This window comes from Drosophila pseudoobscura, chromosome 5 (assembly GCF_009870125.1).
Source record: "Drosophila pseudoobscura strain MV-25-SWS-2005 chromosome 5, UCI_Dpse_MV25, whole genome shotgun sequence".
In the NCBI taxonomy this organism is placed as follows: domain Eukaryota; kingdom Metazoa; phylum Arthropoda; class Insecta; order Diptera; family Drosophilidae; genus Drosophila; species Drosophila pseudoobscura.
Genome location: NC_046682.1, coordinates 231,344 through 475,136, shown reverse-complemented (window position 1 = coordinate 475,136; position 243,793 = coordinate 231,344). Strand labels below are relative to the sequence as shown.

Below are 243,793 nucleotides of genomic sequence, written 5' to 3'. Positions count from 1 at the left end.
AAATTGGACTACAGAATATTGGCTCTGAAGTTTGTAACGTAACTTATAGAAGGACGCACCCATGCTAACTGGTCACATAACTAGTTTTAAAGCCATCCAGCCATCTTGATGTTGATCAAGAATATACTTTATGGGGTCGGAAACGCTTCTTTTGAAATATTACACACTTGCAGCACAAATTGTATATACCCCTAAACTCTTTGAGTACCGTGTATATAAAATACCCACTTCCTGTCTACTTTGCAACATAAATGCAAATATTAACATCAAGCACATACTTAACCTTTGTTCAGCTCAAATCTTTGGAAATTATAGCCCACCATAAGCTTATTCAACATAAACCACAGAAATAAGAAGAAAAAAATACAATTTTTAAACGAAATCCATTTTTTTAAATAAATTGCTAGACATATTGACGTATTAGCCATTCAAAAATTAATTGCATAACCAATCCTACAAAACTGCAAATAACGCTCAGTATAATCAAATCTTCGAAATTAAGGAACTTAGCTCGGTCCAGTTGCAAACTGTCTGGAGTCGTGGGTCGAAAATAACAAGCGCAGATGGTGTATGTTATTACTAGTTTACTAATAAACACACAAAAGCGTTTAGCCCGTGACATACTAGGAAAAGTATTTGTTTCTCTCCATTTCCCGGTTATTGGCTGCCACATCGCCCAATTGGTCCAAAGCATTTCATAGTTTAGTCGAAATCTACGTTTCCAAGTTCCTACTACTCTCACATCGCCAGGTTTAAAGATCAAGACCGATGTCAAAATTAAAATCTTTTCTTTCACCCATCTTCGGGCAACAAAAACTTGCGTCTCCTGGGTCTGTACATCATTTACCTCAATTCGACGCAAATACCAACTGGGAAATCGTCCGGCGTTGTTATGTGATACGGCGATTTTGGTAGGTACCCTTATGTCACGCGTTCGTAGCCAAAGAATATACGTTGTATTTCTTTGTAGATCTAGATGTTCGGGATCCTGCACGAGCGTAAATTGCATCTCATGGTGCTGGGTACTAAAAAGAGAAAGCTTAACCGATGATGTTGTCTCGGCATTGACTCGTCCGCCTGTTTTTACATGGATTAACAGATCATGTACTTCCCTTGCTGAGTCGTCTTCCAAATCAACCATTTGGCAGACAACTGTCTTGCTGATGGGAATGTTTCGATATAAGTAGAACCACAATAACCAAATTAGTAAAAAGGAAGTAATAAGTAAATAAAATAATAATATTATGAGGTTAAGCTCCACTTTCGCATACGGATTTACAGGCACCATTATAGCGGGAACATTGTATACATAGCTGGTATATGTGCCCAAAATCTTGCACGTACAATGCATTCCCTTTTTAACCCCGAAATCCAACGAAGGATAGCAACCGTCGTGCGCCCAGTGTTGTTCATCTGCTGGCAGACTGTATAGCCAATAATCGCAGCTACGCATTTCAAAAACGAAGTCGAATTTAGCAGGACCATCTAGTACTGGTGTTTTAAGGCGACTTTTTAACGGGGACTTTTCCCATACTCGTACTGCCATATATGCCCGTTTTCCCTGCATACAGTTGTTTCGCAAGAGAAAAGTCTTGTTTCTGGAATTCGCCGGAACAATACATAAGGATTTCGATATATCCGAGAACAGTGGTTGTACTTCAGTTTTGAGCAATACTTGAAGTTTATGCGTGCTGCTAATGAACCGCACTGCTAACATGGTTTTCTCTTCAAGCATAATACGGTACATACGTACATCTTGCATTTTTATAATTGTACCCTCTTCATGGCAATTTATATGCTTGCTATCTACAGTTGCATCATAGGAATGTATGGCTGCACGAGTCGAAGCATCCCCAATGGATGTCCATCCAAGGTATGACAACCTTTTAGAAGAATTCAGACCTGTTGTCCTCGGCATATTGCTTGAAGACTCATTTTCCACATTTCCTATAAATGTAGTAAAGCTAATTTCGCTATTCTTGAGAACAGTCTCTACGTTAAAATGTTCTTCATAATGAAACACACGAACAGAAAGCAGAATAGTACTGGGTTGCTTTTCTTCTGGATACCACCAATTCAGCTCACGTTTGATAGATACTACTTTAAGACATATGTAATCCTTGTTGTTTTCCTTTACTTCTTTCAAAAGTGCTGAAGAGAAAAAAACTCTGTGCATACTGTCACTCGTCTCAATTTTATATGATTGATCGCGCTCAATTGAAAAGCATTGTATTTCCAGTGCTACTCCCTCGTAGAACGAGTCTCCGCTGGTGTCTGCCTTAAGACCATGCTGACGAGCATATCCGAGATAGTGAAATAGTCGTTGAGTTTCCCAAGTGGACCTAAGCCAGGTTAGGGATCTAAGCTTGTCCTGTTCATCATCAAAATTGTTAATTTCAGCCCAAAGCTTATCAAAAACACCTTTTACAAGCTTTCCTGATTTAAGAGCTAGCTGGTATTGGACATAAATGGGCTTGGGTGGTAGGGGTGTTTCTTTACACATACGGTTCATCATGTGGTAGACGGTTACGCAAGCCTGGGTTACATCGAAAAGCGGCTGTTCAATTAGTAGGTAGATCATATCATTATGATATAAACGCTGAAAATTATTGTTCATTATTTTCACCACAGTAGCTAGCAAGTGTTGTTCTTTTGCATCAATGGGCTTTAAACGATGTGCTAATGTTAATGTCAAATTGGCCAATTTTCCGAGAGAAACACGCGTCTGTGGATATATGCCTTTTAAGGCGCGTAACAACATTAGGCCGGAATCAATGTGATTTATGTGCGAAGCAATAGACTGTATTGTTTGAAAGTACCGAAGCAAGAGACCTTCTTCAGGAAGTGTAAGAATATTATGAGGTGAATTAGTAATATATTTCCAAAGAATATCTGGTGGCTGAGCGGGGACATTCAGCAGAGCTGTAACTTTAACCTTTATCCAGCTAGTGCGGCATGCCTGAAAGCTATCACAAGCAAGCACTTTTATAAAATTAGTAACAGGTAAGTGTACTTCACAATTGCAGTCATAGCAATTGTCAAGCAGTACATGTCCAGCATAATACCAATACTCTATTGGATTGTTCTTCGTATCGAAATTCTTGCAGCACGGAAAAAATGGTGTTAGCGCTTCTTGCCCTTTTGTAGGTTTTACAAAACATTTTCCTATAGTCGGTCCAGAGTTTTTGGTTAGATACTTAATGTCCTGACCAAACCATCCATCTTTTGCTGTTACTATGAGCTGAACTATTGAAGTATTCGCTACGGTGCGTATATACAAATTCAAGTCTTTACTAGTTAGAGTGAGCTGACCACCCACATACCACTGGTATCTCACCGTCTGAGTTTCGCAGTTTGTGCATCTAGCAGCAAGACGAACATTAGAAAAAGGGCTAAAAAAATCCATTTCACAGTTGAATAAACATTCGATCGTAACTTGCAGCATTCTATAGTCTGTCATTGTAATTGTCTGCACATTTAGTGAACCGCGATTAGGGTTGTCATCGTCAGCCAAAAGCAGACGAAAGATATAGCTGCACCCACTTTTGAAGGAGTACGCAGGAATCATAAAAGCGTCAACTGTAAAAAAATCATTTATTATATATCTTACTCATGATTTATGTAACAAGCAATTTATTATAACACTCCCTTTATCTTCTTTCTAGCTAATTATTGCTTCCATAGAAAACCGCCCCTCTCTCTCTTTATTTTTTTCCCCATTATCTGTGAAAGAGAGACGTAGAGATCGCGTGGAAGGGGATTAGCCACAGGAAATACATTTTTCTATTCTAGCTTTAATAATGATCCGAACTGATCAGTAGTAGATTTCTTGCGACTCTGCATTTTTAGTTTTCTTGTACTCTATATTTTGTAGTCTCTGAGAACAAAACGAGAAACAAGACTGACACGGACATGACCTCGAATATCAATATAAAATATATATGTATATGAAATATGTTTGATGGGGTCGGGAACGCTTCCTTTTGGTTTTTACAAACATCTATACGAATCAAATATGCCCGTATAATCTTATAGGTAGATACTTAAGTATCTAAGTACAGCATATAAATACATATGTTTTTTATATAAATGTAAATATATATATATATATATATATTGTATGTATTTTGTAAAGATATATATATATATTTTGTAAATATATTTAAAATATATTTTAATTTTGTTATACATCTCACCCGAAGATATATTATGATAGCAGAATGGATTACTATAATCGTCCCATGAGTCACAGTTCCAATTGTAAGTAGAAAACTGTTTGACTTCGTATTTTTTTGAATAATCACGGCTCAGTGAACCGTTAATCCAAAGTATTTCATTGTGTGCAGCACGTCTTGATTCACCTCCTTCGATTACGGCCTGTACTTGACCCATAGCCAACTTCAGATAACACCGGGACGCGAAGGAAAAACCATTAAAATTCCCCTCTACATGGAAAACTAACAAGTTTCTCCAAATTTCATGCTTAGTTTGAAACCTTAAAGAATATCGTCGAATAATCAGCCAAGGATTATCTGTAAAGTATTTTGAAAAGTGTTCTTTGGGGTGGACAAATATATACATAAATAATTAGAGTTACAAATTATCGAATTCATAAACTTACTTAATTCAGCTGCGTCCGTCAAATGCCATCTAAAGCTAGCTCTAATTGTAAAGTTGCATGTTTCCAAAAAGAGAACCCTAATGATAAATCTGCGGTTGACGGCAATTTTTATTGGAGATTGGGGGTCTGAGCCCTTTAATATTACTATTTGTGGCGTACAATGCGTTGGCAGATTCACTTTAACTTCAACGATTTCCATGACTTTATGTACCCATGGCTGTGAAGGCAATTGACCTTGTAGTGTAATGACCTTATCATTCGCAGACCAAAAAATGGCTATTATCTTTGCGAAGTAACCCTTATCATACATTATTTTCCTTCGGGCCTTAATTCCGAGCAAAGAAAGCTGATTGCTGATTGATAGGGTTTTCAAAAATTTTGGCTGCATCTTGTTTGCTACCTTTCCCACTTCAAAGAAAGCTAAAAGGTAGCTGGAAGTGCTTAGGTGTATGGTAATTGAATACTTAACTGGAAGCTCTTCCATTGTAATGACGATAGGTGTTGGTCTTCCGTATGGAACATATTCATTAGTAAAAATATTTATTTTGGCTCTGGTCAGTTCGTTATTTTCGGCCACTTGCATAGTCATATGCAAAGACAGAAGTATCAGTTTTATTGTGTCCACCGGTAGCCACATGTATTCATTTTCGCATAGAGCTCAGGAATGATTAAAGACTCAAAGGTACTATTTATAAAATACAATGTGGACTAATTGTACAGTTTATAAGAAGCCAAAAACACGAGTAGGTTGCTTTGTCATTTTATTTCAGTATTCCTTTTAAAACTCATGTGCAGCTTTCAGACAGCACCAGCGAGATACTTAGCAAAGCTGAGGAAGCGCTCTCTCACAGAGTGGGTCATACATAAGACTAGAGATGACAATACTATTATTTACGTGCTTTGAGCCTATTATAATTCGGTTTTAATGTTTTTTTTTCAGAACTAAGGCTTCTGTTTACATCTTTTATTGAACTTTGCAACTCTGAAAAGCTGATAAATGCAGCTATAAATATACTTTACAGCTTAAGCTTTCCGTCTGGAAAATAATAAGCGTTTTGGGTGGGATCTATAGGGACATGCCAATATTGGACAAAGCCACTGAAACACCACAGTCTTTTATATAACAAATATAGCGCGAACTATTTTTTGACACACTCTTTATCTTAAATAATAGTTGCTGTATTGTTAAAAGCAACAACTTCCAAGTTTTAGGTTGTAGTAGGTTTTTATACCCGATACTCATAATGGGTATATTAGATTTGTGGTGAAAATGGATGTGTGTAACGTCCAGAAGAAATCGTTTCCGACCCCATAAAGTATATATATTCTTGATCTGCATCAATAGCCGAGTCGATTGAGCTCTATATGTCTCTCTGTCTGTCCGTCCCTATGAGCGCCTAGTGCTCAGAGACTATAAAAGCTAAAGCAACGACATTTTATATCCAGACCTCTCTAATATGTCACTGTTACAAGTGTATTTCAAAACTTCCCCCCGCCTACTTCTGCTCCCACAAGAGGCGAAAATCTGTGGTCTCCACAATTTCAAAGATACGAGAAAACAGAAAACGCCGAATCGTAGACGATGACTTTATCTTCTAGAATGCATAATCTGAACCAGATCATTTAATTATTATAGCCAGAATCAAGAAAACAATTTCATTCTTTCTCGCTCTGTCTCTCTCTAACACGCAGGTTTCATGTCGGCTTTGCCTATTGAAAAATGTTAGTTCAAGGATCTCAGAGACTATAAGAGCTAGAGCAACCAAATTTTTGATGCACACTCCTGTGATATCGGACCTTGACGTGTTAGTTTCAAAATTCGCCCCACCCCCTTCCGCCCCCACAAATTACGCAAATCTGGGGCATCCACAATATTGAAGTTACGAGAAAACTAAAAACGAACAATCATAAAAATTTACCATATCTATCAGATCGCTGAATCTGGATCAGATCGGATAATTTTTATAGCTAAAAGGAACAAATTTTTGGTGGCTACGCAGTGTCCTACGACACGCTCAGACTGATTTTCTGTCTCTCACGCACGCACTCTTTGTCGTGTCGCTGACTTCCGTGCTCGCATGTTGCCGATAGAATATGTGCCCTGTACTTCTCTTTTCCGTGTAAGTATATTTTTTTTGGCTTGTGCACAGGTCGATGGAAAATTATCTCCCGTAACTGGAACCATCGATAGCGCCTTAAACTGTGCAGGTTTTGCTTGCTATGGAGCGGGTATGGACAGGCATTTGGGCCGCTGTTTTTCGTGATTTCTGATTACTCCCTGTTGGCAACTGTCAGAATCATTTGATTTTGTTTTTTTATTCTTCCATTCTGCTCCAACGATTTGCAGAGAGGTCTGTCCGCGCAGAGATCCATGGGGTCCGATAAGGCTCCTGAGCTCTCCGTTAACGACTGGTCCCCCGCTTGGCTGACTCTCGGCACGTTTCGAATAACACACTTAGTCCGGCCTGGTGTGAGGTGAATGTGTGGGTTGGTTTTGCGGGTAGGTAATTTTACGTATGGTAAGTGTGTGAGCTACTTAAGCGTGTGTGAGCTACTACTTGAACCGTACAACCTCAACTAGACCAAATGTCGCAAAAAACACAGAATGTTATTCACCTACAGATTCATACGAGCCGAATGATCATTGATTGCCCCACACGTTGTCTTTAAGATGACGCTTTATCTAGTCTCAAATGTTAAGCTCTTCAGATTGTCCTGTCTGCGACTCAAGTGAAGTTTGTTCGATTTCAAAAACCAAAATAACTGCAAACAGTAGATGGGTTTTACTCCAAGTAACTTTTGACGCTGCTTTAAAATATCCACCGAAGAATTCATTTGTTTTGATCATCAAACGGGGTTCGTTGCGAGAGTAGGTTTTTTAACTATAAATCAGAAACTTTGTGTCAAGAAAGGCAATGTGGTGTAATCAAAAAATTAGCAACCAAACAAATAGATTTTTGCAACCCAATGGGACTTCAGGCAATTTTCAACAGAGCTCAGTCAACCATACGGCTGAGAGGAACTGATTTACTTTCACCGCAGCCAAAATGCAATGCTCGTAATACTGAAATATGCATTAGTCCTTCAGCAAGGTCACATCAACCTACATTCTATTTGAGGACCTAAGCTTATCGGTGACATCTGCCTTGCAACCAATTTTGAGCAGATCATTGTAACGCATTTTCTCATCGTTCGTCATAGCAGAAGACACAAATCGATCGACGGCGTTGGCAACCGTTTTTCGTTGGTTGGCACAGTGACCTGCCTGCCACATAATTCGACCTATTAAGTTTGTTGTTATGTTAAGCATGGGCCAATTTGGGTACGATTTTTATAAATCTCGTATCTTAATCACCCCACTCGCTTTGCGCGGCTAATAAAGCAAACCCTATACATAGTATTATCCAACAAATAGTGTACTCATTTCAAATAGTTCACGATCGAATCTACGCTGCTGAAGAAGCTAAGGAGCTCAACAGTTGGTGTCGGTCCGACGTGATAAAAAAACAAAACCAATTAATTAATTAGTTAATTCGCTTTAGACCGGCGGTTGTGCACAAGCAAAAGTAACTGTCTCTCGTCACCGCTGTACCTTCTGCTCGTTGTTGTTTCGTTCCGGTTTTTGGCGCACTCAGTGTGTAAGACATTGTTAAAGACCCAAATCTATCAAAAACGAGGAGGAACGTTGTGAGTTGCTGCGGCGACCGCAACTCTACATTTTTACCCGATACTTAGTCAGTATGGCTCTACTCCGGCAGACGCCGCTACTATTAAACGACACGAAAAAAAGTGCGTGCGAGAGAGACAGAAAACGTGTCAGCCTTAATAGTCTCTGAGATTTGTGGAAGCCCCAAATTTTTCGTCATTTGCGAGGGCGGAAGGGGGAGTGGCGAAATTTTGAAACAAACTCGTCAAGGTCCGATATCACAGGAGTGTGGATACCAAATTTGTTTGCTCTCTAAGATCTAGGAACTCACATTTTGCAATAGGCAAAGCTGACCATGAAACGTGTGTGTTAGACAGAGACAAAGCAAGAGAAAATGAAATTTTTTTTTACCCGATACTCAAAATGAGTATTGGGGTATATTAGATTTGTGGTAAAAGTGGATGTGTGTAACGTCCAGAAGGAATCGTATCCGACCCCATAAAGTATATATATTCTTGATCAGCATCAATAGCCGAGTCGATTGAGCCATGTCTGTCTGTCCGTCTGTCCGTCCGTCCGTCCGTCCGTCCGTCCGTCTGTCCGTCTGTCCGTCCCCTTCAGCGCCTAGTGCTCAAAGACTATAAGAGCTAGAGCAACGATGTTTTGGATCCAGACTTCTGTGATATGTCACTGCTACAAAAATATTTCAAAACTTCGCCCCGCCCACTTCCGCCCCCACAAAGGACGAAAATCCTTGGCATCCACATTTTTAAAGATACAATAAAACCAAAAACGGAGAATCGTAGTAGATGACCATATCTTCTAGAGTACAAAATCTAAACCAGATCGTATAATTATTATAGCCAGAATCAAGAAAACAATTTCATTCTTTCTCGCTCTGACTCTCTCTTACACGCAGGTTTCATGGTCGGTTTTGCCAATTGCAAAATATGAGTTCAAGGATCTCAGAACCCATAAGAGCTAGAGCAACCAAATTTGGTATCCACACTCCTGTGATATCGGACCTTGACCATTTTATGTCAAAATTTCGCCACATCCCCTTCCACCCCCGCAAAGGACGAAAATCTGGGGCATCCACAAATCTCAGAGACTATTAAGGCTAGAGTAACCAAATTTGGTATTCGCACTCCTGTTAGATCTCACTATAAAACGTATATCTCAGAATTTCGCCCCTCCCCTTCCGCCCACACAAAGGACGAAAATCTGATGCATCCACAATATTGCAGATTCGAGAAAACTAAAAACGCAGAATCATAGATAACGACCGTATCTATCAGATCGGGAATCTGCAAAGCAAAAATTTAGATGCCGGTCGCACCTTGAATACTCTCATGGATAATACCCATACATTTTCTAATTCAATTATAAAGACAACATTAAGACAACAGTAATTTTACCCTCATGCAATATACGAATGTAATAATCTTTAATATTTATGTACATAAGATATTTTATAATTGAATTATAAAATTATAATTTCCCGTCGGAAAGCGCGCAATTGACAATTGATTTGAAATATATGTAAAACCAATTCCATTTATATTTATGCATATTTATTTAAGTATACATCTATATTTTCTTATATTGTATATTTAGATACATCATTGTTTTAGTTATAATAAACAAAAAAGTCGAGAACCGACGGCGTTTGCATAATTTGTATAATTTATAATCAACCTGCTCAAGATAAGGAAATAAATGTGTAATTATATTATTGTAATATTTTATATTTGGTGGTATAAATCAAACAAATAAGAGCTTTTATTTCATTTCCCGCGCCCTCGTGTACCATACCCCCACCCCTGCCCATTCTTCATTTATTTTGTGGCGGTAGGTCAGCCCATCAAAAGACCCAAAACAAGAACCAAACTTAAATTTCAGTTTTAGCGGCCAGCAATACTAAACACACACACGCAAAGTACGTGAGAATTCTCACCAGCTGGTTCTGTTTTGCCACCAGCATGTTTTAGTGTATGGGTGCACATGCATTCCCAGTGGACCAAAAAGCGATAGTAAAACGGAACTATCATAAAATTTCCGGAAACGGACTTAGAAATGATAAAAATCCGGGAGCGATGAGTGAAGTCTCGCAAAATGCTCGCAGACGGACTTAGAAAAGAGCATTTACCGGACGAAACCCGAGTGACGACAAAGTCTCGCAAAACTATCACAAACGGACTTAAAAACGGGTGAAAAATGGACAGAAAAGTGAAACATAACGGAAAAAATAGCTAGGTACGGGTGAAGTCTCACAAAATGCTCGCAGACGGACTCAGAAAAGAGCATTTACCGGACGATAACCGTGCGACGACCAAAGTCTCGCAAAACTATCACAAACGGACTTAAAAACGGGCACAATACGCAAGAAACGCCGGATCACGTAATAGAACATGAACGAACATGTCAAACTGCGGCCCGGCACAACGCCGCCGTTTTTTCGTTTTGTGTTATTTTGTGATTAAAAACCGCAGCAGAAGGACGTAAACGGGGAGTTAAATCATAAAAATAGTGAAAAAATGAAAAATCGGTAAGTAAATTATTATTTATTTAATAGTATAGTATAGTGCACAAAATTTGAGTTTGGGAGCAGTATAAGACCCCAAAAAGACAACAATCTACACATTATGTGTATATATTTTTTTCTAGCCATCTTCTTGTGCATCAGGCGACCTGCGTCAACGAATATGTACATATAACAATTTTCGCTGGAACTGACTTTGCGCACCATTTTTGGTGTTACTTGCGGGTTACTCTAGCCATCCGTAGTAAGTATTATTTTCAAATTTATATATATATTGTAATATAATAAACATGATTATTTGTTTACAGCGGGATTTAAGGAAAGATTTCCTTAAGGCATTAGAAGACGCCTGCAGACCTGAGAGCCCAGTGGACCAAAACTTCGTAAAAGATATCGCAAACGAGAGCTAAGCGGAACTCAGCCGTGTAAAACTACCGAATTGAGATCCGAAAACGATACGAAAATGAATCACTAGTCGCTCAGTTTGTGGCAGTGAAAGTTTCATTTTCGGTAGCTCAAAAACGGATCTTTTGCGAGCCTTTAATGATATCTTTTGCGGGCCTTTTGCGAGCCGTTTATGATATCTCTTGCGAGCCGTTTATGATATCTCTTGCGGACCTTTTGCGAGCCGTTTATGATATCTCTTGCGGGCCTTTTGCGAGCCGTTTATGATATCTTTTACGAGCCGAAAGTAATATGAAAAGGAACTCACAATTTTTTTTTGTTTTTTATAATTTTTAATTTTATTTTAATTAATTTAAATTTTTAATTTTGGTTGTACATAAATAGATTAAAAAATCATATTAGTGAATTAAATTTAATTTGTTTTTTCGGTCGAAATCGGCGTCTTCTAACGAAAATCTTTCCTTAAATCCCGCTGTAAACAAATAATCATGTTTATTATATTACAATATATATATAAATTTGAAAATAATACTTACTACGGATGGCTAGAGTAACCCGCAAGTAACACCAAAAATGGTGCGCAAAGTCAGTTCCAGCGAAAATTGTTATACATATTCGTTGACGCCGGTCGCCTGATGCACAAGAAGATGGCTAGAAAAAAATATATACACAGAATGTGTAGATTGTTGTCTTTTTGGGGTCTTATACTGCTCCCAAACTCAAATTTTGTGCACTATACTATACTATTAAATAAATAATAATTTACTTACCGATTTTTCCTTTTTTTCACTATTTTTATGATTTAACTCCCCGTTTACGTCCTTCTGCTGCGGTTTTTAATCACAAAATAACACAAAACGAAAAAACGGCGGCGTTGTGCCAGGCCGCAGTTTGACATGTTCGTTCATGTTCTATTACGTGATCCGGCGTTACTTGCGTATTGTGCCCGTTTTTAAGTCCGTTTGTGATAGTTTTGCGAGACTTTGGTCGTCGCACGGTTTTCGTCCGGTAAATGCTCTTTTCTGAGTCCGTCTGCGAGCATTTTGTGAGACTATACCCGTACCTAGCTATTTTTTCCGTTATGTTTCACTTTTCTGTCCATTTTTCATCACTCGGTTTTTGTCCGGTAAATGCTCTTTTCTAAGTCCGTCTGCGAGCATTTTGCGAGACTTCACTCATCGCTCCCGGATTTTTATCATTTCTAAGTCCGTTTCCGGACATTTTATGATAGTTCCGTTTTAGTTTCGCTTTTTGGTCCACTGGGATATTGCGTGTGTACTAACACATGCAAAGATGTTCTCTCTGCGCTCTCTCTCTCATGATGATGTCACTCTGGGGTACGCAACGCGCTAGCCAGTGTGTGACGCTTTCGTTGTATGAACTGGCACATCTATATACTGTATGGTTAGTGATTAAACAATTTAACAAATAGATACCTTACATTTCTTGGTTTTTGATAAACACTCACTCTTCATGTCCGCCGAAGGTCTTCGTCGTTCCGATGAGGTTCGATGCCCTCTCCGTTTTGGCACAAATATTTATTTATGTGAGGCACCACTGATCGTACTAAATAGATCTGGAATTAGATTAGATCTGGAAAACCCCCTTGGTTTACCAAAGTGTTATCCAGTCTAAAAAACTTAAAATCAAGACTTTATAAAAAATTTCAAGAAGTGGGTTCTCCTACTTCTCACTCTCGTTATGTAATAGCTCGGTCAAACTTTTCAGTTCTTAATGCTCAATGCTATAAGAACTACCTATCTCGTTGCAGGATACGTTTTTCTCAGGACCCTAAACAGTTTTACTGCTTCGTAAACAGTAAGCGTAGAACGTCCACACACCCATCCTCGCTATCATTTTGTAATACGTAGGCAAATAATGATCAGGCAATTGCCGATCTTTTTGCCCAATTTTTCCAAACCACCTATTCTGAGGAACGCTACTCTGGTCAACCGTAGCCATACGGATTACCGAGGTCGAACGGCATTTTCAGTCCCTTGTTAAATGAATATTCCCTACTTCAAGATCTTCGACTAGTTAAGCCGGTGTTTTCACCGGGTCCAGACGGGGTTCCAGGTTGTGTGGACCGAGGCTCTGTGTGGACCATTGCTTAAACTATTCACCCTGTCCATTGATTCCTCTTGCTTCTCCCCAATCTGGAAGGAATCGTTTATAATTCCTCTCCATAAAAAAGGTAGCAAGTCTGATGCAAAAAATTATAGAGGTATAGCAAAGTTATCCGCTATTCCCAAATTGTTTGAGAAGATTTTAACTCCGCACTTGCAACATATCTGCAAGTCACTTATATCTCCAACTCAGCATGGATTTATAAGGCGGCGATCAACCACCACGAACTTGTTAGAGTTTACCTCTTTCATTATTAAAGGCTTTCAAGGTAACTTACAGACGGATGTTATTTACACCGACTTTAGTAAAGCATTCGACTCTGTAAACCATTCCCTTTTAGCACATAAACTTGACCTTTTAGGGTTTCCGCCCAACCTCCTGAGATGGATTTCTAGCTATCTTTGTTCTAGGTCTCAAAGAGTCCTCTTTAAAAACTCCCTCTCTTTACCAGTAAAGGTTTCTTCGGGAGTACCACAGGGCAGCCATCTAGGTCCCTTACTCTTCACACTCTTTATTAATGACTTGCCTTCAGTATTAACATACTCTCGAGTACTTATGTATGCGGATGATGTTAAACTGTGTCCAGTACAAGGACATTTCATTTCATTCTCGCTTGCAATCCGATCTCAATAGCTTTCAGTCATGGTGTTGTTCAAACTTGTTACACCTTAATGCCTCGAAATGCAAAGTTATGACATTTCATCGTTCTAGCCCTTTGTTGGCTCCCTACACCCTATTTGGTGGTTCTCTTGAGAGAATTACCCTGGTGGATGATCTGGGTGTTATGTTAGACCCCAAGTTAAAGTTTTCCGAACACATTTCTACCATGGTAAATAAGGCCATGGGCGTGCTTGGGTTTATAAAGAGGTGGTCAAAGGAATTTGACGACCCCTATAAAACAAAGAATCTCTATACCTCGCTTGTTCGTCCGATCTTAGAATACGGCTCCTGTGTATGGTGCCCTCAGTACAAAGTACACCAGGACCGTATAGAATCAGTACAGAAAAACTTTTTACTCTTTGCTCTGCGGGGCCTTAACTGGGATGCGGGTGTAAGACTCCCATCTTACTCTAGTAGACTATTATTAGTAAACCTCCCATCCTTAGTTAACCGTAGAAAAATGCTTGGTGTGATATTTATGCACAACTTGATCAGGGGTGACATAGACAGCCCTGATCTGTTGAGCCGCATAAACTTCACGATTCCTATTAGACTGACTAGAAACTTTATACCGTTGTTCCTTCCACTTTGTAGATCGAATTATTCCTTACATGAACCGTTTAGGGTCTTATGCTCGGATTATAATTCCCTCTACCATATTATATCCTCCACTAATTCTCTTCCTCTTATTAAATTACTAATCCTTACACACCTTTCTAGTAATTAGTAATTGTAGTGGTATTTGTATTTTGTATTTTATTGCATGCTTAATTTCTTAATAAGTTTAGTGCTAATTTTCCTCGAATGTTAGTCTAATATCTATCTTTCTTGCATGCTCGCGTTTGGTTCGGCTACGCACCGCGCGTCATGCGGCAGCGCCCCTCGGTCGGTTGGGCGGGAGGAGGGCTGCGTTTTGCTTTTGATCCGCGCGTAACAGCCTTCTGCTGGTGTCACACGGGCCACTTGACGGTGCAGTAATTGCATCGCCTCTTGATAGATGCAGTCATTGCATGTCAACATCCATATATAATAAATTTGAATCCACTTGCGCGATTAACCCCGTATTAGCATTTGTTTAGATTTTCCTCTTTACGTGCTTCTTTCTTTTCTTTTCTCTTTTATTTTCTTTATTTCTCTACGCTACGTTACTTTAGTTTGCTTAGCCAAGACATATCAAAGAGAAGAACCAAAAAAATGCAAGTATGTTTCCGTTGTCGAGTCGTCTGCGGAATACTCTTTCCTCGAGGTATAGTCACTCAACCGACCGGTAGCTACTCTCGATACCCTCAGATTTCCAAGTTTGGCTATTCCTCCGCTGCTGTAGATCATGAAGATTTTTTCTAGCGGACCGTTACTGTATAACCTTTTGCAGTATGATGTTAGGGTATCTGCAGGTGCAGACGTAGACGCCGCTGCGGTAGATGATGACCAATACTACGATCGAGCCGTGGACCGCCGTCGCCAAGGTTCGTTGACCCTCCGATTTCGCTGGTGTCTCGTTCTCTACGCTTCCTTCACAACTTAAACCGGGGACCCTTGCCCTGTAAGTCTGGTTCACTTTTCTCTGGGCCACATTCAAGCTTTGAAAAAAGCGGATGCCCTACGTTAGGAAAAGGTGCATACGTTTGTAACATGACTTTTTTCACTAATTGTGCACTCACCCTGCAAAAATGTATTGGCACTGATTCTAATTGGTTCCAATGGAATTTATTTCCTTTTTACCACTAAAAATGTCCGCGGATGGTTTTAATAGGCTCGGCTAGGTTTTTTGGCTCTTTTAATTCACGTTGCAGAATTTTCCTGGGGGCTGTGCGTTTGTACGTGTGCTCCTTGGAGTGGTTTGGAAGGAAAAGAATGATGGTAAGCCTTCTGCCTGGCTCCATGCTTGGCCCTCTACCGTTACGCGTAACGTAACCTCTGCTCGCTCCTGTCACTGCCCATACGTCCAATTTCTCCATTTAGTTTATTAACTGCATTTTAAATTTTCCGTTCGGGCAACTGTTCATTACACTTCCTGAAGATACATTTTAGCCAGTTGATGGCCCTATTCCCGGCCTTCTAAAGTTGGGCCGGGATTACCTGGTCCGGGCCTGTTGATTTAAGCGAGTTGAAGCTGTTTACTGCCCAGCTTATGTTCCGTTTTGTTAGGATGTGGTCCACCGATTTTACCGATCCCTCTCGTAGGAGGTGTGCCGGCTCGATAGTTGTACAGCCGGGGAAAGTGTCGAGTAAAATCTGTAGGGACTCCTCACTGCAGCATTGCGGCCTCTGATGTTTCCTTAACTTTCAAGCAAAATTTTTGTCTAGAGGTCCTTTTTCTTTCCTTTTTATATAGTGACAGACTGATTTTGTAGTCTGCTCAGTGGTTCTCCTCGTTCGCGCTTTTGGCCCTGTTGAAGGGGGTCATGCAGCTTTTACGTATAATGTCTATTTGTTTTGACCACCAGGGGGTTCCTTTTTTCCCCTAAGTTTGTTGGAGGGGCATACTGCCGCAAAGGCCTTGTTGCATGCATGTTGGTGCTTTAGAGGGGAGTAAGTCCTCCAGGACGGAGCTATATTTTTCCCAGTTGGCTTCCTGGGATTAATGTAGTCATTAGGTTTCGGACACTCGAGAGATAGTGTGGTCTCGATGTACCTGTGGTCAGAGAAGGAGTGGTCATAAAGGACTTGCCAACTCTTGACTATGTCAGTTTGTGAGACACTAAGGTGATGTCAATAACCTTCAGTCGATTTTTAATTATAAAAGCTGGGTCTTTGCCCCGATCCAGGCTGTCCAGCAGCTCGAAGTAGCGGTCGGCCAGTGCCGCTTCCACCCACTTCCACTGGTTCCTGGGAATTCGCAAGTCCGTACTGCCTTTGTCCAGGACACCAATCAGCGTCCTTTCTCTGGCAAACTGCGCGAACGGGGCATTTAGTAGTACTCTGGAGCGCTATGGCATGCGTTCTGCCGACGGAGTATGTTGCCCAGCACTCCTTCTGTCAGCAAATGTGTACATATGTCTTGGCTTGGACGCTTGTAGATGGTTACTTGTCCTCCGCCACTTTATCGGTTTTGGGAATCGGTTTACCACCCACCCCGGATCCGGGATGGGACCCCTTTGGGCTCTCTCCATAGCGTCTTCAGCCGCTCAGGTTTTCTTTGTTGTTTTGCGGGTTGGGCCAGGCCTTTGGGCCGCTGCCTTTTCCTGTTTGGGATTGCTCCCTGTTGGCATTTGGGGAGTGCCAGACTCATTTTGTTTGTTTTTTACATCTTCCATTCTTTTCCCACGATCTGCAGAGAAGGGGTACGGTCCGTCCGGGCAGAGATCCACGTTGCCCGGATAAGGCATACTTAAAACAGGGTGCTGCCAAGTCCCTGAGCTCTCCGTTAACGACTGGGCTAGTTTTATATACCGGGCCCCCAGCCAGGCTGACTCTCGGCACGGGTCGAATAACACTTTTAGTCCGGCCCGGTGTGAGCTGAATGTGGGGGTTGGGATGTGGGTAGGTAGTGTGTAGGGATAGGGGAGTGTGTGAGCTACTTATACGAGGCGGCACCACAAGCGCATCGTCAGTGTTGCTACTTCGCGAACACCCGCTGGCTGTCCGGGGCTGCTTATTTTCGGTTCTCTCCCTAGGGATGTCCGCTTATTCGCAGCTGATCTACCTATATAGTTAGGTCGTTCGCTATCCGCAACCTGGGACCCGTCCGGTGGCCTCAACTAGGATCCCTTTGAGCCTTCTCACCAGGTCATCAGACCAGATAGAAGCGGTTTAGGAACATCCAGAATGGATGGTGAGATAACTGAGAAATTTTCGGAACGACAAAGCCTTACAGCCCATCCCCGAAATGGATGGTGGATGGTCGTCAGTGTGAATAGCCTATTAAGTCGTTTCTTGATGAGCGAAATAGAATTTACAAAGCACGATTCCAAGCTGCTAGCATATCCTTGATTAAAAGAGCAAAGTATGATAAAACACTTTAAAAGGTGATTTGCTCTTTTGTCTGGCAGTTGCAAAAAGCCTTCGCGGCAGCATGCCCCTCTAGCAAACCTAGGGTGAAAAAGAAACCCCGCTGGTGGTCAAAACAAATAGACATTCTACGTAAAAGCTTCAGGACACTCTTCAACAGGGCCAAAAGCGCGAACGAGGAGAGCCACTGGGCAGACTACAAAATCAGTGTGTCACTATATAAAAAGGAAACAAGGAAAGCAAAAAGGGCCTCTTGGCAACAATTTTGCTCGGAAATTGAGGAAACGTCAGAGGCCGCAAGGCTTCGCAAGATTCTCTCAAAAACTAACCCCTCGGTAGGGTAAAAAAGTCGTGGCCTATGCGGACGACGTTGCGATTATCTTCTCGGGGAAATACCCTCAAACACTGTGCGACTTAATGACCACAAAGCTAGCGCAACTGTCGGATTGGACAGAATCGCGCGGTCTGTGAGTAAATCCCTCAGAAACGGAACTCGTATTATTCACAAATAAATACAAGGTCCCGCCACTCAACCCTCCAATACTACAAGGATGCAGGCTCTCCTTTAGCGACAGGGCCAGTTACTTAGGGTTGGTAATTGACAAGAAGCTTAGCTGGAACCTGAATGTCAAAGACAGAGTGAAGAAGGCAATGACTGCGCACTACACATGCAAAAAAGCTATTGGGCTAAGATGGGGTATGATCCCAAGCATCGTCCAATGGATATATCAAGCTATAGTTAGACCAATACTACTCTACGGAGTTACGGTGTGGTGGCCGGCCCTATCAAAAAGGGCGATCACCAAGCAACTGTGCAAAGTCCAGCGGACTGCCGCCCTATGTATTACCGGAGCTCTTCGCACCACCCGAAATGATGCGCTAAATGCCATCCTATGCCTACAGAGCCTTGACCTCGCAGGAAAGGAACGGGCTGAAGTAGCAGCAATACGTCTAAGAGACTCGGATCAATGGGTGACACAGTGCATAGGTCACTCAGCCATATTAAATAATAGCAGTACCGTCCCCTCAAAAACAAACTACCAAGTTCCAAGAGAGTACACAGTCACTCCCTTCGACACAATCATCCCTCACAGAGACGAATGGCTCGAGGGACTCCCAGGCCCAGATGGGGCCATAAACATCTTCACAGATGGATCAAAGCTGGACGACAGAGTCGGAGGGGGAATCTACTCTGAACAGCTCAACATAAGGCATTCTTCAGACTCCCAGATCATTGTAGTGTCTTTCAAGCGGAAGTCATAGCAATCAGGGAGGCTCTAGATTGCCTACAAGCGGCTGCCGTTACGGCAAATCGCTAAGCGCGATTTCCTCGAACTCGGCCACCGTGGCAGACTGCCGCAAATCTCTGCACGAGATGGCTCAGCAATTTGCTATTAGCCTGATTTGGGTCCCGGGCCACCGGGACATCGAGGGCAACTGTATAGCGGACGAGCTGGCCAGATCTGGCACTACAATCCCCCTTCTCCAAGACAAGGAGGATATCTGTATGCCAATGGCCACCTGTAAGCTCATTATAATTGCTATCGACTATCGAATTGCAAGCGACTAAAAAACGATATGTGGCAAACAGTGCCACGATGTCGCACAACTCGGCAAACATGGCCGACCATGGACATGAAGCGCACTGGATAATAGGCACCGACGCTAACAGGCTGGGGGCCCCATATAACGATTTTTGTCGCAGCTGTAGAGACGAGGAAGAGGAGGAGACAGTGGAACATCTGTTCTGCTCCTGCCCAGCTCTCAGCAGAAGAAGGCTACAGCACCTGGGCTGAGGATAGCGAACTTTGTGAGAGCATCTGGATGGGATAATTGCTGACACGAAGTCTCACAACGCAGGAAGGAATGATCCTATGCGGTATCACAACGGGCCGAAACCGGCCTAAGTGTGACGAGTTCCGAGTTCCTCAACCTAACCTAACCTAACCTAAGAACGAGGTTTTTAGCGTATTAGAAGGGGGAAGAGATTTCGTGTTAAGCGTGGGTTGGGGGCATATATAAATATGCTTTATTTTCTAGATGGCTGAAGGAGCGGTTTGATGCGAAGGTTTTTGTACCGTACTACTGAGCTTTTTCAGAAGCGTAAATTTAGATCGCAATTTGAAAATATTTACACAGTTTTTTTTGTTTTTTTTTTGTAATACATAATATTTTTTAATAATACATAATATAAAAAAATAACAATAAACGGTAACATTATACACTGTCGCTGTTAATAGATACTAGTATAAATGACTATGATTACAAAGAAATCAACGGTACAGGGTCAATAGCATTTGGGTCTTAGTCTCGGCGATTCTACGTCAGGTGATCCTCTATCACAGCTCTCGTCGGAGGATGAAGGTCCTGATAGGGCGATGCAACAATTAACAGTATAGACTTAAAATTACTTACTTAAAATTTCTACAGTTTAGCATCAAAACTCGAAGTTACTGCCATGTCCTCTAAAAATTGTTCAATGAAACATCGAACAATAAACCACTAAATTTAAATCTAACAACGGAGAACTCTTATCCAACAAGTATTTTTAATATATAAAATAATAAACAAATATATAACATATTTTTACATACAAACCTTGTCCCTACAATAAGAAAAGATAAATACCAAGTCAGACCTTTTTATTAGTCAGAAAAAATTACGAAATCAACATATCGATGACAAAACTGGCAAAAAACGTCATTAAAATATTAAATTGAAAATTAAGTTTACATGCCTGATAATTTATTGACTAATGCTAAAAATTAATACACCGAATAAAATAGACAAAAGTAGTTTGATTTACGTGTAGTACATTTTTGAGCACTTGTAAATTTTGAATTCTAAGATATTCGGCTATTCTATCAAATTGGTCTATTAAAAATATCCAAAGTTCTCATACAATCTCATGCAAAAAATTTTTCAACGCATAATGAGGGGTTTGGTAAGGTAATATTGATAACATAAATTTCAACACCGGTTCTGATGTCTCTAAAACAACGTTTAAACAACGTATTCCTCGGCAGCTAGTTCTTCTCTTATATCATGGGGTAACAAAGCCATAGCTTCAGTCAGAATTTCGATAAACGAATTGATTTCCAAAATTTTTGATCGATGTCGTTCAATTTCATTACTGAAAAGAAATAAAAAATTTTCAAATTATATTCATTTGCAAACCTAGAAATAAGGATGGCAACACCTATGTTATTATAATAGCCAAAATTAAGTAAACCTTTTAGTGTGGCTACGCACTCGCTCTCCCTCTCTCTCACACTCTTCCTACCACTCGTCCAGTGAACACCAGCAATCAATAATAGTAATCCCCGCAATCCAAACGCGAAATCTACACTAGCTGTTGGTACGCTGTCTCTCTCTTTCTCATTTTTTCCCTTTTCATACTCTGAGCAAGACTGCCTCTGACCTCTCTAAACAATTGATATGCACAGATAGCAGGCCTCACAATATTACACGCCCGACAAAAGACTTACACTTAACACCGCCCGCCCAAAAAATAAAGATTGGCTGTGATCTACCGTGTCATCACAAAAAAACCAAACCAACTTTCAAATTTCAATGGGCGAAATTTGGAGGCCCCACCAGTGACGCTGCCGCCATACGATGGCCGTGACGTCACTCCAACTTCAAGAAGTCAGCAACCATCTCCAAAGACGAGGCCAGCCGCTACAACGACACTGGCAAACGAGCCAAAGCCAATACCATCGACAATGCATCCCGGGTGGCCGGACCAGCAGCTAATCGGATGCAGCCAATTCGCATTCACCATGGGCATCACACCTTGATGCCAACGCCAAATCCAGCCGACAATGTATCCTGGGTGGCCGGACCAACAGCCACAGATCGCAGCCATTCCTCACATCGTTGGCATCACTATGCGATGCCAATGCCAATCCTCTGACAATGCAAGCCAATACCGTAACTTGTGTTATTGAGCCACTTTACAGCCATGTATGCTACTACACATATGTAGATAAGCAGTACACTTGTTGAATAATGTACCATTTTAACGGTATAAACACAATAAAAACAACTCTCTCATTTGAGAGACTGCCAGTTTTGTTCGCATAGTCGAACACATCACAAAGAAATAAGTTGAATGAGTTTTCTAGATATTTTAATTAATTTAATTATAATCTAGATATTTTAAATTATAATCTATAGTTTAAAATATTTATAAAACTAACTAACCCATAGACGTTGTTCTGCCGCGCAACAAAAAAATGTTCATAATTAATTGTGGCTTATTTATAGCGAACAATTTCTAGATGACCCGTTTTTATACCCGATACTCAAAATGAGTATTGGGGTATATTAGATTTGTGGTGAAAATGGATGTGTGTAACGTCCAGAAGGAATCGTTTCCGACCCCATAAAGTATATATATTCTTGATCTGCATCAATAGCCGAGTCGATTGAGCCCTGTCTGTCTGTCCGTCTGTCCGTTCGTCTGTCTGTCCGTCCCCTTCAGCGCCTAGTGCTCAAAGACTATAAGAGCTAGAGCAACGATGTTTTGGATCCAGACTTCTGTGATATGTCACTACTACAAAAATATTTCAAAACTTCGCCCCGCCCACTTCCGCCCCCACAAAGGACGAAAATCTGTGGCATCCACAATTTGAGAATTTGAGATATGATAAAACCAAAAACGCAGAATTGTAGAGAATGATCATATCTTTAAGACTGCAGAATCTGAATTGGATCGTATTATTATTATAGCCAGTATCAAGAAAACAATTTCATTTTTTCTCGCCCTGTCTCTCTCTCTAACACACATGTGGCATATTCGGCTTTGCTTAGAGTAAAACATTAGCGCCTAGATCTCAGAGACTATAAAAGCTAGAGCAACCAAATTTGGTATCCGCACTCCTAAGATATCGGACCGAGACGAGTTTGTTTCAAAATTTCGCCATACCCCCTTCCGCCCCCGCAAAGGACGAAAATCTGGGGATATTCACAAATCTCAGAGACTATTAACGCTAGAGTAACCAAATTTGGTATCCGCACTCCTGTTAGATTTCACTATAAAACGTATATCTTGAAATTTCGCCTCACCCCCTTCCGTCCCCCCAAAGGACGAAAATCTGTGGCATCCACAATTTTGAAGATACGAGAAAACTAAAAACGCAGAATCATAGATAATGATCATATCTATCAGGTTGCTGGATCAGATCAGATCATTTTTATAACCAAAGGGAACAAATCAATTTGCACTGGCTACGCAGCGCCCGACGTCACGCTCAGACTGATTTTCTGTCTCTCTCGCACGCACCTATGTCGTGTCGTTTAATATTCGCGGCGTCTGCCGGAGGAGAACCATACTGACTAAGTATCGGGTATAAATGTAGAGTTGCGGTCTCCGCAGCAACTCACAACGTTCCCCCTTGTTATTTTTATGTTTATGTATTTATATTTCTTTTTTTTCAGTCAAGCGCTTTGTGATATACAACATATACAATATTAGATTTGTGGTGAAAGTGGATGTGTGTAACGTCCAGAAGGAAGCTTTTCCGACCCCATAAAGTGTACATATTCTTGATCAGCATCAATAGCCGAGTTGATTGAGCCATGACTGTCTGTCCGTCCCTATGAGCGCCTAGTGCTCCGAGACTATAAAAGCTAGAGCAACGATATTTTGTATCCAGACTTCTGTGATATGTCACTGGTACAAGTGTACTTCAAAACTCTCTCTAAGTTTTATTCACAATAAGCTGTGCAGCAGCGCATGTTGCTCAACATCGTTATGTTGCTCCATAATAATCCATTAAGGATAGCGACTTCATTCATTTCCTTCACAATTTAAAACTAACTTTTTCAAACTTGCGGCTGCATCGACCGCTGTACCGACATTCCGGCGGCCTTGAATGAGCGCACGTCGGTCTTCAATCCGATGTAAGATGGGCCAATTTATGAATTGGGCGCTTAATGAAGCCCGCTCCTGTCCGCACCTCGGCCACCCTGGCCCTTCCATCCGGTCCTTCGCCGGTGATCCACCGCTGCGGCGGCGTTTGGACTTCGTGGACCACCACCATGGCCCCGACCTCGATGTTGGGCTCTGTCGTTTGACACTTGCTGCGACGCTGGAGGCTGTGGACGTTTGAGCTCTGAGAGCAGATGACATCTCTTGGTAAAGGTGGTACCGCTGCTCCGTGCGTCTGGCTCGAATACTTGCGGCAGCGAGCAAAAGGCCTGGCCTATCAGCAAGTGGCCTGGCGTAAGCACCTCTCCATCGTTGGGATCTGTGCTGGCCGGACTGAGTGGCGTGGAGTTCTGAATGGCCTCTTCCTCGGCCAACACCGTCGGAACTTCGCTTTCTGTGAGCGATGCGTTGGCGATCTGTCGGACGATGATTTGTTTCGCCGACTTGACCGCCGCCTCCCACAAACCGCCGAAGTGCGGTGCTCGAGTCGGATGAATTTTCACTCCACCCCTCCGCAGGCTGGTCTGCTGCTCCTCCAAAAATTTCCTGCAGCTTCCTCAGCTCGTTCCCGGCTCAGACGAAGTTGGTCCCGTTGTCGGGACCTCTGCGGAATGCCACGTCTTGCGATGAAACTTTTAAACTATATGAGAAAACCATTAGTGGACAGGTCCGGAACAAGCTCTAAATGGACGAGCTTAGAAGCGAAACAAAAAAATACCGCTATATACATTTTGACGGGCGGACGTCGACTACAAAAATCCACACCACAAATTCCTCAAAAACAGTTCGACTAAGTGACTCTCGGCGGGCAGTAGAATTATAAACTTGGCCTCAAGTGGCACAGGCGCATGCAACAACCTGCCTTCCACCCTGATAAGCGAAAACATTCTCCCTTTTTCGGACATCTTTTGGACCCGTTCTATCATTTGCAGGCTTGGCGGCAGAGCCTGTCTCTTTTTTAACTGGTTAAACTCCTGCGAAAAGACACTTGGTTGAACCAGCTCCATTAGTTTGAGGGACGATTGCTGCAACTCCTTTACAGTCAACTCCCTGGAGCGCTCTCTTTGCCTGTTTATTTTTTTTAAAAACGGTACACATAGGCAAATACTCGAACTAATTTAGTGTACGACGAAAAACGAGCAAATATCTTATTGGGAAAGTCCTCAACACCAATAAACACTTTGGCGGACTTTTGTACCTCGGAATTCTGACATCGGCTGGGATGTTAAAATGGGACAGCGAAGGCACATGACGCCATGTAATACCTTCTGATAGCTCTTGAATTGTGGCTACCCTATTTGACACGAAAACATCAAGCGACGACGGCGGAGTCTTTATCCAATGTAGCGTTATTTCGGAGTCCGTCCAGAAATAAACACTCTAGATTCTGCATTTGTCAAGGACTTGTTTGGGCGACGAAACTAGGACTATTTAACCTCGAGTAGATTGTAGTCGATACTTCACTGTTATTGTGTGTTATTTTCAAGCAACGGTAGCCCTTGACAACCTTAGAGACTGCGCCAGGCTTTCCGGACAGAAATTGACCTGCGAGTCTGAGTCCAATAGTGATCTTGCGAACTGAAATTGGCCAAACCTGTTTCGAACTCGAACCATTGCTGTGGCCAGGATGACGTGTTCAGGCTCATTTGAAACACGTTCAACCTGCGCAGGATATGACGAAGCCTGCTCTCTATTACCCTGACCTTGCGCCTTATCGATGCAATAGTGTGTGGTGGACCTGTGAACAAACTCTGCACTTAGAGGATGTGCACTGGGAAACCCTATGCCCAGATTGAAGACAATTATGCACAGCTGCTTGCCCTTTGCGAAGTCGAACCGCTGCAACACGGGTCACCCCAAATCACCCCAAATCCATCACAATTTAGAATCGAGTGGTTGGAGCCACAATATATGGACTTAAGATCGATAGACTTTTCTGCCCTGGCATTAAAGTTTTTGCACAATCGGACCAGCAGGGCAGCACATCATAGTCCATCTGCCCATTATATTTCGATTTCGTATATGAATCGACCTGCGACAACGCCAGATTATGATTATGATCATGGCGTTAACAACCTTTCGCTCGTCTCCTAATGATACGAGCTACTCGAAAATTGCTGACACGGAATCTATAACTAATCGCAGAGAACACGCGGACGGATTTGTCATAGCCGGGATTTTAAACAACTGGGCAAGTGTATTGAAATATATTAAGCACTTGTTGTCACCTTTGCCACCTTCACCTTTGCCACCTTTCTAAAGCCTTCGAATAGTTTGCATCTGAGACTTGGGATGCCGGTATCGTTCCCAAGGCTTCATCGGACATCCACGAAATGAGATGGTTCAATTTCTCAATAATGGACAACGACCGGTCGGAATCTTTCAAACTTTCCAACAAAATAATAAATTGTTTAAAGTCCGCGTGCTTGGAAAATTAGAACGGTGCTGCACGGGAACTAAATTTCCTTGTGTTTGGGAAGACCTGTTTGGTGCTGCCGACTTGTACAACGCCTTTGTAATCACACACGTTTCTTCTAATGCCGACCTTTCCGAGTTATTCTTGGACCTTGACATGCAATGACTGCATCTTGTAAGAGGCGATGCAGTTACTGCACCGTCAAGTGGCCCGTGTGACACCAGCAGAAGGCTGTTACGCGCGGATCCCAGACAAAACGCAGCCCTCCTCCCGCCCAACCGACCGAGGGGCGCTGCCGCATGACGCGCGGTGCGTAGTCGAACCAAACGCGAACATGCAAGAAAGATAGATATTAGACTAACATACGAGGAAAATTAGCACTAAACTTATTAAGAAATTAAGCATGCAATCAAAATACAAATACCACTACAGTTACTAATTAATAGAAAGGTGTGTAATGATTAATAATTTAATAAGAGGAAGAGAATTAGTGTTGGATATAATATGGTAGAGGGAATTATAATCCGAGCATAAGACCCTAAACGGTTCATGCAAGGAATAATTCGATCTACAAAGTGGAAGGAACAACGGTATACAATTTCTAGTCAGTCTAACAGGAATCGTGAAGTTTATGCGGCTCAACAGATCAGGGCTGTCTATGTCACCCCTGATCAAGTTGTGCATAAATATCACACCAAGCATTTTTCTACGGTTAACTAAGGATGGGAGGTTTACTAATAATAGTCTACTAGAGTAAGATGGGAGTCTTACACCCGCATCCCAGTTAAGGCCCCGCAGAGCAAAGAGTAAAAAGTTTTTCTGTACTGATTCTATACGGTCCTGGTGTACTGAGGGCACCATACACAGGAGCCGTATTCTAAGATCGGACGAACAAGCTTTGTTATATAGGGGTCGTCAAATTCCTTTGACCACCTCTTTATAAACCCAAGCACGCCCATGGCCTTATTTACCATGGTAGAAATGTGTTCGGAAAACTTTAACTTGGGGTCTAACATAACACCCAGATCATCCACCAGGGTAATTCTCTCAAGAGAACCACCAAATAGGGTGTAGGGAGCCAACAAAGGGCTAGAACGATGAAATGTCATAACTTTGCATTTCGAGGCATTAAGGTGTAACAAGTTTGCACAACACCATGACTGAAAGCTATTGAGATCGGATTGCAAGCGAGAATGAAATGAAATGTCCTTGTACTGGACACAGAGTTTAACATCATCCGCATACATAAGTACTCGAGAGTATGTTAATACTGAAGGTAAGTCATTAATAAAGAGTGTGAAGAGTAAGGGGCCTAGATGGCCAAGCCCAAGAAGGCCACCCAGTCCGGCAAATAAACCCAGCGGTTTATTCCTTGACCAGTACGGACAGCATCATCGCAACAGCAACAAAAAAAAAAACTTTCATTAGCTGTAGGCCTTAAGCCTTAAGCTGTCTCCATTTGGCTTCGAGAAGCTGTCCCGTCTGGGGGAGCTTTCATTCAGCTAATAAATGAACGTTATTTGGTTAAAAACCTTTACTGGTAAAGAGAGGGAGTTTTTGAAGAGGACTCTTTGAGACCTAGAACAAAGATAGCTAGAAATCCATCTCAGGAGGTTGGGCGGAAACCCTAAAAGGTCAAGTTTATGTGCTAAAAGGGAATGGTTTACAGAGTCGAATGCTTTACTAAAGTCGGTGTAAATAACATCCGTCTGTAAGTTACCTTGAAAGCCTTTAATAATGAAAAGAGGTAAACTCTAACAAGTTCGTGGTGGTTGATCGCCGCCTTATAAATTCATGCTGAGTTGGAGATATAAGTGACTTGCAGAGATGTTGCAAGTGCGGAGTTAAAGCCTTCTTAAACAATTTGGGAATAGCGGATAACTTTGCTATACCTCTATAATTTTTTGCATCAGACTTGCTACCTTTTTTATGGAGAGGAATTATAAACGATTCTTTCCACATTGGGGGGAAGCAAGAGGAATCAATGGACAGGGTGAATAGTTTAAGCAATGGTCCACACAGAGCCTCGGCGCAGTACCTGAGTACACAACCTGGAACCCCGTCTGGACCCGGTGAAAACACCGGCTTAACTAGTCGAAGATCATGAAGTAGGGAATATTCATTTAACAAGGGACTGAAAATGCCGTTCGACCTCGGTAATCCGTATGGGTTCGGTTGACCAGAGTAGCGTTCCTCAGAATAGGTGGTTTGGAAAAACTGGGCAAAAAGATCGGCAATTGCCTGATCATTATTTGCCGACGTATTACAAAATGATAGCGAGGATGGGTGTGCGGACATTCTACGCTTACTGTTTACGAAGCAGTAAAACTGTTTAGGGTCCTGAGAAAAACGTATCCTGCAACGAGATAGGTAGTTCTTATAGCATTGAGCATTAAGAACTGAAAAGTTTGAACGAGCTATTACATAACGAGAGTGAGAAGTAGGAGAGCCCACTTCTTGAAATTGTTTATAAAGTCTTGATTTTAAGTTTTTTAGACTGGATAACTCTTTGGTAAACCAAGGGGGTTTTCCAGAGCTAATCGGACAAGAAAGCGGGACACAAGAATAAAAAAATGTGCCGAGAGCATTGTAAACGAGGGGGAACGTTGTTAGTTGCTGCGGACACCGCAACTCTACGGTTATACCCGATACTAAGTCAGTATGGCTCTCCTCCGGCAGACGCCGCTAATATTAAACGACACGACAAAGAGTGCGTGCGAGAGAGACAGAAAATCAGTCTGAGCGTGACGTCGGGCGCTGCGTAGCCACTGCAAATTGATTTGTTTCCTTTTTCTATAAAAATGATCTGATCTGATTCAGATTCAGCAATCTGATAGATATGGTCGTTATCTATGATTCTGCGTTTTTAGTTTTCTCAAATCTGCAATATTGTGGATGCAACAGATTTTCGTCCTTTGTGTGGGCGGAAGGGGGTGGGGCGAAATTTTGAGATAAAGGTTTTATAGTGAGATCTAACAGAAGTGCGGATACGAAATTTGGTTACTCTAGCTTTAATAGTCTCTGAGATTTGTGAATATCCCCAGATTTGCATCCTTTGCGGGGGCGGAAGGGGGTGTGGCGAAATTTTGAAACAAACTCGTCTCGGTCCGATATATTAGGAGTGTGGATACCAAAAATTTGGTTGCTCTAGCTTTTATAGTCTCTGAGATCTAGGCGCTAATGTTTTACTCTAAGCAGAGCCGCCTATGCTACGTGTGTGTTAGAGAGAGACAGGGCGAGAAAAAATGAAATTGTTTTCTTGATGCTGGCTATAATAGTAATACGATCTAATTCAGATTCTGCAGTCTAAAAGATATGGTCATTCTCTACGATTCTGCGTTTTTTGTTTTCTCGTATCTTTAAAATTGTGGATGCCACAGATTTTCGCCCTTTGTGGGAGCGGAAGTGGGCGGGGCATAGTTTTGAAATATTTTTGGAGCAGTGACATATCACAGAAGTCTGGATCCAAAACATCGTTGCTCTAGCTTTTATAGTCTTTGAGCATTAGGCGCTGAAGGGGACGGACAGACGGACGGACGGACAGACAGACAGGGCTCAATCGACTCGGCTATTGATGCTGATAAAGAATATATATACTTTATAGGGTCGGAAACGATTCCTTCTGGACGTTACACACATCCACTTTTACCACAAATCTAATATACCCCAATACTCATTTTGAGTATCGGGTATAAAAATGTTTGTGCCTTTTGTGACATCAGTGCACAAGTACAAAGCGGACCAATCAAAATCCCTAATTAGGTTATTAAGCTTCGCAAACTCGGCTTTACGAAAGCAGCGGACACGTTCAGGTAGTCTACTCGACCGATCCAATACAGTTGGTCCTATATCTAGCGACACCTCGAAAGGTCTTCAGAAAGGCGTCTTCAGGTATAGTGAGCGGAAGGGCTCGGGTTAACAACACTATGGTCGGATCCGATACAAAGCATAGATCAAGCAATCGACCCAAGGAATTTTTCACATGATTGACTTGAGACAGGGACAGGTCAAGCAAGCCGTCAACAAAGTCATGTCGTGACATGGGCACTAGGATACTAGACTCGTTTACCGAAGACCAAACATTTCCTGGCAAGTTGAAGTCACCAAGAACTATCATACGATCTTTATCAGATAGCGAGGAAGCAACAGCGGTTAAAGCGGACAAGTGCTGCTCATAAATTGAAATATCCGAAGAAGGTGGGATATACGAGCAAGTAATGAATATAGCGAAAGCGGGAAGAATCAGTTTTACACACAGGAATTCCAGTTCCTGTTGAACTTGGACTGTGAAGTGTTCTGACGTGAACTAAGAGTCCACTGCAATTAGAACTCCTCCTGCACGTCGGGACGAACGGTCCTTTGTAAAAGTTGTGTACCGACCTGCCAAAAGCTCGGAACTAAGAATGTCCGGCTTTAACCAGGTTTCAGTAAACACAATAACGTGGGAAGCAAATGCAACACTATCCCGGAAAAGAATGCTGAGCTTACTACGCAAGCGGCTGGCGAAAATCCTCTAGCTGAACCCTCCACGAGGGTGCCGGCTGGGCAATGGACACTGCATTACCCCGGACAAGGGTAATGCACTGTCGCTTGCTCTGTCCGGGGTAATGCAGTGTCTAGCTAAGGCTATGGTCCGGCGTCTTCCCGATTCAAAGTCGGGGGAACCGAACCAGGGCCATGGCTAGAGGTGCCTGGCGGTCAGGCCTAAAACGCTAGGGGGTGGTCCCCCCGAAAAATATTAACCAGTATGGACCCTCGGGCCAACTATGGAGTCGAAGAAGGAGCAAGCACGGGTTGGGATGTCAACCCAAACGTCGGTGGAAAGCGTGACTGCTACCACCGGCGGGCACGGGGAGGAGCAGTCCTCTCTGCGTGTCGCCAGCGGTCACACCTCAGACTTGGCGGGAGCAGGCCAGGTCAGTTGTAAAGCTACTGCCACAATAACAACAACAAAAACAACTCACTCCGTGGCCTGCAAGTTGAGCCGCACAGATGCCGTAGTCGATACAGACACGGATCTGGAGAGCGTGCTCTCTCTAAGCAGGACGGATGAAGAGAGCCTTCTCCGCTCGCCGGAACCAGGCACCAGCTCCCTGCGTAGGGAAGGGCCGAAGCGTTCCAAGAAGGGGATGAAGGCCAAAGCGCAATACAAAGCGGCCCTCAACATAAAAAAGCGGCTGCAAGGCAAAGCAGACATCTCCCAGGAGGAGAAGGTCAAGCTAGCCTGGGCCGAGCAGAGAGTAGAGGAGGGTCGGCTACACTATGCCCAGATGCCACAGATGAGGGCGTCGAATGGCGAATATGCCAATAAGGTGGAGGAGATGATGGCCACCAAGAGGCAACGCTCGACTGAGAGTGCCATTAAGGACACTCCAGCGAGCAAGCGGCAACGCGGGCCCAAGAGTGCAGCCCTTCCACCGAAAGCGGCCAAGAAGCCAACGAAGCCGAAAGCGAAGGTCAGCGAGGTGACCAAACGACATCTGATCGTGGCACTCATTGACCGCAGCGAAGAAAACGGCAAGAAGTCAGCGGCACAGTGGAAGCTGGTGCACGCGCGTCTCGTCGACGCACTCTTTGCACAGATGGAGGAAGACCCCGCGGCCCCAATGCCCACGTTCGATGGTGCTGAGTGGCTAAATGGGGTTAAGATCCTGAAGTGCAATGATGATCCAACCCTAAGGTGGCTGACGCGTACGGTCTGCCAACTGGAGGCGATGTGGGAGGGGGCCAAGCTGGACGTTGTGGACCGGGAGCTTATCCCGTCCAAGCCTAAGGCGAAGGTACTCTTCCCCATCACAATCCAGGGGGACCGAGCGCTGAAGCTCCTTCAGCGGCAAAACGCGGATGTGCCAACGGCCGATTGGAGGATCCTACACATTGGTAGCCCACTACCCAACGAGGGGGGCCAGTGTGTGATCCTCCAAATAAACAAGGAAGCAGAGGATCTGCTATACCCCAAGTTCGGGAAGATGGCGTGGGGCATGGGTAGCGTCTACGTGCGCCTCAAAAAGCGCCACCCTGAGGACAAGGACGCGCATACCCTGCAGGCAGGCGAGGTGGAAAAGGACCTAGGTCTCGAGTCCATCGTGGAGGCCGCCCAGGGTCTTGCGCTTGAAGACGAAGAAGAGGAAGACGGTGACCTGACGCTGGTAGTCAACCCGTCAGGTGCAAGTGAGCCAGCCACCCATGCTGAGTGTGCTGCAGCTCAACTTGCATAAAAGCAAGGTAGCGTCGGCGGAGCTCCTCATCGCCATGGAGCAAGGGCTCGCCGACATAGCTCTAGTCCAGGAGCCCTGGATTGCGACAGGCAATTCAGTGGCCGGACTAAAGTCCTCAAATCATAACCTGTTCTACTCAACATCGGTAAGCAGGAGCAGAACCGTCGTACTCTTACGAAAGGGAATCCATGCTTACCTTATGTCTCATTACAGCACGGATGACCTGACGGTTGTGATGCTGGAAAGTGAGGAAAAGCGCCTTCTGGTGGCTTCCTGCTACATGGCTCACGACAGACCCGCACCACCCGACGAACTCAGGAGCCTGGTGACAGAAGCCGGCACCAAAAACTATCAACTCGTCATCGGAACGGACGCCAACGCCCACCACAATGTGTGGGGAAGCACCGACATCAATGACAGAGGTGAGTCACTCTTAGACTTTATACTAGCAACTAATCTATATATAGCAAACGTTGGGGAGGAGCACACCTTCGTAGGTCCGACCTCATCTAACGTGCTAGACCTAACACTTGCAATGGGAAACAGTACTAAGGTATCTAGCTGGAGGGTCCTCGATAGACCATCCTTCTCAGACCATAAGTACATTCAGTTCAAGTGCGAATTCAAACACCCTTCGAAGACAACAGTCTATAGAAACCCCCGGAACACAAACTGGGCAAAGTTTAAAAAGACAGTTACTTCGAAGCTCGCGAATCCGGGCTCAGTGAAATCCGCGGAGGATATAGAGAAGTCCCTAAAGACCGTATCCAACGAGCTACTGAACGCCTACCATGCATCGTGCAAACCCTCGAGAACGAAGAGGAGGTCCAAGCCACTCTGGTGGAACCGAGATCTCTCTCTCCAAAGGAACAACCTCAAGGAATTCTTCAAGATCGCCAAACAAGCGAACGAGGAGATTGTCAATGAGGAATATAAAATCCTACTTAGGAGCTACAAGAAGGAAATACGTAAGGCACAAAGGAACTCGTGGAGAAACTTCTGCTCCAACATCGAGAAAGTGCCCGAAACCGCCAGGCTTCGGAAGCTGCTTTCAAAGCAGCCCACAGTACAGAGCCAACTAAAACTAGACAACGGACGGTGGACAGAGGGCAGCAAAGAAGCCCTAACAGCACTAATGGAGGCGCACTTCCCTGGATGCACCGAGGTCACTGACGCCAAGGAGCATCAGGACCTAGCAACCGAGGAACAGCACCCTCCAATAGGTCTGTTAACCACTAAGAGAATCCACTGGGCCATAGACTCCTTTGCGGGCATAAAAGCACCAGGACTGGACGGGATATTCCCAGCCATGATGCAGTTGACCAAAGAGGTTATTACCCCATGGCTCCTCTCAATATACTCAGCATGCCTAAGTACGGGCTATATCCCCATCCAATGGAGAACCTCGAGAGTTGTCTTCCTCCCTAAGGCAGGAAAGTGCAGCCACGTGAGTCCCAAGGATTACAGACCGATAAGCCTTACCTCCTTTATACTAAAAACACTAGAAAAGCTGTTGGATTTGCACATCAGGAATGAGGTAGAGGGACTGATGTCAACAAACCAACACGCCTACACTAAAGGGAAATCAGTGGAGACGGCACTACACTCGCTAGTAGCCACCATCGAGAGCGCCCTTCACAACAAAAAGTATGCTTTGGGAGCATTTGTGGACATCTCAGGAGCATTCAACAACGTGGCCACAACCGCAATAACAAGTCGCCTAGAAGCGAATAACATACACCCTGCAATCAACGACTGGATCAAAAACCTCCTAAGTTGCAGACGGGTGCAATCGGAGTGGGGCACTGCTTCCATGGTAAAGGGGGCACACAGAGGCACACCTCAGGGTGGAGTCCTGTCGCCACTACTGTGGAATCTGGTGGTCGACGACCTCATCAAGAGATTTGAAAGGAAGGCCCCAAAGATAACGGCTTATGCAGATGACATAAGCATACTTATTACGGGTGTATGTCCATCGACCCTCAGCTCCTTAATGGAACGTACACTCAGGGAGATACGTGAGTGGGCGGAAGAGGTAGGACTCAGTATCAACGCGGACAAGACGGACCTCATCCTCTTTACCAAGAGGTACAAGGTACCGATATGGACCCCCCCGAAAATTGGCCAAACTAGGCTGACCCCAAAATCACAGGTGAAATACCTAGGCACAGTACTGGACAGCAAGCTGGCATGGAGGCCCAATGTAGTGGAAAGGGTGAAGAAGGCTACCATTGCGCTTTATGCATCCAAGAAGATGCTCAGCAGCACATGGGGCCTGTCACCTGCTCTAATGCACTGGATCTACATCTCGGTGGTGCGACCAACTCTGCTGTATGGAGCCTTAGTGTGGTGGCAGGCTACTGAAAAGAAGACATACCATAAGCTTATGGAGAAGACTCAGCGACAGGCTCTGCTCTGTATTACAGGGGCGCTGAGGTCAACCCCAACAAAAGCACTCGAAACCATACTCGGAATCGACCCCCTGGACATTCAAGCTCGCCTGATTGCGGGAAAGGCAGCACAACGCCTCATAGCATCAGGAAATCTATCGCCACAAGGATACGGACATAGTTCAATCGGCAGGGAAATGACCAGATCAACTGACTACATGACCCCCCAAACTTGCCTTGACGTCAAAACAACCACATCTCTGGGACCTGAAGACTGGAAGATTGGAAGGGACCAAACTGAGCACCTCAATATATACACAGACGGCTCCAAGATGGACGGAGGAGTAGGAGCGGGCCTATACTGCACAGACCCCGTGATAAGGCTGTCGTATAAGCTACCCGACCCATGCAGCATATTCCAGGCAGAAGTTTTTGCCATCGGGAAAGCAGCGGAGGTCGCTCTCCGCACAGAACGAACACACGATGCGGTCAACCTATTCGTCGACAGCCAAGCGGCGATAAGATCCATGCAGTCGTCCGTGGTCAGTTCCAGAAGTGTCTTGGCGAGCAGGGAGGCATTAGACATCCTAAGCACGACAAAGACAGTGCGGATCTATTGGGTTCCCAGCCACCAGGGCATCGAAGGAAACGAAGCGGCGGACGTACTAGCTAAGGAAGGCGTCGGGCTGGAGAATAGGAGAACCGAGAACGTGCCTGTCTCCCTCAGAACGCTGCAAGGCGATCTAGAGAAGCAGGCTAGAGCACAGACTGATAGCAGGTGGAGGAGTACCACCACCTGCAGAACCTCGAAGATAATGTGCAAGGAGCGCAACGAGAAACTTAGCCACTACCTACTGCACCTACCACGAAAGGACTGCAGACTGATGGTGGGAATACTAACAGGTCACTGTCTGGCTGCTGCACATGCAGCAAAGCTAGACATCACCAACAGAGACAGTTGCAGGAAATGTGAGGAACCTGGGGCTATCGAAACCCTGGAACATCTCATCTGCAACTGTCCGTCTCTCTCAAGGGCAAGGAGGAGATACCTGGGCGCCCCAGTGTTGGCATCACTGGAAGATGCCTCCAAAAGGACGCCTCAGGAACTATGCTATGGCTGGCCTATGCTAAAAACACCTCGATTCTCGGGGACTTTTTAAAACCACATTAACACTCCCGCGACGGTTCATACACCACCCCCCCCCCCCCCCCATCCGGATAACTAAGGGCCATATTGGCCTATGCGCGGCCCCGGGTTAACCTAACCTAACCTTACTACGCAAGCCTCTTACATTCTGATAGGTTACTAAAAGAGAAGTTAGTTTTTTGGAAGGGTGGAAGCAAGACGGGAAGTTGAGGAAGAGGAAGTTGAGATTGAGGGTGGCACACTGGAAAGATTTTAAGATTTTAGCCTTAAACTCCTTCACCACCAAATTCTCCGGCCAAAATTTGGCGGAGCAAATGGTGTCAAATTGAGTTGGGGAGATGCTTAAACGAGGCTATCTCCCTGGCATAAGAGAAATTAAATTTCTCCACCTTTAAACCCACGGCTTTTATTTTGCTTTGAATAAAAGCAATTACAGCATGCTGGTGCTGCTCGCCAGCAGCTGTCGTTGCCCTTGGAGTGGCAAACGAGATCAACTGCTGCACACTTGGAGTGGTCGGAGTCAGTTTTTCGGCGGCGCACGGCTGAGTGACGGTTGGCAATTGCAGATCCCGCGGAGTGACCTTTTTGCGCCTCGGAGACTCATTCAGCAGTTTTAAACCGCTAAACTGAGCCTCCATGGCTAGGAGCCGATCGTATTGGTTTTTAAAACCAACGGTCAGCTCCTTAAAGCCACTCCGCGTCTGCCTTATGAAAGCCACCATGTCTTTCTCCACCGCACGGCATGCCTCGCAACTGTAATGCAAGCCATTACGTTTGGCTATAGCATCACTCACGAGGCCAGAAAATCCCGCGCATTTTTCGTGGACTACGCTGTCTCAGAGCCAGCAGGGGACATTCGGCTGATCGTGAGTGATCTGCTTCTTACAGGTTTTTTTGGCGCAGACCACAGCGAATTCCATTTTTATTATTTAAATATTTTCTTAAGAAAATTTACGAAGAAAAATTAAAATTTCCAAAACAAATTGGTATCAGACCAATGTGCCAGACAACGCTCAAAGCGGAATTGGTAAGAAAAAAAAAGAGAGCAGAGTGGAGAGCGGTTATAGCGAGAGCTACTAAACAGAGAGCGCTATTGCTCAGAAAGTTTAAAGAGCGAGAGAGAAAGAACAGTTATTGAAGTTGAGGTGATAGCGAGAGAGTGATAAAACAACAAAAGCTACCAGACGAGCGGACTGCAATGCAATACTCACTCACTGCAACAACACAACACAAGCCAACGCCGAAAAATAAAAAGTTAAATAATGTTTTAACACAAATCAAAAGGCATGCACTCGCGTAATAGAATAGGATTCCAGATTGTTGTCTGGTTAGGAAGTATAATTAGAATTTAGTTAGGAAAACACCGGCTGTTTATTCAAAACAAAAGGAAAAAATGCGGAGCGCAAAACAAAAACACGTCTGATCACTACGAAAGAGAACGGATTTTCTGGATCTAAACTGTCGATCTGGCCGTCAGCCATCGGGTGCTACAGGGGGACAAACGGATGACGGGTCGGCTCGCACAACTGTGAACTCGGAACTGAGGCGCAGCCTCTCCGGTTAGTAATACCCGGTGCGGTCTGCGTCTCACACCCCCCCTAGGACACAGAGGGTTGCGAGCGAACCGTCACCCGCCGTAACTGTGCACACCGGTGGAAGTGCGACTATACTCTCCCCGTGAGGGCGGCTGGAAACAGGTCCTAGCACGGTCATGTCTCTGCTAGGATGCTGGCGAATGGTAGTCGGGCGGAGAGAAGAAAACTCTCAGTGAAATTACCCCAATCCAAGGTGACACTGTTATATGCCGAGGGATGCATGGCCGGGGGGTGCCCGGTCGCTAATATGCGGACTCTGGATACCTGCCGACCTCCAGTTTAAATCAGGCTTCCCGGGGCAAGCGGGCTATGCCTCGGGTGACCATCCCCTTCCCGCCTACTCGTGGGAACTACTATGCCAAATAATAAATATATAAAAACAAACAAAGCCGCAAAGGAGCTCGGTACTCCTCTTAAAGAAAGAAAAAAATACGCTTCTAGCTCTTGGTTAAGCCGGTTGTGTTTTTTTCTTGCTCCCGCATTCTCCGCCCTTTGCCTAAATATCATACAACATTGTTGTGACTTTGATTTGATATATTATCGCATCTCTTTAATTTGATTCTACTTTGTGTTAACCACCAGTGTTTTGTTAGTAAACAAGTGTTTAATATAAATTCAATATTGCAATCGTAACGCATCGGACTCGTGCAGGCAATTTGTTATTGTTTTTTTGCTCAGTCTGCTTTTCGTTATCGCTTCTTCGGTGTGCACTGTTCTCGCGCATCAGCGTTTGCATCGCCCACACTCTCTCGTGAGCATAAGCGGGCTGCTCGCATTGTTGCTCTCACTCTCTCTGGATTGCTTATACTCTCCCTCTCTGTGGACTTTTCTTTTGTGTCTCTGCTTTGGTGAGTTTACTGCTCGTTTTCTGCACTTCGTTGGATCATCTGTTTTGAATTATTGCTGCTGCAGCTGATTGTCTGGCTCGCTCTGCTGTCTGCTCTCCTACTTTACCTGCGATCTAACTCCGCTCTTTTATTATTCGTGCACAGTGATTCTACTGCTGTCAATAATGGCAATCGTTTGTAGTGCAAAGAAATGTGAATTCGGTGGTGTTATCATTGGTGATTCATTTCTTAGCTGCTGGCTGTGCGACAATTTTGCCCACATAAAATGTGCTGGTGGTGGAAATTTTGGCCGGTTGAATGATCTAATCTCGAAACGCATGGGCCTGTCTTGGTCATGTCTGGCTTGTCGGGAGATTGAGGCCGAAATGCGCACATTTATGAGACAGACTCGAACTGGGTTTCTGGATGTCCGGAAACAATTTGTTGCTCTCAACGAGAATTTTCTTGCCCTTGAATCACAGTTTCTTGGGCTCAAACTCTTGAGCGAATCGCCTAGACGGAAAATTCCGCATAATGATACCAATCTCTTGCAATCTAATCCGATTGGTACGCCTGCCTCCCACCTTAATCCATCGGCAGCATTTCCGTGTAGTCATGCCACGCCGTTGTCTGTAAATCCGCCAACGGTGGCTCCGGAGTTCTTTACACCGAGCAATGTGGCCGTCATTTCTGACGTGAGTGCTCCTAGTGCGGGTGTGCTGGTTGCTGACGACGTCTTGCCAACTCCTGCTCCAATTCCTGCTCCAATTCCTGTTCCAATTCCTGCTCCAATTCCTGCTCCAATTTCTGCTCCAATTCCTGCTACAACCATTGCTGCCAATTCCTCTGCCCTTGGACCGAGATCTCTTTTAGGAGTGGCTCCACCATCTCGATCTCGCTCGGGACTTCAACTTAGAGCAGTGGTCCCTCGGAAAGCAATATTTGTTTCTCGTCTTATTCCTGAGGCTACAACAGAGGATGTTAAACAACATCTCTCCTCTAAACTTAACACCTCGCCTGTTGATATAGTTGTGACTAAATTTACATTTAAACATAAGCGCAACATATCATCATTTAAAATTCTTCTCCCTGATTCTTTACTATCCAGTTCTCTAAAACCGTCAATATGGCCTGAGCATACAATTGTGCATGAGTTCCTTCTCAAAGATTCGAACTCGAATCCTAGAATAACTGAACATGCTCCAAAAAACTGAAGTACTATTTTTCCATGCACTATCAGAACGTTCGCAGTTTGCTGGGAAAATTGCGTCAAATTCATACTAATAGCGCGTCCTTTGATTTCGATGCCATCGCGTTTACCGAAACCTGGCTTAACTCCTCTGTCAATGATCATGAAATTTTCATTGATAGTTACACTATTTATAGAATGGACCGCCCATCTTTTGCAGGTGGGGTTCTGATTGCAGTTAAATCTGTTTTCTCATCTGAGTTATTCCCATTTAATAACATTCACGGAATTGAATTTGTTGCAGTCAAAGTTCGTGTTGGCTCCGCATTTTTCTATTTAACCTGCTCTTACATTCCTCCCAGGTCTGATGCTGAGCTTTACTTACACCACCTCTCAGCAATTAAATAATATTGTTGTTTCTGCATTAGGGTGCCATGATCGAATTATTGTCATGGGGGACTTTAACCTCCCATTTCTTTCTTGGCTGCCTTGTGATGACGCTAACCTATTGTTTCCCAATTGCCATAATGACTTTATCAATGGGCTAACGGATAGTTCCCTTGTCCAAATTAATGCCGTTAAAAACATGAGGGACAGACTTCTTGACCTCGTTTTTGTTAACGATGGTTCTCTTGCTACGGTATCTAGAGCAAGTCCAATATCTCTCCCTGAAGATCCTTACCATCCAACTTTGTTGATATCACTGGAGTGTACACAATCTGGATGTGTTGACAGTTCCATGGCTCCTTGTCACATAAAGTGTTTTCGCAAAACAAACTTTATCGATTTAGATCTACATCTCTCGCGTGTTGATTGGTCGTTTCTTTATTCATTACCGAACATAGATGCAACTGTTGACTCGTTTTATAGTTCTATTTACTCCGCCCTAAATACGTTTGTTCCTGATATCACTGTACCTGTATCGTCCAAGCCTCCTTGGTTCTCCAAGTATTTATCATACTTAAAAAATAATAAATCCCGGCTCTATAAAAAGTACCAGAAGTCGGGCTCCACGTTGGCTTTAGCTCTATACTCCTCCGCTCGCTCTCTGTTCCTTGCCGTCAATAGTCAGTGTTATAATCATTACCTTTCACAATGTAGTAGAAACTTTCGTAGTGATCCTAAAAAATTCTATTCGTTCGTTAACTCTAAGCGCAAGTCAAACGTTTTTCCTCCGTCCCTTCATTACCAGAACAAAACAGAAGCTTCTGCTGTTGGTATTGCAAATTTATTCGCTAACTTTTTCCAAACAACGTACTCGTCTCATATTTACAACGCATCCACTCCGTATCCGTACCAGCTACCTCAAGCTAACAGCATTTTTCTGCCCTTTTTCGAGGAAAGCGTTGTTCTGGAAGGTTTGTCATCTATGGACATATCGTTTTCTGCGGGTCCAGATAAGGTACCAAGTTGCATCTTAAAACACTGTGCCCAGTCCCTTTATAAACCCTTGACCTTTCTCTTCAACCTCTCTTTGGAACAGTCTTGTCTCCCAGTAATTTGGAATGAGTCCTATATCATTCCGCTTCACAAAAAAGGTTCAAGATCAAACATTGAAAACTATCGTGGTATCGCAAAGCTTTCCGCCATCCCGAAGCTTCTTGAGTTCCTGGTCACCCGGCAACTGCAACATCTTTGTTGCAGCCTGATATCTCCGTCGCAACACGGTTTTTTCAGACATCGTTCAACATCGACTAACCTTCTTGAGTTTTCTAACCTAATCCACCGTGGTTTTCAAATTGGTTCGCAGACGGATGTAGTTTTTACTGACTTCAGCAAGGCATTCGATTCTGTGAATGACCTTCCTCAAGTCATAACATACTCTACTGCACTAATGTATGCTGATGATGTCAAAATCTGTCTTTCTTACTCTGATTGGTATTTGCACACACGCCTTCAACTTGATCTAAGTGAACTACTATTGTGGTGTTCAACTAACCTTCTTTTTCTGAACCTTTCCAAATGCAAACTTATGACATTTTATCGTCGCGCTCCTCATTTTGTCCCATATGTTCTAGGAAATCATGTCCTTGAACGAATTTCGAGTTCAAATGACCTCGGAGTCCTTTTTGATCATAAGATGTGTTTTAACGCCCATATAGCTGCAACTGTAAATAAAGCTAAGGGGGTTTTTAGCGTTCATCAAGCGTTGGTCCAAGGAGTTTGACGACCCGTACGTTACAAAACAACTGTACATCTCGTTAGTACGTCCTATATTGGAGTATTGTTCTTGTGTGTGGAGCCCGCAGTATAAAGAACAGCAGGCTGTTATTGAATCCGTGCAAAAGCAATTTTTAATTTTTGCCCTTCGGAACTTTAACTGGGACTCAGGTAGAATCTTGCCACCCTACCGGTCTAGGCTAAATCTTATTGACCTGCCGTCGTTGCACCATCGCAGAATATGCAATGGCGTAATGTTCGTGCACAAGCTCCTTCTTGGGACTGTTGACTCCCAAACTCTCTTGGGTCAGATTGACTTGGCCGTTCCATCTAGACCTACCCGTACTTTTAGGCCTATCCGTCTACCCATATATAGATCTAATTATGCTGATCATGAACCTTTTAGGGTTTTATGCCATAATTATAACTCCCTCTGTCAAACCCTATCCCCTGAACTGTCTCTTAAACTAATTGCATGCAATATTTATAATCATTTAAATTTAGCTAACTTTTAACTTATCTTTTTCCGCCTTTAGTAACTAAGTACCATTATTAACAGATAATTGTTAATTAAATAAATAAATAAATAAAAAAAGTACCGGAGGGACAAGCCAATCCCTCTGCACCAGCGCCTGGGAAACCGGGTCCAAAGAAGACGGGGAAGGAGACTGAGTCGGTCCACCGTTTTCAGGCAGCAGCCGCAGTCCTTCCAAGTCGGGTGGCTCCAAGGGCGAAGCGGATACCGGGGTGGCTGCCAAGCAGAGCGTAATCGCGGCTGGTAAGCGCACCGGGACCGAAGAACCCTTGGGAGCCCCGGCGGGCAGCGTCTCTGCACCACGGGGAGGAAAGCCGTCGTACCAGGACAGGAGACGAGCGGCTTTCATCCTGTCCAACGAAGACCCGAACTTCAGGGCGTCAGCCGAAGGAAAGGAGCAGAGGCTGTGGGCCTGCTCAATCCTATCTCTGTTCCAGCCAGCCAAAGCCGGAAAGGGCGCAGCCAAGGCCCCAACAAGCGGCAACGCTCAGCGGAGGACCCCGCAAATCAGCCAGGCCAAGCCCAGCAAACCAAGCGGGTGAAGACCCACCTCACGAACCGGTCGTTCGCTGAGGTGGCGAGGGGCAAGACCCTGATCGGTGTCCTGGACAGGGGCGCCGAGGACGGCCATGTCCCTCGCGATAAGTGGTACCTGGTGGAGAACGAGCTCCAGGACCGGTTCCTACTGGAACTGGAGGAGAACGGCGGACCACCGCCAAAGTGTGAGGACGCAGGGTGGCATCAAGGCAAGGTGAAAGCCATCGCCTGCCAAGACGCTCGCTCTGCGGCCCTCTACATGAAGGCGGTGGCGGCCCTAAAAGAGGTCTATCCAGGGGCGAAACTGGAGGCTGTGAAGTGGGAAGATGTCCCTAGTCGCCCGAGAGCCAGAGCGTGGGTCTCGGCTAAGCCTGCAGAGCCTGAGAAGATCCTCAGGTTACTGCAGGTCTGCAACCCCCACCTTCCTACAGCCGATTGGAAGGTGGCAAAGGTGGAGGATATCCAAGGGCAGAGGCGCCAGATTATCCTCGTCCTAAATGAGGAATCCATAGATCTCCTCGCAAAGTCGGACGGTGTAGTGGATTATGGCTACAAGAAGGTCACCATATCCACTTACAAGTCCGATCGCAAGGGCAGGCAAGCGGAGGTCGAGCCAGACCCGGAGCTGCCGGAGATCCCGAAAGAGGGGGCCTCGTGCGAGGAAGACAACCCGGCGTCGGATGCGGCGTCCATGATGTCGGACGACATCTTGGACGACTACGCGTTCGACGAGAGCGACCTAGCCAGAGGTCTCAGCCATATTGTTGTCGGGGAGGAGCCGGAGTCCCCTGACAGCGATCTAGAAGTAACAATGGTGGAGGCGAGCCTCAGGAATGTCGTTGACGCTCCTGCAGATAAACCTCCACCATTGTAAGGCAGTATGCGCTGCTGTACTGCTCCACCTGGCCAAGGGTGGAGCCGACATAGTCCTCATTCAGGAGCCCTGGGTCCTCGGAAACAGGGTCTCCGGTCTGAGGACTTCTGACTACAAGCTATACGTAGCTGAAACCGCAGGTAAAATTCGTACCTGCATTCTTGCAAAAAGAGAGTTGCACTTATTTTTGCTCCCAAATTTCAGCAATGAAGAACACACCGCAGTAAGCCTCGAAGGCCAGGAGCGCTCACTGAGGATCTGCTCCGCATACATGGGGCATGAACAACCAGACCCCCCTCCACACGCGCCTCTCCGGGCTCTAATCGCAGACTGCTCGGCCAAGGACATTGGCCTAATTGTGGGGTGCGATGCCAATGCACATCACTGTCAGTGGGGAAGCACTGACACAAACGAAAGGGGTGAGTACCTTTTCAGTTACTTACTGACCACTCAGATGGTCTTATTAAACCGGGGTAGTGATCCCACCTTTATTATTAAAAACCGCAAGGAGGTCCTGGACCTCACGCTTGCCTCTCATAAGATACAGCGTAATATTGTATCCTGGAGGGTCCTGGAAGAGCACGCCTTCTCGGACCACAGGTACGTGGAAACTGTCTTCTCCTTCGCAGTACCGAAGCCAGTCCGATTCTGGAACATCAGGCGGACAAACTGGACTCGGTACTCTGATTACCTCTGTCGTGTTCTCCCTGAGCCCCCATCTGAGGAAGAATTCTCCACGGAGGCCACGACTCGTCTTCTTAAGATCTTTACCGACGCCTGCAATAAGGCGCTCGACAAAGCATGCCCCTCTGGCAAGAACAGAGGCCGGAAGAAACCTGAATGGTGGAATCCGAAACTGGGTGAACTCCGGAAAGCCTCCCGGAGACTCTTCAATAAAGCTAAGGCTGAAAACGTTGAGCAAAACTGGGCCGAATACAAGGCCAGTCTGTCAACCTACAACAAAGAACTTAGGAAAGCCAAACGCGCCTCCTGGCGTAAGTTCTGCAGCGAAATCGAGAGTAACTCAGAAGCCTCACGCTTGCGCAGAGTTCTCTCGAAAACAACACCCACCCTGGGCTACTTGAAGAACACTGACCAGTCGAGGACTACGTCCAGCGATGAGTCGCTAAATCTTCTCCTAAATACCCCCTTCCCTGGCTGCGATGAAAACAGACCCAACTACCTCGCGCCTCCTTCTGTCGCCTCAAATGCCATCCTGAGACTGCTAAGCCAGGAAAACATTTCTTGGGCGATCAGAAGCTTTAAACCCAACAAGTCCGCGGGGCCAGACGGCATTTTCCCTGCCCAACTGATTCACGCGGGACATAAAGCCATTAACTGGCTTAAAATAATTTACGAGGGAATATTCTCCCACGGGTGCATTCCTGACACCTGGCTTCAGACCAAAGTCGTATTCATACCCAATGCAGGCAAGCCCTCGCACACTGCCCCAAAAGATTTCAGACCCATAAGTCTATCGTCTTTTCTTCTAAAGGCGATGGAGCGGCTCCTGGGGCTGCATCTCACGGCGTGCATTCCGTCCAGTCTGATCTCAGACTCAGACAACCAGGACCTGCAAATGCGGTCCACTTCTACACTGATGGCTCAAAGCTAGTCGGCCGCGTGGGAGGCGGAGTCTACTGCAGCGAGCTGAACATCAGTCATTGCTTCAGGCTCCCGGATCACTGCAGTGTGTTCCAAGCGGAGGTTGAAGCCACCAGGGAGGCCATTTCGATCGTCTCTAAACTACTTCTAGATACGCACTTAGTGTGCGTCTTCTCGGACAGTCAAGCAGCTATCAAAGCTCTAGGCTCAATATCGTCGAACTCAGCGACTGTAAATGACTGCCGCAGGTCTCTGAACGAGATCGCAGAGCAGTTAGATCTCTTCCTTATATGGGTCCCCGGCCACAGGGACATCGAGGGGAACGACGCCGCCGACGAGCTAGCCAGGCAGGGCACTACGATTCCACTCCTATCGGAGAGGGAGCAAGTAGCGATGCCCTTGGCTACGTGCGTCCTAACGCACGAATTGTTCGAGCAAAATGCCAATAGGAGATGGCAGCAAACCGTTTCCTGTAAAGTCTCAAGATTGATGTGGCCATATCGATCGAAGAAGCGCTCAGCAGAGCTGTATAAACTCAGCAGAGCACAGTGCTCTGCAGTTACTAGAGCCATTACGGGACACTGGCAGATCGGCACTCATGCCTCTAGACTGTCAATCCCTCATAACGACTTCTGCAGAAGTTGTCGCGACGAGGAGGAGGAGGAATCGGTCCCCCACTTCTTCTGCCACTGCCCAGCCCTTGGAAATCGTCGTCTTCGTATTCTCGGGGCCACTTTCCTCACGGACATTTCGGACCTGTCCGAAATCAAACCAGGGACCTTGTCCAAATACATCCAAGCCACCGGATGGGACTGCCCTTAACCTGCAGTAGTATGCTCTCACGGTTCGGGCAACGCGAAGGGGCACATGCCCATGCGGCAACACAACGGACCTTTTATAGGTCCAAGTGAGCTTGGGGGCGGGAGGCTCTTATCCCCCTCCTCCCGGCTACCACCTTAACCTAACCTAACCTAACCTAAACTGTCGATCTCGGACTGCAGGGCCATTGCTTCCAAACGACATTGCTTTTTTAGTGGATCTAGCGAAAGTGCACCCTTCTCGAATGCTATTCTTATTAACAGCCGCTTATTTTGTTTGTTACTAATGTCTATGTCACTCGTATATTTGTTTAAGCTTAGCAATTGCTTGCCTTGCTAAGCGTTCTCTCGAAGCTCGCTCTTCGTTATATACGCTTTGCGTTTGCCTATCTATATATGCCGAGCGAAGCTGCACTTAGGGATTGGAGCTGCAACGTAGAGGGCAACCAAGATTTTCTTGCAATTTGGTTGTCGCGCAATAAAGTACATATCGTAGTTTTATATCTGCGCTGAGTTTTATTTAATTCGAATATAAATCATTATCTCCACATAGGGATAGAAAGGATCATACCACAACCAAATTCAACAAATACAATCGTACGATGCTCCATATGATATAAAGCCAGGTTGCATCCTCAGTAATTTTCGTCATGCAGCCTCAGTATGGGAGCTAAAGCTCTGCTTTCAGGGCGGTCGTTGCAAAGTACATTACTGACTATCAGCCGCATTACAATATTAATGCTGTGAGGTGGAATGTACCGAAGAATATAAATTAAGCTTTTTTTTATAGATATCAGCGAATCGATATGCTATTATGCGCTGGTTTTTTTTTTACTTGTTTTCCATGCGTTCGAACCATTGCTCATAGCAGTTTTTCCATTACTTTTGAGACACCTCCAAAACATGGTTTTGGTCGCGTACCACTCAGAATTGACAGTCTTACGTAGCTTTAGTGGAACAATGGCTACATGACCCGTTCTCCCCAAAAAAGAGGCGACCATTTGCTTCAAAGTGCTTCGTGTTCGAACAACTTTTGATGGATTTGGCTCATCTTGGAACACCCCCACGGTCGATTGCTGTTAAGTTTCCGGCTCATACGCATATATCCATGTTTCATCACCTATCAAGATTTTATATATATTTCGACGTTGACATGAAATACTGCATCTTTTAAGATTCGGTGCGATTACTGCACCCTCAAGTGGCCCGTGTGACACCAGCAGAAAGCTGATACGCGCGGATCATAGGCAAAAAGCAGCCCTTCTCCCTTCCAATCGACCGAGGGGAGTTGCCACATGACGCGCAGCGCGTAGCGCGTCCTAAGACTAAAGAAAGAAAGAAAGAAAGACTAATATTCGAGGAAAATTAGCAATACACTTACTAAGAAACTAAGCATGCATTCAAAACACAAATACCACTACAATTACTAATAACTGGAAGGTCTGTGAGGATTAGTAACTTAATAAGGGAATTATAATCCGAGCATAAGACCCTAAACGGTTCATACAAGGAATAATTCAGCATGAAGGTGGAATGAAAGTGGAAAAGAACAACGGTATAAACTTTCTAGTTAGTCTAATAGGAATCGTGAAGTTTATGCGGCCCAACAGTTCAGGGCTGTCTATGTCACCCATGATCACGTTGTGCACAAAAATCACACCAAGCATTTTTCTACGGTTAACTAAGGATGGGAAACCACTAATAACTAACCACTAGTAAACCTCTAATAACAGTCTACTAGAGTAAGATGTGATTCTCAGACCCGCATCCCAGTTAAGGCACCACAGAGCAAAGAGTAAAAAGTTGTAACATCCGTCTGTAAGTTACCTTGAAAGCCTTATAAACGTCTTTTGAAGCAACATGGTCGAACTTTTTAAGCATTTCCTTACACCAATCGACGCGAGCCTTTTTTGAGCGATTGATAAGTTATGTGGTATGCAACGAGAACAAACCTTATTTAAAACTAAGTGTTCATGCAAAATGGAATGTATTGAAGTGAAACTAATAGAACTAATGGAAGGATGTCTCTATCTCACGATATGTCACGTGGCGATCTTGCACTATCACTTCACGCACACCATCGATGTTTTGTGGCTGTTCGGAGCAGAACCCAGCCGATTAGCTGCTTACCAAATAGCACCTAATTCTTGGCCCTCAGCCGCTTATTTTGTTTGTTACTTATGTCTATGTCACTCATTTGTTTGTTAAAGCTTTGCGCTTGCTTTCCCTGCTAAACGCTCTCTGCCAGCTCGCTCTTCGCTATCTCCGCTTTGCGTCTGCCTACCGACGTCGGCCGAGCGAAGCTGCGCTTAGCGATCGGAGCGGCAATGTAAAGGGCAGGCAAGCCACACTTGCAATTTGGATGTCACGCATTTAAGAACATATCGCCATTTTATTTCTGCGCCGAGTTTTATTTAATTGGAATAATTAGTCGGCCGATTGGGGATAAAAAACATTATCTCCACATAAAATTTGGTGACCTCGACGTGATCTCTGAGTAGCAGTGTCAATTAATTATCATTCGCGATCGACATTCGTTAGCCTTAATAAATTTTCGGCGGTTAAGCACAATTCGGTGCTAAAACATACTTACATACACCTACATACACGCATTGCTGGCTATTAATTTCTCTGTCGCGACAATTCGGTCAGTGCAGTGCAGCGAACTCAGTAATACACACAAGCGGAGTACAAAGCGGAATCGGACAGCTCGCACAGCCGCACAGCTAAAGGCATTAGCTGTAATCCCTTTGCTTTCGGTTCCCACGTTTATACGTATACAGGGTGTTTTTTTCGGTCGTGCTGAGTGACTCTTTTAAAACCTCAACATTGTAGCACCAGAGCCTACCAATGTCGCGAACGCAGCAATGCCGAGTGATGTAGATTTCTACAAGCACAAGGCCGAGTCCGTCCCGCGCCAACTAAAGGCCATGGATCGCTTTCTCACCAAGGAAGAGCTTGCCGAGTTAGATGAGGCAGAATTTTAAGCTCGCTTAGAGCAAATCGAGCGAATGAATGCGGATTTCGATGCCGCTCAAACGAGCCTTGAAAGGCTGGATTTCCTGCAGTTAGCCCCTGATGCCCGGCTGGACTTTTCGAATGTTTATGTCAAGGTTAGGTCCAGGCTGTCGCGGGAGTTGATGGCTGCTCGCACGGTTGCCAATTCAACAGCTCGGCATACTCTCGAGGGGAATTCGTAGTTTGTTCGCCTATAGTAGTATAGGCCGTTCTCGAAAGCCCGAGTTGCAGCTTCCGCGATTCTGTGGGAACTACATGGATTGGCCAGAATTCCACTCAATGTTCTCGACAATGGTGCACAAAGACCATCGTATCCCAATCATGTCCAATCATCCCATCCCAATCGTGGATGTCTAGATGGTGCTGCGCTGGATACGATTCGTTCCTTGGAACTTTCTGAGGAGAATTACGACAAGGCGTTGAATTTACTAATGTTGCGATTCGATAATAAACTGTTACATTTTCAGGCACACGTCAAGGCTATTTTCGGGCTGCAAGGGGTGGAGAAGGGCTCGGCTATCGGCTTGCGCGCGCTCAGCGATAAAATCAATTCGCACTTGCGTGCACTTCAGACCTTGGCGACCCCGCAGGAGATTTCCGATGGGTTGCTGATCTTCATCATAGGCACGAAATTGGACCACAAGACCAAGGGGAAATGGGAGGAGAACTTGCCGACGTCAGGATTGCCCCGGTGGTCAAGCATGGCCTCATTCTTGGAAACAAGATGTCGGATGCTGGAAAATTTGGGATCGGCTATGGTAACAATTCCTAGCCAGCAGGTGGGAGAAAGTAAACCTAGCACCCTAATCACCTCCATTAACGATCATAATAGCTCAACATGCAAGTATTGCAAATCTTCCGATCACTACATATCCCGATGCCAGGCATTTCTAGATCTCCCTGTTTTTTCTCGATACAAGGAGGTGAAGAAGCGCCATTTGAGTCTAAACTGCCTCAACAAAGGCCATTCATTGCAACCCTGCAAGTCAGGGGCATGTAGAAATTGCAGTCGGGCGCTGACGCTGAGTTGCCGTCGCCGAGCACGGAATCGGCCCAGCATGATCCTGCGAGTGCCCTAGTAGCCAGCAAATATACTAGCCCTCCCCCCTCGAGTCAGAAATCTCTGCCCAGCCAAAACGTGCTGCTAGCTACCGCAATCGTATATGTCAGGGGCCGTTTTGGATCGCTTATTCCATGTCGTGCCATTTTAGATTCCGCTTCTCAGGTTAACTTTATAACATCGAGACTCGCCAATCAGCTGCAGTTAGATCCTCACCCGTCTCACGTTCAAATCGCCGGTATTGGAGAGTCAATTCTACCATCCAGCAAGGCTGTAGACATCGTCCTGCAATCTCAAGACAAAAGCTATCACGGTTTCCTCTCTGCAATTATCACTGCCTCAATCACAGTAATGCAGCCTAACTTCGGCCCAGACGCAAAGGATTGGCCAATGCCAAATAATCTAAAACTGGCTGATCCTAATTTCGCCAAGCCCCAGCGTGTCGATCTGTTGATAGGTGCTGGTTTGTTCTTCGAAATAATGTGCGTTGGACAGATTCGACTGTCAGACCAATTGCCAACATTGCAGAAGACGAAACTTCGCTGGATTGTGTCAGGAAGTATTAAAAACTCTGAGAAAGCCCGTGCGGCGCTAGCAGCCGTTGAAGATCCCCCTGTCATCTCCGCTTGCGAGACTAATTTGTGCGATATTCTAAGGCGTTTTTGGGAAGTCGATGGAGATTATTCTCCCTCATCAATTTCGGAGGAAGATGTTCATTGCGAACAGCATTTCGTCACAAACTGCATTCGCCTAGATTCCGGAGCTTACTCCGTGCGTTTGCCAACCAAATTCAGTCTAGAGGAATTAGGAGAATCGTATCAGCAGGCGCTACGTAGATTTCTCAATTTGGAGAGGAAGCTAGCAAAAAATGCACAGCCTAAGGCAAAATATATAGAGTTTCTCCAGGAGTATCGTGATTTAGGACACATGTCGCCAGCTTCGCGGCAGTCAGACCTCCCGCAGTACTTCTTGCCTCACCATTGCGTCCACAAGCAGGATAGTACAACCACCAAATTACGCGTAGTGTTCGATGGATCTGCCAAAACAGCGTCTGGAGTATCACTGAATGATGCGCTAATGGCTGGACCCACCATCCAACCTAAAATTCTGATAACTCTGCTTCGTTTCCGCTTTTTTAAAGTCGCATTGTGTGGCGATATCTGCAAAATGTACCGCTGTGTACGCGTTTCCCATCCCGATACGCACGTGCAGTGCATCCTATGGCGCAATGACCCGAAGGAGGAGATTCAGGTGTTCAAGTTGGAGACTGTTACTTACGGAACCAAACCTGCCGCTTTCTTAGCAATTCGTGCTATGCATCAATTGGCAAATGATGAAGAATTGCGTTTTCCGCTTGTCGCGTGATGTTGTTCGAAGAGATTTCTATGTCGATGATCTCATATCTGGAGGGGACAGCATTGATTCTGTCATCAAGATTCGTCAGCAGGTAAAGGAGCTACTTTCGAAAGGATGTTTTCCCATACGTAAATGGTGTTCCAATGAACCCGCTGCTTTGGAAGGCGTATCGGAGGCGGATCGCGAAAAGTTCCTTACCTTTCATGACGGAACTGAAGTAACCAAGGCTCTTGGTCTAGTTTGGGATCTGTTTAGCTTCGCTCACTTCGGAACCGCTGCAGGCCCAATATCGAAGCGTTCGGTCCTGTCTACACTAGCTAGGTTCTACGATCCTCTAGGGCTCATCTCTCCCATCATCACAAAAGCTAAAATATTTATGCAGTCGCTATGGAACGAAAGCCTAAAGTTGAATTGGGACGAAAGCCTGCCCCAGGATCTACATACGTCTTGGATTGAGCTGACTTCGCAGTTGTCGATGGTTGAAAACTTTAAGTTTCCACGTTACGTGCTTCGGCAGCAAGCCAAATTAGAAATGCACGCGTTTTGTGATGCGAGCCAAGCAGCATATGGCGCCTGTGTATACATGCGTTCGGAAGCTCTTGGCATTGTGCAAAGTCATCTCTTATGCTCTAAATCCAGAGTCGCGCCCTTGAAAAGTATGACTATCCCCAAGCTTGAGCTATCCGCTGCCCTCGTATTAGCCGAACTAGTGTCCACCATAGTTAAGGGATTATCAGCTCCATGCCAAATACATTGCTGGTCGGATTCGTCCATAGCCCTTGCCTGGATTCGAGAATCACCATTGAATTTTAATATATTTGTTTCTAATCAAGTTCAGCGGATTCAGGAGCTCACCGCTGGAATGACTTGGCATCACGTGCCCACAAAGTTGAATCCGCCCGCTCAACTAATGGATAGCAGCCTTTGGATCTCTGGACCACCATTCTTACGTCTTGAGAGCTCAGAGTGGCCTGCAGGCTTGCAATTGCCGACCGATGTACCAGAACGTCGTCATGCAGCATTGGTTGTTTCAAACGAAAGGGATGTATCGTACGATTGCAAATTTCAAAACTCATTCGGATCCATGCAGCGCGTCTTTGCTTACATATATCGATTCTACATTATCAAGGAAAAAGGCATAGCGCGGTCGAAGGGTCAACTTACCGTAATCGACATCAAAAATGGTACGCATTTGCTCATAAGGGCAATACAGCAGCAACAATTTTCGGAAGAGATAAGGGCCCTCACCTACCGCCAAAAAGCACGATGGCCTCACTGAATCCATTTCTGGATAGATTTGGATTGCTGCGGGCTGGAGGCCGCCTCCAAAATGCCGAATTGGACTACGACGCGAAGCACCCGATCCTGCTTCCTAAGGGACATCCTGTCACTGTCTCTATTATTATCTTCTTTCACGAAAGGTTTCTCCACGCAGGAGCTCAAGGATTGCTCGGACGGCTTCGGCAAAAATTCTGGCCTATTGGTGGACGCAAATATGTTGCGGGAATCATTCGCAAATGTGTTAGATGTTTTCGTTTGAAGCCAGTGCTGAGGGAACATATCATGGGAAACTTGCCTGCGGATCGCGTAAGGACTAATCCAGCATTCCACACAACGGGCGTTGATTTTTGCGGACCCTTTTATCACAAGTCGGAAGTCAGAAGCAAGCCTCCTATCAAATGTTACATCACTGTTTTCGTATGCTTTAGCACCAAAGCAACTCATTTGGAAGTCGTTCGGGATCTATCTACAGAATCCTTTCTGGCAGCATTAAGGCGTTTTATAAGTCTACGTCCTAAACCTCGAATCATTTGGTCAGACAACGCAACAAATTTTGTAGGAGCAAAAAATGAGCTTTTGGAGCTTCGTCAAATGTTCCTCAGCGATCCTCATACGTCGGCTGTGTCACATCTCTGCGTTTCAGTGGAACCGATTGGAAATTCATCCCCCCTCGCTCACCACATTTTGGGGGTTTGTGGGAGGCGGCTGTTAAAGCAGCTAAATATCATTTTCATCGCATCGTCGGGACCTACATTTTTACTCTTGATGAAATTCAGACCTTGGCTTGTGAAATCTCTGCTTTGTTAAATTCCCAAATTCCAAACCACTTTCTCAATGGAGCCCCGAAAGCTGCATTCGACGAGCCAGATGTGACGCATCTCCGGGTCAACCTACTTAGTCGATGGCAGCGGCTGTGTCAAATGAAGCAGGCGTTTTGGAGAAAATGGAGCGCGGCGCATCTTTCGATTCTTCAGGAGCGGAGCAAGTGGCGGTCATCGTCTCCAAACATCAAGCTAGGAGCGCTAGTCATGATGAAGGAGGAAACGCTGCCACCATTAAGGTGGCCGCTTGGCCGCATTGAGAGCGTCATCCCAGGAAAAGATGGAACCATCAGGGTAGCCGTCATCCGCACTCAAACAGGACTTTTCAAGAGGGCCGTTGGAAAAATAGCGGTTCTGCCCCTTCAGGATGGATCTGTTGAAAGCCTTTGCCTTCCAACGGGGGGTGAATGTTCGGAGCAGAACCCAGCCGATTAGCTGCTTACCAAATAGCACCTAATTCTTGGCCCTCAGCCGCTTATGTTGTTTGTTACTTATGTCTATGTCACTCATTTGTTTGTTAAAGCTTTGCGCTTGCTTGCCCTGCTAAACGCTCTCTGCCAGCTCGCTCTTCGCTATCTCCGCTTTGCGTCTGCCTACCGACGTGTAAAGGGCAGGCAAGCCACACTTGCAATTTGGATGTCACGCATTAAAGAACATATCGCAATTTTATTTCTGCGCCGAGTTTTATTTAATTGGAATAATTAGTCGGCCGATTGGGGATAAAAAACATTATCTCCACAGTGGCAAAACAACTGATTTTGGACGACCTTCACGAAATTAGTGATCGACTGAACTACGATCACGATTAAATTCTGCAAACCAGCGATAAACTGTCGTTTTGATGGTGAATAAAAATAACTAAGTTCATCAACACATTCTTGTTGAGTTGTGAAAAATAATACAACGAAAACCCTCTCGAGAAATTTCCATTGTTTTGCCAAATTAATTTTTTTAACTGATTGTGAACAAAACAAAAACCAATTGTATATAAAAACGTTGTACGTACATATGTGCTAAAAAATTACAAAATTTATTAAGGCGTTGTCAGCTTTTACGTATTGACATTAGAATTGCCAATTCCCGAAATATAAATAGCACCCTTCGTAAACATTATTTCAGTTATTAAAAAGTTCGTTGCGTAACTATTTGAAATCAAGGAGATATATTTGATATCCTCCTTTACACAGCTTGTAACGAACCTTAAGACGGTTCGTCACAGCGCGCTGCATCGCGGGATCGCCACCGCCTCATTTTTTCCCTTTATTTTCTCTTAAATATATCGTTACTTAGCCCTAAGAACAAAGAATTCATATAATAAATGTGCCATCAATAAAGAGACTCCTTCCCCATATCGTTTCGCCTACCATTTCACGACAGCCAAGCCCACATTCCCATACCAACAAATTGCCCCCACCTTTAGCCGTAAGCTCCCGAAGCCGATAAGAACGCCCCCCACACCAACACATTGCCCCGCGTTTAGTCGTAAGCTACCGAGACACGAACCGTTTGCCGGCGACAACTCCCCACCGTGCCAACACATTACCCCCACCTCTAACCGTAATCTCCCGAAGCACAGACTAGCCGATAAGAACCCCCGCTCCCTTGCCTTCGCGGCTTTGGGACGCTCCGCAAAGCGGCAGCCATTCGGGAGGCGGAGAGACGGAAGGCAGACCCCAAAAGCGGTCTGCAGATCCCTGGAGCCCCCGAAGGCAGACCAACCGGTCCGCTCGTCGTGGTGACCGCAACCGACCCCCCAAGACCCCCGTACCCGGAGGTCCGCCCCTCACCCATGAGGAGGCTTCTCCCTGAAAGCGATAGACCCCGGGGAGGTAACGACGCAATGGAAGCCCATCGATACAGTCAAGCTGCCCAGATGGCGGAACGGACTAGACGGCGGGGAATCCAATTCGATGGACAGGACGATCCGTTGTCCTTCATCGAGCTGTTGGAAGAGCACGCGCTTTCGTACGGGATAGACACCAACCACTTGCCTCGAGCTATAGCGGAAATCCTTATCGACCGAGCCAGCCGCTGGTTCCGCACCAGCACGCTGCAAGGCGATTCGTGTGTCGACTTCCGGCAAGAATTTTTGGACTTTTTTCTCCCGCCCCGGTATTTCGAACAGTTAGAGGATCAGATCCGAGCCCGCAATCAAGCGACGGGTGAATTATTAAAGGACTTCATAATCGAGCTCAGGTTGCTCATGCACCACGCCGGGTACGATGCTGCCCAAGAGCTCAACGATGTTGGCTACAGAGTTCGAATCCATCCAAGGGGAAAGGCGGAGAAAGGGCGCCCGTGCCGCGGAAAACCCGAGCGAGGCAAGCGACGACCGCCCGGATCCCGAGAGGTACCGACACTAGATCGGCCGACGGCGTAGCCCACGATAAGCGTCTTCGGCAGTCCGAGACCCCACCACCACCAATCAGTACAATTCCGCCCTGGAAGACCTCATCCTAGCCTTAACTCTGGCCAAGATCAACGTGATCAGCCCCGCCCATCTGGACGGCGCTGACATTAAGGAATTGGGCGAGCAACACCTCGCTAACATCAGCCTAGTGGAGTTACTAGAAGTTTCAAACATTAGCATTTCAGAGCGCAGACCTACTCCACTTTCTCATCAAGTTTCCCCAACCTGGTCTGTTGGTCTGTAGAAAAATGCTTATTTTCCCGGTCCAACACCACAACAAATACTAAATTTCAGCGAGGGAAACATCGTGGCAGAGTGCAGGCCCCAAACCCTCAACATTGGGGATTGCGAAGCCATCATCGGCGCCACGTTTTGCAGAGGACGCGAGGGGACCACCTGCGCTTAGCAGATGCTATCCAGGTCCGTCGCACACTGCGCGACCGGGCGAGGTCACTTGGATCCGGTGGTCGTGGTAGACCACGGCACCATCATCGTCAACGACGCAAAGTTCACCGTTGTGGATGATGCGGGGACCACCCAAGCAATCACGGGATCGTACCTGATTACGTATTCCCACCGACTCTCGTTTAACGGGAACTGGTACGTAAATCACCACGGCGACTCCAAAAGAAAGGCGGTGGTACCGGCGATGACTCGAATAAACGTAACGGCGCACGAGGAAAAGCTAAGCTTGCCGTTCCTACGGGAGCTGAGCCTGCAAAATTCAAACTACATCGACGACCTGAGCCAGACGGCGACGATAAGGAGCGCCGCCTCCTATTTGTTCACCCTCGCCGTCGCCATCCCTCTCTGCGTCATCATCTGGGTGCTATACCGCCGCCTTAAATCCCAAGGCCTTCGGAAAAGGAAAAGAGAGAAAAATAAAGAGAAAAAAATTAAGAGATTCATGCATCGCTCATTACACACATTCATAAACCCATGCCCCAAACATTCATAATCGTCCCACGGATCCGTTCACTATAGCTTAGGTTACAGAATTGCAAGCCCGCTGACACCGACTCCCGTGAGTCGCGCTGTCAACAGAGGGAAATGCATAACGTTAGAAATACGCGAGATACGTCAGATTCCGAGCGCCGAGCGAGCAATACAAGAACCAAAACAATGTAAGCTTTCGTCACGCCCCCCGGAAGGCCCTAGAATTAAGAAGGTTAAAGTAGATTAAATAGATTAAAGCGCCGCCGCGGCTTAAACGACGAGCCGCGCCCTGCTCCCCGGAGCCAGGGTCATCATCATTCGAACAGGAGTTCGAAGATACCGGTTATCACCAGCGCCGCGATCCCCGAACCGGCCGTGGAATTTACCGGCCCGAGAGGGGACTGGAGCGTTACACACCGAAACCATACAACGCGTACTACGACGACGGGGAGAGCGAAGAGGAGGAGCCCTACGGTCGGCACTTCATAGCCGAAATGAAGACCTGGAGAATGGAGAACCACCAGATGTCCGTAGACGTCTTCGTCCCTCCCGGCCGGAATGTCAACGCGTTCTTCAGGACATTCCGAGAAGCCGCGGAACCAATCGACTACCGCTCCGAACCGGCCGCCCCAGCCAGACCAAGCACGCCGAAGCGCGACCACCGACGCCCGCATCAGATCCTCCCCGATGCCCCAATCCTCCAGAAGAGCCAGCGGCGGCCACGTCGACGCACGCCGAAGCGCAGCCGGCGACGCGCGCATCAGATCCTCCCCGACGCACCAATCCTCCAGGAGAGCCAGCTGCGGCCACGCCGACACACGCCGAAGCGCCCCACGCGAAAGCAGCGCAAGGCCCTCCCACTGAATGGCCCTCCTGGACTACAGAAGATGGAAACGCCGCTCCGGTTCAACAAGCGGAGCTGACCGAAACTGAGGAGCAGTAAAAAACGGGGCCGGACTGCGGGTACCCCACCATGACCGTACGGAGGGTGAAACAAGAGATGGCGGCGACCCCCCAAACTATGGTGTGGGAAGGACAGGATGAGTTACTGGCGGACTGCGACTTGGAGGAAATCCTACGATTTCTTCAAGCCGACTCTACGCGGGAGAGGCAAAGTCCAGCGGACTTCTCCTTGATCGAAGAGCTAGCCCAGCTAGCTAATCGAGGAGATACGGCAGCCGCTACTGGAAACGGAGAGGCTCCGTTTCTGAAGCTGGTCCTGGGACCAGTGCTACCGGGTCCACAAGCGATCCCGACCCGCGCCTGTGTGCGTCGACCTCCTCCAGGAAGAAAGGGGGGGGGGGGGGGGTATGTGTAACGAACCTTAAGAAGGCTCGTCCCAGCGCGCTGCATCGCGGGATCGTCACCGCCTTATTTTTCCCTTTTTTCTCTTAAAGAACAAAGAATGCATATAATAAATGTGCCATCAATAAAGAGACACCCTCCCCTTCTTCACGACCTTCACGTCCGCCCCAGTAAGACGAGCCGACCCCACTTTCGGAGTTCCTGCGAACTACTGGAAGAGGATACATTACAAACTACATTATCAAACTGTGAGCATCAGTATTAAAAACCTAGCTTCACCAAATTTGTATTACATCGCATAAAATGAAATACAATAAAATGCTTACCTATTTAGATTATCAATCATTTGATCTATAAATTCCTTACTGCGTGTCGCAATTCTATCCTCTCGTTCATCTATCCTCAACGTATGTGTATCCTTCATACCAGCTATTAAGTTTAATATAGCGTCACGATCCTCCATACACATTCGCAAATCACTTGGTACATCATCAAAGTCCTGAAGTGCCAATTTTGTAGAAATAAAACGTGTCACAATTTCCGTCATATTTTCAGAAAAGTGAACAGAAATTTCTCGCAGTTGTACAAAAAATGACTGCGATTGTTCCACAAATTTTGACATAAGCTCCGCAATTTTGCGATGAAAGTTTGTTGTTGATTCCTGAAAATATTTATTAAAATTCAAAGTTTTCACTTAGAAAATTGGGCTACCTCGATAGCCTCATGCAAATACAGTTCTTGTGTCATCAAAGTTTGCCACAAATCATTCATAGCATCTTCAAATTGAATATTTAGTTTATCGACAATATCAGAAAGGACTAGATTTTCCGGAGATTCTTCGTCTTCACCATGCATTGTGTTATACTCCAACTGTCGTAGTGTAGTACGAGCTTCTTCAAAAATGGTTTCTTTAAATTGTAAAAAATCTTCGATCCCTTTTTGTCCCATAATTTGTAGTTCTTCTTGACCCTCCTTAAGATTGTTTAAAAAATCTTGAATTTCTTCATCTCGCTCACCAAATCGTTCCAATCCCAGTTTATAAATTTCTTGAGTGAGCTCAAATATATCTTTATCGTATTCATCCGCAAGCTCTACCGCTTGTTGTCCCACAAGCATCAATATACGTCCATCCTCGTCACCTCGCCATAAAGACTCAAAAAGTTGATGGCCATCCAAGTGCTCAACAAAACTTGAAGCTAGCCGTTTCGCTTCAGATTGTTCCAGTTCTTCTAACTCGCGTGATTGTATCTCTTGTTCTTGTTTATCTTCAACTTCGCGCAGTTCTCGGCTGTTTAAATTAAAGCATATGTGGTATTCAATTTATTAAAGAAAATCTAGTATCGGAGACTGACGTTAGTTAGTCATTTCCGATTTTTATGAGCAACAAAATCCGTGGCATTCAACCCACTGTTATTATTTTGTTAACAAATTAATTTTTTATATTAGAGGTAGTGCTTATTTTTTCACATAACTTAAGTTTCTTACGTCTCAAGTAGCTTATCTTAGTGAACTTTGCATGTATGACAAACTTATAAATGCAGCCTCTGCTTACCGTGTAGGAATTATTAAGCTTTCAAATGCAAAATTGATATTTTTTGCGATATTTTTTTAAATTCTAAAATTTGCCCAGAAAAACCATAGTTTATTAAATATTTTAAAACCCCAAATATATCAAGAAAAGGTGGTTTGGTTCGTTGAGTAAAAATTCTGCTGCATAGTGATATTAGACCTCTGAAAAGTTTGGTGAAAAAGCGGAAACTAAAAAGTAGATAGCTCATTGAGTGGATAATTAAATTTTTGTGAAATGGTTATGAGTGTAGGCCATTCTCCTGCTATTGCAAATCACAAAAGTTGTGAATTGACTGTCAAATCTCAAAATTGCGTTTTCGGGTTTTAGCCTTTGCTATATATAGTGTTATAAACATCAGCAAATATCTTCATAGCTGTTTTCCGCCAACATTTTGTGCCATATGTAAAGACTACGATAATCTAAAAATATAATTTCATATGGCACAAAATTTTGCGGGAAAACAGCTATTAAGATGTTTGCTGATCTGATGTTTATAACAAAAAAATTATTTTGGCTTTTTTAAATTTCATTAAACCGTGCCGAATCGTGTTATGCGTGCCACGCATACATTATACATTTGGGTTTGTGGCAACCTGTTTGTTACTGGCGTCAAATTTAATTTGTATTCCTTGTTTGACTAAATATAATATATAAAACATCTATATACATTTAAAAGTATATGTTGTAAATATATATAACATACATACATATATAACAAAAAGGTTAAATTTCACTGTTTATTAAACATATGGCAGACCCCGTTACTTTTGTGTTTTTGGCGGCAAAGCGTTTACCAAGTAATAAAATACAATATAATACTTTTAAAAGTACTCAAGTGTTACGCAGCTCCAAACCGAATATTTTTTAGTTGGTGATATAAATCAACAAATTGTTGGCGCAAAACTTCCGTCGAATCGCCAAGTGCGATTTACAATACTCGTGAAGTAAAAATGACAACAAATTAAAGTGCTAATCTGGCTTTGCGAATGCATTATCTTTTGGGAAAAAGCAAGAAAACCACAAAATCTTGGTGACCTTGGAGAGACCTTCAAAAGATGCTAAAAAAGTATCAGAGATCCCGTCGAGAGAATTTTGTTCAAACTTTGGACAATTTGTTTGATATTGTCCATTCCGAAGCAATGGAAATTGTTCATAGAGTCTACCTATGTGAAACCATAGCTTGAAAGTTCCTCGGCTATATAAGCACCGTATCAGGATTTATGTTTTTTAAAATCTTTGAACGAATATGAAACTATTGATGAAGCTATATCAAAATCAGCTTTAAAGACGTGTTGTCATCATTTATTTTATCTACATGATGAAATGACGTTACATTTGATGTAAAGGAAAGAAAGGTCACAAATTTTATGTAACAAAATAGAACCAGCTTAGAAAAACGATATGTACCATCGATGGAAGATCTTAACGGTGCACTATTTGGTAAGTAATGTTAGAAACTTCAAGTATTAACTCAAATATGAAATTTCTTGTTTTTCTTCCATTTTAGACAAACATATGGATGATTTTATATCTATAACGAGGGGGAACGTTGTGAGTTGCTGCGGACGCCGCAACTCTACATTTATACCCGATACTTAGTCAGTATTTCTCTCCTCCGGCAGACGCCGCTAATATTGAACGACACGACAAAGAGTGCGTGCGAGAAAGACAGAAAATCAGTCTGAGCTATAAAAATTATCTGATCTGATCCAGATTCAGCAATCTGATAGATATGGTCGTTATCTATGATTCTGCGTTTTTGGTTTTCTCGAATCTGCAATATTGTGGATGCAAAAGATTTTCGTCCTTTGTGTGGGCGGAAAGGGGTAGGGCGAAATTTTGAGATATACGTTTTATAGTGAGATCTAACAGGAGTGCGGATACCAAATTTGGTTACTCTAGCCTTAATAGTCTCTGAGATTTGTGGTTGCCTCAGATTTTCGTCCTTTGCGGGGGCGGAAGGGGGTGTGGCGAAATTTTGACACAAAACCGTCAAGGGCCGATATCACAGGAGTGTGGATACCAAATTTGGTTGCTCTGGCTCTTATAGGTTCTGAGATCCTGGAACTCATATTTTGCATTTGGCAAAGCCGACCATGAAACCTGTGTGTTAATAATAATTATACGATCTGGTTCAGATTTTGCACTCTGGAAGATATAGTCATCTTTTACGATTCTGCGTTTTTAGTTTTCTTGTATCTTTGAAATTGTGGATGCCACAGATTTTCGCCTTTTGTGGTGGCGGAAGTCGGCGGGGCAAAGTTTTGAAATATTCTTGTAGCAGTGACATATCACAGAAGTGCGGATATAAAACATCGTTGCTCTAGCTCTTATAGTCTTTGAGCATTAGGCGCTGAAGGGAACGGACAGACGGACAGACGGACGGACGGACAGACGGACAGACAGACATGGCTCAATCGACTCGGCTATTGATGCTGATCAAAAATATATATACTTTATGGGGTCGGAAACGATTCCTTCTGGACGTTACACACATCCACTTTTACCACAAATCTAATATACCCCAATACTCATTTTGAGTATCGGGTATAAAAAATAAGAGGGTATGCGCGATTAAATTCGAAAAAAAAAATTTCCCCCATATAAGGGACACTTTAATGTGCATGGGTTACATATGTCGTCTGTCTTTTAATCCCCGTTTCTTTTCTTGTCTTCCTTTTAACCAATATATTTCAATTGTCCCAAAACAATTTGGGATAGTAAAAAGTGGCGAAAACAAGAGCACACAAATATTAATTCGTAAAAATGTTTGTTAAAATTTGAATCGAAAAAGATAGCGAAAATCGGAGCATTGCTGTATATATTTTTAAACTTACTAGAACAAAGCACAAGCTTCTTCACGTAATTCGTTCTTTATGAAAGTGTATTCATAGTAGTTCAGTTTTGGTAATATAGCAATTACATATAGCAATAAACAGAAATCAGTCCTCTTAGCAACTGGGTTGCCTTCCAAATTAAGGACCTTTAAGTTAGTCATAAAACGGAATCGTTCAATCTATCGGAGAAAAGAATAAATAATGGAAAATTTGAAATATCGTCAAAATATAAATAGTTTATAAAATTTTTGAATAATTTATAATCTGTAGAATGAGACAATAAATTTTGATCATTGGAGGAAAATTACTTATTTATTTTTTAAATTTTAACAACACAGTTAAACTATAATGGAAAAATAACAACATATTATATAAATTTAAAGAAAGCTTGAGTGCTAACTCAGCAAACAGAGCAAACGCAAACAGCAAACGGATAACTTAGATATAGTTCTTTGCATCAGACTTGCTGCCTTTCTTATGGAAAGGATTTATAAACGATTTCTTTCTGATCAGGGGGAAGCATGAAGAATCAATGGACAGGGTGAATAATTTAAGAATGGGTCCACACAGAACGGACCTGGGGAAAACAATGACTTAACTAGTCGAATATCATGAAGCAGCAAGCTTTTACTAAGCAAGGCACTGAAAATACCGTTTGACCACGGTAAATCGTAGGGGTACGGCTGACCAGAGTAGCTTTCCTGAGAATTGGTGGTTTCGAAAAATTAGATGAAAGATCGGCGATTGCTTGACGATTTGCCGACGTATTGAGAAATGATAGCGAGGATAGGTGTGTATCCTGTGAAAAACGTATCCTGCATCGGTATAGATTTTCTTATAGCATTGAGAATTAAGAAATGAAAAGTTTGAGCAAACTGTTACGAGAGAAAAAAGTAGGAGAACCAACTTCTTGAAATTTGTTATGAAGTTATGATTTTAAGTTTGTTAGACTATTTGGTTTGGATGACTCTTTGGTAAACTAGGGCGGTTCCCAAGATCTAATCGGACAAGAAAGGGGGACCCAAAAATGATGTGAGTGAAAAAATGTGTCAAGTGCAAAAATTGCTTGTGCCTTTTACTAACATAACAGTGCACATATACAAGGCAGACCAATCAAAATCCCTAATGTGGTTTTAAAGTTTCGCAAACTCGGCTTTATCGGACACATTGAGATAGCCTACTCCTCCGATCCAATACACTTGGTCCTACATCTAGTGACACTTCGACAGTAGGATGGTAGGCGTCTTCAGGTATAGTGAGTGGAAGCTCCCCGGTCACAACACTGGGGTCGGATCCGGAACAAAGCACAGATCAAGCAATCGGTCCAAGGAATTTTTCACACGGTTGACTTGAGACAGGCTAAGCAAGCCGTCAAAAAAGTCATGTCGTGACATGGGTCCTAGGTTATTAGACTCGTTTACGGAAGACTGAACAGTTCCTGGCAAGTAGACGTCACCAAGAATTATCATATGATCTTTATCTGATAGCGAGGAAGAAACAGCGTTAAAAGCGGGCAGGTGCTCTTGTATTGAGATCTCCAAGCACGGTGGAACATGCGAACAAGTAATGAAGATTGAAATAACTGAAAGAACCTGTTTTGCATACAAGGATTCCAGTTTTGGTTGAACCTCGACGGTGAAATGTTTTGACTTGAGGTTTGAATTACTGCAATCAGAATCCCTCCTCTCCGTCGCACAGTGGGACATAAGCCGAAAAGAGGTGGAAAAGTCAAAGAATTTTATAAGCTTTGGATAAAGTATGTATACGCATCTAATAAAAAAAGCTTTACAGCCTTAAAAAGTCGAATTTTCAAAATGATCGGACTGAAAATTAAAATTTATTAAACTTATATTCGCATATTACATCTTTCAGGTGGGAAATATAAGCAATGAAAAGTATGATTCTTGTTGTTGTATCTTGTATTAGGTGCATTCATTGTTATCAATACTTAATTTAAAAAATGATCCTGTTTTCCAACCCACCTAATGCTTGGGCTGTTTTATAACTTTTACTTTACTTTACGACAATATATTAGGTATTTTCCCCGAAATTTCTTTATTGATTAAAAAATATTATATTATAAAGACACATATGCACACAATATTGTTGAGCTTCTAGATGGCGTAGTACCGTGTACTACATGTTTAAAGATTTTTCTTTGCAGCTTGTTTTATAAAAGTATTCGTTCAGTTAATAACTTCGTTTAAGAACTTAATTTAGCAATGTGAAATGGCTGGAACCGCCTTGCTCAAAAATAAGTTTGTCGCGATGAAATCTCACTTTAAAAAACTCACAATTTTCACTGAGTCCAAAAAGAAGAAGGGTGACAATTAGACAGCCCACCAAAAAAATTGTCATGCGCGGCTGACCAGACCAGGCCCTGAACACAAATCCAAGGTCAGATTTGCTACATCACGTCAGGCTTTTTTCTTAAACTCAAAACCAATATGGTCAAAACATATGGAAGCTCATTTGAAAAATTGATCGTATTTGTTTGAAACTCGTCATTCGGTGGCCTTTGGGTTCGCTGATTACAAATTTGATGTCAGTTGCTTAGAAAATATACAACGTAATGTGACGGCGCTTCGGCCGGGGTATGCTCGTCGCGCCGGGTTCCACAGAAATTTGTTTGATCTCTGGGTGTGGTAGCTGAAAGAGAGTCTCGTGGTTCAAGAATAAGGCGGGGCTTGAGCGGTAATAAAAGAGGTGGAGCTATTTTTATTGTTCTTAAAAAGGTACAAAGTTTGGGTAGGTGCGCGGGTTTTTTTCTTCTGGCTCTTCCTTCGGGGTCGGCTGCCGGGGTCGGCTGCCGGGGTCGTCCTTCGGGTGGGCCGCACGTGGCGGATAGTTGCGTGCGGGTCCACGTAGTCTTCTGGTCGGTGTCGGTTGAGGGCGCGGAGGTCTAATGCGCTCCGAGGAGAAGAATGTTGCGGAGGGTAAATGCGCTCCGAGGGGAAATAATGCTGCGGAGGGTAAATGCGCTCCGAGGAGAAATAATGTTGCGGAGGGTAAATGCGCTCCGGGGAGAAATAAGGTTGCGGAGGGTAAATGCGCTCCAAGTAGAAATAGTGTTGAGGAGGGTAACTACGCTCCGAGGAGAAATAATGTTGCGTAGGGTAAATGCGCTCCGAGGAGAAATAATGTTGCCGAGGGTAAATGCGCTCCGAGGAGAAATAATGTTGCGGAGTGTAAGTGCGCTCCGGGGAGAAATAAGGTTGCGGAGGGTAAATGCGCTCCGAGGAGAAATAATGTTGCGGAGGGTAAATGCGCTCCGAGTAGAAATAATGTTGCGGAGGGTAAATGCGCTCCGAGTAGAAATAATGTTGCGGAGGGTAAATGCGCTCCGAGGAGAAATAATGTTGCGGAGGATAAATAATGTTGCGGAGGGTAAATGCGCTCCGAGGAGAAAGAATGTTGCGGAGGGTAAATGCGCTCCGAGGAGAAATAATGTTGCGGAGGGTAAATGCGCTCCGAGTAGAATAGGAGGATCGCTGGGGCTGCTGGTGGCTGCTACTGATGCTTACCTCTCCACTGGCCGGAGCCGAACTGATGATGATCACTCTGGCGGAGCCCTTTTTATTTCCGAAAAGCAGCTGATCCATACGGCATGTCCCTAGAGCTTTGTGCTGATGTGTCCCTACCGCGTTTGTACGGATCGGCTGATAGTGTGCCCGTTAGTGCTTGGGTTATGGCGCACTTGGGGCGGTCAGCTGTGGGTGGGACAGTGGTTGGCTGTGCTTCGGGCCCATTGGTGGTGATCAGGTGTGGTTGGTTTTATGTATCTTCATTGTTTGTTTATTTCTACTTATTTCTTTTGTCCTTATGTGGCAAGTCTTCATGTATTGTCGCTTATGTTCTACTTATCCTACTAATACTTATAGTTTAGTCTTCATAGCTTGTCTTGGTATTTCTAGTATAATTAGTCTTCAGGGTTTCTTCTCGGTGTTTCTAATGTTTTGTTGTGTTTGTGCGCCGGCGCTTGGTCTTCCTGGTGCTGGGCGTCACAGTAATAAAAATGGCTTTTTTCAATTACTTGTTTTGAAGAAAAACGACGGCAGAAAGTGAAAAATTAGAAGAGTTTTTCTAATGAATTAACCGAAAACTTTGGGTGGCTGAAATTTAAATTATTTATTCGGCGGGGCGAAAAATTGATACGCTTGATCTATTTCAATGTTAGCGAGCAACTATACTTCCTTCACAATTCAAATCTCTTACTCTAGCTAACCTACGGTGGCAAAGCGGGGCGAATTCGTCAAGAGCGAGAGAGCGAGCTTTTATTGCGCTCCCGCTTTGCCCTAGCCTAACTTACACTAGACTTCATAATTAAGATCAATAACTAATAATCGCCGCCATGGATGGAAGGTCACGCAACACCGGCCCCGTTGAACGCCTGCATCGGCTTCAACACATTGGGAGCGGCGCTAATTTGTGTATGGCCCGCCGAAAAACCGCTCCAGTGCTAGTCCTTATTTCGCGTGCGTGGCGATGACCCTCCCCACGAGCCACTCCTGAGGCGGCAGATTGCCCCGAATCTGCAGCCCCAGGACATATTCGCGGGACCATCGCTGCCAAAACGCTTGCCTGACTGACGAGACAAGTCGCCATCGCCGCAAGCAACTGAGACTCTCCTGGTCCGGAGTCCGCAGTGCTGGGGGGGCGATGAGCGACCCGCCTGTCAGCAGGTGCCCGGGTGTTAGGGCCTCGCCGTCGCTTGGATCTTGGCTGATGGCTCCCAGCGGCCTCGAGTTCATTATGGCCTCGATGCCGACGAGGACTGTGGCGAGCTCTTCGGCGGTCAGGTTACCGCCCGTAGGAGTAGGCTCTTGGCAGTTTTTAAACCTGCCTCCCATAGCCCTCCCATGTGAGGAGCTCGCGGCGGTATGAACGCAAATTCGCATCCGTTTTTTGACGCGAAGTCGCGAATTTTGTCTCCCTGCTCCTTGAGCCTGATCCGCAGAGCGCTGAGATGGCGGCTCGCTCCGACGAAGTTCGTCCCGTTGTCGCAATGAACGACTTGGGGATATCCTCGGCGCCCGACGAACCTTTGAAAAGCCAACAAAAAACAATCAGTGGTTAGATCGGAAACTATTTCTAGGTGAACCGCCTTGGACGCAAAACAAACAAAAAGCGCAATGTATGACTTGTATGGGGGCCTTCCGCGAATTTTCAATGTCGTGTGCACTGGTCCACAAAAATCAACGCCGCAAATTGAAAATGGGCGGAGAGCACGGAGTCGATCTGCGGGTAAATTCCCCATGAGTTGCGTCAGCAATCGAGGCTTGCATTTAAAACAGCGCATACATGATCGAACTGTCTGACGGCAAACCTCCTGAGCTTTCACTATCCACACGCTCTGTCGAAGGATGCTCACAAGTGCTCGTGGGCCGACATGAAAATTCGAATGGTGCAGATGATGAATATAGCTTCGCACGAATTGGGAGCGCTTAGTCAAAAGCAGAGGAAACTTGGCATCGTATGATATAGGAGCTTTGGCTAGTCGCCCCCCCACTCGCAACAACGAAAAGTTACACCAAGTCCCTGTGTCTTCATGGATGAATGGGTTCAACCGCTGAAGACTAGGACCAATTGTAGATCCTTTCCTAACCTTTTCGATTTCTCCTTGATACTCGTGATGCTGGACGATTTCAACAATTTTATAAAAGGCTTCATTGTATTCGGTCGGTGAGATAGTTTTTCCGAATTTTAGGCTTGGGTCTTTACATTTTCTTATAAAGCGGAACACATACACGAACACTCTAAGCAGTTTGAGGTGTGACGAGAATCCCTCGATGACATCTAACAGCTCCGAACTTCGCACAGCCGCGGTCAGCCCGACCGCAGTCTTCCTCTTTTCCAGCTGAAGATCATCGGAGTGTTCGAAATGAGCGTTCTTGGCACGTTTAATAGGGGCTTGATTCTGTGACAGAGATCTGCGAGAAGGTGAGCGGCACATAACTCAAGCCTTGGGAGCGTTTTGGTCTTGAGCGGCGCTACTTTGGATTTCGAAGTCAACAATGATACTTTTAAACCTTCTGCAGTTCTGCTACGTATATAGACGCACGCTCCATACGCTCTCATGGAGGCGTCAGCAAAGGCATGTATTTGAACCGGTGACATCGGATCGGAATACACAAACCGAGATATGGATATGTCTTCCAATTGAGATAGTGTATTTTTCAACTTATTCCACGCTGTTTCCAAATGCAGCGGGATCGACTCATCCCAATCTAGTTTGTTAAGCCAAAGCTCCTGCAATAGGATCTTGCCTTTTATAACGATAGGACTTAATAAACCAAGGGGGTCAAACAACTTTGATGTCACCGATAGTATGTTCCGTTTTGTCGCTCGGAGACCCATAACTGAATTGTCAATTTTGAACTTAAAGGCATCGTCAGTAGGTAACCATGAGATTCCTAGCGCCTTTGTCGACTCTGAATCCGAGATTGTTATGGGTTTGGCTGTGCTCTCAGATGCGGTGATCTCGGGTGAGTTTGAAAACCACTTAGTCAACTCAAACCCTGCGGTCTGAAGAACCTGAGACACTTCGGACTTAATTGCCCTTAGCTCCTCTACGCATGCAGCACCAGTCAACAAGTCATCGACGTAAAAGTCGGACCCAATAACGTTAGCAGCTCTAGGGAATGAGAGCTTCGCAGACTCACTCAACCTTTTCAAACACCGGATAGCTAAGAAATGGGCTGGTCCAGTCCCATAGGTTACAGTGTTGAGCTTGTATAATCTCAAGGATTCAGAAGGGTCTCTTCTCCACACTATGAGCTGAAACTGCCGATCCGCTTCGTTCACCATCACTTGGCGATACATCTTTTTAACATCAGCAGTCAGGGAAAACTTGTGCAGACGGAAACGGAGCAGTGTCGAGTATAATTCCTCTTGAATGGTAGGTCCCATCAGAATGTCATTTAAGGCCACCTGTGAGGACGTTTTGGACGAAGCATCGAACACGACTCGGAGCTTGGTAGACGTACTTTGGGGCCTCAGAACACACTGATGAGGGATTACGTAGTGTGGAGTAGAATGAATCGTATTGTCAGTAGGAGACATATGACCTAAGGAGAGGTACTCTTCCATGAATTCCAAGTACATTTTCTTCAACTCAGGGTCACGATGCAATCGTGCGCCGTTTCGCAACCTCAAAGGAGTTGCCTAAACAATTTGGATCTGATTTAAACGGGAGCCTTACTTCGAACCGACCTGATGATAGTACCTGAGTCGTCTTACGATAGTGTTCTTCACATAGCTTGTGCTCAGGTGTGGCAATTTTCTTGGTAAATGGCATTTCTTCCAGTGACCAAAACTTTTTCAAGGTCCTAATGATGGATACTAGCAACTCTTCACTGCAACTCAAACTGTTTGTAATTTGAGGAGCAGAACTCCTGGAAACATATTTTCCCGACACAACCCAACCAAGAAGGGTTTTCTGAAGAGTTGGAAAGTCAGGACCTTGTTTAATTTGACCAACAGCTAATAATTCAAAGAACGATTCTGCTCCAATTAACATATCTATTCTTTATGGCTTGTAGAAATAAGGGTCTGCCAGTGGTAGGTTCTCTGGGATTCGCCAGTCAGTCACATTCACTGACTGGTCAGGGTGATAACCTGAAATTGACTTCAGGATCAAAAATCAAAGGAGAACTCACTACCATTTATTCGCGACTTCACCACTGTGTGTATTTTATCCTTTACTTGAGAATTAGATTCACCAATTCCAAGCAAGTTAATACAGGACTCCTCTCTACGGATCTGTAAGCGATTAGCGGGGTCCTCGGTAATGAAATTTGTTTGTGATCCAGAGTCGAGCAGCAGTCTGGCCAGAATGTGTTCACCGCTCTTAGTTCGGACGCTTACGATCGACGTAGCCAGAATTACCCTGTCCAACGCTGTCGCATGCAAAACATGTGACGTGGAAGGTTGATTCTGATTTGATGGAGGAGAAAAACTCTCTTGGGGTGGTGGCAACGAGAGACTATTAGCCGGCACTGTGTATCGATGCAATAATGTATGAGCGGCTGCACACTCGACATTTATTGGCTTTGCATTTTACAACAGCGTGGCCTTTTCGCAGACAATTAATGCATAGGGATGCCGACTTAGCAAACTCAAACCTTTGCATCACCGAGAGACGCGAAAATGGAGGTCAATTTGACACTAAATGGTCTCCTGAATTGCAGTAGCTACAAGTTTGCTGAGTTCTACTGTTGGTGGAATTGGAAGAACAAGCAAATGAACTGCGATTATGTTGCTTGCTTGGCATGACTGTCTTGCCTTGGCTTGGTCGATTCTTCAGCAGACAGATGCTGGTATCGACGATTCAAGCCTTTCTCAAAGTCGGACCAAAGCGGCAACTTCTCATAAGTAAGCTGTTCATCCCACTTTTGTTTCGTCACTGGGTCGACTCTGTTTAAAACGAGATGAATGAGTATTGCATTCGAAATTTTTGTATCATCTCCGATCGACAGTAAGATCCGTAAATCGACGAAACAGTATCGATTAGAGTTCTTAGGGCTCGCACACACTATAGCTGAAAGCGGAGCTGAAATCAAAGCTGAAAGCTCAGCTGATCTGAGAGCTTTTCTCAGGCAGAATCAGCTTGCAGGTGCGTACATTGTCGGCTGATCTGATTGCTGAAAGCTGAAAACCACTGCCTCCCTTTGTCTATCTCCTTAAGTGACATCAATAGATATCATTATAATTATTATTATTATATTGTTAATGGATTATTACTTCACAGCACGTACACAGCCAGACGGAAGTTTTCTTCGTTTTTTTTTTTAAGTTAGTGTATTTTAACCACATTTCCGTTGAGTTTGTATTCGTATTACTTTTTTTACGAATTATTATTACATTTTTACATTACATTGGTAATGGTAAATAATAAAACTTTTTTGCCCAATTTATCGCCTTCCAGAAATTATAGAACTAAAACTATTATTCAAATATTTTTAATAGTCCCGCTTATTCCCCAGCGCTGGGTTAACCGCAATTTCGCTTAAAAATGTTTTGCAGCCCATTTTCGATCACTTATGAACCAATACACACGAACAAAATCAGCAATCAGCTTGCTGAAAAAACAAACATGCTTGATCGATCAAACTAAGCTGAGCTGATTTCAGCGAGCTTTTTCAGCTTTCGGCTCAGCTCAGTCTGCAATGTGCGCACTTGCACCGGTGCAGTGTGTTTGTTTTTTCAGAGCTTATAAATCAGCTATCAGCTCCGCTTTCAGCTACAGTGTGCGCGAGCCCTTAGAGATGATGCAGATTGATGCGATATTCTCGGCAGATTGAAAAATGTGAAAATATTATTCGTGAAAATCAAATAATCGTTGTCATATACTCGTTTTAGGCCAGCCATGGACTTTTCATAATTTGCCTCGGTGACTTGGAACGCCTTTATTGTTCCTAATGCTTCATCAGAGAGGCACGAAATCAAACGATTAAATTTTTCGATCACCGGTATGCTGTTGTCGCTATGGACTAGTCTCTCAAAAAGGCTAATGAAATTTTTGAATTCCAAGTGTTTACCACTAAATTTGGGTAATGCCAATTTCGGAAGTCTAGCATGAGTTGGGGCATGAGAGCATCAGAAGACATTGGCTTCGTCTCGCTTGCTGCATCAAAGGCGGCGATAAGCGACATTATCTTTCCCTTGGTGACAATCGTCAGCTCTTCCAACTCGGCTGCATATGCATCATCACTTGTTATGTCCTCGATTTGCTCCTGCAAATGGTTAGCCTTTTCAATTGAAGCATTCAAACAATCTAATCTACATTGTAATTCCGGTAATTGCAAAGGAATCGACCCTTGATCTAATCGATCCTCTAAGCGGCGAATGCTTTTTACTCGACTTTTGAGCTTAATCTTTAAGTCTTCAAGAGTGGACTTACTGTTTTCTGCCATAATATTTGTGTATGAAGTTTTTACGCAACAAACCACTATTATTTCTATTTATTTATTTATTATTATTATTATTATTTTTTTTTTTTAATGTTTGAACGAGAACGATAATCGAAAACGAATTTTAATTGAATGTCGATGCACGAGGTATCAAGTGAAAGAGTAGTTGCAAGTGACGGCCGAAAACAATATACCCGTTAGATACAGGGTAGCGCGTCACTTGGCGCACCGTTAAGCTCAAGAGCTGCAACGAAAATTCTCCCAACAAATACAACGCAAGCAGCAGTGGAGAAGCGAAAACGAAATAATGCACCGGTGCTGCTGCTTGTATGTATGTGTGGATATTTTCTATACGCCGTGGCTTGGGTGAACGAACGAGGTTCGTTGTGAGGTTCTAACGTTGAGAAAGGTAGAAAAAAATAAAGGGGGGAGGGCGACAGTGATTGCAGTAAACGATAGATGTATGTACATATAACTGTTGCGTCCAAATAGCGGTTCACATACGTCTGTATGGGTCGATATGTATGTATTTATGTGTGTTTAGTTATATTTATGCAATTACTAATAAAATGCATGCAATCAAGCTCTACTATATGTATATCATGCGTCTGTGCCTAGAATTGAAGGCGATGTGCAATGTTTTCAGCACAAGACACCTCAAGGAGAGATCTGAATGTCTTTTGCTCAGCCTTCCATTTTCTGCACAAATACCTCTGATTCCTCTTTTGGATCTTTGAATCCAACTGCTACTTTCCTGGCTTTATCGCAGGGCATCCCTCGGCGGTAGCAGAAATTTGCACAAAAATTATTCTTGGCGCGACCGACGCGATGATATTATGCAAATTGATTGCCGATTGACACACACACCACGACGCGGGCAAACGAATATGTCACTGTCACTTATTGTTGTTGCCTATAATTAACTTTACAGTCCACCCGGGGGCGCCATGAAAAATTAGAAGAGTTTTTCTAATGAATTAACCGAAAACTTTGGGTGGCTGTAATTTAAATTATTTATTCGGCGGGGTGAAAAATTGATACGCTCGATCTATTTCAATGTTAGCGAACAACTATATTTCCTTCACAATTCAAATCTCTTACTCTAGCTATCCTACGGTGGCAAAGCGGGCGCAATAAAAGCTCGCTCTCTCGCTCTTGGCGAATTCGCCCCGCTTTGCCCTAGCCTAACTTACACTAGACTTCATAATTTAGATCAATAACTAATAATCGCCGCCATGGATGGAAGGTCACGCAACAGAAAGTGCGTAATTAAAGATCAAGACATCTTAAATGAAACACCTACATTGAAGGTCTGCGCTGTTAAAAGCAAATTTGTGCTGTTATGCGCAAAAATGTATTTCTTGCCAACGATAACAAAATCGGACTGCGTCAGGTGTTTGTATGAATCCGAATCCGATTTATTTGATTTCATGGCTCGGAAAAATTTTGTGAAAGTGAAAACCGGGTATATACATGATTAGAGATGGATTATCTGCTTTGTCCGTGTCCTAAAGGTCGAACTGTTTCACAGCATGGCGATTTGGAAGTGTAGTTGACGGTTATTGAGTTAGATAATATAAGAAGGAATAAAGAATATAGCGGATGTGTCTTTTATTGCTACTGTCTTCAATTAGATCACACTGCAGTTTCTCGGTAGCTAATAATATTGAAAACGAGCAGAAATATGTGAGTTGCAACTAGGCCCCAACTCTACATTTGTAGCCAGAGTGGTGCGCCCTGCACTGCACCAGGAAGAGTGTGTGGAAGAGAGGGAATGAGTTAGCGCGTGGAAGGCGTTGCGTAGCCATTGCAAATTAATTTGTTCATTGTGGCTATAATAATATCCCGATCTGATCCTGCATTCGGCAATCTGGTAGATATGGTCATTCTACATGATTCTGCGTTTTTATGCTTTTCTCGTATCTTTGAAATTGTGGATGCCACAGTATTTCGTCCTTTGTGGGGGCGAAGGTAGGCGTGGCAAAATTGTAAAAGAAACCTGATTCAGTGTAATATCACAGAAGTCTGGATACAAAATTTCGTTGCTCTATCTCTTATAGTCTCTGAGACTTGGAGTCAAACCAGACGGATTGACAGAATATATGTATATTATGGAGTCGGAAACGCTTCCTTCTGGGTATAACATCCATCCAACATCTCATCCCAATACACATCCACTTTTACCACAAACTTAATAGACCCTTATACCCATTTTGAGTATCGGGTATAAAAATCGCACTTATAATAAGTTACTTACGCCTGCAACAGTATTAATTAAATTACATCCAAGGCTTAAAATAACAAGTTTTTCAAGCGCATCCATATTCTCAATTTTTTCGATCCGGTTATTAAATAGCGATAAAACTTCAAGATTAACAAGTTTTTCAAGGTTTTCTATTTTTTCAATGTAGTTAAAACTTAGGTTTAACTCCGTTAGAGCAGGCAGCATTTCCATATTTTCAATCACTTCAATTTTATTACAGTTTAAACTGAGCTTGGTAAGATTTGGAATGATCCACAAATGATCTATGCGTAATATATCTGTAAAATAAAATAGGTTTAGTTCGAAGGATTCCAATTGTTAGTTTACGCAGTTCAATATTAGCTATAATAAATATATAAATTTATATATATATTTTTGCCAGTGGTTCAGCAGTAAAGTATATCCTTTTATTATTGTTTGTTATTTAAACTGCTGATTGTATTTTTTATACCCGATACTCAAAATCAGTATTGGGGTATATTAGATTTGTGGTAAAAGTGGATGTGTGTAACGTCCAGAAGGAATCGTTTCCGACCCCATAAAGTATATATATTCTTGATCTGCATCAATAGCCGAGTCGATTGAGCCCTATATGTCTCTCTGTCTGTCCGTCCCTATGAGCGCCTAGTGCTCAGAGACTATAAAAGCTAAAGCAACGACATTTTATATCCAGACCTCTCTAATATGTCACTGTTACAAGTGTATTTCAAAACTTCCCCCCGCCTACTTCTGCTCCCACGAGAGGCGAAAATCTGTGGCCTCCACAATTTCAAAGATACGAGCAAACTAACAAAACTTCTAGAGTGCAAAATCTGAACCAGATCGTATAATTATTATAGCCAGAATCAAGAAAACAATTTCATTCTTTCTCGCTCTGTCTCTCTCTAACACACAGGTTTCATGGTCGGTTTTGCCAATTGCAAAATATGAGTTCAAGGATCTCAGAACCCATAAGAGCTAGAGCAACCAAATTTAGTATCCACACTCCTGTGATATCGGACCTTGACCGTTTTATGTCAAAATTTCTGCGTTTTCAGTTTTCTTGTATCTTTGAATTTGTGGATGCCATAGATTTTCGCCTTTTGTGGGGGCGGAAGCAGTGACATATCACAGAAGTCCGGATATAAAATGTCGTTGCTGTAGCTCTTATAGTCTTTGAGCACTAGGCGCTCATAGGGACGGACAGACAGACAGAAGAATATATATACTTTATGGGGTCGGATCCGATTCCTTCTGGACGTTACACACATCGATTTTCACCACAAATCTAATACACCCCAATACTCATTATGAGTATCGGCTATAAAAAAAATTAAGGTGGAGCTCGGATTACCAATCGCCCAGGCGTGTGAACCAAATTTTGAACCAATTTAACCTCACATATCAAAACAGAGTTGGCAAACCTCGCTTAGCTAAGCGCCAAAAAGATGTGTGCATGGCCTTTTTGGGACATCGAGATTAAAAATGTAATTTTTAGTGATACAAAAATTGAATTTAGACGACCCAGTACCAAAAGCACCTTGTGCTAGAAGCAAAATTGTTGGAATACCCAGCAAAACGTATATAAGGAACGACTCCTGGGTCAGTTGGTCTCTTAGATCCGCGAATCCGCTCTAGAACCACGAGGTAGGGATGGGTAGATTTGCGAAATTTTTAATTCTAGAACTGGACAAAATCGCACATAGTGGATAATGGCTTCTGAGATAACTCCAAATCTACCAAAATTCGCTGAAAATTCAGAATCGTGGTCGTGAAAAGAAATTAATTACGTAGATCATGTGGAAAACATTGGATTAACATTTAACAATACGCTTTCTTAGAGTAGCCAGGTAGTAAAAGCTACTGGTAAAACATATAGTCTACTAAGACAACTCGCACCAACACAAAAATTCTTACCAGATATACTCAAACTAATGATAGCTAAGACATATTTGACACCCACCTTATTCTATGGGATTGAGATATTTGGAAATTGTGACGCTCAATCTTAAAAAAAGGTAACAAATGTTAAATAACAACATTGCCCGATACATATATAATAAAAGACTAATCGATCATATCTCAATCTTAGTAAGACAAATATGGATTTAAGGACATCGATCGGGTACAGAACAATTATTTTTCTACATCGAATAACCTATACCAGACAGCAGAGCTACTTATATGATAAATTATATAATTATATGATATATAAATTATGTGATAAATTTACCTTTGCTTCATCAAATAGAACGTTGAATCTTGTAAGCATAAGGTACAAACTTGCCAAGTCAGGAAAATAATTTAAAAAAAATGCTATTCGGGAATGGAACGAGTTACCTTTCAACATTAAAAGTATTAGTACAGCAACGCAATTTAGGGAGAAAGTAGAAAAACACTTGATAAACTCTTAAAAAAATAAAAAAAAACAAAAAAAAATAAATAAATATTAACAAAATAATAAAAACTAAAACAATTTTATTTTCTCTCGCTCTGTCTTTCTCTAACATCATCTCATCTCTCTAACATCTCTCTCTAGATATCAGAGACTATAAAAGCTAGAGCAACCAGATTTGGTATCCATAGGTATCCTGTGATATCGGACCTTGGCAAGTTAGTTTCAAAATTTTGGCACACCCCCTTTCGCCCCCGCAAAGGACGAAAATCTGGGGCATCCACAAATCTCAGAGACTATTAAGGCTAGAGTAACCAAATTTGGTATCCATACTCCTGTTAGATCTCACTATAAAACGTGTATTTCAAAATTTCGCCCCACAAAGGAAACGAGAAAAAAACGAGCAATCATAAAAATTGACCATATCTATCAGATTGCTAAATCTGGATCAGATCGGATAATTTTTATAGCCAAAAGGATTAAATCAACCGACGATACACTCAGACCGATTTTCTGTCTCTCTCGCACGCACTCTTTGACGTGCCATTTAATATTAGCGGCGTCTGCCGGAGGAGAGCCATACTGACTAAGTATCGGGTATAAATGTAGAGTGGCAGCAGTAGCAACTCACATCGTTCCCCCACGTTTTTATCAATAAAGATAGTTTAATGGTCAATTTCACTATAAAAATGCCTGGAAAAGCTGAAGATGGTTTTTGATGCTGCAGCTGAATACGGGCTAAAGATGAAGTGAAGGAGGTAGGTTATCAAGTTGGAGGAGTTGAAATCAAGGCAGAATTGCCGAAAACCAAAACCAACCAACATCAGCAAGTTCCCGATGACAAGAAACATAAAGGCCGTGCTGTCGTTTTTAGGATAAGTTGGCTTTTTCCGTAAATTTATCAGTATATGCTAATCGCCAAACCATTGACGAATCTGCACAAAAAGATTTTTAATTTAAAATTAGTCTGGAGGAGCTGCAGGCTTTTGCTACATTAAAGGAATGATTGGTGACAGAGCCGATCTAATGCAGGAATCTAAAAATCGTGATACACACTGATGCGCCGAAGGACGGGTATGCAGCGGTGTTGTTATAGTGGTAATTGCATCCGAGTAAAAACACCCCGAAATCTGAAGCACGACAGTATATCTATATACAAGAAGCCAAGGCAATTTTCCTCGCGTGCAAAAAATTCAGTCAGTACATACTTGGAACAAACTTTAAGCTTGTAACGGATTGAGCTGCTTTTAAGCAAACTCTAAGTAAAAAGGATGTTCCGCGGGAGGTAGCCCATTGGGTCCTGTACCCGCAGGACTACGATTATTACGTGCAACACAGAGCTGAAGCATGTGGATTTCCTGAGTAGGTACAGAACACCGCAGAAAAGAAGAGGAACAGCAAAAGAAGAAATAACTTAAGCATCGGCAGTATAAATCAGCCGTGCTTAAGCCGTAAGCTTAACACTTATTATTCTCCTACATACCAGACTACCGCGATTTAATAATATCAATAAACTAATCCGCGTATGTTACATACATATAAATGATAGCTCATATGAAAGCTTGATGAGTTCTACAACGCTTGAGCTGAAATTTGGCCAAATCATAAAATTCAGTCCCAGGATGGCTATATTTAAAATGGAAAAAACGACCGCGGAACATGGCGATTTAAATTTTTTGTATGAACTAGGTCTTTGCAGGGCTGTCAAACGTTTTCTAACCAAACAAAAAAAAATAAATAAAATTGTTGAGTATTAGTATTATAATAAAAGGAAGTGGTGGATATAATATGGTAAAATGACTCGGGGGGCAGTCAGCAATATTCGATCTCAACGTAGATTTTAAGAACAAGATAATATTTGACAAGCGAGAAGAAATCATCAAGGGATGATTTGTATCGAGCAGAGTTTCAATACGATTGCTCAATTGATTACGCTTCACCGCATTTCGTTCGTATTAGTGAAATGAACGTAGTTTATTAGCATAGTGGCGCATTAAAGTTTTCGGAACAAACAAGCTTAAATTGCCAGTCAAACCATTGCTGCGAAACAGCAGAAAAGGGCTGATGAGCTCTGCTCTGAGAGCTGAGCAGCTCGGGGAGACGAGATATGGAGCTGGGAGCGCGTGTGATCGCAAAAGGGACCGAGACTCAAGTTATGGATAAGTTGCCTTCTGTGCAGAGTTCTTAGAGCGTAATTTAGCGATGCATGAGTAGGTAGGGAAGTACGTAAAAATAGCAAAATTAAAGTTCAACAACTTATTCTACCCTTGTATTATAGGGTTTACAGGTACCGATTCCGAGTGTATTTTTCCTACGCTTCCCGCTATTGCCCACTAGCAATAATAACGGTTGCTCCCACTGTACGCTGGGTATTTGTGGTCTTAATAAAACCTTTCACTGTCCCCAATAAAGTACTTTTACTACCTGCTTTTAAGTTCAAATGTCATATTAATTAATATTTATACTCCACTTTATAGGAACAAGTGAACTCCAGAAGAGCTAATTGGATTTGTATGTCTTTTGTATGTCTTTTTATAAACTTACTTTTAAACTCCAAGCGAATTGATGTAATTTGATCTAATACAACGGGTTCCATTTTATGTAGGCGTCGCTCTTCACCACGATATGCATCTTGCAAAAAGGAGTTCTCAATCATTATTCGATTAATAATACCAGGTTCAATATCGGGATAAATAACTTCCTCAAGGAGAGGCTTGTTACTATCGTCTCCTTGTTTAATATAATCATTTTCCATATTAGATACACAATCAGATTAGCACAAAAAGAAGTTTGTTGTGAAGCGTACGTTTACCGAATTATTTTGTAAATTATCGCTTCTACGATGAGTTTATAGTTTAAGGCTACTATTTTTCTATTTAGTGTGGACATATATAATTTTGGTGAAAATGGATAAATCGGGGAACAATTGTTGATGAGAAACCGATGAGAGTAGTATGCTGCAGGCTAGCAGAATAAAATAGACAGATTATATTTCAGTGTTTACTTTACCCGACGAGGAAATTGTCAGGCAATAGTCGGAGATCAGCTCCAAAATCGAAATATTATTTTCCACTCAGAACTATATAACTTTCAGCCATTCTTAATTGTCGCCAATAGCTAAAATTACGTGCTCCTGTTTATGTTAATGCCTTTATGTACTTTTTATGCGCGCTGAATTTCAGCGTTTACATATGATTGAGGTCCGATACCTAAGGTTACAATATTTATTAATTAACTATTACTACTAATTAACTATTGAAAATTCGAGTCGGTGCAGCCGGTGATTGTCTCCGCCTCGGTAACAAATATATATTTAAAATCGACCACGTGCAAGAAACCAAAAAGGGAAGAAACCAAATAGATTCGAAAAAAAACTTCGGAGATCCCGTGCGGAGTGCGCTTCTCGAAAATCGGGCTAAATTAATAACCGTGCGCCGGGGAAACTGGCAAGGCAACTCTGGCGTAAAGTGCCTAATTGTCACGCCTCGCCACCTGCCACCACCACCCTCTAAAGTTCTGCCCCCACACAAAACTCCCCCCCTTGACAGGAGTTCTCTTCGTGAGCCGATATTGGTGTGGGCCGAGTTTTTTCGCCTTTGGAAATCGTTGGAAAAGTGCACTTGCCCAGCCATAACCCTTGCGCCATCCATAAACTACGCGCAGACCTCTTTGCGCCTTGCAGTTGCGGACCAGAGAGGGTATACAGATCACCCCCTCCCCCGTATGCTCCACTAACTCGCTGTCTGCGACGGCGTAGAAGAATCCGTTATGGATCCGGAACAAGATTTTTTTAGCACAGTTTAGCTTTAATTTTAATTTTCTTTGGTTCCCTCTGAACCCTTCCATTCTTATATAAATTTCGATAGCAGTGAAAGTTCCCAAAACTTAATTTAATTTGCTGGCTGGAAAAATAAAAACTTAATAATAGTAAAAAAAACCTTTCGAATATCCACCCTTTTCGATTAATCCCCCTCCGACATGGGCACACATTAACATTGTTTCCACAGCTCCACAACGAAAAGCGCCTTTCGGCTAGGGACCACTGTACTGATGCTGTGCATTGCTCTGTGCACTGTGTTAAATTGCATTGCTCGCATTCCATGCATTTCGCTAATGCATAAAAACGAGGGGGAACGTTGTGAGTTGCTGCGGACACCACAACACTACATTTATACCCGATACTTAGTCAGTATGGCTCTCCTCCGGCAGACGCCGCGAATATTAAACGACACGACAAAGAGTGCGTGCGAGAGAGACAGAAAATCAGTCTGAGCGTGACGTCGGGCGCTGCGTAGCCACTGCAAATTGATTTGTTCCTTTTGGCTATACAAATTATTCGATCTGATCCAGATTCCGCAACCGGATAGAAATGGTCATTCTCTATGATTGTGCGTTTTTAGTTTTCTCGAATCTGCAATATTGTGGATGCAACAGATTTTTGTCCTTTGTGTGGGCGGAAGGGGGTGGGGCGAACCTTTGAGATATACGTTTTATAGTGAGATCTATCAGGAGTGTGGATACCAAATTTGGTTACTCTAGCCTTAATAAACTCTGAGATTTGTGGATATCGCAGATTTTCGTCCTTTGCGAGGGCGAAAGGGGGTGTTTCGAAATTTTGAAACTAACTCGTCAAGGTCCGATATCTCAGGAGTGTGGATCAAAAATATGGTTGCTCTAGCTCTTATAGGTTCTGAGATCCTTGAGCTCACATTTTGCCATTGGCAAAATCGATCATGAAACATGTGTGTTAGAGAGAGACAGAGCGAGAAAGAATGAAATTGTTTTCTTGATTGTGGCTATAATATTTAAACGATTTGGTTCAGATTTTACACTCTAGAACCTATAGATTCTGCGCTTTCAGTTTTCTTGTATCTTTGAAATTGTGGATGCCACAGATTTTCGCCCTTTGTTTACGAGGAAGTGGGCGGGGCAATGTTTTGAAATGTTCTTGTAACAGTGACATATCTCAGAAGTCTGGATCCAAAACATTGTTGCTCTATCTCTTATAGTCTTTGAGCACTAGGCGCTAATAGGGACGGACAGACGGACGGACGGACAGACGGACAGACGGACGGACAGACAGGGCTCAATGGACTCGACTATTGATGCTGATCAAGAATATATATACTTTATGGGGTCGAAAACGATTCCTTCTGGACGTTACACACATCCACTTTTACCACAAATCTAATATACCCCAATACTCATTTTGAGTATCGGGTATAAAACAATACAAGCCCACTCTCGTCAGCGGGTATAGTTGGTATCATTATCCTTAGCGGGTTCCCCTTCCATGAGCGCCAATTTTGAATTTAGAGCGCTCCCTTTTCATCGTCAGGGTCCCGCTCTTCCTCTCGCTGTCGTCCCATCCAACTACTGCTCTCTACTGCTACTTCTGCTCTCTGCTGCCGATGGCCGCCGCTTCTGGAGAGATTCAAAATAAATGGTTTCATAGACGGTATCAGGTACCTACACGCACGTCACGCAATGGTTCTGATGCAGAGAAAAACCTACCAGGAAGCGGTCGGTCAAGCATTGACATGTGGAACATCACTATTGATATGCCATCACCAAAAGTACATACTGTACAACTGAATAACGGTATTCGACCGACAAGAATCCAATGACAAGGAATATTTAACGGAAGGTGCTTCATTTGCAACCAAATAAGTCGTATGGAAAATATATGTCGCGATAGACAAAAAAGACCGAGATCCTGGTCCATGGAGCGGAAGTCATCACAAGAACAAGATGATGCACAAAAGATCAGCCACCCAAATGAGACCAACGCCACTTTATCCGAAACTAATGCAAAGCTGTAAGTACTTGGTGCTGGGGGTGCTCCAGGCAGAGAAGAACGAAACGTATCACAATTTCAAGTTGTTCGAAATGAGGCGGACACGGAAGCGTTTCACAACGCGACTTTGTGCTGTTTAATAATCCAGAAAGGAAGAAAGGATTATCCCCGAAGCTACAGACAAATTTTGAGGTTTCTCATACAATCATAAAAGAACAATGATGTGGTGTATCGCATTCAAAAAAAATACAACAGTTGTTTGGAACAACACACAAAGACGATGCAAAGGTGGTGGAAATAGACACCTCGCATACAACAGTTGGCGTTGCTCTTGACCAGTTGAATAATAATGTGTGGTGGTCTGTTTCCTTCTTCTCCCACAGGACAACAGAGAAAAACTATAGCACTCGACCGATTTGAGTTAAATTTTGAGTGTTTAACGGTTAGTGTGCGCATCGGCCAACATCTATTTTTCATCCCAAACACCTACATACGTCCTTTTTTTTTAAAGGTACCCGAAGGAGTGGTCTGATCGGGTCAAGATTTGGTATGCTTAATATTTTTACACGCCTTAGGTTTTGACAAGTTTGATTCAGATTGATTAGTTTTAAGGCAGAGCATTGTGATTACCAAGGTAATCTCGGCAATCTGAGCCAATAACATTTAGCGCAAATGTGGTGTAATGAAATTTAAAAAGAAAATGTTATGAAAAATATTAAATTGAATAAAACTTTTTCATACACAGATGAAATCCCAGTAGGTACCCCCAGATGATAACCCAGATTTCCGTCCTTTCCGTCCGATATCTCAGGAGTGTGGATACAAAATTTAGTTGCTCTGGCTCTTATAGGTTCTGAGATCCTTGAACTCATATTTTGCAATTGGCAAAACCGACCATGAAACATGTGTGTTAGAGAGAGACAGAGCGAGAAAGAATGAAATTGTTTTCTTGATTCTGGCTATAATAATAATACGTTCCATCCAGTCCGATTCTGCAGTCTAAAAGATATGGTCATTCTCTACAATCCTGCGTTTTTGGTTTTCTCGTATCTTTAAAATTGTGGATGCCACAGATTTTCGTCCTTTGTGGGGGTGAAGTGGTCGGGTCGAAGTTTTGAAATATTCGTATAGCAGTGATATATCATCACAGAAGTCTGGATACAAAACATCATTGCTCTACCTCTTATAGTCTTTGAGTACTAGCAAAGACTATACAATACCAAGATGTTGCATGAGGAAGAAATTATTTTTCAATTTTCGTTTGACGCTTCATGGTACGGGCGCGCGGGGCTATTACTTCAATTCTCTTTTACGCTACCTTCGCCTCCGAAATGCTACTCGGCTTCGTCAATGCCTCGGTCAGCGTCGAGTCGGTGTGTCTCGAGAGAAAGAATACAAAAACAAAATATGAATCGTCTGCGCGCCGAAACCGTAGGGCAGCGTGGTTGCTGATGTCTTTGGCGCGGCACAGTGAGGACTCAGCCGAAATAGTCAAAAAATTGTATAAGTGCTTTAGATAAATTTTATGTACGCATCTAATAGAGAATTTTCCAATCGAATTTTCAAGAAAGTTTTGGATGGACCCGCCATAGAACAGCTTTTGGTCGCCCATGCAACATCTTGGTATTGTATAGTCTTTGGTACTAGGCGCTAATAGGGACGGACGGGCAGAAAGACAGGGCTCAATCGACTCGGCTATTGATGCTGATCAAGAATATATATACTTTATGGGGTCGGAAACGATTCCTTCTGGGTGTTTCACACATCCACTTCCACCTGTCGTAATTTCTATGTAGACATCTACATACATGCACATACCATTTTTGAAATATTGTTCACAAACTTTGGCTTACTAAAATCGTGAATGTACAAATTTGATGGTACGTGAATACCGCTAATGTAGAATAATAAATTATGACGCCAATCGCACCTGAAAAAAATATTAGGGACTCTATGCACCTTCGATAATAACCTAATAATCTTATACCGATCCAAATAACAGTTAAATATATTTTTTTTAAACTAAATTACAGGTTTGAGTACTAAGTACATGGTAATCGCGCCGAAGGGGGTAACCTTGAGGTTCCAAACAACGGAACACAAATTTGTGTCTATAAATTAAGCTGGGGTACCAAAGAAAACTCTTGATTTTTTGACCCTGCAGGTGATACATGATCTTGGGAAATTTCATTTGTCGGACACTTTTTTCGGAGTTCAAATGTTTATTTAATTTTTTATATCCGGTACTCGCCAGATATGAATGTAAATTATAGTAGAGATTTGACTAGAGCTTTTTAAATTATGCTGAAAAAGATAAATCAGAAATTCTTACCATATTTTAGTACGCTGTACGTGAATCCAAGGTCAGATTTGATCCATCACGTCAGGTTTTTTTTTCTAACTTCAGATTCGCTTGTCCAGCTCACCAAAATACATGGGAGTATGGTACTCTGGTCAGTCGCGCATGGAACTTTTGTTTTTGTGGGGCTGTGTAATCTTTCCAAACTGTTACACTTTATATGACCGAAATGTGTATTCAACCAAACTAACCGAGACTTCCCGCTTTGCCTTCTAGAATTCCAACTCAATTGGATATCGGTTGGATATAGATCTCTGTGGCACCCCCGATCTTGAAGAATTGATTAGCCTTAAATAAGCTAATATGGACATAGTTACTATCTTTGTTGACAAATTAATTTTGGTGCTGGAGGAAGACGATAAACGGAGAAAGCGCCGCCAATATTGTATAAATCCATACATGCGGGACAGAAATGGAATGAACATGTTTCTTAACGGTCATGCCTGGTTTCGCTAGAGAAAAATGTATCTTGTCTGAATACTAGGACTCATTTTACTTTTTGGCATAACTTGAATATGTCAACCTAGCTTTTTATCAAATTGATAGCTAGATTGATACAAATTTTCAATATACAGATATCGTCGGGCTTTCTAAAACAAAAACAGTTCTTTTAATTCTTTAACTTCAAAATTACGGTACAAAATACAGCTTAAACGTATCAATTAGGCATTGATAGATGCCATCAAAAGGCATACAATTTTGCGAATTGACATGAACATGACTGATAGTGCACTTAAACGTTTGATTTTCAGTACAAAAATTTGAAAACTAGCTTGAAAATACGAATTTTTATTCAGTTTCGAAGAAATCTGTCACCGAATGTTGAAATGAATTGAAAGGAAATTTTAGCCTTCGGTCTATCGAAGTTAACCTTCTGTTACTACTGTTTCCTAATATGTTTCTTGTTGTCAATAATGAAAATTTATTCATTTCAATATTTTTCTTTTGGGAACAATCATCCAAATCATATAAACGTGCACATGTGTATACCTAATTACTTAAACACACATAATTGGCACATCGTAATTTGATTTGATTTGTGATGGACCTATTTCAGGCTGAGGTAAGCTCAGTCACGTCCAGGGGTCAATCCACAAGAAATTTGTAGTAATAGATGGAACCTTAAGGGCGGCGTCGGGGGGCGGCCTATCGTAGAGAGGTGGATCTGGGCTGGAGTGAATGTCGCTCGTCTTGTATACGAAGCGGCGTGCGTGGACTCGGGGTGGGGTAGTGTCGGTGACTCGGCTAGTTAGAGTGAACTTACGCAATCTGGTGTAACTTTAATTCTTAGCACTTTAAATGAACTTAGTTTAATTGGTCGCCGGTGTTTCTTGTAGGTTCCGTGTACGACGTCTGTACTCCGAACCGGGTCTCTGCGTAAGCTTCTGGTACACCGTCTGTACTCTGAGCAGGGTTTCTGCGTAAGCTCCTTCTTCGTTCTCGTCGTCGTCTTTTTATAGGCCAGTATTGCTGAGTCTGCGGGTTTGAAAGTGCGCTTCCGCGTCGGGGTGCACTTTGCCGTTCTTGGTGATCGTTGCAGATTTTCGCGGCGTCATCTTTCCGCAGTTGATGAACCTGGAAGACCGCGCTTGGCCGATGGCTTCGCCTGGAGTGGGGAAAGTCCGCGTGACCTGATGTCTTTGGTCAGCGTTATGGAGTTGGCGCGTTTTGATCGGTGGTTGCGTGCGGAGAGGGGGCGTTGGTTGTGGGGTGTGGTAAGATGCGGGGGGGGGGGGGGACGGATTGTATCGAAACCTTTTAGGTTGTGACTCAGTCACAGTACAGTAACAGCATTACCCGTGTTTAGTCATCAGTGGATGCTCAATTCCAGGAGGTAATACTTACAAAGTAATAATCATTTGTTGCTATCATCATCTAGTGGTGTTTCGCAAGAAACATTAAATCAGAGCATCGGATCGTCGAGGGCCAACTCACTGCCACGACCTGTGTCACCATCACCATCTGTTAACAGCGATAAGCCTGAAACAGGAGCCCCACATGTAAGTGTACATTAAAGTACATTTAAGTAAAAAAACTTCCTCTAAAATATTTTTTTTTTTTACACCTGTAAAGATTATTTTAATTTGTATCGCAAAAGGAGCTCCATAAGCCGCAATCTGAAATTTCATGCATTTTAGACTACTCCAGCATGAGGTTTTCCCAAATGTTATCCGATTTCTTTAATTTTTATGTTGTGTTGTCGCTTTATCCATTACATCATAGTGATATCCTTAGAAACAAATTATTTTTAAAACCACACGTTTGTAATGCTTTTTCGGTCAGTTTTACAAAACGGAAACAAAAATTAAATTAAAATAGAAAAACAACTTTTCATATCCAAAACTAAATTTTTGCCGATAAGTTAAATTTATTTTATTTCCATCATTAATTAAGAATTAACAACTTTTTTTATTAGGATAAGCATGAACGCGAGGAGGAAGAACGCAAACGCCGAATTCAGCTGTACGTATTTATATCACGATGTATTTCGTATCCGTTTAATGCTAAACATCCTACGGATATGACAAAACGGCAACCAAAAACTACGAAACAACAATTAGAGATAATTACCCAACGATTCCAGGTAATGAATGAGTTTGTATATACAATTTAGTTTATGATTCGGTATGATACGTTTTACCTGTAAGTTATGTTTGTAGGGAGCAGATCGATGTTTCCACGACGAGATTGATGGTCCAGTGACTCCTAGTAGCCGTCGCAAGAATAGAAAGGCCGATGGGTTTCGTGGTATATATATATATATATATGTAGGTGTGTGTATATTTATTGGGTCGACCGGTTGAAACGGAGGTGAAGTCGTAACTAAACTCTAAGCCTTATGATCTATGCTTTATGCTGCGGTGAGCGCCGTGTGGATCGTGGATTGTGGTCAAGATTTGGTAGGCATAATTTTTTTACACGCTCTTATGTTTTTATAAAGTTTGATTCATTGATTGATTAGTTTTAAGCCATCGCTATCTAGAGTTGCAGCACCTGTAATACCCACAAAATTGTTACTCCGATTACCAAGGTAATCTCGCCAATCTGAGCCAATAGCATTTAATATAAATGTGGCCTCAAAAAATATGTTATGAAAAATATTAAATTGAAATATGAAATCATTATTCGTTTCATCTGGGAAGCGAAAACATCTAAAATCTAAAATCTTATAACCGAAAGCACATAAAATTTCAAGAAAATCGGTGAAGCCATTTCGGAGGAGTTCAATTAAAAACATTGTAACCCGAGAATTTAATATATTTGAGCAATGCTAAAATCAATATTATCAATAAAATCAGTATCAGAAACAGTGCCAAAACTGCCTGTCACTCATCTTCCATCGCAATCATCAGAGGCGGTCGCCGTGTCTTCAGACCCTCCTTAGCGCACCGTAGGCTACCCACTCCGCAGTCCAACTGGATCAAGTTCTAGTTGCGACTTCCAAGCTGTAGATCTTTAGAACTTTAACTGATCTGATCAGGCCTGAACAGCGCGTGAAAAATATCTGATTAAAATTCAAAATTCCCTCTTCAAACCCAGTAAATAATAAAATTTGAACTTGTTGGAAGGTTCAATTTGTAGTTGTAATAATTAGTTATTAAGAATAATACTACAGAACCATATAATTTTTCTGAAAACTATCAGTTATTTCTCACATATTAAAGATGTATTTGTGTCAGCATCTGAGAACAGTGCGCAATCCAAATATTTTTGAGGTCCCTCGAATTCACTTGGTTGTGCAATGTTTGTTTCCGGCTTTGGTATTAATGGGAATTTTTCCATTCCATTGAGCTTCCCAGCGTAATTGAATTGTCTGGAATTCCATTCTATCATATCTAGTGACCGCTCAGCAGACAACGTTTTGAGCTTCTTTGTCATTTGGCGATTTATTCGCTATGTAATAAAGATTTTTATTAGTTAATTTTCTAGAAACAAATAATAATAATAAAATGAGTTAAAAAAATAATACTGTATGAAAGCTAAAAAAAATGAAGAAGAACTGACACAAACAGCAAATAACTAAATCAGCATATGTAAGTATCAAGTAGCTATTGTAATACCAATATATTAAAATTAAAACAATTATTTAAACGGGGCAGCGTTGAAAGTTGCTGCTGCGACAGGGACAGAAAATCAGTCAGAACGTGTCGTCGGGAGTTGCGTAGCTACAGCACATTGAATTGTTACTTTAGGGTATAATAATAGTCCGATCTAGTGTTGTGTTGCTCATGAGTGGGTGAACAAAAATGAGTTGTTCGCTTAAGTGAGCAACTGAACATGTTCCTTCCAAACTGTTCTTTTTTGTTCACTTGTTCCTTTTTGCTCACTTGTTCTTTGTTGCTCACTTGTTCTTTGTTGTTCACTTGTTAATTTTTGCTCACTTGTTCTCTTCTCACTTTTTGCTCAATTTTTCTCCTCAAAGGGCATTTTGCGTTCTGGCAGTTGTTGATCATATTTTCGGTTACTTCACACTTTTGAAGTATATTCGATACTTCGAAAGTATAGTGAAATCTAGAATCATTGCAATTTATATTTTATTTACTTTTTTTTTGTTATAAATGTTTGTTTAATATTGTTTTTAAAATGTGTCAAAATCGGTGGTGCTTAGTGATCTGTGCGTGAACAGTGAACAAATGAGCAACTGAGCAATTTAAGTGAACAAGTGAGCAATAATGAGCAATAGTGTTTACCCAACACTAGTCCGATCTGATCCAGATTCGGCAATCTGGTAGATATGGTCATTCTACACGATTCTGCGTTTTTGGTTTTCTCGTATCCTTAAAACTGTGGATGTCATATATAATTTATGGGGTCGGAAACGATATCTTCTGGACGTTATATACCCCTAACCTCATTTTAAATATCGGGGATAACTACATTTTTCTAAAATATTGACAGTCTTAGCTCTCAGTTGTAAACAACGAACAACAACGGTCGTCGCACCAGCAACTGAGAAAGATCGCATAGACGTCTTTCGATATGACCATGATCCTAATTGAATCATGGCAATCCGGAAGAGAGACAATCAAATTAATAGGCTCTGCACACTAAGCACATCCTGGGGGAACGGTGGGATTGTTTGACAGATGTGAAACCCCGATTCACACTGGCACCATCCACCATCTACTATCCGTCAAAAAGAAGCTGATGAACATAAAATGAAAAAATTTTGGTCTGAATTGCGAAAATTTCGCAATATATAATAATAATATATATAATATAATGGTGCTCGGAGCGTCGGGAGAAGAAAACCAATAACTGAATGGATGCTATCCAATGGTAGTTGGGCGGAAGAAAACTCTCAGTTGTTGGTTTGACGGCCTCTGGATACCGGTCGACCTTCTGTTTCAGAATAGCACGATTTTTTTGGTCTTATTAAGGCTATTATATTGTTTATTTATACCCGACACTCAAAAATACATATGTACATATATAAATATGATTGCTCAGTATCAATAGCCAAGTTGATTAAGCCATGTCAGTTTGTCCGTCCTTATGAAAGCCTAGATCTCAGAGACTCAGAGTTTAGAGCAACCAAATTTGGTATCCACACTCCTGTGTTATCGCACCTGTACAGGTAGGTTAGGTTAAGCCGGTAGCTGGGAAGGGGAGATAAAAACCGCCGCATGTGCCCTTTCTCGTTGCCTGAACCGTGAGAGCAGATTACTGCAGGTTAAGGGCAGTCCCATCCGGAGGCTTGGGTGAATTTGGACAAGGTCCTAGGTTTGATTTCAGACATGTCCGAAATTTCCGAGAGGAAAGGGGGGCCGAAGACGACGGCTTCCGAGGGCCGGGCAATGGTAGAAAAATTGGGGGACTGATTCCTCCTCTTCCTTTGTGAGGAATTGAAAGTCTAGCGGCGTGAGTGCCAATCTGCCAGTGTCCCGTGATGGCTCGAGTATCTGCAGAGCACTGTGCTCTGCTGGGTCAATACAGCTCTCAATCTTGCTCGAACAATTCGTGCGTGAGGAGCCTGCACGTAGCCAGTGGCATCGCTACTTGCTTCCTCTCTGATAAGTAGACCTCGGATTTTGCATATTTGATTCATCAGCATAGTCGTGGGCTCATTATTAATTTTTGTTCAATTGATTTCCTTTGACTATATTTGAAAAGCACTTGGCTGGGGGATCGGAGGTGCTGCGAGTACGAGTCATCAGAATTTTTCTATCTTAATCCTTTAAAAATATGCAAATATGCAAAATCCGAGGTCTACTGATAAGAGAGGAATCGTTGTACCCGGCCTGCCTAGCTCGTCGGCAGTGTCGTTCCCCTCAAAGTCCCTGTGGTCGGGAACTCATATAAGGAACTGCTCTGCGATCTCAGACAGAGACCTGCGGCAATCATTTACAGTCGCTGAATTCGACAATATCGATATGAGCCATCAGTGTAAAAGTGTACCGTATTTGCAGGTTAGTCAATCTCCCAGTCCTCCCTAGGTGGGATTGATATCTTGGCGTCGAGAGGTGATCACTGGGGGTGCCAACCGCGGACGCTTTCCACAGTTTGGCTCCTCTCATTCTGAGGGCGGAAAGTGTTGCCACCTTCTTTCCCATGAGATCTACAGGGAGGAGGTCCAGAACGGTATCCAGGGCTTCCCCTGGAGTAGTGCGTAGCCCGCCAGTTATGCATAGCTCTGCCATACGTTGAACTCTACTGAGTCTGTTGAGACAAGTACTTTTGTCTGGCCACCATACCACCACTCCTGATTGGTCGTATGATGGCGGTGTATAGTCTCCGAACCATATATGGGATCATTTCCCATTTTAGTCCGATGGTTTTTCTGCATGTCTAGAGGGGCCACAGTGCCCCTTCTTTACTCTATCCTTTATGCTCAGTTTCCAATCGAGCTTTCTTTCGAGGATTAGGCCAAGATACTTGGCGTTGGTGCTAAAGACTAGCGCTTCTCCACAGAGTTTTGGGGCCTCTATCTCTAGCAGTTCGTTCACTGCCACGTTCCATAGGAGGGGCGAGAGAACTCCGCTCTGCGGTGTGACTCTGCTGACAAATCTGGTGGACGTTGACGGGCCCAGTGATGCCTCAACCGTCATGCATCTGATCGATCAGGCTGACCGTCCGGGAGTCAATGCCCCGGTCCGAGGGCTTGTCTGCCATGGGGATAAAAACGACTTAGATCTGAAGCCAGGTGTCAGGGATGCACCCGTGGGATAAGATTCCCGCGTAAATTATTTTGAGCCAATTAATGGTTTTTTGTCCTGCGTGAATCAGCTGGGCAGGGATAATGCCTTCTAGCTCCGCAGACTTATAACTTAAAAACTTTTTATCGCCCAGGCAATGTTCTCCTGGTTAACCAAATAGCAACCACGATAGCATCTAAAACGACAGAGGGAGGGGAGAAGTAGTTTGGTCTTATTTCATCGCAGCCAGGGAAGTGAGTATTTAGGAGAAGATTTAGCGACTCATTGCTGGACGTATTCCAAGACTTGTCGGCGTTCTTTAGGTAAGCCAGGGTGGGTGCTGTGTACGAGAGAACTCTACGCAGGTGCGAGGCTTCTGGCGCGTTTGGCTTTCCTAATTTCTTTATTGTAGGTTGACAGACTGGCCTTGTAATCGGCCCAGTTTCAGATTCCACCATGCAGGTTTCTGCCGGCCTCTGTTCTTGCCAGAGGGGCGCCTTATTGCAGGTGAAAGTTTTAGCCAGACGAGTTCTGGCCTCCCTGGAAAATTCCTCCTCAGGTGGGGACACAGGGAGAACCCTTCAAAGGTAATCAGATTACTGAGTCCAGTTTGTCCGCCTGAGGTTCCGAAATTGAACTAGTTTCGGTAATGAAAAGGAGAATACAGTTTCCACGAATCTGTGGTCCGAGGAGTGTCCTTCCAGGACCCTCCAGGATACATGAGAGGCAAGCGTGAGGTGGAGGAACTCCTTGCGGTTTTGAATAATAAAGGTGGGGTCTCTCCCCCCGGTTTAATAAGACCGGGAGGGTTGACCATCTAGTGGTCAGTAAGTAACTAAAGAGGTACTTACCCTTTTCGTTTGTGTCACTGGCAGTGATGTGCGTTGGCGTCCCACCCCACAATTAGGCCGATGTCCTTGGCCGCACATTCTGCGATTATAGCCCGAAAGGGGCGCGTAAGGAAGGGGGTCAGGTTGTTCGTGACCCATGTACGCGGAGCAGATCCTCAGTGAGCGCTCCTGACCTTCGAGGCTCACTGCTGTGTGTTCTTCATTGCTAAAATTTTGGAGCAAAAATAAGTGCAACATTTTTTTTGCAAGTGTGTTGGTACGAAGCAGGAGCTGCAGGGGCTGCAGGAGCAAGAGCGTCAGTGACATTTCTGAGGCTCACCTCCACCATTGTTGTTTTAAGGTCGCTTTCGGGGGACTCCTGCTCCTCCCCGACAACGATGTGGCTGAGAGCCCTGGCTAGGTCGCTCTTCATCGAACCGTAGTCGTCCAGGATGTTGTCCGACACCATGGACGTCGCATCCGACGCCGGGTTGGCCTCCTCAAACGAGGCCTTCGGCGATCGAACTAGTAGGTAGATATGGTAATCTTCTACCCCATCCGTCTTTGCGAGGAGCTCTAGGGACTCCTCATTAAGGACGAGGATGATCTGGTTATATTCGGCTTTGGATATCCTCTGCCTTGGCAACCTTCCAATCGGCTGGCTATCGGATGGCTGGGGCATCTTCCCATTTCACGGCCTGCAGTTTCGCACCTGGATAGACCTCTTTCAGAGGGACCACCGCCTTCATGTAGAGGGCCTTAGAGCGAGCTTCTTGGCAGGCGATGCAGGCTTTCACCTTGCCTTGATGCCACCCTGCGTCCTCACACTTTGGCGGTGGTCCGCCATTCTCCTCCAGTTCTTATAGGAACCGGTCCTGAAGCTCATTTTCCACCAGATGCCACTTGTCCCGAGCGATAAGGCCGTCCTTGTCCAGGACGCCGATTAGGATCTTGCCCCTCGCCACCTCAGCAAAAGATCGGTTTGTGTGGTGGGTTTTCACCCGCTTGGCTTGCTGGGCTGGCTTGGCTGACTAGCAGCAAAGACTATACAATACCAAGATGTTGCATGAAGAACAAATTATTTTTCAATTTTCGTTTGACGCTTCATGGTACGGGCGCGCGGGGCTATTACTTCAATTCACTTTTACGCTACCTTCGCCTCCGAAATGCTACTCGGCTTCGTCAATGCCTCGGTCAGCGTCGAGTCGGTGTGTCGACAGAAAGAATACAAAAACAAAATATGAATCGTCTGCGTGCCGAAACCGTAGGGCAGCGTGGTCGCTGATGTCTTTGGCGCGGCACAGTGGGGACTCAGCCGAAATAGTAAAAAAATTGTATGAGTGCCTTAGATAAATTTAATGTACGGATCTAATAGAGAAGATATAAGCACTCAAAGTTTAACATTTTTTCAGTGTGCAAATATTTTTTGAACTCATATTCACTAACTAATTTAGCAAGCTGAGACGGCCAAAGGTCCCACTATGCCGCTCCAAAGACATCGGCGATCGGCGACCACCACTTCGACGGTGCTGAGGCTCGAGAGTCCAGAATTACCGAACAGACGAAACCGATGGGCAGCGGGGTCGCGGTAGAGACGAAGTACAGGCGAAAAGGGAATTGAAACCCCGCGCGCTCCCTCGTGCCTTTTGGGTTCTTATGTTAGGACCCGCCATAGAACAGCTTTTTGGTCGCTCATGCAACATCTTGGTATTGTATAGTCTTTGCTAGCAGGATCCTCCGCTGCGTGTTGCCGCTTGTTGGGAGCCTTGGCTGCGCCCTTTCCGGCATTGGCTGGCTGAATATGTGGCAGGATTGAGGCGCCCCACAGTCTCTGCTCAATTTCTTCGGCTGACGACCTGTAGTTGGGGTTCTCGTTGGACAAGATGAAAGCCGCTCGTCTCATGTCCTGGTACGACGGCTTTCGTCCCTGTGGTGCAGAGACGCTAACTGGCGGGGCTCCCATGGGTTTCTTCGGTCCTGGAGCGCTTACCAGCCGCGATTACGCTCTGCCTAGCAGCCACCCCGGTACCCGATTTGCGCTTGGAGACACCCGACTTGGAAGGACCCGATTGGCTTTTCGAGCCCCCCTCGCTGCGGCGACTGCTTAAAGACGGTGGACCGACTGAGTCTCCTTTTTCGTCTTCCTTGGACTTGGTTTCCTAGACGTTGGTGTAGAGGGGTGGTCTTGTCCCTGCAGTATTTTAGAAGGAGTACCGAGATCCCTTGCGGTTTTATTGTTTTTGATATTTAGAGTAGGGGTCACCCGAGGCATAGCCCGCTTGCCCCGGGAAGCCTAGTTTAAACTGGAGGTCGGCAGGTATTCAGAGTCCGCATATTATCGACCAAGCATTACCTCGGCAATGCATCGGCACATAACAGTATCACCTTGGATTGGGGTAATTTCACTGAGAGTTTTCTTCTCTCAGCCGGACTACCATTCGCCAGCATCCTGGCAGAGACATGACCGTACCAGGACCTGTTTCCAGCCTCCCTCACGGGGATATTATAGTCGTACTTCCACCGGTGTATACATTTACGGCGGGTGACGGTTCACTCGCAACCCTCTGTGTCCTAGGGGTGTGGGACGCAGGCCGCACCGGAAGAATTCCTAATCGACCAGCCATCCGTTTATCCACCTGTAGCACCCGATGGCTGACGGCTGACGCACCTGCAGGAGTGTATTTCAAAATTTCGCCACACCCCTTTCTGCCAACGCAAAAAACGAAAATAATTTTGAATATACGAGAAAATCAAAAAAGCATAATTGACGAATAAATTTCCCTTATTTTATCCCGATGATCCAACAGACAGGATGTCCGAGTTGTGGTAGAATAAAATCAGTCAATACGGCAGCCCAATCGTAACTAACAACCTATAGCAACCCTACTGAATAATAATAATTCTTTATAGCATATTTTTCTTATCCTGTTGGAATCCAACATCGACTGTTTTGTTACTACTATTTTTTCTCATGTTGTTGCATTATTTGTTAATCGGTGCAACTGGGGCTCCTTGCGTCTTGCTGGCAACACACACAAATATTAGTGAAATTGCTGTTCTTAATGATAACAGTCATAAGTCAAATCTTGCAGTTACAAAACAAGTAGCACATACGTAACACACACACAAATAGATCAAATTTATATGGAATATTTGGGTATAGTTCATAGACAAATACTAAAATCCCAGTTACAAAATGGTGGGTGGGTGGTGGTAGGAATGTGGAAAACACTTTGAGACGTATTTGCATAACTATTATATATCGTTTATAGTTTTAACGTACCTGTTGCACTACTAATTTATGCTTTATCTCCACGGTAGGCATATGAGACAACATGCGCTTCAGAGTCTCATTAGTTTTTTGGGCTTCGGCAAATTTGTTTTTTATATTTGAATTTTCTATTGACTGTTTCAATGCGCGCCTGCCAAAACAATTACAATAAATTATTTCATCAGTGTGATTAGCTAAGACTAAATTATTGAATACTCACTTTTGTAGTACTTGTAGCTTTTCAAGCAATTGAAATTTTTTTGGATCTTCTCCTTTTAATATTCGCCATCGATGGACACCGGTAGGCGTCTTAGCATCTTCAGTTAAAGCTCGAATGCGTATACGCTCTTGGTTAAGAGAACGCTGAAGACGCACTATTTCTTTTCTCATATCAGCAGTACTCTTAATAGCATGTTTCAGGCACACACTCTCCGTGTGTAGATTAGAAATTTCTTTTTTCAATAGTCGTATGTCTTCAACTCGTTGATTATATTGTGTAGTTCCATTATCTAGTGCATTTTGCGCAATCTGAAGTTTTTCCTTAATAACTACAATCTCATCATTGCGGCGCACCATTTGTAAACCTACTAAGTTTCGTTCTTTTCTCATTTCCTCCAGTTCATGTCCCATTTTCATGAACTTCAGTTCATCATTTGATATAGTCTTAGATAACATCTCATTCTTTGCTTTCATTTCTCGCATATCCTTTCTCAAGCCGGTAACCAGATTTTCTTTATTTTTAAGCTCAGATTGTAGTTCTTTAATGTGATTGTTGAGATGTTCGATTTTCAAATTTAATGAGTTTATTTTCACTTCGTTGGCGCTTATTTCAGTGGTGAGCTGCTGAATTTGATGGCCAGATTTCTATAAAATCGAATAATAATTGGAAAGGTTATAAATATTATAAAACTATATAATTTATTGGTATATATTTTTTCTTACGGCTTGAAGAATTCGAAAATTGTCCCTTTCCTGGGTCGTATTCTCTAAATTACGGTGCAGCATCATTTTTTCAGAGTGCACAGATTCTAATTGCTTTTTAAAATTATGAACCTCCCGTTGCTTTTCATGTAACTTTTCAGTAAGATCGTTTACCTGACTGGTCTTCAATGATATTTGATCTGCATAGAAAAATAAATTATTATATTATTATTAAAAGTATTACCTAATCAAAGCTAGTGAAGCTATAATGCAACTCAGTATTCAATAGCCAATACGCATATTCGAAGCTGAAAAAGCCTTTTCAATCGAGTCATTGGGCGCGTTTCTTTTTCAAACCTTCGAAGCTTTGTGACTCGCCCAAAAACAGTTACGTCAAATTGGAATAACTCATAATTATTCATAATATTCATTCATATTATTATATTATCCAATACTCAAAAAAATATTAAAGTATTAAAAGGGTGTATTAGTTTTGTGTTTCTTTTTTTTTTGATAAGATAAATATGAATAAAGTTTAGAATAAACTATCACAGACATGAAAAAAAAATACAATTATGGTGTTGCACTGTTACTTTTGAAGCAACTTCTGTGGTTTTTGTTATATAAGGAAAAAAGCGAAAGGGCTTACGAAATAAATAATAATATACCAGCAATAATATACCACCAATACCAGCAGCATAGACATTAGTTATAGGGTAGATAAGATAAGAAGGTTGGTTGCCAGGAGCTCCTGCGGAACGACAGTCAGGTATTATGTAGCAGGGCCCGGCCAGGCACTCTATGCCCTTCCTGTTAGCCGTCAACTGTCTCGCTCATCCACTGCGTCCCATTTTTGCGTTTCCTCCAGCATTACGCTCACTAACTCTTTCGTCGTTTGCTTCAGTCAGCTCTCGTGCCCGTCTGCAAATAGCTCTCGCTGGCACATTCACTTCGCACATAAACAGTTACGGTTCAGCAAATTTACGTGTTTTCGGCTTCGATTTCGCATTTTTTCGTTGCACTTTTGCTACCTGCAATTGCCATCTTTGATTGCAAAAACTTTCATCTGCGCAGTCGGCTCGAAAAACAGAAAGCTGTTTCGTGGAGAGTTTAGCGTAAAATATGCGTAGCGTGATGGTAGCACACGACCGATTGTAGGAGCAGGATTTTCATTGAGGCTTTAGCATTGAGGACTATTCTTCAGCGTGAGTTGTACATGCATTCTCAGACGACGCATTTTTTCCCGTTTCGGATATGCCCAAGTGAATCCAAATCCTTTATGTATATGGGCAGTCGATCACGCTTGCCTAACCTGAAGCATTTCAAGTTTTCGCAACCTAAACAAACTTCTAGTCCATGTTCACAGCTGTCATTGATAGTTAAACCGAGCTGGCTTCTATAGAGAAGTTATTGTGGCTAACTACAATGCAGCATTAGATAGATATTCTCAAGAAAACTATAGATATTTGGACTAGCGCGTGGGTATATATCGGCTGGCAAGCTGCGTGCATATGCGGTTTATCTGTTTTAAGCTTCAGCTAAGCCTAAGCTAAGTCGTGCACTGTTGGACTTAGGATCGCAATTACATTTTGTATCTACTCGTCAACTTTGAAAACCCAAATCGCTTAACGCAACAGCTTCTCAACAGAAGATTTTTCGGTGGATCTCGTTCTGAAACCGCGAATTACAGATTTCAGCACTATCATCATTGCCGTCGTTGCCCAGAAGATTAGTCCAGCAATTAAAGCAAAATAGTCGGCATTTATAAATGAGTACCTCGATCATATGTCTCTGGTGCTCAAGGAAGATAGGGACAAGTGCAAATATTTCTTGCCACATCATTGCTTCATCACAGAGGACAGTTTCACAAGAAAGCTAAGGGTCGCATTCGAAGGCTCTGAAGCTACCACATCTGATCTTTCGTTAAATGATCTGCTTGTCTGGTCCGAGCATTCAAGCCAAGATATTTCACACACTTATCCGTTAATGTACTTATCGTACATTTCGTAAAATGTATAGGTATGAGCGTGTCTCAATGCGTGACATACAAATCTTCACATTAAAATCAGTGTTCTAGGGGAATAAGCCTTCATCGTTTTTAGCTAATCAAGCTATGCATCAACTGGAGATGGATGAGTCGTCTTCATATCCATTGGGGTCGGACACCATTCTATAGGACTTCTACGTGGACGACATGATATCTGGAAGAAATTCGGTCGAGGAAGTGCTGGATATTATGCGTCAATCTACGGATCTTCTTGCTCGACGGAATTTCCATTTGCAAAAATGCTGTTCCAATTCCCCTGATGTGCTTCGTAAAGTCCCAGAGGCCGAAAGGGACATTTTTCTGAAGCTGGATGATGACAGGGATGTAACCAAAGCACTTGGGCTCATTTGGGAGCCCAATAACGACAACTTTTTATTTACACTTGCTCCTCAAATCTGTGTTGGTAAGCAAACTAAGCATTCGGTGTTGTCATCCACTGCACGGTGATATGATCCTATGGTTTTGATCGGGCCTACAGAAGCAAAAATATTCATGCAGCGCATGTGGACAGACGAGTTACATTGGGATAAAAGTCTTCCTCAGCCTTTGGAATCGGCAAGGACTGTGTTTTGCTAGGATTTCGCTACTGTGTCTGCCTTCGACTGCCTAATCCATTGTTCATCGGAATTAACTGTGGTCCTCTTTTGCCTGCGAGACGAATCATCCAAATTTAACGTTTTTATACCGGTTACTCAAAAGGAGTATTGGGGTATATTAGATTTGTGGTGAAAATGAAATCGTTTCCGATCCTATAAAGTATATATATTGTAACGAACCTGCTTTTTGGGCTCGCTTGAGTTTGCTGGGCTCGCTCAGCGGTCGGCAGATTCGCAGCAACGTATTTTTATTGTTGCCCCCAACGACAAATGATAAGACTTTCCTTTTAGTTTGATTTTCGCTTTATTCGCAATTCTATTAGGACTTAGGGCTAGGTGTTACAGTTTCTCTTAATTATCAATCTCCACCACGCGGGGGCTCTCGTCGGGTGTGGCAGCGTCGAGGCTATTGATTGGGGCAAGTTGACCTCCGCTATTGCTTTGGCCCGCCACTCGAATCCGCACTCCACGTCTCGCACTCCCCTCCTAGCTTCCGCCGGCTTACGGGGATCTTCACTTAACTTAGACTTACTCTGGGGGGGCAGGCGGGGCCTGTCTGCCTGCTGCTACACTTCACTACACTTCTTTGTTTCGTACCGAGTATCACTCCTGCGTTTCGACCGGGTCTCAACGTGCGCGCGCGCTTACTTATCTGCGTGAAAAGAGACCCGCTTTGACGCCGCCGCCTCCATTTATAGCCCCTTGCCAGGCCCCGGCTCGGCGTTGGTAGTTTTCCATCGCCGTCTCCTGGTTTCCACGGCCTTCGTAACGGGGCCTGGCCGGCGGCGTGATCCCGTGCCCTTATTTGGTCATGCGCCAAATTACTGCTGGCCCGATCCCGCCGTTTCCTTTGCCTCTCTTGTGTCTCTCTCTCCGAGAGCAGGGCACTTCCCCTCTCGAGGCCCTTGGCCTCTTCGCCGCGTCCGGATAACCGGGGGCATCTGGCCTGACCTTCGCCTTATCCGGCCGGCCGTCAGCTTTTATCCGACTGTGCTTTTGGTCGCACTCGGCCTGTGGGAACCATGGTTCCTCACACCCCCCTCTTTCTTCCCGTAGCGGAATACTTCCGTTTTCCGCGATCTCGGGATAGGGTGGGCTTTCCTCATTCAAACGGCCCGAAGTTGCGCGCGCCCTTTGTTGTACCTGGGATCGCCGGCGTTCTGGCGCCCTCTGGCGCCTTGGCTCGGGGGCGCTGTCAGCCCTTGCCCTTTTTTTGGCTGGCGCCGACTCCCGCCTATCGATAAGGTGTAGGGGCGCTTCTGCGATCCACTCGATACTTCCCCCCCTAGTCGATATTCCGTTTTCTTCTTTTCTTTGTTTTTTTTTTTCTTTATTCATTTTCTCCCGCGTGTTCTGCCCTTTTTTTTTTGTGTTTCTGCTGCCCCCCCCCCCCTTTTTCTTCTCTTCTCCGTCTTCCTTTATTTTTGCTCTCTGAATACTTCCGTGCGCGTGGCCGACATGGCGATGCGGTAACGCGTACCTCGCTCGCTTACCAACTTTTTCACACGTCTACCCACGAGGCGTATCTGGGCCTGTGCGCGGCTCACTGCCGCCGGCCACTCCTCCCGCGGGATCGCCTTCCAGTGGCCCGTGGCCGCCGGTGCTGAGCTCTGCCGATGCAGGGCCGGCCGCTTGGGTCTTGCCTGGGGCTCCGGGCAGGAGGCCTGCCTCTTCAGGGTTGGGCGCTCGACCGCCCCCGACCTCTCCGGCGCGGGCCACACCCACGGACCGCGTTCCCACGTCTCGACCTCCGCGTGTTCCGTCGCCTCCGCCGTCGCCGCCTCCGCCGTCGCCGCCTCTGCCGTCGCCGTCTCCGCCGTCGCCGACTCTGCCGTTGCCGACTCTGCCGTCGCCGCCTCTGCCGTCGCCGACTCTGCCGTCGCCGTCTCCGCCGTCGCCGCCTCCGCCGTCGCCGCCTCCGCCGTCGCCGGCGCGGGATCCGATTTGTGGTTTCTCCTCCGCGGATCCCTGTCGTTGCTGCCGAGGGGGCTCTCCTCCCACACCCGGGCGCCGGTCTCTGGCTGAGTCTCGCACGGGGCGGGCCCCGAGGCCCACGTGATGTGCAGGGTCTGGTGGTGCCACACCATCCCCTGGCGCACGGCTGTCCTCACCTCCTGGGACACGTATGGCCCTATTACGGCCGCCTCCGGTCCCCTCCATTGTGGCTGCTGCTGCCACTGCCCGTTCTCTTGCTGCTGCTGCTGCTGCTGGCGCTGCTGATGTTGGTGCTGCTGCTGCTGCTGCTGCTGCTGCGGCTGCTGATGTTGGTGCTGCTGCTGCTGTTGCTGCTGCTGATGTTGGTGCTGCTGCTGCTGCTGCTGCTGCTGCTTCTCGGAGCCCTCTTCCTCCTCGGCCGGTGGCGTAGGCTGCCACAATTCGTCTTCCTCCTCCTCGGCCTGTTGCAGTCGCCGCTGCCATTCGGCCTCGGGATTCGAGGCCCGCTCGCCCCTGGCCGGGGACTGCATCGGCGGCTGCACCACTCGGAATGGCGGGGGTGGCGGCGCCTCGTCGCTCTCGTGGCCGGGCTCCTCCTTCCTGGTGGCCTTTCTTTCACGTCGTCCTCGATCTCCCCGGCCCCCTCGTCTGAGGATACCGTCGGCGACACGGAGTCGTGGCCCGACGGCGCCGGAGATACTAATGGCGAGGCCAACAGTTGGAGGAACTGGGAGCCATCGCACCAATCCTCCTCGTCGCCACGCGAGAGCACGGACGCCCGTCGCTGACGAGAAGCCTCGGCGCGGTAGCCCCCCTCCCCCACTATCGCCTGCTGCTCCTCCAAGAACGCCCTGAGGTCTTCCATCTTCTTCTTTCCATCCTCGTGGTTGAGCCGTTTCGTCTCCATTTTTTTTTCTTGCTGTGTTTTCTCCTTGTTGATAATTACCTTCAAGTGTCCGCCGTTCCGTCTTCCACCCGCATATATACCCGCGTTGCATTACCAGTCGTTCCCTCTAACGGTGCCGGTGCGTCGGGTTCGGTCTCTCATGCCTGGTTCTAACGGTTGTTACGCGTGTGCTCATGGCCTCTCTCTACAGGCCGCGCTCTCTAACGGCATCTTTCCCCTGGTTGGGTGAGTACCGACGCGCTCTCCGCTCTCTATCCGACTTCGCCTTGTCTTTTTTTTTTTTGGATACTGTTGTGTTCTCGCCGCGCTCTGTGTTGGCTGACGGATAATATTTTTCCATCTTTGATGGACCCACCCCCTTCCCATTTGTGCTTACGTGTATTTTTCCTTTTATTTTAATTACAATTTACTTCCCTGCTACCGTCGACCTGTTCTTCATCCCGTGCTGATTGGACCCTCCTTGGCCTGGGTGAGTTCTCCCGACCCGGATGACTTTTACTTAACCCTTTCTCCCTTTCCAGCTCGCCCTCTGCCCTCACTGCGGGTCGCTTGCCGCGATTCCGCTCGTGAACAACGGGTCCTTCGACCCTCCGCCCGGGCTGGAATCTTTGGCTCACATCCCAGGGCAACTGCTACGCGCCCCCGGCCGGACTCTTTTGACCGGCGTCTCCCTCACACAGTGGCTCGGACCCGAGGGTCATCCGACTCCTCGCCCGGTAGACCACGCATGAGCGGCACCCGTCGTTCCGGCCCGACGCTCGTAGTTGCCCTGTGAGGCCGCGTTGAGGCGTGAGCCTGGCCCCTGGGTTTCCCTTGGTCATCCGCTGCCTGAGATCACCCTCCCCGACCCCGGATTCGCCTCCCAGCTTTGGGGACGCGTTTCCTGTTCAGGTTTGCTGAGTTTTTCCTCTTCTCGCATTAATTTTCTTTACTCCTACTAATTCTCACTCTTTTTTTTTCAGATCGTTCCAACCACAGCTTTCCTGCTCCTTCTCCTTTTTTTTTTTTTTTAAATCTAAGTGCGCCATTCCGTCACCCTGCGTGCTGACGAGTCTCGTGCGTGTCCTGCGCGGCACCCTTCCCCCGTCTCTAAGTGCACCAGTCCGTCACCCTGCGTGCTGACGAGTCTCGTGCGTGTCCTGCGCGGCACCCTTCCCCGTGTCCTGCGTGGCACTCCTCCCCGTGTCCTGCGTGGCACTTTTAGGGTGACCCCTTCTATCCATTCCCCCCTCACCCCTGCGTCTCTCGCTCCTCGGGCTGGGGTTTCAGGTCCCGTATGTGGGCCGTTCTCTTCTTCCTGTCGCCCTCCTTTCTTAGGTGGCAGATAACGGGGGATATAAAGTCCTCTATCTGGTATGGCCCATCGTACCTTGGTGCCAGCTTCGCGGCGAATCCCTCCGCCGCATTGGACAGGTGGTGCTGTTTGGCCCATACGATTTCTCCCACTTTGGGTCTCCACGGTCTTCTTCTCAGGTTGTAGTGCCTGGCCTGATCCTGGGCTGCCCTTTCCAAGTTTCGTCGTACCAACTGAAATAGCTCTTTTAACTTCTTCGCATTTTCATCCGGCGTTTCTGTGCCCTGCCCCGTGCCTACCGTCTCCTCGTCATATAGGGCCTTTGGCAGCCGGGGTTCCCTTCCTTGCACCACGAACGCCGGTGAATATCCAGTTGCATCCGACACTCCCGAATTCATGGCCAGCATTAGCTCCGGCCATTTTTCGTCCCAACACCTTTGATCGCCCTCGGTGAACTGAGCGATCATGGTCTTTATTGTTCTGTTTGTTCGCTCTGTCGGGTTTTCTTGCGGCGTGTATGGCGCCGTGAACTGGTGGCGGACTCCTAGCTGCTCCAGAAATCGTTTAAATGCCCTGCCCGCAAACTGCACCCCATTGTCTGTAATGAAGACTTTGGGTGCCCCAAACCGGGCTATTATGCGTTCTCGACAGGCCTTTATTAGTGCCTCGGCTGTGGCCTTCCTCAGCGGCACCAACTCGGTCCATTTTGAGAATCGATCCACTAGCACCAGCAGCATCGAGTTCCCATGCTTCGATCTCGGCAGAGGACCCACGAAGTCCGCGCATACCGTTGCCCATGGCTCTTCCGGTACCTGTGTCAACATCTCCCCTGCCGCTTGTAGCTGACTTGGCTTAAAACGCAAACACAGTTCGCACTTCCGCACGTAGGCCCTCACGTCTCTGTACATCCCCGGCCAGTAATACCTTGCCGCCACCCGTGCCGCGGTTCTCCTTCCGCCGGCGTGGCCTGCCTCCGGGTTATCGTGGCTCTCCTTTAAAACCCTTTCTCGGGCATATTTCGGCACACACAACTTCCACGAGGCGACTTCTTCGCTCCCGGCCCGGTGCGGAATGTGCCGGTACAGGTTCCCCCCCTTCTCCACATAGTCGGGGTACTTTGGGGCTTCTTTCCTGACCTTCTCTGCCATGCCTTCTAACCACTTGCAGGGCGGCTCGCCCACTGGCGGTGTTCCCTCCACATTTCTTATTCGACGGCCTCGCTCCTCCACCGGCTGTCGGGAGAGTGCGTCGGCTACCACGTTGAGCTGTCCTTTCCTGTATGCGATTTCAAAGTCGTACTGCTGCAACTCTAATGCCCATCTCGCCACTCTTCCCGACGGACTCTCTATGCTATTTAACCATTTCAGAGCCATATGGTCCGTGACCACCTTGAAGCGATACCCTTCCAAGTATGGCCTCAACCGGCGTATGGCCCACACAATGGCCAGACATTCTTTCTCCGTCGCCGAATAGTTCCTTTCGGGTCCGTTTAGCGTCCTGCTAGCATACGATATTACCCGCTCTCCCCTTTCCGTCTCCTGAGTGAGAATCGCGCCCAGCCCATAATCACTGGCGTCTGTCTGCAGGATGAATTTCTTCGAGAAGTCGGGGCACGCCAGCACGGGGTCCGCCACTAGCCTTCTCTTCACCTCCTCGAACGCTTCCTGCCGTTCCCGGGTCCAGACCCATTCTGTCTTCTTCTTGAGGAGCCCGGTGAGAGGCTGCACTAGGGTGGCGAAGTCGGGCACGAACCTCCGGTACCACGAGGCCACTCCCAAGTACTGCCTTAGCTCCTTGACATTGGTCGGCGGCTTCAGTTCGGCGATGGCTGCGACTTTCTCGGGGTCCGTACATATCCCTTCGCCGGTTACCTTGTGGCCCAGATACCGCAGCTCTTTCCTGAAGAATTCGCACTTGTCCGCATTCAGCCGCAGGTTGGCCAAGCGGAGCCGTCGAAACACCTCTTTCAGGTTTCTTCGGTGTTCTTCTTCCGTTCGCCCGATGACCACTATGTCATCCTGGTACGCGAATGCGTGCGGCATCATCTCGGGCCTTATCACTTGGTCTAATGCCCGTTGAAAGGTGGCCGACGCGGAGTGTAACCCAAACGGCATCACCTTCCATTGGTATAGCCCCTTGCCGGGCACCGTGAACGCCGTGATCGGCCGGCTGCTCTCGGCCAGGGGGATCTGCCAATATCCATCCTTCAGATCCAGGCTACTTATGAACTTTGCTTCCCGCAGCTGATCGAGTATGTAATCGATCCTGGGCATTGGGTATGCGTCCTTTACTGATCTCGCGTTCACTTGACGAAAGTCCACGCACAATCTCCACTTGCCATTCTTCTTCTTCACCATCACTATAGGCGAACTGTAGGGGCTCTTTGACGGCTCTATGCATCCCTTTTCTAGCAGTTCGTCCACTTTCTGGTTAATCTCGGCCTGCATTTTGGGGTTCTTTGGGTAATACCTTTGTTTAATCGGTTGCGGGTCACTCATGGTGATTGTATGCACCGCCACATTAGACACCCCCTCGATCTTGGCAAACGCCTCCAACTCTCGGGCCAAGAAGTCCTCCACTGGCTCTTCCCTCGCCCCCTCATTCCCGTTTGTGCTTTCCGCCACCTCTCGGGCGGCCGTTCTTAGGGTCGTGTCCGTCTTGTTGGCGTATTCCGGTCCTGTCTCTCCAGCTTCGGCCTTCGCCACTGACAGTCTTTCCTCCTGTCCTCCTCGTTCCCGATCTTGGGCAGGGATCACCACCCTGTGTCCTGCACAGGTCACCACTGCCCCGACCGCGCGGAGGAAATCCCATCCCAACACTAACTCGTCGATCACACCCGGCAATACGAGTAGCACTATTGGGATCTCCTTGTTCCCAAAGCCTACCTTCGTTTCGATCTGGTGCGTGATCTCCTGGCTATGGCCATCTGCCAACCTCACCCTTTTCTTTGCCGCCACCTCCCGGCCTTCACCCTTCAGTCGGTCCGCCAGCTCGCGGCTCACGAAACTGCTGGTGGCTCCTGTATCCACCGTGGCTTGCAGCTCCACGCCCGCGACCTCCACTACTGCGGATACCTGCTCCTCCTCGCAGATCAGCCTGCCGACTAGGCTTGAGGGACCGTTTCTTGCGACCCTGGCACGGCCCTCCGCGGCGTGGGTCGCGGGGCGTTTCCCGTCTTCCTGCAGCACTGCCACGCCGAGATGCCTACTTTTCCGCATCTCCAGCAGTAGGTGAGCGGTCGACCGTTGCACTCCCGGCTCCAATGATCCGCGCTCCCACACCTTCGGCACGCCTGGGCCGGATTCTTGACATATCCGTCCTCGATATTGCCGTTGGTCGGTGTCGGCAAGCGGCCATGCGCTCCCCTTTCCTCCCGTGCTGCATCCTCCAGCGGGCCGTCTTTGCATCGTCGACATGCCGTCGTGTCGGCCGGCTTGTGGAAGGGATTCGCTGCCCGGGCTTTCACGGTGGGATTCTCCCGTTGGAACTCTAGGCGGTCCCTTTCCAGCGCCTCGAACTCGTCTGCCAGTTCCATCATGGTGTCGAGATCCTTGCACCGGTGTGGTCTCATATACGCTCTCAAGTCGGGCATGCTATTCTCCCGAATCAACTCCGTTTGCTCCTCTTGGGGACATTTCAGGGGTCGCATAAGTGTCTGCATCTCTACCATGTATTCTTTGAACGGTTCGCCCCACTTCTGCTTCCGCATCCTCACTTCCTGCAGCAACTTCTCAAAGTATCCCCGAGGCAGAAAGTAAGCCTGGAAGCTGGAAGAGAACTCTTTCCACGTTCTCCACTGCCGATTGTTCGCCGCGAACCACATCAACGCCCGCCCTTTTAGCAGCTCCGGCATCGCCCTGGGGATCAGATCCGGATCCAGACCGTATGTCTCTGCGGACCACTCGACCTGCTCCAAGAACTCGAGAGGCTTCGTCGTACCGTCGAACCGGAACGACCACTCTCTCACCTGTTTCGCCACTCTAGCGTAGTCCAGGTGTGCTGGCCGTGTGGTGGCTGGTTCGACCCTCTCCCTCTCGGCTTCTCGGCTTCGATCCCTTCCTGGGTGACGGGGCCTGCTGGGCGTTCCTGTGTGTGAGCGTTCTGGTATGGGCACTGAGAGACTCGCTATCAACTCTCTTTGTATATCGACGGGGGACCTCCACAGCGCAGCCGCGGCTGCGCCGGGTGGGGGCGCCAGGTGCTCGTACGCGGCTTGTTTATCGTCCGCCCGGGGTGTCGGCGAGGACCTGTTCGCCCGACACTCCCACACCTCTATCAGATCGGCCCACTCTGCCTCATCCTCGTGTTCCCTCATCCATTCCTTAAAGGTTCTTCTCATTTCGTCCACGGTACCCTCCAACCGCACGCCGAAGGCGTGGCCGCATTGGACAAGCTCCTCCTTTCTCAACCGATGGATCCATTGTCCCTTCCCCATTCTCTCGTCTATACTCTCCCTCCCTTTGTCCTATTATTTGTCGTTGTAGGCCCCACGTTGGGCGCCAGTTGTAACGAACCTGCTTTTTGGGCTCGCTTGAGTTTGCTGGGCTCGCTCAGCGGTCGGCAGATTCGCAGCAACGTATTTTTATTGTTGCCCCCAACGACAAATGATAAGACTTTCCTTTTAGTTTGATTTTCGCTTTATTCGCAATTCTATTAGGACTTAGGGCTAGGTGTTACAGTTTCTCTTAATTATCAATCTCCACCACGCGGGGGCTCTCGTCGGGTGTGGCAGCGTCGAGGCTATTGATTGGGGCAAGTTGACCTCCGCTATTGCTTTGGCCCGCCACTCGAATCCGCACTCCACGTCTCGCACTCCCCTCCTAGCTTCCGCCGGCTTACGGGGATCTTCACTTAACTTAGACTTACTCTGGGGGGGCAGGCGGGGCCTGTCTGCCTGCTGCTACACTTCACTACACTTCTTTGTTTCGTACCGAGTATCACTCCTGCGTTTCGACCGGGTCTCAACGTGCGCGCGCGCTTACTTATCTGCGTGAAAAGAGACCCGCTTTGACGCCGCCGCCTCCATTTATAGCCCCTTGCCAGGCCCCGGCTCGGCGTTGGTAGTTTTCCATCGCCGTCTCCTGGTTTCCACGGCCTTCGTAACGGGGCCTGGCCGGCGGCGTGATCCCGTGCCCTTATTTGGTCATGCGCCAAATTACTGCTGGCCCGATCCCGCCGTTTCCTTTGCCTCTCTTGTGTCTCTCTCTCCGAGAGCAGGGCACTTCCCCTCTCGAGGCCCTTGGCCTCTTCGCCGCGTCCGGATAACCGGGGGCATCTGGCCTGACCTTCGCCTTATCCGGCCGGCCGTCAGCTTTTATCCGACTGTGCTTTTGGTCGCACTCGGCCTGTGGGAACCATGGTTCCTCACAATATTCTTGAGTTGTGAGTTGCTGCGGAGACGGCACCTTTACATTTATACCCGATACTTAGTCAGTATGGCTACATTAAACGATAAAGAGTGCGTGCGAGAGAGACAGAAAATCAGTCAGAACGTGTCGACGGGCGCTGCGTGCCACTGCAAATTGATTTGTTACTTTTGGCTATAATAATAATCCGATCTGATTCGGGTTCGGCAAGATTCGGCAATCTGGTAGATACGGTCATTCTCTATGATCATACGTTTTTGGTTTTCTCGTATCTTCAATATTGTGGAGCCCTCAGATTTTCGTCGTTTGCCGGGGCGGAAGGAGGTGTGGCGAAATTTTGAAACAAACGGATACCAAATTTTGGTTGCTCTAGCTCTTATAGTCTAATGTTTTGCGCTAAGCAAAGCCGGCTATGATACGTGTGTGTTAGAGAAATATAGGGCGAGAAAAAATTAAATTGTTTTCTTGATGCTAGCTATAATAATGATACGATCCAATTCAGATTCTGCAGTCTAGAAGATATGGTCAATCTCTGTGATTGTGCGTCTTTCGTTTTAGTCTTTAATATTGTGGATGCCACAGATTTTCGCCCTCTATGGGTGCGGAAGTGGGGGGCAAAGTTTTGAAATATACTTGTAGCAGTGACATATCACAGAAGTCTGGATCCAAAACATCGTTATTCTAGCTCTTATAGTCTTTGAGCACTACGCGCTCAAGGGGACGGACGGACGGACAGACAGACATTGCTCAATCGACTCGGCTATTGATGCTGATCAAGAATATATATACTTTATGGGGTCGGAAACGATTCCTTCTGGACGTTACACACAGCCAATTTGTACCACAAATCTAATGTACCCCAATACTCATTTTAAGTATCAGGTATAATTACTAAATACGGGAAAGTACGAGAGTATTAGTAATTGGTGGATATAATGTAAAGGGAATCAAAGACCGAGCAGGCACAACGGTATATAGTTTCAAGTTGGTATATAAAATAAGTAAATTGGTTATTTGAAAAACATCGATTTCCGCAAACATCGACGGCTAGTTCTCAAAGAAAAAAAGTGCTACAGCCAAAAATTTAAAAATTGTACCACACCCTCTTCCGCCTATGCATGTGTATGGTCAGTGCATCTATAGATGCTTGTATGTTACGAACCTTTGTTTTCTTCGGGGCAAGGCCGGCTAGCCAGTCATCCCAGGGCTGGGTACTTCCCAAGCCCTCAGGTCGCACAATATACCAACTAATTGGACATCTCGAACAAATTCAAACAACAAAAGTAACAGACAAAAAAACAAACTGCAAACGGACTCGACAAACAACATTACAGTAACTTCTTTCAACACAGACGTGGACCAGGTCGAGGTGTCGATGTTTTTACCTCTAACGTATCCACCCCACCTGAGATCCGAATCACGACGTTCTGGATCGCCCTGCCATGTGCAGCAGCCTTACCCTCTCGTGGCTGTGGCTCCTCTTCCCCCCATATGAAACGCTTAGAAATTCATTTTCTTCTTTATAATTTTCACTTCAATCCCCTGCTTCTACACGTTATATTGGACGTTGACATGCAATGACTGCATCTAACAAGAGGCGATGCAATTACTGCACCGTCAAGTGGCCCGTGTGACACCAGCAGAAGGCTGTTACGCGCGGATCCCAGGCAAAACGCAGCCCTCCTCCCGCCCAACCGACCGAGGGGCGCTGCCGCATGACGCGCGGTGCGTAGCCGAACCAAACGCGAGCATGCAAGAAAGATAGATATTAGACTAACCTTCGAGGAAAATTAGCACTAAACTTATTAAGAAATTAAGCATGCAATAAAATACAAAATACAAATACCACTACAATTACTAATTACTAGAAAGGTGTGTAAGGATTAGTAATTTAATAAGAGGAAGAGAATTAGTGGAGGATATAATATGGTACAGGGAATTATAGTCCGAGCATAAGACCCTAAACGGTTCATGCAAGGAATAATTCGATCTACAAAGTGGAAGGAACAACGGTATAAAGTTTCTAGTCAGTCTAATAGGAATCGTGAAGTTTATGCGGCTCAACAGATCAGGGCTGTCTATGTCACCCCTGATCAAGTTGTGCATAAATATCACACCAAGCATTTTTCTACGGTTAACTAAGGATGGGAGGTTTACTAATAATAGTCTACTAGAGTAAGATGGGAGTCTTACACCCGCATCCCAGTTAAGACCCCGCAGAGCAAAGAGTAAAAAGTTTTTCTGTACTGATTCTATACGGTCCTGGTGTACTTTGTACTGAGGGCACCATACACAGGAGCCGTATTCTAAGATCGGACGAACAAGCGAGGTATAGAGAGTCTTTGTTATATAGGGGTCGTCAAATTCCTTTGACCACCTCTTTATAAACCCAAGCACGCCCATGGCCTTATTTACCATGGTAGAAATGTGTTCGGAAAACTTTAACTTGGGATCTAACATAACACCCAGATCATCCACCAGGGTAATTCTCTCAAGAGAACCCCCAAATAGGGTGTAGGGAGCCAACAAAGGGTTAGAACGATGAAATGTCATAACTTTGCATTTCGAGGCATTAAGGTGTAACAAGTTTGCACAACACCATGACTGAAAGCTATTGAGATCGGATTGCAAGCGAGAATGAAATGAAATGTCCTTGTACTGGACACAGAGTTTAACATCATCCGCATACATAAGTACTCGAGAGTATGTTATTACTGAAGGCAAGTCATTAATAAAGAGTGTGAAGAGTAAGGGGCCTAGATGGCTGCCCTGTGGTACTCCCGAAGAAACCTTTACTGGTAAAGAGAGGGAGTTTTTGAAGAGGACTCTTTGAGACCTAGAACAAAGATAGCTAGAAATCCATCTCAGGAGGTTGGGCGGAAACCCTAAAAGGTCAAGTTTATGTGCTAAAAGGGAATGGTTTACAGAGTCGAATGCTTTACTAAAGTCGGTGTAAATAACATCCGTCTGTAAGTTACCTTGAAAGCCTTTAATAATGAAAGAGGTAAACTCTAACAAGTTCGTGGTGGTTGATCGCCGCCTTATAAATCCATGCTGAGTTGGAGATATAAGTGACTTGCAGAGATGTTGCAAGTGCGGAGTTAAAACCTTCTCAAACAATTTGGGAATAGCGGATAACTTTGCTATACCTCTATAATTTTTTACATCAGACTTACTACCTTTTTTATGGAGAGGAATTATAAACGATTCCTTCCAGATTGGGGGGAAGCAAGATGAATCAATGGACATGGTGAATAGTTTAAGCAATGGTCCACACAGAGCCTCGGCGCAGTACCTGAGTACACAACCTGGAACCCCGTCTGGACCCGGTGAAAACACCGGCTTAACTAGTCGAAGATCTTGAAGTAGGGAATACTCATTCAACAAGGGACTGAAAATGCCGTTCGACCTCGGTAATCCGTATGGGTACGGTTGACCAGAGTAGCGTTCCTCAGAATAGGTAGTTTGAAAAAACTGGGCAAAAAGATCGGCAATTGCCTGATCATTATTTGCCGACGTATTACAAAATGATAGCGAGGATGGGTGTGCGGACGTTCTACGCTTACTGTTTACGAAGCAGTAAAACTGTTTAGGGTCCTGAGAAAAACGTATCCTGCAACGAGATAGGTAGTTCTTATAGCATTGAGCATTAAGAACTGAAAAGTTTGACCGAGCTATTACATAACGAGAGTGAGAAGTAGGAGAACCCACTTCTTGAAATTTTTTATAAAGTCTGGATTTTAAGTTTTTTAGACTGGATAACTCTTTGGTAAACCAAGGGGGTTTTCCAGATCTAATCGGACAAGAAAGCGGGACACAAGAATCAAAAAATGTGCCAAGAGCATTGTAAAAAATGTTTGTGGCTTTTGTGACATCAGTGCACAAGTACAAAGCGGACCAATCAAAATCCCTAATTAGGTTATTAAGCTTCGCAAACTCGGCTTTACGAAAGCAGCGGACACGTTCAGGTAGTCTACTCGACCGATCCAATACAGTTGGTCCTATGTCTAGCGACACCTCGAAAGTAGGGTGGTAGGCGTCTTCAGGTATAGTGAGCGGAAGGGCTCGGGTTAACAACACTATGGTCGGATCCGATACAAAGCATAGATCAAGCAATCGACCCAAGGAATTTTTCACATGATTGACTTGAGACAGGGACAGGTCAAGCAAGCTGTCAACAAAGTCATGTCGTGACATGGGCACTAGGATACTAGACTCGTTTACCGAAGACCAAACAGTTCCTGGCAAGTTGAAGTCACCAAGAACTATCATACGATCTTTATCAGATAGCGAGGAAGCAACAGCGGTTAAAGCGGACAAGTGCTGCTCATAAATTGAAATATCCGAAGAAGGTGGGATATACGAGCAAGTAATGAATATAGCGAAAGCGGGAAGAATCAGTTTTACACACAGGAATTCCAGTTCCTGTTGAACTTGGACTGTGAAGTGTTCTGACGTGAAGTAAGAGTCCACTGCAATTAGAACTCCTCCTGCACGTCGAGACGAACGGTCCTTTCTAAAAGTTGTGTACCGCCCTGCCAAAACCTCGGAACTAAGAATGTCCGGCTTTAACCAGGTTTCAGTAAACACAATAACGTGGGAGTCAAATGCAACACTATCCCGGAAAAGAATGCTGAGCTTACTACGCAAGCCTCTTACATTCTGATAGGTTACTAAAAGAGAAGTTAGTTTTTTGGAAAGGTTATCATCGCTACACTAAGCCTGCCTATTCATTCTCCCTTCATCTTATCATTACGGGCGGTTAATAAATAAATAGATAAATAGAAATAATTAATGTAATAAATATAAATAAATTACATATAGATATAATATGGGCGGACTTAACTTAGGGGATTAACATATACTGGTTATGAATTAGTGGACTGTATAATTGTTTATATCTTGAGCTTATTTATTTTATTGATTATTTAATATTGGTGGTTATTTTACAAGTATATTACAAGAACAGCGGGGGATCGTTTCTGCGGCGGTACAAAGTATGCGTGCGGGCGGTTTCGTCTAGAAATTTCTACTGACTCAACTCCGCGAAAAGAAGTCGAGCTAAAAGGGAATTGGAAGATCAGGGGATGCGACGGTCCAATGCCAAACGGTACACATCGTTGTGTGCGTGTGCAGCTGCGGGCTTGGCTATGCGTGTGAGAACATTACAGTTATGTTTTGGACACGAGCAAAACAACAACACAGCTATGCGCGTAAAAATAGTTACTTAGGCGGTGTACTACAATCATGAGCGTGTCAATCGCAATATACATGAACATTGAATTAAAAACTACGAGGCTCATTTCTCACCATACCGGCCCCCCTGAACGACTGTTCAGAACAAGGGAAGCACAGCAAGTTTGGTAATAGGCCTCTTGTACACTCCTCGGGCGGTTTTGACGGTGACCACTCGAACCCTCTCGTCTTGGCCAGGATGAACTTCGGTTATTCGCCCAAGCAGCCACTTGCTAGGCGGTTGATTTGGCTCCTTCAGTACCACAAGAGTGTCCACGGTTATGTCGTTGGACTCCTGCTGCCATTTCGTGCGAGGTTGCAAGGAAGTTAGGTATTCCAGATTCCAACGTTTCCAGAATCCTTGAACCTTGGCTTGCAGTTGTCTCCAACGCTGCAGTCTGTTAATGTTGACGTCTAACAAGGACGGCTCCGGCACCGACATGTGAGGTTGACCTGTAAGAAAATGAGCGGGGGTAAGGGGATCCAAGCTGTGATCGCTTGGCGCGCACAGTGGGCGAGGGTTGAGTAACCCTTCAATCTGAGTTAAAATTGTTGAATATTCCTCGAAGGTTAACGCACTGCTACCAATTACTCGGCGAAGGTGGAGTTTGATAGATCGTACGCCTGTTTCCCAAAGACCTCCAAAGTGCGGGGCAGATGGCGGAATGAAGTGCCAGTTGATGTCCTGACTCGTCAGAAAATTAGCAATTTCCTCGTCTTGACTTTGAGATACAGCCATCCGTTGCATCTCCGTTAGTTCGTTTCTGGCTCCATGGAATGTTGTGCCATTGTCCGAGTACAAGTCGGATATAGGGCCACGTCGAGACCAAAAACGTTTGAAAGCGGCAATAAATGCAGGAGTCGTCAAATCACTGACGAGCTCGATATGAATTGCTTTGGTGGACAGACAAACAAAGATGGCAAACCAAGCTTTGCCAAACTTCGGTGTCCGAGCTGCTGATGTCTTGATGGTAACTGGTCCAGCGTAATCCAATCCAGAATGTAGAAAGCAGCGGGTGGGCTGAACGCGAAAGGCGGGAAGATCAGCCATGAGTTGTGTACTCGTTCCTTTGCGCTGGAGGAAGCATATCTTGCAGTTGAATACAATTTTGCGGACTATGTTACGGGCTCCCAGGATCCAATACTTCTGTCTCAACGTGTGAAACATAAATTCGACTCCAGCGTGTAACGATGTGACGTGCTGGTGTCTAGCTATTAAAACAGCGACTGGTGATTCCTTTGGAAGAAGGATGGGATGTTTTGCGTCATAGGTTGTCATCGAATTTCCAATGCGTCCTCCCACGCGCAGAATTCCTTGGTCGTCAACAAATGGAGTGTAGTGAATCAACTTGGATTTTTGAGAAAGGGCTTGTCCAGTGCTCAGCTGTCTGTACTCCACTTGGAAGAACTCCATCTGGACATGTTTGATTACCCTAGAGCGGGCATATTGAAGCTCCCATAACGATAAAAATGATGACAGGCGGTCCTTGCAACGAAGACGATGTACGAACCGAAAGCAATAGCTAAGTGTCCGCAAGAGATGTGACCAGGAGGAAGCTTTGTTGATCATACAGTTAAGATCATTTCCTTCATTGGAAATGTGTAGATTAGCTTGACCTTTACTTCCATCCGCTCAGCGTCCTCAGTCGACAGTGCGAACTTGGCCTTAGCAGGTGGCCAAGTGCGATGTGATTGGGAAAGCCACGGTGGTCCATTCCACCACAGTTGATGTTCTACCAGATCCTTTGGTAGAAGTCCGCGTGATGCACAGTCCGCGGGATTGTCCTCAGTGCGAATGTGTTGCCAGCAGCTACGTGGGCAAGCTTCTAGAATCTCAGCCGTGCGATTACAAACATAAGTGTTCCAAGTCCGTGGGGGTGATGAGAGCCAATGTAGTACAATTTCGGAGTCTGACCAACACGAAGTACTGGAAATAGGAATAGTTAGAGTTTGCTTAACCAGAGACATAAATTTCGACAGAAGATGGGCGGCATTCAACTCGAGCCGTGGGATGGAGATAGGTTTGATGGGTGCCACCCGGGTTTTTGCGGCGATCAGTGTTACAGCGTAGTCATTATTGACTCTCACGCGACTGTAGATGACAGCGGCGTATGCATGAGATGACGCATCGGCGAATCCATGCAGCTCCGTTGCTTGAAGTGGCGAGGATAGATAGCGGGGTATGCGAACCTTTAGAAATACAGTTGTGGGGGCAAGCAACCCCAGTGGATCGTAGATCTTGGCAAGCTCGGACAGCAAATTCCGTTTTGTCAGAACCCCTGTGGCGTCGGGAATGGTCAACTTGAAGGAAAGCTCGTCCACAGCCGGGTTCCAGCGTATTCCAAGAACCTTGACATATTGAGTTGGGCTATTTCCCTCTAGGGCTTCAAGTGGATACTCACAAATGTCCTGTCAGCGATTTGAGTAGTGACCAACAGTTTGAACTCCATTTTCGAAGTTTAAATTGAGCTTGGCTCAATAGCAAAATTAATTCATCTTTGAGTGCAATGAGATCGTCGATACTATCGCAACCAGTAGGGATATCATCCACGTACGCGTCTCGTACAAGCACAGCAGCAGCCTTCGGATACAAATCGGCATGATCTTGCGCGATCTGCTTGAGAACTCGAACAGCCAAGAACGGCGAAGACGCTAAACCATACGTCACGGTCAGCAATCGATAATGATCGAGTGTAGCAGTCTCCTCCTTCCGCCAGACAATCCGTTGGTAATGCGTGTGATCTTCTGAAACCAGGATGCCTCTAAACATTTTCTCAATGTTCGTACAAAACACATAGCGATGCTGACGGAAACGTAGACATACTCCAAGTAAATCCCTTTGAATAGGTGGTCCGATGTGTAGTCGTGAATTAAGTGAAGATCCATTTCAGTCCTCCCCAGAGCCATCGAAAACAACTCGGCATTTCGTGGTGGTGCTATCTGGTTTAAATACTGCGTGGTGTGCTAAGTAATTGTGATTGGCGGGACCGTTTTCTACGGTAGTAGAAGGAATCACCTCCATGTGTCCTCGTTGTATATAATCCTCCATAAACTTGACATACTGTTGTTTGAGCGCAGGAAATTTTCGTAGTGCTTGTGGCAGTGTGGACCCCATCGGAGGGGCAGATTCCTTGAACGGGTATTGGACGATGTACACGCCATCGTTTCTGCGGGCGTGCGTATGAACGAAGTGTTGCTCAGCGGGATCACTAGCATCAATGGTAGCGTCACTTGGTTGAACTCGTTCCATGTCCATGAACGATCGAACCAAAGTTTCCAGATCCTCGTGCGCGTGATGTGCTAGTGCGTGGTTGTGAGCATCACTACTGAGATGGTAGCTGCCTGTAATGACCCAACCAAAATTAGTGTGAAGTGCAATAGGATATTCAGAACCAAACTCTTTGCGTTGTCCAGTGTAAAGGTTCCAAAGCTGATCAGCTCCTAAGATCACGTCGATTTCGCCTGGTTTACCAAATGTAGGGTCCGCTAAGGGTAGATCACGAATTCTTTTCCACATCGGTGTGTTAGACTCGATCCTCTGGGCCGGAATCGAGGAGGTTAAAGTGTTCATAATCAGACCTGTTACCACCACTGAGGCCGAGCTTGTGCGGGAGAGCAGCGTGAATGTGGCGCGACCTCTAGTAACCCCAGCAGGATTTGCGCCTAGACCAACTACTGGTATACGAGCGTGGGTGCGCGGCAAACCAATTCGTTGAATAAATGATTCGGCGACCATCGTTATAGTCGAACCAGTATCCAACAGTATCCTGCAGGTGGTCCCGTTGCCCCAGGAGTCGACTATAGTGGCCAAAATCGTTGGCAATATGGCCTGACTCTTGGCCACGAATTTCCTCTCCAATGTATGATGGCTGACCACGGCAGGATCAGCGTCAGCAGGGAAACTGGACGAGCGGACGGGTGAGTCAGCGGAGTTATTGACATCAGCGGAAGCCGTGACAGAGCGTATATCCTCTGGATGAACAAGAGTGTGGCTTCAGCTTACACAGACGGCACGTGTTTGTGGAATTACACTCCTTGACTTGATGAGATCGGCTTAGACAATTGAAGCACAAATGACCATCCCTTGCGAACTTGCGGCGGTCCACAACATCCAGAGCCTTGAATTGAGTGCACGCATAAAGACTGTGTTGCTCGTGACAATATACACAATCACGAGCAGACGTATTTGGCACGTCCACATGATGAGAAATTGCACGACGTTTATTCAGCACCGTGTGTGTATCCTGGATTAGCTTTGGATCTTGACAAGACTCAAGTGCATCGCAACGGGCGAAGACAAAGCCGAACAGGTCATTTATGGTCACATTTTCCTTGCACGATTCACAGGAGGTGGCCCACGCTTCCTTGCATTCCGGGTCTAACTTTAAGAGCAAGATATAGATTAGCCACACATCGCGGCTGTCGCAGCTCAGCGCATGTAGACCACGTATACTTTCGTCAGCGGTGTCGACTATCTTACGCAACTCGGCGATGTTTGAACCCTTTTGCGGTTGGCAACGAAAGAAAGTTTTGAATGAACGAACGAGCAATCAGTGACTTCTTGTTGTAGCGATTTTCGAGCCTCTCCCATGCGTCCTGGTAATTGGAATCCGATACGGGAATATGTTTTATCAGAGACAACGCTTCACCATCCAGATAGGATTTCAAATAATGAAACTTTTGGCACTTGGACAGACTACTCTTCTTGTCGACTGAGCCTAAGAACAAGTCACTAAACTGACACCAATCCTCGTATCTGCCCGAAAACGTCGGAATGCGTATTTTCTCGAACTGCAGCTCTGTGGTTCCCGATGAGTCCCGAATCCTCTCCAGAAGTTGAGTTTGTCCCTCAAATAAGCGTTCCACAGTGGTCGATAGCAGTAGATTTGAGTTGTCGTGCTCATTCTCGTGACTGCTCCGGTCACGTATGGCTTCAGTGAAGATACTATGCGCACTAAAGAACCTTTTCTCATATTCGGGGATGTCCAAATCCGGATCCACGTATTCATCTTCATCATTATATTGGACCAGCTCTTCAGACAGCTCCATAAAGCGGTTGAAAGTTGCAACAAGTCGGTCCAACTTGTGCTCTAATGTTTGCACAGAAGTACATGACTGTACAAACTCTTGAGCCTCCGCAGCCACGCGAGTTAATTGGGATTTGCAGGCCCCACGTTGCTGAATTAGACGATGCACTAGGGCCTTCATGGCAAACAGCGGGTAACGGTATCACTCAATATGTATATAAATAAGCTCAAACGCGGAGATCCGGCTCGAAGAACCAAAATTTGCTATGGTTATGAATTAGGGGACTGTATAATCGTTTATATCTTGAGCTTATTTATTTTATTGATTATTTAATATTGGTGGTTATTTTACAAGTATATTACAAGAACAGCGGGGGGATCGTTTCTGCGGCGGTACAAAGTATGCGTGCGGGCGGTTTCGTCTAGAAATTTCTACTGACTCAACTCCGCGAAAAGAAGTCGAGCTAAAAGGGAATTGGAAGATCAGGGGATGCGACGGTCCAATGCCAAACGGTACACATCGTTGTGTGCGTGTGCAGCTGCGGGCTTGGCTATGCGTGTGAGAACATTACAGCTATGTTTTGGACACGAGCAAAACAACAACACAGCTATGCGCGTAAAAATAGTTACTTAGGCGGTGTACTACAATCATGAGCGTGTAAATAGGTCAATCGCAATATACATGAACATTGAATTAAAAACTACGAGGCTCATTTCTCACCATATACATATAAATGGAGACGTCTAACAAAAATAAATAATGGGAGTAAATAAGTTAATTGATGCTTTTTTCCTCTCTCTAAATGAGCGAGGGACCCGCACTGCGTGGCCAGGATAGTTCCTTCGAGACCAGCAAAACCAAGCCAGGATGGCGGAGCTGTGTCCTATTCCCTATGGATTTGCCAACAAAAAGAATAAATTTGGGGTTTCTTTACTCCCCCTTTGGAGCGGACTCACTCTTGTGCTTTTTGGGTCTACTTTCCGTCCCGCTGGTCAGCTCTAAAGTTCTTGGTGTTTCACTGATCTTGATCCCCTGGAATCACAGATTTATTTATTTTCTATCGGGTGATGGCCACTACTCCATCCTCATCCCACTCACTTTTTCTTTGAAAACTAACAAAAATCACTAGATCACTATGTCCGGCGCGCATGCTCCTCCGTTGCGGGAATTTCTTTCTCTGAACCCCTTCTTGGCTTAGCTGCTCTGTTTAATGCTCCCGGGCCGCTGATCCCCATCGCTCTCTCTTCTATCGCCCTTGAACTAGGTTCAAGGGCATGGCCTGATACGGGCTGCTAGCGGCTCTCTTTTCTTTGGGGTATGGGTGAGTGGGCTTCGGGACTCCGTTATGGGATGAGATCGGAAATCTTCTCTCATAACGGCTCCGGAGGGCGCGCGGAACTCTCACTCTCCAGGACCAGGTGGCGCCACTCTTGCTAACCTTTTCCCCTTAAATTTTGGCCTTGCCACTATGTTCGAACTTCCTTCCTCCTCACCGCTTCTATGGGGTATCACCTATCGATATCTTCGCATGCAACATGTATTTACTCTTGCACCCGAAAAAAATATCATAACTATTCGAAATATCGATACATGCCATTGTCTTAAAGATCTAGTTCCGCGTACTAGCTCGACATGGAACTAGAGATCGGAATTGATTAAAGCTGGAACTTCTACATCAATAGTTTTATACTTTTAAACTTTACAGAATTACTTCAAAACATTTTACCTTGATAATTTTCAATGCGTTCGTGCAGAGTTTCCATTTCTTGTGCCATTTCGTCCCGTTCTTTCTCCGCCTTCGATTTGAGAATATAAGCTTCATCTAATTTAACGTTTAATTTGTTTATATCTAAGTTTAATGAACTAATCATATTGGCTTTCAACATCATATCATGCTTAAAATCTGCCATTGTGTTACTTAGCTTGATGATGTCACTTCTAAGGCTGTCACGTTCGCGCTGTAGTGTTTCCTTAATTCTGCGAATATCGTCTGTACGGCCATTTGCATTTAGAACATCTTTTTCCAATGAATTAATATTGTTTCTGCAAAAAATTAAATTATTGATAAATACAAATTGAAGAATAGAAATAAATACTTGTGCCGCAAAATTTCACTATTGAACATCATAACCTTTCGATTTAATTTATATAATCGTGTTGTTGCGTTATTTTGATCTTCAATTGATTTCTTTAACTTGCTAGTCAACTGTGTAACAGTATTTGATTTTTCTTTTTCTATTAGCCTTAGTTGCTTAATCATTTCCTCGTTATTTTTTTGGTTTTTTGTCAAATCGGCAATGTCTTCCTCGTATTTGTGCATTGTCTTATTCAATGCGTTAACCTCGCTTCTGTACTTATCCAAACGTACTCTTTGACGCTCATAATCCGAAATCTTTTTACTTAATTTGCGCATGGTCTCAGCTAAGTCCCTATTTGTTATATCTAGTTTTAACATAGTCTTACCATGAGCGTCTTTTTGCTCTTCCATTGTCTTCATTAGAGCTCGCAACTTAGACTCGACATTCAGGCGTTCTCCTTCAGCAAATTTGGCACGGGAAGCCATTTTACTCATAGCATCTTCATTGTTCCGAATGATATACTCCAAATTTTCGGAGTAATAGCGGTTAGTAGCTAAACGCTTTTCAAGATCAATAACTTCTCCCGCCAAACGATCGCGTTCGCGGAGTATTATGTTCTTGTATTTGGCCAGGTGTCCGAATCTTGAATTAATTAGATAATTAATATTAAAAATTATATACATGCAGGCTTCTGATTTACTTTTAAACACATAAATTAACATTAACATTAACACATATTAATGCTCCCGTTTTTTTCATTTTTCTCGCCGAAATAAAAAGTAAACGGCTTTTTATACAACAAAAAGAATCTTTAATGCAAAAGGGGGAAAAAAACGATTTAGCTTGTCCCTTCTTTATTAATATTATTTTTTTTAATCTAACCTCAAATTTTGCTCGAAAATAATTGGTCTGGATAAAAGCCCGTTTTCGTGCTAAGAGCTCATTTATTATACCCGATACTCAAAATGAGTATTGGGGTAGTTTAGATTTGTGGTAAAAGTGGATGTGTGTAACGTCCAGAAGGAATCGTTTCCGACCCCATAAAGTATATACATATATTCTTGATCAGCATCAATAGCCGAGTCGATTGAGCAATGTCTGTCTGTCCGTCTGTCCGTCCCCTTCAGCGCCTAGTGCTCAAAGACTATAAGAGCTAGAGTAAAGTTGTTTTAGATCCAGACTTATGTGATATGTCAATGCTACAAATATATTTCAAAGCTTTGCCCCGCCCACTTCCGCACCCACAGAGGACGAAAATCTGTGGCATCCACAAATTCAAAGATACGAGAAAACTGAAAACGCAGAATCGTAAAAGATGACTATATCTTCCAGAGTGCAAAATCTGAACCACATCGTATAATTATTATGGCCAGAATCAAGAAAACAATTTCATTCTTTCTCGCTCTGTCTCTCTCTAACACACAGGTTTCATGGTCGGTTTTGCCAATTGCAAAATATGAGTTCAAGGATCTCAGAACCCATAAGAGCTAGAGCAACCAAATTTGGTATCCACACTCCTGTGATATCGGACCCTGACCGTTTTGTTTCAAAATTTCGCCACACCCCTTTCCGCCCCCGCAGAGGACGAAAATCTGCGATATCCACAAATCTCAGAGACTATTAACCCTAGAGTAACCAAATTTGGTATCCGCACTCCTGTTAGGTCTCACTATAAAACGTATATCACAAAATTTCGCCGCACCTCCCTCCGCCCCCACAAAAGACGAAAATCTGTTGCATCCACAATACTGCAGATTCGAGAAAACTAAGAACGCAGAATCATAGATAATGACCATATCTATCTGCTGAATCTGGATGAGATCAGATAACTTTTTTAGCAAAAAGGAACAAATCAATTTGCAGTCGCTACGCAGCGCCAGACGTCACGTTCTGACTGATTTTCTGTCTCTCTCGCACGCACTCTTTGGCGTGTCGTTTAATATTCGCGGCGTCTGCCGGAGGAGAGCCATACTGACTAAGTATCGGGTGTAAATGTAGAGTTGCGGTGTCCGCAGCAACTCACAACATTCCCCCTCGTTTTTCTATCGAAACTTTGGCGAGTAATATTATAAATTGATATGATATTATAAATACACCTGTGTTGCATCTAAAATGTCTTTAGCTTCTTAAATAGCACACTTTCTGCCACCGTTTAGCTTGAAAACAAATAATTGAAAAAATAAGGCTTTTTTATCAAGTTGAATTTTTACGAATCTGCCATAATAAAATGAAACTGGAGCACCTCAAAAGGAAAGCGAAACGTTTTGGCTGAAAACGTAAAACGCAATAGTAAGTGAAAACCGGAGCCTGCTGGTAAATAAGATTTCTGATTAACACCCAAAGGGAAGTGCTTCCAAATCCTAGCTTCCTAGATCGCTTCGTGAAGATGTTGCAAAGACTCAATCCCCAAGATCTACGCGTTGGACGCAGCGGCCGAGGGACGTCCTTTTGATAATCGATTTGAGAAGGACGTTACCTGTGAGATCGAAGTACTCGACGACGAGCTGGAGCCGGCTCAAGAAGACAACTCATCAACTCGACATGATGCGGAAAGCTCGGATACAAACTTAAGGGGAAAAAATCCTACAATACATATATAATAAATGTAGGGATCCTTGGTGGGCTCCCTACAAGTGAGTAAGAATCCGCTCCAGAAACTCCATCAAATATACGCCACACGTCGTTGTATTATTTTTATTTTAATAAATGGTTACAAATAGGTTTCTTAGCATAGTTCTTTTCGCACGTCTGCTCGCTTCTGCAGTCGAACTCTTACTTACTATCGATATATCTTCCTCTACCCTTGACTATCCCTAGCGATAGATCGATACTCATTAAAGGGCTGCCAACCCTACATTCGGCCGTCCTGACTCATCATTCGACCCGAATGATTGAGACCACATCTTCATATACTCTGCCACCGTATTGGTCTTCAAAGGCCCTTCACCATCACCCACTTTCTCAACAATGTACCGTCCATGTCTTAGTTTACGCGTTACAATATAAGGACCCAAGAATCTTCCCTTTAGCTTCAATCCGGTTCCAAATTGGGTACGCTTAATAGCTACCATATCATTAACTTGGTACTCTTTTTCTGGTTTCCGGGACTTGTTGAACGACTTGCAATTTTCATTTTGTATCTGCACTATGTTATCTCTGGCTATCTTGCGAATTTCTTCTTTCTCCTGCTGCAGCTCTAAAATATACTCTTCCTCTACAAGCTTTTCTAAGTCACTGTCATACTTTGTCCTCATTTTTATGCCTGTCAAAATCTTAAATGGGGATATCTTGGTACTTCTCGGAGGAGTGGAGTTTATAAACGATTGTACCCTACCCACATGCTTGTACCAGGCTTTCGGATCTTCTGCGCAAAGCTTTGTTAACATAGTAGTAACGACCTTATTAATTCGCTCTACCTGTCCATTACCACGCGGCACTCCTGTCGCTATCAGCAAATATTGGATATCCTGTTCCTTACAATATTCCTCGAAAACATTAGCAGTAAATGCAGTGCCTCTATCCGTGATCACACGCTTCGGGTTTCCAAAAACTTCGCCCTGTTTCTGCAACCTATCAACCACGTCATCAGCGCCTGTACTCTTTGTTGGATAAAGCCAGACAAATTTAGAAAAAGCGTCGACAACTACTAGGACGTGGTTATACTGTTTCTTAGTCAACTCCATCGGTCCAATATGGTCAATATGATACGTTTGCAAAGGCTCATCAGATTTGTCAATTACATTCAAATACCTTTCTTTCTTTCCACATTTTGCGTCGCTCACAATGCACTCCACACACGACTTAACAATCCTATCCACTTTCCCTAACAACTCTGGAATAAAGTATTCGCGCTGCACTAAATCGATAGTTCTTTTGACACCAAAATGACCCTGACGATGAGCAATCATTATGATTTCGCTTTCCATCCCAGATGGTATTACGATCAACTCTTTAACTGGATCCTTGTGCAAAATGTCATACTTCAAATAAAAGTCGTCGTAAGAACCCGACTCTAGCACCTTACAAATTGCTGATATCCAAATATCCTGACGTTGAGCCTGCTTTATTCGATGTCTCAGTGAATCTTCCAACAACAAACAATGCACTCTACTCAATGCATAGACGTGTTTCATCTTTGTCCCTGAATTTCATAATCGAAGTCCTGAAAAAAAATGGCCCAACGAGATACCTTAACTGGAACATCTTGTTTCCTCATCGTTAACGCAAAAGCATTACAGTCAGTATTAATTTTTATCTTTCTCCCAAGCAAATACACTCTCCACTTCTTTAAAGCCTGCACTATAGCGAGTACTTCAAGCTCGTATGAAGGATACTTTTCTTCAGCTGGGGTTGTCTTACGACTCATATATTCTACCGGGTGGAAACATTGATCCTCTGAGTCCATTTGCAAAAGTATAGCTCCATACCCATACATACTTGCATCGCAGTGAACTTCAGTTTTACCCTTCTGATTAAACAACTTTAAAACAGGAGAACAGGATAAATAAACTTTCAACTGATTGAATGATGCCAACTCTTCTTCACCCATTTTGAAAGAAACATCCTTTTTCATCAAGTTTGTCAGTGGTCTGGCCACGACAGCAAAATCCTTAACAAATCTACGGAAATAGGAAGTTAGGCCCAAATAGCGTTGAACTTGTTTCCTGTCTCTCGGAATTGGAAAATTTTCAACTGCCGAAGTTTTATCTTGAGATGGTCTTATCGTTGAATTCTCTATTATGCAACCCAAAAAATTAACCTTGCGCTGTAACACTTGCGATTTCTCCCATTTTATGCGTAATCCTGAAATCTCTGCGATACTCAACACCGTCTTTAATTTTTCAAGTCCTTCTTGCACATCCTTTGATGGAATAATAATATCGTCCATATACAAAATCAAAATACCGTCATCTATCAATGGTCTGAAAACAGCATATATGTACCTCATAAATACTGGAGGGGAGTTAGTCATCCCAAATGGTACATAATTAAATTCATACTGTCCACTCTGTGTGACAAAAGAGGTATATTTACGAGAATCCTCATGTACTGGCACGTGAAAAAACCCATTACACAAGTCCAACGTAGTGAAAACACGTCCATCCTGAAGCTTGAGTAAAACATCGTCGATTAACGCCATTGGAAAATTGTCACGAATTATCTTTTCATTAAGTTTTTTATAATCACAAAAAAGTCTTTTTGAGCCATCCTTCTTGGCGACAAGCACTACAGGGGACGAGTATTCAGAAACACTATGGCGAATTATTCCCTCCTGTAACCAATCCCTGACCTGCTTATCGACTTTCTCATTGTCCACGTAAGGTAGGCGTCTAGGTCTTTGACGGACCGGTACTTCATCTGACAACATTATCTTCATTTCAACAGGGCTGTTTTCTGGTTTTACGGGCTTATAATTTTCTACCAATCCTGCTATTATTGACCTCACCCCACGGTTCAAATGCGACAGGTCTATTCCTCGTGAAAACTCTTCAATAATATTGCTCGACAGTATCTGATGGAACCTCTTTTCAATTCATCAATTGCGCTCCCTGAAGCCGGAGGCCTGCTCACTTGAGTATCACTATATTTAATGAACTCTAGATTGCGGCTTCCTTTAGTGAAACTACTGCTAACATACTCCTTTTCCGGTGGAACTTCAACCTCCCCTTGACGGATGTCATTTATTGAATGAAAGAAAAGACCTTTCTTCCCTATGCTTGCACTGACAAAATCAAGAACATCACTTCCAATTACACCTTCGTACAGGGTATCATCGTCACGGACTACATGGAAACACATTTCCAAAGGAACGTCATCCAACTTAGTAACAACATTAAATGAACCCAACGTATATATTTTCTTGCCTCCTATTCCGATCAATTCTTTTATATCGTTTTTCAACGCAACTGGGAAAATCTTTCTGTAGACTTTCTCGCTCATGGTACAAATATCGCTGCCAGAATCAAACAATGCAGTGATATCTTCATTACCGATTTCAACATTCTTAAAAGCCCGATTAAAACTGGTCTGCGAAAATTGCTGGACATTTGAAATTTTCTTCTCTGTTGCCATTCGTGAACCTTTTGCCTCGCATTGATTTGCCTTGTGACCTAGTTGATTGCAATTAAAACATTTGACGGCACTTTCCTTGCAATACTTTGCAATATGATTACTACCTCCACATTTGAAACAACGCCTTTCATCCTTGATTTTTACCGAACTATTCTCAAACTTTGGGTTTGCCTTTAGCGTACTTCCTTGATTTGCACTGATCTTTTCATAAATCTTAATTTGCTCACAAAAATCTTTAAAATTGTTTGCTTGGTACAGACAGCTTTTGTTTTGCTTGGAGTCTGGAATGCCCTCAATAATATATTCAATAATACTTTCTTCATCTAGCTGGGATTGACTTGCCAAGGTACACATGCTATAAAAATATTCAATTAAAGTCTCTTTATGGGTCTTCTTTCTATTTTCTAATAGCTTATGAACTTGCTTTGCCGTTAACTTCTCACTAAATTCACTTTTTAGTGCTTCCTTCAGAGAATTCCAATCATTAATGCCTGATTGACTGCTCAAAAATAATTTCGCTGCACCTTTCACTAATGTCCTGCCATATATAAACTTTTGCAAATCATTCCAATTCACTGTTAAGGCATTAAGTTCAAAATCACGTAGCCAGTTATCAACATCCGGAGAACCATTGCCCGTAAATGCTGAAAGGGATTCTTCGATGTCTCTTAATGTGAACGCCATGTTTACTGAACTACCAACTGCTGCTTCTCCTACCGAATTTAAAATTGGCGCGTCTTCTGTCTGTTCGTCCCCAGTTATATTGATCGTTTCTTCGTATACAGATTCTTCGTTTTCGTCTTGATCTCCCGTAAAACTGATTTAACACCTGAATGCTGCAGATGTAGCTCTTTCAATTTTTCCTTCAACTCTGCTGCGGTTAGGTCTAAGATTTCTTCGCGTTGCATATTACAATTAGCTAAAATATAGTTTACGTTAAATCCGCTTCCTAAAATTTGCAACACCTTAAATCTATTCTGTATATTCAATACTTGCGTATACAGACATCAGGTGTGAGAATCGTCTTTTCCAATACACGCAGATAAACGATGCGTTCTTCTTCTCTGTCTTCTTCACGTCGTTGTCGTTCGCAGGGTATACAAGCCGCACGTGGCCGTGCGAAGTACCACTGTTGTTGTTTCGTCGTTTCTGCTTTCCTCTTTTCTGCACGCTCGCAATCTGAACGTCTCTTCAGTCCTCTTTGCTCCGTACTTTCGTCGTTGGCTTTTCACTCTTTCCCGTTTGCCTTGCTCTTCTGACGAAAACGAATAGTGTCGTTTTGCGTCCTCTTTCCTCGTCGTTTTCGGGTCTGCGTCGTTTTGTAGCCTCGTCGTTTTGTAGCCTCGTCGTTTTGTAGCTCTGTAGCTCTTCGCCGTTAGCTACCTCTGCTCTCTGAACTTTGACGAAAACGAATAGTGTCGTTTTGCGTCCTCTTTCCTCGTCGTTTTCGGGTCTGCGTCGTTTTGTAGCCTCGTCGTTTTGTAGCCTCGTCGTTTTGTAGCTCTGTAGCTCTTCGTCGTTTTGTAGCTCTGTAGATCTTCGTCGTTAGCTACCTCTGCTCTCTGAACCTTGACGAAAACGAATGGAGTCGTTTTGCGTCCTCTTTCCTCTTTATTTTCGTTTCTCACAGCCGCTTCTCGGCATCTGCTTTCGTCTGATCTTCGTTGCTTCGTTCGTCGTAATTTCACAATGTTGCGCAAAACTTGATGGTATTGGCAACTTGTACACGAATACACATTCACTTGTGGTTCTATCCCGGTTGAGCCCCCAAATTGTAGGGATCCTTGGTGGGCTCCCTACAAGTGAGTAAGAATCCGCTCCAGAAACTCCATCAAATATACGCCACACGTCGTTGTATTATTTTTATTTTAATAAATGGTTACAAATAGGTTTCTTAGCATAGTTCTTTTCGCACGTCTGCTCGCTTCTGCAGTCGAACTCTTACTTACTATCGATATATCTTCCTCTACCCTTGACTATCCCTAGCGATAGATCGATACTCATTAAAGGGCTGCCAACCCTACATAAACAACCCACAGGAGTTTATTGACACCTCACTTAAGTGTCTCCCAAACTGTTAGACATAGTCAAGGGGTCCTAGAGGACCCCTCCTTCTCGAGGGCCCAAAACCAACTGACTAGGCCAGTATAACCTCAGGAAAGACAGCTGGGAAAATATATTACAGCTATGGAGGAATTACTACCCTCCAAAGCACCAATATTCCCGGACACTCAGGACGACCGAAATCATTTAGTGAATCGTGGTCTTCACAGCAGCGTGCACCCATAAACTTATAGAAGAAAAAGGAACCCCACTGGTGGTCAAAATAATTAGACATCCTACATGGACGCTGCAGGACTTTCTTCAACGGAGCCAAAAGCACTAACGAGGAGTAGCATTGAGGAGACTATAAAATCATTCTGGCACGGAATCACACTGTGCACAGTGTCAAAACTTGATTCATTTCTCCTTTTCACACTATCTGAGAATTGCACTCACACTTGCTTTTTTTGACAGTTCAACTGAATCATGACTCTAGCTCATACATGAGAATGTTGTCAATGTGTTTTTGTAGACAGTGTGAAATATTGATATTGTCCGAGTAGTACACGATTCAGTTAAGCGAGATGGGGTAATTTTTGTAATACTCATCGAGCCGGCACAACTCACTAGAAAGAGCTCGGTAATTCGGATGGAGCGCATCCTTAGAAAAACGGTACATTAGCAGGCTAGTTAGCAGTATCGAACGCATCATCCCATCATCCCATCATGACCTTTCAGAAAAAGAGGCGAGCAGAAATGGCAGCAATACGTCTGATAGACTAAGCCAAATCATCCATTTTAAATAAAAATAATATATTACAAAATCGACCCTACATATTCACATTTGGATCAAAGCTAGACAACCAGGTTGGAGGAGGAATCTACTCAGAGCCGCTATATATTAGGCCAAGCCGCGATTAAATCGCTAAATTTGATTCCCTCAAACTCGGCCACAGTTGAAAACTGCCACAAATCTCTGGCTAGATTCACACAGCGATTCCTAAAGACAAGGAGGATATTTGTCGACCAAGGGCCACCTGTAAGCTCAACTTAAAAGAGCAGGGACTAGACGGTATTTCTTCTGCTTCTTTTTAGGCCGAGCCACAAAAAGGCTACAACATTTGTGCTTAGCCTTCATAAATGACATGTCAGAAATGTCCACAATATGTCCCAGAGATGTGTGCAACACCCAGAAGGAAGCATTTTCGACCCAATAGGTTAGGTTAGGTTAAGGAGGTAGCCGGGAGGGGGGGGATAAGAGCCTCCCGCCCCCAAGCTCACTTGGACCTATAAAAGGTCCGTTGTGTTGCCGCATGGGCATGTGCCTCTTCTCGTTGCCTGAACCGTGAGAGCATACTACTGCAGGTTAAGGGCAGTCCTATCCGGTGGCTTGGATGTATTTGGACAAGGTCCCTGGTTTGATTTCGGACAGGTCCGAAATGTCCGTGAGGAAAGCGGCCCCGAGAATACGAACACGACGATTTTTAAGGGCTGGGCAGTGGCAGAAGAAGTGGGGACCGATTCCTCCTCCTCCTCGTCGCGACAACTCCTGCAGAAGTCGTTATGAGGGATTGACTGTCTAGAGGCATGAGTGCCGATCTGCCAGTGTCCCGTAATGGCTCTAGTAACTGCAGAGCACTGTGCTCTGCTGAGTTTATACAGCTCTGCTGAGCGCTTCTTCGATCGATATGGCCATATCAAACTTGAGACTTTACAGGAAACGGTTTGCTGCCATCTCCTATTGGCATTTTGCTCGAACAATTCGTGCGTTAGGAGCCTGCACGTAGCCAAGGGAATCGCTACTTGCTCCCTCTCCGATAGGAGAGGAATCGTAGTACCCTGCCTGGCTAGCTCGTCGGCGGCGTTGTTCCCCTCGATGTCCCTGTGGCCGGGGACCCATATAAGGAAGAGATCTAACTGCTCTGCGATCTCGTGCAGAGACCTGCGGCAGTCATTTACAGTCGCTGAGTTCGACGATATTGAGCATAGAGCTTTGATAGCTGCTAGGCTGTCCGAGAAGACGCACACTAAGTGCGTATCTAGAAGTAGTTTGGAGACGATCGAAATGGCCTCCTTGATGGCTACAACTTCCGCTTGGAACACACTACAGTGATCCCGGCTGAAGCAATGACTGATGTTCAGCTCGCTGCAGTAGACTCCGCCTCCCACGCGGCCGTCTAGCTTTGAGCCATCAGTGTAGAAGTGGACCGCATTTGCAGGTCCTGGTTCGCCCATCTCCCAGTCCTCCCTAGGTGGGATTGATACCTGGAAGGGCGTCGAGAGGTGATCACTAGGAATACAGTTCTGTCCTCTCTGGTAATTGCGGGAGTCTCATCAGGATTCCCGAGTGCCCAACCGCGGATGCTTTCCACAGTCTAGCTTCTGGTTCTTCTGGTTGCCACCTTCTTTCCTATGAGATCAACAGGGAGGAGGTCCAGCACAGTATCCAGGGATTCCCCTGGAGTAGTGCGTAGCCCGCCAGTTATGCATAGCTCTGCCATGCGTTGAACTCTGCTGAGTTTATTGAGGCCTGTCCATTTGTCCAAGGCTGGCCACCATACCACCACTCCATAGAGCATGATTGGTCGTATGATGGCGGTGTAGAGCCACCGAACTATATAGGGGGTCATTCCCCATTTTAGTCCGATGGCTTTCCTGCAAGTGTAGAGGGCCACTGTGGCCTTCTTTACTCTATCCTCTATGCTCAATTTCCAATCGAGCTTTCTATCGAGGATTAGGCCAAGATACTTGGCGATGTTGCTGAAGACTAGCGTTTCCCCACATAGTCTTGGGGGAATCAATACCGGAACTTTGTACTTCCTAGTGAAAAGCACCAGTTCCGTTTTAGACGGGTTGACGCCTAACCCGCATTTGTCTGCCCATTTCGACATTTTCGTGAGAGTACTTGTCATGCACTCACACAACGTCAGCGGAAATTTTACGGAGAATGCTATAGCAACAACGTCCGCATACGCCACCACACGGCAGCCACCCCCTCTATCTCCCGCAGCAGTGTGTTCACTGCCACGTTCCATAGGAGGGGCGAGAGGACTCCGCCCTGCGGTGTGCCTCTGCTGACAAATCTGGTACACGTTGACGTCGCCAGTGATGCCTCAACCGTCCTGCATTGTAGCATCTGATCGATCAGGCTCACCGTCCTGGAGTCAACGCCCAGATCCGTCAGTGCACCCGTGATGGCGGTCGGAAGGATGTTGTTAAAGGCGCCTTCTATGTCGAGAAAGGCTACTAGGGTGTACTCCTTAAAGTTAAGGGACGCTTCGATGATCGATGTGATCGAGTGTAGGGCCGTTTCGGTGGATCTTCTCTTCCGATAGGCATGCTGGGAGTCTGAGATCAGACTGGACGGAATGCACGCCGTGAGATGCAGCCCCAGGAGCCGCTCCATCGCCTTTAGAAGAAAAGACGATAGACTTATGGGTCTGAAATCTTTTGGGGCAGTGTACGAGGGCTTGCCTGCCTTGGGTATGAATACGACTTTGGTCTGAAGCCAGGTGTCAGGAATGCACCCGTAGGAGAAGATTCCCTCGTAAATTACTTTGAGCCAGTTAGTGGCTTTATGTCCCGCGTGAATCAGTTGGGCAGGGAAAATGCCGTCTGGCCCCGCGGACTTGTTGGGTTTAAAGCTTCTGATCGCCCAAGAAATGTTTTCCTGGCTTAGCAGTCTCAGGATGGCATTTGAGGCGACAGAAGGAGGCGCGAGGTAGTTGGGTCTGTTTTCATCGCAGTCAGGGAAGTGGGTATTTAGGAGAAGATTTAGCGACTCCTTGCTGGACGTAGTCCACGACTGGTCGGTGTTCTTCAAGTAGCCCAGGGTTGGTGTTGTCTTCGAGAGAACTCTGCGCAAGCGTGAGGTTTCTGAGTTACTCTCGATTTCGCTGCAGAACTTACGCCAGGAGGCGCGTTTGGCTTTTCTAAGTTCTTTGTTGTAGGTTGACAGACTGTCCTTATATTCGGCCCAGTTTTGCTCAACGTTTTCAGCCTTAGCTTTATTGAAGAGTCTCCGGGAGGCTTTCCGGAGTTCACCCAGTTTCGGATTCCACCATGCTTTGTCGAGCGCCTTATTGCAGGCGTCGGTAAAGATCTTAAGAAGACGAGTCGTGGCCTCCGTGGAGAACTCCTCCTCAGATGGGGGCTCAGGGAGAACACGACAGAGGTAATCAGAGTACCGAGTCCAGTTTGTCCGCCTGATGTTCCGGAATCGGACTGGCTTCGGTACCTATACCTATTCGACCCAATAATATATATATATTCTTGATCAGCATCAATAGCCGAGTCGATATTGGCATGTCTAACTGTCCGTCCCGATGAGCGCCTAGATCTCAAAGACTACATATAAGAGCTGGAGAACCCAAATATCTTGTAGACAAACGATAGTAGGCAAATCTTAATCAAATATATTTATTTAATTAATTAATTATAGAGTCCGGCCATAATTTGTATTGCTGGTTCGGGAGGTCTCTTCGCCGGAGTCGTATGTGGCTATTGTGCCAAGTTAAAGCTTGACCTGGTACTTTGCTTTCATCTTAGCGATTTCATCTTTAACAGATTCTACATGTACGTATGTACCATGCTGACCCAAAGATAGTTCTCAGTATCTTCGATTGAGCTCACTGGATTTTGTAAAAGCTTACTAAGAGAACTAAGAATGCATTCGAAATACGAATAAAATTACTAATTACTAAAAAGCTATGTGAGTGTATGTCCAAATTGGTTTGGGAGCTGCATTGTCAAAATTACCAACGTTTATAAGCCAATGTATATTAGAAGCTTAAAATTTCAGTAGATTTCTCTTCGCTTGGATGTGTTGACGCCAAATGTGAGCCCTTAGTCCAAATGGACACCCAGGTATGTTACCTCGGTTGTCTGAGGAATCTTGATGTTGTTCAGAGACACTGGTGCGAAAGTTTGTCTGTTCAGGGTAAAGGTGTTTGTACTTTTGCTCCAGTCTGCTAGTCATTTTTCCAAGGCCACGAGATAAGATGATAAGTGTTCCGTTGCTCTTGTTGGGCCCTTGTGGTGACTTAGGATGGCAGTATCATCAGAGAATGTCGAAGTTGTTGTAAGACTGCTGTGGAGACGAGAACGCTTTCCTGTGGTACTCCAGCTTCAATTGGATGATATTTAGAGGAAACCTTTAAATCTTACTGCGAAAATCCAATATTTAATGAATGTGCTATTGCATAATATTTGGATTTTGTGAATGAAGCCAGTAAGATAGTAAAAAATGGTTGTTAGTTGACAAGAAACTCACTGATAACAGTTAGACAAATACGACTCCACGGAGTCACAAACAGTTGGCTGGTCCAATCAAAAATGACGATCACCAAGCAACTGGGCTTAGCTCAGCGCTTTGCAGCAGCGGAAGTCTTCTCACCACTGATTTCTGCCGTAGCTTTAGAGACGAGGAAGAAGTGGACGCGGTGGAACACTTGCTCCTGTCCAGCTATCAGCAGAAAAAGGCTACAACACTTGGGCTCGCCCTTCATTGCTGAAATCTTAGAAATGTCCACAATATGTCCCAAAAAGATCGATAATTTTTAATGTCATCCGGATGGGTTAACTGCTGAAATTATGTCTCAAGATGTAAAAAAGGGGAGATTCCAAGCGGTTCCACAAAACGGGCCGAAATCGGTCTAAGTGGGTTAGGCAGCCCAGCATGTTAAAAATTAACAGACAAATACATCAAAACTAACTTGATTACGTTTTGTATGGAATATATACAACAACATTTAATTGTACCATACACACATACCATGATACTAGATTTTTTATTTATTTATTTTTTTTTTTTTATGGACGTTGACATGCAATGACTGCATCTATCAAGAGGCGATGCAATTACTGCACCGTCAAGTGGCCCGTGTGACACCAGCAGAAGGCTGTTACGCGCGGATCCCAGGCAAAACGCAGCCCTCCTCCCGCCCAACCGACCGAGGGGCGCTGCCGCATGACGCGCGGTGCGTAGCCGAACCAAACGCGAGCATGCAAGAAAGATAGATATTAGACTAACATTCGAGGAAAATTAGCACTAAACTTATTAAGAAATTAAGCATGCAATAAAATACAGAATACAAATACCACTACAATTACTAATTACTAGAAAGGTGTGTAAGGATTAGTAATTTAATAAGAGGAAGAGAATTAGTGTTGGATATAATATGGTAGAGGGAATTATAATCCGAGCATAAGACCCTAAACGGTTCATGCAAGGAATAATTCGATGGAAGGAACAACGGTATAAAGTTTCTAGTCAGTCTAATAGGAATCGTGAAGTTTATGCGGCTCAACAGATCAGGGCTGTCTATGTCACCCCCGATCAAGTTGTGCATAAATACCACACCAAGCATTTTTCTACGGTTAACTAAGGATGGGAGGTTTACTAATAATAGTCTACTAGAGTAAGATGGGAGTCTTACACCCGCATCCCAGTTAAGGCCCCGCAGAGCAAAGAGTAAAAAGTTTTTCTTTACTGATTCTATACGGTCTTGGTGTACTTTGTACTGAGGGCACCATACACAGGAGCCGTATTCTAAGATCGGACGAACAAGCGAGGTATAGAGAGTCTTTGTTATATAGGGGTCGTCAAGTTCTTTTGACCACCTCTTTATAAACCCAAGCACGCCCATGGCCTTATTTACCATGGTAGAAATGTGTTCGGAAAACTTTAACTTGGGGTCTAACATAACACCCAGATCATCCACCAGGGTAATTCTCTCAAGAGAACCCCCAAATAGGGTGTAGGGAGCCAACAAAGGGCTAGAACGAAGAAATGTCATAACTTTGCATTTCGAGGCATTAAGGTGTAACAAGTTTGCACAACACCATGACTGAAAGCTATTGAGATCGGATTGCAAGCGTGAATGAAATGAAATGTCCTTGTACTGGACACAGAGTTTAACATCATCCGTATACATAAGTACTCGAGAGTATGTTAATACTGAAGGCAAGTCATTAATAAAGAGTGTGAAGAGTAAGGGGCCTAGATGGCTGTCCTGTGGTACTCCCGAAGAAACTTTTACTGGTAAAGAGAGGGAGTTTTTGAAGAGGACTCTTTGAGACCTAGAACAAAGATAGCTAGAAATCCATCTCAGGAGGTTGGGCGGATACCCTAAAAGGTCAAGTTTATGTGCTAAAAGGGAATGGTTTACAGAGTCGAATGCTTTACTAAAGTCGGTGTAAATAACATCCGTCTGTAAGTTACCTTGAAAGCCTTTAATAATGAAAGCGGTAAACTCTAACAAGTTCGTGGTGGTTGATCGCCGCCTTATAAATCCATGCTGAGTTGGAGATATAAGTGACTTGCAGAGATGTTGCAAGTGCGGAGTTAAAACCTTCTCAAACAATTTGGGAATAGCGGATAACTATGCTATACCTCTATAATTTTTTGCATCAGACTTGCTACCTTTTTTATGGAAAGGAATTATAAACGATTTCTTCCAGATTGGGGGCAAGCAAGAGAAATCAATGGACAGGGTGAATAGTTTAAGCAAAGATCCACACAGAGCTTCGGCGCAGTACCTGAGTACACAACCTGGAACCCCGTCTAGACCCGGTGAAAACACCGGCTTAACTAGTCGAAGATCATGAAGTAGGGAATATTCATTTAACAAGGGACTGAAAATGCCGTTCGACTTCGGTAAACCGTATGGGTACAGTTGACCAGAGTAGCTTTCCTCAGAATAGGTGGTTTGGAAAAACTGGGCAAAAAGATCGGCAATTGCCTGATCATTATTTGCCGACGTATTACAAAATGATAGCGAGGATGGGTGTGTGGACGTTCTACGCTTACTGTTTACGAAGCAGTAAAACTGTTTAGGGTCCTGAGAAAAACGTATCCTGCAACGAGATTGGTAGTTCTTATAGCATTGAGCATTAAGAACTGAAAAGTTTGACCGAGCTATTACATAACGAGAGTGAGAAGTAGGAGAACCCACTTCTTGAAATTTTTTATAAAGTCTTGATTTTAAGTTTTTTAGACTGGATAACTCTTTGGTAAACCAAGGGGGTTTTCCAGATCTAATCGGACAAGAAAGCGGGACACAGGAATCAAAAAATGTGCCAAGAGCATTGTAAAAAATGTTTGTGCCTTTTGTGACATCAGTGCACAAGTACAAAGCGGACCAATCAAAATCCCTAATTAGGTTATTAAGCTTCGCAAACTCGGCTTTACGAAAGCAGCGGACACGTTCAGGTAGTCTACTCGACCGATCCAATACAGTTGGTCCTATGTCTAGCGACACCTCGAAAGTAGGGTGGTAGGCGTCTTCAGGTATAGTGAGCGGAAGGGCTCGGGTTAACAACACTATGGTCGGATCCGATACAAAGCATAGATCAAGCAATCGACCCAAGGAATTTTTCACATGATTGACTTGAGACAGGGACAGGTCAAGCAAGCCGTCAACAAAGTCATGTCGTGACATGGGCACTAGGATACTAGACTCGTTTACCGAAGACCAAACATTTCCTGGCAAGTTGAAGTCACCAAGAACTATCATACGATCTTTATCAGATAGCGAGGAAGCAACAGCGGTTAAAGCGGACAAGTGCTGCTCATAAATTGAAATATCCGAAGAAGGTGGGATATACGAGCAAGTAATGAATATAGCGAAAGCGGGAAGAATCAGTTTTACACACAGGAATTCCAGATCCTGTTGAACTTTGACTGTGAAGTGTTCTGACGTGAAGTAAGAGTCCACTGCAATTAGAACTCCTCCTGCACGTCGGGACGAACGGTCCTTTCTAAAAGTTGTGTACCGACCTGCCAAAACCTCGGAACTAAGAATGTCCGGCTTTAACCAGGTTTCACTAAACACAATAACGTGGGAAGCAAATGCAACACTATCCCGGAAAAGAATGCTGAGCTTACTACGCAAGCCTCTTACATTCTGATAGGTTACTAAAAGAGAAGTTAGTTTTTTGGAAAGGTTGGAGCAAGACGGGAAGTTGAGGTTGAGGGTGGCACGCTGGAAAGATTTGGAAGCGATATGGGGGGCCTATTCTTCTTCTTAGCCTTAAACTCCTTCACCACCAAATGCTCCGGCCAAAATTTGGTGGAGCAAATGGTGTCAAATTGAGTTGGGGAGATGCTTATCTTAAACGACGCTATCTCCCTGGCATAAGAGAAGTTAAATTTCTCCACCTTTAAACCCACGGCTTTTATTTTGCTTTGAATGAAAGCAGTTACATCATTAGATGTGAGGTCAGGGGTCAGGTCTAGTACCTGTGGTGGCAATATCCGGAACGTCTATTTACTGGTGGGATCGGGATAGACGGGACAACTAGTGAACGTGCGGACACCACGGACACGGACGCTGCAGACGTACTTGGCTGCACATTCTCCGAGGCGATGAATTCGGCTACCGAATCTGCATCGCCAGCAGCTTTCGTTGCCTTTGGAGTGGCAAACGAGATCAACTGCTGCACACTTGGAGTGGTTGGAGTCAGTTTTTCGGCGGCGCACGGCTGAGTGACGGTTGGCACTTGCAGGTCCCGCGGAGTGACCTTTTTGCGCCTCGGAGACTCATTCAGCAGTTTTAAACCGCTAAACTGAGCCTCCATGGCTAGGAGACGATCGTATTGGTTTTTGAAACCAACGGTCAGCTCCTTAAAGCCACTCCGCGTCTGCCTCATGAAAGCCACCATGTTTTTCTCCACCGCACGGCATGCCTCGCAACTGTAATGTAGTCCATTACGTTTGGCTATAGCATCACTCACGAGGCCAGAAAATCCCGCGCATTTTGCGTGGACTACGCTGTCGCAGAGCCAGCAGGGGACATTCGGCTGATCGTGAGTGATCTGCTTCTTGCAGGTTTTTTTGGCGCAGACCACAGCGAATTCCATTTTTATTTTTATTATTTAAATATTTTCTTAAGAAAATTTGCAAAAAAAAAATTAAAATTAAAAAAATTAAAAATTTCCAAAACAAATTGGTATCAGACCAATGTGCCAGACAACGCTCAAAGCGGAATTGGTAAGAAAAAAAAGAGAGCAGAGTGGAGAGCGGTTATAGCGAGAGCTACTAGACAGAGAGCGCTATTGCTCAGAAAGTTGAAAGAGCGAGAGAGAAAGAACAGTTACTGAGGTTGAGGTGATAGCGAGAGAGTGATAAGACAACAAAAGCTACCAGATGAGAGCGGACTGCAATGCAATACTCACTCACTGCAACAACACAACACAACACAAGCCGACGCCGAAAAATAAAAAGTTAAATAATATTTTAACACAAATCAAAAGGCATACTCGCGTAAAAGAATTGGTTTCCAGATTGTTGTCTGGTTAGGGAGTATAATTAGAATTTAGTTAGGAAAACTCCGGCTGTTTATTCGAAACAAAAGGAAAAAATGCGGAGCGCAAAACAAAAACAAGTCTGATCACTACGAAAGAGAACGGATTGATTGATTTATAGATAAAGATGATATATTTCATTGGAGCACCTACGCAAACACTGGTCGTGAACATTGCCTCGAGAAATAGAAACATCAGAATGAAAATACACGCTTTGTTTGAAAAAAGTTGGAGGAAAGACAACTGTATAACTGCAACCGTATAGTCATCAGGCTAACTGTTACTTTCTTTTAGGTTCTGCCAATTTTAGCCGAATCCCACATCTACAAGAGGAGAAGTTCCAGCCAACTCCAGACGATTGTCGTATCAGCAGAAGTGAAGGGAATCAATTGGTGGCAAAGGACGCCAAATTCTCTAAGGAATCTCGTTGCCGCCATCTCTAACCTAGGATCATCGTATCATCATTGCCCTTCTGGGTGTATGTAAGAGTGGCTCTCAACTTACGTGCGGGTCCTGACTTTGCTGCTTGAAAGCAGCACAATGATGTTGGAAATGATCGGGGAAAGAGATCACTTATACACATGTAGTATCTGGCTTATATTCCTTGCATCCCACAAAATTAAGATTAAGATGAATTAAGAATACTATTACTTACTCTGCCGCGTCATCTGTTAGTCCACTATTTATATCTCCAAGACCATCACACTTTATTAGGACTTCTTGCAATTTCTCTTGGACCAACTGCTCGCGGAGAGCGGATGAATCAGATTCTTTCCATGCATCACCCAAAGCCTCTTTAAGTTTTTGCACAGCCTCTTCTGAAGTTAAGGTTAGTTCAAGAGCAAGTCGTAATTTGTTTTCAGAAGATACAATTCGTGGGCGTAAAAAATCATTATCAATGACTTCATCGACGTAGAGTCGGTGCAAATTAAAAATAATGTCAGTATATCTTTTAATTCTTGATGCCTCGAAATTGCGTTTAGCTTCCATGAGGACTTGGACCACCTTATAATATATTTTACAGTTTTTGAATCTGAACATTTTTTTTTAAATTTAATACGTACCCGGTTAGCTTCATTAAAAAAAGCTTCATTAATATCAGTAAACAAATTTAGTTCAAGAACATCCGCTTCATCCATGATTTCGTTAAAAATTAAAGGTTCTTCTATATCTGTTTCCTTAGGCTTATTTATTTTCTTCTTATCCTTTTTAGATATCATTATGGAAAATATATTTTAGTCCGTAAATGTTGCTTTTATATTGAATAGTCGGTAGACAAAATATTGACTGATTTGGCATGGCCAACATGCTCAGACATTTTTTGTATGTCCGTAAAACACTTAAAGTATTTGAAATTTTTTTCCTTTATATCTATGGTCACGGTGATCTTCATATATTTGTATGTACACTTCTAGCGCAACTTGCGTTGCTTCACCTTTTGTGGAGTCAAAGTTGCCAAAAAATTTCGGAGCTCAAAATATTTTGAGCTAAAAGTATATACAAAATGATGTCTAACAGTTTGAAAAATATATGTATATGGTGGCAGTTCTAACGTCGCACAGTGGAACATTCGGTAATTTCAGCTTGCTAAATTAATAAGTTCTGAAAATCTTCCAAACTTCTGCATGAGTGCTAAAATTACTTGAAACTCAACAATAAAGTGTCAAAGCTGAAATTTGTTATCGATGCATATTTTCCTATGTATGTAAAATGTGGAATTTTTGTTAATTTTTTGGATCTGTTCGGTCAAACTCCTTTAAGGAACAAAGTACTCAAATGACCCTCGTAAAATAGAGAGCCTACGCTCACTTTTTGTATTTACTCTCACCATTCTTGTACTAAATTCACCACTGTATTCTCTCACTTATGCCCAGTGCTCAAGCACTAAAATTTGTAATAAATAGTTATTGCCTAATGCTCACTGGATCGATCGACTTTTCTCTTTCATATATAGACATTAATTCGTTTGCAGAAAAAACGAGGGGGAACGTTGTGAGTTGCTGCTGACACCGCAACTCTACATTTATACCCGATACTTAGTCAGTATGGCTATCCTCCGGCAGACGGCCTCCGGCTAATATTAAACGACACGACAAAGAATGCGTGCGAGAGAGACAGAAAATCAGTCTGAGCGTGACGTCGGGCGCTGCGTAGCCACTGCAAATTGATTTGTTCCTTTTGGCTATAAAAATTATCTGATCTGATCTAGATTTAGCAGTCTGATAGATATGGTCGTTATCTATGATTCTGCGTTTTTAGTTTTCTCGTATCGTTGAAATTGTGGATGCCACAGATTTTCGCGTTTTGTGGGGGCGGAAGTGGGCGGGGCAAAGTTTTGAAATATTTTTGTAGCAGTGACATATCACAGAAGTCTGGATCCAAAACATCGTTGCTCTAGCTCTTATAGTCTTTGAGCACTAGGCGCTGAAGGGGACGGACGAGCGGACAGACGGACAGACAGACATTGCTCAATCGACTCGGCTATTGATGCTGATCAAGAATATATATACTTTATGGGGTCGGAAACGATTACTTCTGGACGTTACACACATCCACTTTTACCACAAATCTAAATACCCCAATACTCATTTTGAGTATCGGGTATAAAAATCGACAGAATTTTGTCATCACTATAAAAAACGAGGGGGAACGTTGTGAGTTGCTGCGGACACCGCAACTCTACAGTTATACCCGATACTAAGTCAGTATGGCTCTCCTCCGGCAGACGCCGCTAATATTAAACGACACGACAAAGAATGCGTGCGAGAGAGACAGAAAATCAGTCTGTGCGTGACGTCGGGCGCTGCGTAGCCAATGCAAATTGATTTGTTTCTTTTGGCTACACAAATTATCTGATCTGATCCAGATTCAGCAACCGGATAGATTTTCTATGATTCTGCGTTTTTAGTTTTCTCGAATCTGCAATATTGTGGATGCAACAGATTTTCGTCCTTTGTGGGGGCGGATGGGGGTGGGGCGAAATTCTGAGATATACGTTTTATGGTGACATCTTAAAGGAGTGTGTGTACCAAATTTGGTTACTCTAGCCTTAATAGTCTCTGAGATTTGTGGTTGCCTCAGATTTTCGTCCTTTGCCGGGGCGAAATTTTGACACAAAACGGTCAAGGTCCGATATCACAGGAGTGTGGATACCAAATTTGGTTGCTCTAGCTCTTATGGGTTCTGAGATCCTTGAACTCATATTTTGCAATTGGCAAAACCGACCATGAAACATGTGTGTTAGAGAGAGACAGAGCGAGAAAGAATGAAATTGTTTTCTTGATTCTGGCTATAATAATTATACGATCTGGTTCAGATTTTGCACTCTAGAAGATATAGTCATTTTAGTTTTTTAGCGTTTTTAGTTTATTCGTATCGTCGAAATTGATGATGCCACAGATTTTCGCCCTTTGGGGGGGGCGGAAGTGGGCGGGGCGAAGTTTTGAAATATTTTTGTAGCAGTGACATATAACAGAAGTCTGGATCCAAAACATCGTTGCTCTAGCTCTTATAGGCTTTGAGCATTAGGCGCTGAAGGGGACGGACAGACGGACAGACGGACGGACGAACAGACGGACGGACGGACAGACAGACATGGCTCAATCGACTCGGCTATTGATGCTGGTCAAGAATATATATACTTTATGGGGTCGGAAACGATTCCTTCTGGACGTTACACACATACACTTTTACCACAACTCTAATATACCCCAATACTCATTTTGAGTATCGGGTATAAAAATTGCTCCCGATGGCCGTCAGCCATCGGGTGCTACAGGGGGACAAACGGATGACGGGTCGGCTCACACAACTGTGAACTCGGAACTGAGGCGCAGCCGCTCCGGTTAGTAATACCCGGTGCGGTCTGCGTCTCACACCCCCCCTAGGACACAGAGGGTTGCGAGCGAACCGTCACCCGCCGTAACTGTGCACACCGGTGGAAGTGCGACTATACTCTCCCCGTGAGGGCGGCTGGAAACAGGTCCTAGCACGGTCATGTCTCTGCTAGGATGCTGGCGAATGGTAGTCGGGCGGAGAGAAGAAAACTCTCAGTGAAATTACCCCAATCCAAGGTGACACTGTTATATGCCGAGGGATGCATGGCCGGGGGGGTGCCCGGTCGCTAATATGCGGACTCTGAATACCTGCCGACCTCCAGCTTAAATCAGGCTTCCCGCGGCAAGCGGGCTATGCCTCGGGTGACCATCCCCTTCCCGCCTACTCGTGGGAACTACTATGCCAAATAATAAATATATAAAAACAAACAAAGCCGCAAAGGAGCTCGGTACTCCTCTTAAAGTACCGGAGGGACAAGCCAATCCCTCTGCACCAGCGCCTGGGAAACCGGGTCCAAAGAAGACGGGGAAGGAGACTGAGTCGGTCCACCGTTTTCAGGCAGCAGCCGCAGTACTTCCAAGTCGGGTGGCTCCAAGGGCGAAGCGGATACCGGGGTGGCTGCCAAGCAGAGCGTAATCGCGGCTGGTAAGCGCACCGGGACCGAAGAACCCTTGGGAGCCCCGGCGGGCAGCGTCTCTGCACCACGGGGAGGAAAGCCGTCGTACCAGGACAGGAGACGAGCGGCTTTCATCCTGTCCAACGAAGACCCGAACTTCAGGGCGTCAGCCGAAGGAAAGGAGCAGAGGCTGTGGGCCTGCTCAATCCTTCCTCTGTTCCAGCCAGCCAAAGCCGGAAAGGGCGCAGCCAAGGCCCCCAACAAGCGGCAACGCTCAGCGGAGGACCCCGCAAATCAGCCAGCAAGCCCCAGCAAGCCAAGCGGGTGAAAACCCACCTCACGAACCGTTCGTTCGCTGAGGTGGCGAGGGGCAAGACCCTGATCGGTGTCCTGGACAGGGGCGCCGAGGACGGCCAGGTCCCTCGCGATAAGTGGCACCTGGTGGAGAACGAGCTCCAGGACCGGTTCCTACTGGAACTGGAGGAGAACGGCGGACCACCGCCAAAGTGTGAGGACGCAGGGTGGCATCAAGGCAAGGTGAAAGCCATCGCCTGCCACGACGCTCGCTCTGCGGCCCTCTACATGTGGCGGCCCTAAAAGAGGTCTATCCAGTCCGATCTATCAAGTCCGATCGCAAGGGCAGTCAAGCGGAGGTCGAGCCAGACCCGGAGCTGCCGGAGATCCCGAAAGAGGGGGCCTCGTGCGAGAAAGACAACCCGGCGTCGGATGTCGGACGACATCTTGGACGACTACGCGTTCGACGAGAGCGACCTAGCCAGAATTCTCAGCCATATCGTTGTCGGGGGAGGAGCCGGAGTCCCCTGACAGCGATCTAGAAGTAACAATGGTGGAGGCGAGCCTCAGGAATGTCGTTGACGCTCCTGCAGATAAACCTCCACCATTGTAATGCAGCATTCGCTGCTCTACTGCTCCACCTGGCCAAGGGTGGAGCCGACATAGTCCTCATTCAGGAGCCCTGGATCCTCGGAAACAGGGTCTCCGGTCTGAGGACTTCTGACTACAAGCTATATGTAGCTGAAACCGCAGGTAAAATTCGTACCTGCATTCTTGCAAAAAGAGAGTTGCACTTATTTTTGCTCCCAAATTTCAGCAATGAAGACCACACCGCAGTGAGCCTCGAAGGCCAGGAGCGCTCACTGAGGATCTGCTCCGCATACATGGGGCATGAACAACCAGACCCCCCTCCACACGCGCCTCTCCGGGCTCTAATCGCAGACTGCTCGGCCAAGGACATCGGCCTAATTGTGGGGTGTGATGCCAATGCACATCACTGTCAGTGGGGAAGCACTGACACAAACGAAAGGGGGGAGTACCTTTTCAGTTACTTACTGACCACTCAGATGGTCTTATTAAACCGGGGTAGTGATCTCACCTTTATCATTAAAAACCGCAAGGAGGTCCTGGACCTCACGCTTGCCTCTCATGAGATACAGCGTTACATTGTATCCTGGAGGGTCCTGGAAGAGCACTCCTTGTCGGACCACAGGTACGTGGAAACTGTCTTCTCCTTCTCAATACCGAAGCCAGTCCGATTCCGGAACATCAGGCGGACAAACTGGACTCGGTACTCTGATTACCTCTGTCGTGTTCTCCCTGAGCCCCTATCTGAGGAGGAGTTCTCCACGGAGGCCACGACTCGTCTTCTTAAGATCTTTACCGACGCCTGCAATAAGGCGCTCGACAATGCATGCCCCTCTGGCAAGAACAGAGGCCGGAAGAAACCTGAATGGTGGAATCCGAAACTGGGTGAACTCCGGAAAGCCTCCCGGAGACTCTGCAATAAAGCTAAGGCTGAAAACGTTGAGCAAAACTGGGCCGAGTACAAGGCCAGTCTGTCAACCTACAACAAAGAACTTAGAAAAGCCAAACGCGCCTCCTGGCGTAAGTTCTGCAGCGAAATCGAGAGTAACTCAGAAGCCTCACGCTTGCGCAGAGTTCTCTCGAAGACAACACCCACCTTGGGCTACTTGAAGAACACCGACCAGTCGTGGACTACGTCCAGCAAGGAGTCGCTAAATCTTCTCCTAAATACCCACTTCCCTGGCTGCGATGAAAACAGACCCAACTACCTCGCGCCTCCTTCTGTCGCCTCAAATGCCATCCTGAGACTGCTAAGCCAGGAGAACATTTCCTGGGCGATCAGAAGTTTTAAACCCTACAAGTCCGCGGGGCCAGACGGCATTTTCCCTGCCCAACTGATTCACGCGGGACATAAAGCCACTAACTGGCTCAAAATAATTTACGAGGGAATCTTCTCCCACGGGTGCATTCCTGACACCTGGCTTCAGACCAAAGTCGTATTCATACCCAAGGCAGGCAAGCCCTAGCACACTGCCCCAAAGTCTATCGTCTTTTCTTCTAAAGGCGATGAAGCGGCTCCTGGGGCTGCATCTCACGGCGTGCATTCCGTCCAGTCTGATCTCAGACTCCCAGCATGCCTATCGGAAGGGAAAATCCACCGAAACGGCCCTACACTCGATCACATCGATCATCAAAGCGTACCTTAATTTTAAGGAGTACACCCTAGTAGCCTTTCTCGACATAGAAGGCGCCTTTAACAACATCCTTCCGACCGCCATCATGGGCGCACTGACGGATCTGGGCGTTGACTCTAGGACGGTGAGCCTGATCGATCAGATGCTACAATGCAGGACGGTTGAGGCATCACTGGGGACGTCAACGTGTACCAGATTTGTCAGCAGAGGCACACCGCAGGGCGGAGTTCTCTCGCCCCTCCTATGGAACGTGGCAGTGAACACACTGCTGCGGGAGATAGAGGGGGGTGGCTGCCGTGTGGTGGCGTACGCGGACGACGTTGCCATAGCATTCTCCGGAAAATTTCCGCTGACGTTGTGTGAGTGCATGACAAGTACTCTCACGAAAATGTCGAAATGGGCAGACAAATGCGGGTTAGGCGTCAACCCGTCTAAAACGGAACTAGTGCTTTTCACTAGACGGCGAGACGGCGGGATCGGGCCGGCAGTGATCCGACGCATGACCAAATAAGGGCATGGGATCACGCCACCGGCCAGGCCCCGTTACGAAGGCCGTGGAAACCAGGAGACGACGATGGAAAACTACCGACGCCGAGCCGGGGCCTGTCAAGGGGCTATAAAAGGAGGCTGCGGCATCGAAGCGGCTCTCTTTCCCGTGGATAAGTGATTGCGCGCGCACGTTGAAACCCCGTCGAAACGTAAGAGTGATACCCGGTACGGTTCGAAGAAGTGCAGTGAAGAGTATAGCAACAGGAAGACAGGCCCCGCCTGCCCCCCAGAGTAAGTCTAAGTTAAGAGGAGATCCCCGTTTGCCGGCGGAAGCTAAGAGGGGAGTGCGAGACGTAGAGTGCGGATTTGAGTGGCGGGCCAAAGCAATAGCGGAGGTCAAATTGCCCCAATCATTAGCCTCAACGCTGCCACACCCGACGAGAGCCCACGCGTGGTGGAGATCCGTAGATAAGTGAAATTGTAACATCTAGCCCTAAGTCCTAATAGGGCTAAAAATACGTTGCGGCGAATCTGCCGACCGCCGAGCGAGCCCAGCAAACTCAAGCGAGCCCAAAAAGCAGGTTCGTTACACATTCTCCGATCAATTTCCGCAGACGTAGTGTAAGTACGTGACGAGTACTCTCATTAAGATATCAAAATGGGAAGACAAATGCGGTCTAGGTGTTAACCCGTCTAAAACGGAACTTGTACTTTTCACTAGGAAGTATAAAATTCCGCCATTGACTCCCCCAAAATTCTATGGAGAAGCGCTAGCTATTAGCAACAATGCCAAGTATCTTTGCCTAATCCTCGACAGAAAACTTGATTTGAAACTGTTCATAGAGGATAGAGTAAAGAAGGCCATAGTGCCCCTTTATACATGCATAAAAACCATCGGACTAAAATAGGAAATGATCCCGTGCATAGTTCGAAAACTATACACCGCCATCATACGAGCAATCAGGAGTGGTGATATGGTGGCCAGCCCTAGAAAAAAGAACTTGTCTCAAAAAACTCTGATCAGTTAAATGGATGGCAGAGCTGTGCAGGTCAGGTGGATACCGTGATGGACCTACTTCCCGTAGATCTCATGGGAGAGAAGGTTGAAACACTTTCCACCCTCAGAATGACCGAAGCTAAACTGTAGAAAGCGTCCGCGGTTGGACACTCGGGAATCCTGACGAGACTCCCGCAACTACAATAGAGGACAGATTACTGTATCCCTAGTGAACACCTATAGACGCCTTTCCAGGTATCAATCCCACCCAGCGAGGGCTGGGAGATTGCCGAACCATGAGCTACAAATGCAGCTTGTACACTGATGACTCAAAGCTAGACGTCCTCGTGGGACGTGGAGTCTACTTTAACGAGGACAACACCAGTAGTGTGTTCCAAGCGTAGGTTGAAGCAATCAAGGAGGCCATTTGTATTGTCTCCAAACAGGTAGTTATTGTGCATCTTCTCGGACACCCAAGCACTAGGCTCAATATCGTCGAATTCTACGACTGTAAATGAGGTCTGAATGAGGTCGCAGGGCAGACCTGTTCCAAATATGTTTATTATCTGCTATTATTGATGTGGAGTGTTCTGGAGATAGTTACATTACAGACACTTATGCATCAACTGAACTATCTATTTCATATTTACAATTAATGTTTCGGCAGCCATCAATTTGGGAACTTATATAATTTCAGTATTGAAGCCAATCTGAAGTTGAATTGACGAGTGATCCGATGGTAGATCTGATAAATGCACACACAAATCTGTTACTGCGCCAATCATCTTTGAAATCAATGATTTCGTGTTGCTTTTTTGCATCTGTGTGCAAAATGTAGGCCTACCCGGAGAAATAAAGTCAAAACTTTTTCTTATAGGTGTCTTGTTGTAATCACCAGCTGCTATAAAACGGCAACCTAATAGGTCGAAGAAATTTAAAAAGTCATCGGAAAAAGAGAATTGCGGTGGGCAGGTTTAAGTAAACGGCTAGGTTTACGTAACCCATTTGAGTTTCAATATGAATTGAGGTTGCCTGTAGATAAGCAAATGATGGCAACGGATAATGCGTGATGCGACGCTTGATTTGAATTCCTGTACCTCATCCAGCCTTACCGTCGGGATGCTTGTCGCACAGAAGTTGTAGGCATTGAAATGAAAATAGTTTTTGTATGTTAGATAGATATTTTTAGAGAAACCATTTAAGCAGATTTCTGTTTGATTAGGAGCTCTAAGGGCAATCCCTTCATCTTTTTTTTTTTGCTATTATTGGATTTGTTATAGTTAATAGCATAGACAGTAATTTGTGGCCACTACTGCAATATTCTTGCAGCGGTTTGTGAAAATTTTGGTGTTGGTCGTTTGTGTAATTTAACGCCTTTACAAAAGAAAATCCTGGGGTAGTAGATGGTATACACGGCAAGTTTTGTTGGATGACTGGGCTTCGATATGGGGGATTTTGTTAGGTTTGGTGATTATTTATTTTTTTATAGACAGGGCAACCTCTATAGTAGGTATTGTGGCTTCCCCCCAAACTTTTGGCAGATGTGTCCTCTTTATTTACGGGGAAAGGCTGAGTGAGATGAATATCTCCGCAATAAGTGCAATAAGTGTGTCCAAAGCATAAGCTTTGGTCGGGTGACCAATTCGTTGGTGTGTATCCTTATGGTGATTCTACGGTGAAGTTAATATTGGAGCTTGTAGATTGGGTGAACTTAATTTGTACCTATTTGGAATTGAGAAGCCGGCACCAGCACGTGCTTCGTGTCGGATACAGTCCCCACCAGCTCGTTCTGTATAGATAACATACTACAGGAAGTCGACTTCAAAAGAAATCTGTTTTTCCTTATTCTTTGTATTTTATTCTTGTCCGGTTCGATATCTATTTGGTACTGAAAATGACGTCGCAGCGGCGAAAAAGAATATGTTTGTATACAGATTTTGCGTCTCTTCCATTCTCTTCTTGCTCCCTTTTGGACGTTGACATGCATCTTACAAGAGGCGATGCAATTACTGCACCGGCAAGTGGCCCGTGTGACACCAGCAGATGGCTGTTACGCGCGGATCCCAGGCAAAACGCAGACCTCCTCCCGCCCAAGCGACCGAGGGGCGCTGCCGCATGACGAGTGGCTCGTAGCCGAACCGAACACGAACATGCAGGAAAGATAGTTCTTAGACTAATATTCGAGGAAAATTATCACTACACTTACTAAAAAAACCCTATCATGCAAACAAAACACAAATAAAAATACCACTACTAAATACTAATTACTAGAAGGTCTGTGAGGATTAGTAACTTAATTCGAGGAAGAGAATTAGTGGTGGATATAATATGGTAGAGGGAATTATAATCCAAGCATAAGACCCTAAACGGTTCATACAAGGAATAATTCTGCATGAAGGTGGAACTTTCTAGTTAGTCCAATGGGAATCGTGAAGTTTATGCGGCTCGACAGTTCATTCGTCACCCCTATGTCACCCCTGATCACGTTGTGCACAAAAATCACACAAAGCACGTTTATACGGTTAACTAAGGATAGGAGGTTTACTAATAGCAGTATACTAGAGTAAGATGGTAGTCTTACCATCCACCCACACCCACATTCCAGTTAAGGCGCCGCAGAGCAAAGAGTAAAAAGTTTTTCTGTTCTGATTCTATACGGTCCTGGTGTACTGTGTAAGCTCAGCATTCTTATCCGGGATAGTGTTGCCTTTGCTTCCCACGTTATTGTGTTTACTGAAACCTGGTTAAAGCCGGATATTCTTAGTTCCGAGGTTTTGGCAGGTCGGTACACAACTTTTAGAAAGGACCGTTCGTCTCGACATGCAGGAGGGGTTCTAATTGCAGTGGACTCTAACTTCACTTCGGAACACTTCACAGTCCAGGTTCAACACGAACTGGAATTCCTGTGTGTACAACTGATTCTTCCCCGCTATCAGATAAAGATCGTATAAAAGTCCTTGGTGAATTTAACTTGCCAGGAACTGTTTGGTGTTGGGTAAACGAGTCTAGTAACCTAGTGCCAATGTCACGACATGACTTTGTTGACGGCTTGCTTGACGTGTCCCTGTGTCAAGTCAATCATGTGAAAAATTCCTTGGGTCGATCGCTTAATCTGTGTATTTTTTATTGGATTTGTATCGGATCCGACCATAGTGTTGTTAACCCCAGCCCTTCCGCTCACTTTACCTGAAGACGCCTACCATCCTACTTTCGAAGTGTCGCTAGATATAGGTCCAACTGTATTGGATCGGTCGAGAAGGCTACCTGAACGTGGCCGTTGCTTTCGTAAAGCCGAGTTGGCGAAGCTTAATAACATCAATAGGGATTTTGATTGGTCTGCTTTTTACTTGTGCACTGATGTCATAGAAGGCACAAACATTTTTTACAATGCTCTTGGCATATTTTTTGATTCTTGTGTCCCGCTTTCTTGTTCGATTACATCTGGAAAATCCCCTTGGTTTTCCAAAGAGTTATCCAGCCAAAAAAGCTTAAAATCAAGACTTTATAAAAAATTTCAAGAAGCTGGTTCTCCTAGTTCTCACTCTCGCTATGTAATAGTTCGGTCAAACTTTTCAGTTCTTAATGCTCAATGCTATAAGAAATACTTATCTCGATGCAGGATACGTTTTTCTCAGGACCCTAAACAGTTTTATTGATTCGTAAACAGTAATCGTAGAACGTCCGCACACCCATCCTCGCTATCATTTTGTAATGCGTCGGCAAATAATGATCAGGCAATTGCCGATCTTTTTGCCCAGTTTTTCGAAACCACCTATTCTGAGGAAAGCTACTCTGGTCAACCGTACCCATACGGATTACCGAGGTCGAACGGCATTTTCAGTCCCTTGTTAAACGAAAGTTCTTTACTTCATGATCTTCGACTAGTTAAGCCGGTGTTTTCACCGGGTCCAGACAGGGATCCAGGTTGTGCACTCAGGTACTGCGCCTAGGCTCTGTGTGGACCTTTGCTTAAACTATTCACCCTGTCCATCGATTCTTCTTGCTTCCCCCCATCTGGAAGGAATCGTTTATAATTCCTCTCCATAAAAAAGGTAGCAAATATGAAGCAAAAAATTATAGAGTTATAGCAAAGTTATCCGCTATTCCCAACATTTTTGAGAATGTTTTAGCTCCGTACTTGCGACAACTCTTCAGTCACTTATATCTCCAACTCAGCATGGATTTTTAAGGCGGCGATCAACCACCACGATCTTGTTAAGGTTTACTTCTTTCATTATTAAAGGCTTTCAAGGTAACTTACAGGATGTTATTTAAACCGCTTTAGGAGAACATTCGACTCTGTAAACGATTCCCTTTTAGCACATAAACTTTACCTTTTAGGGTTTCTGCCCAACCTACTGAGATGGATTTCTAGCAATCTTTGTTCCAGGTCTCAAAGAGTCCCCTTCAAAAACTCCCTATATTCACCAGTAAAGGTTTATTCGGGAGTACCAGAGGGCAGCCATCTAGGCCTCTTACTCTTCACACTCCTTATTAATGACTTGCCTTCGGTATTAACATCCTCTCGAGTACTTATGTATGCGGATGATGTTAGACTGTTATTTCATTCTCGCTTGCAATCCGATCTCAATAACTTTCAGTCATGGTGTTGTGCAAACTTGTTACACCTTAACGCCTCGAAATTCAAAGTTATGACATTTCACCTTTCTAACCCCTTGCTGGCTCCCTTTACCCTATTTAGTGGTTCTCTTGACCTGTTCATCTTCGGGTTAGTCGTGTAGTCGACGTTCTGCAGCTCCCAAAACATCTGGAGCGAAGCATCTAGAGCCAATGTTGTTGTTAGTGCAATTGCGTTGGTTGCTTGAGGGCGTAATAAGACCAAATGTAGAACGTATGTAGACCATACGTCTTCGCTACTCAATACTATGTCAATTGGTGCGTTTGTGCATAAGTTTGTGTCAGCCAATTGAAGATCACTAAACATATCGAGAGCCGATGCATCAATGTTTTGCCTTCCCAACGATGACGTGATTCTGCCAAGTACAAGGGCGTTTACAATCAAATGATCCTCAGAAATCCGTCCCGGATTGATGCGAAGTGTGCTGAATGTCCTTGTGGTGTCAGCTTTCACTAAAGATATTCCCGAAACCAGGATGCGTTATTGTGAACGTGCCAACCCAAGAGCGTGAATGCAACGTTCCGATACATACGAGAGTTCTGAGCCAGTATCCAATAAGAGGCGACATGTTATGTAGTCCCCACATACGAGAGTTGTGAGCCAGTATCCAATAAGAGGCGCTATGTTGTATTTTTAACATAAACCATGGCCGTGGGTAATGTGCTTCTGTTCAATCCTTTTCCTAGAATCGATTGTGCAATGCCTTGCGCACATACAATCAATGGTGTGCCCTATGCATGGGCAATGTGACTTGAAGTCACCGCAGTGTTATAATGCGCTTTTGAATTGCTCTGAGTCTCCCCTTTTGTTTGCGCAAAGGTCCCGATAATACCCGATGAAGTATCTACTAAATGGAGTAGTGAGTGGTTGTGGCCTTTGCACTTTTTACATGTGTATTTTGATTTACACTTGCTGCTCAAATGACCAGGCTTCAAACAATTATAGCATAGATATTTATCCTTTACAAAATATCGCCTTTGCAAACCTGTCATATCCAAAAATTGTGGACAGCCATACAGAATGTGTTCTGTCGAATGGCATTTGGTGCAGTTGCTGCCTTCAACTAATGTGGGAACCTTTTTCATTTGTCCCCTTGAGTTTTCCGTGCAGACGTAGGCTCCCAATTGCTTAATTCCAATTCCTCGATCATCCAAGAACTTGAAGAAGTCGTCGAGAGTAGGTGAGTCTTTTTCCATACTGCGTTCAGTGCGCCTCGTGTCGGCATCAAGTTTTTGAGCAAGTGGGCGATCCATAAATTGCTCCAAAAACGTATTCACGACATGCCCCGGCCGATTGTTGTTTTCTTTGAGACGTTCCCGTGCAGTTTTGTAAGCAGAGTCACTGATCGCCACTGATTGATTGATTGACTGATTGATTTACAGCATCCAGATCACGTACAACTTCATTTGCACCTGTAGTGTTCAGTCTTCGCCAGTGGGTTAGGGCCAGAGCCTATTTAGGCTCTAACTCCGACATTGGCCAATAGATGGTTTTTTTCTGACCTCATGTTAATAGGAAGCTAGGTTCAAAGGCGCGCATTCTTGCTGTGCTCGGGTCCAGCTCGTCGGATTGGTCGGGGTTCTTTCTCCCCTAGCTACACAGTTTTCCTGACACAAATCAATATAATGCGCTTAAAAAAAAAAATAAACAGGATCTCGACGTTAATATCAATAACCAATAAAAAAACTCATTTCCACTCTGCGCCGATACGCATTTAGAAAACGCTTAGAAAAAGTGTAGTTCGTCTTCTGTCTGATGGAGGCGCGGTGATATATGTCCCTAGTCTTTACCCACCCAACCATGACAAACGCGTTTACTTTCGGGCGTTGTCCCAATTCAAAGATCCAACATCTTCTAGTGCATTTTGAGGGAGATGAGCATAAGTACTTGACGGACGGAGATAATATTTAGTTTAGGCAGACATATTCATGATTACAAATTCCTTTTATTTTTATGTTAAATGTCCCTAACCATGTGAGATTGTATTGATATATATATATATATTTTTTTACATAAATTACAGATATAATCCGATTCCTTACATTTACAAATAAACAAAAAATATACAGACTTCCTTCTACTTGGATCAGCAAAAAAAACTTAATTATTTGAGCATTTGAGGGGGGAAATATTCTTTCAAATCAGTATATATATATCTACTTTAACAAACTTACGCCTGCATTGGTGTATAGGCATTGTGGTTTCAGGCACTAGTGGTACTCACAGTAATTGGTTAAACTCATCGGTGTATCGTTGGGCCCAAGATGACTTTGACGGATTCATTTATATGCACTGTGTAATTTAGAGGTTGGTCAGTATAAATGTATATATATATATAAAGAGAAACACATTATCCCGAACTCATATTGCTCAGTTTTCCAAAATCTGCAGTTACTTTACAAATTTACTCATTGGAGGAAGCTATTTAGTTACTACATTAATCAACACAATGATAAACGAGATATGAATATGTGGATCTAAACAGCTGGTTCTTAGAGCCGCAGCGTATAGATTTTTATGTGATAATGATAAAGGCAAACGGGAACTTGCACTTGAAATTTAACTTGAGAAACACGGGAATCAAAATAAACACAAATCTGCTGACAGCAAGAGTGGTTCTGAGGCAATGTGGTTTAGGCTAGCCTAATTACTCAATCCTTTGTAAGTTTTCGTAGGTTGGTGACGATTATGTCCTCCGGCTTTTTTTTTAGATCGGCAGGTTCAAACTGAAGTTCGGACATCCAGCAGTGGTGTATGGTGGTTGGTCTTTCACGAGCCGTAAATGATTCCCGATATTGAGCTAGCCCAACGTCAACGGTTCAGCCTTCACTTTGCCGCCGTGGATGTGCACTGCACTAACTCCCAAACGGTCAGCTTTGTTGTTTTTGTAGTTGATACCGTAGATTGGTTGGCCGGCTTGGCTGTATTAAGATTTTCCAGTACTCCTATCCCTAAATAAAACTGTGTCAGAACCTTATCTTTCCACGGTGGACTAACGTACCTTTGCTTCTTTCAAGAATTTCACTTTATTTGCAATTTTCCCTCGGGTAGTTCAGCTAACGCCACTCTTCGGGTTTATTAATCCAAATAAACAGCGGATGATTAGATAATAGTGAAAAATTGGAAGTTATGTAACTCCACGTGTCTTCACCATTCACTCTGCGATTGCGAAAATCACGAAAACCTATATATACGTGTGCCGTAAGTGAAACTATGCAGGGGAATGATTTCACATGAATAAAGTCTATTCGCCTGTACCTATTGCATTCCTAAGCTGAGCTTTAAGCTTTAACATAACTGTGCAATCGGATGATCTTCTGGATCTCCTGCATTCCACCAATTTCTTCGAGCTATGCTAGCGAGGGCGGTATGAAAAGTATCTTTCTAGAAAGTGTACCTAACATGTTCGACCTTTTCCTTTTTTTCTTTTGATTTTCGAATAGTTGGACACTACACACCGTCGGACACTTTACGCAAAATCGACGCATCAATTTTAGTAGTTGTGGGCAATCTCATAAATTGTTCCAAAAACGTATTTACGATATGCCCGGCCGATTTTACCTTTCCTTGAGACGTTCCCATGTAGTTTTGTGATCGCCAAATGTCGTACCAAGTTAGCAGCTTCATCGATAAGTAGTGTTTTCAAATCATGAAACTTCTGTGTGTTCGTCGAATGCTGCTTGCTATGAAGTGTACATTCATAGATATCCTGAAAAGCTGACCACTCTGTGTAGTTGCCAGCGAACCGTTCGAAATGGCAATTCGCTTTGTATTGGTGTGACTGCACCTACTCTTTTCAAGCCGATTGGAGCAAGTATTCAATTTCAACCAGTAGGCAAATCAATGAGAGAAAAAAAAATTAATTAATCACTAAATAATAGCGAGAAAAGTTATAGATATATGAATATATAAACGATAGGGTATATGAATATGACAAAAGTTATTAGAAATAAGACAATTAATATATATATAAAGAAAAAAATAATTAAAAAAAAAAAATATCAAAAGCATCGCACGTCAGACCAGCGATCCGCAATATACATCCAAAATTAAATAATCCGAAATTAAATTAAAAAATTGTAATTTTTAACTTTTTTGTGGTTAATGTGCTAATGAGGACAAGTCGGTGCGATGGGTGAGATTTGTATTTTTTGTTTACATTTTTTTTTGTTTTGTTCAATCCGACCCGTGGTCTATTGGGTCGGAAACAACCCTGAAATCCCCGTGAGTTAGCTGGGAACGATAGACCAAGGTGGCAAAGAGACCGATCATAACAAACCTTCAAGGAAGGGCGACCGCGCGGTCAGCTTTTTATTCCTCGACGCTGACATTTCGAATTGTGTCATGAAAACGCCAAATGGAGTTCAGCAGGTTGTTCCTATGTCGCACGTTTCTATGTGATATTTAGCCGATGGTTTTCGAATTTCACCCTAATAGGCTCTGAACACTGAGCACATCCCGGGGGAATGGTGGGATTTTGAATATAATTTTGACAGATGTGAATCCCCGATTCATACAGTGCACCATCTGTCAAAAAATTAGCTGATGGCAACAACGAGGGGAGTCTCGGGAATGTGTCTCGGGAGCGACAGTGGCTCCTGCAAAGAAACTTCCACCATTGTAAGGCAGCACGCTTTATTTAGGAGCCCTGGGTCCTTGGAAACAGGGTCTCCGGTCTGAGAACTCCAGACTATAAGTTAAACGTAGCTGAGACCGCAGGTAAAATTCGGACGAACACACTTGCAAAAAGAATGTTGCACTTATTTTTGCTCCTAAATTTTAGCAATGAAGACACTCGAAGGTCAGGAGCGCTCACTGAGGATCTGCTCCGCGTACATGGTTCACGAACAACCTGACCCCCCTCCTCACGCGCCCCTCCGGGCTATAATCGCAGAATGTGCGGCCAGGGACATCGGCCTAATTGTGGGGTGGGACGCCAACGCACATCACTGCCAGTGGGGAAGCACTGACAGAAACGAAAAGGGTAAGTTCCTCTTTAGTTACTTACAGACCACTCAGATGGTCTTATTAAACCGGAATAAACCTTTATTATTAAAAACGCAAGAAGTCCTGGACCTCACGCTTGCCTCTCATGAGATAAAGGGGAACATTGGACCTGGACTGGCCTGGAAGAATACTCCTCGGACCACAGGTAGGTGGAAACTGTATTCTACCTTTGTAGGATTCTCCCTGTGTCCCCACCTGAGGAGGAATTTTCCAGGGAGGCCAAAACTCGTCTGGTTAATATTTTCAGCGACGCCTGCAAGAAGGCGCTCGAACAATCCTGCCCCTCTGGCAAGAACAGAGGATGGCAGAAACCTGCTTGTGGAATCCGAATCCGGAAAACCTTCCGAAGACTCCTTAACAAAGCTACGGCTGAAAATGTTGGGCAGAACTGGGCCGAGTACAAAGCCAGTCTGTCAACCTACAATAAGGAACTAAGGAAATTCAAACGCGCCTCTTGGCGTAAGTTCTGTGGCGAAATCGAGAACAACACAGAAGACTCGCGCCTGCGTTGAGTTCTCTCGAAGCCCACCCTGGGCTACCTGAAGAACGCCGACAAGTCTTTGACTACGTCCAGCGATGAGTCGCTAAATCTTCTCCTAAATACTCACTTCCCTGGCTGCGATGAAAACAGGCCAAACTACTTCTCCCCTCCCTCTGTCGTTTTAGATGCTATCGTGGTTGCTATTTGGTTAACCAGGAGAACATTGCCTGGGCGATAAAAAGTTTTTAAGTTATAAGTCTGCGGAGCTAGAAGGCCATATCCCTGCCCAGCTGATTCACGCAGGACAAAAAGCCATTAATTGGCTCAAAATAATTTACGAGGGAATCTTATCCCACGGGTGCATCCCTGATACCTGGCTTCAGACCTAAGTCGTTTTTATCCCCAAGGCAGACAAGCCCTCGGACCGGGGCATTTACTCCCGGACGGTCAGCCTGATCGATCAGATGCATGACGGTTGAGGCATCACTGGGCCCGTCAACGTCCACCAGATTTGTCAGTAGAGTCACACCGCAGAGCGGAGTTCTCTCGCCCCTCCTATGGAACGTGGCAGTGAACGAACTGCTAGAGATAGAGGCCCCAAAACTCTGTGGAGAAGCGCTAGTCTTTAGCAACAATGCCAAGTATCTTGGCCTAATCCTCGAAAGAAAGCTCGATTGGAAACTGAGCATAAATGATAGAGTAAAGAAAGCCACAGTGCACCTCTATACATGCAGAAAATCCCTCGGAATAAAATGGGAAATGATCCCGTATATAGTTCGGAGACTATGCACCGCCATCATACGACCAATCGGGCTACGCACTGCTCCAGGGAAAGCCCTGGATACCATTCTGGACCTCCTCCCCGTAGATCTCATGGGAAAGATGGTGGCAACACTTTCCGCCATCAGTATGAGAGGAGCCAAACTGTGGAAAGCGTTCGCGGTTGGGCACTCGGGAATCCGATTATTTAATCCCTAGTGATCACCTCTCTACGCCTTTCTAGGTATCAATCCCATCTAGGAGGGACTGGGAGATGGGCGAACCTGCAAATGCTGATGGCTCATTTCGATATTGTCGAATTCAGCGACTGTAAATGACTGCCGCAGGTCTCTGCATGAGATTGCAGAGCAGTAATATCTCTTCCTTATATGGGTCCCCGGCCACAGGGACTTTGAGGAGAAGAACGTCGCCGACGAGCTCGCCAGGCAGGGTATTGCGATTCCTCTCTTATCAGAGAGAAAGTAGCGATGCCTCTTGTTACGGGCAGGCTTTACTTCCCGTAATGTCTCTAGATAGATATGGCCTTATCGATCGAAAAAGCGCTCGGCGGAGCTATATAGACTCAGTAGGGCACAATTCTCTGCAGTTACCCGAGCAATTACGGGACACTGGTAGATTAGCACTCACGCCGCTTTCATCCCCCACTCCCCGGTTATCGCCTTAACCTAACCTAACCATACATACAAATATTAATTTAACTCCACCAACAACTTCCTATTCTCTATATTTTGTATTGTTTCTGGTGTACTTTTGTCTTTTTCTGGTCTTCAACGATTGGAAATTTAAAAAAGGATTGGAAATATGTGGACATTTTTTTTATGATTATTCATTGTTGCTTATACTTATACTATTATACTAAGAGCATGAGAGGAGTGTGCTGGAAGAGGAGAAGGTATCGGGCTACACATGGTAGTGGATCCCAAGATATGGGATGCAAGCACTAAGTCTGCCGTTACAATAATGCGGGTGTTTCGGAAAGCTGAGAGGGCAAGAATGAATGGTTGTGCGAAGCAATGCGGTTGTATCGCACATCTATTCCCCATTATCCCACCAACAAAACACTGTCTTATACCCTACTAATTTGTTAATATTAGTATGCTTAGTAGAGGAAATAAACTAATGGAATATAAAAATAAAATAATATATTCAAAATGTGATATGCATCTCTATTTCATATTATTAACATATAAGCTGATATTAGCTGCGAATTTCGTTTTAATATCGAGCCTTTCTTTCTGTGTAGAAAAAAGGCAACAAATAAAAGAGACAGGAAACTTCAAAAAACCCTGCTATTTCTTCGGCAAAAAGTGAATTCTATGCGGACCTACCACAACATCACCTTAGTTATTGTTTACATTTACCATTGGCACTATTGTAAGATGTTAGTCCGCTGCACGAAGTTTACGAACAGTATTATAGATGAACATTTACCGGCGAATTTCGATTTGATATCGAGCTACTTTTTTTGTGTGGCATGTTCTTGAAGAGATCAAATTCTCTGTCCTCCCTCTCCCATACATATATTCTTGTATTTTGTGTTACTTATTTATTTAAAATACTGAAACACATTTATATAATTAGTTAACTAGGCTTAATAATATAGCTGTACTTCGCTTTATCCAATGATCAGCTGTCTCACTACCGGACTTCAAATCTACGGCTATAACAAAGGATCCAGATCGTATTGGATAATAATAGGCTGGGCACTGGTAAATTCCCCTTGAGCGCTTTTTAAGGTTTTCGACTGGTTTAAAGTGTATTACGGGTAAAGGGCTGATCAATTCCATGGGAAGTGGATCTTGCAGGCATTGATTTTTCCTGAGCCATCCAGCACCCTCCAGAAACAAATTACGTATATACACGCCACCTCCTTCACGAATAATACGAGCGGCAGCTGCATCTTCTTCAACAAATACATAAAACTCCCAAGACAATTCATCAATAGGCGTCTTGGTAGAACGAGCTGAAGTTTGTAATACTGCCGTAACAAATCCAGTAGGAAAAGTATAGGCTGCTAGCCAAAAAAGAGTTGGTGAGCGGAGCGTTTTTGCCCATGTGTTGAAGTGGGCAACACGAAGAGTTAAATCCCGTGCCCAAGCAGCTAATGGCTTTAGAGAACTGTAAGCTGTGTAAATCAACGTTGTTTAAATTTAATATTTTTTATTTATAGATTAAAGCTACTTTATTGTATGTTTTACCTTTTAACCATTGTAATGGAACTCGGCCCTCAGCCACCGCCATATATATATCCTCCAAGTCAGAGCTCATTACTACCAATCCCTGTATTCCCCTCCGTAAATCACGCAAATGTGTGCACATTTCTCGTAGAAGTGTATTATAGCGTTCAATTTCCTGAAGTAATACCACTTCTAGGGGAGTTCGATTTATTCCAATTATCTTAGCAGTTTGTTCATAATTTATCTCATCAGGCGTACTCATTAATATTTCTTTAGCTAGATCAGAAACTTTATCCTCTGCATTGTCGCTACCTTCAGAACCAGCTGTTTGTACTTGCATTGAAAGGAGTGTCTCAAAAAGCATTCGCGTTTCACCTATAAGTGATGCTATATCTGCATTGGAATGCTGACCAAAAGCTTCAGGCTTATCAAAATTAGGAAACATTTGTATTTGGTCTAAGTACGTCTGTACATCACCATCATCAGGTATAAAATAATTTGTTAAAGCGGAAAGCCTGTTAACAACTAAATATTTATGTTTACTATATTATTATGAGGCTAGAGTTTACTTACCGAAACTTTCGAGTATTTAATGCTTGATCGCAGTAGAATTGATTAATATATGTAGTTAGTAGTCGCCGATCCCAATCGTCGGTAACGTGTCCTCCGTAGTTAACACCAGCTATTAGATACTTTAATGCACCCCAAGGCGTCTCTTCATATTCATTTAAATATAAAAGCAGTAATATTTCAGACACTTCAAAGTCTGAGTCATTGAAACTATATATAACATTCCAACCAAGTTGTAAAAATTTTTTGCGCTCGAGCAGTATAGTATGGAAAAAACATAGTGCGAAAAGCAGTTTCTTATATTTACTGGAGTCATTGCATGTATCCATATTAACTTCATTAACATTATTATATAGACGTTTCATATTTGCTTTTATTCCACGAGGCGGCTCTGTCGTCATTTTTATACTTGTTTGAAGAATTGATATGGGGAAGTCTGGATGAGGACTTGAACTAAGCCAAAGTCTAAATTTTTTATGTAATTTCATGGATTGCATTGTAGTTATCATTTTGTCAAGAGTAGGCATCCAACTTAATGCTAAATGGCAGTTTGCTAAGAATACCCAATTTCCATCTCTTATGCCATCCATAATAAGCTTTGTTGCAACAGGAGCTTGACCTTGACCCAAGCTGAGGGAATACATGCGCTGTGCCATTTTAACAGATTCTGATAATGTTATAAGTGATTGTGCAGGATCAACCCCTGCCGATAGTACAAATATAAGTGGTGTTTGAGAAATAGATTCTTCGAAAGTAGCTTTTAGATCGAGAACGGGCGGATCAACATATCGTGGACCAAGCTTAGTAATAATAAATTGAGTCATACAGAACGAAATACGATCTGGTCGTAATGAGCGTAAAACACATATCTTTTGAAAATCGCTGAGCTTATCATTCCACTCACCAACAAGATCCTCTTGTTCTGGAAAGGTCGTCGCGTACCAAGCTATTGAAAAAGCAATATCATAAAAAACTGATCATTCAATGCTCCTTTTTTGCAAACAACATTACGATTTTTTATATTTTCGAACGATATTAAATTGTTGTGCTTTTGAAACTTTTCTATTCCTTTCGACGAAACTTTTTATCGATTAACGGAAATAAAACTTTCTGAACAACACACTTTCTCTTTAATATACTTTTATATTCTAATATCGTTGGAAGTTAGTATCTAATTACTTTAAAATAATTAAAACGGATTTGTTCAATATTTCTTTGTAACTTTTTAACTAATGCCAGTTTATTGAATTCAAATTTGTATCCGTAATATGTTATTTTGGTTTATTTGGCAGCAGTCCAATTTGTGTTGTCTTTACAAATAAATTTATTAAAAATAAAAAACTATACTTTTATTTTTGAAATCGCTCGATCATTCAAAACCGTTTTAAAATAGTAGAATTCTTACGAAGACCGGAGTACGCAATTTTCGAATTCGCAACTTTTGTGATTTGCTATAAAAGGAGCATGGCTTAAATAAAAAGTTTTTATAAAATACCATTCCAAGACTTAACATTCTGCTCGAAGGAATCTATTATGCCATGGAACCCAGAAACTTTATCCAATTCTGTAATATTGTCCCAGTTTTGCTCATTAATCCACCCTATATTTATATAATTCAAGAAGTTAAAAAAATATTATTATTAACGTACGTATTACTCACATGGTGCCGGATTAGGAGCCTGTCCTTGTTTGTCTAAAACTATCCCACCTTTCAATATAAAATCGTACTCGTCTTCCATAAGTTTTCCGGCATTTGAAAGTATTTTTGCTGTCATATGTATTGAAAATAAAAGCTTATGTCTTTCAAAAAGTCCTCGACATGTATTACGATATACCGAGTAAGTATGATAGTCGTTGATATTCTGTATTCGCTCATGTATCAATTGGTTACGTGGACTTCGTTCAATAGAGTGCGTAAAGAGTAAAATATAAGCTGCTAGTGAGAAGACATACATTGGATCAATTTTTGACATGTCCATTAGCACAAAGAATAATATAGCTGCACGTTCTGATGCAGGCTTATATTCTTGACGTGCTGCATCAATTTCTACCTCAGTAACCTCAGCAATAGTAAGAGATTCCTTAACAAGTACAGAAGTTTGGCGTGATTTCTGCAATGTTGAGAAGAGCTCATCATCATCTAATAATGAACCTCGGCTCTCATTAAGTAAACGAAGTATTTCGTTATCAAGATCAATTAAAGTTCGTTTATTGCGTGCTATAGTTAAAACTAGCTCATCTTTTTGTTCTTCTAATGCTGGTTTTTCTTTACGCACTATTATTCCTAATAGCTGTGCTTCTAAGCCATCCTGTTTTAGAGCAAAGTTAACTATAGTGGTTTTAGATGAAGTTTCAGGAGGGTAGTGAGGATTTCCTATCTTTGTTGTTATATAAAACCGAAATTGATCGTTATAGGAAATATACTTGTCGTTAAATTTTATTAATTTTTCCCCACTCTGAATTGTGAAACTTCGACGAAGTATGGGATTAATGGCTTGGTCCAAATTTTCCCCGACATTTTGCAATAAAACTGGTAGCCCTTCTTTAAGTGCTTGTTCCAATTGTCGAATATAATCAGTCATACCAAAGTCAATAATTATAAGCTGATTATGCGCCTCCATATTCTTGATCCAGTTATTCGCTTGCATCTGCGGATCAATAACAAGAGGCCAACGGCTTCCTTGTGATACTATTACACCATTTTCTGTACTTAGGTCATCAGCTGGCAGACCTTGTATATTCCACTCCCGTATGGAAACAGCATCACTAAGAAAAGTTGTTATTTTTAATTCTGATGTGGCAGGTATAAGAAGATCTTTAATTAACTGCGACCACTTGGATAACAAATCTTCGCGGTACTTTGTATCAAATGCCCCTAAATATGACATAAACGCTATAGATAACAAGCAGTCTCCGGGAAGTTTTTCAAATGCAAGATCTAATTGAGAAACCGTATCAATCCAACGCTCTCGTTCACCAGATAATGATTCTACTAAGATAATAGCTCTTTCTAATTGTTTTCGCAAGCGCTCTTCTTTTGCTCGTAATTCATTGAGAAGTTGAGTTTTTTCATTCAATTGCCGATACAGCTCTTCAATGACTGCTTGCAATTCTTCAAGCTTTTTTTTAGCAGCTGCTAACGCTGCTTGTTTTTCTTCAAGTGATCTCATAGCATTATCTAGTTTTTCCTGCTTAGGAGCCACAATTCGATACACTTTCCCATAGTTTTCTATTGCCATTATCCATAGCATCAAAGATTTACAAGCAACTGAAACAACAGCTACCTTATCTGGTTCTAGTTCCGGATTTTTTGTATACATAGCAATTCGCTTAAGAGTTTTATCTGATATGTGGTCACGGTCAAAGTTTTTTAAGTCATTTAGAAATGTTGATTCACTTAACACTTTTTTAGCGTTTTCCCAAGTGGGTTCTTTTCCAAGCAGTATTAAAACTGCTTCCATTACCTTTTCAATTTTCATGGGCGGGCGCCCGTATGATTTGACTTCAGCAATATCTTTTTTATTAAGTGCATCTAATGCCTTTACGGCAGCGTCAATCATTGGCATTACCACTTCTAAGTCGGCACGTGCCGTGGCGGCCAAATCGAGACAAATTACTTCTTCGCGTCTAATTATCACTGCTTCTGCATCTACTTTTTCCTTTTGCTCTGTTGCCTCGGTCTTTTGCACTTCAATCATAGATATAAACTCTTCACATTCTTTAGCAAGTATTTTAACTTGTTCTGAACTAATTTTTAACTCCTCCGACATTAAAGACACTTTTTCCTGCGTTTCGGCAATTTTTGATAAGCCATTACGTAATCTATTGGCTGCCGTAGATACTTCCAATCTTTTTTTTTCAAGGAGCTCCTTGAAACCGCTAACAAGTTGTAAATAATTTGGTGATGTTACGTAATTATACCTCTTAACTTGCAATAGCATCAGGTCTGACATTTTTACTACACTTGAATGAATAATAGAAAATGCGTGTGCGATGTCTCGATGAAGCACACTCTCTGTAGTGATGACTAAGCTTTCACGATGATTTTCATCCTCTTTTCCTGGAACAACAACGTTTAGCTTAAATCCGTGCATAAAATGAGAAGCTACTTCCAAAAGAGCTTCTTGAGGCCATAGTCTGAACCAATTCGGAGTTGTTGAGCTTAACAGAGCAGGATATTGCCTTATAAAGCTTCTGAAATTTTCTCCAATAGGACTAAAGCAGAGTGCTATGTGCATAAAATCGCGTACATTTAACATAAAAAATGAGTACATTGATTCCGTTGTCATTACAATTCCAGCTTTCTTTGCTGGTCGTTCGAGTTCATTTTTTAATTCATCAAACTCATCAGACTTGAAAAGATTTATTTCAGCAGTACTTAACATATTGTTTATTATTTCCAAAAATGAGACTTCAGCTATTTGCTCACTACTAAATACAAAGAGCGTGATACGCTGTTTTATTCCTGTTAACTTATAAAGATTTTTTAAATCTTCACGTAAATCATTTGTTTTATATTTTTTTGTGACCTCAATTTGAAAGATTCCCATTTCTAAAATAAATGCGGCTAGTTTGGCAAGTACTTGTCGGCCTGAGCCACCTATACCCATGTTAAGAACATGTCCACGCGGTTGGGAAATCACTCTCAGTATCCTTACAATATGTTCAATAGCTTCTTTAAAAAAAACTAGATTCATACGTGTCATCGCCGGAAAATTGTTGAACTCATTTAATTGAGTTTTCATATAAACTCGCAAGGAATCAATTTCAAGATCTTCATAGAATCCTTGTGGGTGAACAAAGTCTCCAAAAAGTGGCGGTTGCTTCGAAGGACAAAGACTATGGAAAGTAACTTCAAAATGTTTTCCTAAAGTATCATTAATTGTATTCAGAAACCAAAGATAATCTGTATCGTCAACAAGACGATCGCAAAATACTCGAAAACACTCGTGTATCCATAAACGCAAGAAAAACGATTTTTTTGTTTGTAGTTCCTGTGCACTTCTTAAAAGGCCTTGAAATACTTTTGAGATATCTCGAAGATTAAATAGGTAGTGCGACTTATTTGGTGTTGGCAACATTTTACCAATAACAGCTAAATACAAATAAATAGTACATTGTGTAATCGGAAGCCACATCTCACGAACTTCATTTGAAAAGGACTCTAGTTTCTGTCTAAGCATAGAACCGAAAATTCGAACGACTGTTTCATGAGTGGGAAAAGTTAGATTTATTAAGACAAAGCGGCTTTGAGTACGACTGGAAATCATTTGTCTACCACCACCCGGTGGACCCATAGCTGCCATCAACAGGGTGTTTTGGACATATATTTTTTGCTGTGTTTTGCGATTAAACCAATACTTATAATCAATCCATTGCCGTATTAGCTCTAATGGTGGCTGTGACCCATAAGTATCTTTGGCAGGCATATTGAAGTCATCCATAAAGCATATCATTCTTTTACCACCAATAGGTAAAAATTGTGTTTTGGTACGTTTTTCGGTTCGATTTTCTATTGATTCCTGTAATCCAGCTGCAGTGGTCTGTGCAGACATGTTTACGGAAAGAACGCAGAACTTGTGTTTATCACATGCTTCCATTACACTTACTGCAGTTGATGTTTTCCCCGTGCCAACATTACCAACAAGCATAACAGGATAATCTTCAGATAAAAGTTTTGATACTACATACTCGTAGCGCATGGTATCACCAGTTGGAACAAGGATTTTATAAAATGGACATCTAAAAATATAAGATAATTCAAACCAGTTAGACTAAGAACCATAAAATGGGCGTTACATTTCTGATCAGCGCGGTACCAATAAACGAACTTCATCTAAGAAAATAATTTTCTTTACCTTTGATATTTCATGCTTTGTAAGACGTAAGTAAGAATAACCGCATGTCACTTTGAATAAACGATTAATCACGATAATCTAATCCAACCCCACACCAACTCACACTCCCTACACTTATTGAAAAGCTACCGATAGAACGTGGAAACCCGGGCGAAGTTAAGATGTTTTCCCGCTCGAAAACCATTCTTTACCCGTTATTAAATGCCCGTAGTGCAGTGAAAATACTATACTATCCCAATAATTGTTATAATAACAAGGGGGAACGTTGTGAGTCGCTGTTACGGCCGAAATATTTATACCCGATAATTGATCAGTGGCCACCGTCAGCATTACGGTGCACACAGTGTACGACAAACAGTGAGTGCGAGAGAAGCAGAAAATGAATAATACTGGCCAGGCTGCGTAGCCACTGAAAATTCACTTGTTCCGTCTGGCAATTATAATGTTCTGATCTGACTCTGTATTCTGTAAGATAGGTCATTCTCTATAATTCTCCGTTTTTTGTTTTCTCTTTAAAATTGTGCATGCCGCAGATTTTCTTCCTTTGTTGGGGTGGAAAGGGGCGTGATCAAATTTTGAATCAAACTTCAGTGTAATATCACAGGAGTCTGGATACAAATTTTCGGTGCTCTAGCTCTTATAGTTTCTTAGAACTAGGCGTCAAACATGACGGACGGCCGGGCGGACGCACAGACAGACCTGGCTCAATCGACTCGGCTATTAATGCTGATCGGAAAAACCCCTATACGCAGTATCGGGTATAAAAAGAAACGTTTGCTATAGATGTTGTGAGAGACAAAGTGGGAGGAAAATAGTCAGAAAACATTTTAAACGTAGGTTCCATAATTGCTAGCCATATTTGCTCTAGATCCCAAAATAAAAACCGATGTCACCATTCAATTGTCCACCAAGAAGATTATCACTGGCCTCATTGTCAATTCGACACTATTTTTTCTGCCAAATTTTGGCTGCAGCATTTAATGGGGAAAGAGTTTAAGGAAAAGAAGAAAAATATGCGTCCCATAAATCTCACAAATCAGCCCAATGTGCCATCCATATCTTCCAATCCTTCTTGCACCTAAGCCCGACATCCTTTTTCGAGATTGCATTTGTATTCCACGTAGTTGTATTTACCGAGACCTGGCTAAAACCGGAATTCTTAGTTCCGAAGTGTTTTCAGGTCGGTAAACAACTGTTAGAAAGGATCGTTCGTCACACGTGCAGGAGGGGTTCTGATTGCAGTGGACTCAAACTCCACGTCAGAACACTTCACAGTTTAGGTTCATCAATAACTAAAATTCTTGTGTGTTATTTGTACTTTTCCTGATGGGCAACACATTCCGACTGGCTCATTTTTAAATTTGAGTACATGATAATGCGGGCATTCCTTTTCCAAAGTACCAATAACCACTTTAGAATGAGCATTATATTGATTATCAGGCTCATACTGCAATCCTAGTAATTCTATAAAAACTACCTATACCGATGCAGGATACATTTTTCACAGGACCCTAAAAAGTTTTACAGCTTCGTAAACGGTAAGCGTATAACATCCGCACAACCATCCTCGCTAATGATCAGACAATTTTTTTGCTCTATTTTTACAAACCATCTATTTTCAGACAAGATACTCCGATAAGCCGTCCTTATACACCTTTACCATTTAAGATCAACCGCCTAAGATAGTTACATACGCCCAAAATAATTAAGCAACATAAAGATGTTGAGCAACATTCGCTGCAGCATAGCTTAGGATAATAAACGGAGAGAGAGCCGCAATCTCACATTGATGAAGAACGGTAGTGCCTTTTATTTCTTCTCGTCTCCCCCGCAAGCAGCTCTGGTCCACCCCGCTAGTCCCCCGCGTCCGCAGCCTGATTAAAGGAAATTACCAATATCGCAGTTAAGCTAGTGTTTTCACCGGGTCCTGACAGAGCTCCCAAAATCAACCGCTTCTATCAAGGATATTTGCAGACGGATGTTAGCAAGGCATTTGATTCTGTGAACCATACTCACTTATTCCCAAGCTGTTCTTATTATGTTTTGTCTTATCTTTCTAACCACACACAACGTATTTTGTACTGACATAAATGTTACGTCTTTGTCCCACAAGGTACCCGATACTCAAAATGAGTATATTATATTGGGGTATATTAGATTTGTGGTGAAAATGGATGTGTGTAACGTGCAGAAGGAATCGTTTCCGACCCCAAAGAGTATATAATACCTTGACGACTTTGTTTCAAAATTTCGCCACACCCCCTTCCGCCCACGCAAAGGACGAAAATCTGGGGCAACCACAATTTTGAAGATAGGAGAAAATTAAAAACGCACAGTCATAGGGAATGTCCATATCTGCCAGATTGCCGAATCTTGCCGAATCCGAATCACATCGGATTATTGTATTATTATTATTATATTATATATATATTATATATATATTATTATTATATACCCAAAAGTAACTAATCAATTTTGCAGGGCTACGCAGCGCCCGTCGACACTTTGTGACTGATTTTACTTGCACACACGGCTTCAAGCGGGCATAAAGAAACACTATTGTGGTGTTCAACTAATCGTCTTTTTCTGAATCTTTCTAAATGCAAACATATGAAATTTTACAGGCGCGCTCCACAATTTGTCTAGTACCTTCTAGGAAATCATTTTCTGGATCGATTTTCGAGTTCAAATGACCTTAGAGTCCTTTTAAATCAGAAATTGTGTTCTAACAATCATATAGCCGTAGTTGTTTATAAAGCAATTGGTGTTTTAGCGTTAGCTTCAAGCGTTGGCCCAAGCATTTTGACGACCCGTATATGACCAAACAACTGTACATCTCGCTAGTGCGGTTCAATCTAGACCTAACCATACTATTCGGCCTAACCGCTTAACCCTATGTAGGTCAAATTAACCCAGCATGAACCTTTTAGGGTTATATGCCATAACCTCTCATTGTGATACCTTATCCCCTGAACTCTCCCTTAAGTTAGCAGTAAACATGTACACTCGCCTAAACTTAGCAAATTTGTAAATTCTTTTCTTTTCTACTCTCCTTTATTTTAGTTAGTTCTAATACCATTATTTGCAGGCAATTGCAGGCATTATTTGCAGGAAGATTTCAAGCGGTGCCACAACGGGCCGAAAGCGGCCTAAGTGTGACGAGCTCCTAGCGAGACTATCAGCCGCCTCTACCTAATCTAACCTAACCTAAGTACGGGCAAAAAGGATTGCAAGTAAAATAAAATATTGACAAAATACTCACTCTTCATCATATCGCCAACCATCTGAAAGCTTGCTATCCCAAGGTAAAAATGTTCGCATCTGTGGATCTACAAAGTAATCATATATGGTATCCTTTATTGGAAAGCAGCTTTCTATTTCTCGTATAAATCCATCAAGTCTTAAACGACCATCTTCATCTACGCTTGCACATATTGACCACACTAAACAAAACATAAACCACAATTTAGTCATCTCCTCCAATAATTCTAAATTTTGTGGATTTATGCCATTCTGTTTTGTTGCAAAGCCCTCTAGCAACTTACACAACGACATCACGCCGTTTAACTCATTGGTCTTAACGGGCTCTTTGCAACGCGTGCGCTTGTGCTCAAGCAATTTTGTGATCATAAATTCAAAATGAATCTTCAGGAAATCGGCAAACTCCTTTACTTTTTGGCGCTGTAGCCACGAGTTAACATAAGGTTTCCATCCCCAGTCGTTATAGTCATTATATACCATACCACACCGAGATACGGTAGCAGGCGAGGCTACAGCTAAATCACCGACTTCAAACAATAGCGAAACCTGCGCAGGCATAGTTATACGTTCACTATTTACAAGAGTAAGCAGCTTATTATCATCCATTACTGAATTCATATTTTCGATCCAGACTGCATCAACGGGTCCATCGAACAACAGCCATTTTTGCATTGGATCTTCATCTGCGCAGATAATACGCATTATAGAACTGAGCACACCGTCAAGCCATTCACCAGTTGCCAAATTATACTCCCCGTATAGCTCTGCCAAATTCAATGCTTTAGGATTTACTGGATGCACAGATACAGCCTCCCAGCCTTGGAATCGTTGCGCATTCATACGGCAATATGCTCCTTGTAATATACGCCACGTTACTGATTTTGCTGTGCCTGTATCACCTATAATCATAACTGAATGTCGGGAATTTTTTGTTTCATAAAGTTCTATGACCTTTTTAACTGCTATAGACATTGGCTGCAAGTTAGCATCCTTAAATTCTTCATATATTGCAATGTTAAATTCGCTGTAGTCTATTACAGGCAGATTAACGCCAGGAAAAATATCAGAAATAATTCCATTAAACAGTGGCAAGTCATTAGCGGTTAATCGAGCTACATTCATATCTTTCATAGCTAAGTAAACAATTTCTTCTTCATTTGTATTTGGCAACTGACGGCGTTTCCGACCTGCGTACCGTAAGAGAGCTACCATTGACCGAAGACCAAAGTCATAGTGATATTGCTTAGATAATTGCTGCTTAGCTAATTCGTATAAAGTAAAAACCTTTCGCGCTAAACTTCGCGTATTGGTAAAACCGTCAGAAAATAGCAAATTCTCCGCAATTATTATATTATCTGGAACCATCATTGAAATAGGACGAAACATAGACTTTAAGTTGTCGGGCAGCTCAGTTCTACCGGCATATCCTGGATTCATAGTAATAAAGAGTCCCACAGTATGTTTTAACTTAATCATTTGACCTTCAAACATGAATTCAATCGATTTAGCAGACAGTGCTGCCATAATAGACATTATTTGTTGTGCTACAACAGATAAAACTTCAATATTGATACGATTAAACTCATCGAAACAGCCCCAAGAACCACTTTGTGCCAGGCCCGAGAAATTTTTACCTATGCTCTTATAGTCTAGACCTTCTGAGCAGTTTGTGACTATAACCCACATTCCCAAAGCCTTGCCCAAATCTTTAACTGTCTCAGTCTTACCGGTACCTGCAGGACCTTTCGGGCTCCCGCCACGATGGAGGTGTAGGGCTGTAGTCAGCGTTATATAACATCGATCAGTAAGTGGAGTTATTACTAGCCTTCCGGAATTACCTGTATATTCATAGCCATACCAGTGCTCGGTATTAGTCTGCCTTATAATACATAGTTCTGATTCACGGTGCCAATAAAACCGTAGTTGTGAAAACCACTCAAAATGGCCGGTATCTTTGCAATTTGCTTTGTACATCCGTTCGATAACATCTCGGCCATGAATCTCTAAGGTGATAAGAGTATTTACCTTAAGTCGCATTATTTTGGTAAGTTCTTTTCGGCTCATCTCTGAAAGTTTTGAAAGAACTTTTATCTGTTTTCTTTTTAGTTTTCGTAGAGGTTTCTTTTGGTCGACCATATTACAGTGAATGAGACTGCGAGTACACTCTGTAGTCCATTGTATCTGGGCAGTGGTAAGTACCATTTGCCCGGGCCAAAGAAAAATCCATTTCTCACGATTTCCAATTAGTTTTTTTAAAGATCTTCTTGTTAATTTTAATAATTCTTTCATTACCGTAAACATATACTCCTCTACCTGCCTTAGCCATCGTTCCGAGGGTCCGTCAATATAGAGAACTTGTTGAAACTCTACAAATTCCCCATCATCAGAGTACATACCAGAACCTTGCCAGCGATTGAGCGTTTTTCCTACTCTCTTAAGCTCAAGCTTGTATAAATTATCAAATAACTTTTTTAAATGTGTTTGAACTAAATCTGGTCTTTTAGCATTACCCAATATTTCTAACATATCATCATTTGAAATAAAGTAAAAGCGGGGAAATAGTTGGCGTTTAGTTTCAAGATAAATCTCTAAGGCACGCTGAATAAGCTCCAGTCGTTCATCCATGCGGTTAAATCGATTTAACAAAAAAGGTGGGGCACGTAAGTGAGTTGCTTTAACTGCCGTCTTAGCTTGGAACATCTTGCTAGATATAGTTTGAAACTCTTCGGTAATAGTCGCAAATCGTTTAGCCTCATCTGGAAGTTGCTTACGTATATCATCACCTTGAAATATATTTTCCAAATAAAGCCACTGCCGTTGCACTACTAATCCTTTTTCAACACTTTCGCTAATATATGATAAAGTTTTTTCCCAATAATCCACAATTTCAATGAATGGCTCCACAAAACGAGTAGCCTTCATAGCTGATATCTGTACCATGTGATCTTCAAGTAACTGAAAACAATCCTCTACGTTCTTAATGCGATATATGCCATCATGATAAAATGCCATTTCAAACCCTTGTTTTTTCCAAACTGAAGCTATATTTTTTATTCCATTTTCAATTTGCAATTCCATAGTAGCTGCATTTGATATATCTTGAATATCTTCAGAAAACGCTTGAAAATCTAAATTTATAATCAGTTCTAATGTAAAATTCTTTGAGTTCTCATCAAAGTCACTGAAACGAAAAATTTATTTAATTACTTTTAATCAGAAAACTTGTTGTTTAGCTCGTACAATCTTTTTTTGTGTCGCGGTGTAGTCAAGACATTCCCAATCAGCAATTTACAATCAGGCTTTAACTTAACTAAACATAAAATTTCACTTACTAACGAGCGGGTACTTTGTAAGACGCGGCGCAAATTTTTTTAAGAAAAAGTTAAATTTATCCCTAAATTGCGATATTTTGTGGAAGTAAAAAATATTTATAATTTACTTACACCTGAAGAACGTCGCGAACCCGATTCCAATGACGCTCCCGCATGCATGGATTTTTTAATGCTGTTATTAATGGTAAAGTACGTCGAAAGCTGTCTAAATTTTTCGTGGTCACTTCAAGCATTTCCCAGTGACGATCATAGAATTTCTTACTTAAATTGCTAAATTCTTTATACAAACTCAGGGCGTAATCCTCCATTTCATTAATATTAATTTTCCAAAAATTTCCCTTTTTCCATCCTTCCCAACTTGTTTGCCAGCCAAGTATTAGATCCCATATGTTCTGTACAATTTTAACTTCAGATTCCAGCTTCCGGAGGTCGACACTTTCAGGTTGATTAACATTGAATACTGACAGATCACGCATTAAACTTTCCTCAAATTTAAAACAATCTTCAACTTTAAGAGCTATAATTTTGAGGAATTTAAGTGCAACTTTTGGATTTCTGTAAAAAAAAATAGTTTAAATCATAATGGAAAAATTTACATTTTTAGTGATTTACATATTAGCAGCAGTTGGTAACTTCAAATAAAAATCGTCAAGAAATTCTTTGAGAATAATTTTAAACTTTTCGGCCTGTTGTAATAAAATTTTTTTAAATTCTTCGCGATTGTTGTCTAACATCTCATCCGCCTCTGCTAACTTCTTAAGATAGTGTTGCCATGCATTGTTCAGACCCAGAACATTTTGACGTATTTCATCAAGGATGTCGACTTGATATTTGTCTAATACTGCAAAAAGTTCAAGCATGGGAGGAAATGTGGCTTGCCTAATCGGCACATCTTCAATTAGTTTCTCAAAAAATTCCTTGGCAGCCAAAGACTCTTTAAGGGTACGTGGCACCATTGTTAGTTTTCGTTCGTTTCTTCTCATATACCGGTAGATCGCTGTTAAAAAGTAAAATAAAAAATTACCTTTTTTTACATAAAATGATACTTGATACCTACATCGTATTAATGAAAACGAATGGTTTAGCAGAATTTTAATATTCAGAGCCTGCCATTTTTCAATCCAATCAAGTATCGAATTCTTTATGTAATTTTGATTCATGAGTATAAAGTAAACATGCGATATAGCATCAACAAAAGAAATGTCGTCTGCCATTGTGCTGTAGTATTCAATGCTTGCCTCAAAAATATCGGCCGTCATTGGAGTGGATTTAACACGTTTTGTAAATTCAGATTCCGATGTCTCCCATAAAGCCTTATGACTATTCCAAAAGGATACATAGCCAGCTATCTCTTCACGCTCGTGATTTATTTCTGCTTCAATAATTCGAATAATTCCCCTGCATTCCGAATCTTCTCGAAAAACTTTAGAAAATGGATCAGACTGTTGCTCTTTTGGCAATTTCATTTTATTAGCGATGCGGGGAAACTGTTCAAGTATATTGTGAACTCGGTCAATATTCGCATTGAGTAAACTTGCAATTGTGTCCATATCAGGAGTTAGTATAACCTGCCTATTCTTAACGTCAGATTCCATTACGAGTATAGGCGCAGCTGCCATGTCAGCCTCACGATGTAGGGCAGATGACACCATTGTCAAAGAGTTTCTTGCACTTGTGAGAAAAGCTGTTGCAAGCATGTCATCAAATACATTAACAAAACTGTACCATTCAATTGCCATCTAGAAAAAATGTAATTACCATAATTTATTACATTATGCAAATGTATTTATGTCCCAAAGAAGCGATGTTATTCGAGCTGACATTTACACAAATTTTATATAACTCTTTAAAGTACATAATTATAGGCGGAAATCCAAAATCAGGTAACAACATTTAAACATTTGATGAGTGGTTTCGAAAAAATGGAATATACGAATCTTAAAGAGCTGTACAGAACATTCAAAAATAAAAAAAAACTTAATAAAATCTGATAATTTTTTAAAGAAAATTTGATTTAATTAGGAACCCATTTTGTCAAATTTTATAGACAAATGTGTCTTCCCCATATCCGAGATCAGTTTCCAGCCAGACGGTAGCCCGACGCACAAGGCTAAATTCGTGAAAAATCGTCCCAATAACTCGAGTTTTCACTTAATCCAGTGGCCTGCTCAATAGCCCAGATCGAAATCTCATTGAAAATCGATGGGCTCTGTTTAAAAAACATTGGAAAAGTCCAAGTCTGCACCAAAGGGAATGCGTGAGTCTTTGGAAGCGCGTGAAGTCGGAGTGGCGCATGATACCTGGCCAGCACCTCCTAAATTTAGTCGAGAGTATGCCAATACTTATTCGGAATATAATAAAAGCTAAAGCCCTTTGGAACAAATATTTGTAAAAAATTATTAAAGTAAAAAAATTTGAAACGTGCAAAAGTGGATACATGCTCATTTTTTGAACAAGTTAAAATGTCTTAAGGAAAAGGATCTCTTTGAATTGAAATTATTGTCTTTTGTCATTCTCACTAAATTAAAGAATCTTTAAAAAAAAAATCACAAGGATTGATTCATTTTTAAAGATTTTACAGGCGCTTAAAGTAAAAAGTGATAAACATGTATCCACATGTGCTCGCCACTGTATATATATAAACTCATTTTTAAGTAACATAAGGATGGGAGAAAGAAATATATTATACAATGCATCAACCCGAAAATGCATCAACCCGAAAAAACAATATCCGAATATTCGTGCCGACCTAAATAGCCGAAAGTCTGGTCTGATGAGCTCGCGAGGTGACTCAAAGGGGGCCTAGCTGAGGCCACCGGACGGGTCGCAGGTTACGGATAGGGAACGGCCTACCTCGGTAGTTCAGCTGCGAATAAGCGGTCATCCCTTATGGGAGAGTACCGAAATAAGCAGTCCCGGCTGGTGTGCGCAAAGAAGCAATAGTGAAGATGCGCTTGTGGTGCCGCCTTAATAAGTAGCTCACACACCCCTCCCCCTCACCATACATACCCACATCCCATCCCCCACACCGACCTCACACCGGGCCGGACTACGCTGGGGCGAAACTCGTCGCAGTCGACGACGCAGCATATCGAGGGCCAGAATTTGGGTGCGGGGTCCCCTTAAGGAGCCAGAGCGCATCCTTAAGATGTTTCAGAGGTGCAATCCGAACATGACGACCTCTGACTGGAAGGTATCCAGAGAAGAAACGACGCAACAAGGTGTCGCTGGCCCCGATAGAGGCAACTAATGGTGAGCTGAATGCTGGCTTCAGCTTGGTCGCAAGTCAGATGCGGTGGCCGCGGCGCATCCTGTCGACAACCCCTTCAAATCAATATCCACCACTGTAAAGCAGCATCAGCTGCCCCCGTACTCATACATTGTATCCCAAACCGAAGGTAAAACCAGTACAACACGGCGGCCAGCTTAGAGATAAAAGAGACTCATATCAGGCTGGTGTCGACCTTGTTCGCAAACTAGCCAGCGACAGGTTGCGATGCCAACGGTCACCATACCCAATGGAGGAGCACGGACACAAACGTAAGGGGTGAGTCTCCTTTCAGCTTCATCCTGGTCTCAAATTTATTTATTTGTAATCGAGGCAACGACCCCACTTTTATAATTAAAAATCGGCAGGAGGTTATCGACCTAACGCTAGTGTCAAACAAAGTGTTAGACACAGTCAAGAGTTGGAAAGTCCTAGAGGACCATTCCTTCTCGGACCACAGGTACATCGAGACGATATTATCCCTAGATCCCTAAACCCACTGACTATATCAACCCCAGAAAAACCAAGTGGGAAATATAAAGCATAACCATGAAGAAACTACTCCCTCCCAATCTATACCGTCTTGTAAACAGGTTCACGGAAGCATGCCTTCCTTTGCGGCAGCATGCCCCTCTAACAAACCTAGGGGAAGGGAACCCCCCTGGTGGTCAAAACAAATAGACATCCTTCGCAGAAGCTGCAAGACTCTTTTCAATAGAGCCACAAAAGCTAACGAGGATAATCACTGGGAAGACTATAAAACCAGTCTAGCACTATTTAAAAAAGAAACTAGGAAAGCAAAAAGAGCCTCCTAGACAAAATTTTGCTCCAAAATCGAGGAAACGTCGGAGGTTGCAAGACTTCGGAAGGTCCTCTCAAAAACTACCCATTCGGTTACCTTAAAAAAAATGATGGTACGTGGGCCAACTCCTGTGAGGACACCCTAGAGATTCTACTCGATACTTTCCCTCCTAGGAGAGGGTAAAATCGTAAACGAGGGTGGTAAAAACGAAATAGATTCCAGTGGAACCAATTATAATCAGTGCCAATACATCTTTGCAGGGTGAGTGCACAATTAGTGGAAAAAAGTCAGGTTAAAAACGTATGAACCTTTTCCTAACGTAAGGCATCCGCTTTTTTCAAAGCTTGAATGTGGCCCAGAGAAAAATGAACCAGACTTACAGGGCCAGGGTCCCCGATTTAAGTTGTGAAGGAAGCGTAGAGAACGAGATACCAGCGAAAACGGAGGGTCAACGAACCTTGGCGACGGCGGTCCACGGCTCGATCGTAGTATTGGTCATCATCTACCGCAGCGGCGTCTACGTCTGCGCCTGCACGCATAAAGCAGAGAACGGGAAAATCTTTGGGCGAAAACTACACGTACAAATACCCTAACATCATACTGCAGTAACGGGCCGCTAGAAAAAATCTTCCTGATCTACAGCAGCGGAGGAAAACTCCGACTAGGAAATCTGAGGGTATCGAGAGTAGCTACTGCACGGTTGAGTGCCTACACCTCGAGGAAAGAGTATTCCGTAGTTGACTCGACAACGGAAGCATACTTGCATTTTTGTTGGTTCTTCTCTTTGGTATGTCTTGGCTAAGCAAACTAAAGTAACGAAACGTGGAGAAATAAAGAAAAAAAAAGGGAAAGGAAAGAAAGAAGCACGTAAAGAGGAAAATCCAAACAAATGCTAATACGGTGTTAATCGCGCAAGTGGATTAAAATTTAGTACGATCAGTGGTGCCTCACATAAATAATCAATTGTTTTTTTGATTTGTGCCAAAACGGAGAAAGTATCGAACCTCATCGGAACGACGAAGACCTTCGGTGGACATGAAGAGTGAGTGTTTATCAAAAACCAAGAAATGTAAGGTATCTAATTTGTTTAATTGTTTATTTGTATGACATTACCGACATTAGGTTAGGTTAGGTTAAAGCGGTAGCCGGGAGGGGGGGGGATAAGAGCCTCCCGCCCCCAAGCTCACTTGGACCTATAGACAGGTCCGTTGTGTTGCCGCAAGGGCATGTGCCCCTTCGCGTTGCCCGAACCGTGAGAGCATACTACTGCAGGTTAAGGGCAGTCCCATCCGGTGGCTTGGATGTATTTGGACAAGGTCCCTGGTTTGATTACGGATAGGTCCGAAATGTCCGTGAGGAAAGCGGCCCCGAGAATACGAAGACGACGATTTCCAAGGGCTGGGCAGTGGCAGAAGAAGTGGGGGACCGATTCCTCCTCCTCCTCGTCGCGACAACTCCTGCAGAAGTCGTTATGAGGGATTGACAGTCTAGAGGCGTGAGTGCCGATCTGCCAGTGTCCCGTAATGGCTCTAGTAACTGCAGAGCACTGTGCTCTGCTGAGTTTATACAGCTCTGCTGAGCGCTTCTTCGATCGATATGGCCATATCAATCTTGAGACTTTACAGGAAACGGTTTGCTGCCATCTCCTATTGGCATTTTGCTCGAACAATTCGTGCGTTAGGAGCCTGCACGTAGCCAAAGGCATCGCTACTTGCTCCCTCTCCGATAGGAGAGGAATCGTAGTACCCTGCCTGGCTAGCTCGTCGGCGGCGTCATTCCCCTCGATGTCCCTGTGGCCGGGGACCCATATAAGGAAGAGATCTAACTGCTCTGCGATCTCGTGCAGAGACCTGCGGCAGTCATTTACAGTCGCTGAGTTCGACGATATTGAGCCTAGAGCTTTGATAGCTGCTTGGCTGTCCGAGAAGACGCACACTAAGTGCGTATCTAGGAGTAGTTTGGAGACGATCGAAATGGCCTCCTTGATGGCTTCAACCTCCGCTTGGAACACACTACAGTGATCCGGGAGCCTGAAGCACTGACTGATGTTCAGCTCGCTGCAGTAGACTCCGCCTCCTACGCGGCCGTCTAGCTTTGAGCCATCAGTGTAGAAGTGGACCGCATTAGCAGGCCCTGGTTCGCCCATCTCCCAGTCCTCCCTAGATGGGATTGATACCTGGAAGGGCGTCGAGAGGTGATCACTGGGGATACAGTAATCTGTCCTCTCTGGTAATTGCGGGAGTCTCATCAGGATTCCCGAGTGCCCAACCGCGGATGCTTTCCACAGTCTGGCTTCTCTCATTCGGAGGGCGGAAAGTGTTGCCACCTTCTTTCCCATGAGATCAACCGGGAGGAGGTCCAGCACAGTATCCAGGGCTTCCCCTGGAGTAGTGCGTAGCCCGCCGGTTATGCATAGTTCTGCCATGCGTTGAACTCTGCTGAGTTTATTGAGGCCTGTCCTTTTGTCCAAGGCTGGCCACCATACCACCACTCCGACACCACTCCATACCACCACACCGACATTAAATGATCGAAAATTAAGCGTGAAAACAAAACAGAAAAAAAGCAAACATAGAGATCAAGAATAGAAGTAAATAAGAATAAGAAGTTAAGAATGTTGAAGAATGACCATCTCTAGCAATGCACGCATGTATTGACAGACATATGAGTATGTAGACGTATGTATGAATGAAAGACGTAACGAAGCGACGTTCTCTTATCTCCCTTTTTGTTCTCTATTTCGTTCGGTCTCTATCTGCCTGCGAGCAGAGTATTTTTTAGTCACTAATAAACCTTACATATGAATGGTTGCGTTTTTACTTTTCGGTACAAGAACTTCCCTTGCAACGGCAGCGAAATTCTGTCCAACAGGTTATGGGCCCAGGTTCGGATTTTGTAAATTAAAAGTAAAGTTATTGTTTTAGTTACGAACTATTAACATCGGTGTGACTCAGAGACTAAACGATAATCAGCAATGTATCAAATAGAAAAATTAGAGGAGGGAAATTATGACTCCTGGTGTATTCAAATGCGGTCTGTGTTGGTGCACGCTGAATTGTGGAGTGTGGCATCTGGTGACCTGCTACCAACGAATGTTCCCGAAGGTGTGAATTGGCAGGCCAAGGATGAAAAGGCGCTGGCCATGATCACATTGAGTGTGACAACTTCACAGTTGGGATACATTAAAAATTGCAGTAAGTCGTCCGAAGCATGGAACAAATTAAAGAGTGTTCATCAACCAAGGTCCACTTGGACCTAGGTACGAAAGGTTCAACTGTACAAGAAATTGCTAAGCAAGCGCATAGACCAAAGGCAAAGCATTTCAAGCTACATTAATGAGTTCATGGATATTCTTGATGGCCTTGGGTCAGTAGGAATCGAGCTAAATGATGAACTGCGCTCAATTGTTTTGTTGTCAAGCCTTCCAGAACAATTCGAAAATTTCGTTGTCGCGCGACAGTCTGCCGACTTTCGATGTTCTATGCGTAAAATTGAAGGAAGAAGGCGAACGAAAGGGAAACACAGAAGATCAAAAGGAATACGCAAAGGCATATACCGCAGTACATAAGCCGGCCGCGCACAGAGCGCAAAAGAAGAGAAACAATACAATGATATGTTTCAAGTGTGGTGAGCGCGAGCATATGAAGGCTCAGTGTAAGAAGGAGAGCGCAAATGTGGAAAGGGCAGCAAGAGTGGAAAACAAGCAGTGCAGTCTATTAAATGCGTTGGACGCAGATAATTTGAAAAAGAGTATGTGGTGTTTGGATAGTGGTGCCACAAGCCACATGTGTTGTGAGAAACAGTTATTCACAAAGTTCGAGAAACACACAGAAATGATTGGTCTGGCTGACTCCGGTTTCGTAAAAGCTGAAGGAAAAGGGGAAGTAGAGCTGAAGACAGAGATATGCACTCTGCTGTTAAAGAATGTTCTCTATGTTCCCGAAATGAATGGAAATTATTTCTCGGTGAGCAGCGCTGTACAGAATATATGTTTCGTCACTTTTGGACAAGAATATGCACGAGTTATCCAAAATGGCGAATGCATTGTAAAGGCGAACAGAGTTGGAAACTTGTATATGTTTCGAGGAAAACAAACAACTGTTTTGCGGCGGTTAAGGCTGATGGTGCCCTGTGGCATAAACGGTACGGCCACTTGAACATCAGCAGTATGAAAGATTTGATCAGCAAAGGAATGGTGCGCGGCATTGAAAATATGGTTTTCCCGGCGAATATGAATTGCAAAACATGTATGGTCAGCAAGATTCATGCGCAACCATTTCCTCTTGCAACCATCAGTAGAGCTCAAGATATATTGGAACTAGTTCATGCAGCTGTGTGCGGGCCCTTTGGCTCACAGTCTTTTGCTGGATCAAAGTATTTTCTAACCTTCATCGATGACAAATCAAGGCGTATATTTGTGTATTTCCTGCGGACAAAGGATGAAGTCTTCCAGAAGTTCGTCAAGTTCAAAACCCTGGTTGAACGGCAAACGGGAAAAAGTCTCAAATGTATCCGGAGTGACAATGGCGGTGAATTTGTCAACTGACAGTGGCGTACACTCCACAGCAAAACGGCGTTGCTGAGAGGGCAAACCGCACTCTGGTGGAAATGTCAAGATGTATGCTGGTCCAGTCAGGATTAAGCGAATCCTTGTGGGCTGAGGCAGTCAACGCAGCTGTGTATGTCTGTGTATCGATCACCGACCAAGGCGCTGACCAGTATGACGCCTATGGAAGCGTGGACTGGTAAGAAACCTTTTGTTGGTCATCTAAAGGTTTTTGGCTCCGTTGCAGTAGCTTTGGACAAGGGTCCAAGGAAGAGTAAACTTCAACCAAAAGGCAAAGAATATCGCATGATTGGATATTCAGTAGCGCCTAAGGGCTATCGACTGTATGACCCTGTGTCTCATCAGGTGATTGAGAGGCGAGATGTTCTCTTTGACGAGATCCAAGACGACAAGGATACAGTCACATTCGAACTTCCGAAGGCAGAAGTTAGCATGCAGTCAGGCGGCGATACTGATGACATTGACAGCAGCGGTGGAGACAGCAGCCATGGCGCAAGCGTTGACGGGAAGAATCCCAGTAGCAGCGGTACTGATGGGTACGAGAGCGCAACAGAAAAAGGTTGAGTCAGATGAGCCAGCTCTTCGCGTTGGACCTGGTAGACCAAGGCTGATTCGGACCGGCAAACCTGGCCGTCCGAGAAAGGAGTACAACAGATATGATTGCAGATATCTTGACCAAGAATCTCCCTAAGAGAAAGCATGTCGAATTTACAACATTGTTAAGTTTAAACTGAGTTAAATGGAATTTGTAAGCATGCACGCATTAAGGAAGGGTGTTGAAGAATGACCATCTCTAGCAATGCACGCGTGTATTGACAGACATACATATGAGTATGTAGACGTATGTATGATGCAGAGACGTAACGAAGCGACGTTCTCTTATCTCCCTTTTTGTTCTCTATTTCGTTCGGTCTCTATCTGCCTGCGAGCAGAGCATTTTTTAGTCACAAATAAACCTTACATATGAATGGTTGCGTTTTTACTTTTCGGTACAAGAACTTCCCTTGCAACGGCAGCGAAATTCTGTCCAACAAAGAACACCGAATGTGCAATGCAAGTAATAGTTATTCCATTCCGTTTTCTGCGCATCGTCGTATAAAGTCGATATAGTGTTTATGATAGACATAAGCAAGAAGCAATAATATTGGGTTTTGTTTTGATTTTCTTCTAAATAGAAGAAGTAAATAGAAGGCATGAATGCATATGAATAGCACTTATAAATCGAAATTTATGAAATATTGGAATTTATTATGTTAGAGTAAATAAATGGAGTGATAACGTGTGTCATGTTTTCCAAAATGGGTTAGAAGAGGATAATTAACATGTTTTAATCGTTTAGGGATTTTCCCATAATCATTGCCATTGGAAAATCATTGGTAGGTTGGGTATAGAGGCAATAGCGTTACCATAACATCTAGTTAATTGCAAGCGGTCCGAGTCCCCCGGTACTCTCTTCTTCTTTCAAGGTTGTTATTGCCGTGCTGCATGTAGAGTCAGATAGGCTTTACGGGACTCTTGATAATATGTGGTGTAGGTGTGCTGAAATGGACGCTTCAATATCCGCCAAGCTAGCAAGCTGTCAGAATGGACAGAATCGCGCGGCCTGCGAGTAAATCCCTAAAAAACGGAACTCGTATTATTTACAAAATAAATACAAAATGGGAGCAATACGTCTTAGAGACTCTGATCAATGGGTACTTCAGCAAATAGGTCACTCATCCATACTAAATAACAACCACATTGTCCCAGTAAGAACGGACTATCGAGTTCCAGAGGACTCCCTTCAACACTATCATCCTCCACAGAGACGAAAGGCTCGAGGGGCTCCCAGGCCAGATGGGGCCATAAACATATTCACGGATGGCTCGAAGCTGGACGGTAGGGTCGGCGGGAAAAGGTGCAGCGCAGTCATACATTCCCTTACAGGACATTCCCACAAGTGTGGCGGGCTCCGAGCGAGTCTGACAGCCGCCTCACCTAACCTAACCTAAATAGCCGAAACCTGTTCTGTTGAGTTTAAGCTTCACAAATTCACTATATTAAAATTTTACACTTTTTATATTTTATTTTATATATTTTTATTTTATATATATTTATTTATATTATATATTATATTATTTATATATATATATTATATTTTTTTTTATACATTTATTTTATATTTGTATCCCAATCTCTCATCCGATTCGTGTACTCGTACCGTACCTTGCCAACAATCCCCAACCCCCTCTCCCATGCGTCCCATAGCTGTGTCAACTGCAACGTCGCGTGTGTGAGTGCTTGCCTTGCGCGCGTGTATTGTGTGTTTGTGCAAAGAGTGCACCAATTGATAAGAAATTTATTTCAATCTAAATATAATTCAATTTAAACCAATCTGTGCAAGCCTTATAAATAGATCGCATCATTTATGCAGATCTTGAGTTCCGCATATTTTTGAATTTATAACGAAGCAACAACAACGCAAGCGCACCAGAAACTACAATCAAAATCAGTTGTTTGCTAGCGAGAAGCGAGCGGTTTTACAACGAAGAGTATTTTTCTGTCATGCTGATCAATAATATACATATATACTTTATGGGGTCCTTGTGGACGTTACACACACATCCATTTCCACCATGAATCTAATATACCACAATAGTCACTTTGAGTAGCGGGTATAAAAATTAATTCAACATTTTTGTTAAGACCTTAAAATAAAAGTCTAGATATTTGCAAGTTGTGTTTTCTTAAAATAAGAGCCTTATGTTATTATGCCCGATACCTATTATACAAAATATACTTTTGACTGAGTCAGCTTTTTTCACCAAAACATAAAGTGTTTTTGCCCTGACCAATTATTTTCGAGTCAAATTTGACATTTGGAACGTTGGCACGAAATACATTTTGCGCATAGCACAGACTGTTCTCGTAACAAGCGCGTAACAGAATTTTTGACCAAGAAGAGTTTAATTTTCAATATGCATGCTGTCACAGCAGACATCTCCTTAAATCGATCACTTTAAAATAAAGGCATTGATATCAAGCTTTTTATTTACGAAGAAACCAGGTAAGCTGTTTTTTTTTTGCCATAATCGACGAGATAATGAAACATATCGATAACATAAATTTGTGAAAATAACATCACCTTAAAACCGCGAAAGTAAGTAAAAACCGGAGCCAGCCCGGATAAGTCAATAAGTATGGCACTAATACATATACACTTACATCATCAATGACCGATTGGAACTCCTTAAATACTGCAAACAATAAGTCGATAATAGTGTTATAGTACCCCCGAAGTACATTTGTAACACGGCGGATGTAGTTTGTCATTTGATATTCAAAAAGTGATATTATAACCGCACCTGTAAAATTAAATTTAAGCATGGGAGTATCGCAAATTTTTTCGCATGTCCGAGCAACATGTAGATTTGCTCGCTTATAGATATCCATGGTTTCTTGAAGCTTATTAGTATGCTTTGCGCAATCTGCAATATAAGCATCGCTAAGTTCACCACCATATGTCAATTTAAAAACTCCAGGTGCAATCTTGCGATCACATGCCTGAATAAGGGCGCGAAAAAGTTTTCTTTCTTGCTCGGAAAGTGCTGATAGTATATGGTTGTAGTTAAGGCACACCTGTACTACACTATTATAAACAAACCGTAGAGTTTCATGTTTTTCATAAATTTTTCGAACAGGTCCAGGTACTCCAAATCCAAGGCGCTCAAAATGCTCAGCTTGTTCACAAATAATTAATACTGTGCGGTCAATATTACATTCTATTAAACCTTTTTTTTTTTTACTTCGGATAATAAGATTCCGATCCAGTTTTTGGTTCAACGTACAACAATTTTTCTGCCATTCATCATATATCTTTTTAATCTCTTTGTCGAATTCTTTGCGTAGAACTTCATATTTGATTAACACAATGGAAGCCTCGGATACATTCGGCAACCATTCTGATGAATTTAATCGGTTTCGTAACCACTTTAATCGTTCTAGATTAATCTGGTACCCAATAGCACGTGAAGCATAGTACGGGACCCAAGACTCGTGCAATTTACTACGATCCATCAGCATTTGGGAAGTACTATCTATTTCATTTGCAAACATAACCCAAACATTTGAGACTTGACGTAAAAATGTCTTCCGAATTGTATTGCGATATGAATAAAACAACAAGATGTTCAGCGATTCTAAGGCCTCTTCAATATTACAAACATGCTGAAAGACATTGGACACTAGCCGCTGAACGGTTTCTTCCATACTTTGAACTGTCCGCCGGTATTTGATTACTTCTTCGTACCATTCATTTTTATGCACATTTAATATTAATTCTTTCGAATCGGTACTTAACGCTGAGAGCGTGGCCAAAAAGTTAGTCTCAACGCGCGCAGATGTTGTCTCGAATTCTCCTCCACTGGTACCTCCAAATTGCGGCTTAGGTATACTCTCAGTTTCATCTAATCGGCCAAACACGATCATTGATTCGCATATGTCAATAACGTCATTAAGCCGCTCCATAAATGCATCTACATGATTAAAAATCATAGCATTGTCCAGATTCCAACCGTACTCACTATTAATTCGTCCATGTTCTTTTGACATAAGATCATACATTCCTTTATAAGTCAGGCAACAATCAATGCACATATTACACATTTTTATTCCGAATCTTGAACTACCGGAAAGTATTTTATCAATATTAGTTATTTCCGTACAGAAGCGTATAATTTGATTGCTTAAGTCTCGGAACAACCCAGTTATCAAGTCACGCCGATTATAAGTTTCTGAATTTAACCAAATGAATCGAATTAAATGAATTATTCCAGGTATAAGCTGGGAAACAAATACTGGGCTATCAGCCAAATCCATTTCAGCGCAAGGATTCATTAGCAGATGTAAAAACTTTATATTTGACATTCCTTCATCCATTTCATGCTTCGATTCATATATTAGTTCATCAATCTGTTTTATGTATACCGAATGAGTATTACGCAGAACTCGTATAATTTGTTGAACATCAGCTTGTTCTAATTGTGCGTTTAGGCCTTGTAAAACTTCAACTGTTATGTAGATAATTTCAACATAAAATGTAGACAATAAATTAAATGAATAACTATTTTGCACCAAAAACTAACTTACAACGGTATAGCCAGAACTCGTACTCATCCTCAACACTAATAAATTCATTAGAAACTGGCAGTGTTTTGTCATTTAGGAGTGTTCGAATTTGAGTAGCCCAGGACACTGCAATAACTTCCAAGTTCTTAACAAACTCTCTTTCATAGGATATGCTTTCTCGATCGATTTGTTTTACGACGTATGGTACATATAAAACCGTCATACCAGCCATTTTGAAATGGGCTCCTGTTAAAAAGGCCAGAAACTTATCTAGGGCTGTACAGAAACGCTGCTTTACATTATCTCCCCATTCTTTAAAATTACGAAAGACGGGGGCATAAACAAATTCCAAGACATTAAGGAGGCAACCATCTACATCATCATGAATTGTCCCATTGTGAACCAAATCATGAAAGGTGTCGACTGAGAAGTTTTGATTTGATGAACGTATAAAGTAACATAAATCTAGCACCGGGGCAACTGGAAATCCAAGACATCCTGTTAGAACGTTGCAATCATAAAATATTGTAAGAATAGTTTCTGTTGACTCTAGTAACCATCTTTCAATTACATATAACAACTTTTTATTCCAATCGCGGTTATCTAATGAATACAGAACAGTCATCCTCTGAACTGATTTAATAAGTTGTTCAAGTTCCATATCTTGTGTATTTTCTAGTTGTGAAATTGTATGTGATGACTCAAAAAAACCATCTTTTAAGTCGTTCCCTAGGTAAATTAGAAAATACTAAGACTCAACGGACAAGGCAACAAATCATAACTTACCAACATCTTGATCGTGGTTTGCGGTTGTTAAAAGACTGTCTTCGGTAATGCTACCAGTCATTCTATTATTATATTCCTAACTTTCCAAGTTTGAAATTCTATGAACTGATTAAAACCGTTTTTAGAGCGTACACTAATGTTGATTTCCAGGCTTACTAAATTTAATGTGTATCACTAATACATACATATACACCTAATAATACACGGTAGATTGGTTCCTAAAAAAGGCCCGTAAAAAAAGACATCGATCGTATGCAAAAAAAGTCCGCTTCATCTCCATAATACTATCATTCTGTAGGGAAAAATTAGAAATCATTGGAAAAACAAATTTGTTTGTTTGAAAAAAGGTACTTCCGTGTACATATGTAAATTTTACACCGTTGTTCCTTCCACTTTGTCGATCGAATTATTCGGAATATAATTCCCTCTACCATATTATATCCACCACTAATTCTCTTCCTCTTATTAAATTAAAATTACTAATCCTTGCACACCTTTCTAGTAATTAGTAATTATAGTGGTATTTGTATTTTAAATGCATGTCTGGTTCTCTTAGTAATTTAAATTTTAATTTTCCTCGCGTAACACACTTCTGCTGGACATATTATCTTTATGCTCTTTCTTGTTTTCGTTTAGTTTCTAGATGTTTTTTCCTGTAAGAAAATTTAAAATTTTTTATTTTCAATCCGTGTTATTCTAAAGCCATGTAAAAAGATCGTGTGATAACAGAATTAGGAGTATACAAATCTTGCAGTTTGCTGGAGTATCTCTCGCTTTGTTTCCTGATGCTGATCCTGTAATTTTCATCCTGCTGCTCTTTCTGGACTTTCAGAATTTTCCGAGCAATCTCCAGAAGATTTTCCAGTTTAATACGAAACAATTGTACGGTGAGGCTTGTAGCTGCTGTGAGGAGGCCTAGGGTTTTTGGGGTCCGCCGAAAATTAGGCACCATATAACGAGTGGCAAGAGAAATTCTCTTTAACAGTCGGCAAAGAGTGCCTGGGATCAGAGAGTTGGTCAGAGCCAGGTCAGACTTCCTCGTCGAAAGGAGAGCGGGTTCGAAGTCGATGTTCGACAAGAAGAAAGGCTACAAACAGATGTCATTGGACGCCATTGCAGCATTCCAAGCCTGGTCGACAGCATTGGATGGTGTTCATTTTCTAAAGTGGCAGCCGGATTTTAAATATTAAAAAAAAAGAGAGAGAAACCTTTTAAATTAAATAACGACAAGGAAATGTATCTCAGGCAGTGAGGCGTTGTATAGTGGTACCCTTGCAATACACCCTTTCGACGGGGCACCCGTTTGGGTAAGTTGAAAAGAAAAACAGCCGAGTGAAGTGTATAAAGGTGTTCTGTGTGTGCAAATTTCCCTAGGTTGGAATCGTCTTCCACGACAACCAGCTGCAGGTCATAGAAATTCGCCGGTGCTTTGGGACGTCGCCTTGGAGCAATTCGGCGAGCGTCGGCTTGTTTCATCGCTCCGCGTATGCGTCCATACCCCGTGTGTAGGGGAGGAGGCAGAGAGAAAAAAGTGTTCGGCAGTTAGTGGCTGATCGAAGTTGAAATTGTCACAGAGATCTAGCCTGGTCCAAAAGAAACAAAAAATAGCAAGAATAAGAAAAAAAACGAGGCGGAACGTTGTGAGCTGCTGCGGACACCGCAACTCTACAGTTATACCCGATACTAATTCAGTATGGCTCTCCTCCGGAAGACGCCGCGAATATTAAACGACACGACAAAGAGTGCGTGCGAGAGAGACAGAAAATCAGTCTGAGCGTGACGTCGGGCGCTGCGTAGCCCCTGAAAATTGATTTGTTTCTTTTGGCTATAAAAATTATCCGATCTGATCAAAATTCAGCAACCGGATAGATATGGTCATTTTCTATGATTCTGCGTTTTTAGTTTTCTCGAATCTGCAATATTGTGGATGCAACAGATTTTCGTTCTTTGTGGGGGCGGAAGGGGGTGGGGCGAAATTCTGAGATATACGTTTCATAGTGAGATCTAACAGAAGTGCGGATACCAAATTTGGTTACTCTAGACTTAATAGCCTCTGAGATTTGTGGTTGCCCCAGATTTTCGTCCTTTGCGGGGGCGGAAGGGGGTGCGGCGTAATTTTGACATAAAACGGTCAAGGTCCGATATCACAGGAGTGTGGATACCAAATTTGGTTGCTCTAGCTCTTATGGGTTCTGAGATCCTTGAACTCAGAGCGAGAAAGAGTGAAATTGTTTTCGTGATTCTGGCTATAATAATTATACGATCTGGTTCAGATTTTGCACTCTAGAAGATATAGTCATCTTCTACGATTCTGCGTTTTTAGTTTTCTCGTATCGTTGAACTTGTGGATGCCACAGATTTTCGCTCTTTGTAGGGGCGGAAGTGGGCGGGGAAAAGTTTTGAATAATTTTTGTAGCAGTGACATATCACAGAAGTCTGGATCCAAAACATCGTTGCTCTAGCTCTTATCGTCTTTGAGCACTAGGCGCTGATAGGGACGGACGGATGGACGGACGGACGGACGGACAGACGGACAGACAGACAGGGCTCAGTCGACTCGGCTATTGATGCTGATCAAGAATATATATACTTTATGTGGTCGGAAACGATTCCTTCTGGACGTTCCACACATCCACTTTTACCACAAATCTAATATACCCCAATACTCATTTTGAGTATCGGGTATAATAACGTAATACAGTCATATGCTCTAAGCATTTTTACCCGGGTTATTTCATTGTCCCTCTTCATTTAGGCTTCTTGATCTCTCTATCCCTTTCCTTCTTTCTCCACCTAACTTTGCCGCTGAGGGCGAGCCCCCACATACCGGTGCTCGATAAGCGCCGGTGATCCGCAAAGAGGAATGCGAAACTGAGCGCAGAGGAATGCGGAAGGGGCGTGAGGGACGAGAATAAGAGAGATAGAAAATCACAGTAAAATTAGCCCGACCGAAATTAGCCACTATAGTCGACTCCTGGGCCAACGAGACAACCTGAAGGATACTGCTGGATACTGGTTCAACTATAACGATGGTCGCCGAATCATTTATCAACGAATTGGATTGCCACGCACGCATACTCGTATACCAGTGGTTGGACCAGGCGCAAATCCTGCTGGGGTTACTAGAGGTCGCGCCACATTACGTTGGTCTCCCGCACAAGCTCAGCCCCAGTGGTGGTAACACCCCTGGCTATTAAAACTTTGACCTCAATTTCAACCCAGAGGATCGAGTCTACCACACCGATGTGGGAAAAGATTTGTGATCTACCCTTAGCGGACGGTACATTTGGTAAACCAGGCGAAATATTGTATGATCAAAAAAGTTTTCTCCTGGTCAAATCTCTTGCGAACAATTATCTTTTGCTTCCGCTTTGCACATCGACTTCGTTGCAAGGACCGCCGGTCATCGTTTTTATCGTCATGGGAGCTTCAATATGCCCGCTCTAGGGTAATCCAACATGTAAAGATGGAGTTCTTCCAAGTGGAGTACAAACAGCTGAGCCAAGTTGATTTGCTACAATCCATTTATTAACGACCAAGGAATTCTGCGCGTAGGAGGACGCATTGGTAATTCGACTGCAAGATTTGTTTCCTCCAGCGCAAAGGTACGAGAACACAACTCATGGCTGATCTTCCCGCCTTTCGCGCTCAGCCCACCCGCTGCTTTCTACATTCTGGATTGGATTACGCTGGACCAGTTACCATCAAGACATCAGCAGGATACTGAAGTTTGGCAAAGCTTGGTTTGCCATAATATATATAAATAAATAAATCTGAACCAGATTGTATCATTATTATAGCCAGAATGACGAAAACAATTTCATTTTATCTCGCTGTCTGTCTCTAACACACACGTTTCATGGTCGTCTTTGCCTATCGCTAAAAATGAGCACCTAGATCTCAGAGTCTACAAGAGCTAGGAGCAACCAGGTTTGATATCCACATTCTTGTGATATCAGACCGGCACAAGTGTATTTCCCCCTTCCGCCCCGCAATGGACGAAAAACTGTGGCATCCACAGATCTCCAAAACTATTAAAGCTAGAGCAACCCAATTTGGTATCCACACTCCTGTTAGATTTCACTGTTACAAGTTTATTTCAAAATTTCGCCCCACCCCCTTCCGCCTGTGTCATTCACAATTTTGAAGATACGATCAAATTTAAAATGGTCATATACAGAATGACTATATCTACCAAATTGCTGAACCTGGATCAGATAGAAACACTATTATAACCAAAAGGAACAAATCAATATGCAGTGACTACGCAGCGCCCAACGACATTTTGATATTCCGTCGCTTTCGCACGCACTCTTTGTCGTTCGTTGTTACGCGCCGTCTGCGGAGGAGAGCTAATCTATCGGGTTGCTGCCGTTGCACCATTAACTCACAACGTTGTCCCTCGTTATTAATGAACTGGTGGGTCGTTAAATCTTTTAATCTACTAATACAGGATTTAAGCACTGGGCTAAATAATTTGACTATTATTTTGCTTTAATATTATTTCAATCAACATTTTTAAAAACAAGTCTCATATTTTAAATTCAAAATTTTTAAATATACAGTTAAAACATTTCGTAATGATACCATCACGCTATTTGACTACTTGCGATGATGATAATTCACGTGTGGCCATGATACTTGGTGGTGATCAACGTCCTCTACGCGGAGAGTCTACGATACTGTTGGCTCCAAAAATAAAGCTCAGCAGTGGTTATGAAATGCCCGTTTTAGGATTTGGGACGTATAAGGCAATATCCTAGACATGAATATAAATTACGTATTAAAAAGTATATATTTTCAGTTGCGCGGTTTCCAATGCACATCAGCGGTACATTGTGCAGTAGAAACTGGATTTCGTCACTTTGACACTGCATACTACTATGAAAATGAAAAAGATGTAGGCGAAGCTCTTCGTACGCAAATTAAAATGGGAAACATATCTAGAGAGAATATATTTTTAACTACGAAGGTAAACAGTTATAATTTATAATAGTCTTATTTAAATTTTTGTTTTTAAAAGTTGTGGAACACTCACCATGATCCTCGTGATGTGCGTCGTATATGTGAGCAGCAACTGAAGCTGCTAGGATTTACCTATATCGACCTTTACTTGCTGCATTTTCCCGTTGGCTACAAACATATGTGTGATGAGATTCTCAAGCCAATGTCGGACGGTAAATTGCAGACAACGTAAGTACTACTGTAGAGAATGAATAGTTCATCCTAAAGATTGCTACATTTTCAGCGACGTTGATTATATAGACACCTGGAACGCTATGGAGGAACTCGTAAAACTAGGCATGGTTCGCAGCATTGGCTTATCGAACTTTAATATGGAACAGGTGCAACGGGTCATTCAATGTAGTTCCTCAAAACCAGTGGTAAACCAAGTTGAGGTCTGGCCGGGTTTTTTGCAAAAAGATTTGGTTGACTACTGTCGCTACAATGGCATTGTTGTAACTGCGTATTCACCTTTTGGTCAGCCAAATAGAGAAAATCATAGCCCAACATATTTCTTTTCGGAGGGCATGAAGAGATTAGTTAAGAAATATAAAAAAACATCTGGTCAAATAGTCCTGCGCTTTTTGGTAATAACATACTGCTTTGTTAGGTGAATATTAATAAAATTTTTTTTAGGTGGACTATGGAGTCGTGCCTATACCCAAGGCGGCTAATCCTTTGCATATAAGTCAAAATTTAAATATATTCGACTTTAAGCTGGACGATTCAGATACCCGCGCATTACTTGGAATAAAGCCAAAGAAACGAATTGTAAAGTATGATATAGTAAAAGAACACCCATTTTACCCTTTCGAACGCGATGAAGAAAGCCAGTATCAAGATGTCAATAACCTTCAAAATGTACCATTGGCACGGGAGCAACGTGAATCTACACTTAATGACGATGATCAACGTGGGGAATAGAATTGGTATCACAAATTATTTGATTAAAAGTAAAATGTTATACAATTAAAATTTATTTAAGCTTCTTTTCACATATACAAAATTTATTGCATTAAAAATGTTGATATTTAAGAAGAATTGTTAACATAGTTCGTCTAAGCGACGTCACAGGACACAACAAGATGTCTAATATATCATAAGAGTTAAAAATAAAACATTTCAACTTTGTTTGCATGGTTCTCTGAGAACTATGCGTCAAACAAGACGGTCGGACAGAGTCGACTCGGCCATTGATGCTGATCAAGAATAATATGCTTAATGGGGTGAGAAAAGTTTCCTTCTGAGCGTTACACACATCCACTTTTACCACAAATCTAATATACTCATTTTGAGTATCGCCACGTTCCATAGGGGGGGCGAGAGGACTCCGCCCAGAGGGGTGCCTCTGCTGACAAATCTGGTGGACGTTGACGTCCCCAGTGATGGCTCAACCGTCCTGCATTGTAGCATCTGAGCGATCAGGCTCACCGTCCGGGAGTCAACCCCCAGGTACGTCAGTGCACCCGTGATGGCGGTCGGGAGGTTGTTACTAAAGGCGCCTTCTATGTCGAGGAAGGCTACTAGGGTGTACTCCTTACAGTTGAGGGACGCTTCTATGATCAATGTGATCGTGAGTAGGGTCGTTTCGGTGGAACTTCCCTTCCGATAGGCATACTGGGAGTCTGAGATTCGACTAGGCGGACCAAAAGCCGTTAGACTCATGGGTCTGAAATCTTTGGGGGCAGTGTGACTTGGGAATGAAGACGACTTTGGTATGAAGCCAGGTTTCCGGGATATATCCATGGGAGAAGATTCTTTCGTATATCCTTTCGAGCCAATTAGTGGCTTTTTGTCCAGCGTGAATCAGTTGGGCAGGGATGATGCCATCTGGCCCCGCAGACTTGTATGGTTTGAAGCTTTTGATTGCCCAGGAAATATTTTCCTGGCTTAGCAGGTTCATGATATCACTTGAGGCAACGGAAGGAGCCGTGATGCAGTGTGGTCTGTTTTCATCGCATCCGTAAAGTGGGTGTTAAGGAGAAGATTGAGCGACTCATTGCTGGACGTTGTCCACGATTGGTCGGCATTCTGCATGAAGCCCAGAGTGGGTGTAGTCATTGAAAGAACTTTGCGCAAGCGCGAGGCTTCTGAGTTATTCTCAATGTCGCTACAGAACTTACGCCATGAGGCGCGGTTGGCTTTCCTCAGTTCTTTATTATAAGTGGACAGACTGCCCTTGTATTCGGCCCAGTTCCGCTCAACGTTCCCAGCCTTAGCTGTGTTAAAGAGTCTCCGGGAGGCTTGTAATATTCGACACTTGTCGTGCCTTCTTGTATTTTAATTATCCACGGCTAACTCCCAAAATTACAGCCTAAAACTAGGACGTAAAAATATTCGAGTTGAAGATCTTTTGAGCTTTGATAAAGCTTATCAACAGCTGTTTTGCGACCAAGCGGCAACGCTTTGATATGCAATTTTTCTGCCGTGCACTATATTAAATATTATTAAATATTGCTGTGTCTGGATTCTGTATAACAGAAGAAGACCATGGAAAGTGTGAAAAAAAACGTGGGTTGCTGTACTTAGTAGTCCCAGTCTCTTTCTTTTTCCCCTCGTGACCGTCAGTGGAAAAAGAAGTCTTGTAGAGCTGACCCAGCTGAGCCTAGTTCAAGTGCCAAGTGCGGCTCAAAGTAATCATTTAATTTGAGTGGACGCGTCAGTTATATATTTCCAATACTGGGGCAGCCGTTCGACCATTTGGAAATCGAGCGCCCACAGTTTACTAAAATTGTTCGAAACAGTGTTGCAATTCTGTTGAGGTAATTATCCACCCAGCTACAGCGACCCGTTGAAAAATGTTCTGTTCTTTCCGCGTAGGATTAGCACCACTAGTATCTACGTAGTATTTTTGTCTGGTTTTGGCACTGACCAAGTTAACCTAATGAAGTTTGAAGTTTTCTTGTTCCTATGATGAACACATAACCTAGCTCGTGCATTTATATATACCTACTACTAATCATTTTTATAGATTTAAGATCATTATACCCTACCTCGCCCCTATGATATTCTTTCCCCAGTATATGCTGTATAGTAATACCCTATAAATGTAAGACAATATCGAATAGCAGGCTTATATTAGGGAATAAATTCTATTAGAGTTAGGTGTTATAGGAATTTAAATGAAGAACTATGGATTGCTTAAATAAAGTTAGTTTGGAAATTAACCATGGCTAAATATCTTATATCGGAACCATGCAACCTCGTCTGACGGAGATGTGACCCACCGCAGTCTTTGTTGGAGGGATCTTGACTGTTAAGAGGTGGCCCTGAAGGATCATGGTAGGGTGGGCGTTCTCGCCAATGGGCGATACCGCAGCCGACAAAGGTCTGACCGGTGATCTTCTTCGTTTACGTATCCATGCTGATCTGTCCCTTTGAACTTAAAGCCCCGCGCTCGAGGTTAATCAACTTACTAGGCATAGTAACGAACCTGTAGTATCTGGCCGGATAGGCCACTCTTCTAAATAGCGCGTTCCAATGTTTCTGTCGGATTAGGTTTCAAAGTGGATTAGCTCTACTGCCTACCCACAAAAGTGGGAGCGTGTTGTTTGGGGGAGGAACTTGTCCATACCGTTACTGATCATTGTCTGCCGTTTTGGCCTGGATCAGGTTAGTCAGTGGCTTAGAGCTGTGGCCTCCCGCATACGAAGGCAATAGAATCGGATCTGGTATATTTCCTGGGTCAGCATAAACTATGTCTTCTTCTTTTGTTATACCCGATACTCAAAATGAGTATTGGGGTATATTAGATTTGTGGTAAAAGTGTATGTGTGTAACGTTCAGAAGGAATCGTTTCCGACCCCATAAAGTATATATATTCTTGATCAGCATCAATAGCCGAGTCGACTGAGCCCTGTCTGTCTGTCCCTCTGTCCGTCCGTCTGTCCGTCCCCTTCAGCGCCTAATGCTCAAAGACTATAAGAGCTAGAGCAACGATGTTTTGGATCCAGACTTCTGTGATATGTCACTGCTACAAAAATTATTCAAAACTTTGCCCCGCCCACTTCCGCCCCCACAAAGAGCGAAAATCTGTGGCATCAACAATTTCGACGATACGAGAAAACTAAAAACGCAGAATCGTAGAAGATGACTATATCTTCTAGAGTACAAAATCTGAACCAGATCGTATAATTATTATAGCCAGAATCACGAAAACAATTTCACTCTTTCTCGCTCTGAGTTCAAGGATCTCAGAACCCATAAGAGCTAGAGCAACCAAATTTGGTATCCACACTCCTGTGATATCGGACCTTGACCGTTTTGTGTCAAAATTTCGCCACACCCCCTTCCGCCCCCGCAAAGGACGAAAATCTGAGGCAACCACAAATCTCAGAGACTATTAAGGCTAGAGTAACAAAATTTGGTACACACACTCCTTCAAGATGTCACTATAAAACGTATATCTCAGAATTTCGCCCCACCCCCATCCGCCCCCACAAAGGACGAAAATCTGTTGCATCCACAATATTGCAGATTCGAGAAAACTAAAAACGCAGAATCATAGAAAATGACTATATCTATCCGGTTGCTGAATTTGGATCAGATCAGATCATTTTTGTAGCCAAAAGGAACAAATCAATTTGCATTGGCTACGCAGCGCCCGACGTCACGCTCAGACTGATTTTCTGTCTCTCTCGCACGCACTCTTTGTCGTTTCGTTTAATATTAGCGGCGTCTGCCGGAGGAGAGCCATATGTATGTAGACTATGTATCGGGTATAAATGTAGAGTTGCGGTGTCCGCAGCAACTCACAACGTTCCCCCTCGTTTTTCTATTGTTGTTCCGTTTTTTTTTGTGTTTTACAGACGTAGGTGGAATGGCTCTGCTGTACTGTGGTTCTGGACAATTTGGTGGTCCGCGATCAAGAACTTTTTTGTGTTTTTGCGACCTACAGTATAAGGAGAGGGACATCGGTTTGTCAGGGTTTCGGATTGCTCGGATATCCGTCAGTTGTGTAGAACTACCGAACGGTCCCTGTTCATCCGATGACTCATTGTAATGATTGTCGATCGTTAATAATATCACCAGAGTCAGTGGGGGACACATTCCTATTAGACGAAGGGTGCATGGTTTCCGAATTTTGTGGATACAGAGTAGATATATCGATCGTTAAAAGTTAATAATCCAGAGTAGAACAGAAAATCATATATTAGTAAAATTATGATAGGATGTCATTAAATTGGAGTTTTGACGATATTGATCCAAACGACCATTCCGATATTATCTGCTGTATTTGTGTAAGACAGGTAGAATATCGGACACAGCTTTTAAGAACAAGTTGTAACCACGTATTTCATTTAGTTTGTTTTAATACGAGAAGAGGTGAAAAGACCGTGTGCCCGGCGTGCAACAAGCCCCTACAATCATCCGGCCCTAGCTTAGCGGAGGAATTAGCCGTAGCGCAGGCGTCCGCCTCGAATGTAGAGTCTTCTAAGCTTCTAATGAGAACCAGATCATAGCGTGTGACAGCAGCTCCAGCTGCGAATACTGAAAATTCACCTTCTGTTGGTCCAACTGAAGTCGGTGTACCAATCATGCCAGTTCCGAGTAGCGAGCCAGCGAATGAAGCAAGCCCAGGCTTGGCTCAAATGGCACAGGCGTTGACGGACGCTATGGGTCATATCGAGTTGTTGTCTCAAGCCATGACTGAAATGACTCAGACTATGGAAATAGGATTTCAACGTTTGGCAAGTCCAACGGTACAGCCACCGAATGACCAAGCTGCTGGATCTTCACAGCCTAGTGGAGAAAACCAAACCTTCGAACAGTTGTTCCAAATACCAACTCGAGAGTTCGGAGGTGCCCCGATAAATCAGGCTAATGATTCTGCTGTCTCGGTAACCCCATGGGGACCCCAACAGATAGCGGGACTACGACCCGATAGGATTGGACAAATAATCGCAGGATGGAAGGTGCGGTTTTCTGGCGTTACCATAAAAGCGTACCCTCCGTGACCTGGCCGCAGCTAAGTACAGCCCTAAAAACTCGATTTAGAGATGGGCGTACCGACCTAGAAATTCGTACGGCAATAGTGCAACGAAAGCAGAAGCCGCACGAACTATTTGATACATTTTACGAAGCCATTGTAACATTGTCCGATAAACTAGTCAACCCCATGTCCGAAATGTCGCTGTTGGAAGTGCTAAAGTCGAATCTGTTGGCCGATATCCAACATGAAATTTTATACATTCCCATTCTGCCAGTAGCACAATTGCGCAACATAGTGCGTACTCGCGAACGCTTTTGCAAGCAGTTGCTAAGCCTATGGGCAGCGCTGTATTTTGTATTTTAACCCCAAGTAGGGAAAGAATTCAACTACCGACTCGATCTCGAAAGCGATTGCTCCAATATCGGCAAACTGTCAAAAACGAGCGCTCAGTCGTTAATACGTCCAAGGACTGGCGACCCTATGCGGAAGTCACCGTACTGGGAAGGACGCTCAGTGGACTGATGGATACCGGCGCATCCATAAGTTGCATAGGTGGGAAGTTTGCGGCCGACCTGGTTCAGAATCCGAACCCGATCAAGCCTGTGAGAGCAGCAGTACGGACGGCGGATGGGCAGAGCCAGCCAATAATTGGCAAGGTCACCACCGAAGTGGGTTTTCAAGGCCAGAAGAAAGTATTGAAATATTGGACGTTGACATGCAATGACTGCATCTAACAAGAGGCGATGCAATTACTGCACCGTCAAGTGGCCCGTGTGACACCAGCAGAAGGCTGTTACGCGCGGATCCCAGGCAAAACGCAGCCCTCCTCCCGCCCAACCGACCGAGGGGCGCTGCCGCATGACGCGCGGTGCGTAGCCGAACCAAACGCGAGCATGCAAGAAAGATAGATATTAGACTAACCTTCGAGGAAAATTAGCACTAAACTTATTAAGAAATTAAGCATGCAATAAAATACAAAATACAAATACCACTACAATTACTAATTACTAGAAAGGTGTGTAAGGATTAGTAATTTAATAAGAGGAAGAGAATTAGTGGAGGATATAATATGGTAGAGGGAATTATAGTCCGAGCATAAGACCCTAAACGGTTCATGCAAGGAATAATTCGATCTACAAAGTGGAAGGAACAACGGTATAAAGTTTCTAGTCAGTCTAATAGGAATCGTGAAGTTTATGCGGCTCAACAGATCAGGGCTGTCTATGTCACCCCTGATCAAGTTGTGCATAAATATCACACCAAGCATTTTTCTACGGTTAACTAAGGATGGGAGGTTTACTAATAATAGTCTACTAGAGTAAGATGGGAGTCTTACACCCGCATCCCAGTTAAGGCCCCGCAGAGCAAAGAGTAAAAAGTTTTTCTGTACTGATTCTATACGGTCCTGGTGTACTTTGTACTGAGGGCACCATACACAGGAGCCGTATTCTAAGATCGGACGAACAAGCGAGGTATAGAGAGTCTTTGTTATATAGGGGTCGTCAAATTCCTTTGACCACCTCTTTATAAACCCAAGCACGCCCATGGCCTTATTTACCATGGTAGAAATGTGTTCGGAAAACTTTAACTTGGGATCTAACATAACACCCAGATCATCCACCAGGGTAATTCTCTCAAGAGAACCACCAAATAGGGTGTAGGGAGCCAACAAAGGGTTAGAACGATGAAATGTCATAACTTTGCATTTCGAGGCATTAAGGTGTAACAAGTTTGCACAACACCATGACTGAAAGCTATTGAGATCGGATTGCAAGCGAGAATGAAATGAAATGTCCTTGTACTGGACACAGAGTTTAACATCATCCGCATACATAAGTACTCGAGAGTATGTTATTACTGAAGGCAAGTCATTAATAAAGAGTGTGAAGAGTAAGGGGCCTAGATGGCTGCCCTGTGGTACTCCCGAAGAAACCTTTACTGGTAAAGAGAGGGAGTTTTTGAAGAGGACTCTTTGAGACCTAGAACAAAGATAGCTAGAAATCCATCTCAGGAGGTTGGGCGGAAACCCTAAAAGGTCAAGTTTATGTGCTAAAAGGGAATGGTTTACAGAGTCGAATGCTTTACTAAAGTCGGTGTAAATAACATCCGTCTGTAAGTTACCTTGAAAGCCTTTAATAATGAAAGAGGTAAACTCTAACAAGTTCGTGGTGGTTGATCGCCGCCTTATAAATCCATGCTGAGTTGGAGATATAAGTGACTTGCAGAGATGTTGCAAGTGCGGAGTTAAAACCTTCTCAAACAATTTGGGAATAGCGGATAACTTTGCTATACCTCTATAATTTTTTACATCAGACTTACTACCTTTTTTATGGAGAGGAATTATAAACGATTCCTTCCAGATTGGGGGGAAGCAAGATGAATCAATGGACATGGTGAATAGTTTAAGCAATGGTTCACACAGAGCCTCGGCGCAGTACCTGAGTACACAACCTGGAACCCCGTCTGGACCCGGTGAAAACACCGGCTTAACTAGTCGAAGATCTTGAAGTAGGGAATACTCATTTAACAAGGGACTGAAAATGCCGTTCGACCTCGGTAATCCGTATGGGTACGGTTGACCAGAGTAGCGTTCCTCAGAATAGGTAGTTTGGAAAAACTGGGCGAAAAGATCGGCAATTGCCTGATCATTATTTGCCGACGTATTACAAAATGATAGCGAGGATGGGTGTGCGGACGTTCTACGCTTACTGTTTACGAAGCAGTAAAACTGTTTAGGGTCCTGAGAAAAACGTATCCAGCAACGAGATAGGTAGTTCTTATAGCATTGAGCATTAAGAACTGAAAAGTTTGACCGAGCTATTACATAACGAGAGTGAGAAGTAGGAGAACCCACTTCTTGAAATTTTTTATAAAGTCTTGATTTTAAGTTTTTTAGACTGGATAACTCTTTGGTAAACCAAGGGGGTTTTCCAGATCTAATCGGACAAGAAAGCGGGACACAAGAATCAAAAAATGTGCCAAGAGCATTGTAAAAAATGTTTGTGGCTTTTGTGACATCAGTGCACAAGTACAAAGCGGACCAATCAAAATCCCTAATTAGGTTATTAAGCTTCGCAAACTCGGCTTTACGAAAGCAGCGGACACGTTCAGGTAGTCTACTCGACCGATCCAATACAGTTGGTCCTATGTCTAGCGACACCTCGAAAGTAGGGTGGTAGGCGTCTTCAGGTATAGTGAGCGGAAGGGCTCGGGTTAACAACACTATGGTCGGATCCGATACAAAGCATAGATCAAGCAATCGACCCAAGGAATTTTTCACATGATTGACTTGAGACAAGGACAGGTCAAGCAAGCCGTCAACAAAGTCATGTCGTGACATGGGCACTAGGATACTAGACTCGTTTACCGAAGACCAAACAGTTCCTGGCAAGTTGAAGTCACCAAGAACTATCATACGATCTTTATCAGATAGCGAGGAAGCAACAGCGGTTAAAGCGGACAAGTGCTGCTCATAAATTGAAATATCCGAAGAAGGTGGGATATACGAGCAAGTAATGAATATAGCGAAAGCGGGAAGAATCAGTTTTACACACAGGAATTCCAGTTCCTGTTGAACTTGGACTGTGAAGTGTTCTGACGTGAAGTAAGAGTCCACTGCAATTAGAACCCCTCCTGCACGTCGAGACGAACGGTCCTTTCTAAAAGTTGTGTACCGACCTGCCAAAACCTCGGAACTAAGAATGTCCGGCTTTAACCAGGTTTCAGTAAACACAATAACGTGGGAAGCAAATGCAACACTATCCCGGAAAAGAATGCTGAGCTTACTACGCAAGCTTCTTACATTCTGATAGGTTACTAAAAGAGAAGTTAGTTTTTTGCAAAGGTTGGAGCAAGACGGGAAGTTGAGGAAGAGGAAGTTGAGGTTGAGGGTGGCACGCTGGAAAGATTTGGAAGCGATATGGGGGGCCTATTCTTCTTCTTAGCCTTAAACTCCTTCACCACCAAATGCTCCGGCCAAAATTTGGTGGAGCAAATGGTGTCAAATTGAGTTGGGGAGATGCTTATCTTAAACGACGCTATCTCCCTGGCATAAGAGAAGTTAAATTTCTCCACCTTTAAACCCACGGCTTTTATTTTGCTTTGAATGAAAGCAGTTACATCATTAGATGTGAGGTCAGGGGCCAGCCGTGAAACAAAAACTTGTCGTTTTGGTGGGACTCCCACCAGTGGTTTAGTCACCGCAGGTCTAGTACCTGTGGTGGCAATATCCGGAGGTCCGGAACGTCTATTTACTGGTGGGATCGGGATAGACGGGACAGCTAGTGAACTTGCGGACACCACGGACACGGACGCAGCAGACGTACTTGGCTGCACATTCTCCGAGGCGATGAATTCGGCTACCGAATCTGCATCGCCAGCAGCTTTCGTTGCCTTTGGAGTGGCAAACGAGATCAACTGCTGTACACTTGGAGTGGTCGGAGTCAATTTTTCGGCGGCGGACGGCTGAGTGACGGTTGGCACTTGCAGGTCCCGCGGAGTGACCTTTTTGCGCCTCGGAGACTCATTCAGCAGCTTTAAACCGCTAAACTGAGCCTCCATGGCTAGGAGCCGATCGTACTGGTTTTTAAAACCAACGGTCAGCTCCTTAAAGCCACTCCGCGTCTGCCTCATGAAAGCCACCATGTCTTTCTCCACCGCACGGCATGCCTCGCAACTGTAATGCAAGCCATTACGTTTGGCTATAGCATCGCTCACGAGGCCAGAAAATCCCGCGCATTTTGCGTGAACTACGCTGTCGCAGAGCCAGCAGGGGACATTTGGCTGATCGTGAGTGATCTGCTTCTTGCAGGTTTTTTTAGCGCAGACCACAGCGAATTCCATTTTTTTTTTTTATTATTCAAATATTTTATTAAAATCAAAAAAATTAAAAATTTCCAAAACAAATTGGTATCAGACCAATGTGCCAGACAACGCTCAAAGCGGAATTGGAAGAAAAAAAGAGAGCAGAGTGGAGAGCGGTTATAGCGAGAGCTACTAGATAGAGAGCGCTATTGCTCAGAAAGTTGAAAGAGCGAGAGAGAAAGAACAGTTATTGAGGTTGAGGTGATAGCGAGAGAGTGATAAGACAACAAAAGCTACCAGACGAGAGCGGACTGCAATGCAATACTCACTCACTGCAACAACACAACACAACACAAGCCGACGCCGAAAAAATAAAAAGTTAAATAATATTTTAACACAAATCAAAAGGCATGCACTCGCGTAAAAGAATAGGTTTCCAGGTTTCTGGTTAGAAAGTATATTTATAATTTAATTAGGAAAACTCCGGCTGTTTATTCGAAACAAAAGGAAAAATGCGGAGCGCAAAACAAAAACACGTCTGATCACTACGAAAGAGAACGAAGTTTTTTTTTTTTTTTTTTTTTTTTTTTTTTTGAAAACAATTGAAATTGTTTGTAGTCCCATCCTTGGCGCAAGACCTATATCTAGGCATAGACTTTTGGTCTCGGTTTAATTTGTTACCTGCTTTTCTAGTCAATAAATCATCCAGTCCAGAGGTGTCAAGCTTAGCATTTGATAGTACGCTACATGTGTGCTTGTCGAAGCATCAGCAAGCTCAGTTAGCAGAGACGGTCAACTTGTTTCCCTCCTTTGCGAAGCAAGGTCTGGGAAAAACGGGCTGGTTGTCGCACGATATTGAAGTGGGCAGCGCAAAGGCAATAAAGCAACGACATTATGCTGTGTCTCCAGCCGTTGAAAAGCTAATGTACGTAGAGGTAGACCGAATGTTAGCTCTTGGAGTAATCGAAGAATCAGATAGCGCAGGGTCGTCACCCGTGGTCCTCGTTCGTAAACCGGGAAAGGTGCGATTATGCATCGACAGTCGGAAACAGAACGAAGTCACTGTTAAGAACGCTTATCCCATGCCATTGATCGATGGCATTCTCAGTCGGCTTCCTCGAGCTGAGTTCATTTCAAGCATCGATTTGAAGGATGCCTATTGGCAAATTCCGCTAGAAGTAAGCGCTCGTGAAAAAACGGCGTTTACCATCCCAGGGCGCCCGTTGTATCAGTACACGGTCATGCCCTTTGGGTTGTGTAATGCACCCCAAACGATGTCCAAGTTGATGGATAAAGTGATACCGCCATCTCTACGAAATGAGATATTTATTTATCTAGACGATTTGTTGGTGATCTCTGAATCCTTTGAGCAGCATATTCAAGTTCTCAATGTCCTGTCTGCCCGATTACGCGAAGCTGGTCTGACCATAAACGTGGAGAAGTCCAAATTTTGCCTAAAGGAGATCAAATACCTAGGCAATATTATAGGCAACGGAACGATCCAGACAGATGTTGAGAAGGTCCAAGCGATTCAAGAGTTTCCGCTCCCCCGATCCGTGAAACAAGTCCGCAGGTTCTTAGGTCTCACTGGTTGGTACCACAAATTCATAAAAAATTATGCGGGTATCGCAGCGCTAATCTCAGATACACTTAAGAGCAAGCGAAAATTTGAATGGACCGATGAAGCACAGAACGCGTTCGATTCCTTAAAATCACAGATGTGTAACGCTCCTTTGTTGCACAGTCCCGATTTTACCATTCCTTTTTCAATCCATTGTGATGCGAGTCACACAGGAGTGGGTGGTGTCCTGATGCAATCAGATGAAGATGGCAACGAGGTACCCATCGCTTTTATGTCACGCAAATTGAACCAATGTCAACGTAATTATTCCGTAACCGAAAAAGAGTGTTTGGCAGCGGTCATGTGCGTCAAGAAATTTAGGGCGTATGTAGAAGGGCATCAGTTTTCCATTATTACCGATCATGCCTCATTAAAATGGCTGATGTCAAAGACAGACCTAAACTCGAGACTAGCTCGATGGGCACTGAAACTGCAGGGCTTCACCTTTAAGATTTGCCATAGAAAGGGTAGTTAGAACATCGTTCCGGATGCCTTATCACGAGTTCATACCGAAGACTTATCGTATATTGGCATTGATAGTCTAGTAGACCTTCAATCTAAAGCGTTTAAGTCAACCGATTATCAGGAACTCATTGCGAAAATTCAAGCTAATCCAGATCGTTTACCTGATGTAAAAGTATTGGATAACCTTCTTTATCGTCGAGCTGAACACGCCACTGGTGAACAAATTAGTGACGACATGTGATGGAAACTGTGGGTTCCCAGAGATCTGGTGACAGAAGTTCTTAAACAAGGCCACGAACATCCCATAGCTTCCCTTAGCTAAAACGAGTTCGACGCTTCTATTATTGGCCAAATTTAGTGGGCGATGTAAAAGCGTTTATAAACAACTGCGAAGTGTGCAAATGTTGTAAGCACCCCAATCATCCTCTACGTCCGCCAATGGACAAAGCAGGGGAGACCTTTCGTCTATTTCAAAAACTTTACGTCGGTACTTTAGGTCCGTACCCCCGAAGTCGATCCGGGAATATAGGCATTTTTGTAGTACTCGACCATTTTTCTAAATTTCCTTTCCTAAAAGTGGTAAAGAAATTTACTGCGGATGCTATAACTCGGTTCATGGAGGAAGACCTGTTTCATTGCTTTGGAGTCCCGGAAGTGATAGTGTCAGATAACGGCGTTCAATTCAAGTCACACAAGTTCAATGATCTGTTAGCAAAATACCAAATTCGACACCGCCGCCTACGCCTACGCTGCTTTTGGCCAAAACATGATTACTGGCGGTTCCACTTATCAACTCCTACGAAACCTCAGTATGTTGGAGGACCGAACTGTAGTCTTCGATCGCGACGATTCCTTCGAGCTAATTCCCAAGACCGCTGCAGAAGCAATGAAACAGCAGCATGTTCGCAACGAAAATATCTATAATCTTCGAAGCCGAGAAGTAAACTTTCAAGTGGGTCAAGAAGTTTATAGACGAAATTTTGACCAGAGTAGTTTTATGAAAGGCTTTAATGCGAAACTGGCACCTACGTTTCGGAAAGCCCGCATTAAGAAAAGTCTCGGGAACAGCTACTACGAGCTGGAAGATTTCCAGGGTCGCTTTATTGGTAAATATCACGCAAAAGATATTAAACAACAAATCGTATCCAGCACTCCAAGTGTGGATCACGCTTTGGTTAGCAAGACCCCAAAGTGTGATTTCAGCGGGGTGGGTGTAATATTCGACGCTTGTCGTGCCTTCTTGTATTTTAATAATCCACGGCTCCCAAAATTACAGCCTAAAACTAGGCCGTAAAAAAATTCGAGTTGAAGATCTTTAGAGCTTTGATAAAGCTTATCAACAGCTGTTTTGCGACCAAGCGGCAACGCTTTGATATGCAATTTTTCTGCCGTGCACTATATTTTATTAAATATTGCTGTGTCTGGATTCTGTATAACAGAAGAAGACCATAGAAAGTGTGAAAAAAAACGTGGGTTGCTGTACTTAGTAGTCCCAGTCTCTTTCTTTTTCTCCTCGTGACCGTCAGTGGAAAAAGAAGTCTTGTAGAGCTGACCCAGTTCTCTAAACCAAGGTCAAGCCAAAGTCAAAGCCTAGTTCAAGTGCCAAGTGCGGCTCAAAGTAATCATTTAATTTGAGTGGACGCGTCAGTTATATATTTCCAATACTGGGGCAGCCGTTCGACCATTTGGAAATCGAGCGCCCACAGTTTACTAAAATTGTTCGAAACAGTGTTGCAATTCTGTTGAGGTAATTATCCACCCAGCTACAGCGACCCGTTGAAAAATGTTCTGTTCTTTCCGCGTAGGATTAGCACCACTAGTATCTACGTAGTATTTTTGTCTGGTTTTGGCACTGACCAAGTTAACCTAATGAAGTTTGAAGTTTTCTTGTTCCTATGATGAACACATAACCTAGCTCGTGCATTTATATATACCTACTACTAATCATTTTTATAGATTTAAGATCATTATACCCTACCTCGCCCCTATGATATTCTTTCCCCAGTATATGCTGTATAGTAATAGTAATAGTAATACCCTATAAATGTAAGACAATATCGAATAGCAGGCTTATATTAGGGACTAAATTCTATTAGAGTTAGGTGTTATAGGAATTTAAATGAAGAACTATGGATTGCTTAAATAAAGTTAGTTTGGAAATGAACCATGGCTAAATATCTTATATCGGAACCATGCAACCTCGTCTGACGGAGATGTGACCCACCGCAGTCTTTGTTGGAGGGATCCTGACTGTTAAGAGGTGGCCCTGAAGGATCATGGTAGGGTGCGCGTTCTCGCCAATGGGCGATACCGCAGCCGACAAAGGTCTGACCGGTGATCTTCTTCGTTTACGTATCCATGCTGATCTGTCCCTTTGACCCCCTGTATCCCCCTAGTATCCTTCCCCTACTCGTACGCGATTTTTTTTTATATAAATTCTTATCTCGACCATTTGGCAGAGCTCTAAATGGGTAGTAAAATATCCTCCATGCCCACACCCCGCCGACCAGAGACAAAAGCCGAAGCCAGCGCGTACTTCCTACTCCCGTTTAGTTATCATCAGCTCCTATAACCTGTACGTTGTATGCTACAGGCTTTCCAGAGTTCTCTTTTAAAATAAATCGCATTACAATATAACATCCCCTTTCGCTGGTTTTTGGATTTAGCTAGATTAAGCTTGTTCGTGCCAGCCGCCGATGAATTACCATAAATTTAAAGCATTGTGATTGCTGTCTCTTAGATCATAGACTTGTATAACCATGAGCCGCATATGAACTGTAAAAGCTGACGTATCTGCCCAGGCAAAGAGCGATCATCGTACCCATCGGTTAACCATAAATATATCAGCAACACATTGTTGCAGTAAACAAACAAAACCATTTCAAGTGAGCGTGCAATATGATCGCCGCTTATGCGCTAAGCTAAGCATATACATATATACACATATGTACATACGGCTCTTGCCCTCTCGATTATGCTGATAACCGGCAGCGGAGCTATGCGGTCTGAGTTATAAGAATAAATTCAATAAAGATATTCTAAAAACCGAAGTCAAACGGCACAGACGTGACAGTGTTATAATAGCTAATAGGCTTTAGCTAATAGGCTCTGGCCACTGAGCACTTCCCGGGGGAATGGTGGGATTTATTGTCAGATGTTGGTTATGAATTAGTGGACTGTATAATCGTTTATATCTTGAGCTTATTTATTATTTATTGATTATTTAATATTGGTGGTTATAGTACAATTATATTACAAGAATAGCGGGGGGTTCGATTCTGCGGCGGTACAAACTATGCGTGCGGGCGGCTTCGTCTCGAAGTTTCTACTGCATCAACTCCGCGAAAAGAAGTCGAGCAAAAGGGAATTGAAAGATCACGCGATAAGACTCGACGCGACGGTTTCAATGCAAAACAACGGAACGCATCGCTGTGTGCGTGTGCAGCTGCGGGTCTGGCCATGCGTGTGAGAACATTACAGCTATGTTCTGGACCCGAGTAAACAACAACACAGCTATGCGCGTAAAAATAGTTACTTAGGCGGTGTACTACAATCATGAGCGTGTAAATAGGTCAATCGCAATATACATGTAAAAACTACGAGGCTCATTTCTCACCATACTGGCCCCCCTGAACGACTGTTCAGAACAAGGGAAGCACAGCAAGTTTGGTAATAGGCCTCTTGTACACTCCTCGGGCGGTTTTGACGGTGACCACTCGAACCCTCTCGTCTTGGCCAGGATGAACTTCGGTGATTCGCCCAAGCAGCCACTTGCTAGGCGGTTGATTTGGCTCCTTCAGTACCACAAGAGTGTCCACGGTTATGTCGTTGGACTCCTGCTGCCATTTCGTGCGAGGTTGCAAGGAAGTAAGGTATTCCAGATTCCAACGTTTCCACAATCCTTGAACCTTGGCTTGCAGTTGTCTCCAACGCTGCAGTCTGTTAATGTTGACGTCTAACAAGGACGGCTCCGGCACCGACATGTGAGGTTGACCTGTAAGCAAATGAGCGGGGGTAAGGGGATCCAAGCTGTGATCGCTGGGCGCGCACAGTGGGCGAGAGTTGATTAACCCTTCAATCTGAGTTAAAATTGTTGAATATTCCTCGAAGGTTAACGCACTGCTACCAATTACTCGGCGAAGGTGGAGTTTGATAGATCGTACGCCTGTTTCCCAAAGACCTCCAAAGTGCGGGGCAGATGGCGGAATGAAGTGCCAGTTGATGTCCTGACTCGTCAGAAAATTAGCAATTTCCTCGCCTTGACTTTGAGATACAGCTATCCGTTGCATCTCCGTTAGTTCCTTTCTGGCTCCATGGAATGTTGTGCCATTGTCCGAGTACAAGTCGGATATAGGGCCACGTCGAGACCAAAAACGTTTGAAAGCGGCGATAAATGCAGGAGTCGTCAAATCACTGACGAGCTCGATATGAATTGCTTTGGTGGACAGACAAACAAAGATGGCAAACCAAGCTTTGCCAAACTTCGGTGTCCGACCTGCTGATGTCTTGATGGTAGCTGGTCCAGCGTAATCCAATCCAGAATGTAGAAAGCAGCGGGTGGGCTGAACGCGAACGGCGGGAAGATCAGCCATGAGCTGTGTACTCGTTCCTTTGCGCTGGAGGAAGCATATCTTGCAGTTGAATACAATTTTGCGGACTATGTTACGGGCTCCCAGGATCCAATACTTCTGTCTCAACGTGTGAAACATAAACTCGACTCCAGCGTGTAACGATGTGACGTGCTGGTGTCTAGCTATTAAAACAGCGACTGGTGATTCCTTTGGAAGAAGTATGGGATGTTTTGCGTCATAGGTTGTCATCGAGTTTCCAATGCGTCCTCCTACGCGCAGAATTCCTTGGTCGTCAACAAATGGAGTGTAGTGAATCAACTTGGATTTTTGAGAAAGGGCTTGTCCAGTGCTCAGCTGTCTGTACTCCACTTGGAAGAACTCCATCTGGACATGTTTGATTACCCTAGAGCGGACATATTGAAGCTCCCATGACGATAAAAATGATGACAGGCGGTCCTTGCAACGAAGACGATGTACAAACCGAAAGCAATAGCTAAGTGTCCGCAAGAGATGTGACCAGGAGGACGCTTTGTTGATCATACAGTTAAGATCATTTCCTTCATTGGAAATGTGTAGATTAACTTGGGGCTTGACCTTTACTTCCATCCGCTCAGCGTCCTCAGTCGACAGTGCGAACTTGGCCTTAGCACGTGGCCAATTGCGATGTGATTGGGAAAGCCACGGTGGTCCATTCCACCACAGTTGATGTTCCACCAGATCCTTTGGTAGAAGTCCGCGTGATGCACAGTCCGCGGGATTGTCCTCAGTGCGAATGTGTTGCCAGCAGCTACGTGGGCAAGCTTCTAGAATCTCAGCCGTGCGATTACAAATATAAGTGTTCCAAGTCCGTGGGGGTGATGAGAGCCAATGTAGTACAATTTCGGAGTCTGACCAACACGAAGTATCGAGCCGTGGGATGGAGATAGGTTTGATGGGTGCCACCCGGGTTTTTGCGGCGATCAGTGTTACAGCGTAGTCATTATTGACTCTCACGCGACTGTAGATGACAGCGGCGTATGCATGAGATGACGCATCGGCGAATCCATGCAGCTCCGTTGCTTGAAGTGGCGAGGATAGGTAGCGGGGTATGCGACAGCTTTCCAGTAAATGAACTTCGGCTACAAACTGTTGCCTCCGTGCGCATAGCTGCGCGAGTAGTGGTGCGTTCCAGTCGACCGAGCTCAGCCAACTATAAATGTCCTGTGGCAGTGTGGACCCCATCGGAGGGGCAGATTCCTTGAACTGGTATTGGACGTTGTACACGCCATCGTTTCTGCGGGCGTGCGTATGAACGAAGTGTTGCTCAGCGGGATCACTAGCATCAATGGTAGCGTCACTTGGTTGAACTCGTTCCATGTCCATGAACGATCGAACCAAAGTGTCCAGATCCTCGTGCGCGTGATGTGCTAGTGCGTGGTTGTGAGCATCACTACTGAGATGGTAGCTGCCTGTAATGACCCAACAAAAATTAGTATGAAGTGCAATAGGATATTCAGAACCAAACTCTTTGCGTTGTCCAGTGTACAAGTTCCAAAGCTGATCAGCTCCTAAGATCACGTCGATTTCGCCTGGTTTACCAAATTTAGGGTCCGCTAAGGGTAGATCACGAATCCTTTTCCACATCGGTGTGTTAGACTCGATCCTCTGGGCTGGAATCGAGGAGGTTAAAGTGTTCATAATCAGACCTGTTACCACCACTGAGGCCGAGCTTGTGCGGGAGAGCAGCGTGAATGTGGCGCGACCTCTAGTAACCCCAGCAGGATTTGCGCCTAGACCAACCACTGGTATACGAGCGTGGGTGTGCGGCAAACCAATTCGTTGAATAAATGATTCGGCGACCATCGTTATAGTCGAACCAGTATCCAACAGTATCCTGCAGGTGGTCTCGTTGCCCCAGGAGTCGACTATAGTGGCCAAAATCGTTGGCAATATGGCCTGACTCTTGGCCACGAATTTCCTCTCCAATGTATGATGGCTGACCACGGCAGGATCAGCGTCAGCAGGGAAACTGGACGAGCGGAAGGGTGAGTCAGCGGAGTTGTTGACATCAGCGGAAGCCGTGACAGAGCGTATGTCCTCTGGATGAACAAGAGTGTGGTGCCTCAGCTTACACAGACGGCACGTGTTTGTGGAATTACACTTCTTGACTTGATGAGATCGGCTTAGACAATTGAAGCACAAATGACCATCCCTTGCGAACTTGCGGCGGTCCACAACATCCAGAGCCTTGAATTGAGTGCACGCATAAAGACTGTGTTGCTCGTGACAATATACACAATCACGAGCAGACGTATTTGGCACGTCCACATGATGAGAAATTGCACGACGTTTATTCAGCACCGTGTGTGTATCCTGGATTAGCTTTGGATCTTGACAAGACTCAAGTGCATCGCAACGGGCGAAGACAAAGCCGAACAGGTCATTTATGGTCACATTTTCCTTGCACGATTCACTGGAGGTGGCCCACGCTTCCTTGCATTCCGGGTCTAACTTTGAGAGCAAGATATGGATTAGCCACACATCGCGGCTGTCGCAGCTCAGCGCATGTAGACCACGTATACTTTCGTCAGCGGTGTCGACTATCTTACGCAACTCGGCGATGTTTGAACCCTTTGCGGTTGGCAACATAAGAAAGTTTTGAATGAACGAACGAGCAATCAGTGACTTCTTGTTGTAGCGATTTTCGAGCCTCTCCCATGCGTCTAGGTAATAGGCATCCGATACGGGAATATGTTTTATCAGAGACAACGCTTCACCATCCAGATAGGATTTCAAATAATGAAACTTTTGGCACTTGGACAGACTACTCTTCTTGTCGACTGAGCCTAAGAACAAGTCACTAAACTGACACCAATCCTCGTATCTGCCCGAAAACGTCGGAATGCGTATTTTCTCGAACTGCAGCTCTGTGGTTCCCGATGAGTCCCGAATCCTCTCCAGAAGTTGAGTTTGCCCCTCAAATAAGCGTTCCACAGTGGTCGATAGCAGTAGATTTGAGTTGTCGTGCTCAGTCTCGTGACTGCTCCGGTCACGTATGGCTTCAGTGAAGATACTATGCGCACTAAAGAACCTTTTCTCATATTCGGGGATGTCCAAATCCGGATCCACGTATTCCTCTTCATCATTATATTGGACCAGCTCTTCAGACAGCTCCATAAAGCGGTTGAAAGTTGCAACAAGTCGGTCCAACTTGTGCTCTAATGTTTGCACAGAAGTACATGACTGTACAAACTCTTGAGCCTCCGCAGCCACGCGAGTTAATTGGGATTTGCAGGCCCCACGTTGCTGAATTAGACGATGCACTAGGGCCTTCATGGCAAACAGCGGGTAACGGTATCACTCAATATGTATATGTATAAATAAACTCAAACGCGGAGATCCGGCTCGAAGGACCAAAATTTTGTTATGGTTATGAATTAGTGGACTGTATAATCGTTTATATCTTGAGCTTATTTATTATTTATTGATTATTTAATATTGGTGGTTATAGTACAATTATATTACAAGAATAGCGGGGGGTTCGATTCTGCGGCGGTACAAACTATGCGTGCGGGCGGCTTCGTCTCGAAGTTTCTACTGCATCAACTCCGCGAAAAGAAGTCGAGCAAAAGGGAATTGAAAGATCACGCGATAAGACTCGACGCGACGGTTTCAATGCAAAACAACGGAACGCATCGCTGTGTGCGTGTGCAGCTGCGGGTCTGGCCATGCGTGTGAGAACATTACAGCTATGTTCTGGACCCGAGTAAACAACAACACAGCTATGCGCGTAAAAATAGTTACTTAGGCGGTGTACTACAATCATGAGCGTGTAAATAGGTCAATCGCAATATACATGTAAAAACTACGAGGCTCATTTCTCACCAGATGTGAAACACCGATTTACACTGGCACCAGCCACCATCCGCATTTAGTATACAGTATGTGGAGATAATGTTTTTTAATTATAATTATTTCGAATTAAATAAAACTCGGCGCAGAAATAACCTTACGATATGTTCTTTAATGCGTGACATCCAAATTGCAAGTGTGGCTTGCCTGCCCTTTACATTGCCGCTTCGATCGCTAAGCGCAGCTTCCCTCGGCAGACGTCGGTAGGCAGACGCAAAGGGGAGATAGCGAAGAGCGAGCTGGCAGATAGCGTTTAGCAGGGCAAGCAAGCGGAAAGCTTTAACAAACAAATGAGTGACATAGACATAAGTAACAAACAAAACAAGCGGCTGAGGGCCAAGAATTGGGAGCTATTTGGCAAGCAGCTAATCGGCTGGGTTCTGCGCCGAACATTCACCCCCCGTTGGAAGGCAAAGGCTTTCAACAGATCCATCCTGAAGGGGCAGAACCGCTATTTTTCCAACGGCCCTCTTGAAAATGCCTCTTTGAGTGCGGATGACGGCTACTCTGATGGTTCCATCTTTTCCTGGGATGACGCTCTCAATGCGGCCAAGCGACCACCTTAATGTTGGCAGCGTTTCCTCCTTGATCATGACGACCGCTCCTAGCTTGATGTTTGCAGACGATAGACACTTGCTCCGCTCCTGAAGATTCTCCAAAACGCCTGCTTCATTTGACACAGCCGCTGCCATCGACTAAGTGGGTTGACCCGGAGATGCGTCACATCTGGCTCGTCGAATGCAGCTTTCGGGGCTCTATTGAGAAAGTGGTTTGGCGTGAGCACATCTAGATCATCGGGGCTTTCTGTAATAAAGCGGACGGGAATTTAACAAAGCAGAGATTTCACAAGCCAAGGTCTGAATTTCATCAAGAGTAAAAATGTAGGTCCCGACGATGCTAAGAAAATGATATTTAGCTGCTTTAACTGCTGCCTCCCACAAACCCCCAAAATGAGGTGAGCGAGGGGCGATGAATTTCCAATCGATTCCACTGTAAACGCAGAGGATGTGACACAGCCGACGTATGAGGATCGCTGAGGAACATTTGTCGAAGCTCCAAAAGCTCATTTTTAGCTCCTACAAAATTTGTAGCGTTGTCTGACCAGATGACTCGAGGTTTGGGACGTAAACTTATAAAACGCCATAATGCTGCCAGAAAGGATTCTGTAGATAGATCCCGAACGACTTCCAAATGAGTTGCTTTGGTGCTAAAGCATACGAAGACAGCGATGTAACATTTGATAGGAGGCTTGCTTCTGACTTCCGACTTGTGATAATAGGGTCCGCAAAAATCAACGCCGGAATGCTGGATCAGTCCTTACACGATCCGCAGGCAAGTGTCCCATGATATGTTCCCTCAGCACTGGCTTCAAACGAAAGCATCTAACACATTTGCGAATGATGCCCGCAACATATTTGCGTCCAGCAATAGGCCAGAATTTTTGCCGAAACAATCCGAGCAATCCTTGAGCTCCTGCGTGGAGAAACCTTTCGTGAAAGAAGATAATAATAGAGACAGTGACAGGATGTCCCTTAGGAAGCAGGATCGGGTGCTTCGCGTCGTAGTCCAATTCGGCATTTTGGAGGCGGCTTCCAACCCGCAGTAATCCAAAGTTATCCAGAAATGGATTCAGTGAGGCCATCGTGCTTTTTGGCGGTAGGGCCTGTTTGCTGGCGCGGGCCCTTATCTCTTCCGAAATTTGTTGCTGCTGTATTGCCCTTATGAGCAAATGCGTACCATTTTTGATGTCGATTACGGTAAGTTGACCCTTCGACCGCGCTATGCTTTTGTCCTTGAGAATGTGAGCATGGATCCGAATGAGTTTTGAAATTTGCAATCATCTTCCGATTATCATTCGTAGTGATCAGACGTGTTTTTGTTTTGCGCTCCGCATTTTTTCCTTTTGTTTTGAATAAACAGCCGGTGTTTTCCTAACTGAATTCTAATTATTCTTTCTAACCAGACAACAATCTGGAAACCTATTCATTTACGCGAGTGCATGCCTTTTGATTTGTGTTAAAACATTATTTAACTTTTTATTTTTCGGCGTCGGCTTGTGCTTGTGTTTGTGTTGTTTCAGTGAGTGAGTACGCATTACATTGCATTGCAGTCCGCTCTCGTCTGGTAGCTTTTGTTGTTTTATCACTCTCTCGCTATCACCTCAACTTCAATAACTGTTCTTTCTCTCTCGCTTATTGGCTCTCGCTATAACCGCTCTCCACTCTGCTCTCTTTTTTTCTTCCAATTCCGCTTTGAGCGTTGTCTGGCACATTGGTCTGATACCGATTTGTTTTGCAAATAATAGTAAATAAATAAATAATAAAATGGAATACGCTGTGGTCTGTGCCATAAAAAGCCGTAAGAAGCAGATCACCCACGATCAGCCGAATGTCCCCTGCTGGCTCTGCGACAGCGTAGTGCACGCAAAATGCGCTGGATTTTCTGGCCTCGTGAGTGATGCTATAGCCAAACGTAATGGCTTTCATGAGGCAGACGCGGAGTGGCTTTAAGGAGCTGACCGTTGGTTTTAAAAACCAATACGATCGGCTCCTAGCCATGGAGGCTCAGTTTAGCGGTTTAAAGCTGCTGAATGAGTCTCCGAGGCGCAAAAAGGTCACTCCGCGGGACCTGCAAGTGCCAACCGTCACTCAGCCGTGCGCCGCCGAAAAACTGACTCCGACCACTCCAAGTGTGCAGCAGTTGATATCGTTTGCCACTCCAAGGGCAACGACAGCTGCTGGCGATGCAGATTCGGTAGCCGAATTCATCGCCTCGGAGAATGTGCAGCCAAGTACGTCTGAAGCGTCCGTGTCCGTGGTGTCCGCAAGTTCGCTAGTTGTCCCGTCTATCCCGATCCCACCAGTAAATAGACGTTCCGGACCTCCGGATATTGCCACCACAGGTACTAGACCTGTGGTGACTAAACCACTGGTGGGAGTCCAACCAAAACGACAAGTTTTTGTTTCACGGCTGGCCCCTGACCTCACATCTAATGATGTAATTGCTTTTATTCAAAGCAAAATAAAATCCGTGGGTTTAAAGGTGGAGAAATTTAACTTCTCTTATGCCAGGGAGATAGCCTCGTTTAAGATAAGCATCTCCCCAACTCAATTTGACACCATTTGCTCCGCCAAATTTTGGCCGGAGCATTTGGTGGTGAAGGAGTTTAAGGCTAAGAAGAAGAATAGAACACCCTCAACCTCAACTTCCTCTTCCTCAACTTCCCGTCTTGCTCCAACCTTTCCAAAAAACTAACTTCTCTTTTAGTAACCTATCAGAATGTAAGAGGCTTGCGTAGTAAGCTCAGCATTCTTTTCCGGGATAGTGTTGCATTTGCTTCCCACGTTATTGTGTTTACTGAAACCTGGTTAAAGCCGGACATTCTTAGTTCCGAGGTTTTGGCAGGTCGGTACACAACTTTTAGAAAGGACCGTTCGTCTCGACGTGCAGGGGGGGTTCTAATTGCAGTGGACTCTTACTTCACGTCGGAACACTTCACAGTCCAAGTTCAACAGGAACTGGAATTCCTGTGTGTAAAACTGATTCTTCCCGCTTTCGCTATATTCATTACTTGCTCGTATATCCCACCTTCTTCGGATATTTCAATTTATGAACAGCACTTGTCCGCTTTAACCGCTGTTTCTTCCTGATAAAGATCTGATCCTTTTCGATCAGATCCTTTTCGATCTGATAAAGATCGTATGATAGTTCTTGGTGACTTCAACTTGCCAGGAACTGTTTGGTTTCTTCGGTAAACGAGTCTAGTATCCTAGTGCCCATGTCACGACATGACTTTGTTGACGGCTTGCTTGACCTATCCCTGTCTCAAGTCAACCATGTGAAAAATTCCTTGGGTCGATTGCTTGATCTGTGCTTTGTATCGGATCCGATCATAGTGTTGTTAACCCGAGCCCTTCCGCTCACTATACCTGAAGACACCTACCACCCTACTTTCGAGGTGTCGCTAGACATAGGACCAACTGTATTGGATCGGTCCAGTAGACTACCTGAACGTGTCCGCTGCTTTCGTAAAGCCGAGTTTGCGAAGCTTAATAACCTAATTAGGGATTTTGATTGGTCCGCTTTGTACTTGTGCACTGATATCATAAAAGGCACAAACATTTTTTACAATGCTCTTGGCACATTTTTCGATTCTTGTGTCCCGCTTTCTTGTCCGACTAGATATGGAAAACCCCCTTGGTTTACCAAAGAGTTATCCAGTCTAAAAAACTTAAAATCAAGACTTTATAAAAAATTTCAAGACGTGGGTTCTCCTACTTCTCACTCTCGCTATGTATTAGCTCGGTCAAACTTTTAAGTTCTTAATGCTCAATGCTATAAGAACTACCTATCTCGATGCAGGATACGTTTTTCTCAGGACCCTAAACAGTTTTACAGCTTCGTAAACAGTAAGCGTAGAACGTCCGCACACCCATCCTCGCTATCATTTTGTAATACGTCGGCAAATAATGATCAGGCAATTGCCGATCTTTTTGCCCAATTCTTCTAAACCATTCTTCCAAACCACCTATTCTGAGGAAAGCTACTCTGGTCATCCGTACCCATACGGTTTACCGAGGTCGAACGGCATTTTCAGTCTCTTGTTAAATGAATGTTCCCTACTTCATGACCTTCGACTAGTTAAGCCGGTGTTTTCACCGGGTCCAGACGGGGTACCAGGTTGTGTACTCAGGTACTGCGTCGAGGCTCTATGTGGACCTTTGCTTAAACTATTCACCCTGTCCATTGATTCTTCTTGCTTCCCCCCGATCTGGAAGGAATCGTTTATAATTCCTCTCCATAAAAAATGTTTAACTCCGCACTTGCAACATCTCTGCAAGTCACTTATCTCTAACTCAGCATGGATTTATAAGGCGGCGATCAACCACCACGAACTTGTTAGAGTTTACCTCTTTCATTATTAAAGGCTTTCAATGTAACTTACAGACGGATGTTATTTACACAGACTTTAGTAAAGCATTCGACTCTGTAAACCATTCCCTTTTAGCACATAAACTTTACCTTTTGGGGTTTCCGCCCAACCTCCTGAGATGGATTTCTAGCTATCTTTGTTCTAGGTCTGAAAGAGTCCTCTTCAAAAACTCCCTCTCTTTACCAGTAAAGGTTTCTTTGGGAGTACCACAAGGCAGCCATCTAGGACCCTTACTCTTCACACTCTTTATTAATGACTTACCTTCAGTATTAACATACTCTCGAGTACTTATGTATGCGGATGATGTTAAACTCTGTGTCCAGTACAAGGACATTTCATTTCATTCTCGCTTGCAATCCGATCTCAATAGCTTTCAGTCATGGTGTTGTGCAAACTTGTTACACCTTAATGCCTCGAAATGCAAAGTTATGACATTTCATCGTTCTAGCCCTTTGTTGGCTCCCTACACCCTTTTTGGTGGTTCTCTTGAGAGAATTACCCTGGTGGATGATCTGGGTGTTATGTTAGACCCTAAGTTAAGGTTTTCCAAACACATTTCTACCATGGTAAATAAGGCCATGGGCGTGCTTGGGTTTATAAAGAGGTGGTCAAAGGAATTTGACGACCCTTATATAACAAAGACTCTCTATACCTCGCTTGTTCGTCCGATCTTAGAATACGGCTCCTGTGTATGGTGCCCTCAGTACAAAGTACACCAGGACCGTATAGAATCAGTACAGAAAAACTTTTTACTCTTTGCTCTGCGGGGCCTTAACTGGGATGCGGGTGTAAGACTCCCATCTTACTCTAGTAGACTACTATTAGTAAACCTCCCATCCTTAGTTAACCGTAGAAAAATGCTTGGTGTGATATTTATGCACAACTTGATCAGGGGTGACATAGACAGCCCTGATCTGTTGAGCCGCATAAACTTCACGATTCCTATTAGACTGACTAGAAATTTTATACCGTTGTTCCTTCCACTTTGTAGATCGAATTATTCCTTGCATGAACCGTTTATAATTCCCACTACCATATTATATCCACCACTAATTCTCTTCCTCTTATTAAATTATTAATCCTTACTCACCTTTCTATTAATTAGTAACTGTAGTGGTATTTGTATTTTGATTGCATGCTTAGTTTCTTAGTAAGTTTAGTACTAATTTTCCTCGAATGTTAGTCTAATAGCTATCTTTCTTGCATGTTCGCGTTTGGTTCGGCTACGCACCGCGCGTCATGCGGCAGCGCCCCTCGGTCGGTTGGGCGGGAGGAGGGCTGCGTTTTGCCTGGGATCCGCGCGTAACAGCCTTCTGCTGGTGTCACACGGGCCACTTGACGGTGCAGTAAGTGCTGTTGGCATTGGTCTGACAGTCGAATCTGTCCGACGCACATTAATTCGAAGAACAAACCAGCACCTATCAACAGATCGACACGCTGGGGCTTGCAGAAATTAGGATCAGCTAGTTTTAAATTATTTGGCATTGGCCAATCCTTTGCGTCTACGCCGAAGTAAGGCTGCATTCCTGTGATTGAGGCAGTGATAATTGCAGAGAGAAAACCGTGATAGCTTTCGTCTTGAATTGCAGGACGATGTCTACAGCCTTGCTGGACGGTAGAATTGACTCTCCAATACCGGCGATTTGAACGTGAGACGGGTGAGGATCTAACTGTAGCTGATTTGCGAGTCTCGATGTTATAAAGTTAACCTGAGAAGCGGATTCTAAAATGGCACGACATGGAATAAGCGATCAAAAAAAGCCCCTGACATATACGATTGCGATTGCGATACGATTGCTAGCAGCAAGATTTGGCTAGGCAGAGATTTCTGACTCGAGGGGGGAGGGCTAGTATATTTGCTTGCTACTAGGGCACTCGCAGGATCATGCTGGGTCGATTCCGTGCTCGGCGACAGCAACTCAGCGTCAGCGCCCGTCAGAGCAGTGGAGATGCTTGGCTTGGCAATTTTTACATGCCCATGACTTGCAGCGTTGCAATGAATGGCCTTTGTTGAGGCAGTTTAGACATAAATGGCGCTTGTTCACCCCCTTGTATCGAGAAAAAACAGGGAGATCTAGAAATGCCTGGCATCGGGATATGTAGTGATCGGATGATTTGCAATACTTGCATGTTGAGTTATAATGATAGTTAATAGGGCGCTAGGTTTATTTTCTCCCACCTGCTGGCTAGGAATTGTTACCATAGCCGATCCCAAATTTTCCAGCATCCGACATCTCGCTTTCAAGAATGAGGCCATGCTTGACCACCGAGGCAATCCTGACGTCGGCAAGTTCTCTTCCCATTTCTCCTTGGTCTTGTGGTCCAATTTCGTGCCTATGATGAAGATCAGCAACCCATCCGAAATCTCCTGCGGGGTCGCCAAGGTCTGAAGTTCTCTGCACTGCCTACCGGACTGCACTGACCGAATTGTCGCGGCAGAGAAATTAATAGCCAGCAATGCGTGTATGTAAGTATGTTATAGCACCGAATTGTGCTTAAACGCCGAAAATTTGCTAAGGCTAACGAATGTCGATCGCGAACGATTATTAATTGACAATGCAACTCACAGATCACGTCGGGGTCACCAAATTTTATGTGGAGATAATGTTTTTTATCCCCAATCGGCCGACTAATTATTTCGAATTAAATAAAACTCGGCGCAGAAATAAAATTACGATATGTTCTTTAATGTGTGAAATCCAAATTGCAAGTGTGGCTTGCCTGCCCTTTACATTGCCGCTTCGATCGGTAAGCGCAGCTTCGCTCGGCAGACGTCGGTAGGCAGACGCAAAGCGGAGATAGCGAAGAGCGAGCTGGCAGAGAGCGTTTAGCAGGGCAAGCAAGCGCAAAGCTTTAACAAACAAATGAGTGACATAGACATAAGTAACAAACAAAACAAGCGGCTGAGGGCCAAGAATTGGGTGCTATTTGGCAAGCAGCTAATCGGCTGGGTTCTACTCCGAACACAGTATTTATTTTTTTTTCTCAAAATAGATGATGAAAACTTTGCATTCAACAGCAAAATATTTTCTTGCATATAAATAATGCTTATGACTATAACTTTAACGAGGATCAGATGCTTGACTGGGTATCTGGCAAAAGCCAGGAAGGTTAATCAGTCAACAGAGCAGATACAATTTAAAATCGCAAAATATTTTTTAGACCGTAATAAAAATTAAAAACTAATTTTTTTTCTTAACTCTTCTAACAGATCATTTTGAAATTTTGCTTGCGTGCTGATCAGTTCCTGGACGAACTTTTCCTGCCTTTCATGCTCCTCCTTCTTCCTCGGATTCTCCGTTTGCTATTCTAGGTGTTATCTAGCGATCTCTGATTGCCAAGTAGTGTCATCCTATTTGGTGCTCTTTGGTGGGATCCGCAGGATCCGTCGAACTTTTTATTAATATAATGTTAAGAAAATATATTTCATTTAACTTGGTTCATTGGTTGTCCAATGTGTTCTGTTGTGGATACGGAAAAATCGCAGGAAAGAGTTTAGGAAAGTCCTAGAGGACTATTCCTTCTCGGACCTCAGTTGAACAGTTGACCGAATGTAAAATGTAAAATGCAGTAAATAAACTACATGAGAAATTTGACCTATTGGCAGTGACATGAGCGATAGGTTACGTCAAAAATTACATCACTCTGTTCTTCGCTCTCCCTCTCTCTTGCTAAGATTTTTTGGGAGCATGGAGCCAGGCAGAAGGCTGACCATCGTTCTTTTCCTTCTAAGCTACTCCAAGGGGCACACTTACAAACGCACAGCCCCAAGGAAAATTCTGCAACGTGAATTAAAAGAGCCAAAAAACATAGCCGAGCCATCCGCGGACATTTTTAGTGGTAAAAAGGAAATAAATTCCAGTGGAACCAATTAGAATCAGGTTACAAACGTATGCACCTTTACCTAACGTAGGGAATCCGCTTTTTTCAAAGCTTGAATGTGGCCCAGAGAAAAGTGAACCAGACTTACAGGGCAAGGGTCCCCGATATAAGTTGTGAAGGAAGCTTAGAGAACGAGATACCAGCGAAAACGGAGGGTCAACGAACCTTGGCGACGGCGGTCCACGGCTCGATCGTAGTATTGGTCATCATCTACCGCAGCGGCGTCTACGTCTGCACCTGCACGCATCAAGCAGAGAACGGGAAAATCTCTGGGCGAAAACCACACGTACAAATACCCTAACATCACACTGCAGTAACGGGCCGCTAGATCTTCTTGATCTACAGCAGCGGAGGAAAACCCCGACTAGGAAATCTGAGGATATCGAGAGTAGCTACCGCACGGTTGAGTGCCTACGCCTCGAGGAAAGAGTATTCCGGAGTTGACTCGACAACGGAAGCATACTTGCATTTTTGTTGGTTCTTCTCTTTGGTATGTCTTGGCTGAGCAAACTAAAGTAACGAAACGTAGAGAAATAAAGAAAAAAAAGGGAAAGGAAAGAAAGAAGCACGTAAAGAGGAAAATCCAAACAAATGCTAATACGGTGTTAATCGCGCAAGTGGATTAAAATTTAGTACGATCAGTGGTGCCTCACATAAATAATCAATTGTTTTTTTGATTTGTGCCAAAACGGAGAAAGTATCGAACCTCATCGGAACGACGAAGACCTTCGGTGGACATGAAGAGTGAGTGTTTATCAAAAACCAAGAAATGTAAGGTATATATTTGTTAAATTGTTTATTTATATGATTGCACCGACATAAAATGATCGAAAATTAAGCGTGAAAACAAAAGCAAACGTAGAGATCAAGAATAGAAGTAAATAAGAATAAAAAGATAAGAACATCATAATGTGTTAGAAGAGGATAATTAACATGTTTTAACCGTTTAGGGATTTTCCCATAATTATTGTCATTGGAAAATCATTGGTAGGTTGGGTATAGAGGCAAGAGCGTTACCATAACATCTAGTATATTGCAAGCGGTCTGGTCCGAGGTTGTTTTTGTCGTGCTGCATGTAGAGTCAGACAGGCTTTACGGGACTCTTGATAATATGTGCATGCCTACCGCAAAGGAAAATCCACGGAAACGGCACTTCATGAAGAAATCTCACGTCAAGCCGTCATGGAAGCCCTGACTGGCCTGGGGGTGAACCGCCACTTGGTTGTGCTCATTGATATGCAGGACGGTGACATCATGGATGTTAAGGCCCCCCGCAAGGTTGGGTCCTGGGCCGCAACTGGCCTAAGTGTGGCGGGCTCCGAGCGAGGATGGCTCAAAGACTATAAGAGCTAGAACAACAACATTTTGCATCCCGACTTCTGTGATCCTGTTAGACTGTTACACTGTATCAAGTCTATTTCAAAACTCCGCCCGCGCCCTTCCGCCACACAAAGAACGAAAATCTGTTGCATCCACAATATTGCAGACTCGAGAAAACTAAAAACGCAGAATCATAGATAATGACCATATCTATCATATTGCTGAATCTGGATCAGATCGGATAATTTTCAAAGCCAAAAGGAACAAATCTATTTGCAGTGGCTACAGCGCCCGACGTCACGCTCAGACTGATTTTCTGTCTCTTGCACGCACTCTTTGTCGTGACGTTTAATAATAGCGGCGTCTGCCGGAGGCGAGCCATACTGACTAAGTATCGGGTATAAATGTAGAGTTGCGGTCTCCGCAGCAACTCAAAATGTTCCCCCTCGTGTTCTTTATATGTATGACAACAATGAATTTGGTTGGGTCGCAAATTAAGGTGACTGCATATTCATTTCCTTGTTTTGATTCGGGAAGTGGACCGATCGTATCTACAATTACCCTGTCGAAGCCATGTGTGGTGCTTGTGTTATAATTATTAGGGTCTTAGTATGTTTAGTCGTTTTAGACATTTGACATTTTGGACACTTTCTTACATCATTTGTTATTCGACGTGACATTTTTATACCCGATACTCAAAATGAGTATTGGGGTATATTAGATTTGTGGTAAAAGTGGATGTGTGTAACGTCCAGAAGGAATCGTTTCCGACCCTATAAAGTATATATATTCTTGATCAGCATCAATAGCCGAGTCGATTGAGCCCTGTCTGTCTGTCCGTCCGTCCGTCTGTCCGTCCACTTCAGCGCCTAATGCTCAAAGACTATAAGAGCTAGAGCAACGATGTTTTGGATCCAGACTTCTGTGATATGTCACTGCTCCAAAAATATTTCAAAACTTTGCCCCGCCCACTTCCGCCCCCACAAAGGGCGAAAATCTGTGGCATCCACAATTTTAAAGATACGAGAAAACCAAAAACGCAGAATCGTAGAGAATGACCATATATTTTAGACTGCGGAATCTGAATTGGATCGTATTATTATTATGGCCAGCATCAAGAAAACAATTTCATTTTTTCTCGCCCTGTCTCTCTCTAACACACACGTAGCATAGGCGGCTTTGCTTAGAGTAAAACATTAGCGCCTAGATCTCAGAGACTATAAAAGCTAGAGCAACCAAATTTGGTATCCACACTCCTAATATATCGGACCGAGACGAGTTTGTTTCAAAATTTCGCCACACCCCCTTCCGCCCCCGCAAAAGATGCAAATCTGGGGATATTCACAAATCTCAGAGACTATTAAAGCTAGAGTAACCAAATTTAGTATCCGCACTCCTGTTAGATGTCACTATAAAACGTATATCTCAAAATTTCGCCCCACCCCCTTCCGCCCCCACAAAGGACGAAAATCTGTTGCATCCACAATATTGTAGATTTGAGAAAACTAAAAACGCAGAATCATAGATAATGACCATATCTATCAGATTGCTGAATCTGGATCAGATCAGATCATTTTTGTAGCCAAAAGGAACAAATCAATTTGCATTGGCTACGCAGCTCCCGACGTCACGCTCAGACTGATTTTCTGTCTCTCTCGCACGCACTCTTTGTCGTGTCGTTTTATATTAGCGGCGTCTGCCGGAGGAGAGCCATACTGACTTAGTATCGGGTATAACCGTAGAGTTGCGGTGTCCGCAGCAACTCACAACGTTCCCCCTCGTTTTCCAATAATAATGTCTTCTTATCTTTGCTAATGTTTTAGCTATACCTGTATCACCTCCTTGTATTGGATCGTCATGGAATGTACACAATATTTCTTCTTTTTCTTTATTTTTTTTTATTGTGGTCACCGGATTGAGTAACGATACTCTTAAGTTCTTTAAAATTGCATTGCCCTTACTTTTGAAATAATCTATAGAAATTTTCTCAATGATTACTTCGCTCGGTGCCATCTTCTGTTGGCTGATGATATTTATACCGGCTTTTTTTTTCAAGCCTTTGAAAGAATTGACCTAAGTCGAAGGTTCTATAAAGGTATAAAGTTCGCTAACTTCAACAACTGACTAACTTCGATAACAATTATTCGAAGTTAAATGTAAGGTCACTACCTTTTTAATATCAATCTGTATCTGTTGTATATATTCGGCTCTGAAGAGATCGAATGCTTTTCCAATTCTTTGTTGATTTCTTGTAGTGATTTTCATTACTTTTTTTTGTTTAAGTGAATATTTTTTAGGTCTGTAATTCTTGATAACGCGTCTGCCATATGATTATCGTTTTCCTTCCTTCCTTTCGTACTCCACAGTAAAATCATATTGCTCTAGATCTAGTTTCATACGTGTTAGCTTAGAGCTGGGGTTTTTAGCATAGAACGATTGTTGTGTGTGGCTGTGCCACTCGAGTTGGTCGGGCGGGACTGGAACACGCGCTGGCTCCGGCTGTAAGGTCGGTTGTATGGGGGGAACCTATACTTGTCCTTTCCTTCACTTTTGATGCGGATGATACCTTTTCTCGTCGGGTCATACCAATCCCTGCATGGCTCTTAAACAAAATATTATATCCTAAATTCATTTAGACATTTAGACTTTTCTCTGAAAAACATCTATTATTCTAATACCATATATGTGTACTTAAGATAACCACTTATATAACCAATAAAACATAAAGCTCTATATATTAATTATTTTCCTGAAAATTTATAAATATACCGCAATATTTTTACGACCAACGGCTTGCTTAGCAGTTAGGAACGGCCCTATATAACATATTGCTTGTTTGTAACCTTGTAGGTTAGGTTAGGTTGAGGCGGCTGCCGGGCTCGCTCGGAGCCCGTCACACTTAGGCCGGTTTCTGCCCGTTGTGATACCGCATAGGATCATTTCCTTCCTGCGTTGTGAGACTTCCTGTCAGCTATTATCCCATCCAGATGCTCTCACAAAGTTCGCTATCCCCCTGGGACATAGTTTGGACATCTCTGAGATGTCGTGCAGAAAGGCTGAGCCCAGGAGCTGTAGCCTTCTTCTGCTGAGAGCTGGGCAGGAGCAGAACAGATGTTCCACTGTCTCCTCCTCTTCCTCGTCTCTACAGCTGCGACAAAAATCGTTATGTGGGGCCCCCAGCCTGTTAGCGTGGGTGCCTATTAGCCAGTGTCCCGTGAGGGAACGTGTAACTACGCTGCACCTCTTCCTGCTTAACTTGAGGAGCTCGGAGGTGCGCTTCATGTCCATGGTCGGCCATGTTTGCCGAGTTGTGCGACATCGTGGCACTGTTTGTCACATATCGTTTGTTAGTCGCTTGTATTGCTCCCTTATAATGAGCTTACAGGTGGCCATTGGCATACAGATATCCTCCTTGTCTTGGAGAAGGGGGATTGTAGTGCCAGATCTGGCCAGCTCGTCCGCTATACAGTTGCCCTCGATGTCCCGGTGGCCCGGGACCCAAATTAGGCTAATAGCAAATTGCTGAGCCATCTCGTGCAGAGATTTGCGGCAGTCTGCCACGGTGGCCGAGTTCGAGGAAATCGCGCTTAGCGATTTGATCGCAGCCTGGCTGTCGCTATAAATGTTTAGCTTGGTTGCCGTGACGGCAGCCGCTTGTAGGCAGTCTAGTGCCTCCCTGATTGCTATGACTTCCGCTTGAAAGACACTGCAATGATCTGGGAGTCTGAAGGAATGCCTTATGTTTAGCTGTTCAGAGTAGATTCCCCCTCCGACTCTGTCGTCCAGCTTTGATCCATCTGTGAAGATGTTTATGGCCCCATCTGGGCCTGGGAGTCCCTCGAGCCATTCGTCTCTGTGAGTGATGATTGTGTCGAAGGGAGTGTCTGTATACTCTCTTGGAACTTGGTAGGGGGTATACTTGGTATACACTCTTGGTTTTTGAGGGGACGGTACTGCTATTTTATATGGCTGAGTGACCTATGCACTGTGTCACCCATTGATCTGAGTCTCTTAGACGTATTGCTGCTGCTTCTGCCCGTTCCTTTCCTGCAAGGTCAAGGCTCTGTAGGCATAGGATGGCATTTAGCGCATCATTAGGGGTGGTGCGAAGAGCTCCGCTGATGCATAGGGCGGCAGTCCGCGGGACTTTGCCCAGTTGCTTGGTGATCGCCCTTTTTGATAGGGCCGGCCACCACACCGTAACTCCGTAGAGTAGTAGGTCTAACTATAGCTTGATATATCCATTGGACTATACTTGGGATCATACCCCATCTTAGCCCAATAGCTTTTTTGCATGTATAGAGTGCAGTCATTGCCTTCTTCACTCTGTCTTTGACATTCAGGTTCCAGCTAAGCGTCTTGTCAATTACCAACCCTAAGTAACTGGCACTGTCGCTAAAGGAGAGCCTGCATCCTTGTAGTATTGGAGAGTTGAGGGGCGGGACATTGTATTTATTTGTGAATAGTACGAGTTCCGTTTTTGAGGGATTAACTCCCAGACCGCGCGATTCTGTCCAATCCGACAGTTGCGCTAGCTTTGTGGAAATTAAGTCGCACAGTGTTTGGGGGTATTTCCCCGAGAAGATAATCGCAACGTCGTCCGCATAGGCCACGACTTGACGGGTTGAAGCTGTTTATTGCCCAGCTTATGTTACGTTTTGTGAGGATGTGATCCATCGAGGTTACCGGTCCCTCTCCTGGAAGATGTGCCGTCTCGATGGTTGTGCACCCTGGAAAATGCGTGTCTAGTAGAATGTGCCGGGACTCCTCACTGGAGTTAGTCCACGTGCCGTCATTCCTTTTAAGATACCCTACCGAGGGGTTAGTTTTTGAGAGAATCTTGCGAAGCCTTGCGGCCTCTGACGCTTCCTCAATTTCCGAGCAAATAAGCCCAAGAGAGCCCAAGAAAGCCCTTTTTGCTTTCCTTGTTTCCTTTTTATATAGTGACAGACTGATTTTGTAGTCTGCCCAGTGGCTCTCCTCGTTCGCGCTTTTGGCCCTGTTGAAGAGGGTCCTGCAGCTTTTACGTAGGATGTCTATTTGTTTTGACCACCAGGGGGGTTTCTTTTTCCCCCTAGGTTTGCTAGAGGGGCATGCTGCCGCGAAGGCTTTGTTGCATGCTTCTGTGAACCTGTTCACTAGGCGATCTAGGTCGTCTTTTGTGTCCAGGCATGATGGTGCTTTGGAGTGGAGTAAGTCCTCCAGGGCTGAGCTATATTTTTCCCAGTTGGCTTTCCTGGGATTAATGTAGTCCTTAGGTTTCGGACACTCGAGGGATAGTGTGGTCTCGATGTATCTGTGGTCAGAGAAAGAGTGGTCATCAAGGACTTGCCAACTCTTGACTATGTCTAACAGGTTGGGGGACACTAAGGTGATGTCAATAACCTCCTGTCGATTTTTAATTATAAAAGTGGGGTCGTTGCCCCGATTACAAATAAATAGATTTGAGTTAAGGATGAAGCTGAAAAGTGACTCACCTCTTACATTTGTGTTCGAGCTCCCCCATTGAGTGTGGTGAGCGTTGGCATCGCAACCTATTAATAGGTCTATGTCCGACCTCTCGCTGTCGCTGGCTAGTTTGCGAACAAGGTCGTTGGGAGGATCGTTTCCCTCATGGGCCATGTAGGACGACATCAGCCTTAGATGTGTCCCTTTCAGCTCTAGGCTTGCCGCCGTGTTGTCGCTATCGCTATAATTATGGAGCAGAAAGATATTAAGGTGCTTTCTGGCGAGAATGCAGGTGCGGGTGTACCTTCATGTTGAGCTACAATTCTCTTGTACTCCTTCGACCCTAGTCCACAAACCTTGTCTCCCACTATCCAAGGTTCCTGGATCAGGGCCACGTCTGCTCCGCTCTCTTCGAGGCGGAGTATAAGAGCAGCGCATTCTGCTTTACAGTGGTGGAGATTGATCTGAGGGAGCCTCAAGGACATCCTTAGTGTTCTTCACCACTGTAATGTCGGCATCCGGATCGTCCTCGACTTCCTCGTGGTAACACATCGCCTCGAAGTCGCATCTCAGCGTGCCATCGGTGGAGTAGCCCTCTGGGTCTATCTCTGTGTGATCGTCGGGTGCTTCGATCTCCGAGGCAGCGTCCTGCTCGACTGGCTTGTCGACAGGACGTGCCTCGGCCGCCGCATCCGACTTGTAAACCTTTACGGTCACAGAGCTGAACCCAAAATTGAGATCGCCTTTGGCAGCCTCAATCGGGGCCAGCGACTCTTTGTTGAGGACGACCACCGCCTGGTTTGTGGGGCCCTGTGTCGTCTCAACTTTGACCACCTTCCAATCCGCTGTTGGGAGGTGGGGGTTGCATCATTGCAGCATTTTTAGGATGCGCTCCGGCTCCTTCATGGAGGCGGGCACCCAGACCCTCGCCCTTGGTCTACTGGGCACTTCGCTCCAGTCAACAGGGACGAGCTTCGCCCCTGGGTAGACTTCCCCGACTTGCGCTACCGCTGCTTTGTACAGCTGTACGGAGCGCTCATCTTCACAGGCTACGATTTTTATGCAGCCCTGGTACCAGCCCATGTCTTTGCAGACGGAGGGCGGTCCAGGCTGCTTTTCCAGCAGCTCGAAGCAGCGATCGGCCAGTGCCGCTTCCACCCACTTCCACTGGTTCCTGGGGATCCGGGAGTCCACGCTGCCTTTGTCCCGGACGCCAATCAGCGTCCTTTCTCTGGCAATCTGCGCGAACGATGCGTTAGGCAGCACTCTGGAGCGCTTCGGTGTCGGCCCCGGAGTCTCCTGCGAGCGCTGCCTTTTTTGCTGAGGGGCTTCCTTCTTCGGTGCTTCCTTGCCAAAGTTCGGCAGCACCTTCGAGGCCCACTCAACCTTCTTTATCCATTTGTCCGTCGGGCTGGACATCTGGCTTGCGTTCTGCCGACGGAGTATGTTGCCAGCACTCCTTCTGTCGGCATATGTAAAAGATTTGGCTGGGACACTAGTAGACACTCATCACCCGCCACTTTAGCAGCGGGCAGAGCAGCCGCAGGATTGCATAGCCACTCTGCCAAGGTATCGGTTTTGGGAGCCAATTCACCACCCACCCCGACACCGGGATGGGACCCCTTTGGGCTCTCCCTAGCATCTTCCGCCGCGCAGGTTTTCCCTGCTGATTTGCGGGTCGGGCCAGGCCTTTGGGCCGCTGCCTTCCCCTGTTCGGGATTGCTCCCTGTTGGCATTTGGGGAGTGCCAGACTCATTTTGTTTGTTTTTAAATTCTTCCATTCTTTTCCCACGAGCCGCAGAGAAGGGGTACGGTCCGTCCGGGCAGAGATCCACGTTGCCCGGATAAGGCATACTTAGAACAGGGTGCTGCCAAGTCCCTGAGCTCTCCGTTAACGACTGGGCTAGTTTTATATACCGGGCCCCCAGCCAGGCTGACTCTCGGCACGGGTCAAATAACACTCTTAGTCCGGTCCGGTGTGAGCTGAATGTGGGGGTTTGGATGTGGATAGGTAGTGTGTAGGGATAGGGGAGTGTGTGAGCTACTGATACGAGGCGGCACCACAAGCCCATCGTCAGTGTTGCTACTTCGCGAACACCCGCTGGCTGTCCGGGGCTTCTTATTTTCGGTACTCTCCCTAGGGATGTCCGCTTATTCGCAGCTGACCACCCTATATGACCTGTATATAGGTAGGTCGTTCGCTATCCGCAACCTGCGACCCGTCCGGTGGCCTCAGCTAGGCCCCCTTTGAGCCACCTCACGAGCTCATCAGACCAGATGTGAGCTTGTAAGGTCGCTTTTAGTTTCTTTTATTTTGTTTTGTTATATTTTCTTTTGCTTTGAAAAGGAACAGCTGGTATTCAGACAAAAGCTTGAGGTCAGTGACCGACGGACAACGCTGGCAAAAGTAAAGCTTTCGCCACAATCGTGGACTCGAGGTTACATGAATATAATCAAGGTGTTCGGTCAAACAAAGTAACAAAGTACTCAAATGACCCTTGTAAAATAGAGAGCCTACGCTCACTTTTTGTATTTACTCTCACCATGATTGTACTAAATTCACCACTGTATTCTCTCTCTTATGCCCAGTACTCAAGCACTAAGATTTGTAATAAATAGTTATTGCCTAATGCTCAACTGGATCGATCGACTTTTCTCTTTCATATATAGACTTTGATTCGTTTGCAGAAAAAAAAACTAACAAACCCCCACCCGTGAATTGACATTAATGCGGAAAACGCTCCGTGTATAAACATTTTGGCGACCAACGTGGGGCATGTGTGTTATGTTAATTCTTCTGTGAAAAATTAAACTAATCGCAATCTACAAAATCAACAATTACAACATTCGCTCGTCTCGCAGCTGCAATCGAAAGATCCGAAAACCGTATCAGAATTGTTCGTCTCGATCGCGGGTTCATTGTCCTCGCCTTGCTCTCGCCGTTCTCGCTTAATTTTATCATTCGCTTGTCACCCACAATGCATTCAACGGCGCTTGCATTCTCGGTTCGTTCGCTTTGCAGCTATCTGCTTTGGTCCATCGATCAACGCATTCTTTCTATTGGAATTCCACCGCTTCACTTTCGTTGCCGCTGCTGGAACTTTCACTGACTCTCCGCCGTGGAACTGCGCTCATCTTTGCTGCCCTCGCTCTCACCGTTGGATTTGTGCTCTAGCTATTGCTGCTTGCTGCGTTTTTTGTTGTTGTTATTTTTGGAAGCTCTAGTTCTGTGTCAGCGTAATTAGACCACACAACAAAATGACAACGCCAACGGAGCAATATAAAACGAAATATAACTCGGATCAAATCTGTGGTAGATGCTAAATCGGAAACCCCGATATGCAATGATGAGCTTCGCTATCGGTTGAACATCTTAGAAACGTATTTCAAGAATGTTTTAAATGTCCAAGTTAATATTGAAGACCTTAGTCCGAATGATGAAGGACGGGCAGATTTGGAGGATACATACATAGCAATCAAGCTATCCATAAAGGAAAAAATGGGAGGAGATCTGAACGTCAGCATTGTTGCGCCGGACTACCACCCACCGCCAGTGAAGTCATCGTTACCAAGGTTGTCGCTGCCCACTTTCGACGGAACATATGCAAACTATAAGAATTTCATTCACTCGTTCGAGCAAATTGTTGTGCGTAAGTCTGGATTGTCTAATATAGAAAAGTTTAATTATTTGCTGACCTGCCTCACGGGGCCGGCACTAGATACAATTCAGGCATTCCAGGTTACTAGCGAAAACTATCCGAAGGCCCTAGAAAAACTCAAAAGCCGTTTTGACAATCCTACTCTTATATTTTTAGAAGGTATTGAGGCATTGTTTGTACTACAACCTGTGGAAAGGTCAAACAGTCAGCAGCTTCACTGCCTAGTGGATAAGGCATCCGCTATATTAAGCTCGCTGGAGTCCATCGGCAAACCTGAGAACATTGTTCACGCTATGGTTATATATATTATAATGGAAAAGTGTGATCAGCAAACTCGGAACAAGTGGAAGGAGTCGCAGGACTACAAAACTCTGCCAACCTGGCTAGCATGCACACAGCTTTTGGAACGCCACTGTCAGTTTCTCCATTCGTCTGGAAACGTCTCGGCTGGTACTTCGTCACAACGAAAGGCTGAATCCAATAAATCAAATCGTCATTTTAAACACCAAAAAAACTTGTCGTTTGCTATCACTAATCCGTCTTGTACACTTTGTTCTAGTTCTGGCCATATAGGCTATGAACAGCAACCAACGGTACGACAATGCAAAACGCCTCGGTCTCTGCATCAATTGTCTTGGAAACGGTCATAGAGTGGCGCAATGTTCATCGACTCATCGTTGCCGATCCTGTAATCGGAATCATCATTCATCTTTGCATCACTCTCAGCCGCAACAGCCACCCCAATCACCAGCAGGACAATCTTCAACCACTTATCAACAACTACCGGTACTCCAACCAGCGCAACCCTCCTGGCAAACGGCTGCTAATCAGTCTCATCAAGCTGCTTCACACTCTCATATGGAGATCACAGCAGATGATCAAATTTTTTTTGGCAACAGCTATGGTTTTGGTAAAGGATGCCACAGGTGAATACAAACTCGGTAGAGCGTTGCTTGATTCATGTTCTCAGGTTAATTTTGTAACCGAAACCTTTGAACAAAAACTTCACCTTCGTCGTGAAAAATACCACATTGGAATTCGCAGTATAGGAGACTCCCTTACTAGTTTGAAGGCTCGTACGACTACCTGTATTAAGCCACGTACTTCCGGATATCAGCTCACTCTCCAGTTTGGAATTACATCCCATATTGCCTACCAGCCAGATAGTGAGATCGACATATCGAATTGGAACCTACCAGCCAACACTCCATTGGCTGACTAATCGTTCTATAGGACTAAACGTATTGATCTGTTACTGGGGACCGAAACCTTCTCTGGAGCTCTAGCTGTTGGCCAGATTCGCATTGTTCTAAATCTTCCCACTTTGCAGAAGACTTTTTTTGGTTGGTTTATTGCTGGGAGGTACCAGAGCCAATATAACAGACAGCCACCATTGTGCTTGGCGACTGTAGAAGAGTCGATCGACAAGAATTTGCAGCAATTATCGAAAGTGGACTCATTTGTCGATCCAAGCGCTAGAATGCTCCCAAATCATCGTCGCTGTGAGGACCATTTCAGGGACACAACACATCAGGATGCCAGTGGGCGGATTGTCGTTCGCTTGCCATTTCAAGAAGATCCAAGTTGTCTTGGAAGTTCCTTCGATACAGCTCGAACTCGATTTTTCGCCATTGAGAGACGTCTCGCTCGTCTACCGGAAATTCGCTCGCAGTATATCTCGTTCATGCAGGAATATGAAAGTAACAACGGTATAAAATTTCTAGTCAGTCTAATAGGAATCGTGAAGTTTATGCGGCTCAACAGATCAGGGCTGTCTATGTCACCCCTGATCAAGTTGTGCATAAATATCACACCAAGCATTTTTCTACGGTTAACTAAGGATGGGAGGTTTACTAATAGTAGTCTACTAGAGTAAGATGGGAGTCTTACACCCGCATCCCAGTTAAGGCCCCGCAGAGCAAAGAGTAAAAAGTTTTTCTGTACTGATTCTATACGGTCCTGGTGTACTTTGTACTGAGGGCACCATACACAGGAGCCGTATTCTAAGATCGGACGAACAAGCGAGGTATAGAGAGTCTTTGTTATATAAGGGTCGTCAAATTCCTTTGACCACCTCTTTATAAACCCAAGCACGCCCATGGCCTTATTTACCATGGTAGAAATGTGTTCGGAAAACCTTAACTTGGGGTCTAACATAACACCCAGATCATCCACCAGGGTAATTCTCTCAAGAGAACCACCAAAAAGGGTGTAGGGAGCCAACAAAGGGCTAGAACGATGAAATGTCATAACTTTGCATTTCAAGGCATTAAGGTGTAACAAGTTTGCACAACACCATGACTGAAAGCTATTGAGATCGGATTGCAAGCGAGAATGAAATGAAATGTCCTTGTACTGGACACAGAGTTTAACATCATCCGCATACATAAGTACTCGAGAGTATGTTAATACTGAAGGTAAGTCATTAATAAAGAGTGTGAAGAGTAAGGGTCCTAGATGGCTGCCTTGTGGTACTCCCAAAGAAACCTTTACTGGTAAAGAGAGGGAGTTTTTGAAGAGGACTCTTTGAGACCTAGAACAAAGATAGCTAGAAATCCATCTCAGGAGGTTGGGCGGAAACCCCAAAAGGTAAAGTTTTTGTGCTAAAAGGGAATCGTTTACAGAGTCGAATGCTCTACTAAAGCGTTGTAAATAACATCCGCCTGTAAGTTACCTTGAAAGCCTTTAATAATGAAAGAGGTAAGCTCTAACAAGTTCGTGGTGGTTGATCGCTGCCTTATAAATCCATGCTGAGTTGGAGATATAAGTGACTTGCTGAGATGTTGCAAGTGCGGAGATAAAACCTTCTGAAAAAATTTGGGAATAGCGGATAACTTCGCTATACCTCTATAATTTTTTGCATCAGACTTGCTACCTTTTTTTTGGAGAGGAATTATAAACGATTCCTTCCAGATTGGGGGGAAACAAGAGCAATCAATGGACAGGGTGAATAGTTTAAGCAATGGTCCACACAGAGCCTCGGCGCAGTACCTGAGTACACAACCTGGAACCCCGTCTGAACCCGGTAAAAACACCGGCTTAACTAGTAGAAGATCATGAAGTAGGGAATATTCATTTAACAAGGGATTGAAAATGCCGTTCGACCTCGGTAATCCGTATGGGTACGGTTGACCAGAGTAGCTTTCCTCAGAATAGGTGGTTTGGAAAAACTGGGCAAAAAGATCGGCAAATGCCTGATCATTATTTGCCGACGTATTACAAAATGATAGCGAGGATGGGTGTGCGGACGTTCTACGCTTACTGTTTACGAAGCAGTAAAACTGTTTAGGGTCCTGAGAAAAACGTATCCTGCAACGAGATAGGTAGTTATTATAGCATTGAGCATTAAGAACTTAAAAGTTTGACCGAGCTATTACATAACGAGAGTGAGAAGTAGGAGAGCCCACTTCTTGAAATTTTGTATAAAGTCTTGATTTTAAGTTTTTTAGACTGGATAACTCTTTGGTAAACCAAGGGGGTTTTCCAGATCTAATCGGACAAGAAAGCGGGACACAAGAATCAAAAAATGTGCCAAGAGCATTGTAAAAAATGTTTGTGCCTTTTGTGACATCAGCGCACAAGTACAAAGCGGACCAATCAAAATCCCTAATTAGGTTATTAAGCTTCGCAAACTCGGCTTTACGAAAGCAGCGGACACGTTCAGGTAGTCTACTCGACCGATCCAATACAGTTGATCCTATATCTAGCGACATCTCGAAAGTATGGTAGTAGGCGTCTTCAGGTATAGTGAGCGGAAGGGCTCGGGTTAACAACACTATGGTCGGATCCGATACAAAGCATAGATCAAGCAATCGACCCAAGGAATTTTTCACATGATTGACTTGAGACAGGGACAGGTCAAGCAAGCCGTCAACAAAGTCATGTCGTGACATGGGCACTAGGATACTAGACTTTGGCTGCACATTCTCCGAGGCGATGAATTCGGCTACCGAACCTGCATCGCCAGCAGCTGTCGTTGTCGGAGTCAATTTTTCGGCGGCGCACGGCTGAGTGACGGTTGGCACTTGCAGATCCCGCGGAGTGACCTTTTTGCGCCTCGGAGACTCATTCAGCAGTTTTAAACCGCTAAACTGAGCCTCCATGGCTAGGAGCCGATCGTATTGGTTTTTAAAACCAACGGTCAGCTCCTTAAAGCCACTCCGCGTCTGCCACCGCACGGCATGCCTCGCAACTGTAATGCAAGCCATTACGTTTGGCTATAGTATCACTCACGAGGCCAGAAAATCCAGCGCATTTTGCGTGCACTACGCTGTCGCAGAGCCAGCAGGGGACATTCGGCTGATCGTGGGTGATCTGCTTCTTACATGTTTTTTTGGCACAGACCACAGCGTATTCCATTTTATTATTATTTATTTACAATTACTTGCAAAACAAACTGGTATCAGTCCAATGACACAATTACAATTGTGACAGACAAAAAGAGAGCAGAGTGGAGAGCGGTTATAGCGAGAGCTACTAAACAGAGAGCGCTATTGCTCAGAAAGTTTAAAGAGCGAGAGAGAAAGAACAGTTATTGAAGTTGAGGTGATAGCGAGAGAGTGATAAAACAACAAAAGCTACCAGACGAGAGCGGACTGCAATGCAATACTTACTCACTGCAACAACACAAACACAAGCCGACGCCGAAAAATAAAAAGTTAAAAAATGTTTTAACACAAATCAAAAGGCATGCACTTGCGTAATAGAATAGGTTTCCAGATTGTTGTCTGGTTAGGAAGTACAATTAGAATTTAGTTAGGAAAACACCGGCTGTTTATTCAAAACAAAAGGAAAAAATGCGGAGCGCAAAACAAAAACACGTCTGATCACTACGAAAGAGAACGACAGTGACCTTATCGACCTTTGTTGGAAATCGAGTGTCCGATATTCAGGATTTAACGTCTGATGGAAAATGGCGCTATGTGCCAACACATCAACACCTTGCTGATATTCTGTCGCGAGGCTGTAACGTGAGCGATTTGATTAAGTCTCCATGGTTGTCGGGTACTACGTTTCTAGTCGAAGATTCGCTAAACTGTCCCGCCCCTAGTGGAAAACTTGATATTGACATGGACATGGTTAACTCGGAGAATCGGAAAAGTTTGTTTGCTGCCGTACACGAGACAAATAATATCCTCAACATCGTCGAAAATATCAGCTCGTACACTCACAGTCTGCGTCTCATTGCTTCGATGATTATGTTCATAAGGAGATGTCGGAAGCAATCGACGTTTACCACAACCTCACCGACGCCAGATGAACTTCGTTTTGCTTCACATTGCATTATTTGGAACATTCAACAAACTCATTTTGTAGAGGACATCCGTTTACTTCAGAAGCAAAAACCATTAAAAAGCAGCTTAAAGTTTCTTACTCCCTTTTTAGAAGTCGTGAACGGATTCGAACTTATCAAGGTTGGTGGACGATTGAAATCCTCAGACCTACCAGACGGTCAAAAACATCCGTTGCTGCTGCCTAGTCAGTCCAAATTTGTATGGAACTATATTCGCCATTTGCATCTTCGGAACTATCACGCTGGACCTAAAGCCCTAGTCGCTCTCATTCGTTTGGAGTATTGGATCGTTAACGCCAGAGACTTGGCACGCCGAATTGTTCGCCCCTGTGTACACTGCGTTCGCTACAGACCGAAGCTGCTACAGCAACTCATGGGCTCATTGCCGCCTACGAGACTCGCGCCGGCTCGACCCTTTAAACGCTGTGGAGCTGACATTTGTGGACCCATCAACACATATCTACGCATTCGAGGAAAGGGACCCACAAAATCATACATAGCCGTGTTCGTTTGCCTTCTCACCAAGGCCGTTCACATCGAAGTAGTCTCTGACTTGTCAACAAAGGCGTTCTTAAATGCGTTGATACGGATGGGAGGTCGTCGCAAGCTGCCGGCAGACATCTTCTGCGACAATGCCACTAACTTTGTAGGGGCATCGAATCAACTGCAGGAACTAAAAAGGATTATGTTTTTAAAGCAGACCCAAGATGAAATCTATAAATTTTGCCCATCTGACTTTATTAATTTCCATTTTATTCCCCCCAGGGCACCTCATTTCGGAGGCCTGTGGGAAGCGGAAGTCAAGAGTGCAAAGGGGCTTTTAAATCGTACGCTGGCCCACACCATTTTCACCATTGAAGAGTTGAGCACTGTCGTCGTTGAGACCCGCCGCTTTCGTCAGACCCAAATGACTATAGCACTCTCACGGCTGGTCATCTCTTGGTTGGCGAATTATTGCGATCACTACCTGAAAGGTCCCTCGATAATATCAAGCTGTCAAGTATGGACCGCTACGATGCGATTACGGCCGGTTTTGGAAGCAATGGTCTGCTGACTACGTCAACGAATTGCGATCGCGCACGAAGTGGACAGTACCCTCAACGAACCTCACCCACCGCTACGCTGGAAACTAGGCCGAGTGCAGTCTACTGTGTTTGGGAAGGATGGACTTGTACGGGTGGTGCACTTCCGCACTGCAAATGGAACATGTTGCAGGCCAATACACAAGTTGGCAATTCTTCCGGTGGTTTGAAAGCAGTCCTTTAAACGGGGCCGGGATGTTCGGTCAAACTCCTTTAAAGAACAAAGTACTCAAATGACCCTCGAAAAAAAGAGAGCCTACGCTCACTTTTTGTATTTACTCTCACCATGATTGTACTAAACTCACCACTGTATTCTCTCTCTTATGCCCAGTACTCAAGCACTAAGATTTGTAATAAATAGTTATTGCCTAATGCTCAACTGTATCGATCGACTTTTCTCTTTTATATATAGAATGTTTTGAGATGCCAAGCTTTTTTGGCACCTATGTATTTCAAAATAAAAAGAGATTTTGGGTTAAACTTTATAATTCTTATTTAATCTTGGTGGCTTAGCGGAAGCCGATTGCTTGCTATTGCCAGATGAACTTTATGCGAGATCGATATGCAACCAATGCGCAGAGGGGTTAGCATAGAACTAAACTATAGACGACGGCGTTAGATCAAAGTGACTGCCGAAGTGGCGGCAGCAGATCAAAGTAGTTGCCGAAGTGGCGGCGGCAGAGAGCCCCTTTAGCGGGAGAGCGCAGCAGCTCTGCAGAAAGTCAACGCTTTACAACATTTGTAGGCGGCTCTCTATGCTCATACAATAATAATGTTAAAATTACGGTTATTCTTCAGCGGCTGGCCCGAACATACTCCCCCCGTTGGGAGCTAGTCTCTCAACAGATTCCTTAAGGGGCAGCAAACATAGCAAAGTGACGGCCCTCCTGATGTTTCCTGAGGATGTCTTCAGGTCAGCGACGCGACACACTCCGTCCTTGCCGAAAACGACATCGACCACTCTAGCCAGTGGCCAACGCATTGGAGGAAGATTTTCGTCCTTCACCAGAACGAGGTCGTTCTTGCAGATGTTTTGCGCGGGGGTGCGCCACTTCGCGCGCTCTTGCAAAAGAGTGAGATACTCTTCGCGCCAACGGCTCCAAAATATTTGCTGTAGTTGGGTGACCCGCTGCCAGCCATCCAGACGATTGTAGTTCAGCTTCGTTAGGTCAGGCTCGAGGATTTGCTCATGGGGGCCGCCTAAAAGCAGATGAGCAGGAGTCAAAACGTCTAAATCATCAGGATTTTCTGAAAGCGAGAGCAAAGGGCGAGAGTTAACAATTGCAGTGATCTGACAGATCAGAGTGCGCAGCTCGTCGAAGCTAAGCACAGATGGTCCAACTGAGCGGTACAGGTGATATTTTGCGGTCTTCACGGCCGCTTCCCACAACCCGCCAAAATGCGGAGAGCCAGGTGGGATGAAACGCCAGTCGATCGAGTCAGCCAAGCAGGATTCGTGGACCTCCTTCATATGCGGTTCGCTCAGACAGAGCTTCTTTAGCTCCAGAAGCTCGTTCTTGGCGCCAACGAAGTTTGTCGCATTGTCCGACCAAATTTGACTTGGCCTTCCTCGAGTGGAAGTAGAACGCTTTAGTGCGCCTAGAAACGATGCAGTGGTCAAATCCTTTACGAGCTCCATGTGTATAGCCTTGGAAGTGATCGGAGGCCTTGTGCGGATTTCTGATCGGTAGAAAAAAGGTCCACAGTAATCTACTCCAGTGACTTCAAAAGCTCGAGATCCTTCCAAACGCTCCTTAGGTAGGTCTCCCATGATGTGTTCGACCATGCGCGGCCTAGTCCTGAAGCATCTCACACATCTGCTGACGACCCTTGACACTGCCTTAACACCTCCAATGGGCCAATATTCCAGCCGAATTTTGGATAGCAAGGCGCGAGGTCCGGCATGGAGGTTTCTTTCGTGATAATATCTTATCAGCGCAAAGGTAATGGAATGTCCTTTTGGCAGAATGAGCGGGTGCTGAGCGTCAAATCCTAGCGATGAGTTGCCAAGACGACCTCCAACTCTAAGTAGTCCAGAATGATCGATGAACGGGTTGAGCGAACTAATAGAACTGGATTTCATGACTTGACCATTGCGCCGAATCTCCTTTATGTCCATCCACAAACTTGCCAGCTGAATATGTCGAATTAGAAGATGCGTTCCTTGCCGAATATCAGAAACGGTGAGTCCTGGATGCCTAAGAAGATGTATAAATTTATGCATGTAGGCGAATGTGCGC

General features: G+C 44.1%; 5 protein-coding genes and 3 long non-coding RNA genes across 28 annotated transcripts; 3 read left to right on the top strand and 5 right to left on the bottom strand.

Annotated features, from left to right (window-relative positions):
* Positions 1-364: 364 nt before the first annotated feature.
* LOC26532738 (uncharacterized) lies at positions 365-5,350 on the bottom strand. Of its 6 annotated transcripts, none has more exons than XM_033381362.1 (4): positions 4,622-5,336; positions 4,197-4,556; positions 3,324-3,579; positions 3,128-3,261 (listed from the first exon to the last, which is right to left on the bottom strand). In XM_033381362.1, the coding sequence occupies exons 1-4, from the start codon at positions 5,256-5,258 to the stop codon at positions 3,198-3,200; spliced, it is 1,317 nt and encodes a 438-aa protein (XP_033237253.1). In that variant the 5' UTR covers positions 5,259-5,336; the 3' UTR covers positions 3,128-3,197. The 6 variants fall into 6 exon arrangements, with proteins under 6 accessions (XP_033237251.1, XP_033237250.1, XP_033237252.1 ...); XM_033381363.1 differs by having other exon boundaries at positions 3,232-3,261; positions 3,338-3,579; positions 4,622-5,335; XM_033381360.1 differs by having other exon boundaries at positions 365-3,579; positions 4,197-4,532; positions 4,622-5,350.
* Positions 5,351-20,675: 15,325 nt separating this feature from the next.
* Positions 20,676-80,205, bottom strand: Ppr-Y. 2 transcript variants are annotated; one of them, XM_033381357.1, is made up of 6 exons: positions 79,885-80,201; positions 74,961-75,244; positions 62,793-62,971; positions 59,097-59,673; positions 58,712-59,046; positions 20,676-21,085 (listed from the first exon to the last, which is right to left on the bottom strand). In XM_033381357.1, exons 1-6 carry the CDS (start codon positions 80,093-80,095, stop codon positions 20,956-20,958), a joined length of 1,716 nt encoding a protein of 571 aa, XP_033237248.1. In that variant the 5' UTR covers positions 80,096-80,201; the 3' UTR covers positions 20,676-20,955. The 2 variants fall into 2 exon arrangements, with proteins under 2 accessions (XP_033237248.1, XP_033237249.1); XM_033381358.1 differs by lacking the exons at positions 58,712-59,046; positions 59,097-59,673 and having other exon boundaries at positions 79,885-80,205.
* Positions 80,206-87,344: 7,139 nt separating this feature from the next.
* Positions 87,345-88,777, top strand: LOC26534045 (uncharacterized). 3 transcript variants are annotated; one of them, XR_001453484.2, is made up of 4 exons: positions 87,345-87,496; positions 87,913-88,080; positions 88,157-88,396; positions 88,459-88,777. It is a non-coding gene; the product is annotated as an uncharacterized lncRNA (long non-coding RNA). The 3 variants fall into 3 exon arrangements; XR_004469646.1 differs by lacking the exon at positions 87,345-87,496 and adding an exon at positions 87,731-87,857 and having other exon boundaries at positions 88,145-88,396; XR_001453485.2 differs by lacking the exon at positions 87,345-87,496 and adding an exon at positions 87,736-87,857.
* A 342-nt stretch (positions 88,778-89,119) lies between these two features.
* Positions 89,120-141,892, bottom strand: ORY (Occludin-Related Y). Of its 5 annotated transcripts, none has more exons than XM_033381328.1 (8): positions 141,625-141,861; positions 141,216-141,565; positions 122,159-122,782; positions 121,789-122,105; positions 97,676-97,854; positions 96,954-97,597; positions 96,746-96,884; positions 89,120-89,390 (listed from the first exon to the last, which is right to left on the bottom strand). In XM_033381328.1, exons 1-8 carry the CDS (start codon positions 141,778-141,780, stop codon positions 89,142-89,144), a joined length of 2,658 nt encoding a protein of 885 aa, XP_033237219.1. In that variant the 5' UTR covers positions 141,781-141,861; the 3' UTR covers positions 89,120-89,141. The 5 variants fall into 5 exon arrangements, with proteins under 5 accessions (XP_033237219.1, XP_033237222.1, XP_033237221.1 ...); XM_033381330.1 differs by lacking the exon at positions 89,120-89,390 and adding an exon at positions 89,396-89,422 and having other exon boundaries at positions 141,625-141,866; XM_033381331.1 differs by lacking the exon at positions 122,159-122,782 and having other exon boundaries at positions 141,625-141,863.
* Positions 134,945-135,960, bottom strand: LOC117184344 (uncharacterized). 2 transcript variants are annotated; one of them, XR_004469645.1, is made up of 2 exons: positions 135,528-135,960; positions 134,945-135,420 (listed from the first exon to the last, which is right to left on the bottom strand). It is a non-coding gene; the product is annotated as an uncharacterized lncRNA (long non-coding RNA). The 2 variants fall into 2 exon arrangements; XR_004469644.1 differs by having other exon boundaries at positions 134,945-135,449; positions 135,528-135,959.
* A 19,559-nt stretch (positions 141,893-161,451) lies between the features above and the next one.
* kl-2 (dynein heavy chain 2, axonemal kl-2) lies at positions 161,452-189,804 on the bottom strand. Of its 5 annotated transcripts, XM_033381317.1 has the most exons (12): positions 189,650-189,801; positions 188,885-189,592; positions 186,962-188,805; positions 176,178-176,859; positions 175,733-176,117; positions 175,232-175,675; positions 171,790-174,969; positions 164,330-168,411; positions 164,165-164,269; positions 162,673-163,615; positions 162,121-162,614; positions 161,452-162,047 (listed from the first exon to the last, which is right to left on the bottom strand). In XM_033381317.1, the coding sequence occupies exons 1-12, from the start codon at positions 189,708-189,710 to the stop codon at positions 161,500-161,502; spliced, it is 13,476 nt and encodes a 4,491-aa protein (XP_033237208.1). In that variant the 5' UTR covers positions 189,711-189,801; the 3' UTR covers positions 161,452-161,499. The 5 variants fall into 5 exon arrangements, with proteins under 5 accessions (XP_033237208.1, XP_033237206.1, XP_033237207.1 ...); XM_033381315.1 differs by having other exon boundaries at positions 175,733-176,859; XM_033381316.1 differs by having other exon boundaries at positions 175,733-176,859; positions 188,885-189,577; positions 189,650-189,796.
* LOC117184343 (uncharacterized) lies at positions 186,833-191,243 on the top strand. The gene is made up of 3 exons (XR_004469643.1): positions 186,833-186,896; positions 190,482-190,956; positions 191,024-191,243. It is a non-coding gene; the product is annotated as an uncharacterized lncRNA (long non-coding RNA).
* A 2,911-nt stretch (positions 191,244-194,154) lies between these two features.
* Positions 194,155-195,632, top strand: ARY (Aldo-keto reductase on Y). 4 transcript variants are annotated; one of them, XM_033381321.1, is made up of 5 exons: positions 194,155-194,393; positions 194,441-194,621; positions 194,724-194,842; positions 194,898-195,240; positions 195,290-195,632. In XM_033381321.1, exons 1-5 carry the CDS (start codon positions 194,230-194,232, stop codon positions 195,575-195,577), a joined length of 1,095 nt encoding a protein of 364 aa, XP_033237212.1. In that variant the 5' UTR covers positions 194,155-194,229; the 3' UTR covers positions 195,578-195,632. The 4 variants fall into 4 exon arrangements, with proteins under 4 accessions (XP_033237212.1, XP_033237210.1, XP_002135914.1 ...); XM_033381319.1 differs by having other exon boundaries at positions 194,157-194,393; positions 194,673-194,842; XM_002135878.3 differs by having other exon boundaries at positions 194,230-194,400; positions 194,454-194,621; positions 194,673-194,842; positions 195,290-195,630.
* The last annotated feature ends 48,161 nt before the right edge of the window (positions 195,633-243,793 follow it).

Coding starts and splice junctions, on each gene's coding strand:
- LOC26532738 (XM_033381359.1), bottom strand. CDS start 5,258: ATGTGGCTACCGGTGGACACAATAAAACTGATACTTCTGTCTTTGCAT. Junction 4,557..4,621: donor GACGGACGCAGCTGAATTAA/GTAAGTTTATGA, acceptor TCCACCCCAAAG/AACACTTTTCAAAATACTTT. Junction 3,580..4,196: donor CTATCATAATATATCTTCGG/GTGAGATGTATA, acceptor ATTTTTTTACAG/TTGACGCTTTTATGATTCCT.
- Ppr-Y (XM_033381357.1), bottom strand. CDS start 80,095: ATGGAAAATGATTATATTAAACAAGGAGACGATAGTAACAAGCCTCTC. Junction 62,972..74,960: donor TAATTAATACTGTTGCAGGC/GTAAGTAACTTA, acceptor TTTCTCCGATAG/ATTGAACGATTCCGTTTTAT. Junction 21,086..58,711: donor ATGATTGATAATCTAAATAG/GTAAGCATTTTA, acceptor ATTTCTTTTCAG/TAATGAAATTGAACGACATC.
- ORY (XM_033381328.1), bottom strand. CDS start 141,780: ATGATATCTAAAAAGGATAAGAAGAAAATAAATAAGCCTAAGGAAACA. Junction 141,566..141,624: donor TTTTTAATGAAGCTAACCGG/GTACGTATTAAA, acceptor ATATATTATAAG/GTGGTCCAAGTCCTCATGGA. Junction 89,391..96,745: donor ATAAATTAGTAGTGCAACAG/GTACGTTAAAAC, acceptor TTTATTACATAG/CGAATAAATCGCCAAATGAC.
- kl-2 (XM_033381315.1), bottom strand. CDS start 189,710: ATGACTGGTAGCATTACCGAAGACAGTCTTTTAACAACCGCAAACCAC. Junction 168,412..171,789: donor GGTTGGCGATATGATGAAGA/GTGAGTATTTTG, acceptor TTATATTTTTAG/ATGTCCATTTTATAAAATCC. Junction 164,270..164,329: donor GGCTCCTAATCCGGCACCAT/GTGAGTAATACG, acceptor ATATAAATATAG/GGTGGATTAATGAGCAAAAC.
- ARY (XM_033381319.1), top strand. CDS start 194,230: ATGATACCATCACGCTATTTGACTACTTGCGATGATGATAATTCACGT. Junction 194,394..194,440: donor CCCGTTTTAGGATTTGGGAC/GTATAAGGCAAT, acceptor CGTATTAAAAAG/TATATATTTTCAGTTGCGCG. Junction 194,843..194,897: donor GACGGTAAATTGCAGACAAC/GTAAGTACTACT, acceptor CTACATTTTCAG/CGACGTTGATTATATAGACA.